This window comes from Thamnophis elegans, chromosome 1, assembly GCF_009769535.1.
Source record: "Thamnophis elegans isolate rThaEle1 chromosome 1, rThaEle1.pri, whole genome shotgun sequence".
Taxonomy (NCBI): Eukaryota; Metazoa; Chordata; class Lepidosauria; order Squamata; family Colubridae; genus Thamnophis; species Thamnophis elegans.
Genome location: NC_045541.1, coordinates 141400595 through 141624739, shown reverse-complemented (window position 1 = coordinate 141624739; position 224145 = coordinate 141400595). Strand labels below are relative to the sequence as shown.

At 39.2% G+C, this 224145-nt stretch overlaps 5 protein-coding genes across 10 annotated transcripts in view; 2 read left to right on the top strand and 3 right to left on the bottom strand.

Annotated features, from left to right (window-relative positions):
- The window catches only part of UNC79 (unc-79 homolog, NALCN channel complex subunit), a 132418-nt gene extending 64065 nt beyond the window's left edge, over window positions 1-68353 (bottom strand). The window contains 27 exon segments of the mRNA XM_032230213.1: window positions 1812-2098; window positions 4496-4675; window positions 5838-6039; window positions 6216-6397; window positions 7475-7632; window positions 8614-8762; window positions 9350-9432; window positions 11919-12057; window positions 16737-16964; window positions 20778-21002; window positions 22625-22765; window positions 23787-23910; window positions 26758-26948; window positions 27398-27628; window positions 28954-29125; window positions 29358-29587; window positions 32020-32048; window positions 34870-34910; window positions 37425-37513; window positions 40210-40274; window positions 41261-41390; window positions 43292-43347; window positions 44300-44392; window positions 50443-50613; window positions 52657-52964; window positions 63958-64078; window positions 68332-68353. Of these exon segments, the coding sequence (XP_032086104.1) occupies window positions 1812-2098; window positions 4496-4675; window positions 5838-6039; window positions 6216-6397; window positions 7475-7632; window positions 8614-8762; window positions 9350-9432; window positions 11919-12057; window positions 16737-16964; window positions 20778-21002; window positions 22625-22765; window positions 23787-23910; window positions 26758-26948; window positions 27398-27628; window positions 28954-29125; window positions 29358-29587; window positions 32020-32048; window positions 34870-34910; window positions 37425-37513; window positions 40210-40274; window positions 41261-41390; window positions 43292-43347; window positions 44300-44392; window positions 50443-50613; window positions 52657-52964; window positions 63958-64078; window positions 68332-68353 (4047 nt within the window).
- A 33834-nt stretch (window positions 68354-102187) lies between these two features.
- Window positions 102188-192077, top strand: BTBD7 (BTB domain containing 7). 3 transcript variants are annotated; one of them, XR_004256654.1, is made up of 12 exons: window positions 102188-102278; window positions 123031-123218; window positions 125402-126481; window positions 159361-159569; window positions 164970-165045; window positions 167889-168049; window positions 168436-168579; window positions 171012-171201; window positions 180664-180842; window positions 181810-182238; window positions 185543-187190; window positions 189502-192077. XR_004256654.1 is itself a non-coding variant. In XM_032233434.1 (12 exons), the coding sequence occupies exons 2-12, from the start codon at window positions 123137-123139 to the stop codon at window positions 186264-186266; spliced, it is 2946 nt and encodes a 981-aa protein (XP_032089325.1). In that variant the 5' UTR covers window positions 102188-102278; window positions 123031-123136; the 3' UTR covers window positions 186267-186355. The 3 variants fall into 3 exon arrangements, 2 of the variants coding, with proteins under 2 accessions (XP_032089325.1, XP_032089312.1); XM_032233434.1 differs by lacking the exon at window positions 189502-192077 and having other exon boundaries at window positions 185543-185858; window positions 186187-186355; XM_032233421.1 differs by having other exon boundaries at window positions 185543-191296.
- UBR7 (ubiquitin protein ligase E3 component n-recognin 7) lies at window positions 190217-209611 on the bottom strand. Its single transcript, XM_032233445.1, has 11 exons — window positions 209277-209611; window positions 207604-207737; window positions 205295-205355; window positions 203629-203724; window positions 202611-202664; window positions 200994-201099; window positions 198738-198904; window positions 197480-197608; window positions 195578-195740; window positions 194091-194152; window positions 190217-192813 (listed from the first exon to the last, which is right to left on the bottom strand). Exons 1-11 carry the CDS (start codon window positions 209481-209483, stop codon window positions 192721-192723), a joined length of 1272 nt encoding a protein of 423 aa, XP_032089336.1. The 5' UTR covers window positions 209484-209611; the 3' UTR covers window positions 190217-192720.
- Window positions 209612-209722: 111 nt separating this feature from the next.
- Window positions 209723-216331, top strand: GON7 (GON7 subunit of KEOPS complex). The gene is made up of 2 exons (XM_032233409.1): window positions 209723-210057; window positions 214104-216331. Exons 1-2 carry the CDS (start codon window positions 209865-209867, stop codon window positions 214205-214207), a joined length of 297 nt encoding a protein of 98 aa, XP_032089300.1. The 5' UTR covers window positions 209723-209864; the 3' UTR covers window positions 214208-216331.
- Window positions 216332-216333: 2 nt separating this feature from the next.
- On the bottom strand, window positions 216334-223823 carry TMEM251 (transmembrane protein 251). 4 transcript variants are annotated; one of them, XM_032233380.1, is made up of 3 exons: window positions 223497-223577; window positions 222535-222793; window positions 216334-217212 (listed from the first exon to the last, which is right to left on the bottom strand). In XM_032233380.1, the coding sequence occupies exons 2-3, from the start codon at window positions 222540-222542 to the stop codon at window positions 216801-216803; spliced, it is 420 nt and encodes a 139-aa protein (XP_032089271.1). In that variant the 5' UTR covers window positions 222543-222793; window positions 223497-223577; the 3' UTR covers window positions 216334-216800. The 4 variants fall into 4 exon arrangements, with proteins under 4 accessions (XP_032089271.1, XP_032089263.1, XP_032089280.1 ...); XM_032233372.1 differs by having other exon boundaries at window positions 222535-222790; window positions 223497-223576; XM_032233389.1 differs by lacking the exon at window positions 223497-223577 and adding an exon at window positions 223150-223459 and having other exon boundaries at window positions 222535-222790.
- Between the last annotated feature and the right edge of the window lie 322 nt (window positions 223824-224145).

The window sequence follows — 224145 nt, the reverse complement described above, 5'->3', positions numbered from 1 at the left end:
ATGATCAGTCCCTTGGTAGTTTGCCTTAGCCTGAGCTGAGAAGGGGAACATATGGCACTTCATATATTGCTGAATTAATACTCCTAGAACCCACACCATTATCTGATGTGACCACAATTGCTACAGACTGTAGTGCAGCAACCTCTAGTGGGTCATAAGTACTTCATCTTCAGCCTGATAATTAATTTATTCCTGCTATAGCTTGATATCACTTTGCCAAATGCTTTCCAGTCACAGTGATAGTCACTTTCAAGGAAAGATAGACAATACCATCTGCTAGACTGGCATCCAAAACAATAATTTGATTATTATATAGTGCATCAGTTCTTGCTACTAGAACATTCCTTTCCAGAAAGCTGTTACAATAGCAACAATGAAAAAAAGAATAGCTGTGAGAAATGTTTCATTCATGCTCTCTGAATGAAACCTTTCAGAATTAAACTGAGCACTAAAGGACTGTATCTTGGGCATATCTTTCTATCTTGGTCTTATCCACACTCTGTTTTGTATGTAGGCATCCTTTGCAAGGATTGTGAGGCAAACAACCAACTATTATTGCAATTTGGCCATACTCACAGTTTAACAGAATGGTCCCTACAATAGTTTGCATTAAAAGAATGTTTAAAGTATTAGAAATAAGTCTTCTAAAAATGAACAAAATTAAAAATGGGTGAAATGTTAATCTATTACAAATGAAAATGCATGTGGGTCCAGCCTATTACACCATGGTCAAGGGAACATAAATATTTATTTTCCTATTACTACTTAGCCAGTGACATCACTGTTGCCCAGGAGATGCCCATTTCTTCTCCTAGCAAGCTTTGATATTTCACTTTCCGATCTTTTCTCATGTGCTATGAGCAACCTGGATTCTTAGGGCATCAAAGGAAATAGGTAACATCTAAATACAGGCTAAATCCAAAGACTGATATGAGTTTCACTTGCTTTTGCCCCTTTCAGTGCTTGACTGCTACTCTGGAATTAAATCGTTAGTGTAGTTAAATCTTTAGTGTAGTTTCTTTCTTTCCCACTCATATCTTCCAACTTAATCAAAACAAGAATCTAAGTGCCTTATAAAATAACACAAACATTGAAATACAACAGCAGCAAGACAAAAACTATACCTAAGTAACATTTTATAGTTACTAAATCCATAGCAGGAGGATCTCCTTTATCACATATTTACCTAATAGATAGCTAGACAGACAGACAGACAGACAGACAGGCAGGCAGACAGACAGAATAAACATATTTAAATACCATTCTAAACAAAAAGAAAGAAAGACCAACCCCATATAGTAGAAGCCACTGTTATATCTGGAGGAATTCTGTTCCAGAAAAGAGTGACCATGACTGAAGCGGCTCATTTTCTAGTCCCAAGAGACTCCAGTCTTTTTCATCTTAGGTTTTTTTTTTAAATTGAATCTTTAAACAACTGCTCCTACATAGAAAGGTCCCTTCAAATTTGAAGAAAGGAATCTTTTCATTTATAGAAATCGCATCGATTTCTGTTCCTTTAGACATCAATTGAAATATAAGCTGACCTACGTGTACCTAAACATTTGCACGGAAATGTGTTTATATATGACTGTGTATAAGCACTATGTACATAAATGAGAGATTAGGACTTTTTAGAAACAGTGCACATAACAGTGCCTTTTTTTTCTTTTCATACAAAGAAATACCCTATGTGCCATTGAATTCTTCTGATTATGGCTATAAATTTCATTTTCGGGAATTGCAATAGAAGTTTCAGACAGACCATGAGAGATAATTTGACAGGTTGTGCCAAATACATAAATCCAACTCACTTGCGCAATTCCTGCAATAAAGGCATTAAAGCAGGTTGATATTCGCATCTTCTGAGGTGCAATCATGAAGCATCCTTCCTGTTGATCGTAGCCCAGCAAAACATATAAATGGCGCTTGACTGTATTGAAGGCTTTAGCACTGCTGATATCTGATTCTGCACTGCTCTCATCCTTGGCCATAAATTTCATCAGCACGGTAATGAGTTGATGGACAGTTTGATGATCAATCCCAGCATCCTCTGGGAGAAGGTCCTTTATGGTATTATCATTCTCCGGAGAAGGCTGCCCTGTTAGCACAGAAAATTAAAAAAAAACCTGTAATATAGAGATTATCACTGGGAAGAAAGGCTAAATGTCTCTTTTAAAGGAGGTTTAAAAATGGCAGCAAAACAGTGTGTGTGTGTGTTTGAGAGAGAGAGAGAGAGAGAGAGGGAGGGAGGGAGAGAGGGAGAGAGAGAGAGATGTTTCCCACCAGAGGCCAGTGGAGCTGACAGCAGATTCAGACAGTGAGGAGCTTGAGGAGAAACATGGGCCAGTCCTGGAGTCTGGGAAAGGCTCTGATGAGGGCTCTGTGTCGGAGGCAGAGAGGGGGCCAGAGCCGTATGCCAGTTATCAGCTGCCTTCAGAGTCAGACTTCAGTGAGGCAGACAAACAGCTGGAGCCTGTTCCCAGTGTGCGCATCCGCAGAGTTGTCAGACGAAGGGAACAGCTAAAGAACAGAGGTCGACTTGGGAGTAACACCACAGGTGGACGATGAATGGCCACTCCCAGAGGACATAAAAGAGGAGCGAAATGGGAGTGGAGTTTGCAGGAGACAATTAGTTCACTTAATTGGTTCGTGGCTTTCTGAGGCTCCGTGCCAAGATCCTTCTGACTCGTACTTTTGACTAGTAACAGAATATTCAAAATTAAGAATTATTCTTTTCTTCTTTATGTAATTACAGAACATATAAAGGCCACATTTACCTTGTGTTTTTTCTGGTGTTCCACCAAGCGCTGGAGCAGATTGTTCGTGTCTGATCAGTCTTGCTGCTTAAAACAATGGAAAGCTATGGTTAGCTTGCATAGAGCTGTGGCATCTTCAGGAGCCATTGCTGTATTCAATGGAGTGTCATATATGCCGTGTGCAGAAAATTGAGACATATTCTTGCAAAGCTGGAAAAATTCCGAACTTTGCAAATCAGTACCACTACATATTAGAAACCCACTGTCAATCAATGTGGGCAATACTTGAGGGATCAGTATTCCCACTGGCCACATATATTTAATAATAATAATAATAATAATAATAATAATAACAGAAATTTATCAAATTTATATGCCACCTGACTGCAAATGACCCTGGATATTTTCAAATTGTTAAAAACATTTAAAGGTTTAATTTACCTAAAACATCATAATAGTCTCTAATTAATACTGCACAAATATCACTGTTGCCAAACAATATAATGTATTACTTGCATTTTATCATAATACAGTAAAACAATATTTAAAAACAAGGAAACAAGCCAGACATTAAAACAGGTGAAGAGCTAGATCTTCAGATCCCTTTAAATTATCAATGGGTAATTTATTTTGAACACATTACTAGTTGAATTTTTGGGGAACCTCTTTCCAGAGGGCATATACTGCTGTAGAGAAAGCATGCTTCTGCGGTCCGGATATATACCATTGTTTAATCAAAGGAAACCAAAGCACACAACCCTGCCAGATTCAATCTGCTGGGCAGATACTATGGGAGACAGGCATTCCATAATCATGCGCTATGCTCTGTAGGGCTTTACAGGTAACAACCAGCACCTCAAATTGCACCCAGAAGCAAACTGGCAACTAGGGCAGCTGACAAAGCAGAGATATTACAAAGGCACACTGAGACATGATCATCACTGCCTGCCCTGTTGCACCATGGGTAATCTTCCAGGGTAAGCTCTATGTATACTGTATGGCCTCAAATAAGCAGGTAATGTCACTCAGTAGTTCACGTACATGTTAAAATATCTAGTCAGCTTTTTGTTTTTAACAGTGGACAATAACATTGCATCTGCGAAGATGCACATCAAAGAAGCAGTATTTTCCCAGTGTTTAGAACTGCAATGTAGTAATCGGTGGTATATTATATGTAACAGAAAACAAAAAATATTTATAAGCATAGATCTGAACAGAGCAGAGAACTTTTTTTTTGCTCTACAGGTATGAGTCACATATACTTGTGAAGCTGGGTTGTTATTAATTAATTAGTAGAAAACCATGGTTATGATATTTCCTAATAATCATGTCATGTGTGTATGTAACCATACACATGGAGAGATATCACATGCACTGATTTCTTCTTTTTGTAGAGAGGCACCACTCACAAATAGCATATATATTATGATAAGCCACCAGGAGTCTGGAAGAATTTAGCAGCTTGCAAATGTATTAAAACAACCAACAAAATGGCTTTAAAGAAAAGGACTTGTTTATAAAATAATAGTGGCAAACAGAAATAGATAAAGTATTTTATTATTCTATAGATCACTATGATCTTTCAGTAGCATCCTGTAAACTGTGAACAAAACAATCAGTTAAACCAAATGTTTTGTCAGTTTAATCAAATCTGGCCAAATCCTAGATTTCATCTCCACCTAGTGGCAATTGTGCAACAGAATTAAAATGGAGAAAAAACATAAAATAAAATACTCAACGGATTTTGGTTGTTAAGGTTTCTGGAAGAGAAAGTGCCCTCTTGGATTCTGCTGGACCTTTCACACTGTCTCTCAAAGAACGCACGCTCTTCTGCCGATTCCGAGCAAACCGAGCTCTCTTGATCTTCCACATTGCTGTGTCACTTAAGTTGGCAACATTGGTCCGGACCGCTGTGATTGCTTTTCAAACAGGATTAAACCAAATTTCATTTCATAGACTAACTTGTAAACCCACATCTTCCTAGCACAGTTTTCATGCTTGGCTTCAAAAATGTGCATTTGTTTGTAACCCAGGACTTTCAAACAATGTGGCATATGCTTTCAATTTCTCTTCCACAGAGAGATAATGTATGGGGAGCACAGAATATGGCCCATCCAATATTAGCACATGCTTTTTAAGCTGATAGGTAAAGGTAAAGGTTCCCCTCGCACAGATGTGCTAGTTGTTCCCGACTCTAGGGGGCAATGCTCATCTCCAGCGCTGTCCGAAGATGTCTCCATGGTCATGTGGCCTGCATGACTAAATGCCAAAGGCGCACAGAATTCTGTTACCTTCCCACCAAAAGTGGTCCCTATTTTTCTACTTGCATTTTTACATGCTTTTGAACTGCTAGGTTGGCAGATGCTGGGACAAGTAATGGGAGCTCACTCCATTATGCGGCGCTAGGGATTTTGAACCACTGAACTGCCAACCTTCTGATTGACAAGCTCAGTGTCTTAGCCCACTGAGTCAATGTGTCCCTTTTTAAGCTGATAGAGTAGCTTAAAAAAAAAGAAATGATATATGACTGATAAATATTGGTCCAGGAATAAGGCATGTAACTACATGTTTCTTCCATAAACTTTCATATCCAGTTTTTACAAAGTTGTCTTAGGTATTCAAACCACAGATTCCATGAGACCCAGTTTTTGCCTTGGATGTGATAGGAAACCACAATTTAAGTAATACAGCAGGACCACTAAATTTGGCCTCAAAAACAGAAGGATCATGAAAGAGTTTACAGGGAAATTCTGGTTTAATAAGCTATACTTTATCAGGACAAGATCATTACTTCTGAACTAGGTCCATTATTTTCTATTTCATATAAATTCTTTGAAGCAGTAAAAGTATTTTATTTGTGTTATATTGCCAGCATAAGGTGTGGTGCCACACTCATCAGTACCACACCAATAACTGGAGTAACTGGCCAAGTATTACCAGAATTATTTCCACAAAGGGAATATACAATTTAAATATAAGGGTTATTCACCATAGATATGCACTTTTTTTTTCAAAAAAGAAGAGACATTTTAGTTTAGAACCCTAACTGTAAAAAAAAATCATGTTACCAAGCTTTCTTACTTGTTGGGAAGGGGAATTCCTTGTTGCAGTCCAAGTGAAGCTGTGCCTCAAGAGAGAGTGTCTCAAACCGATTCACAAAGAATTCCCAGCTCAACGCTGGAATATCTTGCTTGAGAAAATGTAGCAGCAAAAGCTTGCTGAGAATAATGGGTCTGTCTTTGACAACAGTATCAAACTGGAAATCAAGACAAAGGCATAGTCCCTAAAAAGAAGAATAAAACTTATAACAGCAATTACTTCGAGTTATCAAAGAAGCCACCAATATCATCATAGAGTTTGAGAGGTTACACAAATGGATTTAACTTTAAATCTAGCAAGGAATTTTAAGCCTGCAACTTATCTGGGACCGATTTTGGTTTCTTCACTGTTTTAACATACCTGCAAGGCTGGCCTTTTTATGGTGTCTAGCAGAAGCCCTGCTCTGGTGGCCACAGCTGGATTCACATCCTCCACAGCAGTCAGAAAACAACAAAAGGCATGTGCCAAGGAATATTTCAGTAGATGGTTTTTGGTCACTGAGTGAATATCCAGGAATCTACACAACACTGCTACTTTCTCCACTGTAGGTAAACAGCAAATAAAGAAGCATGTTAACTGAGCCACGGCACCTTTTGTGGGAGAGCAATCACGAAAGACCATCTAAAATGTTTGTATCTGCATTTCAGAACTTGACCAGTATAAAGCAGAATTGCTGTTGGATCATTGTGAAAAGCCATAAGACCCATAAGTTCCTAGGGAACTTATTCTCAACTGTCCTCACTATTCATAGGTAACAGACTGCATAGTGACCAGAAAGTGACCTGGCCAGGCCAAAAAACTAAAAAACTAGTTTTTCACTAACTAAAATTTCAGATCACAAGCCAACTAATCCAAGATAAAAGCATGTGGCTACTTGTGTGAGTTAGACTGGACTTGGGGCCATGGTTGCCAGGGAGGCCTTGAATTCAGGGGTGAAACGCCCAAACTGTTTGTAAAAATGCTACTGATTTGCCTGAAATGGTAGTAAAAAAAAAATGCTTTGAAAAGTTTTGTAAAAGGTTCCGACAATCACATGGCACAGCTGATCGTCAGGACTTTTTTTTTAAAAAAAAATAGCATTTTTTTATTACTGGTTTGGGCAAAATGCTAAAAAAAAAGTTTTAAAAAGGTTCCAATGATCAGCTGTGACAATCAGCTGGGCTGCCTGATCGGATCGTCGGAACCTTTTTTTTGTAAGTGAAGTCCAGCTGCTTTTGAATTGTATGTGAATCAGTTGTGTAGCTTTTGTGTTATTTTGTGTAAAGTGTGATAGTTGGCTTTTGAGTTCTCTGCGACTCTATGGGGTTCCTCATGTGACCGGCTTGTTTCCTCCCGGTCACATGACCGCCAAGCCACACCCACCAAAACCGGCAGAGAAAAATTTTGAATTTCACCACTGCTTGAACTCCTTGAACTCCTAAAACACCTGAGTCACCCACCCAGAATTTTTTAAAGATGCACAGCCATACAAACTTTTTAAAGTAAATAAAAAAACATAAATAGGTGTGCTTTTACTTATACCAACGTCATCTAAGGGGGAATTCATTAACATTTCAAGGAAGATTTCCTTAAAATGTGCACATTTTGGAACCATAGATTTCATCTGTTAAAGGACATACCTGCTTCAAATCTAACTTTCCAGTCTTTGCTATTGAAGTTGGCATTGATTATTGTCCAGAAAATATCAGCTCCATGAGGCAATGAAAGAGCATGGAGAAGGAGTGGCACTGCTAGTGAAGAAAGCTGGGAGAACTCTGATTTTACAACTCTCCATAAGCTGGGGACACATGAGAGAGGAGAGGCAACTCAGAACACATGATCATGATTCCATGAATAGATTGCTAGTTTTGTTACTTTTGCTGCTACATCAAGCAGAACTGATTTCTGCAATCAATAATTTTGGGCCCATAAATATGTGGTAAAGCATCTCCCCCTAGCTATGGTGCAACTCTATTGCCTAAATGGTACTTTTTAATTAGGAACCAGAAATAACTTCCATCTTTTGGTCTTAAGCTTTCCCCCCTTTTCTGCTTCTGGTGGAAAAGATCTATCAAGACAGCAAATAGGATCTTATATCTGCATCAATGCCATTGTAGACAAGAATTCTGGAAAAGTAGATCATTACATTTCTTTCAAAGCTGTTTTAACTTTAGGCTCCAAAGTAGAATTGATTTCAATTCTCTTAGTTCAAATACTTAATGAGTCTGCCCTGTCTACAATTTTGTACTTCAGATTTGAAGGAATCTCTGGGGAAAATGTTCTCTGATAATCTACTTGTATTTTAGTGGCTCTGTTCAGCTTATATGGCATCCACAGTATTATTATAACCAATGACAGACATCTTAGGTAACTTATAATTCCCTACAATGGTCTTTTAATCAAGTTCCCTAGAGCACTACGGAAAATTGAAATGGTGGTTTCAAAACCCAATTATCCATTAGAGAAACCCCAGAGCAGGCTTAAGTGTCTGAATATATGGTTGTTCAACCATGCTTTGGGCCAGTGTTTCTCAACATTGGGAACTTTAAGATGCGTGAACTTCGACTTCGGAATTTTCCAGCCAACCAAGGTTGAGAAACATTGCTTTGGACTACTGATGGGTATAGCTCCAGCCTTTATCCACCTATATGTTGATTTAATGTATTTAACAATTTCAGTCCAGATTACACCAAAATTAAAACCATTGATTTATGGCCACCAAAACTTGTTTGGGGATAGCCTGTGAACTTATTAAGCCTCCTCTTGATAACATTTATACCTGGCAATCAGCATGTGGTCCTGAATATATGCTAGAAACTGAGGATAGTTCTTCTTTGCAACGTATAAGCATTCCCCATGAAGGCAAAGAATCTTCAAGCAGTTAAGCATGTTAAAGATAATATCTGGCTCTTCAAAGCGTGCCATTTCCTGTACAAAATTTGGTAAATAATATATGGTAAAATTAATCTTGGATTCCACCAAAAATAATAAATTACAAACTAAAACAAAATTATAACGATCAAAACATAACTTGATTTAGTAGATATAGTGAAGGAGAATTAAACTTATCTAAGAACTTAGATACGTTTGATTCTCCTTCACCAGTGGTGGGTTCCTACCAGTTCGGACTAGTTTGGCTGACTTGGTAGTACCTTGGCGGCCTGGGTCACTGGAACCGGCAACGACTCAGGCCTGCCACACCCCCGAACTGGTTCTCCTGGCGGCACCATAGGCACCGCCATCTTGGTTTTTGCTTCTGCACGTGCACAGAGCATTTTTGTTGTACTGCGCATGCATACATGCACCTTATGTTCCTGAGCAAACCGACAGTAGTGGCTACCGGAACCCACCCCTGTCCTTTACTATATATTTTTCACTTTTTGATGCATAGATGCATAGACTGTGTTCTAAAAGATTCCATACAAGTCTCAAAAATGGTGCTTTATTGAGTTTTCTGTTCTAAATTATTAAATTCATAAAGATATTTTGAAATTAAAAATAAATGTGAAACTTACCTGCAATATTGTATATATGAGTTTCAATGTCACTGGAAGCTGCTGGTAACAAAATTTCCTTTCAGTGTCATTTTTTATGGGTGCTAAAAATTAAGATAAAAATTTACAATATTTTTGAAAAATAAGTTGAAACTGTTCAATTATGATTCCCACATATGTGTATATATTTTGCATTGAGTAGATCCACAATTCTACATCACTCTTGTGTTAAATAAAGCTTTGATACTTTAATGGCTTTTCTTTATATGTAGTAAAGTCCTGCAGGGCATGCAAACCTTCCAATTACTTGATAATTAATAATTGCTACTTGAATTGGCTCCTAATTCACTGTATAGTTTTGTTCAGAAACCCCCATTAATAACATTTTCAGATTTTGTGTTACCCCTATCCTATACATTCTTGAACCCCATGTGAAAATATTATCTGATGGGAGCAGAATGACAGATCATTTTGGTCACATTTATTTATTTATATATTTATAAGTCCCCACATAATAATGGGGAAAGATTCCATCTAGGAATCCACATGATATTAGATGTTCTTCTTTCTTTTTCTGTTTTATTATTATAAATAATAATTATATTATTTATTATATTATTTTAACATTATTGCTTGCATTTTAAATTCAAGGATATTGCCCTTTATTGAATACTATTATCTCCTCTTGAAGGAATTAGGTTGGAATTAGGAAAGTCTGTTAAAGGAATAGCTGAGGCAGAAAGTTGCAGCTACGATGAATGTAACAAGACCATGGTGAAATTAAGAATACGAAATAATACCAACACATAATGTGTTGGTTCCCTTTTCTTCTAGTATTGACATATAGGCTGGCCTGTTCCAATTTTTGACTATGTTCTCTGGCATAGTTCGGTTATAATCTTTATAGATTCTTCTTCAGTTGTTTGGAATATTTCTATGGCTATTCCATAAATTCCTGTATGCTTCTGATTTTCACATTCATTCTTAACAACACATTTGATTTCATGCTACAGTTCTTTGTTCGCTATATATAAAATTCAGAACTTCAAAGTGGTTTCTGATGTTCTCCTTAAAACTGGTGGATATGTGCTCAAGATCATAATATGGAAACTAGTTGGCTTTCTTCTTTAGCTTAATGGGAAGCTTTCATATTAGCAGTTCATGAATTCTTCCACAATCATCCCCTGGCTATTTTTTTGCTGTACAACTGAATTTTCTACTTCCCTGTAGCAATAATATAGTCGATCTGATTTCGTTGAATTCAAGCTGATGAAGTTCATATACAACACATAGAAATCATTCTGATTATAGGTAATCCTTGATTTATGACCATAATTGACCCCAACATTTGTGTTGCTAAGCAAGACAATTGTTAAGTGAGTTTTGTCCCATTTTACAACACATAGTTGTTAAGTGAATCAATGAATGAATGAGTAACATTCATTTTTTTTAATTAGGAATTAAAGTGAGTAACATGGTTGCCAAGTGAATCTGGATTCCCCATTGACTTTGCTTGTCAGAAGGTTGCAAAAGGTGATCACATGACTCGTAGACCCAACAATCTGGGTCCTCATTTTACCGACCTCAGAAGGATGGAAGGCTGAGTCAACCTTGAACTGGTGAGACACGAAATGTCAAACTGCTGGCAGCCGGTGATCAGCAGAAGTAGCCTGCAGTAGTGTATTCTAACCACTGCACCACCACGGCTCTGCCAATGATTGCATATACTCAAACACTGTCCTTGCTATATATTCTTCCTATAAAAGCAATACTGATCCTTCTTTGTTTTTATGTTCTGAGAAGTATTTTTTGAGTGTCCAATTGCCTTCTATTTAATTTAACTGATGTTTAAGTTGTCAATGCATAGTCAATTCATTTCACCTTTCAGTATGTTGAGAATGGGATTGGTTCACATGCTCTGTCCTAGGTGCCTAAAGGATGTTATTGGTTTCTGGAGGGGAATTTCCTACCTTTCTGGCAGGCAATTTAGTGCTCTGTATAGTAAACCACAAGCAATGAGCCAAGGTGGTGCAGTGGTTACAGTACAGTACTGCAAGCTAGTTCAGCTGACTATTAGCTGCAGTTTGGCAGTTCAAATCCCACCAGGCCCAAGGTTGACTCAGCCTTCCATCCTTCCAAGGTGGGTAAAATGAGGACCCAGATTGCTGGGGGCAATATGATGACTCTGTAAACCACTTAGAGAGGGCTGTAAAAGCACCATGAAGCAGTATATAAATCTAAGTGATATTGCTATTGCTAATGAGAGGCTAGCCTGCCATTAGAACAAGATGCCTCTCTGGCATCCCAGTTGATATCAATATTTATTGAAGGGAATTGTTATAAAAATTAAAGGAAAATAAAGTGTCAGAAATGACAAGTGGAAAGTGAGTACAAATTAGCAATGTCTTTCTTTAGGTTATTTATGAGGTGTTTGTACGTAGGTAGGTAGGTAGGTAGGTAGGTAGGTAGGTAGGTACAGAGACAGAGAGTCATGAGATTATGGCAAACTATAAATTAAATAATAGGTATTGGCTACCTTTCCACTTTAATCATTATAGTATTTTAATTTTAACATTTAAAAAAAGAATACCTGTATTTTCTGTTGCTTCTGTGTGGTTCCCTGGGTTTTCTACATGCTCTGGTGCAGATTTGTTTCCATCCCCTTCAGTTCCTATAATGAACTCTGGTTTTGAATCAAAAAGACTGTCCTCTAAGTTATCTGTCGGTTCCTTCAAAACGTAAGATCAAATACAAATAATGTTCAATATCCACATGTATGTATTTCAGGGCAAACATCCTCTCAAGCACCAAGGAAGTCTGAAGATTCAGGCAGTTCAAATGAATATAAAGATTTATTGCAAGTTTAAACTCTACAATAATCTGGGTTAATCTGAATCTAATGGTCAAGGGAAATTTGCAGAAGTTAAGAAGAGAAAGGAATTCAAGGTGGACTGAATTTAGATCTCTTGTGGGCATGGATGAACTCATGACTGACTGACTCCTCCCTCAGACTCAACTTGGCCATCTCTTACACATACTTTACAAAGAGGGCTAATCAACAGATACTAAGACCTTTCAATTTTATCTTGTGTTTCTTTACATAATTGTAATAACCATCAACCAGAGAAGCAAGCCCTACAAGAATTATGTCTCACCCTTCACAAAGTTGACATTTATAAATTGCTGAGGGTCAGAGTAGAAGAGGCAACCATGTTTTAAACAATTGGCAATAATTGTGTAAAATTTGTTTACCATATTTCAACATCATTATATGGTGTTCCAGTATCATTTAGTTTTATTGCTGTTTTTAATCTTTGAACAAAAATAAGATCCTTGCCTTTATAGGTAGTCCTTGACATATGACCATAACTAAACTCAGGATTTTGGTCATAAGTCATTGTGGACATAAATCAAGCCACCACATATGCGGACTTGATTTTTATGGGCATTTTTATTGTGGTTGTTAAGTGAATCACATGGTCAATAAGTGAATCACATTGGCATAAGTCCAAATCTAGCTTTATCCAACAGGCATTTCTTTGCTGGAAAAGAAGTGGTGAAATACAGTCATGTGACTGTGGGATGCTGCAACTAAGTCATAAATGTGAGCCTGTTGTCAAGTGCCTGAAATGTGATCTTGTGACCATGGGGGTGAGCAGAAGATATAACTTCAAGGACAGGTTGTAAGTACGTTTTTTGAGTCTACTGTAACTTTAAAAAGTTATTAAACAAATAGATGTAAATTGAGGACTACCTATACTAAAGTGAAAAATGATGACTCTCCAGATCAGTGGTGGGTTCCAGATCCCGTTGCAACTGGTACAGTGCAACAGGGCCAGGCATCCACCACATGCATGTGTGCAGCATATGCGCAGCACGCGCGCATGCATAGTCACCACCTACGACACTTCAGCTGCTTGGTAGAGCATCATGAAGGCACCGTACACTCCGTGCATGTAAGCCCTAATCAGCTCAAATACAGGTAAGGAGGACGGGCGGACAGGCGGGCTCTCCGAAGCACCGTACCAGAATGATACCAGGTGCTCTCAGCAGGCACCAGTATGCCCGTACTGGGGCGTACCAGTCGTATCCCACCACTGCTCCAGATGTTCCTGAACTACATTCAGGAACAGCTAAATGCCAGGTCTGTTGTTCACAAGGCTCCTCTCGTCCGGGACTTAATTTTAGACGAGAGGGCAGACCTGGCATGTATTACTGAAACGTGGCTGGGCACGGAGGGAGGAGTCCCCCTCGTAGAGATGTGCCCAGATGGATTTCAGGTGCTTCATCAGCCGAGAGCCCAGGGAAGGGGTGGCGGTGTGGCCATTGTTATCTGGGAGTCGTTAGCACCTCGTAGGATCCCTGCTCCGGAGCTTGTCGGGTGTGAGTCTCTGCTGCTAAAGTTGGACCTCAAGGGTCAAGTGGGTTTGCTGTTAACGTACCTGCCTCCCAACAGCGTTGCAGCAGCCCTCCCCTCGCTCCTCGAGTCGGTAGCCGAGCTAGCAATTGAGTTCCCCAGACTTATGGTCTTGGGGGACTTCAATCTGCCTTCGCTCGGTGAACACTCTGATGGGGCGCAGGAGTTCATGGCTTCCATGACAGCCATGGGCTTGACCCAGGTAATTCGGGGCCCAACCCATTCAGCGGGTCACATGCTCGACCTCGTATTTCTCTCGGAGCAGTGGATTTGTGATCTTGGTCTGAGGGGTAATGAGATCATACCCGTGTCGTGGTCAGACCACTGCCTACTGAGGCTCGACTTCCGGAGGCCAAACCCCCACTGTAGGGAGGAGGAACCGACCAAGTGGTTCCGCCCCAGGTGACTTATGGAGCCCCTGAGGTTCCAGACGGAGCTTGGGGTTATTCCTGATACTCTCGCCCACAGTCCGGTGGAGACTCTGGTTGCTGCCTGGCACTTGGCAGCATCGGAGACCCTCGACCGGATTGCACCACTACGGCCCCTCCGAGGCGGCGGATCCCGGAGACCTCCCTGGTTCACCGAGGAGCTCCGGGAGATGAAGCGCCGGAGGAGACGCCTAGAGCACCTATGGAGGTCCGATAAGTCCGAGTCGAATCGAGCAATCCTAACAACCAGCACCAAAGAGTACATCAGGGCACTTAGGGCAGCAAAAAGATCTCACATTGCCACCTTGGTTGCGTCCGCTGAGTCCCGCCCAGCCGCCCTGTTTAGGATAACCCGCTCCCTCCTAAACAGGAGGGAAACGGGGGAACCCTTGCAGGGTAGAGCTGAGGATTATGCCCAATTCTTAGCGGACAAAATTGCTCGGTTTCGGTCGGACTTGGACTCCATTCCTGCAGTTCCAGCCGAGGCACAAGAGGATGAACTGGTAGACCACCCCTGGGTTGAGTTTCAGGATGTTGTCCCTGGGGATGTGGACAAGGCCATGAGAGCTGTGAGTGCCTCCACCTGTGTACTGGACCCGTGTCCCTCATGGTGGTTGTCAACAGCAGTGAGGTGACACGAGGCTGGATCCAGGCGGTTGTTGCCGCCTCTCTTCGGGAGGGGCACTTCCCCGCCGCACTTAAAGCGGCGGTGATGAGACCCCTCCTGAAGAAGCCATCTCTGGATCCAGCTGTTCTTAACAACTATCGACCAGTCTCCAACCTCCCTTTTGTAGGGAAGGTTGTCGAGAAGGTGGTGGCCTTCCAGCTCCAACGGTCCTTGGAGGAAGCAAGCTATCTCGACCCCTTCCAGTCGGGCTTCAGACCCGGTTACAGCACAGAAACCGCTTTGGTCGCATTGACCGATGATCTCTGGAGAGCCAGAGACCGAGGCCATTCCTCTATTCTGGTTCTCCTCGACCTCTCGGCGGCTTTCGATACCATCGACCATGGTATCCTTCTGCGACGACTGCGGGAGGTGGGGGTGGGAGGCACTGTTTTGCAGTGGTTCTCCTCCTACCTCTCGGACAGGTCGCAGTCGGTGTTAGTGGGGGGGCAGAGATCGACCCCTAGGCCCCTATCATATGGGGTGCTGCAGGGTTCGGTCTTATCCCCCCTACTATTTAACATTTACATGAAACCGCTGGGTGAGATCATTCGAAGGCACGGGATAAAATACCATCAATACGCGGACGATACTCAGCTGTATCTGTCCGCCCCGTGCCAACTCAATGAAGCGGTGGACGTGATGAGCCGGAGTCTTGAGGCCGTTATGGACTGGATGAGGACTAACAAGCTTGTGCTCAACCCGGAGAAGACCGAGTGGCTGTTGTGTTTCCCTCCCAATAATTCGATCAGTGTTCCATCACTCAGGCTGGGGGGTCAAACTTTATACCCCTCAGAGAGGGTTCGCAACTTGGGAGTCCTCCTGGATCCACAGCTGACTTTCGACCATCATCTGACGGCTGTGACCAGGGGGGCATTTGCCCAGGTTCGCCTGGTACGCCAGTTGCGACCCTACCTGAATCAGGAGGCTCTCACAACAGTCACTCGGGCCCTTGTGACCTCTAGGCTGGAATACTGCAATGTGCTCTACATGGGGCTGCCCTTGAAGAGCATCCGGCGACTTCAGCTAGTCCAGAACGCGGCCGCGCGAGTGATTGTGGGTGCACCTCGGTTCGCCCACATAACACCTATCCTCCGCGAGCTGCGCTGGCTACCTGTTGATCTCCGGGTGCGCTTCAAGGTGCTACTTGTCACTCATAAAGCCCTCCATGGTAGTGGATCTGCGTACTTGAGAGACCACCTCCTGCCAATTACCTCCCTGCGACCAATTAGATTGCATAGATTAGGCCTCCTCCGAGTACCATCTGCCAGTCAGTGTCGACTGGCAACCACACGGAGGAGAGCCTTTTCAGTAATAGCTCCGACCCTCTGGAACGATCTCCCCGTGGAGATTCATACCCTCACCACCGTCCAGACCTTCCGCATAGCCCTTAAGACCTGGCTAGCCCGCCAGGCCTGGGGATAAAGATAAGCTGTCCCCACCCGAATGATGAATGAATGTTGCTTTTATTTTTATCTTATGTATTATTTTGTGTCTGTTATTTGTATCCTCCCTTCCCCCATTTTTATGTAAGCCGCCCTGAGTCCCCTCAGGGAAAAGGGCGGCCTATAAATGTTAATAAACATTCCAAACATTCCAAACATCTCCCAGGAACCTTACCAATCTAAGTGATAGTAATTAAATTTAGGAACTGTAGCAACATCTGAACAGTGATTGTAACACCCTTTTCTAGTTATTGTTGAATGGGGCCTTGAGAACTTGAAAGTTCATACACCCCTGGGTTTCTATATAGATATTTGCACAAATCAAATGGCATATTATATATTCAACATGTGGAACACAGAAGGCAAAATATCACAGTCAAGATCTAGTTATATAAAATACAATAGGATTTTTTTTCCTGGACACTTTTTCAAATCCTTTCTTTAATTTGCTTACCACCAGTCTGATTTCTTCTTTGGGGGCTAATCTTTCCAAGAGTTCACAGGCCATCTGATAGCACAAGATACTAGACTGGCACAAGTTACATTCTACTGCCTTCTCATCTTTTTGACAAATATGGGAACCACCCCAGGGGGCCTGGAATACATTATTGATGATAGAAATTATGTCTTTGGAAATGCTGTTCTCCAAGCCCAAGGTAATACCATCATCTTGTAGTTCCATCTGAAAAACACATTTTAGGAGGAATCATTTACAAAGTAATTGATATACAAACATTGGAAAAAAGGAGAGTGCCCTCTTAAAGATGCTTTTAATGTATTATTGAAATTATATCCTAACTTTTTTTTCTGGGAGCTCAATAAAGCATACATAATACATTTCCCTCCAGTTTCACTCCACGAAAATTTTGTGTACTGGATTACATAAAGAGAGATCATATTAGCCACACACAAAAACCCCACTGAATCATCTTCCATGGCTCTGTGTGTATTTAAATTTATGTAAAGTCACCATAGCCCTCCCTAGTCCAAGTAACTAAATTAGTCTACTAAATAATATACAATAGCACCCCGGCTCTTAAAAGCTCCATGTATTTGAATAGCTGAAAAGCACAGAAAACTTTGAAATTTTCTCTTTGAAAATTCATTTCAGTTGAACTTCTTCCTGTCAAACAACAGGAAGATTCACACAACAGCTGCTTATGGGGGACTAAAGGTTGCAATCCCATATTATGTTCTGCAGATAGATTTCACTCACAGTCTAACTTCTCTTACTTCCCCTGGGCATAGAACCCTCAAAGAAGATCTCAAGTGGTGACTGGGTCAGATGGGCAGTGTTATATTTGGTAAGGTAGTTATAATCCAGTGCCATACCTTACAAGGCTTTATAGGTTAAAAATAGTGCTTCCAATTGAGCTGATAAACCTCTTAGTAGCCAATGCAGTGACTGTTAGATGGACATAACAATGGGTTTTCCCAGTTAGGAATGTGATTTCTGTATTCTGTATTCTAACTATATCTTGGAAATCATTTTCAAAGGCAGCCCCATTGCATCGAGCCCCTTTATGAGGGAGATGGGTGTTTAAGAAAGTTGACAAATAAATAGTCCAGTAGTGTGGTGATTTCAGTGTGGTTATGGGCCATCAATCCTTACTATTATATTTATGTCTTGTCTTTATATCTTGTCTTTCTTTTGTGAATTTGCAATAGTGCACATGGGAAAATCTGCCTGATTTTTATCCTCATAACAACCTGGTGAGACAGATTGTGCTAAGACATAATAGTTGTTTCAAAATCACTCAGTTCCATTGTTGAATGAAAATTTGAACATTAGGCTTCCTAGGCCCAATCCATCTCAATCCTTATCATTAATTAGATTTATTATAGCCACCCACTACAAAAGACTCTAGGTAAATCACACTGTCTCTTATTGTTCCAGTTCTTCTTGTTCTAGTTATCTGAATAAATTAATCAGACATCCATCTAGCTGACATGAATTCAGATTAAAAAGATTATATATGTAATACTGCTTGGCATACGAATGCAGCACAGTTTCCATATTATTCATCTCTAAAAATGGCATATATGTTCAGACAAATCATAATATGCAACATGCAGATGAGAATCATAAAACTGACTATTTCTCCATATTAGAAATGAAGCCTATATGAAACATTGTGATTCAATTCAAGGTATGATTCTATTTGAGCTGCAGTTTGAGATTCAATTTTAAGCTGATTAAACTACTTTGACATTTTTGTTTCAATCTTTTTATAGGATTCATTATAACAGGAAAACATCAAAATAGTTGAAGCTGCTTTGATAAACTGGAAAAAAAATGAAAATGGTAAGAATGGTAGAATTCTCAGCAATTGGCAGCACTTAGCACTAATCCTTGACTGGATCTGAATGCCAGAGCCAGGTTTTATTGATATATAGGGAGGGTTTTCCAGGGCTGCAAACTAGAAAAAATATCCCATTTCTATATTGTTCCATAGAAAACTACATGGTTATGTTTGCTAAGTTATCAGGAGGTGGATTTTTTTTTTTTTTTTTTTTGCAGAGATGAGGAAAAGACAGGACAGCAGACACTACATTATACAGGAAAAAACTCAAATGATCTGGTCAAATCAGTGCAGAAAATGTCACAATATCACAATTCAAACCAACAACTTGGTCATTAAGTAAGCTGTTGCTAAGTGAAAAAAATCATGTGACTGTAACTATGATTTTACTTCAGCATTGCTTTGCTTTGCTTTACATCAGGCTACCACTCCAAAAATCTGGGTGAGGTCAAATGGCAGGGTTTCTGAAACTCATCTCAAGAGGAAGCTGCCCCCCACTTACCTTTGGGATGCTCACCTGCTACTGGGGTAATTAGCAAGAAGAAAATATTTGTATTCACATGCATTGAAGAGGCAGGGATAAAAAGAGAGTAAGCAGGCACACAATAGGGACTACACTTCAAAAGGAATGCATGGGTGCTAGCTGTTTGCCTTTAATGTAAAACTGATTAGTCAGTTTCAGGCAGCAGCTGCCAGCCAACTGGGTTCTAATCAACTAATTAAGAATACAGAGCTGAGTTGGTTAACTTGCCCTTAGCACTTTTTAGGGAGTGAGAGAAAAGCAGCTGAGGAAGAAACAATCTTATTTAGACAATCTCTCCACTCTGGGGTGGTAATGGGTCAAGCCAGGACAAGGTGTACTAATTAACTGTAATGATAAATGCAGGACAGAGAGAAAGAGATGCTATAAAGATAATAAATACATGATTGGTTGAAAAGTAACTTTTTCATCACTATTGTAAACATGAACAGTTGCTGTCTAATGCAGTTGAGAAACAAGAATTATTTGTATCCCAGTTTTAGAAAAACTATAAACTATTAGAGTTCCTGTTTGTCCATTTCCTTTTCTTAACATTAATGTCCACTGGTTTCCCCTTATTTAAGAGCCTCTCCTTTAGCAGAGTTACAATAAAGCTATACTATTTGGCTAGCAAGATTCATTTCTCCTGAGAAGGCTCACCCCAACTTTGGTTTCCTTTCTTTCAGGCTGGGCAGGCAAGGCCTCTTCCGGATAGAATTTAATTGTATCAGGGTTGTGCCTTACTTGCAACACTCTAAGTTAGTTAGCAGAGCAGGAAAACCAGACTAGAACTACCAGAGATACACAGACCATACAAAAGAAAATAAAGATGAAGATGATTAGCCACATGATTTGATTTGTTGTGTAACAGTAGATCTGCTTCAGTTTGCAAATCTGTTTTGACCTGGGTAATTCAACTGAAGCTTCATTAACAAGAAGTACTGTATGTCTTTGAAGTAATCCACAGTCCTTCTAAAAGATGCTTGAAGAAAGGTATGGGAAGTTTTGATAGGGAAAAAGTCAATTGAGCCATTGATTATTTATATCCTGAATGCTGCATCTCCAAAGGATTAACAGTTTTTATTTAATTTTGAGTTGAATATAGGATTCAACTCAACAAAGTTGCCTCAAACTGTGATGTGAATGTCATATAAATTTAATAAATAAGTAAACTAAATATAGTTGACCCATATTCAAATTTCCAACAGTATGTTGTGTGAAATCAGTAATTTTCAATAAATATTTATCAATTATACTACATATCCCTCCAACATTAGATCAGAGGTCTTTAATGATCCTTCTCTAGCTCTCTAAAGTCCCTCCACCTAGCCACCAAATTAAATACTCATGGAATCTCATGAATATGTGATATTTTGATTTGTTAAAATATCTGGGCTATTGCACTATGATGCCTATCAGCTGGAAAAGGTATGGTTTTAGTTTTTTGGGTTTACCAAAAGGCCAAGAGAACTCACTCAGGCATAGTGAACTCTTGATCCCAAAAAAGTTTGTATACCATGGAATGTTTCTAGATGCATATAAATCTCTGGCTTGCAAATTGGCTCCTGTATAAAATATTAAAATATTCTTTAAAATGTTCCAAAACAAGATGTGGTTATATTAGGATTGTATTAATTGACCATGTTTACAATACCAGGATGTGTATTATTACCTGCTTCAAGATGAGATCAAACATTAGAATGAAACAACTCAAATTCATTTCATCATCATAACAGTCAAAGTCAATGGCCCTTCCTCCTCCAGAGGATCCAAAATTTTTGAAAGGACTGCGGAAAGGGCTGTGAATGGGGCTGCGAAATGGACTCTGAAACGGACTTGGGAATGGACTCAGTGTATTATGCTGAACTCTGCGTCCTGGATCGGAAGCAATGCTCACCTAGAGGAATCCAAATAAAATAACATACAAAGACAGAATTCCAGGTGAGCTCCTATGTTTAATTTAAGAAAATACATTCATTTCATGATAGAAAGTTGCCGAAAACACATTTTCCCCAGCGTGAAGATACAGTGTTACCTGCTATTAATAAAACAGTCATAAAAGCAGAAAAGCATGATTTAATAATCATTTGGTCATGGTATTCCAAAACATTTTTCAGAGATCCCATTTAGCTGTTTTATGTGCCACTGAATTATTCCATTCATGACTGATGGAATAGTTAAATGGCACAAATTAGGTACACCTTAAGTCTTAACTAAAATGATGTGACTAACAGCCAAACTCCATTTGACATATCTAAAGGAACAACTTTTCTCGTGTATTTCTCTCTGAGACCTAAGAGATACCTGGTACTCTTCCATGAGAATGTATAGTGATGAAGCATCTGCCCCAGGCAGTTCTATATTGTCTTTTTGGTGCAAGGCAAAAACAATTCTATTCAATTAAGAATTTTACTGTTAAATTTTACTTTGTTCTAATGCAGGGAGTCCAACCTTGGCAACTTTAAGACCTATGGGTTCAACTCCCAGAATTTCCCGTATTAATCATTCTTTTTAATTGGAGTGACCACATTTGCACCATAAAAATCCAGACAATCATAAGATGGTAACAAAGAAATGGATAAAACTTCTTTTTTACCATCTAGCAGTCTAGAGATTTTTGTAGCTCTAATATTTGAATCATTTGAATCAACCTGATTTCTGCTATTCAGTTGCTGGTTTAATTGTTTTAATTGCTTGTTTAGCTTACTGAGTTAAATAGTTCACCTTTTTGCTACAAACATTTTATATAGGTTTAAAATATCCAAGGACACCTCTATTTGTAAGGTTAGCATACACAGTTTAAACATGTTTAAACAAGCAGGAAGTGTTTTCTAAAAAGCTACCGGTAAGTCTAGTTCCTGCCAGGGGGATATAGTTCAATATATATTTTATATTTATATTTAACAACCCTCCAACTGAAGTTATGCTGAAATGCTCAGAATCCTTTATAGTTGACCATAACTAAGATTGATGGAGCAACAATCCTTTTTCATACCCGAACTTTTCAACACCTGCAGGTGTCCCATCAGTTTCATGCTTCCACATAAGCTACGTGCAATATTTGCAGAATTCATATACCCTCTATTGGATTTCCTCCCTATACATATAATATGAAAGGAATGGTGTGATCTAGATTGGGTCTGCAACAGATAGCAAATGAGTAAGCTTTCACTCCTAATAATGTCCTGATCCAGGTCAAAGATCTAAATTTGCTATTTAGTGGGTTTTACACACACACACAAATCTATGTAACTGCCATTTCTACAAAAAAAAGCTTCCTGCCTACTTTGAACCTGACTCTAAGTGCATCTACTTACAATGAATAAATTTGCAATCTTCAACAGAGCGTCCTGTTAAGTAACCGACGTCAGTCTTATGCTTAAATGGATACTCAACTCCGCTCATTTCAAAGGTCTTTAGTTTAATCACACTTCACTTTCACTGATTGCACCTACTGACTAGTCAAAAAATACATGCAAAATGTGTCTCCTGTTATAAAAGAAATTGATAATGAATTACCCTTCGAGCTGCAAGGTTCCCAGTTATCTCACTGACTCTCGATTTTCTTTGATTTGCCAGTTCTTTCACAGAATTAACACCATCAGAAAACATACTGATTACCAACTGAAGTGGAACTACAATGTCTAATTCAGATAACACCTGAAAAAGAAAGAAGAAGACAGTGTTCTCAGGTTCAACTAAAAACTGAAGTGCTAGTGCATATTTTAGAAACTAGGTCAAAATGAAAAATGAACTTAAAACCTGCATTTAATTTAGTCCCTATATAAATTAAGATCTAGAGAATGGGGGTTGAAACTGTAGTTGTAGGATTTATGGACTGCAATCTGTGTGATGATCAATTGAAATGTGTATAAATGAAACAAAATGTTAAAAAGTTATGATATTTATGTAGTTACTTACCTGGATGCCACAACTTTTGAGCACCCCTAATATTTGGAAATTGAAAGTTGAAAAATTCGACATGCCCTAGTTGGTGTATACATGACACTAATGATGTTTGCATAAAGAGGTTGATCTAGGCTTAATATATTATATTAATTGTGAAACTATGATTTGGGGTTTAGCAAATCATGCAAACCCAATTTTTATTATTTGTTCAACAAATCAAATAATGGTTTAATATATGTGAACCCAGCTTCTGCTTTTAGGTTGGTGTCCTCAAAGAGACTCTTAATGCAAGTCACCTAAAATTGTTACTGAAGTCTTAATTTCTTAAATACACATCTTTCTGTCATGACAAAACTTATGCATAGAATGACAACATTGCTTTCTAACCAGACACAACCAAATGCTGATCTGCTTAGCCTCAGTAATAATATGCCTCTATATGATTTATTGAGAGTGTATTAACTTCATAACAGGTGGCAAGGAAAAGGAAGTAAAGGGTACAGACTCTGTAAGCTATTTTATGAGTTGAACACTGAAAGCATCTCACAGATCACAAATCTTGATCATAGATAGCTTCAAGACAATAACAATAGAAGCCATCTAATGTTTGCTCGGGATAGTGAGCCAAAATAATAATAAATGATTAGTAGGATTAGTAGATATTAAAATTTTGTTGATGCACACAGTCAATACTATCTGGGAACTATGTCCTATCAATACACTGGAGTGTGCTTCCATAGAATGATTTGATCAGAGTTATAGCAGCACTCACATGAAGCCAGAGTAGAGCTTGTTCTTGTACAGAGGACGGATATCCTGTGAATCGACAGCTTATGAAGCCAAACATTTCCTCCATAGAAAAAGGGAGTGGGCATAGCTCTATATCAAACATTTTACTGCAATACACAAAGACAAAAGATTGAATAGCAAGTTCTTTTAAAACGGCTGCCCAAAAGAGCAAAGGCTGTCCACAAATTTAAAAACAACACTCAAACAATTCTAATTATTACTGTGTTTCCCTGAAAATAAGACAGGGTCTTATTGAGCAGGCGCCCAAAGAGTGAGGCATAGCCTCAGGGGCAAACAGCTGTATTGCGCTGTTGCAGCAGCGCAATACACCACCAATGAGGTGACCATGTTCACGAGCAGCCACCCAGCAACCCCCCTTTACAGCCGGGCAAAGCACCACTCACTGACCCAGTGATATCCCAAAGGCGCTAAGCTGCGTGGTGGTCTGCCCTCCCACCAGCTCCTCCGGCTTGGTGCATTCGGGATACCCTTAGGTCAGTGCATGGTGCTCTGCCTGGCTGGAAAGGGAGGTTGCACAGGCGTCTGTTCCATCCCCAGCTGGTGTGCCTCCCAACCTCACCATGCCTGGTCCAGATCTCCCTGCAAGGCCATGGTGCCACTGCAGTGGCAGCACTCCGAGCATAACCTATACTCCGGCTTCCAAACTCGAGATCCGCAGCCGAGTCTTTTGGCAGCGGCTGCTCTGGGGGTACGCTCTATGCTTGTGGGCTGGCTGCTGGCAAAGGATACTCCCAGAGTGTACAATCATAGAGCATATTCCCAGAGTGGCAACTTCCGGAAGACTCGGCATCCTACCTCTGTGCTTTGGAAGCTGCAGAAAAAGCCATGCGGCAGCATTGGGCAGCAGCAGCAGCGGCGATGCCCTGGCTCTGCAGGAAGTTAGGCAAGGGAATCATGAGGCCTGGGAGGCACGCAAGCGGGGAGCGGAAAAGCCGCTCATGCAACCCCCCTCTCCAGCCATGCAGAGCCCCATTTATTGACCTAGGGGCATTCTGAAGGCACCAAGCTGCAGGAGTTGGAGGGCAGTGAACAGGCATTCATGCAGCTTGGTGATACCCTAGATCAGTGAATGGTGCTGTGCCCAGGTGGAAAGGGGGGTTGCCGAGAGACTGCTCATGAGCATGGTCACCTCATGGCTACTGTGTAGTGCTGCTGTGACAGCGCAACACAGCCATTCGACCGATTTGGGAACTCGCTCGCAAGAGAGCAACCGCCAGGCAACCCCGCTCTCCAGCTGGGCACAGCACCACTCACTGACCTAGCGGTATCCCAAAGGCACCAAGTAGCGCGAGCCTTTGCCAATCCCACCCTGTTCCTGCGGCTTGGCGCCTTCGGGATACCGCTAGGTCGGTGAGTGGCACTCTGCTTGGCTGGAGGGGGGTGTCTAGGGGGCTTATTTTCAGGGGAGGGCTTACATTTTTGCCCATCCGAAAAATGTGGCTGGGCCTTATTATCAGGACATGTCATATTTTCAGGGAAACATGGTAATTGGTGTATTATTTGAAACCAGCTGTTTGTAAAACATTTCAAATTTCAAATGTTTTGAATCTGAAGGACCCTGCTCTGATTCAGGAAAGCTAGTCTAAAAATTCTAGAAGTCTGAGATCAAAGCAACCCCATTTCAAGCCCCAAACTTTGGTTTCAAATAACACACTATAATTTTTATTTATTTATTTTTAAACACACTATATTTTTTATTTATTTTTAAACATTGTGCACATTTGGAAACTTTGGAACTTTATAAAATAGACTCTGCATTTAAGGCTGAAATTCTGTAATACATTATATAAAGTAAACAAATGTCTTATATTCCATTCATACCATGTCATACATAGCTATACTGCTTATTTTAGGCAGGCTTTTGGCTTAAGTGAGATTTTGCTTCATCAGACATCTGATCAGGAAAATATTATATTTATGTAAAGGTTCTACGTCCTATAGCAGTAGTTTTTACTGGAGTAAATTCCAAATTAGACTAGGCCAATTGGTGGTCATAAAAAGAGCAAATATTCCTATGGAATGTTGAAAAGAAATAAGATTATGAGAAGCATAAACTGGACAACGAAAAAGTTTGACATATATGAAAGTATGAAGAATGCCTTCGAATCTCAATTTTTGATTCTCTTTTAATCCAAACTTTGATCAGTGCACATAATAGATAATTACAGCATTTCTGTTCATGACTTCCCATCTTTGCTCAAATATCTCTAGTGGGAAAGGACGTCAGTCCTATAAGCTACAATAGTGTATATTCCTGATCATTAGGAAGTTTAACAGTTTTCTAATTCACTCTTTAGAAAGTAATGTAATTATATAATTTATGGATGCTTTTATTTTTGTATTACATGTATAAACCATTCTGAACTGATAATAAAATTGGAAGGAATTCAAATTCAACTGAAGTAAATATATGTCAGCATCTCTCTCTATAATCACAATCAAAGTGTGATACATCGATTGCTGCAAGTTTTTGGCTGTCCACCTTTCTTAAAAAATTCAAATTAACAATACCACAGAAAATTATGATTGTAGGTTGCTCTTCTGCAACTTGGAATTTTATTGATATATCAATATCAACAACTAATGTTCAACCTATAAGTTCCTAAATAACATTCATGGGCCTCCAAGACCTGAATCATTGTAATCAAACCATTGCCTAAGGAGGCATCTCAAGAGGTTTAGAATTTGAAAGTGCTTTCTTGCAATTCAAACTTTGGGTCCAATCCATCTGATACTTGTGGGAAAAGCAACTGCATTTTCTCCAAGGGCTTGAAATTTCATATATGTTACAGGACATATTTCATGTCTGACATTCCATTTATAAAGTTGCAGTTTTTATATGTAAGGCTTGGATTACTGTCTGAAAGATGACTAATATATAAGCTTCAAGTCCTCCAACAAGAATTAAAAAGACTGCATATTGTTCCACTTACCTTAATACTTCCCTGAATTCCTTCAGTTGATTGTCTGGCACTTCAGTCCTGATGGCTTCCAGCCATTCTGGCATAATACAGTCCCACACAGGTTGATTGATTACATTGTATGGAATTAAGCAGAGGATCCGGTTCAGACCTTCCTTTAATTGTGTCACAGTGCTACATGATTTATCCCAATATCCACCTACCTGAGGACATTGCCAAGGGGGGGGGAAAGGTGTATTAAATGTCATATAGTAAGTTATATAGTACTGAAGGCAAAATAGCAGCAATAGCAGTAGACTTATATACCGCTTCATAGGCCTTTCAGGCCTCTCTAAGCGGTTTACAGAGAGTCAGCATATTGCCCCCAACAATCTGGGTCCTCATTTTACCCACCTCGGAAGGATGGAAGGCTGAGTCAACCCTGAGCCGGTGGGATTTAAACCGCTGAACTGCTGATCTAGCAGTAGCCTGCAGTGCTGCATTTAACCACTGCGCCACCTTGGCTCAAAAGGCACTACATTTTCCTTTTGTGTACAACAGACACTCAAAATATTAAACCCTGTAATTTAAGCCTGTTAGGAATGTCCATTACTTATGGATCTAAATATGTTTCTCTGTGACACTGCTATAAATCAAGAACTATAATTCTTACCCTTGCAAACTCCATTGGTTTAGGAAGAAGGCACATCACCATGACATCAAATCTAACATCGCACACCGTTTTCAGCCATTTAGTGACAAATTGGGGTTTGAGTTTCTCCACTAGGCTGCCAACTTCATCATCCATCATATATGCCGTGGAGTGGAACCACTGGAAAACCATGCTGACAAGCCGAGCCAAACTCTCTGTTGGAGTGTTCTCGCTAGGGGTGCAGAGGCTAACCTGCAAACAAAATGTTTTCAATTTTTCTCTTTATCTTTTGCAAATTTGGGAAAAACAAGAAACAAGTGTGCTTTCAGGTAGTTTGACTAACAAAGGCACAAAAACCCAGGGGGGCAGACTATGCTACTACTATCAAGCTCAGCCAAAAACATTGGGAAAGCAATAAACATAAATAATGAAATAGTATGCAACTGCTAGTGTGTATTTGTTCTAATTGGCACTTCTCTATTAAAAATGAAAACTAAGGTTCAAAATGAGATTCAGATTCCGTTTCTAACAGATCCTGGCGCAATATTCCAAAGTGATCAACTGCAGACAAAGTTATCTTATTTCCATCTACATTCAGCACAGATTATAATCCTTTTGACCATCTCTTACTTGTTCTTTGGTTTAATACCATCTCCTTTAAGGAGCCATTTAAGAGATTTTTATCCTGATTATTAAGGAACATGTCTGATAAAAAGGTATGCTTCTCACATTCCTACTTCAGCTAAGCACACTACATATTCAGGAATCAATCTAAGCATCACTTGCCATTGTTAAGAGATTGCCATTGATGCTATCTTGAAGGACTTTTGATTAACTAAGTATTTGGGGGGTGGGGTGACAGAAAAGCTTTTGAGTCCTCCAGAAATGTTCTTTAGTTGGGGTATTATAAAAAGAGAATTCAAAGATGAGAAGACTGAACTAAACTTGTAAGTATAAGAGACTATATTGACCCATATTTTCACCCAATACATAAAACCAAAATAAGAAGCACTGCACTGAGAAAGAGTCTAAACCCGTAACAATAACTAAGGAGGGGAGCAACTGCATTCACACAACACTACAAAGCTAGTCATATTTGTTTGCTTTTAGTTTATATGGACGGAATTCCTCACATGTAAGTGCTTGGGGGTGGTTTACTTATTTGTATTCCCCCTAGAGTCATCACTCCCCAAATTATTTACATTTTATTCTAGTTTATAATCCTATAGCCTGTCAAAGCTGTTTATAAAGAGACCTTCTCCAGATATTATGCTTTCAAACCAAATGGGAAGAAGAACAATATTCTGTCATCCCCTCATATTAGGAAAACAAACATCAGAAGCCACGGACTTTCTGTATTCACTGAACCCTAGTCTCAATTCTACAGATGTGTTGCCCTTCAACTCACATAATCTCCAGACAGTAATAGATATTGAGAAGACTGGCTATGGATGATGGGGTTAAAGTCCAGGGTAACTGGAAGGTACCATATTTGGAAAGTCTGTTTTAATCTCTGTAATGCCTCTAATAATTCCCCCAAAATTTGAATCTTAAGGAAGAGAGGAAAGAACACCTACCAGGAACCAGATTCCAAATTGGCTCAGAAGCCGCTGATCATGCTTGTCATCATCTTTGTTATCAAAATCTGTGTTGTCCAAAGAATGATGAGAGGAAGACAGGCCCAGCTGCCTCCTGCGATTGAGTTCATACTCTCTTTGTTCAGCATGGAATTCAGCCTCTTTCAGAAGGCTAAAAGATGAAGAACACCTATGATTAACTCCAAAACCTGTACATGAGTTCACCGTACTAACGTTTCAATGTCAGGCAGTGTGGCTTCTTGGACTGGAACCATGGATGAATCTGATTGGGCATTGTGGGTTTAATCTTGATGATACCAATTGGGAAAGATTGCAATAATGGGACAGAGGATGGAGGGCAGAAAGAAACATTTGGCTATATTAATTAAGCTGGTGAAGGTTACCTAATGACAGCTTCCACCGTACAGACTAATTCCTCAGCACCACATTCACGGGTATTGATAGGCGGTGGTGATGTCTGATAAAGGTGGGTCTCTGCTGTTGCCCCGACTTCACTGCTGTGATGATTTGAGTGGCATCTTTTGCAGTAACGCACTGGCCTGTTACCATGGCGACCACAGCATCCAGCAGAGAAACATGTCACAACAGCCCTCCTAACATGTGAGCTGCAATTCTGCAAAAAAACAAAATAAATATGATATAGAAGAAAAACTCAACTAGCTGACAGTCATAGAAATTTACATTTAAAATACTACCTTGGATTGGGTTGAAAAGCTGAGATACTTAGAGGGTGGGGAAATGCAGAGTTCAGATGTGAGCTACAGGTAATCCTTGACATATGACCACAATATAGCCCCAAATTTCCATTGCTAAGCAAGATAGTTGTTCAGTGAGCTTTGCCTCATTTTACAATTTTTCTTACCACAGTTGTTAAGTGAATCACTGCATATGTTAAGTAGTCACATGGTTGTTAAGTTAGTCTGGCTTCCCCATTGACTTTGCTTGTCAGAAGGTCGCAAAAGGTGAACACATGCTCCTGGGACACTACAACTATCATCAATACATGCCAGTTGCCAACTGTCCAAATTGGGATAACAAGACCACCGGGATACTATAATGGTCATGTGAAAAACAGTCACTTTTTTTTAGTGCTGTTGTAACTTTGAATAGTTTCTAAATAAATGGTTATAGGTTGAGGACTACCTGAACTAGATTCTAAACTGTTACCCTATTCAACAATGGAAAACCAAGCTCCCAGTACCAGTATTTAGTCCTCTATACTGTTCCAGATTAAGCCTATAAATAATGGCTTGGTTCACCTCAAACAGGGTACCTGTGTGACCTTGAAACTTTGTCTGGCAATTCCTGTGGAACTACTGCAGGCTTTGTGCAGCTGACTGTAGAAAACTGGTCAAAAGCTCCAAATAAAGTTTCTGAGGACATGCAGACATTTTTAGCTTCTGAAATCGTTCAGACTAAAGATAATGGTCATTTTTCTGTTAGATATTTGGTGGCTGTACTGTTTTGTGAAGAAATTTTGAACAGGTGCTTTACCTGTGCCTTTGTTCAAGACCCACATTCTGAATGTATGCAGAATACTATTCTTACATTAACCGCCACCCATAATAATATAAGATAAATATACTGTGGAGATATTATGTTTTGCAGTAAATCATCAATCACTCACAACTATTGAAGAATTTTTGCGAGACAGAGGAAGACCATGATATTTGGATATTCAGTTCTTGGTATATAATTTTACTACCATTAAAAAAAATTAGTTAGGGGTGTCATGGCAGTGTCACATGACATATTGGGACTTTTTCCCCCTTCGCTAAACTGGGCATGAGCACATCTGGCCAATGGGATGGGATTTGACAGCCTTGATCTAGATCTTTAAAAAAACCTTCTCATCTTTGCACAATGTGACAAAAGACAAAAAAAGAAAAATGAAGCAAGATGGAAGTCCTTTTATCTTGATGAATCTTGATGCTACAAGATTCTACTCTTTCTTTACAATTGTGAAATTCTCTTGCTATTGCTTTGCCCATCACCAGGATCTCTACCTTACTCATAGAGGACAATCACAATATTTCAGACTGAACAAATAATCTTCTTTGGGGGAAATTTCCACCTAGAAGTGAAATAACATAGCATTCTTCCTTTCAGAAGATATCTTTGTTTTGCCGCTCCCCTAAAGTACCTTTGCCATCTCTATCCACTTCAACAGGCTTCCTGGTTTAGCAATTTTATATGAACCATGTTCATACTTAACCAGACAATGTAGTAATACAATACAATACAATACAATAACAGAGTTGGAAGGGACCTTGGAGGTCTTCTAGTCCAACCCCCTGCCTAGGCAGGAAACCTTATACCATTCCAGACAAATGACAATCCAACATCTTCTTAAAGACTTCCAGTGCTGGGGCATTCACAACTTCTGGAGGCAAGCTGTTCCACTGATTAATTGTTCTAACTGTCAGGAAATTTCTCCTCAGTTCTAAGTTGCTTCTCTCCTTGATTAGTTTCTACCCATTGCTTCTTGTTCTACACTCAGATGCCTTGGAGAATAGTTTGACTCCCTCTTCTTTGTGGCAGCCCCTGAGATATTGGAACACTGCTATCATGTCTCCCCTAGTCCTTCTTTTCATTAAACTAGACATACCCACTTCCTGCAACCGTTCTTCATATGTTTTAGTCTCCAGTCCCCTATTCATCTTTGTTGCTCTTCTCTGCACTCTTTCTAGAGTCTCCACATCTTTTCTACATTGTGGCAACCAAAACTGAATGCAATATTCCAAGTGTGGTCTTACTAGGGCATTATAAAGTGGTATTAACACTTCACATAATCTTGATTCTATCCCTCTGTTTATGTAGCCTAGAACTGAGTACAATAGCTAGCTAGTACAATAGCTCTTAGAATTGTAGGCCGAATGTCAACACATAATAATCAGAACAATTTCAAGATATGTCAGCAAGATAAGATGATTTTCACAGAAAGACTTTAATACAGCATGTGATGATGAGATGAAGCCAGAAACCAAACAACAACAACAACAACAAGCTGAGTTGTATCTCATTAGACATGCACTTCTACCTTACCTTCTTTTGACATATAGCAGAAATTTCAGCTATAAGGGAAGGAAAATTAAAATCAAGAGAGTTATGATTACTTTGCCACCAGGTGTAATATGATAAGAGTATCCAGTAAAACATAGGTCTCTGGCTTCTGGATCTTATTGGGTTATTCAGTACCTTATATAGAAGCAGATTAGAAACACATTTACATTAAACTATTATATGGTATGGATGTATGTTACAGAGAGTGAATCGTTTTCCTTCATGGCTCAAATCTTCCACCTTCTACCATTCAAAACAAGGCAAATCTTGCCCATTTCTCACTTTCCTGGAACTAGTTTGGACTAGCCCACAATATCTTTATTGTTAGAAACTAAAGCAAGATAATTACTCTTCCCATTCTATGCCCAAAAGTCAACTAAACTGGCAGTTAAATCTTCCTTACACAATGCTTCCTAATTTAGAGGTTACAGAACTTGTTAAATGACACCTACAAGTTTGTCTGTCAGTACTGTGATATTATTTCCTAATATATGCTGCCTGAGATAACTAACACAGTCTAACAGTAGGCCAGGCCTAGGCACAGTATTGGATTCTGACCTGCATAGCAGACATTTTTGCATAAACCCATTCAATTTCTAAGCTTGGAGGCTAAAATATTCATACAAAGAAGGTGTGCAATCATGGATTACAAGCGAAAGTTTTAGAAATAGTGAATAACATTGGATTTGGCAGGAGAAGATAATCTACAATTGAGCAAAATACATTTCTGGTGAAAATGTATTCTACTCAGGACATTTCAGAAACTGCCTGGACATTGGCAGTAAGAACACTATTCAAACTTTTTAAAAACGTATTACATAAAACTCCTCTGTTAGTCTTACATATATAATCCTAGATAAAAGTATATTAATATATGTATTCTAAAACTAAAAGTGAAAACAAAGATGTTGCCTTTTTATGTATTTATAAACTCAGTGAATAAATTTTTACTCTTATCATTCTTTTAAAAAATATTGCCTCAATCTAATCCAATTTCAAAAAGAAAAATTACATACCCCTTGAACAATTTGCTTGAACAATTTTAGTATACTGTATGTTTGATTGTTTGTTAGAAATTGATTGATTGAAATTGTTAAAATAATATGCTTGAACAATTTCAGTAAAGGTAGCCCTTGACTTACAAATTATACCAGAATTTCTGTTGCTACTAAGTGAATTGTGTCCAATTTTATGACTTTTTTTGCCTCAGTTGTTAAGTGAATCACTGGGAGTGCATCACAGGATTGTTTAGCAAATCCAGCTTCCTCCATTGACTTTGCTTGACAGAAATTGATTGATTGAAATTGTTAAAATAATATGCTTGAACAATTTCAGTAAAGGTAGCCCTTGACTTACAAATTATACCAGAATTTCTGTTGCTGCTAAGTGAATTGTGTCCAATTTTATGACTTTTTTTGCCTCAGTTGTTAAGTGAATCACTGGGAGTGCATCACAGGATTGTTTAGCAAATCCAGCTTCCTCCATTGACTTTGCTTGACAGAAATTGATTGATTGAAATTGTTAAAATAATATGCTTGAACAATTTCAGTAAAGGTAGCCCTTGACTTACAAAGTATACCAGAATTTCTGTTGCTGCTAAGTGAATTGTGTCCAATTTTATGACTTTTTTTGCCTCAGTTGTTAAGTGAATCACTGGGAGTGCATCACAGGATTGTTTAGCAAATCCAGCTTCCTCCATTGACTTTGCTTGACAGAAGCCAGCTAGGAAGGTTGCAAATAGTAATCACATGACTCTAGGATGTTGCAACCAGTTGTAAATATGTGCCCATTGCCAAGTGCCTATATTTTCACTGTGTGCTGCAATGGCCATAAGTGCAAGGACCAGTCATAAGTCATTTTTTCAGTGCAATTGTAATTTCAAATGGTTGATAATAAATGGTTATAAATCAAGGGTGACCTGGGCTTGCTATTCCCTTCACAATCCTCCTTAACAAAGGCAGGCAGTTCAGTTTCATTGAAAGTTCAATACCAAAAAAATGCTTATTTCCCTCCTGAATTTAACAGCAAATACCTGATGAACACTGATAAATAGCAGAGATATGAAAAAAAAACTGTTAAGCCCTTTCCATTACTATCTACAGGTATATATAAAGGAGTGTTAAAGCTACCAAATGTGTGACTGTATCATCCTGGACATCCATTTATAAATTGGAAGGTCTGAAGCAAGGATTCCCTTCTTTTTTTAAATCTTTCAGCAAACACAGGATGTGCAAATGTTGTTTCACTTCTCAACCATTGGAATAATTGTGAGGGATTCTGGGAGTGTAGCAACATCTAGAGGGCCACAGGTTGTCCAATCCAACATCATTATGTCTGACTAAAAATCAGATATATTGTGATGGTTCACCATGGCATTAGCCCTAAAACCAATGGGCATTATATCCTACTAAACATCATGAATCTGATTAAGTTCAGCTTCTATTTATTGAGAGAAAGGGTCTTAGATTTGCAAGAATAACATCACCTCTTAAAGAATAATCCTGAAATAGTAACTAGAAAACTATTTTATTTCAGATTGTATGTCCATTTACCCCAGGTTTGCCTGCACCAAAGATGATGATAAACCTCTTACATTCTAAGAATGATGAAATTGTTTTCACCATTATTTGATTGTTGAGCTGAAAATGGAAGAAACTGAACCTGAGATTTTGTACATGCAAAGACCTTCCATCCAACTATGAATGCCCTTTGAATATCCTTATAGCATTTCACAAGTCCATTATTTTATAAATATTACTATTTATAAATCCACAATACCCACAATATCCATACTGTGAATATTACTTTCTCTGGTGTTAAATTCAGTCTTACCTTGTGGTAAAAGAACATCAACCAACCATTCACTGTGATCCCTTAAAAGAAAAAAGAAAAAGAATTAGAATGGACTGTGATGTCATCTATATCCCTTCAATGAAACAGCCACGTTTTCAATATAATGATTATGTATGTGGACTAAGAATTCTCTGAGAAGAATTCCTGCAGGTATTTCTACAAGTTGAAGGGGAAAGATTGGAAGACTTCCACCAATTAGTTCTTCTACTTCTGCTAATCTTACACTTCTGAAAAGCTGTTTTACACGCCTGGGAGAATGAAGAGAGAGAGAAGACTTTATGGGAGACATTGCCTAAAATTAATTCCCCAATTAATGGAACCTCCATTAAACATACATGAAGGGAAAAGCTCCCAGACACCTAATTAAGATCCAAGTTTTATTTTTACTTCTAAAACGGCAGCTGGCAGCTGGACAACTTTAGCCTCTTTGTCATTCATTTATTCCAAGTCTGCCTGCCTATTTTTTTTTATGTTAAAAAGAACACTCTAATTTAGAAGATACCAAAATATACAGAGGGAAAAAATCTATTTGGCAAAAAGATAAAATACTAAAAAAGAGAATAAGTATCTCTAAGTGTCAAATACCTCATCCCTGTATAAAGCTTGGCCTACTTTCCAAATTAATTATTTTTGCTTTAGATTTAAAGCACGGATTATGTCAACACAAAGGAGACTTTTATAAAATTAAAACATTTTTTAGTAATCCTTTGCAAGTGGCATCGTTAGAATGCTAAAGCAATGATAAAACAGCAGCCCAAAATCATACCTTCTGATCCACATGTCCAGGAATTGGTGGCCACATACTTCCAATTTTGATAACAATTGGATTTTAAAACAGGCCAAAAAATAATGTATTTTCTCCACTTAATGAACAACCCTGGGTTAAATTTCATTCTTAATACTGCTATTTTAATAAAATAATATGAGTTCCATTCTGAGTATCTAATTAAAACAAATACTGTAACAGTGAGAAATTGTATTTACTTAAGAAAAAACAAATGAAGGGGGAATACATGGCCTTACATTACAATTTAATGCTATATAAAATGAACAGGATTCATTTTTTTCTTACCAAGATTGAATTCCTTCAGGGAATATAACAGTGCTAAATAAGGGATAAGCTGAAGGCAACAGCAGGAAGGGCCAAACCTTAAAGTACGTAGAAAGGTCACTTCTCCCCTCTCCCTTTCTTCACCCTTTTTGAGTTGTAGACTTCTAATGCCACTTAAAGGTAAAGGTTCCCCTCACACATATGTGCTAGTTGTTCTCAACTCTAGGGGGCGGTGCTCATCTCCGTTTCAAAGCCGAAGAGCCAGGGCTGTCCGAAGACATCTCTGAAGTCATGTGACCAGCATGACTAAACTCCAAAGGCGCACAGAACGCTGTTATCTTCCCACAAAAGGTGATTCCTATTTTTCTACTTGTATTTACATGCTTTCAAACTGCTAGGTTGGCAGAAGCTGGGACAAGTAATGGGAGCTCATTCTGTTACAGTGCTAGAGATTTGAACCGCTGAACTGCCGACCTATCTGATCGACAAGCTCAGCATCTTAGCCACTGAGCCACCCGTCCTCTAATGCCACTTAGTCACCAATAAAGCCCATCCACATGTACTGTTACAACCAGCTGAATGATGGTTGGATGTATTTTCAGAGATGCTATAAACAGTAGTAACTAACTGATGCTTGAACTTAAGTCAAAAACAATATATGACTTTGGTGATATGGGATTCCCATCTCTGCTACAGATCCATGTGACAGCATGGCAGCACTGAAGCAACCACAAATTTGCCAAGGGTCTGGATCACATGAGTCCTGAGTCCTGGATTTTGGACACATTCTCAAAGTTAGCCCATGTGAAGTATCTTGGTACAAAAATTGTTGCCCGTGATACACTGTTTCACCCAGTTAAAAGTTAGACATAAGAGTTGTAGTAGTATATAGATTTTACTAAAGACTGAGATCAAAAATAGTCTAGCCAACCATATCATATAGAGGCATCCAGCAGGACAATTTTTTCTTTAAAAACTTGGAAAATCCCAACTCCTTCTATCATATACCTTTACGTCCTGTATCTTTGAATCTTAAATCTTTTTGCTTAATTGCAGTCAGGACATGGACACTACTCCCAGCTTTGTTTTTATTTATAACATATTTCCTGCAGACTGCAGTGTCAAATGGCCTGTGTGACTTAATAAAGCAAATGTAATTTTTTTTATTCAACTTAGAAAATCAAACTGTTGTATTTGCACAGACCTGTAAATTAAATAGTTGTTTTTTTCTGCTTGCTTTCTATTTCAGTGTCACTTTAACTTAATCAGGCTCCAACTGATTTAAGTTTAACTAAATTAAACTAAAAAGTTTAACACAGGTTTTTTTAAAAAATGTCTCTTAAGTTTATCTCCAGTTCTTGTTCTCTCTCATTCTCTCTCCCCCCCCTCTCTCTCTCCCTCTCCCCCCTCTCTCTCTTTCTCTCTTTCTCCCTCTCCCCCCCCCCCCCCTCTCTCTCTGTGTTACATCTCTTGATTTACCCACCCTGCAATCCTTTGGCTGCATTCTTCACAAAGGTAGAGAGGAGGTGGTTTATCACCCAAAGCCACTGATAAAGAAGGGTCTACGCACATCTGAAATACACAGGAAGAATGGAATTAGTGTCTCATTCCCCAAAAGCACCCTCCCAGGACAGGTATATTTTGAATGAAAAAAATTAACATTATAGGTCCTGGATTTCCTTTTTACCCTAGTGCTTGAATATGAAGAAAGGAATACTTGTGATGACAGATGATGGCACAAATGGGTTATATTATTTTTTTTGAATGTTTGTTTGATATATTTTGCAGCACTGATTCAGTAAAGAAGATATTAAGAAATAATGTCATAATTTGTAATAAGGTAGTCTGGCACATTTTGAGATTCAGCAAGCAAACTAATATACTAGTCTGGAGGGGGAAAAGAGCAGACTGTTAGTTAAACTATCAAAAGAGAATATGACTTTGCTTCCTAGTCTGAGTTGCATATCACGTTATGTCAACATGCTATAATGTAGTCCATTTAACACATTTCATGTGCCTTTGTAAAGGATGGTTCACAGTTTCATTTAATGTCTGTATTCCCAGCCACTTCTGGGTCAATAAAACATAATTAATAAAATCATAGTTAAATGTGATATATGAAATTCATCTCTTTATAGTGGTGTGTTATTCAAACTAGAATCTATGGGTTGAATTATTCTTCTATTCACAAAATATTTAGCATTAACATATTAGGATTACAAGTGGGAACAACATTTACCATAAGGATTCAGTCTATAAAACTTTGTATAGAGTAAATCTACTCTGATTATTATAAAATCTTATTTTTATCTTTGCATTGAAATTTGGCTCAAAAGTTAAAATATCAGTTCATAAGCATCAGGCATATAACTCTTGTCATCAGCATCACAAGCATTCAGATACTAAAGACCACAAAACACAACTGTAGTAGAGAGAATATGGATTTACTTTTCATAACCAGTGCAATTTTGAATAAATTATAGCCATTACTCTATTCAAAATAAAGTGTTGGATTTATTCAGTTTTGGTCGCAACAATGTAAAAAAGATGTTGAGACTCTAGAAAGAGTGCAGAGAAGAGCAACAAAGGTGATTAGGGGACTGGAGGCTAAAACATATGAAGAACGGTTGCAGGAACTGGGTATGTCCTTCTTTTCATTAAACTAGACCTACACAGTTCCTGCAACCGTTCTTCATATGTTTTAGTCTCCAGTTCCTTAATCATCTTTGTTGCTCTTCTCTGCACTCTTTCTAGAATCTTTTCTACATCGTGGTGACCAAAACTGAATGCAGTATTGAAAGTATGACCTTACCAAGGCATTATAAAGTGATATTAACACTTCACATGATCTTGATTCTATCCCTCTGTTTATATAGCCTAGAACTGTGTTGGCTTTTTTGGCAGCTGATGCACATTGCTAGCTCATATTTAAATGGTTGTCCAGTAGGCCTCCAAGATCCCTCTCATAGTTACTACTATTGAGGAAGGTACCAACTATACTGTACCTGTGCATTTCATTTTTCTTGCCTAAATGTAGAAACTTACTATTTTCACCATTGAATTTCATTTTATTAGATAGTGCCCAATGTTCAAGTTTGTCCTTCTGTATCTTAAGCCTGTCTTCTGGAGTGTTGGCTATTCCTGCCAGCTTGGTGTCATCAGCAAATTTGATGAGTTCTCAATTTATTCCCTCATCCAAATCATTGATGAATATGTTGAAGAGTACTGGGCCTAAAACAGAGCCTTGGGGTACTCCACTGAATACTTCCCTCCATGGAGATGCAGTTCCATTGAGGACTACACGTCGAATGCGGTTGGTCAGCCAGTTACGAATCCATCTGGTGGTGATGCTGTCCAACCCACATTCTTCTTCTTTATCTAGTAGTAGGTTATGGTCTACCTTATCAAATGCCTTACTGAAGTCCAAGTAAATTATATCGACAGCATTCCTCTGGTCCACTAATTTTGTCACTTTGTGAAAGAATGAATCTGGCATGATCTGTTTTTGAGAAACCCATGTTGGTTTTTGGCTATGAATGTTGTGTTTTTTAATGACGTACTGTCCTACGTGTTAAATGTTTGTTTCCCCCCCCTTTTCGAGTTGTAAGCCGCCCTGAGTCCCCCCAGGGAAAAGGGCGGCATATAAATAAACTTCTCAAATCTCAAATCTATTACTTTGTTTACTTCTAGGCGTTTGCTAATTCGTTGCTTGATTATCTTTTCCAGAATCTTTCCTGGTATTGAGGTCAGGCTGATAGGTCTATAGTTTCCTGGATCTATTTTTTTCCTCTTTTGAAAATGGGAACCTTTCCAGCAAAAGTAGTTCAGAACTTTCTTTCTTTGGTCATGCTTTTCTGCATTCTCATAAGACTTCTGTTTCTTATTTGTATGAAAGCAAAGGACACTGGAGCGAGAAATAAGTGTCTTTGTGAGGGAAAATAATACTACTTAGTGCAGAAGTATACTACAAGGTTATTAATTCCAATTGTGATCACTAAAGTTGTGTGATCTAGCAGAACTATTTGTAGAATTTTTAGAAACAACAAATGGACTTGGACTAAAGAATCATTTTCACAATCTCTTTATAGAAAAGAGGGATTTATCAGGAATTTTATATTGGTATTACCATGGTTATATTTGGCAATATCATAGTTTAAATGACCTTCCATTCTGTTTTTATTTACCTTACTATGCCATGAACAGCTGGGATAAGGCTGAAATGGTTACTCACAGGGCATGTTTTAACAGGATACAGAAGTGTTCATTACCTTCACAGCTGGCTTGTTAATTGCATTATGGCATTCAATGTGCTGACAATGAATGGGATTCCATGCTGAAAAATAAAGCCATCATAAATAAATTTCCACAGGTTTACTAAAATACAAGTAAAATTCAGCATTATATGAAACCATCAATATCATCTGAAGGACTTTCAGCTGATAATGTCTCTGTTTCATGCCTCAAATATTTAACCATGGGATGGTAGCCCAAATATAGTGAAGCATAATAAAATATTGTATTGAATTATCAATTAAGGTTCACCATCCAATAATGCCATTTAAAGTATGCCAGTCTGCTTATAACGAAAAAAAATTCTGAGAATCCAGAGATTAAATTATTGGAGTTGGACATACATATCTATAAAACATTTTCTTAAATGTTAAATGTGAAGTATTGTCTATCATTCTGCATACCTTTCCAAAATCACAGTATAAAGTATTTTTAAGGCCTGGTTCACACATCCATATTAATTACTTCTGCAATCCAATGGATACAGAATTCATCCCACAATTAAAGTAGTCAGAGTAAAAATAAAAATTCATGGTAAATCTATCATCAGAACATCAAGCAACAACTCAGTCTGTTAGTACATAGTTCTACATTTTAAAGCTAGAAAAAAAATTCTAGCTTTAAAATGCAGAACTACTATATGCACTAACAGACTGAAATCAATTATCAGTTCAATCTTTTTCTCATGCAACATTATGTTAAACATTGTATGGTTTAACATAAGGGTGTAGGGTGTAAGGGTGTAGGGTGTAAGAAGAACTTACACCCTACTTTTTGACAGCATTTAACTGTTTTTCTAGTTTGCAAACAACTATAATTGCTTTCTGAATTAGGAAGATAGAACATTGTCCCATTCCCCATTTTCTAATTTCAAAAATTCTAATCCAGAGCTCATTACAGGGTGATGAACATTTTATACAGATGAGTCAATGCTTAAAAAAAAACCCAACTATATCTCAGTGACGTTATTGATAATTTCTTCTGATATATGGTATTAGCATTAATGCATAGTTTGATGATCTCAGTTACCTGTATACTGTAGTCCTCGATATTCACTTATTGCCCCAGGAGGTTTTAAGTTGGGCCAGTAGTGGAAAAGCATTTGGACTGCAGGTGGCTTTACTTGAGATGGACCATATGCTATTACATATAGCAAATCCTAGAGGAAGTCAGAAGGTGCAATACATTGAAATTCAGGCAATGGCAGCCTTTACAGGTGCAGTGAGACACAAGTAATAGAAAAATGAAAGCAATTAGCAATTCAATGACCCTTCCCAAGACTTGGAGGCAGTTAGACTAAGGAATAAGCCTCTCTGAACTCAGTGGCACATATGAGTTGAGTAGACATGCACAGCATTGAAATCCTGTACAGTACTCTACATACTGGTCAGTATATAGTACTTATTTCTTTAAATAGTCATGTACTCAACTGCAATGTTGTCTCTTTCCTGAGAATACTCCATGCCCCAAAGATTTAAATAAAATTAATTACCACTGATATTACCAAAACTCTACTCTGATCTACCTCTAGAAATCCATTCACTGACTACTTCTGCTTTTGAATCTATTGTTACTATTTTCATGCTCATACACCCCAGCAACAGGGGAATAGAAACTTAGATTTAAGGAGCAAGGTGCCTCCAAAATCAGTCCATGAATTTATTTACAGTTCCAGAAGTTTGCTCACAAAGTTTACATGTAAAAATCCATATCGGGTTTTCCCCAAACATTTTCTGCTAACATAGTAGTGCTTGCTATTATTCTAATTCAGAGGGGTACAACTCTTTCTGGGCCACAAGCAACATTCCCCAAAGTAGGAGAAACATATGGAACCTGAAAAACTGAACAAATAGGAAAGAGATGATCCATCAAAAAGCCAGGCTAAAGGACTCAACATTTCTATTAAGTTCCAAGAATATGGGTTGGCTGGGGGGGAAAATGTTGCCCAATTAATGCTAAGGCAAAGGACACATAAGGCAGGACAAGAGTTCCCATTAATGGTGGAATGGATTGCCAAGAAATTCGTTAAGAGCTAAGTTTTCTGCAGATTCATATGACAACAATAGAGCTCGTGATAAATTGATGGAGCATCTGTGATCCACTAATACTGTGAGAACAAGTGGGTTCAAATGGTCAGAAAAAACCATAGGGAAAAGCTCAGAGACAATGGTGGGTGAAGGGGCAGCAGATGGAAGAGAAGCTTGCTCATAGCATACATGGTTCTTCTAAAAGACTGAATCAATGTTTATTCTCCATATTGCTTTTTATATTTACCTAGAATTTCAGTAGAAAACTTAAAACAGATAAATACGACTTCAGCAACAGAGAGGTCAATGCCTGGAATGCACTACCTGACTCTGTTGTTACATCCCCAAACCCCCATAATTTTAACCTAAGACTGTCTAATGTCACCCTCACCTCATTCCTAAGAAGTCTGTAAGTGTGCATAAGTGCACCAGCGTGCCTTCCGTCCCTGTTTTACTATCTCCATTTATTGGTACCCATTTACTGTGTTCATATTTATGTTTATACTTATACCTGTTATCTTTTACATGTTTGACAAAATAATATAAAATATAAAATAATAATATAAAATATAAAATAATAATATAAATATAAAATAATAATATAAAACATAAAACATAAAACATAAAACGTAAAACATAAAACATCATAAAACATAAAATATAAAATATAACATAACATAACATAACAAGATAACAACATAACAACATAACATAACAACATATCATAACATAACATAACAACATATCATAACATAACATAACATAACATAAAATAACATAAAATAACATAAAATAACATAAAATAATATAAAATAATATAAAATAATAATATAAAATAATAATATAAAATAATAATATAAAATATAAACACATGCATAAGTTTATGCCATTCTACAATGGATTTGTATTCTGTAACTTCAGGAAAGGAATTAGAAGTGCATTTTCAAAATGATTTAGTAATTCAAAGTTACTAACTTATTATTAATCACCATATAGTACTGTTTCCATAAAAGCCATCTGGTCCCAAACTTACTTTCCATACTTCCTGTTTGTGTTTCATAAGACATTCCAGTAACTGACAGTGATACACTGGGAAAGAAGAGACAAACAGAAGCAAATCTCATTAAATGACAAAATACTGTATTTATTGTTTAATTACTAACTTTCTGGCAAATCAAATAACTTGAGAGATTTCAAAAGTCAAACTGGATAATCACTATCTAATTAGAATAAAAGCTAGCAACCTGAATCCCCTCCCCCCCAAAAAAAAAGATTTTAGTGCATCCATGATAATAAACGGAGAACAAATAAATCAGGCCATTTCCAAAATAACCAAGCCTTATTTTACCATAACAGACCTTGCTACAGAATGAATGCTTTGTTGCTAACCATTGTGTAATGACATTGCCTTCTTTTTTATCAGGAGGGACATAATCAGCTACTTAATACACAGAGATCAATTGATCCATTTTTCAACAGCATATCCATATAATAGTGGAAAATTTCATTAATTAAACATTAGGCTCAGTTATTTTTTTTTCTTTAAAAGCCCACCATAGATAATAACTGAATAGACACCCATATAAACCGCTTATTATCACTAATGTACCCATTCTTCTGTCTCTCTCTACCTGTAATCAATTTATTAAACAGAAGGAGGCAAAATTTATCCGTTTCCAAGCAAGCCTTAACATTACGAACTTTACCAAATGTGAAATATGAAGCAATCAACACCTTTTAATCTAAATTTAATATGAACTTCAGAGTTGTTAGCAATTATCACTACATAAATTGTGATCTTAAAAAACCTGCCCCATTTCCTGGTGTTAAAATAGAGCTTATGGTCCTGTTTCCAGATCTTTAAATGTACCTTTGCATCATTGTGAAATTAATTAGCACCACAATAGCTATTTCAGGTACTAGGCTTAGATATATTAAAAGAGGCATTTTCAATTCCTTTTAAAAATAAGCAGGCAGGGATTAAAAGCACTCTCAAATAGTTCTGCTCTTCCAAGAAACAGTCATGGCAGCCAATACATACCAGGATTGGTCGTATACTGCATTGCAATCATTAGCATTGAAGATGCAGAAAGATTAACATGAGCCGGTACCCCTTCTCTCCTTGAAGAGCCCACTTCAAAGAGAAGAAGAAAAAATATTAGTAGTTAGCAATATAAAGTGTCTCATTAATATCATAAGTGGCTCATTCAAATATGGAATTAATACCTCATCCTATACAGGTAGTGCTCAATTTACAACAGTTCATTTAGTAACCATTCAAACGGCAATGAAAAAAGTGACATGACAATTTTTCACAATTACAGAGTTTGTAGCAACCCCATGACCATGTGATCAAAATTCAGATGCTTGGCAACTGGTTCATACTTATGACCATTGCATTGTCCCAAGGTCATGTGATCATCTTTTGCAACCTTTTGACAAGCAAAGTCAATGGGGAAGCCTGATTCACTTAACAACCAGGTTACTAACTTATCAACTGCAGTGATTCCCTTAACAACTGTGGCAAGAAAAGTTGTAAAATAGGGCAAAATTATTTTAACTAATGTCTCGCTTAACAATAGAAATTTTGGGCTCAATTGTGATTGTAAGTCAAGGACTACCTGTAATATCTTTCTCTGTTGTTCCTCTATTATTCAAATGGTCTCCTTTATTTATGTATCTGATTTTTCCCATTTTATTGTAGCATACAGAAGGCCTTTCAAAATTGCTGAACAAGCATGGGTTAATTGGGGAATAAGGAAAAACAGGCAAGAATGAAAGCTTGGTCACTGCAGGTACTATATGTAGAAGTTACTATAACTATAATTAATTCTATTTAATCTAAGGCAGCTTATGTAGAACAAAAATTAGGAATTTGATCTGCTACACATTCTGATATATCTAAGCCACATAGTTGATTGTGACTTATTGTAGAAGTCAGATCATGGCCTATCAGTCATTTAACATCACCAAGCAACAAAAGTCTGGACATCGTTGAGAATGAGGTTCAGAAAACATGCAAAAGGCATATCAATGGCAAATGTTGACATTGTTCTACCCAGCCAGGTATGAGAATAGTAACTTCTTGAATGAGCTATTATTTGGTAGGAGTTTGAGAATAATCTTGGACTGCCCTGCAGGCTTGAAGAAGACTCTCTTGGGTCAATAGTATTGGCATTTTCTTATTTGTGCCTAACCACATCAAAGACATATCTTGGCAGCCTTTTTTCTGTTGTGTCCTCATGATTTTACCTTCATCCCATGAGTGACAGCCCTACCATAAGTTGTTCTTATTTATACCAACTGTCCTCTTTTAGTTTTAAGGGAAGACTGAAATTGTATCAAGTTTATTAGGTTTGTCAGCTTGGAGGGAAATCAGGTGATGGCAGCAACCTGAAATGGGCAGGCTAAAAACTGCAGTTAGGGACAATAGATTTTATGTTGGTATAGTTTTCTGCCAGCTCAAGAATGAATGGCTAGTGCTAATTCTTCTCTTTGTATCCATTGCATGGATTTCCTTGAAATCAAGCACAGGAGTGTGCCAGTTTGCTTCCAAGGATGGAATTAGGGGTGGACACTGTTGATCTATAGTTAGTTCTCCTCATGTATACTTGATTTCACGAATGGGATTTGTATTATAACATAATAGAGCTAGAAAAGGATCTTCCTGTGTTTTAAAAAAAATCACTATGCAGTAAGAATTTGCTGGAAGAAAAGACTTCTGATCTCTCGGTGGTACCCTCTCCAAATCTGTCTGTCTGTCTGTCTGTCTGTGCACACAGATACACACATATGGGAACTGTTCAAACAACTATCCTTTTGCAATTATGTCTTCCTAAAATCAGGCATTTTTTCTGGATCCATGAATATTTTGGAAGAATAGGCTACTGGTTTCAGCTTACCTTTACGATCTTAAAGAAATGCTCTACCAATTCTATAGTTGCTAGCATTGTAATATCCCACTTGTCATTGAAGAATGACAGCAGTGGAATTACAGTTCTTTCAAAAATTTGTTTTCACTTTCTTTGCATCTGGGCTCACTCCATCTTAATCAAGCAATGAAAATCACTTTTCTTGGTGAGTGAATATGGTTGTCAGTTTGTTGGTTTAATGATTGTTTCAATTGCCCCAATAGAAGCATCTCTTCTAATTCTGCTTTTACTCTGGGGAATAGTAGAATTGTTTCATGGATTGCAAAGAAAATAGCTCTTCCCTTAAACATAGTCTTTGCTAGAGGAATGTTCAAGATTCTTATTTCTTTTCATGTCTCTCTGAAGAGTTCTTCCACATAGTGCACTCGGTTTACTATGGTAGATGCCTCCAGGCACAGAAGCATACATACAAATAATCCTCAACTTACAATCACAATTGAATCCAAAGTTTCTGTTGCTAAGGGAGACATTTGTTAAGTGAGTTTTGCCCCATTTTACAACATTTTGTGCCACAGTTGTTAAGTGAATCATTGCAGTTAGTAACATTGTTAAGTGAATCTAGCGTTTCCATTGATTTTCCTTGTTAGAAAGTCCCAAAAAGTGATTATACAATCCCAAGACACTCCAAGACCATCAAAATATGAACTACTTCCAAGCATCAGAATGACCATGGGGATGCGGCAATGGTCATAAATATGAAAAATGGTCATAAGTCACTTTTTTCAACGCTATTGTAACTTTGAATGGTCACTTAATTAACTGTTGTAAATCAAGGACTACTTGTACTTTAAATTCATTTTCCCTGTCTCTCCTATGTTCAATAAAGATACAATATTTTAAAATTATGCTTGATTTCTGATAACCTGGATGTCCACTTACATTTTTTTTAAATAGTGTGTAGTGTTTTTTTAAGAATGTTTTCTTTCAACATGATTTCCTCAACTATCCAATAGATCTGGTACTTTGTTGTTATCTCATATTCAAGTGCCCAGCAAAGTCCGTTTTGCTCACCTCAAGATCAGCCACAATTGAGTCTGGCTATAAAATATGTCACACAATTTAAATCTTGTTGCCAAAACCTGCAAGAAGTTTGGGTCTTATTTTGAATATTTTGTCAGAGCATATTGTTACTCCCAAAATGAAATGTTTATAGAGATGTCCTTTTTTCAACTTGACAAGCATGACAGAAGCTGACAGAAGTGAATTTTTTAAAAAATATAGTAGTATTCAGTAGACTTTGCAAGCTACTTTGCTCTGTGCTCCTTCCCCACAGAACATTAATCTCTAGCCATTCAGCTATGTTGGTAAAGTTGTCTGGCTGGTTTTTGCTATTTCCCCCTCTTTATATGTCCATTCCTTTAATTAATTAATTTTGGAACCACCCATCTCTCTCCCAGGATAAGACCATGGTGCTAAAAGTACTTCTTTGATACAGGAACACAGTTCTACCTACTACACATATATCCTGTAGCTCAAACTGGAACTCTAAAATGCTTGAAATACTTTAAAATCTGGAGAATTTTCTTGCTTAACTAGGAGAAAGGTACACACGTGACTCTTCGATTAAACCAATGAAGAATCCATACCATAAAAATAAAAGAAAACTAATTGGAGAAAAGTACTCACAAATGTTCCAGTTAATTCTTTAAAATGTCAAAGACCCATTTCAGCTTTTAGATACCACAATCTACACATATATCATATCACAGGAAAGCTGATTTCTGAAAATATTTTCAACTTTTTAAAATGTACATTCTAACAATGGTGTGCTACTTCTGCACCTGAACTGGACAATGCTATGTCCACCAATAGATGGAAGTAGCCAAAAATAAATGTCAGCATTTAAACAAATATTCATTTTTGAATCAATTCTGTACTTTTTAGAAAATAGAGACAGTTAAAAAATACATGTTTAAGCCACAGTGACTGAGGTTGCTACAAAGATGAAAAAGGCAACTTCAAACCTGAGATTTTTCTTCTTACATTTCTTTCTCTAAACCAGAGTGGAACTGAACAGACTTTAGTAAGAATTTCTATCCTCAAACATTTAGCAGTGGTTCCCAATCTTTTCTATACCCCACATCCCTAGGAAATATTTGATTAATGTTTGAACTCCCTATAAAAGAAATTGTTACTTGCGATTCACTAAAGATACAAGGTACTCTTTGTCTGAAATTCCATCTCGCAAGGGATGCAAACTATCTTTGTTGTACCCCCAGAAATTCCATCCTGCACCTAGTGGGGGAGCAAGCACCCTGGTTGGGAACCCCTGTTTTAAACAAAAGATCCTTCTCAGGAAAATAGACTATCTGCCCATCATACTAGCAATACAAATTCTATGCCTTTCTCTTTCTCAACTTCATTCTTAATATTCCCACCCAATTTTAAAGTCTGCTTATTCCTATAGATAGATAGATATGTCTGTGTATGTAGTGTAGTGTAGTGTAGTGTAGTGTAGTGTAGTGTAGTGTAGTGTAGTGTAGTGTAGTGTAGTGTAGTGTAGTATAGTATAGTATAGTATAGTATAGTATAGTATAGTATAGTATAGTATAGTATAGTATAGTAAATATGGAACTTCATATAACAAAAGATTAACATTTCTTTATCCAAGTGACAATAATGCAGGGAGAATAAAGGGGGAGTAGAAAATTATATAGCTCAAGAGTAGACAAATTTGAGGCAAACCATCTTCCCAGCCATCTAGAAGCTCACAAGCCAATTATTTCAGGTGTTTTTCTTTGAAAAGATTTGATGGAGGTGAGAAGTTTTAGAAGATTCTCACAGAAACCTAAATGCTACATGATTTGGGAGGTGCATATATTGTTCAAACATTGCAAATAGCTTATTCTGGTGAATACAAAACAAGGAATAGGAAATCAAACATTTGAGGAGAGGAAATTTAAAAAGAGAAATAACATTCTCTTAGTAGTATTCTAATATGAGCCCTGGATAAAATATACATTAAAAGAAGGTGCAATTAATATATTATTGCTATATTAGGGCATACTTTCAAACAAGCATTGGATTGCAATTAGCCTTTATTTTCCAATATTAATGGGGGCCTCTGGGATGCAATAAATTTAATGCATGCTACCTTATTTTTTTAATGAAAAGTCTTTTTAAAATGGAAACGTATCCATTGAGCATCAGAGAAACTGTTCACAGCAATCAATTCCTAAAGTATTAACATGAAACCTGTTTTGCAGCAAACAACCTGGTCTGAATACTGTAAGCCTCAAGAAAAAAAATGTCAGAAATCTGTTTAGTAAGGTGTATTGGGAAAAAGACTAAAGTAACAATGCCAAAATTTTGGCAAGTACTGTACTTCAAATGAGAAACATCTATCTAAACAAATTAGGGTATGAAAGTTTTGATTTGTTTTCTCCTGCTCTTTTGATATTAATTTCTCTGTTTTGTGAAAAAGGACAGACCAAATTTGTTGATTGTTTTGGGAATGGCTACCAGATTTCTTATCAATTAAAGAACCAGCTCTTATATTAACCCTAAATGTATTGTCTTTTCTGAATTTTATTTTCTTTAAAGAGGAGTTTGCATATCAGTGCAAAATAGGCCCAATCCAGTGGCATGTGGAATCCCCATGGGGATGTACACAGCTTTAGGAGATTCAAAAGCCCTTAAGTAGGCTTGTGGGAAAACTATTTCCCACAACAATTCTATTTGCCTAGAATCATCCATCTACAGTTCTTAATTATTAAAAACAAAAGCTGGAAGCTAAGAAGTACAAGGAATACTTTTGAATTCAGGGTCCAGGAGGAGGGCCTTCTCTGCTGTTGCTCCTGTCCCCTGTAACATCTTGCCCCCGACAGGAGGTTGGCCCCAACCCTCCTATCTTTTTGTAAAGGCCTATAGACCTGGCTCTGCCAGTTGGCCTTGGGCCCCAATGAGGGAACAGCACACTGGAAGTGATTAACAGCGGGTCCTACCTCCCCACTTTCCACCACCCTGCCCACCCCGCATATCTTTAGTTTTTAAACTTTGGTTTTAATTTATTTGCTTTAATGTACATAAATTTTTATCAATGTATACCACCCAGAGGCACCTTATGATAATATAGATGCCCAGAATTTTTAAAAAATAAATACTTTTGAATCCTTTGGCCAATTCATCCCATGCATTCATAGCTCTTTGGGTATTCTAAAAACCAACCCTCCAAAGCAGGATATGCTATTCTCCTTCACAAGTGAAGCCAGATTTACTTACATGCAAATACAAATTAACCAAATTTACTCACATATCGCCATGGGCAAGAATGATGTGCTGAGATACTCTATGATATCTTTGTGCAGAAACGGTGGGAATGTAGCTAAAGTAGAGATCATTGTATACGGTAAAGTACTCAAGATGTCATCATTGAGAAAAGGTAGCAAACATGTAGTAGTATAAAAAATGGACTGTCCAAGATCTGTCAGAGGCACAAAGAACAAACAATATGAATGCACAATTGCAATCACTGTGTGAAAGGGCTTTTCCTATTTTATGTTCTTGTGAGTTAATCAGGTTTAGCAGAAGAGGTAAAAAGATTGAAATGGGAAAGAAGATGATGGGGAAAAAACTAGAGTTGAAACATTATGTTCAATAGTCTACACTGCCTGAGAAATGAGAGGCAAGTTGATGAATGTCAATAACTGTTAGTATGGAAAATAAAGATTGAATTATGAATTGAACTATTGAATTATGGATATAATATGAAAAAAATGTAAATAGATTAATGTAAGTAGAAATTCAGTTAAAGCTCATTTTCTTTTTCTTTTTTCCCCCTTTGGTTGTATTATTATAATTACTGTAAATATATTATTGTATAGTTATTAGCTTGTTAAATAGATTAAGATTTGCTACTGATTTTTCTTTGGCTTTGCAATTGTTACCCTGACATGACACTGTCTTTTCAATAAAGTATAAAAGAAATAGTCTGCAGTGCCTGGTCTATCATTACTTAGTAAAAAGAAAAAAATCTGAGGTTCTTTAGCCACCCGTGGAGCACTCTCTAAATACATTGGTAGAAGGCACAATAAATGGCAAGAAATTAGAGCTTATGCCCTAAAATAGCCTAAAACCAAAACTGACACTCCCCCACCAAAGAACAGGAAAATTTCTTAAAACCTTGTGTGTGCCCACTTTGTATCACCTCACTGTTATCCTTGCACATCCAAAAAGTGATAAGAACAACTCATAACCAGCAGATCCTTGGCCTGTCTCTGAAAGCTGATGATGGAACTCCTGATACTGACACTTAAAGATATTTCCTGCTAACCCATTGGATAACACTTTGTGCTAAATTGAAGGTTGAAACATTAATCTGGAAAGGACCAAATATTCAGAAACTAGTAGCAATTCTATACCTGGAGTATCTATGATTGATTTCAATCACTAAGTTGATCCAATTGAAATTAATAGATCATGAACCTGTCTAGTATTGGCTGCAACACAGCCATTTCTACAACACTGTAATATCTAAGAGACTTTTAGTCCATGAGATTTCTGGACGTGCAGCTAAATATGGTCCCAATATTTCAAAGTGGGTTTCAATTCAATTATAGCACTTGTACCAATTACCACAAAAATCTTTGTACAGAACGTAAATTTATACTGAAAACAATATACTTCTATATTTCTGTCACACATTGATCTGATGCATCAAATCTACACACACACACACACATACATATACACACACATATATGCTATTTAAAGTGATCTCACTATTTAAAATGTTTTATATATTGTCATTAATGTTGGTTATATTTAGGAATCAATAAGTAGGAATTCAGATCATGTGGCAAGAATACATGTGAGCTGATACACACACTTTTCACACAAAAGAAATAATGACAAAAATACATGAAGACCGCTGCATGCTTCAAAGTTTGCAAATATTGCTATGTATACATACAGTAGTTAATATTATATGTGTGTGTATTAATTTCAGACTGAATATCTATTTATTCCAGGTGCAAATATGGAAACCCAGAAGCTTCCAGGTCACTTCTTTAATATTTTTGTCAATTTACTGAGACTCTGAAATTATTACTACCAAAAATTAATTACATAATTTCTTACCTTATTAAGACAAAATATTAATGTAAGATCCAAAACAAGCTGAATATAGCTTATAAAAAGAAACTTGACAAGCCATTTCTTAATTCAATATATAAAATACTGTGTGTGCATATGCGATTATGTACTCACACACATTTTTATCTGTGGCAATTAACAATGACTCAAGTTTTACAAATTAATATTAAGCCAATCTTCCCCTCTCAGACTTTAGCTAGACTACAAAAAATCCATAATAAGAGGTAGTATGGTTAATAGGCCGTAGACTGGGAAGATGGCCACTTTAATCCAAATACATCTGAGGGCAGATGATTTGGAGATATTTTGAAATATGCCTGCACATGCCTACTATCTTTATGTATCGTGTTGAGTATAAGAAGAATTCACTCACCATGCTGACCATGTTGTAGCAAAGGAACTAGATCCAGCAGAGTCACCAATGTCACGTATAGTCCTTGATAGTCCAATGATGGGTAGTCAGATAACTGAGCATCCCGACTTTGCTGGCCTCCTCGTTCAGTAGGAGCATCTCGCAGGACGCTGTAAAGGAGGGAGCGAGTAACAGTAGGGTTGATGGAACTGACCTGTGGTCTTAGAGATGGGGTGAGTGGGAATGGCACAGGAAAAAGACACATGGTCATGGGCACTGTCAAATTGGAGGCATCTTGATTCTCCTTCTTCCCTGTGCGGGACAAAATGCTGTTGGGGGGACAAAGAAAAAAAAGAGACAACAAAGACACAAAGAACAGCACATTACATTGAAATGACACTATAAAACAAATAATAAAACTCCAGATACATCCCACATGAGATGCAGTCTCTACCAATACTAAGGCATCTTGAAAAATCTAGCAACCATTTACTTCCATGCTTAGGAGAAATACAGTTCAAAAATTGCTACAAGTGGGGAAATTTCCATTGCATCTCATGTGTTATCTGGTTCATAAGGAGCAAAAATATAAAAATGCATGTTTCAGTGGCACACCCATGTTTTACAGTTCTACAGAATTGGATGTGATTTATTATAGAAAACAAAAGTTACAGCAGCACCATGTCAATTGATTGCATTGTTGACCTTTTATCAAATAAATATTGAGACAACATTTTGAACCTCATGATTGGAAAACCAAAGATAAAACACTTGCAAAATATAGGTGTGACACTTACAGAAACATGTTTTAGCAAAAAATAAACATGTGTGTTTGTTAAGAGAACCTTAAAAATCACATGTTTATTGCATTAAAATAATGTCTGTATGTAATACATGATACTGTTTCATGACAGTCTTTCAGTATCATCTGAGATAATGAGATTTCAACAGGCACATGGAATTAGAAATAATATATATTTCTAAAATGTTAGCTAAACTACATTAGGTAAGCTTTAAAATAATATATAATTGATGGGCTGCAGCATATGTTTGTGAGCTAATGAGAATGATAATTTGTGTCTGCTTTTAATTGGGGCGGGGAGGAAACATAATGCTGTTCTATTTTGTGGTTATTTTCTAAGGACTAAGCAAGCATTACCAGTTATATATAACTGCATAGCAGAAAAGGTGTTAGCATTCATTGTTTTGCTACTTACATTATTTAATGAACTTACAAACTAAAGGAAAAATAATTTAGAATAAAAGAAAAGCTTCATGGGAGCAAAAAATAGACTGCTGTGCCTTCTGAAAATCCCCCTAATCAAATTATGCTTTTATTTTTAAGTAACTGTTTAAAAACTGCTGCTAAATAAGCAAACTAAAAGGGCATAATCTAACTAGTATAGCACTTTATAATGTGAGATTTGCAGAAAGAGTATAACAATAATCAGAAGGTAGTCTACCTGGGCACCAAATAAGAAGTTTAGCATTATTATCTTAAGTACACCTTGGCTCCTACTGAAATCAGAAAAGCTAAAAATATTCAATTTTTAAATAAAGTAAATGCTTTTCTACTTTATTATGAAATAATTTGTGAGGGTGAAGATTCATTCTGCAAACTTGTGGGCTTGTTTCTGAACGTTTAGTTACCAGGCTAGGTAACATTTTCAGTGGAGTTTGGAGATGGATTCCCTTAATTCTGCTAAAGATGTTACCAAGCCTGGTAATGAAATGTTCGGAAAACAAACCTTCACCCCAATCCTACACCCGAGTTACAGATATTTGCCACTCTTGCAAAAATGATTTGTGTTAGAGAATTAAGTTATAAAAAGTGTATTTACATTTCACCAAACTACAAATCCATTAATCTTTGTGTCATGAAAGAGAAACTATTTGAAAAAATACTTATCATTTATGTGATTCTTGTTAATTTTCTACATACCGGAGAAATTAACTTTCCACCGATGGTTATTGAGAAGAGTGTTGAATAACATCTTAATATTTTTAAAGTTCCTTCTTTTATTAGACTCTAACGATCTGATTATTCAGAAGCAAAAATTCCCAAATGATATTGTTAAAGATAGCTCTGGGAAAGTTACAGATAGCTCTAGGATATAGACAGCATGTTATGGTGCTGCAATCCATAAATGTACAAGTATGTTCAGGTGTGCCTCTTTTTTCCCCATCAGTGTACAAAGCAACTTTCCCCCGTCTGGTGCCCTTAAGCTTAATTAGCATTACAATACTCAGAATTCTCAGTTTGTCATTTGCTGGGAATTCTGGGGCCCACATAGTTGGTGTGCACCAAATTGAGGGGAACTGCTATAGAGCAGTGGTCTCCAACCTTGGCAACTTTAAGACTTGTGGTCTTCAACTCCCAGAGTTCCTCAGCCAGCTGTGTTTACTGTGTAGCTGGAGAATATGTTGAACTAACATATTTAAATTCTAAAATATTTATTGTGCCTTGTATAAAAGTTCACCTAAATTGGTTTCTAGTTAACTATTATCCAGTTGTCACAAAAGTAATTAGTAAAATAAAACCAATAAATCATCAATTAAACATATCCAAATATTACCCTAGCAGCAATAACTGTAATAAGCCTAGCTGTAAAATAACTGTAAAATAACCTAGCAGCTAACTGTAATAAACAGAATTGTAGGGATAAAAGATACTGACTTCTATTACATTAAACCAGTAGCTTGTCTACCTCAATTAAAATAGAAGCCCAAAAGAGGGCTTCTGTTTAATTGATCGCTTGTGCTATATCTTTCTACTTGCTTTCTTATTAGTTTTCATTCTGATTTTCACTAAATTATTCATTTTATTTGGCAGCAATAATTAAATCATATTGAGCTTTAGTTTTCATACGTATTTGTGCACTCAATGCCAATTTTTGACTCAAGGTTGTCCTCTTCAATATGGAACTGTTGTGTCCAGAGACTACATATCCCATCATGCAGTAATCCACTCTCATCCAGTCTGTTTTCTAAAAGTGTAATGCATTTTATTATTGAAATATCTCAGTGATAAAAATTATATTTTGGATTGTTTCCCACAATTCTTCTTCTCATATATTCTCTAAGGGCAAGAGAATATAAAGTTCAAGTCAAACGTTTTTCTAGGTCAATACTTTTTCCACAACAAAACTTGTGCCAAATAAAGGTCTCATAGCAAAATATGAGGGCAATATCATGCTTTTATTCCTATTCTCTAAAAAAAATGTCCAGAGACATATGGCGTTTGTGCTGATATAAAGCCCTTCTGAGCAATAAGTACTCATATCCTATCTTGTTCCTTTTACATCTGTGTTTACCAACACAACATTTTGTTTGATAAAGGGAACAAACAATTGTCCTAACACTTCCTCAAACTCTCTCCTTTATTTCCCTTTCCACTAATGTCAGCAAGAGCCAAGGTGGCGCAGTGGTTAAATGCAGCACTGCAGGCTACTGCTAGATCAGCAGGTCAGCGGTTCAAATCTCACCGGCTCAGGGTTGACTCAGCCTTCCATCCTTCCGAGGTGGGTAAAATGAGGACCCAGATTGTTGGGGGCAATATGCTGACACTCTGTAAACCGCTTAGAGAGGCCTGAAAGGCCTATGAAGCGGTATATAAGTCTACTGCTATTGCTATTGCTATTGCTATTGCAATAATGTTAGTGGATTTGGAAGAAACTTTGTTTGTTTCCAATAAGAAACAAGGACAAATGCTTTCTATATATAGAAGGAGCCTTTCAGTTTGTGGACGGTCAAATCTACAAGACACTCTGCTTCTTCATCCGCTTCTATTGTTTTTCAGAACTAGTCTTTCCTTCATATGAATATTAATGCAGAGTTAAACCATATTCTATTAAATCCCATAGGATAAATTGCTTAGAAGGTATACATAATACAGACTAGTTTTCATTTACAACTGAAAAGGTTCCCTCCATTCCGGAAGGATTGGGATTCAAAGGACATTTTGCTGATATAAGTGGAAGAGGCATATCTGAATGGCTTTTCTTACTTCTGCTATTCCTACATTCTGACTTCCATAGATAGAATAGCTTTTTATGGGGATGAAAAGTGGGGAATCTCGTGTATTTCCTCCAGCAGAAACATTCCAAAACTAAATTTCTGTTTATGCGGCTACTGGATCCACTTGGCTGTGTCATTTGTATCTTCAGATACTGCTACAGTATCGCTCAGAAATTTTAAAGACAAAATTCAGTTTTAAGTTTCCCTAAAATTAATTATTTAATTGTCAATAAGGCAGGGGTGAAATGCTCTGAAGTCTGCTACCGGTTTGCTTCGCGCACATGCACACCGCAGGCACTAAGAAGCATTTTCTGAGTCTGCAAAGGTAAGTAGAACAGCGGGGGGGGGACAGCTGTGCCATGAGATATAGATTCGCTAAAAAGCAGGATTTCCTGCTTTCTAACAAATATAAATCATGCAGCACGGCTGATTGTCACACAGCTGCTCGTGGGAACTTTTTTTTTACTTTTTTAAAGCAATTTTTAACTACCAGTTTAGGAGAACCAGTAGTTTAAAAATGCTTTAAAAGTTAAAAAAAAAGTTCCAATGATCAGCTGTGCAACAATCAGCAGTGCCATGTGATTATTAGAATTTTTTTTTACTTTGTTTAGCATTTTTTACTACCAGTTTGGGCAAACCAGCCCGAACCAGTAGCATTTCACCCCCTGCAATAAGGGTTTTGTTTAATACAGACATCACTAAAATATAATTGCCAAATGTGTTGGGGCTACTATTCCCATGCTAAGTGGAAACTCTCAACTTATCTAGAGAATGTAAAATTGGGAACTGCTGCTTTAACAGTTGCATGTAGGGCAGTTCCATGTAAATGACAACTACATAAATGAAGCAACGATTATTGCTCCCCAACAAGGCATCCCAGACCTACGTAAGTAAAGTTTCAATCATTGATTCTCCACCTGGTACTAAGATTTCCAATACAATGGCTAGACTTGTTCTCCCGCTATTCTAAATCTGACGGTACAGCCTTATATCTCCTTAACCAAAAGAGTGTTGCACTGCATGTTGGGATTTGTCACATACTTGGGTTTCACACTTCCATGAACAACTTTTATGTAAATAATGCTTCACCATGAATGGGGAGGTGTAAAAAGTACCTCTTTTGGAATTGGCTTTGTTGTTTGCAAACTCATGGGGTTGTATTAAAAGATTGTCTTGTTTCTGCATGCTATAGATACAAATATACTCTTTCTCTGGAATCGTCAGGAAAGCAAAGGTGCTGTCCCTGTGTATGCAACATTTCAGAATTACAGAATAACCGAGTTGGAATGGACCTTAGCGGTTTTCTAGTCTAACCCCCTGTTGGGGTCTGTCAAATTTTTTCAACATTCAATTTCCAAACATTAGGGGTGCTCAAAAGTTGTGACATGCCTTGGGGATTGTAAAGATAGTTTGGTTAGTTTAATATAATTTAAACGTTAAAAGTTATCATAACTTTTTAGCATTTTGTTTATGCAACGCCCAGAAGCAGATACCGAGGCAGTGACATGAACTTTTCAAGATACAGCTGCTGTAAGTTATCTAAAAAGAGGTTGACTTATATCTGCTCTTAAACATTGCAAAGCATCTTCTTAAAGACTGCACGGATCTAACACAAACAATACTGTATATTCTCAATATGCTCAAAAATTTCAATCACATAAAGAGTGTCAGTGTAGAACCTGTACACAATTCTGCCTTTCCAAAGATGTTCCTACTGGATGTAGGAACATAGTTAGGATGTTGAAAGTGGCAAGAAGATGACAAGCAACAGGGAGAAAGCAGAACTGCTTAACTTGTTTTTTGCATCTGTCTTTACACAAAAGGAAAAAAAAACAGTCCAACCTATCAAAACAGTACTGTAAAAAACAGATTAGGAATACAACATAAATTGGCAAGAAAATGGTAAGAGAGCACCTGTCCACCCTAAATGAGTTCAAATCACAAGAACCAGATAGATTACACCCCAAGGTTCTGAAGGAGCTGGCAGACATGATCTCAGAACAACTTAACTATATCTTTCAAAGATCCTGGTGCATCAAGCAACTACCAGAGGACTGGAAAAGAGCTGACATAGTTCCCATCTTCAAAAAAAGGGGGGGGGGAAATAGATCCAGGAAACTATCAGCCTGACCTCAATGCTTGGGAAGATTCTGGAAAAGATCATCAACCAACGAATCTGTGAACACCTAGATACATACAAAGTCATAACCAAAAGCCAACATGGGTTTGTCAAAAACAAATCATGCCAGACAAATTGTATTACATTCTTTGACAAAGTGACAAAATTAGTGGACCAGAGAAATGCTGTGGATATAATTTACTTAGATTTCAGTAAAGCATTTGATAAAGTTAACCATAACCTACTACTTGATAAGATAGACAAATGTGGGTTAGACAGCATCACAATCAGATGGATTTGTAACTGACTGGCCAACTCATCATGTAGTCATCAATAGAACTGAATCTACATGGAGGGAAGTATGCAGTGGAGTCCCCCAAGGCTCTGTTTTAGACCAAATATTCTTTAACATCTTCATCAATGATTTGGATAAGGGAATAAATGGGGAACTCATCAAATTTGCAGATGACACCAAGCTGGCAGGAATAGTCAAAATTCCAGAAGATAGGCTTATGATACAGAAGGATCTTGACAGGATTGAATATTGGAGGCTATCTAACAAAATGAAATGCAATGGTTAAAAAAGTAATGCTTTACATTTAGGCAAGAAAAACCAAGTGCACAGGTATAGCATAGATGGTACATGGCTCAATAACTGTGAGAGGGATCTTGGTGTCTTGAGTGGACAATCACTTAAATATAAGTCAGCAGTGTGCTGCAGCTGCCAAAAAAAGCCAACACAATTCTAGGCTGCATTAACAGAGGGATAGAATCAAGATCATGTGAAGTGTTAATACCACTTTATAATGCATTGGGAATATACTGCATCCAGCTTTGGTCGCCACAATATAAAAAAGATATTGAGACTTTAGAAAGAGTGCAGAGAAGGGTAACAAAGATGATTAGGGGACTGGAGGCTAAAACATATAAAAATGGTTGCTGGAATTGGGTATGTCTGTCTTAGTGAAAAGAAGAATTAGGGGTGACAGGTTAGTAATGTTCAAATATCTCAGGGGTTGCCACAAAAAAGAGGGTCAAGCTATTCTCCAAAGCACCCAAGGGTAGGACAAGAAGCAATGAATGGAAACTAATCAAGAAGCAACCTAGAACTAAGGATAAATTTCCTGACAGTTAGAACAATTAATCAGTGGAACAACTTGCCTCCAGAAGTTGTGAATGCTACAACACTAGAAGTTTTTAAGAAGTGATTGGACAACTGTTTGTCTGAAATGGTACAGGGTTTCTTGCCTAAGCAGGGGGCTGGACTAGAAGACCTCCAAGGTCCCTTCCAACTCTGTTATTCTATTCCATTCCATTTTCAAAGTCTCCATATTTCTCTAAGATCATATGGAGAGGAGACAAAAAAAGGGGGGGCAGAGCTTTTGTATATTTAATGGCACCTGTGTAAGAGATTTTTTAGTAGGAACAGTTTCCTTTGCTTCTACGTAACCATAATTCTTCTAGCCTATCTTTTCTTCCCTTTTGCATTTGGGCATCCTAAAGTGAAAACTATAAGTCACTGTCACCATTTCAAAAATCATTCCTGAAGTTCAAGTTGCATTCACCAACTCTTTCGGACACACTGCCATTTTTTTAAAAAAACACTGAATAATCTGGCTGTGTATGCAGACGCTCTTAGAAGGTTATTTGGATCTTGGCTTATTTTTGAATAACAGAAATTTGCTATCATGGAGCTTATTTATATGAAGTGAATTATTATATTTTTTATAATCACAGTGGAAATTTGGGATAAAACGGGTTGGAAATGAGAAATGCATGAAAATTAAATTCATGCTTAAATGCAGAGAAATGCTTTTGGCCAAAAACTTAAGGAGGAGCTCAATGAATCAATGTATTATGCGCTGTGCATGGTGACTGTTTAATGTGATGTTTTGTTTGTCAAAAAATTCAATGCAATTTCTTTCCATTTTCCCATCTTTCCAATTAAAACCAGCATAGCCCAATTCCCCTCCCCAAATTTGATGCCCTCTCAATATGTCTGTAAATCAAGGATCATGTTTTATCCCTGGGGTGACTAAAAAGACAGACATTTGAGGAGCAAATTGAAATGCAACCCAAATTGTCCATAATGAAAGTCAACAAAATATATTGGTTCCATTCAATCTTCATTTATAAAATAATTGAGTAAACTATGGCAAAACAGTTTAATTTTTCAGTGTGCCACTTTTTGTATGAAACAATTGTTGTGGCAATTTCTTAGCTGCAAAGAGAATCTTCAGATATAGCGGGTTCCAGGTCCCTCACTCTATAGTTGCATCAGCTCCCTGATTCTTCAGGCCTAAGATTACTTTTAGCTTTTTTCTGAGTCTTCAAGGTTGTTGTAGCCAACCACATCTGAAGATCACTAAAATTGATCATGACTGTTCTGAAGTCATAATGAGCAACAGGATTTTGGTTTAAACTCATTTGAGCACATGGGAAGTTAAGACACATTAAGATAATAGAGCAATATCTACTTATTTTCATATTATGCTGGTGGCATTGAATTCTTTACAGAAAATGTCTTCCTACATGACTACAAGTTTTGATGGAGATAGGTTGACATTGCTAACAACTGAAATTTGTGTTCTTCTCATCTGTCACATTACTACTCATATTAACATTGATCACATACAAAAGAAATATATGTAAGAGAGTGGCTATGTCCGTGCAGTTTACTATTTATTCCTTAACAAAACTAATCTTATTTATTATGTTGTATACCACTCCTTCTTTAGAGGTTCCAGGTGGACTATGCTGTGCAACCATACAATCTAAGGAAAGGATATGCATGCTTTTAGAACTTTTAAGTGCTAGGTTTGCATATTTCAGGAATCAAATCCAAATATTTCATTGTTCTAACTATCCTATGAAGTGAGTGGGCTGAGAGATTCTGATAACCCATATCGCCCAAAATGCTCCAATATCTACTGAGAATTTGGATCTCAACTCTTCTTGGTCCACCACATTCTACTTCTCATCGTTACTACTATATATTGGCTCCTGAATGAAAATTGTGGTTTAAAGGAAAAAATATGTCTAAGATCAGAAAAAGAATTGCAATAAGTTTAGTTAGAGTTTCTGATCAAATATTAATGGATACTATGAATATTTGGTAATGTGGTCATTCAGATAAGTATGGATCTTCCTTCCATAAAATGTTTAAGAAAACCTTGGCAACAGTTTTGAAGCATGATATCCTTTTCCAGAGGCTCAGGGAACTCACTGAGTAATCACCCACGCAGTTCTAGTTTTCTATCTTATTTCTAATTTCCAAAGTAAATTTTTAGCTGAGACAATATTAGGAAATTGGAAGAGGCCAGTGGCAAACCATTTCCAAAACTCCCTACCTGGATGCAGCCAAAAAATCCCCAGATCAAGCTTGGCTCAAAGAACAGTTTGGGGTTATTTCAGAAATTTCTATTGCTAAACTTCAGCTCAGGTATATATCCCATCTAAAACATGTTTGTGGAAATAATTAATCAAGTTCTGTAAAAATGATCACTATATGATACATGCATGTTAATATTATCTTCCACATTGCACTATTTAGAATAGCAGAATTCACTTTGATTTTGCCATAAATTCATGAATACTGAGTAAATGGAGAGGCTACTGGGTTACTAATTGCTTGAAAAAACCTAACATTTTCCTTTACTTTTAGCAACAGTATGATCTGCAACAGTCAGCAGGCAAATTTTGTCACAAATAGTTGCCTATAATTTCAATAAATCAAGTTTCTATTAAAAAATAGAAATATATGGGGTAAATATATGTGGACAAAAATCTGATACCTTCAAATATATTATCATTACTGAAAAGATAATTTGATCACAAGGATTATCTCCACAAGAGAATCTTTGTAGGAAAATTCCTGTTTTATAGCTATGCAGCAAACAAGCTTCTTACTAATTTTATTGACTGCAGATGGGATTAAACCAAATCCTGAATGCAGGACAAACTTGAGACAGAGTCCAAATTTTAATTTCATTATCAAAAGCATCTAGAATCACTGAGACTACTATAAAACCAATCTTATAAAGATTGCCGCTTTTCATAATACTTTCAGAATGAAGACTAATCAAACATTGAGGACATTTCTAATTATAACTTACTCACTTAGCCTTACAGGACAATAATATAACTACTGTACTGTACATTTTCTAGTTTACAGAAGGCTGGGCAATTAGGTTGCTAAACCTCTGAATTTTCTAAAGCTGAGTATCAGTAGAACCAACCCAAGCTTTTATTTGTTAGTTTATAATTAGCTATTGGGAAGCATGCAGTTAACCTTGGCAAGCCATGGCCCAGTTTACAGAATGTATCAGAATAATCTATTAAAAAAAGAAAGACCAAGGCATGTAAAATAGAACAAAATGCTTCCATCTGCATGAGAAGGTTATCTTTTCTAACCTGTTGCCTTTCAGATGGATTACACTATATTTCTCAGAAGTCTATAGAGATTCTCAGTCATTGAGGTCATAGTTGTCCCAAAGTTGCTTTTTCAAGAGGCAACTGCACTTTCTTGTTTTTCTTTGAAGATGTTTTGCTTCTCATCCAAGCAAAATGTCTTCAAAGAAAAAAAAAAGTCCGGTTGCCTCTTGAAAAAGCACCTTTTGGATATATTTTCCCGAATTTCCAAGTAGCATAAATCTACACTATTTTTTTTCTGACTTTTGTAGCCTAGAGCAGTGGTCTCCAACCTTGGCAACTTTAAGACCTGTGGACTTCAACTCCCAGAGTTCCTCAGCCAGCTTTGCTGGCTGAGGAACTCTGGGAGTTGAAGTCCACAGGTCTTAAAGTTGCCAAGGTTGGAGACCACTGGCCTAGAGGACCAGTTTGGGAAGGCTGATGTAATTTATTACAGTTTAAATATTCCAGTACATTAATATCATCCTGAAAAATAGTGTTCCAAGGAAAGTCTGGTCTGGCCTATAGGGTTTCTCTCTGCTTATTTTCATTTTAGGACTCATTTGAAGGAAAGGAAGAATTCAAACACCTCATTCCACATCATTCTTCTGCATTTAAAGGCCCAGTCTAACCAGATTCTGCCATAGTTACTTAATTCAAGCTATGTTTCAACGAGCTTTTGACCGTTCTGCAAAACGCCATACCATTTGTCAATAGGCTACTTGTATACATACAGTACTTATATTTTTTCTTTGAGATCATAATTTAAAACTTACCTTAGTAATGTCTGAGAAAAGTACTTCAGAGTATTGGCAATGTCAGTTCCAGAGGGGACAGGATAAATGTTGTGAAGGACACGATTATGGTATTCTTGCAAGTATCGGATCTTGGAAGCAACTGGAGTTTGTATTGCATGAAAGAAGAAAATGGGGAAAAATGCTTAGCTCAGTTCTCCCTCTCAGAAAATAATATACTTTAATTATATTCTGCCCATAACCCTTTGCTCACTAATTTAAGTTTCTAGCTGAGTACATCCAGCGAGTATAGCTGTAAAGCTAGTGAAGGACAGCTTGCCTAGTTACAAGTTGCATAGTAACTCAAACCCTTTTCCACTAGGATTATTACTACAGGAGTACACAACATTTCAATTTACACAACACACTTAGCTATATTATTGCTTAGCATGGTGTACAGACCCAATCAATAATAAGCATACTGTTTAATTCTGGATCTTACAACCACCTTCTAGTAGCTTCAGTTTTTAAGATATTCTATTTAATATGTTTAGCAGCTTCAGTTCTGGTTACTATGGCACTTATCCTTTTAAAACACTTAGTGATTGCATGATTGTGGACAGTGAATCATGGAAAAATATGTCCTCAACACACACACACCCCAATCTCTGTGGTCTCTTGATTACTTTCTTCCTCTCCCATTTATTGGACTGTTCCTAATCATTGGAAATATAGAGAACAAATTAAAGGAACCATTATTCGCACTTGTGTATCAGTGATATAACATTCTCTGGTTCTTGGGCCTTGTCCATTGACATTGTAATCATCTAATCAGCATGCAACCAAGCAGCATTATTGTGAAGCACACCCATAAGATTCAAGTCTGAATTGTTTTATTCAGTCTAATATAATATGAAAGGTACAGAAAATATTCAAGCTGAAGTAAGAAAAAACCTGTAGATCAACTAAGAGGAGATAAAATGCATGTGAAAGTGAGATGATGCATATGGGAACCAAAGAGGGTAGATCTCCTCTTCTACACTCCCATGTTTAGGTATCACCACATTTAGGCATCACCATGCATTACTGCTTGACTGACTGACTGACTGATTGACTGACTAAACAAAGTGAACTGATTCAAAAATCACAGAGCCAATGACAAACTTATCAAAATTTCCATGATTTTGTTCAGACAGGACAAATATGATAGATTTGCTCTGCAGTGCATTCAAATATATGATAAAGGTTGGATGGCCTTAATCCAGCACAAGAATTCTCAACTATTGTCACACCATACTCTAGCCATAACATGGTTTTGTTTAATTCTGAATGTAAACTCAGCCATGTGGTATGCATTCCACCTTCTATAGCAGGAAAATATTCTTCAATATTCTAAGGTTAATGCACATATTTCTGTGTGTTCTTAAATATTTAAAAGACCTGAATATTTAACCATGTTCATTTTGATGATATCATCACATCACCAGTCACAGGCCCTGAGTCCCCTGGAGGAAATTCAAACCTTCTTTTAAAAATTAGACATGCATGCCTGGAGGAAAAGAAATAGATGGTTACTGCAGATGTATAGGTTAGGAGCGTGTTCATCTACTCAGGGAAAAAAATATGAATGGTAAACTGAAAAAGTAAAATCTACTGGGAGGCAAAAATCAAGTTGGGGAAGCAACCCTGCCAATATCTCTTTAGTAAATCAGTTAGCTTTTTCTATCGTGACAGCTTTTTGTAAAAGAACCCACAATATGCTTTACGAATTCCAAATGTGCCAACCATCCAAAAAATATTGGTTCATGGGCTAATACTCTAATACACTGATCACAGAGAGGAATTAAGGTCATAGACATCTTCTGGCTTTTCTTGTTCCCCAGCAGGAGCCAAGAGCCTCAAGATGTTTATTATTTATTTATATCCCACCTGTATTATTTGTACAAAACTCAAGGTGACAAACAATCCTAGCACATCTTCCTATTTTCTCCACTATAACAATGGTCGCAAGGTGGGTTGGGCAGAGAGAGAGAGAGTGACTGGCCCAAGGTTATTCAACAGGCTTTCATGACTAAGGCAGGACTTGAACTCATGATCTCTTGCTTCCTAGCTTGGTGCCTTCAAGTGTAGTTTAGTGTAATAGATTTGAAGAGCTCTTGATTATCCTGTAACAAATCGTTAACACCATGATGCATTGATTGCTTATCTATTATGTTTTTCTCCAAATAATCCTGGGAATTATAGTTTATTTTACTGATAGAACTATAGTTCCCAGACACACTACAACTGTGTATCTGTTAATGATCAACACATGATTTGAACTTAAAAAGGAGATGCTTTCTCTTAACACTTAATGAATTAAATTCTACATGTACTAATATCCTCTCTAAAAATACTGCAGAGGTAAAAAGCATCTAAACGTGTCTCATTCTTAACAAAGTATTAGCTCATATTTATTTTGATGTTATGTTTAACTGAAAGTTTCTGAGAGAACTGTTTTTAATTAAAATGAAAAAAATGGATCCAAGGATCTAATCTCCATTATTCTTTATTTCCAAGAATGCCCACACAGACCTTGTAGGCAAAATCAGATATAAATTTGGAGCATGGCTACAGTTCAGTATTTTCACTAGATGTGTGCTCATTGCCAAGAAAAATGGTAAGCAGTGGAAGAGCTAGAGGGGGTATGAGGGAGCAACTATATCTGTATTTATGATTATGCAAAATAAAATGCCATAATGCCAAAGTGCCATAAGGGGTTTCTTTCTTTGTAAAAATAAAACAGGGGGGAAAACCCTTATGGCAGCCATTTTAAGGAAGCATCCACAACATATTTTGAGAATTCCAGTGCAGAAAACTATTTATCCCTCCTATGGAAAGAAAGAACAATTTCCTGGTATTTGGTAAACCATCTATAAAAATAATTCTGTGATTAATGGTCTGGTACAACGGCTCCCAGATGGTTTCTAAGAAAACTTCAGAAAGATACCTGTTGAGAAATATCCTCCATTTGATTTGAATATAGCAGCTGTGTACTCCTTCTCAGATTTATGTTGCTATAGCTCTGTGATCAGCGTGGCCAACTACTAGCAGCAGCTGCAATGTTTTGCTTAAGAGGGGAGAAAATCATGTGCACCATATCAAATTCTAATTTGAAAGAGAGCTTGTTTACCATATCAGTAAGATGTTTAAGAAGTTCACCCACAATGAATTAATTTTTCCTGAGAGGCTTTGCAGAACATTTCAACAGGAACTTCTGATTTACACTGGAGAATAGTGCAGCTAGCCACAGGTTCCATACAATTTGATATTTCTGTGATCCTATTACACTATTTCATTCAATAGTAGGCAATCAAACCACAGAAATAGTTAGCCATAAATCATGGTAACTTGAGAAGATGCCTTATAAACATTTGTCTTGTACATATGGATGTGACCAGTCTCTTATTTTCTTTTCTAATCATATGTTAATTCATCTGAATATGTTAACATTAACTCACTGGTAACTCATAAAGCCACATTGAAAGACAGTGTTATTTGGTAAAACAGCAAGTAAGGCTGGAGTAGATGTGAGAGGAAGTAACAACAGAGCTGTGACTGAAAGCTCCTGAATTTTATGTTGACAAGGTTGAGTAAACTAGTACAGCATGAAGACATATTCATACACAGTGGCACCTGGGTACTCAATTGCTGGGAAACTCATCGGATTTGGTACTCTTAAGCATTTTAATGCAAACATTTTGTCTCAATATTACTTGTTTATTTGGTACTCAATGCACACAGTTAAAAACTTGTCAGTGTTGACTGCCTTGTGACTCACTATATTATTCCTTATGGAGAAAAATTGTTTGGTACTCATCATTTTTGGTACTCATCACAATTAACCATAAGTACCGAGGTAGGACTGCACTGACAATTGACGTAAACAAATTAAGCTAGGCCCTTTTCTGAAGATAATGACTAAATCCTAACAACATCACGTCTAAGGCCTGCTTTGGGCTGGGTTTCTCTCGCCATTTTACACAGTCACGGTTTTCTCTTCCTAAAACGCTGGTCTTTCAAAATACCATGACAAAAAATAAGCAACCACACGCGTCCTCAAATGGGGGTCGCAGAATAATGTCGGAGAGACAAAGTTGCCCCGGACCAAGCGCTCGAAAACTGCAGTGGCCGGGAACCCTCGGCTTTCGCTCCGCCCCTCTCCCATCCCGCTGCTTGCGAGCAGGGCCGGTCGTCGACACCTAGCCGTCTCCAGCACCACGGACAGCGCCCGCACCTTTCCGAGGTTTCCTGGCCTCCCTCCTTGCACTTCTCCCGCCCTCCGAAAAGCTTCGGGCAGCGGCCGCGGGGCGTCCTGCGTCTTTTATTCCCCGCGGAGAAGACGGGCCCCCGTCTCGCCACTGTTGCTTTACTTACATTGCTCTGCTTTGGTCGACATGGCGGTGCTCTTCTGCGGGAAAAGGTTGCTGGGTTCCAGCACGGGCAGCGGCGGTCTGGCCGGCTAGCGAGGAACGACGACCATCTGCTGGAGGCGAAGCGAAGGGAGCCCGCTCTGACCCGAGCCGCGTCCCTCCCCCTCCTCTAGCTCTGCCATTGCTGCAAACTGCACAGCGGCCCCCGTTTTCTCGCCGCTCCCGCCCGCCCCAGGAAAAGGAGGAGGAGGAGAAGCGGCGCGAAGGGAGCTTTGCTTCGAGATGATCTCAAGCGGAACCCGAGGCGCGCCGGCCGTGCGCAGCCCTTTTACACGGCCGGTGCAGTTCCAGGAAAAACAACACTGCGCCGTGGAGAAGAAACCATTTTGCGCCGCCCCCGCCCCCCCCCCCCCCACCGATGAGAAAAAGGACCCCGATGATGAGCGGAATGAGCTCGCCCACCCAAAGGAGGAGGAGGGGAAGTTCCATTCATGAAGACGGGTTTCTAAGCGCGCCCAACCTTTTAAAGGGAGAAGCGTCTTTCTCGTCCTCTGAGGCAGGAGCAAAGCGGCTTGTTTCTGAAGGGGGAGCACAAGGTTTAACCAACGAAACATGGTTTGTTTCATCATGAATAAAGTAACGGCCAGGTTCGCATATTGTGCTAAGCCAAGTTTTGTCTACTTCAGCCAAACGCAGCAAATCACATCTGGCTTACAACTACACAATAAGTCCTGGGGAAAGAGTTTAGAGTGGGCAGCTGCACATCCTGGTATCCATTTTGCACCCATAAAACTTGGGATTAGGCCTCTTGTATTAAATGGAATTTAAGAATAGACACAAGTATATAACGGGAGTATTTTTAATTGCTGTCCCAGAATCCAAAGGAAAAAATATGAATTTTTCACAAGTGCAGGTGTTTACACTAGAAAGTGCATGTGAAACCCTTGAATCAGTATTAGAGCAATTGGACAACCCAAAATAACAAAATATCATATGCAAGCCTTTGTGATCTTCAAAACTCCTGATCAGATAGGCAGCCACTCTGTTGAAAATAGATGAAGAGAGTTCTAGTCTAAATTATATTCAGCTTAGAAACTTTTAATTGGACAGCAGCAGTTTTATCTATTTTTAATGACATGTTTTTACAAGATTGTTTTTAGACTATATATTATAAGCTGCTTAGAGGCATTTGGGTATTCAAATGTTGAAAATAAGTAACATAGTTTTCTCCATTGGAATGTATTACCAAATCAGTGTGTGCCTGTAAAATTGCAGCTTTTATGCAATAAATTATATTCGGGTCTAAATCTTTCAATTATGTATATTCTGATTGAATTAACACAAGTGCCATATTAAAAGCTGAACTAAACATGAAGAATGTTAAAATAATTAGCCAAAACATAAGCAGAACATGTTTGGATTCAATAAATATTTCACAACAGTAAGGACTTCTGTCCCAGACTTGCAAATTTTCCATGTGCAGGAAGTCTTTCTCAGAGGGAAGAATTTAATATATATCCCCCATACTTCTGAGTTAGAAATGATTCACTCTATAGAAAGCAGCTATTCATATCACATTATTTCAAGACTTATTTCATTAAAATAAGTCTTATGACTACTTTGCTCTAAGAAATTATCAATTATAAATCCTATACTGATCATAAGAAACTTCAAAAATAAGTATTTTATCTCATAATATTCATTGCTTCTATTTCTTTAGGCTAAATACTCCTGTAATCTAATAAAGAGAAATTAGCAAAATGTGACATAGTTAATTTCATACACTGTTTTAGCAAAATAGAATGAAAACTTTTCTGGGATCTTCTAAAAAATCATAGGGGGGAAATCTTGAGGTCACAAACATAATCCAGTGAGGGTGCCAAAAGCAATTGCACCCAGAACAGGTGACCTGACCTTACCTTTCAGGTTAAGAGTGATAAAGTAGTGCATATTTTAAACACTTTGGTGGTGCAATTCTCCTAATTTAAGAGGGAAAATAATATTTTTGTAACAGTACATTTAAGTCATGACTTAAGGCTATTTCATTCATGACAAGCAATAGGATGAAAAGAATATTTTGTGATCAAGAAGCAAGTGGGATAAGGTTCTTTACTGTTCCTGTCCAAAAATAGTGACTAGTCTTTTAATTGCTTGCTTGGGATGGAACTTTGAATTTCATCTTGCTTAAGGATGTCCAAAAAAGAACAACTTTAGGGATAAAAAGAGTTTTAAAACTTTAGGGATTATTTAGGATAATTGGTTTTGTTGTTGTTAAGATTCCCCTAACGTTCAGCCAACATTTGCTCTGAAGTTCACATTAAATATGAACTTTAGGGAAGCAGAAGCAAAATGTACCCTTTCTGTATAACAACACTTCAAGTATTTCAAAAAAGGTAGAATCTCTCATTCATCCAGTTTTCGTGTCTGTGTCTGTGTCTATGTGTCTGTGTGTGTACACATGTATATAGTCTTACATACATTTTATTTTTTAATTGAACATTAAATCACTAATAGCCTTATATAAATTCCTATAAGGAGGAAAAACAATATAAAAACCATTTTAATACAGTGTATTATTTTCACATGAAAAGCAGCTGTAGTATATCAGCTACAGCTTTGGATCAGGTTTTCTGGATCAGCTTTTCCCAACTTGAAGATAGGTAGGATTAACTGCTTTTCAACATATCTGAATCAAGACAGAAAAAAGAATTCAACATAGATCCTTCTGATTTGTTTCCCTTTAGTAGACCTGTGGGGTTTTTTTTAAACAAAATGTGTTTTAATTACCGTAGATTTCTTCTAACCATGGATGCTGGATATCAACTCATACTGCCTATTCCTATAACAACAATTCAGTACTTTGGTTCAATAATATCTAAGATTACTTCAGGCTAAATTTGGAGGAAGTTGTATTTTCAAAGACTATGAATGAAAATAAAACTCCTCTTTATAACAACAAGTATCCTCATTAAATTATGTATGTAATAATATACCTTTTAATTATACTTAAATGCTGTAACTACAAATTAGGTATAAAGAATATTAACATGGAGATTATGTTATATTTATTGATTTCTTTTCAAGCAACTTTTAAAAATAAGACATAGATTTAGCTTTCTGTAAGATTCAGCTTTCAATTCTCAGTTCCTAAGGAATGGAGAACCTGTAACCTCTTCCAGGAGGCTGACTGCAGCTTCTAGCAGGCACAGCTGGGTTAGCCATCAGTGAATAATGTTGTGACCTGAAGAGTCTCAGGTCCCCAACCCTGCTACAAGGAATTCAAAAGTAGGGAAACTCATCGTCAGTTTCACCTTTGTAGTATCTAAAAGACGATTTACATGTTATGGCATTCAGGGATTATTGCTTTAACTTATGCATGGGATTCCTACCTCAGTGCAGCTATATGCTATTAAAATACTCATGCCTGTTTGATCAGTTGTAACCTTCAATTGGGCAAAATGGTGCATCATAGGACAACAATTTTTGAACCTCAAATAGGCTAACTTAGACAATGTGTCCAAAATCTAGGACCCATGACCCCTGTGGGATTGAAGTTTGGCAAAGTTGTGGCCACTTCAGCGCTGCTACATTGCCACAATCAGCTGTGGTCACTGTCCATCATTTCCAGTGCTCCATGCCAGCTCCCTACAAGGGAAGTCAATGGGGAAGCTGGCTCCTGCTTTTTTGCTCACCCTTAGTCATTCTGTTTAGATAAGAAAATCTGAAACAATGACCCCACAGGTCATGGCTTCTCTAGTGTAGTTCTAAAAGACTTTCTCTCTCCATAATAAAAGCAACTCATTTGTCATCAGGGATTCAGATGCGTTCCTACAAAAATTGCTGAGAAATCTCACCTTCTCCCAGCACTTGACTCACAAGTTTCTGTACCTGAGAAGATAACAGTTTCTCACCCAGCTTGCTACCAGTTCTTTTAAGTGAATAAACACCCTGAAAATGTTGCTGTGAGTTGAATTTCTGTGAATTATTTAGGTTAGCCTTTTAAAGTTGAATCCTTAAAAAGCTAAACTAAGAAAAGCTTTGGATAAAATATGGCTGTACTTCCTTTGCAATATTGTATATTGTATATTGTATATTGTATATTGTATATTGTATATTGTATATTGTATATTGTATATTGTATATTGTATATTGTATATTGTATATTGTATATTGTATATTGTATATTGTATATTGTATATTGTATATTGTATATTGTATATTGTATATTGTATATTGTATATTATTATTATTACTATTATTATTATTATTATTAACAACAACTTGGTTATGGTTAACAACAGGTACATTAAAGAAAGAAACAGAGTCACTAATCCTGGCTGCGCAAGAACAAGCTATCTGCACAAATGCCATTAAGGCCAAAATCGAAAAATCCTCTGATGATGCCAAATGCAGACTTTGCAAAGAAGCTGATGAAACTGTTGATCACATACTCAGCTGCTGTAAAAAAATCATGCAGACTGATTATAAATTGCGGCACAATTCAGTAGCACAAATGATCCATTGGAATTTGTGCAAAAATTATAATATTAAAACAGCAACAAACTGGTGGGAACATCAGCCTGAAAAAGTCACCGAAAATCAGATGGTCAAGATCTTGTGGGATTTTTGCATACAAACAGACAAAATACTGGCGCATAATGCACCAGACATCACACTGGTTGAGAAAAATAAGGTCACAATCATAGATGTCGCAATACCAGGTGATAGCAGGGTCGCTAAGAAGGAACATGGAAAAATTGCAAAATACCAGGACTTAAAAATCGAAATTCAACGACTATGGCACAAACCAGCAGTGGTAATTCCAGTGGTAATTGGCACACAGGGTGCTAATCCAAAAGCACTGGAATTACATTTAAAACAGTTAAAAATTGACAAAATCACCATCAGTCAAATGCAAAAAGCCGCACTGCTTGGATCTGCACGCATATTACGAAAATATGTTACGACGTCCTAGGCCCCTGGGTGGGGCCCGACTAGTAACCAATGCCAAATCCGGCGAAACAACTGGCCGCTGTGATACAATTGTATAATAATAATAATAATGGTTTTTTTTTGTTTTTTTTTTAATTTTATTTCCATTCCATTCTATACAATCACATGTTTATTGTCATAATAATGGTTTTTAACACCTTGAATTTATACATGTGCATAGCTAAATTATAAAATTAGAAAACATTTTCTGTACTCTTGATTTTATTTCTGCTAACAAAGGAAAACAAGGAAGGCATTGTTTGTAGGACTGAACTATGGAGTTGTTGACGCTCTCTGAACTTAGTTGTCTACTCACAGACATTTCCTTACCCAACTAGGTAACATCATCAGTGTAGGTAAATGTAGAATTCATTGCCCTTTTATATACAGTAGCTTGCCCTGCCAGTTTTTGTGAGGTTGAAAAGAGGATTCATACTGATAATGTTACCTAGTTGGGTAATGAAACATCTGCAGGCAAACAACCTGGGTTGTTTGGTTTTGGTGCTTGGGGAGCACTAAAAACTCCACAAATAAAGAACAAATATGCTGTGAGCATCAGATCTACCATCCCAAAAGCTGTCCCAAAGGTACTTTTTCAAGAGGCAACTGGACTTTCTGGTTTTTCTTTGAAGACATTTTGCTTTGCATTCAAGAAGCTTCTTCAGTTCTTCAGACAAGACATGACCTGGATGACTGAAAATCTCCATACACGTCTCAAAAGTCTTCTCAATATCTCTATAGCTTTGTCTAGGTTGCTTGCTCAGTTGATTTATTTATTTACAGAGAATTTAAACTACTGTATGTCTGCTACCTATCACGGTCTTAATGCTTCCAAGGATGTTTACAGAATAAAGGGATAACACTGACCCAAAATATCACAAACAAGAAAATACCGAATTTCCATTAAAAACTAGTTTTAAGAGGCCATATACAATAAGTGCAACTTTAGAGACTTTCAAAGGCTTATTGTAAAAATATTGATTTATTTGCTGATTCACGTTGTTGCAAATATGTGGGACTACTGCAGGAAAGTCCTCTCAAAGTGGGTGTTCTGACCTGATTGTTCAATTCTTGACAGTATTTGGATAATAATATGCCCCATCCAATTTTCTTAGTATACTCTCCTCCGTCATATAAAGTCAGGTTGGGCAATATTATTAAACACTAAGGGATGTTAGGAAGATGTTGCAACACAGATATATCTGTGTCACTACAGTCTATATTGTCTCACTGAGGGATTACAAAGTCATCTTCTATAGTAGGTATTGTTTCATGAAAATACTGAAGCACAGTATGGTTTCCTGTTAGTTTTTGTACACAGAATGAAGTGGTGATATCCCAGTATCCCAAAGGCATTGGGAGAGCATAAGTTGTGGTTGTTCTATACTGTAGAATAGATGGCAGCTTACTGAAACTTAGAGGCATCTCTTAACTGGCCAAAAATGGATGACAAATACAGTTGCAACCATTTGCAACAGAGGCAATTTGTTTGCGATAAACATAATTGTTCCCTGCCAAATTAAACATTTCTCTTTTTAAAAACACACACATTTAATCTTCTGCCATTGGCCACTAAAGCAGTTTACATCTTTTGCTAACTTGTTACTTAATTACAGGAGGTTGCAATAGCTGTTTTTTGTATGATGTTTATATAGAGAGGTGAAAGGTAAGGGAAGAAGGGAAAGAGAGAAAAGCACCCTTACATTTAATAATACAATAGCAGAGTTGGAAGGGACCTTGGAGGTCTTCTAGTCCAACCCCCTGCCTAAGCAGGAAACCTTATACCATTCCAGACAAATGGCTATTCAACATCTTCTTACAGACTTCCAGTGTTGGGGCATTCACAACTTCTGAAGGCAAGTTGTTTCAATGATTAATTGTTCTAACTTTCAGGAAATTTCTCCCCAGTTCTAAGTTGCTTCTCTCCTTGATTAGTTTGATTACTTTGATTTTCAAGGATTCCAAATCACATTACTAAATTTATACATGGATATGTTGGCAAGTAAAAATGTTGGAGATATTCAGAGGTGGGTTGCTCCCGGCATTACTGCTGGTTCAGTGCGCACAAAAATTTTATCAGCAGGATAACTTCAATTTCCCTCTCCTAATTTTTCTGAATTGCATGCAAGAAGGTTGGAAAGAATCATCTAAGCAAGATGGGTGGCACAGAAATTTGATAGATAAATAAATATAAATAAATAAAGTTAGGAGGATTCTACAGTCTTTTTATAAATGAGGACCAAAGCTTTCTCAAAGTCTTTATTTTGAAAGAGTATTACCGGTAGTTGCCATATAGTATTATACTCTTTAGGCAAAATAAATAAAAAGAAGTTATAATGATAGATTTTTTTTTAAAAAGCAATTGATAGCTGCTAAGCAATAAAGACTAAAACAGGAGAGTTAACTTTGCTTAATAGAGCATTTCACAAGACGTAAGTTTAAATTTTAAAGCCAGAAGGACTTTGGGAGGTATATAAACTAAAAACCATGTCCCCATACCCCTTTCAGATATGTTGAGGCATTGTTGATCTTCTGCTGCCTATGAAACTGTTGCCCCAGTCCATGCAGGCTGAACTGGATGATGACAGTAAGACTAATTAAAAGGTAACTTATTGTTCCTTTTGCCTTTAAGTAGCTTGACTGCAGAAGATGACCAGCTCACGGTGGCTGGAAGCCTTGTTATGCAGTAAAAGTCTTTTTCCAGATATCTAGGAAAAAGGGTCCAGCCAGCAAACCACAATATAAGGTCTTAAGGAGAATGTTAGCAGGTAGTCAACAGCAAAATTATGAGTCCACCTCACCACTTATGGAGGTTTCAGGTTTTTTTTCTTTTTACATTGTGTCTGGCCTATCTAAAAAAAAAAGCTCCCTCAGTAAATGGTTTCCCACAATACAGGTAAACTTCAAGTTATGAATGTAATGGAGCCTGCCCATTACATTCATAATCCAAAGATTTATTAGAGTAAATCACATAAAATGAACATGATCACTCCCTGCTTTCGCCCATGCATTCGCTAATCAAATGTGCAGGTTAAGTGCACAAGCGGGATCTCAGGATAGGGAAGGCCATGTGGGGGGATAGCAGTGGAACAGGTCACCTGCTTCAGACCACCCAAGGCCTCCCCTGACCCACCTCATGCTCCCTCCCCTGGGGTCTCCTCATAATTGCTCACCCCGCAAACAAGGTATCTCCTCTCCAGCCTCTCTGCCACGGTTTCTTTGCCTGCTTGCAGTCTCAGCGTGAAAAGAGTTTGCAAGCTGACAAGACTTTGAAGCAGTGAAATTGCTTTGCTTCAAGCCTCCCATTGACTTGCAAGCACTTTTTGTGCTGAGAGTAGAAGCTTCTGGGGGCCATGATCTCACATGTCAATGAGACTTGAAGCAATGCGATTTCATTACCCCAAAGTCTCGATGGCTTGCAAACACTCTTCAGCCAGATCTGGTGCAGGCCTAGGTTCACTGAGAACAAAGGCCTAAATTACTCTGAGATCATGCAAGATCATGCGATCTCTCATGATTTTTCACTACTTTAGGGCTCTGTTCTCTATGAATGCACCTAAACAGGCAAAGGAACTGATGGCTTATTAGATCATTGCAAGGTGAGTCTCCACAGGCCCAGGTTTTGTGAAAACCTGGCGGTTGGGGGGAATAGGTAGGGTGAATGTTGTAGTGCCTCTGGTCATTCATAAGTGTGAATGACTACCATAGTGCTGCAACATTCATAACTTCAGAAGTGTCATGCCCCCATCAGAGTCTGAATCTGCGGGGGAAGATGAGCTGGAACAAGAACTGATAGAGATGGAGAGTCCAGCTCTGTTGGTCTTGGAGGAAATGGGAAGGGCAGAGTCAGCTCAGGCAAGGCTTTTCTGAATTAGTAAGGCCTGCAGACAGGGAGAGCTCAGGAGAAAAGCAAGGACTACCCTCTCCAGATCCGAGAAGAAGGGGGGGAAGACAGACTGCAAGATCAATGCAGATTGAGCTGGCTACGAGGGAGGAGAGTGCCCCACCCCCTTTTACAAGGCACACCTGGAGAATGAAATGTAAGCTTTGTGTGCGCTTGCCAAAGCCTGGAGATTGCTTGAAAGATTGTGAAATCTTTCTGAAAGATTGTGTCTTGTGGGGCTTGCCAGAGGCCTGCTTCGCTGAACTTCTTGCTCTGGTTACTGTTTAGCTAACCTTACTTATTGGACTGCTGGCCCTGGTTGCTGTTTGATTGACCTGCCTTGTTGGACTGCTGCCCCTGGTTAATGTTTGAGCTAACCTGGCTTATTGGACTGCTGACCTGGTTGCTGTTTGATTAACCTGACTTGCTGGCTTCTGAAGGTGCATATGAAAGCTTTGCTCCAGGGCTTTTGAATGTGGGAATGTTTGGGGCAGTGGTGGGTTGCTAACTGGTCTACTTCCAGTTTGCCATGAACCGGGCCAAACCAGCAGTAACCCACCTCTGGTTTAGGGGTACAGTTGGAGCAAAAAGGAGAGTTAAATCTATTCTCTGTGTTGCTTTCGCGCCACGGCCCTGGTCATCCTAGGAGTGTGTCGTAAGTACTTGGGTTGTGTGTGTGTGTGTGTTATGTTGTAACTTCAAATAGTTACTAAATGAATTTTCATAACTAGAGGATTACCTGTAGCTGCAATATCCAAAAAAGATGGTGAACTGTTCCAAGCTGCTGTTGAGGGATACTAGTGACAAAGAAGGCACAACAAACTCACTGACAGAAACAGCCAGAACACAGAGAAAAAAGCAACACGAATAGCTGAAAGAATGAGCCTCCTTTCTCAGAATTTAGAGTTCCAGCGGTGATACCACACTGAGCTGTGCATCCAAGAAGACACTTAAATTGTCCATCAGGTGCACTGTGGGAAATGTGAATGGCTGCTTCAAAGACTGGTCTGCAGTTATTGTTGGCAGTGAGTGAGGCTGCCAAGCAAATGTAGAGCTGGTCTTGGATGCTAATTTTTTCTTTGTTACTTCTCAGTAAACAAAACTCATAATCAACTTTTCATAGCTTGGAAATAAAAATAAATAAACTTCCTATGGGCATCATTTATCTGTCTACAGGTATTCAATCCAGGTTCAATTCCAGCTCTGCTTACCTTTTTCAACAACAATCATGTTTGGCTAGGTCCTTCAATCTTCTCAGGCATGTTTTGTCAAAGGCCTGAAAGTTGGCAGTCACAAACTCAGACTAAGAAGTTCTGAGGATATGTTGTGAATATCACACCCTTCTGTTGCAGAGTGCCATCTGGTGATCTCTAATTATTTTAGTTTTACTTTAGGCAATCTTGATTCTTAATTTTATGAAAACTGGCAAAAAAAAAGCTATGTGAATGTGAAACCTGTAAGCACAAGGAAGAGACCATTTCATTTTTATGATTAGATCTTTCAATGTTGACATTTTATTTGAGAAATAAAAAATTGAAACCTTATTATAATTACCACTGCATATAGTCCCCAACTTACATATAGTCCTCAATTCATTTGCCAACCACTCAGAGTTACAACAGCACTGGAAAAAATGATTTACAACCAGTCTGCGCACTTACAATTTTTGCAGCATTCTCGCAATTAAGTGATTGATATTTGAGCACTTGGAAACTGGTATGTATTTACAATGGTTACAGCAATCTGGGGTCATGTGATCACCATTTATGACCTTCCTAGCTGTCTTCTCACGAGTAAAAGACATGGGGGAAGCTGAATTCACTCAATGATCACAGGTATCACTTAACAACTGTGGTGACTAACAACAATGGCAAAACTATTGTAAAATAGTTTTACCATAGCACAACTCACTTAGCTGCTGCCTCACTTAGTGAAAGAAGTTCTAGTTCCAGTTGCAGTCATAAGTCAAGGACAACCTGTACGTCCATAAACTGCTTTTCTAAGTGGTAAAAGGGGAGAATGTGCTTTTTACTTGCACTTCAGTTTTCTTTGATTTTTATGATGCAACTTTAATTCCCCTTGTTCTTGCCCCACCAATGGAATGGTCCATGACTTGGGGATCCTTCTGGATGCTCCATTCCTATTTAGACAGCAAGTGAAAGCTGTGAGAAGAGAAGTCTTTTCCCAACTTCAGCTGAGGAAGTAGTTATTGTCTTATTAGGAATGCCTGATCTCAGTAACTGATGCCCTCATCACCTCTTGATTGAACTACTGTGAATCACCCTTTGGTGTCTACTCTTTGGACCCAATTCAGAAATTGATACAAAATATGACAGCAATATTATTAGGACCACTGCCAATACAGGGAATTAGGGAAATCCTCTCCATACTGTTGCATGTAATTCCAGACCTGGACCAGGAAAAATCCCAGCTCTTTGGGGTCTCCTCCAAATTTCATGCCAAGGGGAGGAACTTTTCACATTTGGTGTCTGTGGGGGCCCCTCTCCCATCCCGATCAGCTTCACTGTCTGCCGCCAGCCCTCCCCCCCGGGTTAGACAGGTTTTCCGCATGTCTCTTCTTGATCAGCAAAATCAGCTTCTCTCTCAGCACGACTCTCACAGAAACAGCGTTTCTCCCATGCCTCTTGAAAAAGTTTCAAAGCATGGGTCATCATGAGGTCCTCTTGTTCGGCTTCCTGCCAAGCAGCCTCAGGTCACCAGTGTCGGCTGGTGGTAACTCCGGCAGGAATCTCCTCAGGATCACTCCTCTGCCCCACTCCCAACAACCACCTGGGATGGATGGATCTTTCTTCCAAGTCAAGTTCAGCCATCTGTTCCATTTCCAAAGGATATGAGGGTCCAGTAGTCCCCATGTTGCCCTCCTGATCATTGCCTGGATGTGACATTCTGTGGAGGTTTTTTGTTTTAAGTACACTCCCCTCAGAAGGTGTTAACTCTGGGATAAGTGCAAAGTTAGATCTTGCTTAATGTCAGGCATGCCTCCATCAATAACGAAGAAAAAAACTCCCAACTCCATTGTTCATGGAATTGAAATACTTTTACTGGTTATGAAAAGACAGCAGCGAAAGTAAAGCAAGATCTGAGCCAGAAAGGCGCGAACAAGTACACATCAAATGATAACTCAGCCCCCTCCCTCCAATGACCCCACTCCAGTGTCCAATCTGTAACTCCCTTAGGTGTCATGTGGATTGCATCTCCAAAAGGCATCATCATGTTGGTATGCAGGACAGTTGGCCTTGACCAGGTCCAAACACCAGCCACCAGCATGCCTAGAAGATGTTGAGAAGAAACTCCCTTTTCCATATCACCTCTTGTACCATTTGTTCCAATCCCAAATACCATGCCCCCTCCCTCCCCATTTCTATGGCAGCCGATAGCAAGTAAGCGAAGCAGAGGCTGACATCATACCTCTACTAAAATCACTGCATCAGTTGGCAGTAGACTTCTCAGTTCAATTCAGAGTGCTAATCATTATGGTTAACGCCCTTAGGCTGAACATGCCCAAATTGAATCAACTTCTATCATCTGAGTGTCCCTCCCCTTGTTGCAGGCCTTGGCAGGTTTTCTCTGCAAAAGCCCGCAACTTCCTGATTTGCAGAAACAGAAATTGAAGTTGTTTTATTTCAATATACATTCAATCCCAGCTGTGGGCACTATCTGGGGTTTGGTTTGGGATTTTAACATTGCTTTCTATGGTTATTTTTTATTTTTGATGCTGCTCTGGATTTAATTATTATGCTTCTTTATTTTTATTTAATCTTGCATATGGCTTAGAGCCCCTGGGAAATGTGATGGTATAAAAAAGATGTTGAGACTCTGGAAAGAGTGAAGAGAAGATGATCAGGGGACTGGAGGATGAAGAACAATTGCAGGAATAGTCTAGTGAAATAGTCTAGTCTAGTGAAAAGAACACTGCTAACATGATAGTAGTGTTCCAATATTTAAGGGGCTGCCACAAAGAAGAGAGGAGTCAACCTGTTTTTCAAAACACCAGAAGGTAAGACAAGAAGCAATGAATGGAAAGGAAACAAGGAGAGAAGCAACCTAAAACTAAGGTGAAATTTCCTACCAGTCAGAGCAATAAACCAGTAAAACTACTTGCCTTCAGAAGTTGTGGGAGCTCCATTACTGGAGGCTTTAAGAAGAGACTGGACAGTCATTTGTCTCAAATAGTATGGGGTCTCCTGCTTGAGGAGGGTGTTGGATTACAAGATTTACATGATCCCATCCATCTCTTGTTCTGTATACACACAAATACACATCAAACATACATAGAACTATCATAAAACTCCTGGGTTACAGCATTGTCCTCCAACTTCTGTTCAATTGTCTTGAGATTCTGGTGTTCAGCCTCTAAAACCTTTGGGTTTCATAGATTCCCAAAATCTATTAAAGGAATTCTCAAACTGTAATTTTAAATGAGATGGTGGGTGAGTGTAAACAGTATCACTAAAATTATTTTAAATTGTTTTGATTTAAATGAAATTGAATGTAGTGGTTTGTCCCAACCCTATCTTTTGTGAAGTGTACTCTGGGACATTGCTAAAATACACTAGAGCTGTCAGGCCTGGAAACCATCTTTTACATTGGGACTTCAGGCCTGCCACATTTTCTGCTGTGGGAAAATTGGAGGGGGCATTACATGGAGTATGGGAGATATATAGTCTAAATAACATTCCTTTCTCAGAGAGTCAAGGACATCTTGCCCTGCACCTGGAGTGGTGTGACTGGAAAGCATCTCCAGTTGGAACGATGCCTGATTGGACCATATGACGGATATGTGGGTGGTGGGCAGGGACTTGAACTTTTGTTAGGGTGAGGAAAACCTAGAAGCTTTCAGTCAGATTTTCCCAAATGTGCCAATATGACATCTCTAATAAAAAGGAACTTTGAGGAAATGCAAGTCTTGGAATCTTCTTTCGTTGGGAGTGTTACTTGGAACCCTGACAACAGCATTCTGCCTAGATAAACCTTTTCCAGGAGAATCCACAGTATAAGCACTTCCTGCATAAACCTCTGCTTGCCTGCTCTGTCCCCAAAACAAACCAATCCCTGTTTCCCTCTCCCAGGTGCCGATCTTACTCACCTAACCCATCTCTTTAGCAATTCTGCATCTATCTATGCAACCCCAACTTTTGGTACATACTTGGTTTTTAAAATCAAGAATGCTTGATTCTTGAACTTTCTGCATATATCTATTTAATACAAATTTTTGAATATGAAAAACTGCAATTTTCACCTTTTCCCCATCATCCACTTCAACACTCCTGTTGAAAGGAAAGCCAAACCAAACAAGATGTGAAAAAGTTTGTTTCTCCAAAAATAATTTCCATCACCTTTTCATCACCTCTTTAGTGATGACAGAGTCTTACTAAGAAGCATTCTTGATTTTAAAAACTGACTGCCTCCATTGACATTATAATCAAGTCCATCTATGTGGTCATCTATTTTTTTCTCTTTTCTCCCATCTTTCCTAATTTTCTTCTTAAGAGAGCTGGGCCTACACATAACATGTCTGAAACATGATCTTTTGAGTTTGTTAATATTTGCTTTAAGGAAAAACTGTGGATTGACTTGTTCTATGTGCCATTGGTTTCATACTTGACTATGATATTCACAGGAATTTTCTCCAACATCAAAAACATCAATTCTCTTTTCTTGTGGAAAGTGTCCACTTCCTAAACCTACAAATCCCTCTGCCATTACTGACATCTTTTCAGCTGGATTATGGGTGCTAGCTTGCATTCCCCTTTCAGATATCCTCTACTGTCAATGCTTTCCATGGCTACATTTCACTCTAAGTTTGAGAGAAGAGTGTTTAATTAAAGTCAGTTCCAATATTATTTAATAGTTCCCTCCTTTCTCTTTTGACTCCTTTTATTGTTTCTTTTATAATGCACCTAAGGGATTAGTGATGAATTGTTCTTTTATTAATTAGTCATTGTGCTATCAAATAATATTGCTTCCCTAAAGCAGACAGAAGTAATTAAATGTGCAAACCAGTAATTAAATCAGTCCTCTAATGGAGAACAAAAACTGACTAATTAGAAGGCAATTTATCATTAACCCCACTTGCTGTACTGACCCAAAATAAATAAAGTATGCAGACATTTACTTTATGTGGTTGTATCAACTAAAATACACATAGAATACTAGATACATGACTGCAAATAGGTTAGTTTGAATCCTCCACATTAGTTTTCCATAACCAAGTCTTTTTTAAGTGGTTCATTGTAGGAAAACACTGCAGTAGAGGAAAAGGCACAGACACAGCTTTTCACTAGAATGGCATCAGGCACTGTTTCTCAACCTTGGTCACTTTAAGGTGTGTGCTCTTCAATTCCCAGAATCCCTCAGAAAGCTAGCTGGGGAATCTGGGAGTTGAAATCCATGCATATTAAAGTGACCAAGGTTGAGAAACTATGGCACAAGTCAGTGGCAGATTTCCAGGGTACTATATTTTTGGATGTGTATAATAAACCTTTTAATAATTGTAAACTGCCATCATCATCAGGCACCAGACAATTTACAGTTATAATTAATAAACTGGATATAGCCAAGAATAGAAAGAACCCCATTGTATTAATAATTTTAGATAAATAATGACATGGTGTAATATGTCATGTGATGTTACTCATCTGAGGTTGTATTTATCTATGATGGGAAACACATCAAATTTGCAGATGACACCAAGCTGGCAGGAATAGCCAACACTCAAGAAGATAGGCTTAAGATACAGAGGGATCTTGACAGACTTCAACATTGGGCACTATCTAATAAAACCAAATTCAGTGATGAAAAAAGTAAGGTTCTACATTTAGGCAAGGAAAACCAAGTTCACAGGTACAGTATATGTATACCTTGCTTAATAGTGGTGACTGTGAGAGGGATCTTTGAACAACTATTTAAATATGAGCCAGCAGTGCGCTGCAAAAAAGCCAACATAGTTCTCGGCTGCATAAACCGAAGGATAGAATCAAGATCACATGAAGTGTTAATACCACTTTATAATGCCTTGGTAAAGCCACACTTGGAATACTCCATCCAGTTTTGGTCGCCACGATGTAAAAAAGATGTGGAGATTCTAGAACAGTGGTTCTCAACCTTCCCAATGCCATGATCCTTTAATACAGTTCCTCATGTCATGGTGACCCCCAACCATAAAATTATTTTTGTTGCTACTTCACAACTGTAATTTTGCTACTGTTATGAATTGTTAAGCCTGATTCACTTAACAACAGTGTTACTAACTTAACTTGCAGTGATTCGCTTGACAGATGTGGCAAGAAAAATGGCAAAACAGGGCAAAACCCACAACAAACTTCTCACTTAGCAACATAAATGTTGGGCTCAAGTGTAGGCTGGTAAGTCGAGAACTATCTGTATGTTAGGCTTGAACAAAAACAGGCCAAGAGGTGAAGGGTCTCCATTTGTCCCTATTCCAGCAGGACAACATTTGCTTCTTAAGGAAGGCAGAGAGTTCCCCACCGGATCTCTCACCAGCGGGGCAGTTCAATTGGGTCTGCTGACTGTCGCTCTTTCAAGGGCGCTAGAGGGCAGTGCCCAACCCTCAACTTCCTTCGCTGCTCCCAGGAAGCTGCGATCTGGGCCATAAAGGCAAGGCACCCACAGGGTCAGCAGAGAGCAAAGCCGGCTGTCATTCAATGCGCTGCCCGGCTTGTTGGCCCTCCTGGTTTTCCCGCCTCCTTACCAGGCCCAGGAAAGCGACGCAAAGAGCAGCCAAAATGCACCACTTCAATGCCTGCCGGGAAGCTGCCACCGCCGCCACCAGCTTTCCCACGTCAAGGCCGCCACCTGCCCAGCTTCTTCGCCCGCAGCCATTGGCCACCTTTACGACCAGCTGAAGGGCGACCGGCGCTGAGCTTCCAGGCAGTGACTCTCCAGTGGCTGCATCCTCCCCAGTGGCGTCCCCAAGGGCTCCCGCTTCTCCTCGTGCTTCCGCCTCTTCTTGCAACTGAGCAAAACGAACCTGCTTCTTGCCCCCCCACCATAAGTCTACTACACCCAAGGGCCACTGCTGCAGAGCTGGGCAGGTGACACGTGACTGACTAATCTTGGAGCGGGCGGCATCTTGGCAGGCGAAAGGAGCGCCTTAAGACCACAGTTCCCAGAAAGCACTGTAAGCCAGCTGTTTATGGTGTGAAGGCTGTTGCTGCAAAACGCCTCCTTTTCCACACCGAGGTTGGTGAATGCTCCTGTTGGCTAACATCAAGCAAATTCCCCTCTCTGGTTATTGACTCTAGACCCTAGAGGTCTTAGACGACCCCTGTGAAAGAGTCATTCGACCCCCAAAGGGGTTGCGACTCACAGGTTGAGAACCGCTGCTCTAGAAAGAGTGCAAAGAAGAGCAACAAAGATGATTAGGGGACAGGAGGCTAAAACGTATGAAGAATGGTTGCAGGAACTGGGTATGTCTAGTTTAATGAAAAGAAGGAGTAGGGGAGATTTGATAGCAGTATTCCAATATCTCAGGGGCTGCCACAAAGAAGAGGGCATTAAGCTATTCTCCAAAGAGGGTAGGACAAGAAGCAATAGGTAGAAACTAATCAAAGAGAGAAGCAACTTAGAAGTAAGGAGATATTTCCTGACAGAACAATTAATCAATGGAACAACTTGCCTCCAGAAGTTGTAAATTCTCCAACACTGGGGTTTTTTAAGAAGAGATTGGATAACCATTTGTCTGAAGTGGTGTAGGGGTTGGACTTGAAGACCTCCAAGGTATCTTCCAATTCTGTTATTATATTCTACTTTTAATAACTGCTAAGAATAAATGATTTTTACTATGTCCTGATACCTAAAATCATAAAACTCAAAGAGGGTGCACTTTCTTTTCTCACATGAATATATGAGGTTGATTTCATTAATTAATTTGGATAGTAAGAATTTAATTACCATACTGGCTAAATAGTTGCAGGAGGTCTTACTACTTATAATTTACCCCTGCTACTTGGGATTTACAAAAAATTGTTAGGCACCAGACAATTTACAGTTATAATTGATAAACTGGATATAGCCAAGAATAGAATGAACTTCATGTTATTAGAAATTTTAGATGAAGAAAAAGCCTTTGATTTCATTCTGATATTTTTTTTTTAAGCAAGTGGTTACTAAATATGGCATTCCATGGGACTTTGCTCAGTGGATTGAAATTTATTACTTGCAAACCTGTGCTAGATTTCTAACAGATCAAATAGTTTCAGAGTTTTTTGAGTTACAATATGACTAATTTATAGTTTGTTTAAACTGCTTTTTTTTCTTAGACGATCTAGATGATTAACAAGGAACCATTAGCCAATGCAAAGAATAATTACATGAAAAGACAATAAATCTAAAAAAGTATTTTGACAGTTCAGATGAAATGCACTAATATTCCAACAGTCCTCCTTATTTCTTAGATCAATATTATTCCAACTTGACAACTTAAACAAAGACACAAGATTAGAAATATGAATTTATTTAGCCATTTTGAAATACAGATTGGAAAAGAGCACTTATGCAACAAGATATATTCTACTAATTAAAAACCTGCTCCATTTATTTATCCATCTATGTTTTATTTTTAACATAACATTTTTGTCTGCTTTAGAATTGTTTATTATATGATTAGCTGCTTGGGTATCACAACCACATTTCATATCCTGACTGTAGATGGCACTCATTTATCATGTACTGTTCCATCTAATGTGGAACAACTAATTACCTTGAACTGGATTGAAAGGAAAGGAAAGAATCCGGGAAATTTAGGATGGAGGCAATTTTTACATTTGTCCTATTCAAACCGAAGACTGAATATGGCTATTAAGCAACAGAATTCAGGTTACCCAGGTAAAACAGACAAATATAACCCCCCCCCCAAATAAACTAGGTAATTTGGAATGGCTTAAATTCCATTAATCTAATAATGGTGGCGCAGTAGAATGCAGTATTGCAGGCTAACTGCTCACTGCCAGGAGTTCCATTCTAAATGGCTCAAGGTTGACTCAGCCTTCCATCCTTCCGAGTTCAGTAAAATGAGGACACAGATTGCTGGGGACAATATGCTGACTCTTCTGTAAACTGCTCAAGAGGGGGCTGTAAAATGCTATATAAGTCTAAGGGCTAGTGCTAATGCTAGTGCTAAATATGAAAGACAGAAAGCTGGAAAATATGGTTTATCCCAGTGGTAGTCAACCTGGTCCCTACCACCCACTAGTGGGCGTTCCAGCTTTCATGGTGGGCGGTAGGGGTTTGCTGTAACTCTGCTTTGTAAATTTTATAAAGTAAAGTTACTTCCCTACTTTATAAATCACCATTACTGTGGAACCTGTGGGCAGTTAGAAAATCTTACTACTAACAGAGATACAAAAGTGGGCGGTAGGTATAAAAAGGTTGACTACCCCTGGTTTATCCCATGTCACTCTGTTTTTAACAAATAACCTCAAATTAGTACTGACTACTAATTTCCTAGCTGCTGAGTTATCTTCCTAAATACTGGACAGTGATATGGTGAAAAGCTGCCTAAATTAATTAAAACAATAGACACCAGCTATATTCAAAAATATTGTAGTGTTCTCTGAACTTAGTTGGTTGCTTCCAAATGTTTCATTACCTAATTAGGTAACATCATCAATGAGTGAGTGTGGGGTTTGCCACCTGTTTATGTGAGGTAGCTTGCCTTTCAGTTTTGGTTGGGCTATCTTACGATACTTACAGTTTCCCAGTTGAAACTATGGTTGATCTTTTTGTGTCTTATTTGAAGGAGTTCTGTCCTGAGAATTAGTAGGTACTTGTGGATGTTTGCTGCTTCTGCTTCTCTGTCTTACATTGCAGTTTGTGCACTGTACGTTGTAGATGACCCCTCCCTTTCCCCTCCCTCTCTTCTTCTTGAGCTACTGAATCTTTGGATTTGTTAAATGTTTTGGAGGCTGGTTTGTGTGTTACAGTGCTATAGTGCTGTTGTAGCAATTGATTGTTTCTTAGAGGTTTTTGATGTATGCAAGCATTATTTTTTTTCCTCACTTGTTCTAGTTGGGCCATAGTCGTTTATGCGGTTAGATACTTCTTGATAAAGTTGCATGGGTATCCATTTCGTTAGAGTTATTATATACATTAGATCAGTGGTTCTCAACCTGTGGGTTAGGACCCCTTTGGGGGTCGAATGACCCTTTCACAGGGGTCACCAAAGACCATCGGAAAACACATATTTTCGATGGTCTTAGGAACCAAGACACCAATTTTAGGTTGGGGGTCACCACAACATGAGGAACTGTATTAAAGGGTCGTGGCATTGGGAAGGTTGAGAACCACTGCATTAGATGGTCTGTTTCTTCCTTTTGGCATTGTGGATTTCTATTTGCAGTGTGTTTGTTTTTCCTGAATATGGTTCTTACATACTCCTCTTATGGGAGGTTGAATTATTACTCTATAGTTGAACACCTAGTGTGAGTTTCTTTCTAAGGATTTCTAGATTGTTGTTGATTCCTTTGCTGATGAAGATATTCAGCAAGGGTAAAGGTAAAGGTTCCCCTCGCACATATGTGTTAGTCATTCCCAACTCTAGGGGGCAGTGCTCATTTCCATTTCAAAGCTGAAGAGCCAGCGCTGTCCGAAGACATCTCCATGGTCATGTGGCCGGCATGACTAAGCACTGAAGGCTTATGGAACACTGTTACCTTCCCACCAAAGGTGGTGTCTATTTTTCTATTTGCATTTTTACATGCTTTTGAACTGTTAGGTTGGCAGAAGCTGGGACAAGTAACGGGAGCTCACTCTGTTACATGCTAGGGATTTGAACCACCGAACTGCTGACCTTTCTGATCGACAAGCTCAGGTCTTAGCCACTGAGCCACCGTGTCCCTCAAGAAGGGTAGTATGTTGCTATTTTCTTCTTCCCTTATGAATTTAATTCCTTCAAAGGTATTGTCCATTGTTTCACTTGTCTTCTCTGAGTTTTTTTCTTTCTTATCATGATGAAAGTATATATTGGATCGATACTTTACGTTGTATATGTAAGATTTGTCATCAAATAACTGTGTGAAGGCTTTATTGAGATTGGTTGATTTTTAATAAGCAGGTGTCCTCCGCGATGATTCTGGAAAATGTTATTCTATAAATAAAGCTTCAATGAGCAGTATTCAATGAATTTACCAAACCAAAATAGTTTCGGGGAAAAGCAAAAATAATTGCAGTAAAATTTAAGAAAGCTCTTAACATTCGGCATGCTGACAAATTTAAAGCTTGGGAAAGTGAAAGATATACTTGCATCATCTTGTTTTCAAGAGAAAGATGTTTTTAATGTCAGCTCCAGAATGGAATAAAGTGTTCTACATAACTGAAAGGTACAGTAAGAAATCAGGTTAAAAAATACTTTGAAAAGAATGAAACTTGAAATTTCTAAAAGTGCCAAGGCAGGGATCTAGCACCTGGTTCCTTTTTGAGGCTTCAGCTCTCAAGCCTTGAAGGTGGAGAAGATTCATGTCAAAGTATGGCATAAATAAATAACTTTGAATACATGACTTCAAAGTACCTAATGTCATACTTCAAAATCAAACTTTTAAGTTCATATTTCAGAATAATAGGTTTGCTTTTGTTTAACATTTAAAGAAGTCTCTGACTGGTGTCAAATGTGTATGTGCATGTGTCTGTGTGAGAGGAAAATATTGTGTGCTCTGTGTTAAACAACTAATGGCTAGGTTCACAACTAATGGTAAACCATTAGATGGTTGGTTTGTTTTTGACTTAGTCCAATGTGTAAATGCACCCATTATAACTCATTATTATATGCAAATCACACCACAATAACATATTTAAACAATTTAAGCCATGGTAAAGGCTCTATTTTAGTGTATTTATTTTAAGGGTGGGGGAACTACAACAGCCAGCATTCACAGTCAGCATGGCCATTGACTGTAGAGGATGCTAGATTAAGAAAATGCTCTGGATTTTTTTTGGTCTCTGGTTAGATATGTACAATATGCTGATTTTTTTTAAAGTGCCAGCTATGTTTTAGCACACCACATTCTGTACACGTGCTCCCCATTTTTAAATTATGGAACGGAGCATGGTGTGAACTCAGATTTGCATTACTCATGGGTATGTTTTCCAACAGTCTTAATCATTTCTATGTATTAGTCTTTTAAGATTCAGTGACCATGCTTCAAAAGATCATCACTATTTACCTCTGCTTCTTTGGCTCACATTTGTCTTTGTGTCCAAACATCTTCAAGTCCAATTATGAAAACATTAAACTACATAGTCTTTGACTGGGGTGTGGTTTCATTGACGGTGCAAAATTCATATTCCACACAAAGGCTTTTCTTTGCTATGGTCAGCATTATATGAGACTGAGTTATGGGAATAGAAGTCACACCCAGATGGAAGATGCTGATTCACTCCCCAATCACATGCAAGTGCCTGAACCCCACCCTGCTTGCTCAGTCTTCTTCTTCTTTTTTTTGAAGATTTTTTTTAAATGAACACAGACAAAACCAAAAAACACAAAACCATCTTCTATTACAAATTGTAGAAAGTGTGACGATTAGTTACAAAAACCTCTGTGAGTCCCTTCCACAGTCATCACCTATAATTTATATTGAATCACATATTTTTAAATCAAGTATGCAGTATGTATATATATTGCTTTCATCATACCTCAGCCTTCATTTGACTGTAATTGTTTTTACATCCTTTTATATGAAATATTCGAATTTAAAGCAAAATCACATAATGGCATTCCATTAACTCCTCCCAACAACCTACAATAAAATAGCATCTTTATAACATGTTCTAAATAAAAAATTGATTATGTTTAATTTAACTTCCTTTCATAGTCTCAATTTGCAATTTATATGGAATTTCCTCTTAACAAACCAATACATATATATATGCATTATTATCATTATCCATCATTTATTTAACTATAACCATTATCACTTCATTACATCAACCTGTGTCTTTCCATAATAGTGCAGTCTTATGTCTCTTGCCATTTGTAGCATTAGCATTCTGATTAATTTCTTGGTAAGTCTTATATAGACTTCTCTTTGCAAGTTATTGTTCATTTCATTTCTTATGTAAACTTGAAACCTTCCATTTGCTTCTTCAATCAGCTTATCTTTAATTATCACTCGTGCTTCTGATAGTTTCTCTCCTTACTTCCATCAATTTTTCTCTCTTTCTTTGATTATTTTTCCCTTCAATTTTTAGAACTCTGTCCTCCACTTTTTCCATTTGATAAACATCCTCAATTTTTCCTTCAATTTTTACTATGCTGCATTCTATATTCTCCAATCTCTTCTCAATTTTTTCTGTTACTGCTAAGATCTTTTGAATTCCAAACATAATCATTTGCAATGTTAAGGTTACTTTTTCTTGTTGCACCATTTTCCAATTTGTAAACACTGCTACTATAACATTCAAACTTTTTAAGATTTGAAGCGAGTTCATTTATAATCTTTCAAAGTCAAGGTCTCTCCTCCCTCCACTACAGCTATTGAAAGAGCTTCAGAAGAGCACCTGTATAAACAACCCATGCTCTTCCCACTATCACTCATAGTAAACAAGCTGAGAGATCTTAAGTGTAAACAAATGATCAAAGGGAACAAAAAAACCCAATATTTCCAGCCTCCAGTCTCCAAGTGGCAGTGTTATTTCCTTTCCTTCTATTGTTACAGACCTTTTTGTATTCCTTTTAATATCTTCTTTATAATTCAAACTTACAGAGAAAAAAAATTTAAATGGAGAAAAAAAATCATCCAGGCCAGCATTGTAAAAATGAAGGAAAAAATTCTTAATTCATTGGTATATAAAAAGAAATAAAAAGTAGAAGAAAACTAATCCATTCAGTTTAAAAATAGGAAATATTTGCAAAAGTTCCATCCATGAAAAAATATTTTTAAAAAACAAGGATAACACACTGTCTAACATAGCTTAATTTCACCGCTTACTGTCTTCTGTTTTCAAATTTAATTTAACTTTATTTTTTGGGTAGTCTCTTGTCTAGCAATAAAATTTCCTCACCAAACGGCACACTTTCTCTTTCTGCTTTCCTCCCATTCTGGAGCTGTCCCAACTTCAGCAGCTTCAGTGGCTGCACTTCTATCGCTGGCAAGAAGAGGTTCTCCTGGATCAATCAGGGACTTTGCGATGTCTCTGAGATCAGCAGGACGTACTCTTCCCTGTCACTGTCTCTGTGAGACAGTTTAGGTCCAAAAAGACGGTCCAGCAACAAAAGTTGCTGCGATCCTGGAGCCCAAGATTGCATGTCGTATCATTGCAATGCTAGCTCCTCCTTCTCACTCTGTCTTCTTTGATGTTCTGCTTTTCTTTCAATCTACAGCTTAGATAGTAGAAATGTCAAACCCGACAGCTTTGGCAATGTAATTTTTAGGCTGCTAACTAATAGGAAACTGCATTGTGTGACCTCAACATTTTTTGGGGATTCCATCTCCCATCAACTACAGCTGCTATGGCAAATTGATTCTGAAAGTTATATTCAAACTATTTGGAGAGCAACAGGTTGGGAAATGCTTTTGTAAGAATCTGTATTCTTGACCATGGCTGTAATCCAGAAATATTCGCCCTGACTGCTTAATCTGTCAATTGGTGCCACAAGAAAACAATGTAAAGCTGGCTCACCTTGGAAATTCCTATAGTAAAACCATTGAAACAGGTAGGAATGTGCCTCTTCTGAAATGCAATCACAATTCAATCTTCTATCAACCAGAATAGTCAAGCAAGATTTCTAAGGATTACTTTGATTGTGTTGAAAGCTTTAGCTTTGCTGATGTATGACTCAGCACTGGCCTCATCCTTTGCTAAATATTCAGGTCAGTAAGCAATTGGTGGACAGTCTGTTGGTCAATAGCAGCATCCCTTCCTTTTGCAGTTTCCTGCTTTTCTAAATGAACAATTCAAAGGCCTAAAATTTCTTTCAATAATTTTATTAAAATTTGTATTAAACACATACAACTAACAAACCTAATACAACAATTCACACATACATGTGGGGGGTAGAGAGGGGAGAGCAGTGGTGGGTTCCAGATCCCGTTCCAACTGGTATGGTTAGAACAGGCCTGGCGTCGTCCACATGGACATGCACAGCGTGCATGTCTTGTAGCTGCAAACAATGCTTCCGCAAGCCTCCGCAATGCTCCAGCTGCTCGGCGGAGCGTCATGCAGGCGCTGTATGCACCATGTGAGCGTGCGAAAGCACCAAAAGCTTTAAAACACAATAAGGAGCTCGGGTGGGGCGGGTGGGCCCTCTGGAGCACCGTACCGGAACGGTATCCAGTGCTCTGGGCAGGCTCCGGTATGCCCGTACCGGGGCGTACTGCCTGCAACCCACCACTGGGGGGGGGGGGGGAGAAAAGGTAACAATCCATTTTCTATTTCATTGCATTTTCTATAACTCATCTCTAAATCTTGAGCTCTTATTATTGATCAACAAAGGTTCTGTAAAAATTAACAAAAATACCTAGTGACATCAATATATAATCCTGCTTTCCATTTAGTCAAAATTCCCCTTGTTCTTCTCTTAACAATTAAACATTACATAATCATAATAAAATTGAAAGCTATCTAATATTACCAGTAATAATAATTTTAGGTATCCAAAAATGACAATGTAAATATTACACTCTAATCCATTAAACCACTGAACATTTCCAAGAGAAACTACAGTATCCAATCTGTATAGCCATGAAACATCATCAGAGATAGCAACTCATTTTACCAAATAAACCAATTTATATTTTTCCTTCCTTCCTTCCTTCCTTCCTTTCCTTCCTTCCTTCCTTCCTCCCAGTCCTCCTTAAATCTCACAGATAAAAATCTAACTCTTGTTTTTTCTAGTCTATGTATCTTCTTTTGAAGTTCTTGATTTTTATCATTTGTACTTTCATTAAGTACAGTAACTCTACTAAAGTTCTTATAGGTCAATTTAAAAGGACAGTTCACAATGCTTTGGGGCACATTATTTGATGGGTGGGGTTTTTTTGTCTTTAATAATTATTTAGGAGCTTGTAAATTCTGTATTTCTATTTTTTTTCCTTGTAAGTTGTAATTCTAAGGCCACTCTAGAGTCTATTTCAGAGAAGTTTGTTCATCTTCCATAACAACTATTAGTTCTAGTAGAATTAAAAAGCTTAAGCAATTCACATACCCACAGACAAAGTTTCCTTTAAAGAAACCATCATATGCTTTAGTAATCGACTTTCCAAGTCTTATTTTGCACTGAAATGTAAAAAAGCTTTTTCCACATGAGAGGATCCAACTAATTAGTTTCAAAACCTTTACTTAAATCAGTTTCACAAAGCTTTAGCAACTAAACTATTTAGAAACAACTCTGGTATCTAAAATCACTCTTTTACTGTATTTTGTGAACAGTTACAATTTTTTTTTACAAAGCTGAAAAGACATAGTTTCTTCTTTTTTTAAAAAAAAATGACTTAAAGGAAGTTCACCCAGCAATTTGAAAGCTGGTAGTTCTGATGGTTTTTCATTCTAAAAAGGGCAATAAAAAAACTAAAATCCAAATTGATTTAAAAGATGAGGTTTAGTCTAGTGGTGGGATTCATTTTTTTTTACTACCGGTTCTTTGGACGTAGCTTAGTGGGCATAGCTTGGTGGGTGTAGCAGGGGAAAGGTGATAGGATTAGCCCTCACTCAAGATCCAAACTAGGACAAAGCCATTAAGCCATAATAGGAATAGCCCAAAGCCCATTCATTACATAATCACCCAGTAAGATTCAACCAGGCCCCATGGTAATCTGACAACCAATCAGAGTACATTTCTTATACAGGAACAGGAAGCTCCAAGGTGGAGCCCAAGAGAGGGTATAAATCTCTCTCCATCTCTCACCCGTTTGCTCTTTTTTGCCCAGGATCTCAAACCATGTGGTCCTGTCCACCATTAAACCAACTTTCCAAGCAGTCTCCATGTTTCCAGTGTCTTTGTTCTCACTTGGAACTAAACCCAGATGGACATTTCTTCCAACAGTATCTTTAATAATAGTGAAATAGGTAAAAACATAACCTTGAAAACATATTCTCAGACTGACTTATAGCAAGCCTATTAAAGTCAAGTCTCTCTTCATAACTTTTTCTTCACTTGCCCTCTAAATCTGGGCTGCCTCTTTTCAAAACACCTAAGCCTGCTTTTTAGTCTTTTACAATACATCCTGCTAAAGCTGGGATCCCCAGTGTGATGCCAGGATGTCTTAAATAATAGCAATTATGGGCAGCAATGTTTAGTCACTTGTCTACAAGACAAATGAAGTACAAGTAGCTGGTGGGTCTTGTGAGTTTGTGGAAAATAGCAATAGCAATAGCAGTTAGACTTATATACCGCTTCATAGGGCTTTCAGCCCTCTCTAAGCGGTTTACAGAGTCAGCATATTGCCCCCAACAACAATCCAGGTCCTCATTTTACCCACCTCGGAAGGATGGAAGGCTGAGTCAACCCTGAGCCAGTGAGATTTGAACAGCCGAACTGCAGAACTGCAGTCAGCTGAAGTAGCCTGCAGTGCTGCATTTAACCACTGCGCCACCTTGGCGGAGAAATATGGCTATAGCAGTGCTTGTAGGTGAATATTTAGAAGCCATTGTGTCCCTTAGCAAGTCCAATATGCTCTCAAAATTCCAAATGTGTCTACCAGCCCACAAAGGTAAAAGCATTCCTGCAGTAATAATGGATAGTTTTGGTTTAATGTGCTATTGGTAATTTGTAAGCCAGTTTATTATTTAATGTATAGTGCCAACTATGAATTATGGGTCTATTCAGAACTGTACAAATCCAATCAAAGGCTGAGTCATTGGTATAGAGAAGTAGAAGTCGCCATCTACTGAAAACCTATTCCACTATAATAATAAAGGTAGCAGAATCATGGAGGGAAGGAAATATTTAGCAATTGCACCTTGAAGTATTATTTTATTAAAATGCACCATCACCCACTATGTTGCAAAATTGAATATACTGAAGTGCTAGAATGGTTTTCTTTGCTCTAACACAGTGGTTCCCAATATGGGCCCACTCCCACAGGGAGGGGGGAATTTGATTTTTAACAGGACAATTTGAAAATGAGCTATTAACTGAATTTTTGAATGCCTGCTAATCGTTCTTATATATTTGTGATGAAACAGCTGTGTTTCATTTACCTATTGTTGTCTTTGTTAAAGTGCATTTCCTAGGGCCTGGTCTGAAAAGGATATCCCAGCTGGGGGGGGGAGCAACTGTCAGCCAACCAGATGTGTTCCCACTAAGGATCATGGCACTGGCAGAATCTCTCTCTCTCTCTCTTTCCTGTGGGCTTTGCTGCTGGGTGACAGAATGGATGGCTGCTAGGGTAAGCCCAGCAATGAGGATACAGAACCAGGACCCAAGTTTAAATAAGAAATTGTTAGATGTAGAGTTATTTTTAGTCTGTGTTTTCCCAGGCCGTGTTTTACAAGACCTTTCCTCTCAGAGCAATCTGGGGCTGGGCCACGCATGCATAGGCTTTGCCAGGCTGTGTGATTCACCTCCACTTACTGAACTACCAAACCACTAAGCTGCAGGTTCAAACTGAGTGGGCGAGTAGGTGGATCATAGGTTACCACCTCCCCTTTCGTTCATGACAATCTTATTATTCATAAATTAAGCTAAGAATGTTTTTTAATTCCCTCTTTCTGCACCATCTTCTTTTAATAGTTATTTCTTTTAATAATTTGCATCATTCCATAGGTTTTTCCTCACATTTATTTCTTTTAGTCACAAATCCTATGCAAAAAACGAGTAGTGCAGTAGTGCTTCTTTAAACCAAGTTAATGGCCTTTTAAGGCTTCCTCTGAATGAGTCGGGAGTTCACTTTTTGAATAGTAAGAATTATATGTAAGGGGGGGGGAATCAGGATTTTAGAGATGCTTAGGTGGGCATGGCCCCCAAAAGGTTGGGAACCACTGCTCTAACATGTTCCCTTAAAATGTGAATTTTAGCTATCCAGTAAAAAAGTATTGGACTTCGTCCAACACAGTTCAGGTGACTGAAATAAAATATTAGCTTGATAGAGTTGTTCTGTTTAGGTTTATAGCATCAAGAGAGATTCCAGCTATTGTTTTACTTTTCAGAACAAATTCATACTCGTTAATTCTGTACAGTCGCCGTGTTGTGTACTGAATCAAAATGGCAGTTTGCGTGCTTTTAAGATTGAGGCATTTTCTTTAGTTATTTAATAGCAGCAGTCAACATGAAGGAGTCTTCATCTTTGTTACAAACCACAGGCATGGCTTAGCTAGAAATTTTCTAGCCATGTATTGCAGATGCACTTTGAGACACTGGCATATAAAACCAATGATGCATTTAGAAGATAGTCTTTCCTGCTAATAAATTGCTAGTGGTCCCAGTGAGACTTTCAAGAGGTATGTGTTTACAAGGCAATGATTAAAATGTATTTCAGGAGCGATGGAATATGATTCAGCATATATTTATTCAGAACAACTTCCTATACCCTTCTGAATAAGGCTTTCAACAAAGTAAAAACAACTGTGGAATTTCAGAGTTTTAGTAGGTAGTATTTTTCAGTAGTCTTTGAATTTTTTTTCTTAAATTTCTGATTCACGAATCTGTTCATCTGGTGATATATGAAAACTCTATCTTTTGCTACTAAACTACAGAAAAATATACAGGTATAGGTTTTCAAACCAATATTTAGTTATAGATTAGCAGAGTTGGAAGGGACTTTGTAGATCATCTAGTCCAACACCCCGCTCCCCGCCCAGGAGACCCTACATCATTTTTGACTGATGGCAGTCCAGTCTCTTCTTGAAAGCTTCCAGTGATGAAGCTTCCACAACTTTTGAAGGCAAACTGTTTCATTGGTTGATTGTTCTGTCAGAAAGTGTCTCCTTAATTGTTGAGTAGCATTGAGGATTTAGCAATTATGGTCTAGACAACAGATTTCTGTAACCACCATTGCCAATGAAACTTCAGGAAATCTGTTGTCTAGACCACACTCACTAAACCCTGAAGCTAAATATTGCCCAACCACATAAAATCTATTAACATAGTATAATTGTGATGTTGCATGAAGATCTGGAAATGGATTCAATTTATGCATATTACAAGACTGTCTAAAGCATAGACAATAAGGTACTGTGTTTCCCCGAAAATAAGACATTTTATTTTGACCCCCGAAATAAGCGCTAGGCCTTATTTTTGAGGTGCAGGAGGCGGTGAGCGTGGTCACTTCATGGCTGCTATTGTGCTGCAATATTTTTGGAGAGGGCTTATTTTCAGGGGAGGGCTTATTTTAGCACAAGCGCTCAAAAGCCCGATTGGGCTTATTATCCAGGGAGCTCTTATTTTCAGAGAAACAGGGTATTTATTATCACATCTAAACTTCCAATGATGCTCTTTCTTCATCTTTTTTCAGTGTTTCAAATACTTGGAAACAAATTCAGGTTTATAATTTTAATTGTTCACTTTATGAAATAAACTCCATTTCTTTATACATTCATTCATCTGTGCATATCAATCCAACAGGTCTGTATTCAGAAGAATTGGAGTGGGACAATCACTGCTTAGACTTAGAATAACTTTATTGTCACTTTGAATGTACACTAATCAGCATACATTAAAATGAAATTTTGTTGCATACAGCTCTCAAAGGGTCTCCCCTCTAACATACACCACATAAACAAGACAAGAGAAATACATAAATACAAAATTATGCATGTGCCCACATATATTATATGACACAGAGAAACAACACAGTCTAGTTTGGATGTATACATGTACATGGTAAGAGAAACAAATCTTGCGAGTTTACTAGGCAGATGGCATAGGGAACAAAGCTGTTACAGAATCTGGAAGTGCTGCTAGAAATACTTCAAAACTTCCTCCCAGGGGAGCAACAGAAAGAGACCATGAAGTGGGTGTGTGGGGTCTCTGACAATGCTTTGAGCTCTAAGCACATAGCACTTATTAAGCAGTATCCTGAATGACAGGAAGCGAGCTGCCTATAATTTTCTCAGCTATCCTTACCACTCTCTGAATGGACTTTCTATTCTTTTTGGTGGCACTGCTGCCATCAAACCAAACAGTGATGCAGTTCGTTAAAAGTGACCAGGATAGAAGGAGAAAGATGTGCTCTCCTCATCCAATGCAGGAAATGCAGGTGCTAGTTTGCATGCTTCACTAAGGATGACATGTGGAGAGACCAGTTCAGATTGTTAGTTATCTGGTACCTTATTCTACAAAAGGCTTAAATCTATTGTTATTAAATTTATTTGCTGTCTATGTCACCATGGTGTTACTCTAAGTGGCTCACAACAATAAAAGAACAAATAAAAAAGAAGTTTAAACAAAGTGATAACAAAACAAAAGAATAAAATAACCAACAAAAAAGAAAACAAAGAAAATACATCCATAGTGAAAAAAGATGCGTGTGGAGCAGAGTGGCAGATGCAAGATGGTACCTGCTATAAATCTAGCAAGCACCTCTATTTTATATTGTACTTACAACCAAGTTCAAGGAGTCCATCAAAGCTTGACCAGTTTCTCTTTGACGCTTTACACAGATGCTACTGCATCATCACACAAGGACTATCTTTGTTCTCAGAACAGTGTCTTGCTTTGTATTCTTAGAACTTTTCATTCTCACATTTGCTTTCACATACTGCATAAGCAGAAATTGTCCACAACAAATATTTTTGCCTTGTTCTGTATACTTGATCTTTCATACACATTCATTCACAAAATGCATGCCATAATGCTACGTCACATGGGTGTCCACAAGCAATGACTGCTTTCTTCAGAATAATGAAAGCAGCATCTCAGTGTTGCATCGTATGCTTCAGCCCTTTGCACATATGTGGTGTGACAATGCATGCACAAAACGGGCAGGTCTTATGTAATACGGCTTTCATCATTCTACCACTCACTACAGTGGTGGGTTGCAAATATTTTTACTATCGATTCAGGGACACGCAACGCTTCTGTACATGCACAGTAGTGTCTGGATGGGTAGGTGGGGGCTACTGCCGCCACTACTACTGGTTCAGCCGAACTGGGAGCAACCCACCACTGATTCACTACTATGGATGTTGCTGTCACATCACTATTTATTTAGGCCATTTATATGGCTGTCCAACTCACAGTGATTCTGGATGACTTTCAATGACATTATGACTGAAATTATACACAAGTCAGAAGCTAAAGAGTATAACAGCCAGTGTCTTAAGACTATAAATTTGTGCCACTGAATTTCTGAATGATTTGTGCATCATGCACCCGATGTTCAGAAAAGGTCCTATGACACTCTATCAAAGTGAAAGTCGAGACTTTAAAGAAGCAGAATAGGAAGAGTATTGACACTTTTGAACTTTGCTGTTGGAGAAGATTCCCGTGGACAGCCAAGGAAACAAACCTGGCAGATCTTTGAACAAATCAACCCAGAGTTCTCATTCAAGGCATCACATTATCCTACTTAGGATATATTATATGAAGACCTAGCTCTCTGGAGAAGGCTTTAATGCTAGGAAAGTTGGAAAAAAGGATGACAAACACCAAGGTAGGTGGATTCAATTACAGTGACAATGAGCTGGGAGACTTGAAGGAACAGGTTAAGGAAAAAGCATTATGGAAGAAATATATCTGCTCTCTAGGAGTCAAACCTGACTTGATTGCACAAGATCATAATCAGATAATTTAGGGTTGTTACTGACATGCATATAAATTATGAAAGCAACAGAATACCAGCCTAAGATTTTGATAAGATCCAGCAAAGACCTTGTAAATTGGCTTCATGCCATAAGGTGATTTGTTAGAACAAACCCAACCAAAGCTATTTAATTCAACAAATGATTTTAAGCAAATCATTGATCATGTCCCCATGATACCAATAGCACACCTAAAAGTAAACCTGTTCCCCTACCTAAAACAGGTTGAATTTCAATTCTAGGTCAATGTCATTGCCACCAGCCTGGCACCTGATTTATCTGCGCCAAGGCTGAAGCAGCGCCCCAGTGGAGCGCAGCAGGCGGAAAGGAAGGGGGGGGGGGCTCCGCAGCAAAAACAGCCTTGGGCACAGGAGAGCAAGGGGAGGGGAGGCGAGGCGAGGTGGGTGGAGGGACAGCAGCGGAACGAGGACGTTTCCAATACACTTGCAAGACAGGCCGGTCGTTCCGGTTTTTTATACATTCGCGGGCATGTTTAAATTCAAGAAGTTGGCACAAAACACAATAGCAAGGAACAAGATAAGAGGAATGTCTATGGAGATTCTCAGTCATCCAGGTCATGGTTGTCCCAAAGGTGCTTTTTCACTAGGCAACCGGAATTTCTGGTTTCTCTATGAAGACTTTTCGCTTCTCATCCTAGAAGCTTCTTCAGCTGTGAGCTCCGAGCCAGAAAGTCCGGTTGCCTAGTGAAAAAGCACCTTTGGGACAAAATAAGCGGAAGAACGACTGAGGGCGGGCGGGTCCCGCGCGAAAGAGCCAAGCGAGCGCTACAGCCAACGAGCAAGGAATCCTAAACGCAATCCCGGCGTTGATTCGGAAACACGTCCTGATATGCGTTACTCAAAAGTTCGGTCCCCGAGTAAGGAGCACTACACAATTGCAACTAGGAGAAACGTCCGCAAGGTCGTCTCTTCCTCCTATATACGCGCCCAGGATCAGGACACGAACAAAACAACATCTCAGAAAGGCGTCACGAAACGCACTGGCCGAATCAATTTCCCCGGAGAAACTGCAACCAGGTTGAGGATCTGACTGCCGGCCGGCCCACCGACCGACTCAACGTCCCTCCAGCAAGTTTTTGTTCTGCGCAGCCCGACGGCCGCCCCTCCCGAGCAGACCACGTGTCACAGGGGCTGCCGCGCAGGCTCCGCGCTTGCTCCTCCTCCCCTCCCCTCCCCCCGCCCTCCCGAGAAGTCTGGCCGGAGCGGTGGAGGAAAATGGCGGCCGCGAAGGCGGCTGGGGCAGACGGCGGAGGAGGCAGCGGGAGCTGCTGAGCCGGACCGGGGTCGAGAGCCCAAGTCGGGAGCGGAGGAGGCTCCGGGCGGCCGTGAAAGACTCGCGCGGTGAGTGGGAAGCTCGGAAGCATAAGAAGGGCTGAAGGAGGGGAGGCATCTGGGGGGCGATGACATCCCCCCCTCCGCTGCCCCACACCGTCCCCGGCCCCTTTGGAGCCGCGCGATCCAACTCTGTTCAGCGGCCACCTTCGCCTCCCATCAGTCGCTGTGGCTCCCGGCCCGAGCGCTCTTCAGTCTCCGAGGCGTTTGGGTTGCTTGGAGTTGTTCTCTTGGCTGGAAACCCAAACAAAAGCTCTGGGGCCACGGGCAGGCGGGGACCCCACTCTAGGGCTCCCCTAAGCCCCGGGTTGCCTTGTTTTGGGGACTTCTCTACTTTAGCCCTTCTTTTAAACCCTCGATGGTTCACTTCTGGCAGCCTCTTGTCCCTCTTGCAAAGAGACGTCCAGCAGCCTTTATCTCCTCTTCCCCCTTCTTGGTGGGTGACATACACGCGTGTGTCCCAAAGCTCGTCCTTGCCTCCCCCTCCTTTTTTCGCATTCTTCGCTTGCGCTCCCGTCTAGTTCCCCGTTCTCTACTTTGCAGCAAAGATACTCGGCTCTTGGCTATTGTGAGCTGGTTTGCTGTGTGCACCGCACCTTCTCCTTTTTCCCCCTGCGCCTCTCCCTCCTACCTTTTATGGTACCTTGCTTATTTACAATGTCTGAATGCGAGCCTTGGTTCAAGGCTTTGAAATTTGTGCTTGCGCAAGAACTTTACACATCCTTCCGATTGACGCCGAAGTGCTGCTGAACAGAAGCAGACGAAATCCTCTCGGACAGGTTGTGATTTATAAAGAGTCCTGAAAACTGAATCAGCAGTGGGGATCCAATGATCAGGATTCCTTGGCCTGTTTGACCAGAACCTAAATCCTGGGTACACTTATGTGGGACTTGCTTTCAAGTAATTGTCCGGAAAATTGTGTTTTAAGTCTGTCTGTGCTGCCCCTGCTGGCTAAATAAGCCAAGAGTAACATCGAGTCCCATAAAAGGTGTATAGTATGATTTGTGTATTGAGCAAGTGCATCCAAGCTCACTCCAGCCCCTGTGCTGGTTTTTGCCTTCTAGTGGACTTGACTCAGATGCCCGGTTTTCTATTTGTAAATTATAGTTTCTGCTGATCCCTGCAGAGGTTGTTAAGGATGAATCATTGCATGCTGTATTTTTTACCTTGGAATGAATCTGGCAAAGTTAAGTGTGGTTTTCCTGGTGAATCTGTATAGCTTTTTTTCCTGTCTGTAGTACAATAAAAGCTGTTCTAACTAGTCTTGGATATGGCATGGCTATTCTTTTTCTTTGGAGGCCCACTGGTGTTCGGTGTATGTGTACGTGGGGAGGGGTCCCTTCAGTCCCTAGTGACTGTCAGGAATAGTCCTGAGGTTTTCCTGGCAAGATTTACAGATGTATTAACAAAATGGAAATAATAGAACAGAATTGGTAAAGTAGCTTCAGCATCTTTGAAAATTACTGAAAAGTGTGTGTACTATGCTGTCTTTAATGTATAAATTGTCAGGTTTAGAATTACTAGCAGTCGTTAGCATCACTGATTAAAAGTTAAGACGGGTTGAATCAATAACCTACTTGCTTGAAAGGAACCACTGAATCCTACATCTGAAAATGTATATCTAGCCACTTGCTGTGGTTAGATATACAAATATACAAAGGGAGATTGTTTCTTGTTTTGTCACATATTGCTTTTCTGAATTCCCCAACTGAAGATACTTGCATTTCTAGTTTTGGAATCAACATTCCAGTTTTTTGCCATGGGTCAGCTAACTTTGTGTGTAGGATACAATGTAATCTGTGTCTCCAGTATTCTGCAGGTACTTTCCTATTGACAAATATAGATATCTGTGAATTAGTTCCATATTTGTTTTAAGGTAAGCTATTCCTTTTGCTATTTGGTTACATTTTTTTTCTTAAAGCAGTGTTAAGGGCTAACGTTTCTTATTTTCCACAAACTGTCAGATTCTCCTTGAAAAATAATGTAGATAAGTAGACTTGAGTTTCCAGAGGAGTTGCACACATGAATGCTGGGGATAATAGACATTTGGAATAGAATAGTAATGAAAGAGCTCATTTCTTGAACTAGATTTTTGATGCAACCTATTTTTTCTATATTAATTTTGTCTAACAGTGGACACTATAATAAGTAGAATTTTTCATTGTCATGTACTGTAACCAACTAACAAATTTTGTCCTGTAGTTTTTTTTTTATCAAAAACTTGCATGTGAGTTATTTGTACCAATTTCAAATATTCTTTTACTGATAGCAATTCCCTCTGTATTACACATGTACTTTAAGAGCTTTTTATATTAAAACTTGAAATAATATAGAAGTTATTATCTGAAGATATTTTCTGCAAATATTAATCCTGTTGCTTATACGTAAATAGTAATGATCCATTCAATACAAGGAAAGTGTTCATATATCTAATAATTGTTTTCACATTCTAGTTCTTGTTTATTAAAGTATAGTTAATATTTCTTAGAGTGGAATTTGGTACCATGAAGTTTATAATAGGTAGAGGACTCCACATTGAAGAGAAATAATGCCAGAAGACATTCTATGTGTCTTAAAACATTTAAAACCTTCACTTAGTTCAGAAATGATATTAAACAATTAAGGTGATTAAGGGCTTCTTTCCCCTACTTCTTAATACTTCTTAATTCTGCTGTAGTTTTGGTCTGGTTTTTTTTCCTGAATATTACAATTAGAATTGTCTAGGCTACACTAATTTATTCAATTCAGTTTATGTAGCAACCTGTCTCACCATTGGGACCCTATGTGGCTAACAGCAATTAAAAAGGTACAACCAAGAATAAAAATAATTAAGAGGCATTCACTTAAAACCCATTATTTTAAAAGAGACAAAACCTTTGATACAAAACCTGTACTTTTGTACTTGAATCCTGATGTCAGGCACAAGTTCAGTATATAAGTCATGGTTTTGTGTTGTGATGTTACAATATATTTCATAACTTAACAGCCCCATTTGGATGCCAATGGTGGCAACCATGGCTCAGAGTAGAATAACATATTAATATGTAGAGATTATAAAAAATCCTGTGGCATAGTGTAGGCCAGTGATGGCGAACCTTTTAGACACTGTGTGCCCAAACTGCGCGGGTGCATGCCGAAACGGAAAGGTATGCGCGTGGACACGTCCATGTGTAAACATGCACGGGCATGGGTGCACGTGCGTGGACATGTGCACATGCGCAGCAGAGATCCTAAGACCAGCTGGCTGGCAGGAGACGGGTCATCTCAACACCTGCAGCGCAGCAAGAGGTAAGATGTTTTTATTTTGTGAGCTTCTGTTTCATCGTTTGTAGGGAAACAGAACCTCACAAAAGAAACGCCATGGAGATCTGACCTGGGGTGATGGCGGGTGTGCCAGCAGATATGGTTCTGCATGCCACCTCTAGTACACGTGCCATAGGTTTGCCATCATAGGTGTAGGCTGTGTTTCTACTCATAGGAAACTAGGAAAGAGAACAATGAAATGAGATTTAAAGAATTACACAACCTTGGGAATTGAACAGCTTGTCTTCAGATGTTGTGGGAACTTCATCACTGGAAGCTTTCAAGAAGAGACTGGACTGCCATATGTCAGAAATGGTAGGGTCTATTTGGGCAGGTGGTTGGACTAGATGACCTACAAGGTCCTTCCAACTCTATTAATCTGCACCTGTACTCATGTCAGTTGGCATTCCTACTGCAAAGTCTGGATTTTCTGAAGCTTAAAATATGAAACTAGTTGTCATAGAATGTGATTGCCAATCATTCACCTGCATCAATTGGAGATGAAATGCATTATGGTGGTATAGAGAAATGATGCCATATAACTTTGTTACTCCATTGCAATATTGAATAATGCATCTTGCAGGAAGAATGAGCAACTTCTTTAGTTAGTAAATTGCATTAGAAGATTTTGTGTGAATAATTCACACCATCCTATATGTAGATTTTGTTTACAATTCTGTAGATTAGAAATTTATTTTAAATACTTTTTTCCTCCTAGGATTTTAATGTTAGAGTAGGTAAGCTACAAGTTATCTGTTGTTGGCCCAGCAAGCTCAAGGAATGATAATAAGCTACATGCTGGCTTTGAATAGCAATTCTGATACCTGAATGAAATGCTGATGTCCCTGAGCTGAGTGGAGAGGTGGTTCTCAATTTGTTTATACAGAATGCAATTCCTAACAGTACAACTATTAGGTGATAGTTCTCATATCTATAACTTTCTGTAGTCAAAATAAAGTTCAGAAAACAGCTGTACTGTTGACCCTGCTGATATGATATTCTTTGATCTAATAGAGTTTTCTGTCAGTGTAACAGTGAAAGATATTTTTTGGTGATTCACACTTGCATCCTTCCAGAACAGTTGAATGGGAATTTTCATAGTGTGACATAAATTAATTTGAAGAAAGGATGCCTCATGATGTGACAATTTTGCAATAGACACGTTGAAGCAGTTTATAACATTGATTCCCTACAAAAGGTATAGGATATTTATAATAATTCCTTTAACTGTTTATATTAAAAATCACATGTTGCCTATTTACCAGATCTTTGCTTGTGTGCAGTGCAATGAAAGCCAGGATGGTGAGTTTAGGTCAGTCACTGTCTCCCAGGATGGTTATTGTGAGGAAAATTGGAGGTGGATATGTTTGCCCCCGTGAGTTATTTGTAAAAAAAAAAAAAAAAAAAAAAAGGCAGGACACAAATAATAAAATAGATAAATATCCAAAATTATAATGTGAGAATTGAATCTGAAGTTTCATTGTTAATGAGAAAATGTGAACAGACTATCCTTCAGGTAAGTTATTACATTGGTTTAAGTTATGCTTTAGGTCAATATATTTTATTTTATTCTAGCATTCTTTCTTTTCTACTGTAATTGGAACAATCTAGGCTTTGATGGGGGGAATTAATTTCAATTAATTACCTCATATATAGGATACCATTCCAGTGTTGCAATTAGACATACCATTTGTTGCTGGTTGATTTTAAAGGTTGATAGTGACACATGGAATATAAGACTTGTTTTCACAAGTGATCTCAGAACACATGTACAAGCATGCTGTAGTATGGTGTTGTCAGATCTGGAGCCTGTCTAGTTTCCTTGAAAATCAGTGTGGAGAAGTGAACATAATATTTAGTCAGACAGCAGTTAATAGCCCGAGTTAACTTTATTTATGATTATGCTGCCCAGTAGAGTGGTTAAATGCTGTTTGAAGTTATGACAGTCATGACCTGGATGACTGAGAAGACAGGAAGTTACAACAGCTTCAGAAAGGGTAATTATGGCCCATAAAATGTCATGCATTCCCCCTTCCTGCAATCAGATGACCACATTTCAGGCTTCTGACAACCGACTCACACATTAATGACAGGTTGCCGCATCCAACAGTCACATGACCAAAATTTGCAACCTCCCCCCCCCCCGCCCCATTTTGGGTTGTTTTTTTCCTGGTTTCTGGCAAAAGTCACCCATTCGGGAGAATGGATTCACTTAACATCCATATGATTCCTTTAACAATCAAGGACAAGAAGCAATGGGTGGGAAACTGGTCAAAGAGAGAAGCAACTTAGAACTAAGAAGCAATTTCCTGATAGTTAGAACAATTAATCAGTGGAACAACTTGCCTCCAGAAGTGATGAATGTTCCAACACTGGAAGTTTTTAAAAAGATGTTGGATAACCATTTGTCTGAAGTGGTGTGGGGTTTCCTGCCTGAGCAGGGGGTTGTATTAGAAGACCTCCAAGGTGCCTTCCAACTCTGTTATTCTATTCTGTTCTATTCTATTTTATTCTATCCTATTCTATAATGTGATTCAGACTTAACCACAGTAAAAATGGTAGAAAAAACTTTCAGGTGGATGCCTCGACTTGTTACCAGAATGACTTATAAACAAAATTGGGATCTAATTGTGGTTGTAAGTTGAGGCTAGCTATAGGGTGCTTTTAAGATCATGTCCTCACACTTTACAACCATTGTAGCGTCCCTACAGTTATGTGATTAAAATTTGGATGCTTGGCAACTGGCATGTATTTATGTCACTTGCAGTAACCTGGGCTCATATGAACACCATTTTGCAACTTCCCAGCGGGCTTCTGACAAGTAATGGGAGATGCTGGATTTGTTTAACGACCATGTGATTCACTTAACAACCATGGCAGAAAAGGTCGTAAAATTGGGCACAACTCATTTAACAGCTGCCCTGCTTAGCAATGGAAATTTTGGCTCCAATTGTGGTCATAAATTTAGGACTACCTGTAAAATATTTAAATTTGGACATGCAAACTGTATGACAACATTAAGAGTTGTAATTATTGTATAGCTTTCTACCAAGAATGATCTGGTATACCTTTACTTCCTCTTAGCTTCCTGGAAATTAATCAACTGTTCAAAAATCAGCATTTAGATTTAATAAAAATGTTCATATCAGAAGTTGCAGTTACGTTGTGTCTTCATTCTTCATATCTATTCTTTCTTAATCACAGAGAATTTAATGCAGATAGTGAATTCTACATTCCAGTGTTCCTAATCAGAGATTTTGCTGTCATCTGTTGTGCCACAAATTGTATACTTATGTGCAACTTGTACATTTAGTTTTCTTCTTTCAAATATATTACAACAATCTGCTTCTATGTTTCTGGTAATAAAGGTGAGCCAAGGTGGTGCAGTGGTTAAATGCAGCACTGCAGGCTACTGCTAGATCAGCAGGTCAGCGGTTCAAATCTCACCGGCTCAGGGTTGACTCAGCCTTCCATCCTTCCGAGGTGGGTAAAATGAGGACCCAGATTGTTGGGGGCAATATGCTGACTCTCTGTAAACCGCTTAGAGAGGCCTGAAAGGCCTATGAAGCGGTATATAAGTCTACTGCTATTATTATTAAATTACACTACTCATTTTTAATTATTTACAGTGAATTTGACCTGTAGGCAGACATCATTGAAATGTTGGTTTCTTAGTTCCTATTCCTTGCTTGTGACAAGTGTTCTGGTGCGTTCTTTGGATTCAATTTCTAATTACCTTCTAGTTATGTGGATTGTTGTAGCAAACTTTCCAACCATTCAATCCAGTCAATCCAACCATTATTTATGTTCTACTTCCGTAATGACGAACCTATGGCACCTGTGGCACGCGGAATCATTTCTGAGGGCACGCGAGGCGTTGCCCTGTCAGCTCCAGAGCACACATGCCAGCTGATTCCCAGCTGTTTTCAGGCTCTGGAAGCTTCAGAGATGTCTCTAAAGGCTCCGTAGGGAGAAAAACGGCCCAACAGGCAACCTGGAAGTCAGAAAACAAGCCAAAGGCCATTTTCACCCTCCTCAGGCTCCTAGAAAGCCTCTGGAGCTTTTTGGAGAGCGCAAAACGAGCCTTCCGGTCCAAAGCAAATGGACTGTTTTCGGCCTCTGGGGGTGGGTAAGGCTGCCTATTGTAAGCATCAAGTCTTATGTCTTTGTCTGTTGGAATGTAAAGTGTAACAAGAACCATACTAGATGAGGCCAAAGCCCATATTTTAGCCCGGTATTTTGTGTCACCTAGTGGCCAATCTGATGTGTTATGAACAAGAAGGCAGAAGCTTTCTTCCACTTCTAGTCCCTTAGCAGCTGATCTTTAGACCACAGTTTTTCAGCCTTGGCAGTTGTAAGATATGTGGACTTCAACTCCAATAATTCCCCAGCCAAGATGCTGGGGAAAATTGCCAAGATTCAAAAACACTGTTTTAAGAGTGTATTACTTAAGATTTAAGAAGTACAATAGAACCATGAAAATTAGTATCCAATTAAAGACTAAATGCCCAACAATTTTGTCACATTGCACATGGATGTCAAATGTCGTATGATGCTTTCTAACAAACGGGCAAAGTTATCCATTTGATAGGAAATTATCACCTTCTGAATAATCCCTATCCTCATAATATAATATATCTGCAAGGGTCCTTGAACTGATTCTGGTATCTGCTGATTTTTGGAATCAGCGCTCTGCCTCCAAGCATGTTCTGTTTTTCTTCTGTCAATAGTAATTGGTGCTGGTTGCAGCCCAAAGGCACTGTAAGAATATTTTGATATACTTTTTCTGACCTCCATCTTTAAAATATCTGAGGGCATTTCATCTGAAGCCTGAATAAGCCAAGGGCAAGGCACAATTATGGCCAAGTCACTGCAGCAGTCAGCGCCGAAGCTGCAGAAAGCAGTGGCAAATGCATTGGAGGTTTTTTTTTCTGCAGTAGCACCTGAGCTTTCTGGGAAATTTTTTGCTGCATGTTGACAGAATGTGAACTGCCATGCCAGTTGTATGAGCTCCAGACTTTCATAGCTGGCAAGAAGTATTTGTAGTTGAGGAGAGGTTCAGAAATAAATTGAAGCAGAAGTGGCATTTCTACCCAGTTCTAAAAATCCACACTACCGGTAGCTATTTCGCAAGGTCACTTTCTACCTTCTGAAATGATATCAGAATATATTCCTCATGTCCAAGAGAAGGGATATTGGATGGCCCTTTGGTGTTAGGAGAGGAAATACATCTCAAGAGGAAAATATAAAATATGTCCATGCTTTCTAAAAGTGCCAGTGACGGCAGCGATGTGTGGATATGGGCGTGCATGCATCAGTGACCAGTATAATATAAAATAAGGCAATCTCAGATAGGATAAGAATTTGCTATTTTCCTCTTCCCTTATCATTCAATTCTCATGGTATGTTATGTCTGTTAAATGTTATGCGTGAAAGTAGGTAATCTCTTGCCACTGTTTTTAGAAAGCCACTTTTTGAGGGTGTTCTAATTTAATTTAATTTATTGGATTTGAGGGCTGCCTGACTCCAAATGACTCTGGATAGCTCACAATATAACAAAAATAAAATGCAACACAATTACAGGGAGTCCTTGAGTTACAACCATTCATTAGTGACCATTTGAAGTTACAAGAGCACTGAAAAAGTTACGTATGAATGGTTTTCACCCATTGCAGCATGCACTTGACCAGCTAGTTGAGATTCAGGCACTTGGCAACTGTATGTTTAACAGTTACACTGCCCCAGGGTCATTTGTTACCTTCCAAGAGGGCGTCCAGCAAGCAGAGTCAATGGGGGAGGCCAAATTTACTTAATATGTGCATGGTACACTTAACGACTATAGTATTCACTTAATAACCATGATTAAAAGGTCGTAAAATGGGCGTAATTCACCAAACAACTGTCTTGCTTAGCCTCAGACATTTGAGGCCCAATTGTGGTTGTAAATTGAGGACTACCTGCAAGCCAGAAAAGGATGGCCCAGATAAAGATGTACTAAGGCCTTCTGGCCAAGTCTATCACCTGCTCATCAAGCAAGAGGTCTCAGTCTAAGAAGGTTCCCCCCCCCCCCCCAGATTGCACATTACCCTTGAGCAAGAAATGCAATCCGATTTTAGAATATCCCCAGATCATTTTTTTGGGTGGGGGGCAACAGTCACAGCCTCTCGGGCTAAATAAGGTGGGATTTAGTTACAGTAGATGATATGTTGTTTTTATTCTGTTTTAATGATTGTGTACTTAAAATTGGCAGTTGTATGACCTCAATTGAATAAATAAATAGCGCACTGAACATACCTAAATACTAATATTTCCTAACTGTATTAGTGTCTTCATCTGTTTCTAGTTTTTAAGAATTGACCCTGCAAAAAAGGAAACAGTTGGTTTTCTTACTTTAAAATCCTCTATTCTTTAGAATATTTCATACAAAAGAATGTAAAAACAATTTATAGTCAAATGCATGTTTAATAGTTATAATAACTTTTTATAAATATACTGGATTGATGATATAATGATAATAATGTATACATATATATCAGATTGATAATTTGTGATTTTATGTACAATTGAAAGTGAGGACTATGGAAATGATGCACAAAAACTTTGAAACCAAACAACATGCTGTATATGATTGAAGAAAGTTCTATGTGTTATGTGTTGTCTGTCTATGTTTGTCCAAAAAAGAAAAATATTCATTTTTTAAAAAGAGAGAGAGAGAGAGAGAAGGAAAAGGAACAAGAAATGATATTCAATGATTTTTGGGTTCGTGGAAATACCACCCAAGAAAATATAAATTAAGAGCTAGAAGAGACACCTGCAGCAATAAAAAAGAAGAGGAAATGAGAGGAAAAGGAGGGAAGGAAGAGAGTGGCAAAGAGAAGAAGATGGGAGGGAGAGGTAGAGAAGGAGAGAGGGTAGGAAGGGGAAGAGGTAGAGAGAAGTAGGGGAGAGGAAAGGGTAGAAGGAAGGGAAAGGAGAGGAGGAAAGAAGAATGTAGAGAAGGGAGGGAGAGAAAAGAAGAGAGGAGAGGAAGAGGAGGAAAGGAAGATGGAAGGGAGAAAGAGAGAAGGAGAGGGGGAAAGAGGGGGAAGAGAAAGAGAGGAGGAGGGGAGAGATAAGGGAAGAAGGAAGAGAAAGGAGGAAGATAGAAAGTAGAGAAGGGAGGGGTGGAGAAAAGAAAGGGAGAAGAAGGTGATGTCAAAACAGGCGAGGGATGGTAAACAAAACCCAAATGGAATAGTATAATTCTATAAATGGAATGACAAATGTATAAGAACCATGAATATATATAAAAAAGAAAAGAATAATAATCATGTGAATGTATACCTATAATTGTATATAGAGAACAAAAAGTTTAAAAACTTTTTTTAAAAAAAAGATGCTTTAAATTTCACTAAGTAAGAGTGGGCTGTGTTTTTTGTATGGAGAAAGGACTAAGACAAATGTGAGCTTTTGGCAGTTCATCACTCACTGCTTTGGTTAGAAGATAACATTTTCCACTTAGAGCCATTTTAATGAGAAGAGCAGTAAGAAAAATAATAATTTTAATCTCTTCTCTCCAGCAGCAGTGTATGTACATCAAGATAATCCATGAGAAATTCCTTTAAAGGAACTTAAGTAACTGTAATCCCAGAGCAACATGTGGCCTTTAACAGCCCTTGGAGCATCCTTCGGCCATGGCAGTTTCTTTCATTTTAAACAGGAAACAGAAGAAAACAAAAACAAAATTGGCAGATTCACTGCTTCTGAAGATCTAAAGCAGGGCTGTCAAACCCGTGGCCTGCGGGCCAGAGGCGTCACAGGTTGCCCAAGTCCGGTTTAGCAAAGAGGGGAATAGTCCCAATATGTCCCAATAGTCCCAACCGCGCGAGCGATTGTGGGTGCATCTCGGTACACCCACGTTACACCTATCCTCCGCGAGCTGCACTGGCTGCCCATTGGTCTCCGGACACGTTTCAAGGTGCTAGTCGTTACTTTTAAAGCCCTATATGGTATCGGACCTGGTTACTTGAGAGACCGCCTCCTGCCAGTCACCTCCCAAAGACCTATTAGATCCCACAGACTAGGCCTCCTCCGAATTCCATCTGCCAGCCAATGTCGGCTGGTGACTCCCCGGGGGAGGGCCTTCTCTGTGGCTGCTCCAGCCCTCTGGAACGATCTCCCCGTTGAGATCCGGACCCTTACCACCCTTCCGGCCTTCCGCAAAGCAACCTGGCTGTTCTGGCAGGCCTGGGGCTGTTGAATTATCCAGCCCCCTTCGAGGTTATGACTGTTGTTGTATTTTAAATTTCTGTTTTCTATTTTTATTTTTGTACCCCCTCCCCTTCTGATTCTTAGCCGCCCTGAGTCTTTCGGGAATAGGGCGGCATACAAGTCAAATAAAACCTAAACCTAAACCATGTCACATGATGACGTCGAGATGATGTGAGTTTGAAGCCATGGTCTACAGTGATTGGAGCCTTGGGTAGAATTAACTATACCACATATGTCAGTAACCTTTTTTTTAAAAAAACTAGTTAAAGGACATTGATGAAATTGTTGTTAATCATTCACACTTCCTTTGGAAAAATTAACTTGAACACTTTGACAAGGCAAACCAATGCTGTGCCACAAAGATTTATTCATTTTCTTTTATTTGGAAAAAAAAATTCATTGTAACAACAAAAAAGCTTGATGTACATTGGCATCTCGTGGAATGTTTTATAAGGATTGATTGTCTTGCTAACGAAATGTAATTCAGGAATTAGACCATTTGGTTGGAACATGTCCTGTTGCCACATGTGAGGCTGAAGTCAGTAGGGATTGTAAAGATAGATAGTGCTTGGTTAACAACCACAAATTCAGCATCTATCTGAAGTTGCAACTATGCTGAACACGTGTTATTTATGACCAGTCTTCAAGCTCTGGCCATCTCGATACCCTTGATTACGATTTGGGTACTTAGCAACCAGCTTGCACTTACAACAATTACAGTGTTACATGAGCTCTATTTGAAATCTTCCCTGCCAGCTTCCCACAAGCAAAATCAATGGGGAAGCCCCCAGGGAAGGTTGCAAATTGATCCCACTGCTTTTTCTCCTAAGAGGTTCCCATTATGCAGTCCTAGATCCCAGCAATGCTTGGGCCATAGAACCCTTTCCCCTGACCAGCATCAACCCCTTCTCCAGCCTGCAAACACTTGCAACAGCACCCACGCCCACTCCATAATATCACCTACACATCAATCTGTTCGTGAGCTACCCAGGACTTGTGATTTCCCAGCAGCTTCCCTACTGACCTTGTGGAAGCCAGTGGGAAAATTGCAAGTTGTTATAATCTGAGATTCTTACTTAATGACCTGCGATCCAGACTTAATGATGGCAGTGGGGCTGCCCGGATAGCTGTCGTTAAGTGATGCGGTCACATTAAGTGACATTGCACTTAACTGCCCGCTAATTCCAATTATCATCATTAAGTGAGGACTACCTGTGAGACTCTAGATTGATTGTTTTATTAAAGATGCATATATTTTAGTTACCTTTTTTAGCATTTGCTATTTCCTTTTTCTTTTAATTAGTATCATTATAGTGTTATTAATTTTAAGATGATATACTGTTAATACTGCTAGTGTATAGTTTTCCTTTATTAATTGGTTTAATGTATTAAAATAAAGATTAAAGCAGAAATGTTTTTGTTGAAATATAACTTTTTCATTCCCTCACATCCACTGTTTCCCTTTTTTCTTATCTCTCCCCCCCCCCCCCCCAAATGTTAAGTGTAGCCTCTGGCAATTAAAAAGTTGCTTACTTCTGTTTTAATGAAAGAAAGTATAATTGAGAACAGCAACAAACGTTTTTGAAGAATGAATTTTGGAAGATCTAGGCTTGATGTTACTGTTACAAGTTATGTGTCTTGCTGTGCAAAATGTGTTTTGTACACAAAATATGTTAGTAACAGTTTGAGATTTTTAAAGGAAAAAAATCATTCCTTTTGAAAATGACATTTAACACGCCTTTTTTGTAGTCCCTTTTACTATGAAGGAGAGAGACATGGCATTCAGAAAATGAACTTAATTGAGTAAATTGTCCCTGGGCATCCCTATTGGGACTTATGGTTTTTAATATCTAAAAATGATTTAAAATTTGAGCAATTATTTAGGCAAGTTTGCAAATGACAAAATTATTAATATGGGGAAACCATAGGTGGATGGTAAAATGTTCCTTTTCCATGGATTTAGTATTCTATACCAGAATTTAATGATACTTTATACTTGAGGCAGATAATGTTATTTAGACATGGAAACTTGATAAAATAATGCAGTCATGCATGTAATTAGAACAAAGTTATAAAAATTATTTAGTTGGTCTTGCCAACAAGTTGCAGTAATATTGGTTGCGTTAACATGAATTTCTAGCACAATCTTTCAGCATACAATAATCAACATATTTTACCTTTCTCTTCACATATCTCTTATAAGTAATTTGAATACTTCTTTTATCCTTATTGTTCAGAATTAAAAAGTGGATACCAGAGCACAATAATATTCCAACTATAAGTAGATATAAGCAGGCAGATTTATTTTGGGGTTCATTGTTTAATCTATTCAAATGTTACACAGAGTGAGATGAGGGAGGGAGGGATGGAAGGAAGGAAAGGAACTGGTTACTGAGAAGTTATCTGTCTTCCAGAGGAATATCTATGTACCTGATTTATTCTTGAGAGTTTCCCTTCTTTCCCAAAAAGTTAGACTATTTTTTTTTAAATCTAGTTTCATCTGTGGAGTCCTTGATATTCTCTGAGCTAGGTTGCTTGTTGGCTGTTGGTTTGAACTCCGAGCTTGGCAATTTGGTTGCATATGTTTCATCACCATTCGAGGAGACATTGTCAGTGCATTTTGAGTTGTGCTCGTCTGTCAGAACACAGGTCTTTAAATACTTTTTTCTGAGATGCAAATTTGTCTGACTGTTGTTTGTTCGGAGGTTGTTTTCTTTCATAAATTTCATTAACCGACTGGATAACATTAATGCTGACGAGTGTGAGGTTTGCATCCTGTTACTATTTAGTACCTTGCCCTGCCCATGTTGGCAGGACTATGGGTTTTTTTCCTTGATAGTTCTTTTTTGACAGAAAGAAGAAACCTTCCCCCTTTCATCTTATTGTCAGAAATAATAACATAACTATTTGTAAATTATATTTACTAAATCCATTAAAAGAATCCATTAAACATTCCCAAAAATAGCAACCCACTTGTGTTAATCTTGATCAAACCAATTTTGTATTCTTTCTTCTTTGTCCCAACAATCTTTAGTTTCCTCAAACAAAGTCCTAACATCTGCTTTCTCATACTCTCTTTGTTTCTTTTCTCAGAATCATTGGCAACTTTAAGAAGGATCATTTGTAATTCCAGTAGAAGAAAATTATCCACATATTCTGATTGTCTCTTCTCACAAAGCTTCAACAAGTTCTTTTTATAAATCCAACATAGAAAAGTTATCCACGTCACTCTTTTGGTTTAATGTTTGTATATCATTTGTATTAAATCAGTTTCATTTCTAAATCTGCTACTTGTATTTCTTTCTTATCGACTACTATTTTAAATTCCAATTAAAATCAATTTCAGTCCTATCACTTCAATAGAATTTGTTTCTCTTCAATAACATCTTTTAATTCTTTAATAGCATGTAACTTTATGATTGCATTTTCTGGTCCATTCATCATATAATTCGCTTAGAGTAGCCATTTATACATTATGGTAATTTCCTTTTAGTGCCCTCTAGTGTTCAACTTTCAAAGTTGTCTTATCATTTGTTTCTAAATATAAACATGAACTTCCCATGGAAAAGATTATTTTAATTAACTTCAAAGTTCTTTTTTAACTAAGTCCAAATCTGCAACTCTTTTTTTATTAAAAGTTTTTTTTTATTTTTCAAAACAGACACAACATAAAAAATCCTCTTTCTTTACATACTGTAGAAAGTGTATCAGTTGGTTACAAAAAAATTTCGTGCATTTCTTTCACAGTCACCCATGATTCATATTAATTCTAGTATTTTAAATCAAATATATTTGTACATATTACCATCATCCTACCCCCATTTTCATTTGACTATAATTGTTTAAATGTCCTTCATTATAAAACATACCAAAACTCAAGACATTAGCACATACTGGCATCTCATTTGCTATTTCTAGTATCCCAATAATACTATTCCTTATGGCCTATTCTAGCTAAACATCAATAACATTCAGTAACAAAGGTTTCTAATCTTCCTTTCCCAATCACTGTTTACAATTTACATCCAATTTCCCCATGTTGTACCCATACCTATATATACATTGTTATCATTATCTCTCCTTTATTTGATTATATCCATTATCATAATTTAGTTCTTTTTTATTAATCTTTATATGTAACCAAACCATTTCTCATCTTCCTTTCATAGGTACCATTCAATATTCATCTCCAATTACTACTTGTTATACCAGTACATATGTATACATTATTATCATTTTCAATTGTTTATTTAACCATATCTATTGTCACTAAATTTCACTAAGTCCAACTAGTTTTAGATTAAACACTTTCATCTATCAGCCTGTATCTTTCCAGTAGTGAAACAGTCTCATGTCTTCTGCCATTTGTGACATCAGTCCTCTAATCGTTTCCTTAATCAAGTTTGTATGGACTCTTCTTTGCAACTCCTTGTTTATTGATTCTCTCATGTAATTTCAATGCTCTTCTTCTTTTTCCTTAATCAGCTTGTCTTTAATTGTCAGTGTTGTTATCGATGGTGTTACAATTTCTCCCTTTAAACCCATAAGTTCTTTTATTTTTTCTTCTTCTGTGTCTTACCATGTAGGGTATGGTTCCCATCCATCTGGTTCCCCTTTCCATATTACACTTTTTCCATTTCCAGACAGAAACCATTCACCATAGATGTCAGCAAATTTGATTTCTTTGTAGTCATTTTTCTTTTTATAGCTTGGGACTCTACCCTCTATTTTTCCCATTTGATAAACATCTCCATCCTTTTCATCATATTTTTCTGTTAGGTGCTCTAATTTTTCAAACATTTTCTCAAATCTATTTGATAATTTCTGTATTGCAAATATTATCTCTTGCAAGCTGACAGTTTCTCTCTGTTTTGGAAATAAGCCATTATTTCAAACGGTTTGCATAAATTCAGTCCATGAAAATAACGTTTAAAAATTAAGATAACACACTGACCAAAACCATCCAAAGCTTAATTCCGCCGCTTATTTCTTTTACTCTTAGATTTAAATTAGCTTTAATTTTTTTATAGGCAGGCTCTTTTAAAATTGGTAAAAATTCCTCACCAGCTGTAAACACTTTCTCTTCCATTTCCTTCTGTTTTGGAGCCATCCCTACTTCATCAGCTTGGGGGCTGAGCTTTTAACTCCAGCTGAGAGACCTTTTCCTGCATCAATCAGGGACTTCGCAATGTCCCTATGATCAGCAGAACGTAGTCTTCCTGTTTACCGTCTCTACTGGATGGTTTAGGTCCAATTGGACCACCCAGCAAAAAAAGTATTGGCGGTAATCTCAGAGTATCGAGATCAGATGACCATTTCGTAGCGACGTAGGCTCCTCCTTTCCCAAATCTGCAACTCTTAATCCATTTAACATTTTCTAAAATCAACACTAATCATCCTTTTGTCACATATTCCCCCCCCCCATTTTTTTTCTTGCAAAATTTTAGACTCATGATTTTTTGTTTACCTGATTAAAGGAAGACTCACCCAGTAATATAAGCAACTTGTGGTTCTGAAGATTTTTAATATTTAACAAAAAGTTTTAAACAAAATAAACTCCAAAGTAAGGTAATCGTGAAGTTTGGTTAAATCTTGAATCCATAAAAGGTAGATTATCATCTTTGAGCTCAGTAAAATCCCATGATCCCTGTTTCCAAGAGACTGCAAAAACATCTGTTTCTGCCCTCTATTCATAGCAAAAACAGCTGTCCAGGATATATATGGCAATCTCAAGATCTCTTCTTTCTCCAGAGAGATTTTTGGTGGTTCACGTCCAGCATCCAGCTACCTTTTGGGCTGTAATCTCTCCCACTAACCAGGGAATATCAGTTTACCATTCTTCACGGGAAGCTACTCTGCTGTGCTCTTAATTTATGGAGTAGGATTCCCCCCTCCCCCTTTTTGACTCATACTACTATAGCATATATTAAAAATGTCCTCTATAGTTTAGGTTACTTCAGTACTTTGAGAGAATACCTATGGTTGGAAAAAGAAAATATAAAATACTTGACTGTATAATAAGCATTTTTGTAGTGTACCTTATCATTTAATCTTTTTGAAATATCAGTGGAATATTATAAGAAAATGTTGGTGTTGAGAGGAAACTTGCTTGCAAAAGGGACTATTACCCAAGGCCCAGTTTGCACACATAGCTTTTATTGAATTAAAGAGTTGACTGTAAGCCTAAATGCCTCACATTATTGCCAGTTTTTTTGAAACTTTGTAAAATTGTCAGAAGTGGTAGGAATTCTCTCAAATTGAAATATTTGTGCTAGGAACTGACTTTGCTTTTTTAAAAGAAAAATCATGTTTCAAATTTGATTTTAATTTGGGAAAATCCATTCATGCATTGTAGACTGCAATAACGTGCATTTATCCTGAAGATGGCATTTATTTAAGAAGAGTTATCATTTTTCAGTTCCTTAACAAAGCAAAACCACAGTCTTAAGAAACAATGGAAAAACATTAGAGATTGGTTTATAGTTCTGTTCCAGGAATCAAAGATCATAAATTTTGAACGTCAGGACTAGAGAAATATTTTAGATTTTTGGATTTTGGTTTTACATTAAAAAAAACAACTCATGAAATTTTTCTATTGAATTTTATAATGGCTGTAGGCATCTCGTTTCTGATGGCTATACACATTTGATTATTTTACATGTGATGTGTGATAAATTTTATCCTGAAAAGGGCATTTAGAATCTCAAGCTGAAGGCAATTTAGTAGAGAAATGCATTTTTTAAAATAATATTACAGATATGTTTTCCTTAATTATTCTGAACAATTCTTCATATACCTTGAAAGGTGCAGAATCTGGGTCTTACTTCTAGATAAGTATGCATAGAATATGAGGAAATCCCACTGCAAAAAGTTCAGTCACTGAAAAAAATTAAAATTAGGTAATGGATGTCCATCCAGGATGGAAACACCAAAAACCTGAAAACAACAAACCTACATGAAATTGCCACAAGCCAAGGTTGATTAAAAACTAGATGGGGGTTAGCACAACTTTTTAAAAATCTTAAATTTCCATTCACTGGACAAACTCATTGTGTCAAGTACACACATGGTATCTCGGTTCGGTTCGGTTATTCGGTTATTAGTATTTGTAGGCCGCCCTTTTCCCTGAGGGGACTCAGGGCGGCTCACATAAAACCGGGAAGGGGGAATACAGACATCAAGATAGAAACATATAATAAAATAGTAGGCAACATACATTCATCATTCGGGAGGGGTAACTATCCTTATCCCCAGGCCTGACGGGCGAGCCAGTTCTTCAAGGCTATGCGGAAGGCTTGTACGGTGGAGAGGGTACGAATCTCCACGGGGAGCTCGTTCCAAAGGGTCGGGGCTACTGCTGAGAAGGCCCTCCTCCTTGTAGTTGCCAGCCGACACTGGCTGGCCGATGGGATACGGAGGAGGCCTAATCTATGGGATCTTATTGGTCGCAGGGATGTAATTGGCAGAAGGCGGTCTCTCAAGTATCCAGATCCACTGCCATGTAGGGCTTTATGGGTGATTAATAGCACCTTGAAGCGCATCCGGAGATCGACAGGCAGCCAGCGCAGCTCGCGGAGGATAGGTGTTATGCGGGTGAATCGAGGTGCACCCGCAATCACTCGCGCGGCTGCGTTCTGCACTAGCTGAAGTCGCCGGATGCTCTTCAAGGGCAGCCCCATGTAGAGCACATTGCAGTATTCCAGCCTAGAGATCACAAGGGCCCGAGTGACTGTTGTGAGAGCCTCCCGATTCAGGTAGGGTCGCAACTGGTGCACCAGGCGAACCTGGGCAAATGCCCCCCTGGTCACAGCCGTTAGGTTGATCTCCCTTGATTTTAGGAGTTTTAGGTAAAACAAAAAAACAAAAAAAACCACCCTAGCACATTGTCAACTCTATGCTTGGGAACCTATAGCTAAACATGAGAGAGAGAGAGGGAGAGAGAGGGAGAGAGGGAGAGAGAAATAGATTATTAACTTGTGTTTTCAAGAATATGTGTACTCTGAGCCAAATATAATGGATATTGAAAATTTCTTGATTGTGGAGGCACATTGGAAACTATACAATCGAACAAATACATAACCTCTAGAAGTTTGAGCAATTGTAAACTCATGATTTGTACAAAAAATAAAACATGATTTGGTGATATGTGTGACAGTTCTTATGTGAAATTGTATTTCATCCCATTTGTTAATTTTAAAGTAGTCTTTTATTTTAAAGTATGTTAAGGTCTTTGGGTTTATATAGTACCCTAACTGTATGGTTTTTTGCATGCAAAAATATATATGTTTCATAGGGCAAGAACTCACAATTTCCTATTTTCTGCCTGGTGTCTTAACCACAAGACCAAACTGTCTCTCTTTAATCTTATAATAGCTTTTATCCAGCTGCTTTGTAGAACTGAACAATAAAACCCTGTTCCCTTTTTGTTTTATTTCTGAGAAATCTTCTTCAATTCAAAAAGGAACTTAACACAAACTTTAATTAGAATTTCTTGTAATAATAGCCAATTAACTATGACCGTGTAACAGCACCAGTGCTAAAAAAATGTTTTACTAGAATCTGTCCAATTTAATGACTTTAAATTAAGTTTTTCTATAGTCAGGAAACATTTGGCATCTCGCACAAATCCATGTTTCATTGCTGGTAAGAGAAGGTTACCCGATATTGCCCATATACAGTATATGTAAATTATATTTAAGTGCCCCATACATAAATTTGCACATTATATAATGAACTTTTAGCTGTATTACCCACTCAATCTTTGCTGAAAGCTTTTTGTTTTGTCTCTTATTTTTTGTGTTTGTTTTTCTGCCTGCCTTTATAATGTGCTCATACATTTTGAAGGTTACATATTGTAGCTATTGTATGTTATATTATTGTCAATGGCTTCTGTCTACACTGTTTGTAGAGTATGCACATTTAAATTAGCACCTTTTTATGTATTCGTAAACTCTAGATATTAGGATTTTCTATCTCATGAACCTTTATAGGAAAAAACTTTAGTTTATTTGTCCAAATAGGTCTTGATGCAACTTAATTTTTAAAAATGATTAGATTATGCATTAACTTCATTGTTATGGTAAAATGTGTTCACTTATAGCTGCATCAATAAGAAAACTCATTACAAATAGTATATGATTACCTAAATCATTATAGTGTTCATGTAACCAATTGGAAAGATAGTAATATTATGTTTACAATTTTTCAGAAATGGGGAACAAGCTCCTACTTGAACTATGTCTTAAGTTCTATCATGGGTTATGGAATTGTGCGCTGATGAGCCAAGAAGTGGAGTGCTCAAGTGACTAAAGAAGATGGGTGCTAATGCTTCAAACTATCCTCATTCATGTTCCCCAAGGGTAGGGGGAAATTCTCAGGCACAACAGACATTCATAGGTAGGTATTACCTTTCTCCATTTTATTTTTTACATTGCATATCCAGGCCATATGTTGTCTGTAATCATAGGGTATCATGTCTAACTCAAAGGCAGTCTTGATTTAATGTATATTAAGCAGCAGTTCATGTGCTAAATCTATCATAATACCGTGAGTTCTGATCCTTGCAAAGGATATTTATGAACAGATGAGAGGAAATGGATAATCATTTGGTTAAACGTGAAAGTACCCAAACACATGTTTCCCTATATCAAGAAACAATGTGAAAAAGAATGCATACTTTAGAAATAGATAAGTCTTGAACTTCTCTAAGGGGCAGCTTTCAAAATATTATTGGCTCAGAAAACTGTAACATTAAAAATGTTCAGAATTTCAGAGCTAAGTCTCGCAAGGCTTTTTAAAATTTCTCTGTTTGTTGCCATAAAAAGACAAACTGGAGCAGATGGAGTGACATTTAACCATTGGAATTTTTGCTTCTATGGGTTTGAATGTTGATTTCAAATTCAGAATGATGTTAGAAGTCTATTTTTTGAGGCTATGCTAGCAGTAAAAGCTTGATATAAGTACATTTTTAATGTAATGTAATTTTGTGAAGTCAGCAGATCTAATGGCAAGATTGCTGGAGATAAATCTTAAGCATTAATTAACTCTAAGCCTTGTCAAGGTTCCATTGAAACCTCAATTATTTTAATACCTGTATTTTGCAATGTTACGTTCTGTGGTCCCTTTGTTCACTTTCTTTGGAATATCTTAACATCTTCTGTCTTAATCATGCTACGATTTTGTGATCAATGGATCTTTTGGAATATATAGGTTTATTGGCCTTGCTAAGGTATTGAAGCTAAACAACAAAACAACAAAAAGGATTTAAAAAGTAAAATATGTTTGTAATGCTGTATGTTTATATACTCATTTATAGTAAAACCTTTTTTTAATATATTAATTATTTTTTCTACCTATCTGTTGAATTTCATTTACATTTTCACTTGGATTGTAACGAACTAACTCGACTCCATGACTAGATTAGCAAAAAGATTTAACGTTTATATTGAGAAAGTGTGCCTGAGGTCGTATAACACTTAATCTCTATGGTAACTTATAGATTTAGGAGAGAGGAAGTTTGTGCAAGAAACCTTAAAAAGAGCATAACTATGTCATAGCCTAATATATTAAAATTCTGTGCATGTTTGGCCAGGTCTGTAATGCATTTGCAAAATTACAAAGGAGTCAACAAGGAAAAGTCAAGGTAAAATCTTCAAACGGGATGGTTTTAATGTAAATCAGACATTGCTGTAGTTAGAATAAATACAGTTAAATATACACCAGACTAGATAAAAATAAGACTAAAAATTAATATTTAGTTTTGCCACGGGGCCAGAAATATTTCAAGATGTTAGATGCTCAACCATAGATATTAGATGCCAAACTTTCAAGAAGATCAAATAAAAAGAGAGAATAATCAAGATTTGGAAAATAATGAGAGACGTGGGCAGAATTCAGTAATTGTGTAAGATGCTTTTAATATGTTTTTCCTTGCAATTCTTACAAGATATGTTAGTGTATTAACTTTCCCCAACTGGCAAACAAGATTAATCCACAAAAATGGAAGAATGAAAGACATGGGATAGACAAAAATAGTAAAACCACAGGAATGCAACTAGGATTTTTCCAGTCAGTTACATATTCCAGATGAAAGATAAATGATCCAGGAGATTTTTTTATATCTGTAAAAACAGAAAAATCATTTATTTTTATTTTTAAAAGGATGTTTTTTAAAGTCATATTTTGACTTAAAATCAGTTCCTAGAATACTGCCATCACTATTTTGTTTAAGAGAGGTAGAAAGAAAAAGAAGTAGGGTAAATAAATATTTTATTTCTCAAAATCTCCATGTATGGCAAATTTGTGCTAAATAAAAGTTTGGGTTCTTGACAGTTGAAAACTGCCAGTACTGATTCATATGTGTTTGTTGGTTTGGATAGATATGGGTAGCTTTTCCACTAATTTTCTGTATGCAAAATTTTGTGCAATTTTCTTTATAACTACACTTTGCTAGTTTATTGTAAACTATTCTGAACATTTTCAGATGTTCCATATAATAAGTTTAAAACTCCAATCAATGCATTTCACTGTTTATACCCTGCTTCTGGGCTTTAGGCAGTTTTTTTCCCTTCTTCTTTCAGGCACATCATCCTATTCCCATCAAGGTTATGGCTGTGAATCTAAACTTTATAGCCTTGAGCATGGCCACGAGAAACCTCAAGATAAAAAAAAGAAAAGTTCTGGCCTTGCTACCCTCAAAAAGAAATTTATTAAGCGCCGAAAGTCTAACCGGTCTGCTGATCACGCCAAGCAGATGCGCGAGCTCCTCTCCGGCTGGGATGTCAGGGATGTCAATGCGTTAGTGGAAGAGTATGAAGGAACGTCAGCCTTAAAAGAGCTTTCTCTGCAAGCTAGTTTGGCAAGGCCAGAAGCCAGGACGCTGCAGAAGGACATGGCTGAACTGTACGAGTTTAAATACTGCACCGATGTCGATCTAATATTTCAAGAAACTTGCTTCCCTATGCATCGTGCAATTTTGGCTGCAAGGTGCCCATTTTTTAAGACCCTCCTTTCTTCCTCACCAGAATATGGTGCAGAGATTATAATGGATATCAACACAGCTGGCATCGACCTGCCCATGTTTTCTGCTTTGTTACACTACCTATACACGGGTGAATTTGGGATGGAAGATTCGAGGTTTCAGAACGTGGACATTCTCATGCAGCTTAGTGAGGAATTTGGAACACCAAATTCTCTCGATGTTGACATGCGAGGGCTGTTGGATTACATGTGCTATTATGACGTGGTTCTCAGTTTTTCATCCGACTCTGAACTTGTTGAAGCTTATGGCGGAAGTCAGGGCTGCTTAGATGAGGAGCTCAGAGCACACAAAGCTATTATTTCATCGCGCTCACCTTTCTTCCGGCATCTGTTACAGAGGAGGATACGAACCGGAGAAGAAATCACAGATCGAACACTAAGGACTCCAACACGGATTATATTAGATGAGTCTATCATACCAAAAAAATATGTGAGGGTAATTTTAAACTGTATGTATACAGATTTGGTGGACCTCTCTATTTTGCACAGCAGTCCATCAGTAGGGAGTCTAAGTGAGGTCCAGGCTCTTGTAGCAGGAAAAACAAGCATGACAAAGGCTGAAGAAGCTATGGAACTGTATCACATAGCACTTTTCCTGGACTTCAGTATGCTTGCACAAGGTAAATAATTATTTTATTCCTTTAATGTTTAAATCTGGATGGATTTTTAAAATTTCTTCTTGATAGTTCCTGCCCTTCTCTTTTAGGCGAGGCTTCTAAAATTATCCTGCTCTGGAATTATTATTAGCTTCATGTAATTTTAGTCAATTAACTATACATTTTTCAGAATACATTACTGAACAAAGCTATATTTAATGAGGTTTATTTCCATGTTTTGTGTGTTTGTGTGCGTGTGTGTATGTGCACACATGTTTGTGTATATGTGTATGTGTGTCATCTTTAAGTTGCAGATGGCTATAAATTATTTCAGGAAAAAAACTTGTTTTTGATGTATGTCTGAGCTACACTAGTCACCATATTAGAGATATTCTTCCTTTTGTAAGTTATGGTCGACATTATCAATGATGTACTATTTTACAAAGAACTGGCTCCTAACTTGATTGATGTCTTCAACTGAAGATAACTGTATAAGGAGTGGTTACTTTATATAGGTAAAAGTAAAGGTTCCCCTCGCACATATGTACTAGTCGTCAAAGAGCCAGTGCTGTTTGAAGATGTCTCCATGGACATGTGTCCAGCATGACTAAACGCTGAAGGTACACGGAATGCTGTTACCTTCCCACCAAAGATGGTTCCTATTTTTCTACTTGCATTTTTACATGCTTTTGAACTGCTAGATTGGCAGAAGCTGGGACAAGTAATGGGAGGTCACTTCATTACGTGGTGCTAGGGATTCGAACTGCCAACCTTTCTCCAACGTTGGTGGAGACAGCGGTCATGCATGGGTTAACTCAGTCAGTAACCAATAGAACTGAGCAGCTGTCAGAAGCACCGCTGCTGCACACTGCCACCGCTCCTCAACGCTTCCCCCATCGGAACGCCATGGCCTTCTTCAGACGCACTGAGGCATTTTTCATCTCTTTCCATTCCACAAATAAGGAGCTAAAGGCTTTGCCATCTATGGTGGGGCGCTGGATCCGATCAGCTATAACCAGGGCTTACGCGACAAACCACCTCTCCCCTCCATCTAACATCACGGTGCATTCCACACGAAGTGCGGCTACATCTGCAGCGTGGACAAGACAGGCCTCGTTGGAAGAGATCTGCAAGGCGGCCACCTGGGCGACCCCTAATTCTTTTATCTGCCATTATAAGATGGACAGATATGCATCGGCGGATGCAGCATTCAGACGGCAAGTCCTCCAGCAAGTTCTCCCTTCTTCAAGCTCCTAGCCCAGTCTCAATCCCACCCGGGGACAAGCCCAGCTCTGGTATTACTGCCATCTCCACCAACGTTGGAAAATGGGCTATTGGTTCTTACCTGATATGCCCCTTCTCTAGTCAGGTGGAGACAGCGGTCATCCCCACCCTTGGTTCCTGGCCTAGTAACAGTGGGCATTTTGGAGCTAAGGGGGGATTTTTTTTTTTTCGGAGGCTTGAAAGCAGTCAACTAACACACAGCAGTCTGCTTATCTCCTTCGTCACAAAAGCGGGAAGACACTCCCCCGAGGCGATGATATCACTTTGGTAGACTCAGTTCTATTGGTTACTGAGTTAACCCATGCATGACCACTATCTCCACCTGCCTAGAGAAGGAGCATATCAGGTAAAAACCAACGCCCCATTCTGATCAACAAGCTCAGCATCTTAGCCACTGAGCCACCATGTCCCAACCTTCCTTTATAAAGCAATATCTATACGAAGCTGCTGTTTACAGTCAGATTATTGTTTATTCTTGCAAATCAACTGACAACAGCTTTATACGTTTTCAGAGAAAGGTCTTTCACAGCTTTGTTTAGGAGATGTGGAAATTAAATATTGAATGTTTGATATTTATTTATTACTTAAATAGAGCCTCTCCCAAGTAACCAAGCAAGTAGCAGTTCTATGAAGGTTCACTACCTAACAAAGTAATTTCTTGCTAATTAATGTATTTTTTTAAAAAGAGATTTGCTAGAAATCTGCTTTAGTTAGAAAAAAAGGCATATTCCTGCAAAATGGCTTCAATTTTGAAAACCTCTTATTGCTTCGCACATGAACCTATATTTCAACATAGATTATGTAAATCAAAAGTATTTAGATGTCTCTGCATGGATTGAATGCAAAAGTCCCTTCCAGGTGCACAAGAAAGAGATTTATACAAGCTACAGCATTGCAAAATAAATGCCACAAGTAAATTTGCATTTCTAGTACATGTATCTGTGAGGAAGCCCATTTGAACATAATAGGTCTTCTGAATAACGTTGTGAAAAATTGTAGGATTAATGTACAGGGAATTCCAGTCCCAATTGTACTTGAGAGTCCGCCTGCTGCCAATTACCTCCAATAGACCTATTAGATCCCACATATTAGGCCTCCTCCGAATTCCATCTACTGGCCAATGCCGATTGGCTACCACCCGGAGGAGGGCCTTCTCTGTGGCTGCTCCGGCCCTCTGGAACGAGCTCCCCGTGGAGATTCGGACCCTCACCACCCTTCAGGCTTTCTGCAAAGCCCTTAAAACCTGGTTGTTCCGACAGGCCTGGGGCTGACGGGTTCCCCGCCCCCGCTCGAATTGTGTGGTTGTTGAGTGTTTTTTTTTAAATTGTTTGTAGTTGTTTGTCCGTTGTTTTTCCTCCTGTTTGTATTCCCCCCCCCCCTTACTTTGGTTTGTGAGCCGCCCTGAGTCCCTCTGGGAATAGGGCGGCATAGAAATGCAATAAATCAAATCAAATCAATTGTGATTTTAAGTCAGTGCAGCCATAAAGCAAGTTGTCATGCACTGATTTTACAACCATTTTACCAGAATGATTAAGTGCATTATACAGTTAAGGGAATCTTGACTTTGCTTGTTGAAAACCTGCTGAAAACTCACAAGTCACAATAATGTTACCACAAAATGTTGCAGTTATCATAAAAATATAAGCAGGTTGCCAACCAACCAGTGGTGGGATTCACTTACCTTCCCTACTGGTTCGCAAATGTGAGCCTGCTTGCTTCGCTTGCACGTGCCACCTTCTGCGAATGTGCACCGCCTTCTGTGCATGTGTACTGCCTTCTGTGCATGCGCAGAAGGTCGTGCATTACGTTTGGGTGGGTGGAGCTTCCCAGAGCCGCCACTAACGGTTCACCTGAACCAGAGAAAACTGGCTAAATACCACCTCTGCACCCAACCCAAATTGGGATCAAATGACTGTTGGGGTGGTGCAACACTTGTAACTACAAGGACTAGCCATCAGTCAATTTTCTGAGTCTGTTGCAACTTTTAACTGCCGTTAAAATGAACCAGCATAAGGCAAGGACTTTACAGAAGTGGAAATATGTGACATTCAGTATCAGTTATGTTTCTGTATGGACATCTGGTCAATCTCCTATTCAGTTATTTGAATTTCACTCAGATAATTCTCTGTAAATGTCCACTACATGAACAGTTAATGCTTCTCATATGCTCAGATTTGAGTATTAACTTTCATAGTGGTTTTTGAAACTATTCTATATCACGCATGCAGGAAAGGGAAGTATAATGAAGGAAAATGAACAGAGTAATATGCTCAGTGATTTATTTTTTTTCTGCACTTGTAATTACATACAGTATATATTTAAAATATACCACCTCAAGATTTATGAGGGGTCTCATTAAAAGAAAAGCTAGTCAAATACTAGTTTATGTATTTACTTCCATGTCATTTCTTTTATCTGTTCTAGTTTGAGCCTTTGACATGGTAACTATGGACTAAATGGGAAGACCTGATGAAGGCCACAAGAAGGAAGTGATTTGTACTAGGAGGCCAGTAAACCTATCACCCATTCCAGTCTAAATACAATACAATACAATAGCAGAGTTGGAAGGGACCTTGGAGGTCTTCTAGTCCATCCCCCTGCCTAGGCAGGAAATCTTACACCGTTTCAGACAAATGGCTATCCAACATCTTAAAGACTTCCAGTGTTGGGGCATTCACAACTTCTGGAGGCAAGCTGTTCCATTGATTAATTGTTCTGTCAGGAAATTTCTCCTCAGTTCTAAGTTGCTTCTCTCCTTGATTAGTTTCCACCCATTGCTTCTAGTTCTACCCTCAGTTGCCTTGGAGAATAGCTTGACTCCCTCTTTGTGGCAATCCCTGAGATATTGGAACACTGCTATCATGTCTCCCCTAGTCCTTCTTTTCATTAAACTAGACATACCCACTTCCTGCAACCGTTCTTCATATGTTTTAGCCTCCAGTCCCTTCATCATCTTTGTTGCCCATCTCTGCATTCTTTGTAGAGTCTCCACATCTTTTCTACATTGTGGAGATCAAAACTGAATGCAGTATTCCAAGTGTGGCCTTACCAACACATTATAAAGTGATATTAACACTTCACGGGATCTTGATTCTATCCCTCTGTTTATGTAGCCTAGAACTGTGTTGGCTTTTTTGGGAGCTGCTGCACACTGCTGGCTCATATTTAAATGGTTGTCCACTAGGACTCCAAGATCCCTCTCACAGTTACTACTATTGAGCAAGGTACCACATATACTGTACCTGTGCATTTTCCTGTAGAGTCGAGGGAGGAGTTACACATGGGTATAGTCACAGCCTGATTGGTCCAAAGACTGAGGGAATTTCTTAAATATTCCACCATTCCCTATTTGCTCACAGTTTCCTCTCAGTATTTTGGTCTAAGCACTGCTTTGGCTCCTAGGTAGGAAATATTTAAAATTCATAAAAAATGCATTTGATTTTAATTTGACTAATTGGTTAATCTAAAACGTTCAAAATTCTAAATTAACTGCGCTGCTGCCTCTAGGGACAATCGTTTCTGTCTTGCACGAGGTAGGAGAGCCAGTTGGGCAATTCCCTCCTGCCTCGTGGGGCGAGGAGCCCTGACCGATTCCCGGGCCGACGGGGGTGTCGGGCTCCACAAAACAGCCATAAAAGAGCGAGCAGAGAGCTGCGATCAACTGTGCGTGCCTCGTTACGAAAAAGGCATGCCGTGACTTTAAAGTGACCAGAGGCTTTTTGGCGCCGGCAGCCGGTCAGAAGGACCCTAGCAAGCTGTGGACTTCAGAGAACAATTTGGCAGCTTTCTGATGCTCCAGAAGTTCTTAAAACCCCCAGCCTAATGTTTTAAAGCTACAGCTGGTGGGCTCAAGCCGCAGCTATCAGGATCAAGCCGCAATTGTAATCCTTCTATGTGGTGCGATCAGAGTGTTCGGGAGCCATTTTACCTGCCATGTGGAGGCAGCCATTTTCCAATGCCTTGTGGTCTACCGTTTCAGAACAGATCGCGGCAATTGATAGCGGCTGAAGATCGCTCCCTGGGCCCGATCCACCCCTAGGTGAAACATTGGCTGAATCACAATTGGCCAAGTTTCCTGCCGGGCACGTGAGTAATTGCCATGGCTGCAGTCAGGCCTGATCTTCAACAGGCCTCCTCTGAGACACAAAGCCACATAGAGAAGGGGAATACAATATATCCAGAACCAGGGCTGTGGCTGTCAACCACAGCCGAACAATGCCCCTCCAGAGCCACGACTAGAGACAAATTGAGAAGACAAAGGGCTCTGGAGAAGACTATTGCTAGGGCGGAGAAACAGGCCCAAGGCACTAGGGCACCTTCTCCCAGGAGATCCAGGTCTCCCATCAGGCCAGTCTCTCTCCAATCTGGCTCTCCCCCCAGGGGATTTAGTCCTTCTTCCCCTTCTCTCTCTCATGTTAGGCCTTGCAGACTCTCAGATCAGGAGGCTTTCCCTTCCCCCTCGGCCTCCCAAAGGGCTATCAGAGATGATGGGGGGATCCCTTGGAGGGTTCCTCTAGATGCCCTGGGACCATCTCTATGCCCGACCTCTCCAGTGGGATCTCATCCCATACTAGCGGAAGAGGATGAACAACTCCCTACGATCCATCCTCCTGCCAGCGGAAGTATGGCTGTCCATACTGTTGGTGGCTTTCTCCGGACCTTGTATGTTCTGGGAGCTGGAACAGATGACGATAACTATGAATGCGAGTTTGTTCGGTTGGAGGGCCTTGATGGGCTCCAAGCTGGTGCAGGGTCGTTGGTCAGTCTCAGACCTGCACCACAACATAAACTGGCTGGAACTGAAGGCGGCCCGCCTGGCCGTCCAACACTTCAAAGACTCGATCGTAGGGCGTCACGTACTTCTCCTGGCAGACAATGTTGCCACAAAAGCCCACATAAATCATCAGGGGTTTATCCATTCTTGGAGCCTTTGGCTAGAGGCACTGAAACTCTGTCATTGAGCAGAGAGACACTTAATATCTGCATATCTCAGGCAAAGCCAACCATCAGGCCGACTAGCTGAGCCACACGACAGTCGACAACGTTGAGTGGCAGCTTCAACCCGAGTTGTTCCAGAAGATCTGCCTCCAGTTTGCCACACTGGCGAATGCCCAACTGCTGAGATTCTTCTCCCGCTTTCAGACCAGAGCCACGAAGGGCACGGATGCTCTCAAGAGCAGATGGCCTCCAGGCCTATTATATGCCTTTCCCCCTCTCCAACTCATCCTGGGGACCCTGAGGAAGGTAGTATCAGAGAGGGCAGCCCCGTATTGGCCCACGCGGCCTTGGTTTGCGGACCTGGTCCAACTCTCTGTCTCTCCCTTGTGGAGAATTCCCCAGGAGGAAGTCTCCTTGTGCCAGGGGGTCCTGATCCACCCAGAGGCCCAGTGCCTGGCACTTGAGCGGCGCCTCCTGAGGAAGGTCAACCTCTCGTCCTGGGTCATAGCAACCATAGAGGCTTCCAGATGGCCATCGACCACCAGAATTTACAATTCCACATGGTCGGCGTTCGTCAGGTGATGTGAACCCCTCAGTATCCTGCCAACGGAAGCTTCGGTGGCACAGATACTCGCCTTCCTGCAGAAGGGACTGGATGGGGGTGTTTCGCATAATACCTTGCGCCGTCAGGTGGCGGCTTTGTCTTCGGTTCTCGGGGGGAGGGGCCACACTCCCCTTTCTCAACTCCCTCTGGTTAAACGTTTTCTGAATGGGGTGGCGAATATCAGACCTCCCCCGGTGCATAGATTCCCCAGATGGGATCTCCCTCTCGTCCTCAGAGTTTTAATGGAGGGCCCCTTTCAACCGTTGCGGACAGTGAACATTAGGTTGCTATCTTTGAAGGTGGCGTTCCTGGTCTCAATTACGTCGGCCAGGCGCATCTCCGAATTGGGAGCCTTATCTTCCAAAGATGATCTTTGCCAATTCCACCAGGACAGGCTGGTCCTGCGGCAGGACCCTACCTTTCTTCCAAAGGTTAATTTCCCATTTCACAGGGCGCAAAAGATCATTTTGCCCAACTTTTGTCTGTCTCCATCTCACGACAGGGAGCCTCTGGCACCGTCTTGATGTCTGCTGTGCCCTGCGCATCTGTCTTAGGCGCACGTCAGAGAGTGTGCAGATCTGAGGCCCTCTTCATTTCCTTTCAGCCTGACTCCTTGGGGGCTAGGGTGTCTTCGGCCACAATTGGCAGGTGGTTGAGACAGGCTATTGTTACCGCCTATGAGGCAGCTAGTCAGACTCCTCCCTCAGGGATCACAGCCACTCCACATGGAGCATCGCCACCACGGTGGCATAGGCCACCAGGTCCCCACTTGAAGACATTTGTCGGGCGGCCACCTGGTTGTCTCCGACCCCCTTTATCCGGCACTATCAACTGGATGTGTTCGCATCTGCAGAGGCATCCTTTGGACGTAGTGTTCTTCAGCAGGTGGCGACCGACCTTCCTCCTGGGTCTTAAATTCCCTCCCTGGGACTGAGCTTGGGTACATCCTATGTGTAACCCCTCGACTCTACAGGAAAAAGAACGTTGGTCCTTACCTGAGTGTGTCTTTTCTGTAGAGGAGACGGAGGGTTACAACCCACCCTAGTTAGCTATAGACTTAGCCAGGGGGAGGTCTGGGAGGTCCTGTGGTCTGCTTGTGTTTTGCAGATGTTGTCCTTCAACCTCAAGGAAACTGGGAGCCAATAGGGAATGGTGGAATATTTAAGAAATTCCCTCAGTCTATGGACCAATCAAGCTGTGACTATACCCACGTGTAATCCTTCCCTCTCCTCTACAGAAAAGACATGTTCAGGTAAGGACCAACGTTCTTTTCGTTTTTCTTGCCTAAATGTAGAACCTTACTCTTTTCACCATTAAATTTCATTTTATTAGCTAGTGCCCATAAATAAAGTTAAAGAAATAATATTTCAGGACCAGTTGAAAAAATGATGTTGATGAATTTGCTTTTGAAATCAGTAGACAGTCCACATTGGACCTTTCTGTATTTTTCCCTTCATGTCTTTTTTACGACTTCTGATAGCCTAACAAGCATTGGATCCTTTAAACAACCTGATCCTCTTCATTTCCATATGGAGGCTTTCTGCTTTACTAAAGGACAATGTATGTTTGTAATAAAAAAAAAAGCCCAGATTATGCAAAAATATAATTTGACATAATTTATTTGACATATTGAGGACATATTTGAGAAACTTAAGATCAGTAAGAAGCTTATAAAAACGGGCATTGGATTATTATAATTGAAAATGCAGAAAGAATAATGCATGCATATTTATAAACTGGCCTTTTCAGCCAAGAAGTCCAGCATCTTAATCATTGAGCCACAGCACTGCCATATAAGTCAAAACCCTTAATTTATTGTTGTTTACATTTCTAATACCGCCCAAAAAGTCTCTTGTAGCTGAGCTTTCACAACAAAGCATAAATAAAACTTAAAAAATGAAAATATACCTATAGATGAAAATGTAATAAAGAAAATACTAGACTGTGCCAAAATGGACAGGTTAACAATGAAAATTAAGGATAAAGAGGAACCAGAATATTATTTAACAAGGGATTTATTTTAGAAATGGTTAAAAAACAGAAGCAGAAGTTACCAAATTTATAATTAAGGATGATTAACAAAATAGAGGTAAATGTATATATAGATATATAAGCATAACATTGTAAGCAATATTATCATTAGATTATATTTGATTAGATTAAATTGTATAGAGCGACTAGAAGTGAAGATTATTTTGTATATATAATGAGAATAATAGGGATAATTATGATATATAATATTATGTATATTATGAAAGTTCCCATCAGAGGTTAAAAACAAATAGAATACAAAACTGTTCTGACCCCACTCGTTCCACACCAAAGCACACTCCGAGCCAAAGATAAGTTACGGCATTTAATTAACAGACAGACAGGTCCTTGGCAGCAAACAGGCACAGACAAGCTTGGGCAGCAATAAACACAGATAAGGCTTGGCAGCAATCCAGCCTGCCAAGCTCATAACAATGTTCTCTGACATTTGTTCCTGCGTTGACTTCTGCAAGAAGGGCACGTGCACAAGTAGTCTTTTTATAGTCTGGAGAGGAGCCTAATGACCACCAGCTGAGTGCAATTACCTCCTGTAACTGCACAACTGTTCCTGACACCTATTAGCTCTTCGGTGCCATGCATCCAAGAACAACTCACTACTGGCGTCCGGCTCACTCTCCCTTGTCTCCTCCCCACTGGTCCAAGGTTCAGGCACCTCCTGGTGGCCAACCAACCTTTGTGCACCCTGCTCGGAGTCGGAACCCTGTCCAGGCTCCTCCACATCCTCCAGAGCCGACTCATCAGGCCCCTCGCTGTCGGAGTCTGATGACAGCTCCAACGGCTCCTGCTGGGCAGCAACACAAAATCCTTGTAATAAAAATCCAGTGTAAATGTAAATCAAATCAGACCACTTTCAGTACCCAGGGAAGACTCTGTTCACCATCGACTTTCATATGGTGAAAATGAAAATGATTCACAACCCCCAAATAAAGTAGTAAAAAATATGCAAAAAAATTAACATTAAAATCCAGCAAAGGATTAGAATAAATCAACATTCAGCCAGTCAATTAACAATTGAAGATAAAAGTCAAAAAGATAAATAAAACTTTAAAACGTTCAGCCAAAATAGAGGCGCGCTCCTAAAAAAAAATCACACAGCCAAAAGGAAAAGATGGAAACCCAATCCTCCAGCTGCTCCTACCAAGAATTGCAATTCAACTGAGATTCCTCTTCCCAGGTGAAAGGATCATCTGAGATGGTCATTTAAGGGTCATTTGGGGTCATTCCTAATTGTTCCCATTTAAATCTGGGGAGCACGCCACCAAAGAATCAGCTTTAGCGAAAATATCAGCTGTTTGTCAGGAGGAAAAAAACCACCGGCCACTCAGCATGCCATTTTCAGACGATTCCATGAGCACAAAAATTCTGTATGCTACCCTAGCTTCCCTGCTTTGTGAGCTTATGCTATCAGCTTCTCTACTTTCTGAGCTATTTCCTGCTTCTCACTGAAACTAATCCTGCCTACTTTTCCTCCAAGGTATGTATGCATTTGATTAAATTATGTATGCACAGGCCACACTGGGGGGAAAGCATTAAAATTAATTTTAATTGAATTTATTAAAAGTAATTGCTTAAAAAAGGTATTCCATTTGTAAACTAGATTGATTTTCCCCCTCTGTTGAAATACACACACACACACACACACACACACAAAAACAACATTTTATTTATTTATACTTCACATTTCTCAACTGCCTATCTCCCTCAACGCGGGAATCTGGATAGTGTACAATAAAACACTGAAATATAAAACAATATATAAAAATTAAAATGTTAAATTTTGAGTTAAATTTTTTAAAAGATTATACTTTTTTAAGGAGGTAAGAATAATTAACCTTGTTAAAAATTGGTTGACAAAGGCAAAGGGAGGCTTTTGTGGCTTTAAACCCACCCCATGACTGCTCTTCCTTTGGGTTTTCCATGCAAGGGCACAGAACGGGGTGGGCTGCTACAGGTTCGAGAGAACCTGTAACTAATGTTATGGCCAATTCAGAGAACCTCCAAATCCCAACCCTGGCTGGCCCCGTCTCCCACCCCACCCCTCCCAAGAGTCTCCACACAGCCTGGAGGGTCTCTGGAGCCCGGGGCAGGATGTTTTTACTCTTCCAGAGGCTCGAGGAAAGCCTCTAGAGCCTGGGGAAGATGAAAATGACCCCCCCCCCCCCGCTGTGGTGCAGGAGGCCAAGTAGGCCATGCCCACCATGGCCATAGCCACCCAGCAACCGGGTAGAGAACCTGTTGCTGAAATTTTTGAAGCCCACAGCTCCCAGGAGTATTCTACAAGCCTCTCAAAGCTCTGCATGCCCTCCCCCCTTTTGTGCAAAAAATGAGGTGTGCGGGAAGTTTGGGAGGTCTGCAGAGTGCAAAAGCTTTTTTTTTTTTTAATTTGCCTCTTCAAAATCATGGTGCGTCTTATACTCCGGTGCGTCTTTTAGTCTGAAAAATACAGTATTTACAATTTTAGTCTATTTAGTCTGCATGCTATCCTCATTCTTTCTCATTTCCATTCAGGTAAGTGACTATGAAACTATTTGGTGCTCCTTGATCCAAAATGACCCATGAGTACCTGAAGAATCTGATTTTTCAGAGTTATTATTTGTGTCTGAAGGCTTCTGCAACCATTCCATAGCCCTTTGAAATCATGACAGTACTGTAGTGTTTTTATTTCTACTCCCTTTAAGTTGTATTTCTGGTGGTTCTGTTTTCGTTGTCCATTGTTTCTGCCTTTACCTGTCCAGTGTTTTCTTGTTTTAATTTGTAACTTAAACCTTACTGATAACAGATTGAAGATGGCTCAGAAACTGAGTTGGCAAGATTGTAGAGGTACAGATGGTGCCTCTGAAAGGTGGCACATAGCCCTCAGGAATTGAAATATTATTGGTTGGTTGCCTTCCAAACATATTCATGGTGCTTACCTTGATTTACAAAGACATACCTGCTCTGGGCCCAACTCGCCTGCCCTGCATTATTAAAACTTCAAAGGGACAACTTTTATAATCCTGCCACAAATGTATACTAACAATGACAATTCTGCTTTATCTTTCATAGAGCTGCTTCAAAGGAATAAACTGCTCTTGGAGATGAGGCTTTCCCCCTTGTTTGTTACAGTTGAGAAGAGATTCAAAATATGTAATTTTTTATCAGTGTTCTTGAGTGTCCTTCATTCAGTTTTAGTGATTATTCAATGTTTGGGAATGAACAGTGTATGTATATTGTAAAATATAAACCAGGGAGAAATTTTGTTTACTATTGTCCTTAACAGTGTTAGGTTACTTCAAGAAAATAGACATCAAATATTATGTGGCGAGCATATCTTCTGGGGTGGGGTGGGAGAGATTATGCTGAATTAAGTATCACATTAATGTTTGCATTGTTAGATCTTGCACGCCATTATCCTGCCTTGTTAGTGGAGTTCTTAAAGGTTTAGTATGAATCATTGTTCTGCTTCAGGTATTCATTTCATATGCCTTTGTACTGAGTAAATGTTTTCTTAATTTAGGATTAAGTGACCAGATTTTAAGATGGGCAAAGCGGGACACCATTGACCGGGGAGGGGGGGGGGCTCGGAGCACCTGAGCTGTAAAAAAAAAAAGCCTTTCCCCGATTGCCTTTCCCCAATACCCCCCAACCCTTTCAAAAGCCACCCCCATCGCCAGCCTCTCCCAACCGGATCCTCCCCTGCCTCCCCTCGGCTCACCCGGACCAGGTTGCTGATGGCGGCTTGCACGGCATGGCTGCAGGGGGAGCGGTGCCCGAGAGAAGCGGGCAAAAAAAAAAAACTTCCCAGGACCGAGCCTCCTCCTCGCTGTGCTGCTGCCGCCAGAAAGGCCCCCCGCCCGAGGCTGCCAGTCGGCTGTCGCAAAAACGTCACACGTCGGCGCGCGCACGCGCAGCAGGGGAGAGAGCCTTACCCCTCGTTGGGCGCTTCGAGCGAGCCGAGCGGAGGGAGGGAAACCACTGTCCTCTAAAGGCCACATTGGGAACGACACTTCAGAGAAATAAAAACTTTTTTTTAACGGCGTCCTTTTTAAAATTGATGATTCGGTGTCTTTTCTTTCTTTTGGAAAATCAGGACTTTTTAACATGCCGCGGGACACGGAATAAATTTTGAAAAATCGTGACTGTCCAGCCAAAAGCAGGACGTCTGGTCACCTTAACTTAGGAGGATGCCCAAGGTTAATATATAATTAAAAAAAGCAATCTGTAACCAAAATAGTTTATAAAAAGTTATAAATAATGAAATATTTTTTTAAATGCAATTATAGATCTAAAAAGACTAAAATAATCCTTCATAATGAAAAAAGTGTTTTTATTCAATTGCTTCTTCCTAGCAATTGGAATTGGCTACTGAAAAAGTGAGAATTAATTAAAAGTTATGAATGTCTTGGAAGCAAAACTGGAATTTAGTGGAAAATCACAAGTGCTAATTTAGATATATAGCTGAAGAATTGCTTCCTTGGCAATTGAAAGATAGTTAATGAGCTAGACACTTGTCCTTTCTGATTATTAGGCTATAATTCAAAATATGATAGCCTTCTGAACTTTTCTGCATCTGGTTTATTTGTATTTCTTGGTGTAGAGGAGACAAATTCCACTGAAGGAGAATGTTATCTGATCATATGTGTTGAAGGTAGACTTGAGTCAGGTCTAGACACATCATAGATAAGTTTACTTTGGCTTTGGTTTAATATATTATACAAACGGAGTTCCAAAAAAGGAGAGAAGAAAATGTGTGGTTTTAGTATTTTTTAGATATTGGATTTTATAAATGAAGACTTTAAATTTAAGTTTCTATCACTGTTATACCATTATATACCAGTAATAACTGAAGTTTTAACAGAATCTGTTCAGATTGGCATACTTTATATGTATTTTGCTATTCAATTTAAACATAATTCAGGACAGTGGTAGACAAAATAACTTTAAAGCTCTTCTGTCTAGAGATTCTCTTTGGGAAACAGTTTATTTTATAACCTACAAGTAACCTTCCTAAATGTTTCTATGAGATACAACCACGAACACTGAATCTTTCTAACTTTAGGAAGAAAACCTCATAAGCTTGCAAGCATAAACTTCTGTGTTTCATTTAAGATTGGAAACCACCTAAAAGAAAATGCAACAAATTTTTTAAAAAGGGAAAGATTTGTGGTTTAAATATTTTGTTGACTTCTCTAGAGAGATAAAATTGGAACTGCTATGGAAACTATGGTTGCAAACAAACTTAAAAGACTTGAAATTTGACCTTGGTCTTTGGTGTTCAAATAAATACTGCTGAAAGCTTGTTGTGTTTCTTTAGCTCTGTTTTTCATCATCTTTGTTACTTATCCTAGATGTATCCTCAGACTCTCCTTGGCTCTTCTTTTCCATTCCATCAAGCAGACACCAGAATAGTTTTTGGAAGACTGTATTTTTGCCATTAAAGATGTCTGCCATCTGTTAGGAAAAAAGGATGTCTCCTCCTAGACTACTCACTTTATCAGTTAGATTCCTACCTAAGAATCTGTTAAAGGTGGTGCCATTTGGGCAATTGATTTTGTAGTTCAGTGATATGTTATATTTCTAAATTATTGCAAGGATTTAATCTTTTCTCTTAAGGGAAGGTTTTTAAGGTTTTGATCAGAAAGGTCAGGAGTTTGGCAGTTCAAATCCCTAGCGCCGTGTAACGGAATGAGCTCCCGTTACTTGTCCCAGCTTCTGCTAACCTAGCAGTTTGAAAGTATGTAAAAATGCAAGTAGAAAAATAGGGACCATCTTTCATGGAAAGGTAACAGTGCTCCATGTGCCTTCGGTGTTTAGTCATGCCGTCCACATGACTATGGAGACTTTTTCTTCTTTGGACATCTGTGGCTCCTCGGCTTTGAAATGGAGATGAGCACTGCCCCTTAGAGTTGGGAACAACTAGCACATCTGTGCGAGGGGAACCTTTACAATACAATACAATACTATAGCAGAGTTGGAAGGGACCTTGGAGTCTTCTAGTTCAACCCCGTGCCAAGGCAGGAAACTCTATACTGTTTCAGACAAATGGCTATCCAACATCTTCTTAAAGACTTCCAGTGTTGGGGCATTCACAACTTCTGGAGGCAAGCTGTTCCACTGATTAATTGTTCTAACTGTCAGGAAGTTTCTCCTCGGTTTTAAGTTGCATCTCTCCTTGATTAGTTTCCACCCCTTGCTTCTTGTTCTACCGTCAGGTGCCCTGGAGAATAGTTTGACTCCCTCTTCTTTGTGGTAACCCTTGAGATATTGGAACACTGCTATCATGTCTCCCCTAGGCCTTCTTTTCATTAAACTAGACATACCGAGTTCCTGCAACCGTTCTTCATATGTTTTAGTTTCCAGTCCCCCAATCATCTTTGTTGCTCTTCTCTGCACTCTTTCTAGAGTCTCCACATCTTTTCTACATCATGGCGACCAAAACTGAATGCAGTATTCCAAGTGTGGCCTTACCAAGGCATTATAAAGTGGTATTAACACGTCACGTGATCTTGATTCAATCCCTCTGTTTATGTAGCATAGAACTGTCTTGACTTTTTTGGCAGCTGCTGCACACTGCTGGCTCATATTTAAATGGTTGTCCACTAGGACTCCAAGATCCCTATCACAGTTACTACTATTGAGCAAGATACCACCTATACTGTACCTGTGCATTTCGTTTTTCTTGCCTAAATGTAGAACCTTACTCTTTTCACCATTGAATTTCATTTTATTAGAGCCCAATGTTCAAGTTTGTCAAGATCCTTCTGTATCTTAAGCCTGTTTTCTGGAGTGTTGGCTATTCCTGCCAACTTGCTATTATCTGCAAATTTGATGAGTTCCCCACTTATTCCCTCATCCAAATCATTGATGAAGATGTTGAAGAGTACTGGGCCTAAAACAGAGCCCTGGGGTACTCCACTGCATACTTCCCTCCATGTAGATGCAGTTCCATTGAGGACTATACGTTGAGTGCGGTTGGTCAGCCAGTTACGAATCCATCTGGCGGTGATGCTGTCTAACCCACATTCTTCTACTTTATCTAGTAGTAATTTATGGTCTACCTTATCAAATGCCTTACTGAAGTCTAAGTAAACTATATCGATGGCATTCCTCTGGTCCACTAATTTTGTCACTTTGTCAAAGAATGCAATAAGATTAGTCTAGCATGATCTGTTTTTGACAAACCCATATTGGCTTTTGGCTATTACTTTGTTTACTTCTAGGTGTTTGCTAATTCGTTGCTTGATTATCTTTTCCAGAATCTTTCCTGGTATTGAGGTCAGGCTGATAGGTCTATAGTTTCCTGGATTTATTTTTTCCCTTTTTTGAAGATGGGAATCACATCAGCTCTTTTCCAGTCCTCTGGCAGTTCCCTGGTACTCCAGGATCTCTGAAAGATATAGTTCAGTGGTTCTGAGATCTCATCTGCCAGTTCCTTCAGAACCCTGGGGTGCAATCCGTTCTATCCTGGTGATTTGAACTCGTCTAGGGTAGACAGGTGCTCACTTACCATTTTCTTCCCTATTTCGATTTGTGTTCCTAATCTGATTTTTGTAGTGCTGTTTTTGATAGGTTGGACTGTTTTATCCCTTTATGTAAAGACAGGTGCAAAACATAAGTTAAGCAGTTCTGCTTGTCACCTTCTTGCCACTTTCTCCCAGCAATGGACCAATTGTTTCCTTAACTATTTTCTTGTTTTTAACATGTTGGAAGAAGCTTTTTTTTTTGTTTTTTTACTTTTGTGGCAAGCCTTTCTTCATTGTGAGCCTTAGCTTTCCTTACTTCATCTTTACAGGCTCGGGCTATTTGCTGATATTCTGCCTTAGTTGTCCCCCTCTTTCCACTTTTTATACTTATCTTTTTTGTCTTTCAATTTGTTAGAGAGTTCTTTATGCAGCCATGCTGGTTTCTTTTGGGAGCTGTTATTTTTCTTCTTCATTGGTATTGTGCTTGACTGGGGTTTTCTAATCTCATTTTTCAAAAATTCCCAAGCTTCTTGAGTTGTTTTCCCCTTGAGGATTCTCATCCATGGAATTCTTCCCAAGCTCTCTCTAAGTTTATTGAAATTAGCTCTCTTAAAGTCCAAGACTGTAGTTTGCTCTACTACTTGTATTTGCATTACCTTTACCTTTAAGGTTTTGAATAGTTATGTATTATATTTGCATATTGCAATCTCCACATTCTCTCAGCATTTAACAGAATATTAAAATATCAAAAGTGCACAGTCCTTGAAGATCAGGAAGAAGCTGAAATAACAAAATAACACATGGAGTATTAAAATTTTAGGCAGTGTTACCTAAGTTATCCTTAAACACTCCAGAAATAAAGGGAAAAGAGGGGAGACTAATCCAACATCCTGAAGAGGATTACCATTACTAAGAAACAAATTTCTGAATTTCAGTTTACCTCATTTCATGAAAGCCATGATGCCAGATGGACAGGTTGATGCCATTTGAAAGTAAAGTCAAGTCATTTGAAAGTCTATAGTTACAACCATCATTTTGAATTACAACAAAAAACATATTGTTAGCCAAAATGGCACAATATCAAAGTAATATGATGATATGCATCACCAAATAGGCCATTACATTTTGCACCAGATGGACTTTCCTAATGGTCTTCAGAGGCAGCTCTGTGTGGAGATAACAGCAGTAGTCCAATGAAGAGGTGATGAGGGCATGAGTTCCTGTTTGCAAGATCCTTCTATTTTATGTTGGGCCAATAATAGCACTACTTCATATCACTTTCTTTAACTAGCAGTTGGTGCTTACGGCACATTACATTTAATTCTGGAGATATCAGATAGATAGATAGATAGATAGATAGATAGATAGATAGATAGATAGATAGATAGATAGATAGATAGATAATAGATAGATGTTAGAATTAGTATGCAATGTCAAGCCTTTTTATTAATTTGGCCTTAAAAAAATTTAAATTGATAAATATAACCACATCTGGAGGCAGTGAATTCTGAATAAGAATTTTCAAAGTAACCTTAAATTAGTACAATACTGCATATAAAGATGATCTTTTATCAATTTAGTACTTTTAGTTCAAGCATATGTTTAAAGTTGTCTATTTATTGTTTCCCTAATAGCAATAAAGGATCACATATTTTGCTGCGTGTAATGTTTTATTCAGATGGTATACTTCTGGCATTTCAAGAAGCTGCCAATCATAGTTTCCCAGATGACCTTAAAGTCAAGAGAACCTGTGAAGCATGTTCAAGTAATGCTAAGGGAAACAGCAATATTGAAAATAATTTAGTTTATAATTTAACTGGCATTTCAGTTGAAGATCTTTGCTCAGAATATCATCTCAGTTCTAATTTTGCAGGTGTTCTGAATATTTATGTAGTCATCAAATGGCTTCTTTTATAAAAAAGCAGTTTCTAAATCAGTAGTTTTAGTACATCAGTCATGCTTCTTAGACTAACAATCTTGGAAATTTGAAATTACAAATGTTACAAATAGTAACATTTGAGATTATTGTAAATACGCATCTATTCCATTCTTATTTTTTTCATTTGCTAGATGTTTGTTTAAAAATATAGATCAAGATGATGGGAATGGCAGGATTTTGGTTTTAGTTCTATAAAACAACCAAATAAATAAATAAAATACAAAGTTTACTGATTTGCTAAAGAAGAAGGAATGTTTTAACTGGAATAGTCAATCTAATATGAAACTGCATATGCAAATAAACAGTTGATTTCATACACAGCTAATTCCAGGGTACTGCATTCAGAAGAAGAGGAAGATTATTCTGTAAAAGTAATGACAAATATGGTGTGAAACTGTGGACTTGACCCATTGAGAACTCTGAACATATCAGGGGGTCACATGTTTTTGTGACGCAGTTGCGTGAGGGTCTGAGAGTAGAGGATATTACCATCAACCTCCGGCATAGTCAAATCGTTTGCTGCTTTTCATGTTGCTGGTGCTGTCTCCTCTCTTAAAGAAATAGCACCCACTTGATGGGTCTATTTCAGATACTAATGGACCCTGGCGTTCCAGAAGTAGCTTGGTTTTTTTTTCTCTCCTGAGGATCTGATAGGGATTCAGTTGAGTCACTTCGTGCTGTCTGGAATGGGTGTTGACAAAGGCCCAGGATCACATTGCTTCTGTGCAATCTCATTCTGCATTAATCCTGTGGTCACACAATCACCATTTGCAACCTTTGCTGCCAACAGTCACTGGAGGGGACAGCAGGAAGTAGCAATAATGTGATTGTTGGATGCTGCAGTCATGCAGGATTTGCCGAACAATGGAAACTGGGATTACCACTGTAGGTCGGCATGGTCATGTAACACGTACCTTACAACTGCCTAATTTAGTAATGGAATTCCTGGCCCAAATTATCATTGTTAAGTGAGGACTTCCTGTATATTTTTGAAAAGCATAGATGCAAGTGTTAAAGAAGACGTTTTAATTCACACTACATCCTTTGGAAGCTCTTGCTTTCTTCCTGTGGCAGAATTTTTATCAATGTATTTCTCGATACAGAAGATAGGAGGTAAATTATATATAGGCAGCATTTGCTTCTGCTTGTCTTCCTTTTTGAACTAGAAGTTCAGTGAACTGGAAGTAAATTTTCACATAAGGCCACTGGTAGCTGCCTGTGGAGATACTGGCCATGCTTGAGAATACAAGGTAAAATTCTCTCAGATTATTTTTTAATGAATTTAACTACCTGACTGGCAAATTATTTTTGGAAACACTGTCATGGTATCTTTCCTTGCCAGTAATATACCTGACCAGTCAGGATTTTGTACATAGCAAAAATTAGTAGAGTAGTATTACTCTAGGAGGGGGGGTAAATATGGCGGGGACTTTAGGGCTGGCCATTACCGGGGAAGGAGGGTTCGCTACGTCACAGAGATCCCTCCTTCCGGCCCTATGAGTTCCACTCCGAGGCCAGATGGCGCGAGTAATCAGGACCCTGGACTCAGGCTGTTGTCGCTAAATGCCAGGTCTGTTGTTCATAAGGCTCCCCTCGTCCGGGACTTAATTTTAGACGAGAGGGCAGACCTGGCATGTATTACTGAAACCTGGCTGGGCCCGGAGGGAGGTGTCCCCCTCGTAGAGATGTGCCCAGAAGGATTTCAGGTGCTTCATCAGCCGAGAGCCCAGGGAAGGGGTGGCGGTGTGGCTATCATTATCCGGGAGTCTTTAGCACCTCGTAGGATCCCTGCTCCGGAGCTTGTCGGGTGTGAGTCCCTGCTGGTGAAGTTGGACCTCAAGGGTCAAGTGGGTCTGCTGTTAACGTACCTGCCTCCCAACTGCGTTGCAGCAGCCCTCCCCTCGCTCCTCGAGTCAGTAGCCGAGCTAGCAATTGAGTTCCCCAGGCTTATGGTTCTGGGGGACTTCAATTTGCCTTCACTCGGTGAACACTCTGATGGAGCGCAGGAGTTCATGGCTTCCATGACAGCCATGGGCTTGACCCAGGTAATCCGGGGCCCAACCCATTCAGCGGGTCACATGCTCGACCTCGTATTTCTCTCGGAGCAGTGGATTTGTGATCTTGGTCTGAGGGGTAATGAGATCATACCCCTGTCGTGGTCAGACCACTGCCTACTGAGGCTTGACTTCCGGAGGCCAAACCCCCACTGTAGGGAGGTGGAACCGACCAGGTGGTTCCGCCCCAGGCGACTTATGGACCCTCTGAGGTTCCAGACGGAGCTTGTGGTTATTCTTGATACTCTCGCCCACAGTTCGGCGGAGACTCTGGTTGCCGCCTGGCACTCAGCAGCATCGGAGTCCCTTGACCGGATTGCGCCACTACGGCCCCTCCGGGTCGGCGGATCCCGGAGGCCTCCTTGGTTCACCGAGGAGCTCCGGGAGAAGAAGCGCCGGAGGAGACGCCTAGAGCACCTGTGGAGGTCCGATAAGTCCGAATCGAACCGAGCACTTTTGACAACATGCACCAAGGAATATATCAGGGCATTGAGGACAGTAAAAAGAACATATATTGCCACCTTGGTTGCGTCCGCTGAGTCCCGCCCAGCCGCCCTGTTTAGGATAACCCGCTCCCTCCTAAATAGGAGGGATACGGGGGACCCCCTGCAGGGTAAGGCTGAGGATTATGTCCAGTTCTTAGCGGACAAAGTTGCTTGGTTGCGGTCGGACTTGGACTCCACCTTTGCAGATCCAGCCGAGACACAGGGGGATAACTTGGCAGACCATCTCTGGGTTGAGTTTCAGGATGTTGCCTCTGGGGATGTGGACAAGGCCATACGAGCTGTGAGTGCCTCCACCTGTATTCTGGACCCGTGTCCCTCCTGGCTGGTTGCCAACAGCAGTGAGGTGACACGAGGCTGGATCCAGGCGGTCGTTACCGCCTCCCTTCGGGAGGGGCACTTCCCCGCTGCACTTAAAGCGGCGGTGGTGAGACCCCTCCTGAAGAAACCATCCTTGGATCCAGCCGTTTTCAACAATTACCGTCCAGTCTCCAACCTCCCCTTTGTTGGGAAGGTTGTTGAGAAGGTGGTGGCCTTCCAGCTCCAACGGTCCTTGGAGGAAGCTAGTTACCTTGACCCCTTCCAGTCCGGCTTCAGACCTGGTTACAGCACAGAAACCGCTTTGGTCGCATTGACCGATGATCTCTGGAGAGCCAGGGATGGAGGCTATGCGTCCATCCTGGTTCTCCTCGACCTCTCTGCGGCTTTCGATACCATCGACCATGGTATCCTTCTGCGACGACTGCGGGAGGTGGGGGTGGGAGGCACTGTTTTGCAGTGGTTCTCCTCCTACCTCTCGGACAGGTCACAGTCGGTGTTGGTAGGGGGGACAGAGATCGTCCCCGAGGCCCCTAACATATGGGGTGCGCAGGGCTCGGTCTTATCCCCCCTACTATTTAACATCTACATGAAACCGTTGGGCGAGATCATTCGGAGGCACGGGATAAAATACCACCAATACGCGGACGACACTCAGTTGTATCTGTCCGCCCCGTGCCAACTCAATGAAGCGGTGGACGTGATGAACCGGGGTCTTGCCGTTAAGAACTGGATGAGAGCTAACAAACTGGTACTCAACCCGGACAAGACCGAGTGGCTGTTGTGTTTCCCTCCCAATAATTTGGCCAGTGTTCCATCGCTCAGGCTGGGGAGGGTCAAATTTTACACCCCTCAGATAGGGTTCGCAACTTGGGAGTCCCTCTGGATCCACAGCTGACTCTTGACCATCATTTGTCGGCTGTGACCAGGGGGGCGTTTGCCCAGGTTCGCCTGGTGTGCCAGTTGCGACCCTACCTGAACCGGGAGGCCCTCACAACAGTCACTCGAGCCCTTGTGATCTCTAGGCTGGAATACTGCAATGTGCTCTACATGGGGCTGCCCTTGAAGAGCATCCGGCGACTTTAGCTAGTCCAGAATGCGGCCGCGCGAGTGATTGTGGACGCACCGCGGTTCGCCCACATAACACCTATCCTCCGCGAGCTGCGCTGGCTACCTGTTGATCTCCGGGTGCGCTTCAAGGTGCTACTTACCATCCATAAATCTCTCCATGGTAGTGGATCTGAGTACTTGAGAGACCGCCTCCTGCCGATTACCTCCCTTCGACCGATTAGATCGCACAGATTAGGCCTCCTCCGAGTTCCATCCGCCAGTCAGTGCCGACTGGCGACTACGCGGAGGAGAGCCTTCTCAGTAGTAGCTCCGACCCTTTGGAACGATCTCCTCGTGGAGATTCGCACCCTCACCACCATCCAGACCTTCCGCACAGCCCTTAAGAACTGGCTATCCCGTCAGGCCTGGGGATAAGATTCTAATCCGCCCCACCCGAATGCTGAATGAAAGTTGTGTTTTATCGTTTTATTTTTTATTTACGCACTGTCTTATGTTTTATCTTGCACCCCCCTTCCCATGAACTGTAAGCCGCCCTGAGTCCCCTCAGGGAAAAGGGCGGCCTATAAATAACAAATAAATTCTAAATACACAAGAGAACAGTGTAGCAAATCAAAGGCAGATCTGCCTATATCAATTGACTTTCTAATCAAAACCTATCATAATATTAAATTTTCTTCATAATATGTTTCTTTGTAATTGTTTTATATCTGTATGGTATGCTTACGGCTTGCCGTGTAGAAATACTGTTTTAATTTCACAATTTAAGGCTGTTCATCTTTAAAAGCAAAACATCTATAACTTTGCTTTCTATCTGTCTGGGATGATCATTCTCAGTTTATGTCTATTAGTACATTTTGTTTTTTCTTTGTCATTGCTTGGTATCATGGCTCAGAAATCTGTTTGGATTTGCTAAGAATCTCTGAGCCAGAGGCATTTCCTTATTTGTATTTACATGTGCAAGTTCATTTATGTGAATGAATGGCAGGATACCGGGTAACTCAGCTTTTCGTCCATTTTCAGTGAAGTTTTCTGCAGACGTTGAGGCTGAGTAATGCAAGAAATTGGATGAGAAATTGATCTAAAATGTGCAATCTTAAGGATGCTCATCCCAAAGGTGCTTTTTTCAAGAGGCAACTGGATTTTCTGGTTTTTCTTTGAAGAGTTTTCAATTCTCATCCAAGAAGCTGAAGAAGTTTCTTGAATGAGAAGAAAAAACAGAAAGTTGTTAGCTCTTTTTAAAAAAAGCACCTTTGGGACAACCATGACTTGGATGACTGAGAATGCCCAAAGACGTAAAGATGTTTAGACAAAGTACCAGTAAGTCCTCTTAATTTCAATCAGTTATACATTATGCATTTAGCATTGTATCCTTAAGTATTCCCTTGAGAAGTTCATTTCAATGTTTTGTTCTTATACATAGCATAAGAACTTCAAAACAAGATGGGTGGCAAATTAATTTACACACACGCGCGCACACACACACACACACAAAAAAACACCCTTCATCATTATTCAGTATATTTCACCGATACCCTATCACTGTGATGGCGAACCTGTGGCACATGTGCCACATGTGGCACATGGAGCCATTTCTGAAGGCACACAAGGTGTTGCCTAATCAGCTCCAGCGCGCATGCTCGCACTGGCCAGCTGATTTTTGGCCTTGATTTTCAATGTTTTTTGTCCTCTGGAGGCTTCAGGGAAAAACAGCCCAACGCGTAAACCGGAAGTTCTGGAATGGACTTGGAGGCTCTGGAATGAAGCCTCTGGAGGGAGAAAAATAGCCCAATGGGCAACCCGGATGTCTGTTCCCAAACTTCTGGTATGTGTGTTGGGCCATTTTTCACCCTCATCAGGCTCCTAGAAAGCCTCTGGAGCCTGGGGAGGGTGAAAAATGGACTTACTAGACCCAACGGAAGTCAGAAAATGAGCCATTTCCTACCTCTGGGGGGCCTCTGGGGGGACAGGGAAGGCCGCTTTTGTCTTCCCTAGGCTCCAAAAAAGCTGCACCCGCTTGCGCCGGGCAGCATGGGGGGGTCACACATGCGTGCGTAGGAGGCACGGTGCTCGGGAAGCATTAAATTACAGCACCTGAGGTGAAAAAGGTTTGCCATCATTGCCCTGTTACAAGCAAATGATTTTTAATACTTAACATTATATAAAGAAAAATAATTGAAAATCTCAATGGTAAATATAAAAACTAAGAAACAGTAAAATAACAACTCAAATATTTAATATTATAAAAGCAAAAGAGATAGCTCAATCTGATTACTTATTTTTTATTTTATTTTATTTACTGTATGCTGCCCATCTCACTAACAAACAGGTTTTGCACACTCTTCACAACATTTCTGTTTTCAGCATCTTTTTTTCACTGAGGGAAGGACTGGCTTGACCCTGGATCTATTTTGGAGTACTGGTTCTGCTACCAAGAAGCAGACGCCTCCCTCCTCAACTCCTGCTGACTTCTGAAAGTAAACTTTAGTAAAATATTCTTCACTGTGACATAATAGACCGGGTTGACTCTGGTCAGACAAATGGCCCTGTAGATATTCTTTAGGTACTCAGTCAGTTATGACCATAGCTTGATCTGTAAAGTGATGTATTTGCATTATGCTGTATTGTTGACCCTTTTTTCAAACATGGCTTGCTACTTATTGGCAGAGTCCTGTATGTGTTGTACATTCACGCTTGTGCAAAATAGTGCAGCAGAGCAAGGATTTATGTACATGAATTATTTGGACAGCGGGTCCAAATAATTATGGTAAAGATTGTCACAGTTACTAGATCCTTCTTTGGAAGAAATCCTAAAAATACTGTGTGTCATGAGATTATTATGTTCTGAAATAGCAGCAATAGTATATAAATTATAGTTTTAAGTGCCAGTTTTCTGACTCCTCACCCCAACTTAGTAATTTTGTTCATATTTTCCATTCTATTGGGGGATGCAGATAAAAATATTTTTAACACATTTAAGTTAATTTAACTTGTATCTGGAGCATTTATTTCAACATTATTTCATTCTTAAAACCAAAATTTGAATTATCTTGTCATATGCTATCCGAAGAACTCCTGGAACATCCGATCAAGGAAATCAAAGAAAAAGTGAGAATTTTGGGCTCTTTCTGAACATCAAAAAGACCAAGCTCATGACCATTGCAAGCAATGGGAACATCAGAACAGAACTTGATAGTGAAGAAATAAAGTGGGGGGCGGGGAATCACTTTCCTAGGATCGCTCAGAGCGGTGAATGCAGCCGAGAAATAAAACACTGGATTGCACTGAGTTGCGCAGTAATGATGAACATGAGCAGAATATGGAAGAGCGAGAACATCAGCCTGGCAATCCAATGTAGGTTAGTCTGCTCCATTGTGTTCTCCATTGCTGTCTAAGATTGTGAAAGTTGGACAGAAAAGACAGGAAGAAAATCAACTTGTTTGAGCTGTGGTGCTGGAGAAGGTTCCTGAATCTTCCTTGGACCGCAAAGGTGACTAACAAGCACATGCTGGAGAGCATGACAACAGACATGTCACTGGAAGGCAAAATCACAAAACTGTCTCACTTATTTTGGCCATGTCATGCGAGAGAATTCACTGGAGAAAGTAATTATGTTTGGAAGAGTTAGTGGCAAAAGGAAACCAGGCCACCAAAGGACACAGTGGCGGGACACCATCAAAGCTGATACTAGTCAGCATAGAAAAATTCAAAGAAGTAGTGCAAGTTTGGAAGATGTGGGGAGACCTGGTCCATAGAACCACCAAGAGTCATACATGACTGAATGGATAACATCATTGTGACACATTCTATTATATTGCAAATTTTCACCCATAGAAGAGAATCTTAAAACTATTTCTGTTTTGTAATTCAAGATGATCTTCTAGTGCAGTGTTTTTCAACCTTTTTTGTGCAAAGGCACACTTTTTTCATGAAAAAAATCACGAGGTACACCACCATTAGAAAATGTTAAAAAAAATTAACTCTGTGCCTATATTGACTATAGGCAGGTGTTTTTCCCACGGCACACCTTACACTATGTCACGGCACATTAGTGTGCCGCGGCACAGTGGTTGAAAAACACTGTTCTAGTGGTAATACCACAACCTCTCTAAATTGTCCATGCTTTCTATAAGCGTTGGAATCAGCAATAGGGTATTTCTTAAACGAATTGGCAGATTAGCAGAAGCCAAATGTCAAAGAATAATTATTGGCAGACAAGCTGTCTTCTCTTATTCTTTTCCCTTATTGATCTTTTCTGTCTCATTCAATCTTGATAGCATGTAATTAAAAAAGAAAAACAAAAGTATGCATTACAATCATGGAGAAACAGGATAGCCTTTTGTTAGTGCTTCGAAGAGAATTTAAAAAACCAAAGAGCAAAGCTCAAGCAAAATGAGTAAATGTTTTTTAAAGGTATGATACTTATTGGCCAAATTGCAATAACCTATTTTCATGGTATGAAAATTAATTGCCCATTTGGGTGGACTATAAATATTAATATTTGAAAAATGTTTCATTTATGACCTTTCAATTACATAAGCCTAAATCTTTTATTTATGGGTTTTGTCTACACATAAAATTCAACAAATAATAGTCACCCATTAAAAGTTTAATCTCATTCAGTCTTCATTTCAATTAAAGTTAAAAGTAAATGACACCACTGTTTATAGTTAATTCTTTTTCAGAAAAAGGCATGTTTTACCTGTCTTTGGAAGATCATAAGAGCGGACGCCATCCTTGGCCCAGAGAGAAAATTATATTCAAAAGGAAAGGAAGACTATGTATGTGATTTAATTAAAATCCTGATTTTTTGTCAGTAGAAATCAGGAATCAGATAAAAATAGTAGATTCATATCATTACCGTGTTTCCCTGAAAATAAGATGGGGTCTTATTTTCTTTTGTCCCCCAAAATAAACGCTTGGTCTTCTTTTCAGGGAGGTCTTATTATTTTTGAGGTGCAGGAGGCGGCGAGCGTGTTCACCTGATGGCTGCTGCTGTGTTGCAATATTTTCAGGGAGGGTTTATTTTAGCACATGCGCTCAAAAGCCCGATTGGGCTTATTATCCAGGGAGGTCTTATTTTCAGGGAAACAGGGTATAACAGCTCAAATTCTTTTTAGTATCCCAAACATTTAAAAATGAAATGAAAAATGAACTTAATCATTATTTAAGATATTCAAAAGGCAGCTACTGATAATATTTTCCCACTACATACTCTACATGCTTCCTTTAAGTTGTTAAGGATTTTATTTGCGGATAATTATATTTGTATTCAATTATCATTAGCACCCAAACAATTTTATCTCCCAAGGCCAAAAATGCCCTCCCTAAGTCCTTTTTCTTCTAGTACCAGTTTACAGTAAATAACCAAAGCTTAGTAGGCTTTGAGATAAATTATGTATCTAGTTTATGGTTTGGCATCATCTGCTATTCTTTCTTTATATACCATTCTTGATCAAAGGATGGTATATGAAAAAAGAATAGCGGATGGTGCCAATTTTTATGTATGCATTACACATACATAAAAACAGATTATGCCTGAATGAAAGTAGTGCTTTCCAAGCAGTTCTGTAATTGAAGACCAGTAGAGCCTGAATAGTGAAATAATAAACAATTCAGGGATTGAAAAGCCATTGCTGTTCTCATTTTTGTTCACTTAGGCTCAAGCTGTCGTTTCTGACTTATATGTGTTACTTTTGATGTTCAGCAGTAAGTATGATGCAGAATAAATATATTTGTGTGCTAGAGACAAGGATTTGGCCTGTTACACCATTAAGCTATAATTGACATTTCAAAGGAATAGAACTCCAGCAGAAAGCCATTTGAAAGCAGTGACGTATCCCCCCCTAAGGAATGCAGGGTTTCAAACAAATACTAATGAACATTGGCAGATTTTGTCCCTGCTTGCAAATTCTGGTGTTGCTTTTTCTACCTACTTTTAACACACATTCTGAATAGTTCTTCGAGTTTTAGTTTGGTTTGATAGTGCTGTGTCTTTCACCTTAGAGCTGTGTCTTTACATCCTAGAATCATAGAGTTTGAAAGAGCCATTTGGACTTCCGTATCGACACCCCGCCTCCACCAGTGCAGGAATCTATACTAAAGCATGTCTCAGAGATGACCATCTAGATTCCTTTTCAACACATCCAGTTAAAGAGAACTCATTATCTTTCTGGATCATTGGTCCCACTGTTGAATTCTTCCTGGTATTGGGAAGGGTTTTGTTTTTAACATTCAATCAGAATCTATCTTTCTGTAATTTGATTTCATTATTCCATGTCCTGCAATTTTGAAAGGAAAAAAAATGTTGCACGGTATTACCAATAACTGCCCTGTCCCTGTCCAAAAATGCTAATTCTCGTCTGATTGTGTCCTAGGCAGCATCCTTTGTTCTCCAAGGCCATCCACAAATCCCATTACAAAAAGAAAGAACGGTATGTGAACCCAACGTCCTTTTGAAGGCGCCAACTGTGGTTTGAGGAAGATGGCTATTCCTTTGTTTCCCAGAGCTCCAAACTCACCACTGCCTTATGGTCTCCTCACAAGAAACAGCTGTATGGAACAGTCTCAAATTGGGCAATCTCAAATCCTCCCCTTGTCTGGAGAGGAATTCCGAAGAGCCTATCTACTTACCAGCTCTTCATTCTATTGCAGTCAATAGCTCCACTCCTTCAGTTCACAATGTCTTCCCTGGAAGTCTCCCTAGCCCAGGGGTTTCATTGAGGGCCGCATCAGGGTTGTGTTTGACCTTGGGGGGGGGGGTCGCACTCCTGTTGCGGGTGCTGGTGCTGGCCCGCGTGCTCTGTCAGCAAAAACAGACTCCCGAGCTCTATTTTCGGTTTCTAATCCATTTTTGGTCCTCCCGAGCTCCATTTACACTGGCAGAGGGTTGCAGGAGGCTGTGGCAGCCAAAAATGGAGCTCGGGAGCCCGTTTTCGCTGTCAGAAGCATTGCAGGCCAGTCCTTTGCTGTTTCCGGGCGGTCCCGCAGGCCAGATCTAACTACTCCAAGGGCCAGCCCCGTTTGTCACTCCTGCCCTAGCCAGTTAAACTTCTGCTCTTGTGAAGCAGTGAAAGGGGAGAAGATACTGTGAGGAAAATACAGGCAGTCCTTCACTTACAACAATAATGGAGCCTGGAATTTCTTTCATATGTTATAATGGTTGTAAGTCAAGGCATCCATGTGACTGAACTGAAGAATTTGCCATTCTTAAGCAAATCCGTTGTCTGCAATACTGTAAGTTGTTTTTGCCAAAACCCAGGCAAAAGTATTATAAACCTTGGTCATGTGAACGGGACTCTGCAAATGGCTGTAAATGTGAACCAGTTGCTGAATGTCCCAAATGCGATCTTCTGAGCTTAGGGGAAGAATCTTGAATCCAGGCTGTAAATACATTTTGAGGGTTCTGTTGTACTTTCTGACTGTTGCTTAGTGAATGGTTGTAAGCTGAAGCCTACTTGTAAGTTTTCAGTTGAATAGCATTATTCAAATCAAATTGAAACATAAGGAATTTGCAATAGCCTTGGATCTGGCTTATCATCTAATTCTACACCAGCCTGTTGTAAACCTTACCAGAACATTCCCTTGGCAACCTATAAATCTGTCCTCAAGATGCCAATGAAGGATATCTTATTTAATTGGTTACTTATGTATATTTATCCATGCACCATTTCCCCCTTTGCTGAAATGTATAAGCATCAGTGCATCTCTTTGGCTTGGAGGGCAGCTCTGAGGTTTTGTAGGAAGTTAAAACCCACCCCTCTCCTAGAAAAATGAAATATCCTGGGAAATATTGAAAAGGCAGAATATTATATTTCCCTGGATAAGAAATGGAGAAACATGTTTTTAGGCAGGAAACAGATTCACTCTTAATAGTCCCCACTTTTCTCGATGGGCCATGAAAAAGCCTGAGCTAGTCTACATAACAAAGGTAGGATTAGCCTTCCACAGAAAACCCACCACAAGGCACCTGGGAAAATTGCATCAGCCAGCAAGGCAACCAAACCTGGGCCCTAAGCACAGCCTAAAGAGTTGCCCCTGCATGGCCCCATGGGAATCTGACAACCAATCAGAGTACAAGCTCCAGATCAAAGGTTAGAGAGGGCATAAAACCAGGAACTTTCAGCATCTTGGCCTCTTTTCTTTTCATCTTGAAGCATGTGATTGCCTTTTCAGCTCAGGACCTCAAACCATGTGGTCCTGATCACCATTAAAACCATCTTTCCAAGCAGTCTCCATTTTTCCAGTGTCTTTTCCCCCACTTGGAACTGAACGCAGAAGGACATTTCTTCCAACAGTTTAGAGGGGCAGCTCTCACTATCCTTTTAGTGAGTCTCCTCTAGCCCTGTACTATTTATATAATATAAAGCACTGCAGGGAGCCTTAATTATTTGCTTTGTGACCTATGTTTTGATTTCCCAGAAAAAGTGGTGATTTATTCCATATTGGTATAGCTGAGGAGGATCCAAAATTAGGTTCTGTATGGAGACATGGACCAATCTGCATCTTGCAGCTAATGGTGGGAACATATGTGTTGGAGGCAGAGCTCTGCTTGAGTGTAGGAGATGCTTCTCCTGGCAATAGAGGCAAATCTGTGGAGGATTACTTCTGCCAAATCTTGAAGTCTAGACAGGCAGCGTGTGAGAAATGGCAAGGTTAGATTGCTGAATTAAATAGCTAAGGAAACATTAACGTTCTTTCTTTGTTTCTTATTGATTCTGCTGGACACATTTTCTGCTGCAACAAATGCTAGCACTACTGAAGCATTAAGTGGGCATTTAAAGGTACTTTTGTTATTCACTACACAATCCATGACCTATTGGGTCATTGTTTCAGAGAGATTTCCTTACCTAAACAGAGAAACAAAACCTCTGCAGCCAGGGGAAAAAATAATTCAGTGGCAATGGGAGAAACGTTCAACTTCCTGTTGGCTTCCCCACTGAATTTCCTTGTGGGAAGCTGGCAGTGAACTTGAAAATCTTCCTTCCTTCCTTCGCCTCCCTCCCTCCCTCTCGTTGAGTCATCCTTTCAAAGACGCTTACTAACTGGATTCCTCTGTGCCTTCAACAGTAACACAGCTTCTGATGTACAGCCTTCACTGGAAAAGTTGGGATACATTCAGGGATGTGTCTGCCTTGAAAATAACTCATGTATCGCATAGACAAACATCAGCACAGGGAATGTTTTGTAACATTTTGCATTATGCCATAAAGTGCTTTTATAATACTGTTTATGAAATAAAATGTTTTATAAAATTTGACAAATTTCAATTCCACCGGAGTCACGGGTTCCAGCTTTTGAACCCATTTTGGAAGTTAGCCCATTTGAAGTTGAAAATGTTTTATGCTACGGTGCACCATTTCACCCAGTTAAATATTACAGGAATCAGAGTTTAGTAATATATAGGTTGCACATAATGATCTACTAAGCACAGTTAGCAAAAATAACTCTTGATTCTGTTTACTGATTATTGTGGTTTTGTGAAAAACAAACTGTATATGGATAATTTGGCTTATTTGGAATCCTGGAAAAGAGTTTGTGTGTATGTGCATGTGTGTGTGTGTGTGTGTATGCCAGGGTGGATAATAATTCATGATTTAAAAAAAAAAATTAAAAAACAGATTTTTTTTTATTTAAATCGGATTTGATTTCATTTTTATTAAATTTATTTTAATAAAATGCTTTTGGAGAAAAAATCTATCTAAAGATAGTTTTCTATTTAAGATACATTAATAATTTTGTTTATTCAGCATGAAACGGAGCATAGTTATATATCATCAGGCTGTATACTCTGCAATATGGGGACTGTCGATGAGTCGACAGCAGGTCAGGGGAGGAGCCGCCGTGGGACAGACATGACAGTCACTGTTTGAAAAATATTGATTTAAATCGAGTTGATTTAAATCAAGCCTTTTTACTAGTGATTGAAACCATGATTTAAATGAAATCTGCCCTGGTGCGTGAACACATATGAATGGAGATGGATATTTTAAATTGCCCCATAGGAGGTAATTTACTTATTTACTTTGTTTGTGTGGAATCTGCATTTACTTTTGATATCCTTGGTTAAATGATCTTTGACAGTAATTGGAGGTCGGGGGGGGGGGGGTGCTGGAGAATCCTGACAAAGATAGTAAACTGCTATTTCTAGAATATAAACTTGACTACAGGAAGTCCTCATTAAGCATAAAGTGACCATTTGCAGTTATGAAAACATCACTCTGCAATTAGTCCTCACATTAACAACCTAGGCAGGCCTTCAAAGCAGTAATGGTTTTCTCTTACCTTTGCTACTTGTTTTGGAAATGAGAGCACACTCGCTTCACACACGCACAGCGCTTCTGCGCATGTGCAGAGCGTCCGTGATGATGTCTGGGCAGGTGGGCAGAGCCTTCCCCGCCGTTGCCACTACTGGTTCGCCCGAAGCGGCAGAATACCACCTCATAAGCACAGTCACAGTTTCACTTAGTGACCACCCCACTTAAGTGAGCTGCTTCCCCCGCCCCTTGTAGTGGAAGACTACCTGTAGTTACTTTTGGGACACTCTGCCTAATTGCAGCTGTATAAATAACAGATGTCGGCAGGCCAGTTTTTAAAAGAACCTTGCTTAAAAGGACAGTTGTACGAAATCTTTCCGATCACAGGACTTGGCAGTTCTTGGAACAGGTAAACCTCATTGAACAGCTTGTCTTCTTTGTGTAGGCTGCGAGGATATTATTGCTGAGAGCATCTCACTGGAAACCTTAACTGCCGTTCTCAAGTGGAGCTCCCAGCCTTATGGCTCCAAGTGGGTACACCGCCAAGCCCTGCATTTCCTCTGTGAGGAGTTTTCCCAAGTCATGACTTCAGATGTCTTTTATGAACTTTGCAAAGACCACTTGCAAACTGCTATCCAGTCAGACTACTTACAGGTAATTGTTTCTTCCCATTCAATGTTTTTTTTTTTATTAAGGGCTGAATCAGGCTTTCTTACTAATGATATGGAATAGAAAGATGCAAGTCCTAAAACTTTGACCACTGGAAAAAAAACAGAAGAAGGAGCAAAACGTGGCTTGAATTATTGTGTTCAGAACGGGTTCTTCCTCTTCCCTTATTCTGGCATTTATACACACAAGTTGCTCGCAGAGGTAGTGATTAAGGAAAGCATTCTCTTTTCCTGGCATATAACCCAGCCCAAACTGACAGTATAAACTATTGCTTGAAAGCTTAATAATAGCCTAGGAGCAGTTGCAAATTATTTTAAGTGAAACTCTTTTAGGCTTAATTTTTGTCTTGCCTTTTCAGAGGTTTATAGAAATTATATAGTAGGCTCACACTAACAACATACATTTGTGGCAAGAAAATGGGAAATCCAGGCTCCTCTTTGAAATACACTTTTCTTGTTGGGGAGATACTAAATCTCCTGGATTTTGACTACTTTTCATTCCTCCACACTCCTGCTCCTGTTACCTTGTTCAAAAAAAGTCTCTCATCTGTGTTGCATATTACCTTGGAAAATGCATTTTTGTATGCTTTTTTTTGCTCTGATTACATAGTATGAAATTTGGAAACTTTGGTTCATATACTTGTCCTATTTTTCAATTCCCTTCAGCTTCAGAATAGTTAAAACAAAGTTCTGTTAAAAATCAGAATGTCAGTCATATTCCTATACATGTTATTAAATATCAACTGGATGCCTATAGTTATCTCCAATTTCTCTGTCCCCTGGCTTCTTTTGGCATATCAAGAATATTTAGAAAAGGAAGTGGTTTGGGATTATATTTATTTTGTTTCATTTAAATATTTCTGAAGCATATAATACACTTAGAGAAGGACCGACATGTTAACTCATGCTTGCCTGGAATAAAGGAGGAGAAATAAGAGAATTTCTTGCTTAAACATCCACCGAGAGATGAGATGCAGGCAGTGCCATCCGCAGGGTCTGTGTGTCAAGATGTGTCAGTCTTTCCAGATAAACCAGATAGGAAATGTGACTGGATGAGCTAATTTTACTTTATTCTAAGGCTCCATTAACCAAAATTGTGCATGTCTGAAGGTACAAACTTCCTACCACTAGTTTTAACTGCGTGATCAATTAGGGCAAGATTGTTAAACCACTGGGAGCTCCTGTCTGTTTTGGCTAGATGTGTTTCCTAGGTAGCATCTCTTCCCCTTGTTCTCCAAGGTCATCCACATATAATATTGCAAGATTATACTACGTGACTATGCAATCAAAGCCCCTCCCCTTAGTACAAACATAGAAAAAGGGGGACTTAATTTATACAGTTGCAGTTGCCATCTTTGATTTTTTTATTTCTCCTTTGGAAACCATGATCTGGGAAAGGAAACACTAAAGAACAAACACCAACAGATATTGCTCAATTAGCTAAGAAATAAAACATCAAATGGAAGATGCCGAAAAAACACGTTTGCCAAAGCTGAACCAAGTGAACTGGAAAAAATTGAGAAAGGTACTAAAAAAGGTCAATGAGGCTGTGCAAACCATTCAAACCACTACATTAGCTGAAACAAACCAGCTGATGTATGCAGCAGCCTTCATAACCATCAAAGAATTGGGTTTGAAAATACAAAAGAACCAAAGAGGCAAGAAGAGGAAGCCTAAATGGAAAATTCGGTTGGAATTGAAGATAAAAAAAATTTGTGGAGACTTGAGCAACTTGAAGAACCTAAGACAAGGTCAGCTAAAGAACAAGCAGGTCAAAAGCAGCCTGGAAGTAAGATATGATTTGGAGAATAAGTAGATTGCGGTAGCAATTGAAGAGCTGAAGCAGAAGGTTGTTGCCGTTGCTGAAAAGATTAAAAGGTATGAAAACCGAGTAACTCAGTTCAAGGAAAACTCACAGTTCAGAGCAAATCAGCACCAGTTTTATAACAGCTTAGAAAATGGAGATGGAGTAACAACAAATGAAAAGCCTGATAAAGAGAAAGCTCTGAAATTCTAGAAGAATTTGTGGGAAAACAACAAGCACCACAACAGAAATGCAAAATGGATCAAACAGATTGAGGATTCTATTAAAATGCATAAAATGGAAGATGTGAAAATAACAAAAGAAATGGTACAAAGACAGTCAAGAAAAGTGAAGAACTGGAGTGCACCTGGACCAGATGAGTTACATGGCTTCTGGTTAAAGGCACTTACAAGTGTGCACAAAAGATTGGCAGCCCAAATGAACCAGATCTTAAAAACACCTGAAAATGATGAATGGATGACAACTGGAAGGACATTTTTGATCCAAGAAGGAAAGGACCTGGGAAACTATAGGCCAATCACCTATTTGCTAACAACATACAAGCTCCTTACTGGTATCATTGCAAACCAAATTTATGGATACTTGGAAAGAAATAACTTGCTTCCTGTGGAACAGAAAGGATGCTGCAAAAATTCAAGAGAAACAAAGGACCAACTGCTGATTGACAAGCTAATCCTAAAGAATTCAAAGAAAAGACGAACCAACCTGTTCATGGCTTGGATAGACTATAAAAAAGCGTTTGATTCAGTTCCCCTTAGCTGGATCAAGAAATGCCTGAAAATCTTTGGCATCAGCAGCAACATACAAAAATTCATGGAAACTTCAATGAACCTCTGGAAAGCGAAGCTTATAGCTAATGAAGAAGAACTGGGTGAAGTTGAAATTAAACGAGGCATTTTCCAGGGCGATTCCCTTTCACTCCTACTTTTTGTACTCTCAATGCTACCACTGACAATCATTTTGAAGAAGATGAACTGTGGATACAAACTTGCAAAAAAAGGACTGAAAATTTCGCACTTGGTGTACACGGATGATTTGAAGCTGTTTGGTAAAACAAAAGCTGAACTGAATTTATTAATTGAAAGCACAAAAGAATTTAGCCAAGACATTGGTATGCAGTTTGGAATTGACAAATGTGCAACAATGGCAACCAAAGCAGGCAAGGTCATAGAAGATGATGGAATAGAATGAGAATGAAGAAATGATAAAGGCAGTAAAACCAGAAGAAGGCTAGAAGTACTTGGGGATTTTAGAGGCCTCTGACTTAATGCATAATAAAGTCAAGGAATTAACTTCAGCCAAGTACATTCGACAAATTCGCAAGATATTAAAGTCCAAACTGAATGGAGGAAATATCATAAAAGCCATAAATATCTGGGCTATACCCGTGATTCGATACTCTGCAGGAATAATTAACTGGGCCCAGATGGAGTTGGACAATGTGGACAGAAAAACAAGGAAGCTTATGACAATGAATCATGCTTTGCACCCTAAAAGTGATGATGACCGATTATATCTACCAAGAGCAGAGGGTGGTTGAGGACTCCTACAAGTAAAACAGACTGTGGAAGAAGAAAAACACAGCTTGAATGATTACATCCAGAAAAGTGAAGAACCAATGATTAAGGAAGTAAATAAAGGAGGCCTTTTAAAGACAACTAAGTCAAAAGCTGAATATAAGAAAGAAGTAATTGAGAAGCGAGCTGAAAATTGGAAAAACAAAGCTATGCATTGCCAATACTTGAAAAGTATTGAAGGCAAAGCTGACCAAAAGCTAACTTGGAACTGGTTAAGATCAGGAGCACTGAAAAAAGAAACAGGAGGCTTTATTTTGGTAGCTCAAGAACAAGGCTTAGCCACAAACTACAGGAAAGCAAAAATTCAACATGTTACCATCAACAGCAAATGTCGCCTCTGTAATGAGAAAGACGAGACAGTCGACCACTTGATCAGTGGGTGCAGCAAAATTTCACAAACCGACTACCTACGACGCCATGACTGTGTTGCTAAGATCGTTCACTGGAAATTGTGCCAAAAGTTTGGATTTGAGTACAGCAAAAACCACTGGGACCATCAGGTTGAGAAGGTTTTAGAGAATGAGAAAGTCAAGATCTTGTGGGACTTCAGAATCCAAACTGACAGGCACTTGGCCCACAACACACCTGACATAGCAGTCTAACTGCTAACTGCTATAACAATAGTTGAAAAGAAAAAAGTATGTTTCATTGGCATTGCAATACTTGATGCACGAATTGAAGATAAGCAGCAAGAAAAAATCACAAAGTACTGAGACTTGGAAATTGAAGTTGAGCGACTGTGGAAAAAGAAATCGAGTGTTGTCCCGATTGTAATTGGAGCCCTTGGAGAAATACCTAACGAGCTACCTCGCTATTTGGAAATTTTAAATTTATCAGACTTGAACATTCTGATTCTACAAAAAACCACCCTACTTGGAACAGCTTATATCCTCCGACGTTACCTTAAGTGTTCCTAGGTCCTTGGTTAGGACTCGAGCTGTTGAGCTACCAACCAGCCTCAAAGGCTGTGAATCTCACCAAAGATTAACCTGATGATGATGATGATGATGATGATGATGATGATACCGATACCCATTGTCATCAGGGCACTTGGTACCATGTCCAAGAATTTTATAAGATACATCAACAAATTGCAGCTTCCCTCAATAACACCAGTGGAACTGTAAAAAACTGTGCTACTCAGAACATCGTATATTTTAAGAAGATACTTGGTTGATAACTAGAACGCTGGCAGCAACCCGTATCAACCATTAGCACCAATCAATGGTATTTGTGATGCATTTTTGAATGTTCAGTTGACTGAGTTTAATGTTTAATTAATAAAGTATAATGATAATGATGATGATGATGGTGATGATGATGTATTTACACTTACAATGCTGCCTTACTCCAGCACTTCTGTCAATTCTTAGTGATTCTTCAATGCACTTTTCAGTTCTTCTGCAATGCAATGCAAGAAGCACAATTTCATTTCAAGAGTGGAGATGTTACAGCTTTCTCTCTTCTTTATGTTTCACTCATCAAACTACTTTCAGTGCTTAAAAAGAATTTAAAACACTAGCATTTTACAGAACAAAATACAAGAAGATGCAACTCAACCCACCCACCCCAAAATAAAAAACATTCCAACAGCAGCAAAGTCCAGGCACACATTATTAGACACTTTTGTGCAATGTCTAGGTCTCAAAGACACCCCCAGGTTTATTGATTGAGAATGAAAGTTCACACAAACACAAAATTCACACAAACACAAATGTAATGAAAAGTAGAATAGTTTAACAAAGTTTCTTTGTAGAATCAGAAGTGCTAGTAATGAAAACTGTAGGAGTTTGACTGAAATGCAATGAGCAACAATAGCATATTGTGTTGCAAATCTTTGCCATTAAGGAGCTTAATTAACTGTAATTTATTATTAATCTAAACTTCATTAGAATAAGCACTTTGGGCCTAAACGTTAATTTGATGATGCTGTGTGCCTAAGACACTGTGTTTTTATGCTTTGTTTTAAATCCCTCTTCAATAGGCAAGTGAGCAAGATATCTTGAAATACCTTGTGAAATGGGGTGAACATCAATTAATAAAAAGAATTGCAGATCGAGGTAGGTGTTTAATAGGTAATATGTTTCATTATTAATATTTAATCTTTAAAGATCTTTGAAGTTAATTTAGTCATTCATTCATTCGTTCATTCATTATGTCGACTTTTGTCTACAATACTACAAATATTTCCATGGTGAAAGCATTTGCTGGTGACATTACCATTGCCCAGGGGCTGCCCTGTCTATAGTTATCTCCAATTTCTCTGTCCCCTGGTTTCTTTTGGCATATCAAGAATATTTAGAAAAGGAAGTGGTTTGGGATTATATTTATTTTGTTTCATTTAAATATTTCTGAAGCATATAATACACTTGGAGAAGGACCAAGATGTTAACTCATGCTTGCCTGGAATAAAGGAGGAGAAATAAGAGAATTTCTTGCTTAAACATCCACTGATCCGTTTGGCAGAGATGAGACGCAGGCAGTGGCATCCGCAGGGTCTGAGTGTCAAGATGTGTCAGTCCTTCCAGATAAACCAGATAGGAAATGTGACTGGATGAGCTAATTTTACTTTATTGTAAGGCTCCATTAACCAATATCGTGCATGTCTGAAGGTACAAACTTCCCACCACTAGTTTTAACTGTGTGATCAATTAGGGCAAGATTGTTAAACCACTGGGAGCTCCTGTCTGTTTTGGCTAGATGTATTTCCTAGGTAGCATCTCTTCCCCTTGTTCTCCAAGGTCATCCACATATAATATTGCAAGATTATACTACATGACTATGCAATCAAAGCCCCTGTCCTTAGTACAAACATAGAAAAAGTGGGACCGGGGGGGGGGGGGACTTAATTCATACAGTTGCAGTTGCCATCTTTGATTTTTTTTTTATTTCTCCTTTGGAAACCATGATCTGGTATCCTATTGAAATAATAACAACAACAGCTAGGTCATACATCAATAGGCCTTTTGGCACATTGATGTATGTTGCAGTTATCCCCTGCAACTCTGAAATTCCTTATATATTCATCTGTATATGTTGTGTATGTGTGTGTTTTGCACCAACAGAGTTTAACTAGCTAATAAATGTGTGTACAGGTGGTGCGCAATTTACTACCACAGTTGGGACTGGAATTTTGGTCATAAGTCGAGGTATAACCTGACTGGTCTCAATTTTATAACCGTTTTTATGACCATCATTTAGCAGGTCACCAAAGTTGTTACGCAAACCATGTGTTCATAAAGCAAATTATATGTTCATAAGTGTGAATCCATTTTATCTAATTAGTGTTTTTTGCCATAAAATTGCAAAAGAGGACAAGTCGTAAGTAACTTTTTTCAATTATGTCACGTATGTTAAACGACCAGTTTTAAGTCAAGGACTATCTATACCATGCTTTTTCTTTAAATCACAATGTTGAAGGAACAACCTCAGTACATTCCTGATAGTCCAGTTTACCGAGCCACCACATTTAAATGTAGTCCATATATTTGGCTGGTACAGTATATATTGCAGGGATGAGGATAATGTTATCCATTCAGTCGTGTCCAACTCTTGGAAATTCTGTGGGCCAGGTTCTCCACATCTTCCAGTCTTGCACTGCTTCTTTGAGTTGTTCGGTGTCCTGGCTGGTGTCAGCTTTGAAAGAATATTGCAGTGATGAGAAGGCAGTTCTCAGATATCATGACATTAAAATCCTAAATAAAATATAAATCATCATGGGCCTCCCAAACTTTCTTTTCTGGTCAGCAGAGTTCCTTCCACCCATATAGAAGTCAGAAAAACTGTAGGATGAACATTAAGATAAGTTTAATAAAGTTATTCAAACAAAAGGAAAACAATACTGTTCCAAAAAATTGAAGGGCAAAAAAACTAGAGAATTCTTGCCCCCATGTTTACCTCAATGTTAGCTTCTAATAGCTCTATTTTAGGGAACATAGCAATAGCACTTAGACTTATATACCACTTCATAATGCTTTCCAGCTGTCTCTAAGCAGTTTACAGAATCAGTATATTGTCCCCAACAAACTCTGTCCTCATTTTATCAAACTTGAAGGATGGAAGGCTGAGTCAACCTTGAGCCAGTCAGAATCGAACTCTTGGAATGAGCAGTGAGTTAGCCTGCAGTAATGCTTTCTAACCACTGGGCCACCACGCCTCTTTAATACATGCACATAAGTAAGTAACAGTAATGTTACTTGTTCTGACCCTCACTTGACGTCTCTTTAACAAATGCAGGCAAAACTTAAAAGGAAGGCTTTTCTTTATCAGTTTTCAGTTCAAACTGGATTCGAGCCCAGAACATAACATAAACACAAAACTCTGATAAGAATTCCAAAACAAAAGCTCTTACAAACTTGGCAGTTCTTTCGCAGTCTTCACAGATCAGATTTACATGAAAACACCAAAGCATTTATCCAAATGGAACAGGCATAATCACGAGTAATAAGCAAGCAATATTGTACCAGACACGGAACACACGAAGGAACGAAGGAACGTATGTTGACTCCAGCAACTGGGGCGTGGCAGCATCCCTCCTTTTATCTCCAAATGTGCCTCAAACCACTCCCAGCTGCCTAATGACTCTTGCTCCCGAAAGAACTCTCAGCAAAACTGCTGAGTCACAACAGTTACTTATATGACAATAGGTCTCAAATCAGCTTACAATAAAAATTAACCCAAATAGAAGAATTAGAGACATTTTTTAAAAAATGTTAAAAAATAAATAAATTTAGAATTTCTTTTATTTGGATTAATTTTATGGTAAGCTGGTCCGAGACCTGGTTTTTATATAAGTAATGTTCATAAGTAAGAAATAATAAAACTGTAGAATAAATATGTCTTTAATCAATTTTTTTTAAAAAAATTAGAACACATGAGTAAAACAATTTATTTAAATTGTCAGAACCCAATTTACTGAGTGGCACAGCTCATAGTGTGAACAAGCGTGGTGTAAAGAGACGAGATCTTGATATCGAGGAATTAAAAGAAATCCTTTCCCCTCTCTTACCGTTCGTCCGCATTGAGCACATCCTGCCTATGAACAGTGAAGTACTGACAGATTCGGTAAGTATATTTTAAAGTTTCCTTTGAATCCTGCTTCAGCTTTTTATGCTGCTGTCCATGAGAAAAGTACAGAAAAAAATGGGCCAGGAAGAGTCCAATCAGGTTCAGGGGCTTCTTTCTTTGGTGATATCCAACTGATCACCAAAACACCACCAAAGAACAGATTTCTTGCCCCTGACTTAGGTCATCATTATATAAAATTTATTGTGCTTTTGGAAAGTTTGGGGGTACTTGCTCCGATTCTTCAGTCAATTGTTTGTTTTCAATTTGGTTTGAGTACAGTTCAGTTATTCCTTACTGGTGACTCTCATCAGGTTGTAAATTGGTTTGCTGTTTTATACTTAAAAATAATTGTTACCTTTCTGATGTGATGTTTTCTTTTAAAGATGAAAAGAGGTCTCATTAGTACACCTCCTTCAGACATGCTGCCAACAGCAGAAGGTGGAAAGTCAAATGTGTGGCTGCGACAAAAAAATGCTGGAATTTATGTGAGGCCGAGGCTGTTCTCACCGTATGTGGAGGAGGCTAAGGTAAAATGAAGTATTAATGCTGCCGACCATCTCATAAATAGCTTTCAGTTATCCAGCCTGCCATGTAAGCGGGTCATCTGTTCTATATTCAGAATGATATTTAAAAAGTATTATGAGTTTGAAGTGCAAAAGTGCTTAAGATGACTTTGAAACCTGTAAGACATCTGCAGGCAGACATCAGTATTTCCGAATGCTAAGCCTTCCTTTTTTCCATGTTCTCACCCTGAATTCACTAAGGATTCTTTGCAGTATATGAATATCTGATAAATTGGAGCAGGGGTGTCAAACTCAATTTCATTGAGGGTTCATCAGGGTTGTGTTTGACCTTGGAGGGCTCTGTGTGTGTGTGGCCGGGATGGTGGTGACAAGGGACCTGCATTGGGGGCACCTTTGGTGGCCAAGTATTAAGGCAGAATTCCCTGAGACCCTCCCTCATTAATTATAATCTCCTTCCTTCTTTCCTTCTCTTCTTTTTCCTTCCCTCCTCTTTTTCCTTCCTTCTTCCTTCCCCTCTTTCCTTAGTTTACCTTCCTTGTTCTCTTCCCATCTTCTTTTTCTTTCCTCTTTTCCTTTCTCCTTTTCTGTCCCTTCTTGCATGCTCAAATGCAAAAGAGGAAACATTTCTCCTTTTGTTTTTAGTTTGTTTTGACAGCCCTCTGCCAGCAAAAATGGAGCTTGGGGGAGCCACCCTGCCGAGCTCCGTTTTCACTGGCAGAGGGATTTAGGAAGCCATCCAGGCTGAAAATAGGGTGCAGGGGGGGCACATATGCCTCCCTCAAGCTCCATTTTCACTAGCAGAGGCACTGCAGGCCCATCCTTTGCTGTTTCCAGGCTGGCCACATGGGCAGGATTTAAGCACCCAGCGGGCCTTGAGTTTGACACCCCTGAATTAGAAGGTAGACAAGCTTCCATCTCCTTTGGTGTCTCTAAAAGAACAGGATTTCAGATCTTTTCTTCCATGCAATTACCCTGCTGAACACATTGGAAAGATTGATTTGATCTCTTCTCATCTCTCTGAGTTTTCTCTGAGCATGTACCTTCCTATTCACCCCATATACATATACACATTTGCAGAAACCTTCCAGCTTGTCTAGACGGAGGAAGGCATCCTCTTCCTAAATAGAACTGAGCCATGACTGTCAGCCTCCTTTTGTGTCTGGAGGAAGGGACCATGTGCTTTCCTTTACAAGAGAAAGGATGGCAGAAGAAAGCAGGGAACAACTGCACACTTTATCCCTCTCTGTGGAAGTCTTCCTCTATGGACCGATTTCAAGAAGAAAGCTTTCTCACCAGGGGTGAAATCCAACAGGTTCTGACAGGTTCTGGAGAACAGGTAGCGGAAAGTTTGAGTAGTTTGGAGAACCAGCAAATGCCACCTCTGATTGGCCCCAGAGTGGGGTGGGAATGGAGATTTTTCAGTATCCTTCCCCTGCCACGTCCACCAAGACACACTACGCCCACCAAAACATGAACTGGTAGTAAAAAAAATAGAACTTCACCACTGCTTCCCACCCACCAGAGGTGTGAGGAGAAAATAATCCAGATTTTCGATGCGATTCAGTTTTCCCAGAATGTCATACAGTGTGAAATTTGATTTTGTTTTCTGTTTGTTAGCAGAAGACAGTTTGCGCTGTAATGCAAATTTTGTATGAAGAATATTTTTTTTCCACCCTTGTTCTTTGTATGATGAAATCCTTTGGTATTTTTGGTTATCAGCAGCAACATTTCAGATAATATGCAGGTGACCTTGTAACATTGATGAATTAAGACCCATATTAGCAAAGTAGCTTCTTTGAATATCAGTGAGCCCATTAAAAGTCATCTGAATGGTTAACATGAAAAAAAAAAGAATTAGTGAGTCATAAGAGTAGAAGCTGCCCATATTTAATTTAAATGTATACAATTATCTTTAAAGGAAAGAAAAGTTTATTTCTTGAAAACGTAAGATTCTATTATCTATTTTTATCTACCATTATATGGTCCTTTTTTTTTAAAAAAAAAGAATGCTATAGGTAGTACAGATAGTCCTTGATGTACAACAGTTCATGTAGTGACAGTTCAAAGCTACAACAGCACTGAAAAAGTGACTTATGACCATTTTTCACACTTACATGGTTATGTAATTAAAATTCAGACACTTGGCAACTGGCTCATATTTATGACGGTTGCAGTGTCCCGGGGTCATGTGATCCACTTTTGTGACCTTCTGACAACCAAAGTCAATGAGGAAGCCAGATTCATTTAACAACCGGGTTACTTGTCTTATCAACTGCAGTGATTCACTTTTAACAGCTGTGGCAAGTAAGGTCGTAAAATGGGCCAAAATTCACTTAGCAACAGAAATTCTGGCCTCAGTTGTGGTTGTTAGTTAAGGATTACCTGTATTTACTACTTTTTATTTCAATACATTTCTTTTACCTTTGTTCTTTCAGTCACTTCTGGATGAGATGATGGTGGAGCAGACGGACCTTGTCCGTTTACGGATGGTTAGAATGTCCAATGTGCCAGATACCCTCTACATGGTAAACAATGCTGTTCCACAGTGCTGTCATATGATAAATCACCAGCAAATGTCCAGTAATCAGTCCAGTCCTCCTTCAGTTGTAGCCAATGAAATTCCAGGTATGTTACTAAGCCAATTCATAAATACATCGTTCTTGGTTGTGAAATTCTTTAACCCTGAAATACCAGGGTTTCATGAAAAAATAAATAGCAATATAGCAATAGCAGTAGACTTATATACCGCTTCATAGGGCTTTCAGCCCTCTCTAAGCGGTTTTACAGAGAGTCAGCATATTGCCCCCAACAATCCGGGTCCTCATTTTACCCACCTCGGAAGGATGGAAGGAGGATGAGTGTATGATAATTAATATAGGGTCATAATACCCTGGTAATTTTTAACAGGGAATTTCTAGATCTCTTCACTGCAAAGAAAAAAAAAAGTGGAAATTTTGTACTGCACAGGTGGAATATTGACAGATTCCACTGTGAGTATGTTAATAGAAAAAAAATTTCTCCCTTTTTCCCATTTCTGTAAATTAGACAGAAATAAAATGCATTAGTTCATCCATGATGTGTGCTTGCATAATACATACATTCATATTAGTTTGGTATTTTTGATTAACGTAAGACTCACTTTAAAAATACACACATTTCTTCATAATCAAAAAAGAATGTGGTGGATTTTTATGTTTGGCATAATATATTTGTATTAAGTACCACAGAGACTGTTGATATAAACAAGATGAAGGCATGGTTGCTTCAAGTTTGGAATACAGAATGTGTATCAGAACAAGCATGAATAGTGGACAGTGTTCAAAGGTTCTTGTGATGCCAGAAATTCTTTTGGGCATTCTTCATTTAAAGTTTATGTATAAGAGGAAGACTTTTATAAAACAGCCCTCCAAATGCCGACCTTCATTGAAGCTAATCCAAGAACTAAGCTTAAATGAACTGCCAAAAGTGAATTTCAGGCAGACAAGTCTGGTACCAGCGCTCAAGAATTAGTTTTTTTGTCAGCTGCCAGTATTTTGTTGGAAGTACAGAGGTATCTGGTCCTGTTCCTTGCTTTGCCAGTCACAGCAATCCATCAGTGGTAAGAAAGAAGAAAACGGCATGCCCAGATTTGGCTAGAAAACTTGCTTTTTTATAACCCATATTCTACCTCGCACAGAAAAATCCTTGGGAGTTGTATGTAACATAATAAAGGCTGAGCTGCATAGGTGCTACAATTATTTTGGTGTTATCATCAAGAAAATTGTTGTTGAACACAAAGGGTCAACCCTTGAAATTAATTCCAGTCACTGGATAGTTTAATGTTTTGTACAGGATTTTATGCTTATCAACTGGTGATGATCAGCCTTGATCAGTGACCGGCATCATTGAAGACACTGAGCCAAGCTGTGTAGTCTGGATGATTGCACTTGTAAGGACAAATAAATTGGTGGTTCAGGTGACTTTGAAAGCTTTGGGGGAGAAAAGGCCACAGTGGTCAACATTGATTCATGAAAATCAGTGGTTCCCAAACTTGGCAACTTTAAGACTTGTGGACTTCAACTCCTAGAATTCTCCAGCCAGCTCTGTCTTAAAGTTGCCAAATTTGGGAATCACTGACGAAGATGAATGAAGCTGGGATATTTCGGAAGGTTTTTCTTTACCTTTTTTGGGAGGGGGGGTGGTAGTTGGATCCTTTTTTAAAAAATTTTTTAGAAAGCTTGTTTGTTTTACATGGCCATTTTCATTTATTTCCCGATCCAAAATGACCCAAAAAATATGCAATCAAAGAGGAAATTTCTAGAAATTAAATAAGAGCCATATTTGGAAGCTGCAACAAAACCCTGTTAAAAATTACCTTACAATGTATTTAAGGGACAAAATCAAATGATGCTATTGATGATCTCATTTTTAGCTGGAAAACTTTTTCTTCCTGTACATTACTTAGAAATAGAAATTTTTATTTACGCTCAACGACCAACCAAGTATTTAGGAATAGTCATGTTTAGCTTTTATACTTTGGTTTTCATAATGTGGGATTTTTAAAGGCTGGAAATTGCCCACTAATTCATTTGGAGTGAGATTCTAATAGCATATAAAACAGATGCTTCACTATGCACAACATCTTGTGCTTAGAAATTTGCCAAAATATTAATCTAAACACAATATTGAAAAACTACTCCGAAGTGTGGAATTTTGTTGTCTGATGTGTATTTTTTCTGACCAATACAGTGCTCTTGGATTGGGTTGTTTTCTATTCTTCATTCTGTTTTTCAACATAAAAAATTTGAAATCAACATACATAGTTTTTTTTTTCTTTTTACTTTCTAGGAAAATCTTACCTTCCATTTTCTAGGAAAATGATTGAAAAAATCCTGAAAGTCTAAATGAATGCTATAGGCAGTAAACAAATTTGTATGTTCTCATGTGCGCTGCTTGGAGAGTCCAAGCATGTGTTAAATTAGTCTGGTTACCCGACTGAGGTAAACATTTTCTTTAACCACGCCTCCTGGTCCTTCTTAATGCCAGATTTTTTTCCTCATTCTGCCCCGTTAAGGACTATTTTTGTGAGCTCCAGCCACTAGTTTAATACAGGCTTGGACTCTCCTTTGTTTAGCAGTTTTTTTCTGTTTCTATTTTAGCTATAAGTTTTTATTTTGGCTTTTTCTTTTTTTCCACAAATTTTATTTTTGTCCTCACTTCTCTCAAATTGTCAATTGAGGTAGGAGCAGATATGAGGGGTGCTCTACCTGCCGCGCCACTTGTGGTGAGCGGCAGAGATCCCTGGGGCTTTGTTATCTCTCAGAACAGTGGCGGAGCTCTCGGCGGCTGCTGGAAGCTGTCAGCGGTTGTTTTCTGGACTTTTGTGTGCTGCCAACCCGTGGAGAAATATTTGGCCATTTTTGAAAGTCATGGCCACCATTTTCTCCTCCACCCCCACACCAGAGCAATGGCCATTTTGTCAGCTCGTTTTTTCGCATGCTTTTCAAGCTTGCCTGTTCCACTGTACGTTCCTTCGCAGATCGCTGCTGAGTGGCCAGCTGACCCTTTTCGGGGCTGCGTCAGCGTTGCTGCCACTCACTCTTCATCGTCGGGCAGCACTGGTGTCTTTGGTCACCTCACAATCATATACTGATACAGAGAGGGTTGATTCCATTTTTGCCCCTCTGTGAGTGATCTGTCAGACTGCGCAACCTCCCTGGTTCACAAACCCTTGGGCTCTTCTTCCCTCAACTGACTGAAGGCTGCAGCAAAAAGGCCCCCACAGCGATCATCTCCGGCTGACTGATGTCTTTGCAGTCTTCGAAACTTCATGTGCAGTTGAGATGGCTAAAGCTTCAGAAGCAGTAGATCTGGAGCAGCCAGGCCCCTCCACCTGCTACAACGGTAGACCAGATCCCTCCCGGGCCCCTAATCAGGCCAAGGCCACAGGCAAAGGCAAGAAGGCCAGGAAGGGCAGGGGGCAGGGAAGTCATCCCTACCAATCATCCTTGGCTGCGGATAGGGATGCTGAGTGTTGTCAACGGGCCCTCGAAGAGCGCTTTGAGAAGGCCCAGCACCAGGCCAGGCAGGCCAACCCGCAGGCCACCACGCAGGGTGAGTCATTCCTTCCCCTGTCTCCCATTGGAGGCCCCCTGTGGGTCATTGAGGAGGAGGTAGAGTCTCAGGATTTGTCTCCTGACGTTTCCCTGGTGGATCCCAGTTCTCCCCGTGCCTTCCTCTGTATCCAAACCTGACCCAATGGAAACAGCGCAGCCTCATGGGGGGGGGGGTCCCACTCCCACCTTCTGAGGGCTGGGGAGCCTTTCCTCCAGATCCAAGGGAGGGGATAGGCCCAGAGAAAACCAGGACCCCGAACTTCTAGCCTAAATGCAGGTAGTTATCGTCCATGCCATCTCCCATGGCATAGCCAAGAGGCTCCAGAAGAGGGATCAGGTCCCAGATAAACCAGCCCCATCCAAATCCAGGAAGGAAGGGTCCGGCGCTAGCCACAGGGTATGCCATCCTTCTCTGGAATCTTCTGTGGTCAGTGAGGTCTCTGCTTGGGAGGACCCAGAGGAGCAGGACCAGAAGCTTTCGGAGGATGAAGACCTTCCTCTAGATGTACCTGCCTTCTCTGGGCTCTTCAAGCCTACCCTATTTAAATCTATCTTGCACAAGGCAAAGGTCATTACCCAGTTGGGTACTAAACCCCAAGCAGGCCAGAGTTCCTCAGACTCGACCGCCTCCAACCTTAATGATAGCATGTTTAAGATGCAACTTGTTCCCATTCCCAGTCTCTTCATGGGCAGTGTTCAGCAGCAGTGGGTCCAGCCTGATTTCCTCGCTGCACTCAGTGGTGGGGACAAGAAGCTATATTCTGTGGAATCAAATCTAGAGGACGTCTTGGCCTTACCCTCGCTAGACCCCCGGATAGCAGCTCTTACTTCCAACTCTATTCTGCCAGCAGACCTAATGGAGGGTCTCAAGGTGGAAGATAAGAAGGCGGAGAACGCTTGTCACAAAACACATCAAGCGGCAGCCTGGACCATTAAGACTTCTTTCTCCACCTCTTTCTTTAATAGGGCTTCCATTATTTGGCTACATGAATTACAGTCTAAACTTCCGGCAGGTAACTCACGTCTCCGTCAGAACAGGACCAAAATCATAGCAGCAGTTCAGTACTCGGCTGATGCCTTGCTTAATGAAATTTGCTTCCAGGGCGCTAGCATCTAAAGTAACATCTAGGTTCCTTCTTTGGCTTTGTCATTGGCAGGCTGATATGAAATCAAAGTGGAAGCTCGCCTCCGCTCCATTCAAAAGGACCAAACTGTTTGGAGATGCCTTAGACCCCGTCCTAGTTGAATCTAAGGACAAGCAGAAGGTCCTCCCTATCCTGAATAAAAAGCAGGATCGGAAGTCCACTCCCTACTTTAGGAGGCAGTCCTTTCGTGCAAACAAATCCTCGTTCAGCTCCTCCACGTTCTACAGACCATTCACTCAATCATTTGACAGGTCCAAAGACAAGAAGTCCTTTCGGGACAGGGGTAGACAGCAGTACAAGTACTGCAGACCAACCACGGCGGGGCCTCTCACAAGCCTTTCTGCAAAACCAAGTGACCCTCAGGAAGCACCTCCCATTGGGGGACGACTACAACTTTTTGTCTCCCAATGGGAATGGACCATGGAGGACTCCTGGGTCTTACAGATCGTGAGGGAAGGACTCTCCCTGGAGTTCATCTCCCATCCCCTGAGGAATTTCATCTGCTGTCCCACCCCCTCTTGTCCAAGCAAGAGAGAGCTTATGTGCTAGAAGATCCATCCTCTTCTGGAGATCAATGCCATAGAGCAGTACCAGCCAATCAGGAGCAGAAGGGATTTTATTCCATTCTTTTCCTGGTACCCAAGAGCTCGGGGGGGGGGGGGGGGGCAATCCTGGACCTGAAGAACCTCAACTTCCATCTCGCATGCAGCAGGATCAAAATGCAATCCCTGCAAACCATCCTAGCAGGGATTCATCAGGGGGAACTCCTCAAGTCCATAGACCTAAAATACCTACACATCCCAATTTGGCCACAGCAGCAAAGGCTCCTGTGGTTCTTCTATACGGGCTGGCACTATCAGTACAGGGCCCTTTCATTTGGCCTGTCGTCAGCCCCCAGGACCTTCACCAAAATTCTTTCAGTCGCAGGCGCAGACCCATAAGGCTCCAATGTTACCTGGATGACATCTTAATTCAGTCGTCGTCAGGAAACAAGCCTTGTGGGATCTCCAGGTCACCATGAGTTCCCTTCAGAACCACGGGTTCTCCGTGAACCTGGAGAAAAGTCACTTCACACCAACCACCAGGCTCCTCCACCTGGGAGCGGTAATAGACACCTCAATCTTCAAGGTGTTTCTCTCCCAAGACAGGATAGACAGCCTAGGTACCCTAGTCCACAAGATGTAGGGGTTGAGGCAGGTCCCTATGCTGCTCCTCTTGCAGTTATTAGGGAAGATGATCTCGTGCATCTTGGTAGTTCCGTGAGCACAACTCCACTCATGGGAGTTGCAGTGATTGCTCCTGCCTCATCAGAGAGCCAACAGAAGCAACTCCACAATGACGGTCCAAGTTCCACTGAAGGTGAAGAGGTCCCTCCAGTGGTGGTGATCATCGGCCGTGCTAAAAGGACACCTCTTCAAAGGGCCAGCGTGAGTAATCATCACAATGGACGCCAGCTATTCGGCTGCGATGCCCACATTGGTCAACACGTGACATAGGGCAGGTGGTCCCCAGCTGAAGCAGCTTGCAACATCAACTGGCTAGAGCTGAGGGCAGCAAGACTTGTCCTACGTCACTTCCAGCAGGACATTCAACACCAATGTGTACTATTGATGATGGACAGTGTGGCCACCAAGGCACACATAAACCGACAGGGTGGCACGAGATCCAGGAATCTCATGGTGGAAGCAGAGGCCCTGGGAGTGACAGATCAAATTCATCTGAGCTGATCACATCTCAGGAGTGGACAACATCCAGGTGGACTGGTTGAGCAGAACCACCATAGACAATGCAGAATGGCGCCTACATCCGGCCCTGTTCCACCAGTTGTCACAGAGATTTGGCACCCCTGTGATTGACCTGTTTGCCACCCAGGGAACACGTAACTACATAGCTTCTTCTTCTGCTTTCACTTGCCCTGGGCAGAGGGGACAGATGCTCTTCACTGCAGATAGCCCCAGGGACTTTTGTACACTTTCCCACCGCTTCCTCTTCTACCACAAATAGTCCTCAAAATCATTGCGGAAGGAGCGGAGGTGCTTCTGGTGGCACCTCATTTGCCCTGAAGGTCCTGCTACGCCGATCTCATCAGCCTCTCGGTGTCCAGCTATGGCGGATCGCTGGTGGTTCACTGGTAACCATTCTGGCAGTTACCAGTTGTTCTACAGGCTCTAACCTCAGCTCCCTTCAAACCTCTTCATGCTGCTTCCCTCTGACACCTCACACTTAAGACGGTCTTTCTCATTGCTATAACATCTGCAAGGAGAATATCAGAGCTGGCGGCCCTGTCAGTCCGAGAGGACCTATGTATTATTCATCTGGACCCGTCGTTCATCCCAAAAATTAATATGTGGTTTCACAGGGTGCAGAAGGTAATTTTACCAAACTTTTGTCTGCACCCCAGACACCAGAGAGAACGGATCTGGCATACTCTGGATGTCAGAAGGGACTTGCGTAGATACATTAAATGACATTTAATAAATGTACAGCAGAATTTCGCGTGTCCGAGGCCCTTTTTGTGTCGTTCCAGCCAGGGTCCATGGGGCGGAAGGTAACATCCGCAACTATCAGCAGATGACTGAGGGTGGCACCCCTCACCCCAGTGACAGCACCTCACATAAGCTATGAATCATGGCATGCATCACGGCGGCGTATGAGCATCAGGCTAAAGCAGTTCCTCGCCATATCACTGCTCACTTTACGAGGAGCGCAGGCACCACCGCTGCCTGGGCAACCCAGGCAACAACAGACGACATCTGCAGAGTGGCAACGTGGTCGCCCCCATCTCCCTTTGTCAGAAACTATAAATTGGACATGTTTGCCTCAGCCGAGGCATCGTTCGGCAGGCGGGTCCTGCAGGGCGTTGTTTCCATGACCAAATCCCTGGGCAGACCTTCCCGCTCTAGTTACAATTAACTTGGATATGTCCCATGCTTGGACTCTCCAAGCAGTGCACAGGAGAATGACCATTGGTCCTTCTCTGTGCACTGCGGGAGAGTCCAACCCCGCCCAGAGTCTTTGGGTCCAGAGTTTCGGGGCCATCAGATCGACTCCATTTTTTTTCATCGCATTATCATCCTTCTTCGGTTCCAGAACTTAGCTCACAAAAATAGTCCTTAACGGGCCAGAATGAGGAAAAAATCTGGCACTAAGGAGGACCAGGAGGCGTGGTTAAAGAAAATGATTATCCCAGTCCTTGGGCAGCCAGACTAATTTCACCCATGCTTGGACTCTCCCGCAGTGCACAGAGAAGGACCCTTCAGGTAAGCCAATGGTCAATTTCAGCAAACCTTTGAAAGTGGTACATTAAGCGAAAATATTTCACAGTTGAAGTTGATGTTAACCATAGCAGTTGCTGAAAGAGAGAATGTACTTCTGGAAGGAGCAAAACAGAGGAACAGGGACCATATTTAATAGTCTAATTTAATGGAAAGAAGGACTAGGGATAACATGGTAGCATGTTCCAGTATATGAGGGGTTGCCACAAAGAGGAGAGAGTCAACCTATTCTCCAAAGCACCTGAAGGCAGGACACGAAGTAATGGATGGAAACTAATCAAGGAGAGAAGCAACATTGAACTAAGGATAATTTTTCTGACAGTTAGAATAATTAATCAGTGGATGACTTTCCTACAGAAGTTGTGGGTGCACCAACACCATATGTTTTTAAGAAGAGATTGGACAACCATTTGTCTGAAATGGTAGAGAGTTTCCTGCCTGAGCAAGAGAAGACCTTCCAAATCTTTTATTCTGTTATTCATATTGGCTAAGCTAATGGAAAGAGGTAGAGTATGCTCAGAATGAAATATTTATTGGAAAATAAAAGGTAAAGTTCCCCTGTACATATGTACTAGTTGTTCCCGACTCTGGGGGACAATTCTCTTCTCCGTTTCAAAGCCGAAGACTGTCCGAAGATGTTTCCGGGGACATGTGGCCAGCATGACTAAATGTCAAAGGTGCATGGAGCACTGTTACCCTCCCACCAAAGGTGGTCCCTATTTTTCTACTTGCATTTTTTACATGCTTTCAAACTGCTAGGTTGGCAGAAGATGGGATAAGTAACGGGAGCTCACGCTGTTATGTGGTGCTAGGGATTCGAACCACTGAACTGCCGATCTTCTGATTGACAAGCTTAGTATCTTAGCCACTGAGCCACTGAATCTCTTTGGAAAATATTAGTGGGGAAATACTGTAAAAGGAGTTAGACTTCCTTAGTTTTACCAGCAGCTAGATTGCATAGCATTAGATAGGATTCCCACATGTGCTGCAGAGTGCCTGCCAACCCACAGAGCAAATTTGAAAATACTTGGCAGGATGGGAAGTGTTGATGATCCATTTTGCATAAAGAGCATCCAGGAAAGATAACAGAATAACAGAGTTCAGGCAGGAAACCCTATACCACTTCAGACAAATGGTTGTCCAATCTCTTCTTAAAAACTTCCAGTGTTGGAGCATCCACAACTTCTGATTAATTATTCTGTTAGGAAATTTCTCCTTGGTTCTAGGTTGCTTCTCTCCTTGATTATTTTCCATCCATTGCTTCTTATCCTGCCTTCAGTTGCTTATAGTGAATTCAGGTGGGAAAACTGATCTAAATGGTATGGTTTTGACTGGATTCGCAATAAGGTGGAAATGAAGGAAATTCATCTGTACTGTCCTCTGTCCAACTTTGTAGCTCGAGCCATTATTGCATTGATCTTGCTGACACTTGTCTTTCTGATCAATTGTTTTTGGACAAGTTCTTTCTTAAGCGTAAATATCAATCTTGCTAAACTTGGGCTCTGTTGAAACTCATTACAAGGATGCAGGACTAATTTCAGTTCGGATTGTTTTCTGCTTCTCTTTCCTCAGTTCCTCGTCTCTCTGTTGTTAAAGAAATGGTCAGACGGCTGCAGGAGCTCCGCCATACTGAGCAAGTTCAGCGAGCTTATGCTCTGAACTGTGGAGAAGGCGCCACAGTCAGTTATGAGATTCAGATCCGTGTATTGAGGGAGTTTGGACTTTCTGATTCTGCTGCTGAGTTGCTGCAGGTATGAAGCGATGAACACAGCATGCAAGCAGGCTGGTCTGCTTCTTTTTTTAAGTGTTTTAGAACCTGCATGCATTCAAAGTCAGATGTAACTAGCAATGTGTAAAAAGTGTTGAAGAAGTGAGCACGTTCATTGATGGAGGAAAGCTTAAAAGGACATGTTGCAGTTACATATTGTAATGTAAAAAAAGAATAGGTCAAATTAATTTGTTTCTAACTGATGGACAGGAAAGTATTCCCGTTGCTCCTTTATGCTGCTCTATTCTAAATGTGAGTTATCTTCCGTGCATAACGATGAGAAGGCTTAATAAAAATCACAGCTTTCTAAAGCTTTTGATTCAAATATGCTGATAAAAAGATGGTAAGATCCCGAGACTAAAGCCTATACAGAGCCCCACCCTATGGTGATCTACAGGATGTGAATTTATATAGTTTTATGCTTAGGAGCAGTGGTGGGATTCAGCAGGTTCGCACCACATCGGGAGAACCAGTCATTAACTTTCTGAGCAGTTTGGTGAACTGGTTATTGGAAGAAATCATCAGGGCAGAGAACCGGTCCTTAAATTATTTGAATCCCATCACTGCTTAAGATGGAACAGGAAGAGTTACAGTATTTTGCCCACATAGGCTCTGTAATTAGATACTTATATAGATCCCATTGTGCTGGCACGTTATGTTTGTTTTGCCCAGGCAAAGACATTGTAATGCAAACCTCTTGTTTTTCCATATTGTTGGCATGGAGGAAAAAGTACAACTGACCATTTATCTGTATTAGTAGAAGTGTTGCATTTCTTGTCCCAAAGGTGCTTTTTCAAGAGGCAAATGGACTTTCTGGTTTTTCTTTGAAGACGTTTCACTTCTCATCCAAGAAGCTTCTTCAGAAAAAACACCTTTGGGACAACCCTGACCTGGATGACTGAGAATCTCCATAGACATGTTGCATTTCTTGTTCTGTCTTTCTGCTGCAGAATCCTCACAAGTTCTTCCCCGACGAGCACTTTGGAGACGAAAGCCCACTTCTGACCCTCAGACAGTCAGGCCGATGTCGTGTGAACAGCACGCCCACTGCAGAAACAGTGTTTACAGACCTGGATTCTTTTGTGGCCTTCCATCCTCCACTCCCTCCTCCCCCTCCTCCTTACCATCCACCAGCGACTCCAGTTCACAGTCAGTTCAAAGTTGGATGGAAGCAAAGAACCCAGAGCCAGCACCCCTCCCGTTCTTTTTCTTACCCTTGTAACCATTCGCTCTTCCATGCCAGAACAGCCCCCAAACCTGTCCTACCCAATTATTTCTCCAGCGTGAAAGGCACACCTCCAGACTGCACTAACACCGCAGGACTGGGAAGACAGACAGTTGCAGCTGCAGCAGCTGTGGTGGCTGCTGAAAAGCAAGTGGTAAGAGTGCCTTTTTTTAAATGCACACAATACCTTTTTTTTAATTTAAGGGGTTTTATTAAGTTGTATATATTTTTAATCTGTTTGTAAGTTGCCCAGAGTCATAAGGGGAAGCAGGAAATGTTGCTGGTCTAGGGAGATACACCTGGTGGGACCCAGAAGAAGAGCCTTCTCTGTGGTGGCCCCTCTCTCTGGAACATCACCCCCCCCCCAGAGTTAGAATGGTCCCCACTCTAACACTCTTCCGGAAGGCACTGAAGACCTGATTCTGCCAGCGGGCCTTGGGAACCCAGAGCAGGATGGAGCCCATTAAATGGCTTGTGTGGGGTGCTGTCGCCAGGGTGGGGGTGATTTTATTATATGAATTTATTATATGAATTTATTATATGTTTTATTAGTTTTATTGTTTTTATATGAGACTGTATATTCTATAAGCCTCCTTGACTTGCGATGTCTGAATAGGCGGCAATATAAATTCCCTAAATTAAAAGAAAAATGAAATGGATGGTTATATAAAGTGGATAAATAAATATATCAGCATTAATTTACTACTGCAGGGTGCTGTGAATAAGACTTGGCATTTTACGTTTACCATTATAGCTGTTGAAAGTGGAGCAGGCTTCATTTTGGAAACGTTGATTGTGATCAAGCACTGTGGCATCGAACTGTTCTACAAGAAATCATACAAGCTGTTGTATAATTTCCCTAAGGTCTAAGTTGATAACAAATAACTCTAACAAGCCCTCCAGATAGATAGATTTATGTGACAAAGCAGATGGGTTTAATCAATTGACTCAAGCTCTTGCCAGTGAAGATGCCAAGGTTGCTAGGTAGCATTAATGTACAAAAAAATAAAGCAAATATTTGCATGCTATGTAGAAGAGGCAGTCCAGTGAAGGTTTAAATGAAGCAGGAGGAAACGCTAACACAATGGGCAGAAAACAAATTCTTCCTCACCAATTCATTTTCCTCCAAACGCCATCAAAGGAACACATCAAGAGGTAAAAAATGGAGCCACAGTGACTTACATTGTGGTTAGATTGCAGTACTGCAAGCTACTTCTGCTGCCTGCCGGCTGCCTGCAATTTAGCAATTCAAATGCCACCAGGCTCAAAGTTGACTCAGCCTTCCGTCCTTCTGAGTTCAATAAAATGAGGACCCAGATTGTTGAGGACAATATGCTGACTCTGTAAACCACTTCGAGAGGGCTGTTAAAGCAGTATAAAGTGGTATATCTAAGTGCTATTGGTATTGCTAAACCAGAATAAGTGAACATAGTAGCTGGGGATTTTTACTCACTTATTAAATCCTTTCCTATAGATTGCATCCAAATTTTCTGTGAAGAGTTTTCTCTTACACTTTTGCTTTTAAGCTAGATTATGCATAAGATACTGATTTTGGTTGTGTTTTTATCAAGGTAGTAGACTTGAAGAAAATGTACGCTTTATTTATTTATTTAACCAACAGTTGATGAAATAACTTTATAAGGTAGCCATTCAATGTATATATTTTATTTGTCATATATTGATACTGTCCATTTCAGTTAAGTGACTCTGGGTAGCTTACCATGTCACAAAATATAAAAACATATAAGAACAGTTAAAAACAGAATTAAAAGTTAGGTTTAGGGTATTGAAAGTTTAAAAGGCAATCTATGGTATATGTTATAATATAACAGTGGTGGGTTCCGGATCCCGTCGCAACCGGTATGCTGCGACGGGGCCAGGTGTCCATCACGCGCACTGCGCGCGCATGCATACCAACCACTTGCAACGCTTCAGCTGCTCGGCAGAGCATTGTGTAGGTGCCATACACTCCATGTCCGTGTGCAAATGGCCCGTTTGGGTCAAATACAGGTAAGAACGGCGGGCGGGTGGGCCCTCCAGAGTACCATACCGAAATGGTACTTGATGCTCCCAACTGGCACCGGTACGCCCATACCGGGGTGTAACAGCCGTAACCTACCACTGTAATATAACCTATATAATGCATAATAATAATATAATACATAGAAATACACACATCCACATATGTGTATGTTAAAAAGTTAATATATAATATATTAAATTATTTTAATCTTATGCTGTTATAAATATATAAAATGGCATGGTTCCTTTTTCAGAGCATAATCTGTAAACAATAAAAGCCTTCCAATCAAAGTGATAACTATCTATCTACTAATAATTGTAATAATTAGGTTACAAATGATTGTTAACTATAGTTAACATACGCTATCATACTGTCATTATTTAAACTTGAATAATAATAAAGATCGAGTCACAAGCGAAAGTGAAATGTTAGAAAAAAAATCTTATTTCACTTTTTAAAAAGCCTGCTTAGAACACCTATTCCAATCTCTGATAAAATTGTTGCTGACCAGTGTTACCTGTATTATCAACAAATCATAATTAAAGCATTTTATGTATAGTTATTACTTCTTGGAATCTGCCTATTGAATTAATGAATTCAGTAGGAGCTTCCTATCAATAAGCAATCCAAAATGCTTTGCTACAGGAAACACACAAAATTGACAGGCCTGCAAGTAGGACTACATTACCCAGGATGCACTGCAGCTTTTTGTAACATAAGTTCTTTTTAATTACTTTGCCAAATTGCAGATATAGTAAATGAAAATGTCCATTTTTGGTAAGAATTTGGGCTATCTCACTTTTCTACATTAATATGATTATGCTGGCAGCCATGTTTTAATTTTTAACTGCTTGCTTAGAAAACCTGAATTCTTTGTGCTCAAATCAGAGCCTTTGATTTCTTGCAGAAGCATCAATATAAAATACTACCTAGGTTATGAATAATTATTTCTTAGTTTTGAAACAGCCCTCAACTTTTCGTTCCTGAGTAAATGCAATATGATGTATAAAACAGGGCAAGTTGAATGTCAGATTCTTAGCTGTGTAATGTTAGACTTTTGTAGGGCAGAGTTGTCCTGGAACAGCTAGATGACAAGCACAAGTGTCAACTCCCTGCGTTGTCATTTGAGGCAGGGAGGGGGAGTACATTCCACGCATACTGGAGTCGGATCTCAGATTACTGCAGCCGGTTTGGGAGGGGTGCATCTTACAGGAGAATGTGATCTATGTCACAGACTGAGGGGAGGGAAGGGACAGGGATAAAGTTCAGAAGTAAATCAAGCAAAGCACAGGCTTCACTGCGAACAGATCTTGCCTAATGGAACTCCTAATAAATCACTGGTTTTGTATTTAAAAATTGACTCATCAATTATGATTCAATTAGGGCATCTTTAGGAAACCTGACAAGAAGTTGTAATTGGTTTTCTCTTTTTCAGGGTATTCAACCTGTTCTCAATGAACTGATGCCGGATATTGCAATGGGTGTGTCAACTATATCTCTGAAGGACAGGAGGCTGCCAGAGCTTACAGTGGACACAGAGCCTGTCCTGGAAGTTACACCAGGACCACCTCAGCACATTTCATGCATTCAGACAAGGCACATACATAGTTCACGGAAGAAACATTCAGCTGAGCAAAAACTGGATCCTAGAGAGTGTCAGCAGGAATATCCCGATTTCTATGATTTCTCGAATGCTGCATGCAGGCCTTCTACTCCTTCCCTTACCAGGCACACCCCTTCACCTTCCCAAGGTATCTATTTTAGCCCCGATTTATATAGCCACAATAAAGCATCACCCAGCGGCTTAAAAACCACTCAGTTACCTAATCACATCTCTCCTAAAAAGCTAGAAGATTCCAGGAGAGACTATGCACTTTCCCAAGAAGGGCATTCGCACAGACAAAAGAATGAAACGATACACCTCAATGTCTTAGAACAACCTCCCCAGAGGTTGGACTTGGCTTTGGCTGCCCAGGAGAACCCTGGGAATCTATCCATTCATGCAAGGGGACGTACAAAAATGGAAACGGATTTAACATACGGCCTAACCTCTAGTCGACCTTCCTTGCCTTCCTACAGGGAAGAAATCCGCGATGAACCATCTAGCAGGAGATTGGTGGACACTGAGCCTCTGGAGAGCGAAGTCCAGAGAAATGTAGATTTGGAAAGAGAAGAGGTTGTAAGTAGAGGAAGAAAGTCTCCCGACTTCCTATACAAAAAATCTGCCCTCTGAAAACCATCCACCTCCACTTCTCTGTGCCTAAGACTTGTGAAAGATCAGTCTTTGAAATCCCTGGCCTGACATTTTCTCAGGCCAGTTTTTTCCAATGCCAGCCGCTATATCATTTTTTTTAATTATTATTTTTGTATATACATGGCTTCATTAAGAAACAGCATGCTCCTAGTTTATTTGGTATGCTGCTTCAGGGTTTATGTTTTCAACAGATTTTTGCTAAAATTCTGAAAAAAATATATTTTAACTGGCACCTTTAAAAAAGGAAAAATAAAAGGTAGCCTTTTTGCACCTGTACATTAATTTTATTAATTTTTATATTGGTATGTTAAACTTCTACTGTCATATTTTATAGGACTGTATGTTCATACTATTTTGAGTGTCTTTTTTTTTAAGAAATCATTTCCCGGTATTCAGTGTGCATTACCTGCATACTTGCATATTTAAGATGTATTTTCTTACAAGATGGTGAAAATATCTGTCTTTATTTTTTAATGACAATAGGAATTCCAAAGAACAGCACACTTACAAAACTGCTCTGGTTAGGTTCGCAACCTTTCTGCTTTACCACTAATACAAGAATCCAGTCTGACGTGTATGCTCTGTTTACCACGTCACAGGCTGCTGATGTAGCAAGTGCTCAGCAATGTCTGTGGCCAGGATTTTCTTTGAAAGTGAGGAGTACAAGTCTGTTATGATTTCTGAAAATATTTTTTTCCTTTTGGAGCGTGAAAACTTGGAAGAAACAACTTTCTAAGCCCTTTGGTTGCAGTGTGACGAATGCTTCACATGTGTGACAGTTCTGTAGCCGTGCTTTTCTGGTTCTTCATTTTAGACAAACACATAGATGGTAAGCACAAGGTGGTGAGAAAAATTGTTTAGCATTTGACATGGGTGTTAATGCTACATTTGGTAGAGCAGCCCTCTGAGGAGAAGTCAAGAGGAATGCTTACTGCCTTTTCTCTCTCTCTGAAGACATCAAGGGCTGCGGTTTTAGTAATGTTATATATATATACTTTGTTTTTGTGGTCAGAAAGCATATTTGAAGATGGCTACAACTTAATGAGCTATAAACAGTTTAGCACTTAATTTCTTCATTCCTCTCTTGAATAGTTTGGAGTTGGTTGAAGTTGGTTAATATTGGAAGGGAGGTTCTTTTGGGTTTCATGAACATAAAGTAGAGATGCTGGGCGGATAGATTATTGCCACTAAGAATGGCCATTTCAGTAGTCAGTTGTTTCAGGTACTTGCCACGTATTTCTCTTGCATGGACTGGAAAAAAAAAATCAGTACCACTGTGTGGTAATACCTAGCAAAGGCTTGACTTGATATGGTGGTTAATTCTATAAAATACAGCTCTTCCATCACTTGAACCTTAGCAACATTGAACCTTTTTTTAACATTGTTAGCTAACCTTAAATCTATTTTTAAATACTGTACTTGAGACTGTTGAAATGTACATTTTGTTTAAGTGTTTTTAATTATTTTCTGAGCTCTTTTTTAAAGTCCCCACTAATCTTTTAGTTCCCAGTCCTGACCCTTTAAGGGGAAACACTGTTAAAAAGAAATGAGAATGAATACCTTGTCCGGATAGTTTACACTACATTAATTTCAAGCGTTGTGTTACATCTTTGTGAACTGAAAAAAAAAAATATTCTGTGAAGTTGATTTGGTAATAAGACAACACTCTGAGGATAAAATAATCACTTGTCATTTGTCGAGCATCTTGTTAATGATCCAGAATTTAAACATGTTTTCTGTCAAACTTGTTTCAAGAACGATGCTTTGCTTCAATTTGCGCACTGATAAACATAGTATCCCATTATTTTATCATCTCCAGTAGTAGCACTCTCTCTCCCTCTCACCCTCTCCCTCCCTCTTTTGCATACGTGCGCGCGTACATTCACACACACCAAAACTTATGATTTCTGAAAATATTTCCTTTTTCAAACATGAAACTCAATCTTTCTATGTATATTTGCTTTGTCTTGTAGAGATCACGGATAGGGTTCTTCTGATAGTTTCCTGGATTTGCGTACTGTACACTCCCAAAACAATATTCTTAATTAATATTCTATTTCAAGTAGGGTTTTTTCCCAACTCTACTCAAAGCCAATTTACTAGAAAAATGTGATAGGATGTATGGATGAGAAACCCAAGGCACAAATGTTCAGTCTCAATAGTAGCTATTGAATTGATTCAGATAATTCATTTTACTTTTTTTTTTTTTTTTACTGTGGAATAGCTTATGAGAAGCATAAAAACATACACTCCATAAGTGAAGTAAGCTATCATTTGACAGAAGTTTTAGATGAAGGTAATTCTGTAGCAGACCTAAGGGCTGTTGTACCTCTTTAACAACCTAAGCCTAAACATTCCCATTTGAGCAGAAGACCTAAAGAGTTTAGAGAGGCTGCAGAATTCTGGCTTATTGCCTTTTCCTCTGGGCCATATATAAATGGAACATTAATCCCCATCAACATTTGGGCTTTGTTAATTACTAGTGTATTTTAATTACATCTCAGTGAAATTATCTGTGGACCTTAAGGTAACTCTTCTACTGACTTTGCATAAGGAATTTCATCCTACCTATCTGTCCCTTTTTAAAAGTCATCTTGATTTTATCCTGTGTTTGCAAAAGGCGTTTCTTAAAAATATCTGTGATCCAGTCAATCAGGAATGCAAGGTGTTTTTTTTTAAACCAATTTTGCCTAACAATGAATTAATAAAAGAATTTGTCATAATTGAAATTGCTTTTACATTCTGGTTAAGAGATAATTTACTATGAGATGTGTTTAAAGCTTTTATCTTCAAAATGCAGTATGCACAATCAATCTCAGCTCTTCAACATTATTTTAATAAGTGATTATATACCATTTTTCAAAGTTTTAAGTGATTAAAAAAATCTTAATCAAATATTGGAATAAATCCACTGTCATTTGTATTTGAGATGGGTGGCAAATAAATTTAATAAATTTGTTAAGTGGCAGAGATCGTTACTGAACGAACATAAAATAGCTTCAGATTATTGTTAAATCTTGTTGTAACAGTACCAAAACTGATTTGACTGCATCCTACAAAGGAAAAAGGAGTTTTAAACTGTAGTTGGGATCCATTTCCATGCATGTACAATATTTTGAAAATTTTTAAATCTTTCATAGGCACAAGGAACTGATGGTGCTTCGCTAGTGTGATCAGCTGCATTTTTCAGAAGACAAAGGGCTGCTACTATAGAGGGAAGTGCCACAAAAGGCATTTTGACATTCACCCAATGCGTTTACAAATATTTTTGTTTGCAATACTAACAAAGCTACTTCTTGTAGTCCTTGCAAGCTTAAAGCAAAATTGCCCGGCTAACCATTTAGTGTATCTTGTATTTGAACTTGTCTTCAGTCTTTTTCTGCCTATTAAGGAATGGAAAAGGGCTAATATCTTCTCCTTCAATACCTTTGTTTTTACCTTGAAATATTATAAACCATTTCCATCTGTTCTGTTTTATTTTGAAAAGGTCCGAAGATACCACTCTTACTCTAGTTACTTCCAATGACTGCGTGTTTGTTTATATGGTGGATGGATATTTGTGGAATGTTGGGAAAACTGAAGGCTTAAAAACCAATCTGTTTCTATACTTGTATGTATTTCTGAAAGATGTTAAGTGTCCATGATAAAATTCTTGTGCTGTTACTGGTATAAAGTGCCTTCAATGCTAAAGGCTCAGAAATTTTCTTAAACCAACTTCATGTCCTATGCAAGTGTTTTTTCTACAACCTGCATAACCAGTACTTTGTAAAATTTGTTTACGCTTCAATTGTACATATTATTTTTAAGAAAAATAGAATTTTTATTTAGGTACCGCCTAGAATTGAATTCTAGTCTTGTGTGATGCATTGTAAAAGAATACATTTCTCTTTTGAGTACCATTATAATTGTAAAAAGGTTTTCACTGGTTCTATTTTTCTACTGTTGCTGAGAAGCATGTTAACACCGACTTTATCCTACATATAGTTGGTATTTCAAATAAATGGCTTGTCTAAAAAAATACAAGTGTAACATAATTTTCATTACAAATGTTCTGCTTTTATGAAACTAAGTTTTTGAAACTTTTTGAGTTTTTAATTTGAATGGGCCAACTACACTGAGATAATATTCACGACCTGCATGCTTTAAAAGTACAAATAAAACTCTGAATTACAGTAGGCAATATCTTTATTTGAAACAATTCAAGTGCTATATAATGAACATTAAAGGTAGAAGCAAGGAAAAGAAAAAGCAGACTGTGACAAAGATCCCAGCATGTCTTCTCAAATCATTGGGAAGGTTACGGAGGTAGGTGTATCACAGAATATAGGTAAGGTGACAATCTAACTTTTTCAGTATATTCATAAAACTCTTGCCGCAAATTTAGATTTTGTTTTAGTGCAAATTCATACATTACTGAGGCTTTTGTCCCTGATCAACTATAGCTGATCTCAATGGCTTAGCAGAATTTCTGGAATGTGATGGTTTGGAACAAAGCATTTTCCTTTCTATGAATTATCCTACTATTATGTCACCACTGATTATACTTCACCTCAAGAAAGGATGACATAACAAATTAGCATATCCAGGATTTAGAGTCTCATACTTTGTGTGAAATTTTTTGCATGTGCTGATATAGGTTATCTGTTCTTTAGAAAGGTAATTACCTAATTAAATTGATCAATTACAGATTTATTGAACATCAATTGGTTATAATCTAATTGATCAATTAATTGAATTATATTAGTTTGCTTGGATCTAACAGTTGATTTATGTGGACTTTCAGATTCCTTACTGGTTAGAATAGAAAAGACAATCATTTGGCACTTTAACATCCTAAACCAGTTATACTTCAAGTTTATTGGGGTAATTTCTGTTTGGTATTGCTCTCCAGCAGGGATAGATTTTCATTTCCTTCTGTCCTATTATATTTGTCAGGAGTAAAAACACGTAGCAAATTGCAGCTTGGCAATATTTGGAGGGCTCTCCTTATGTCAACAAAGATTGCTGAAATTGAAACACACTGCCTGCTAACGCTTCTTCAATGCATACTTACCAAACTGCATCATTCATTCTTTAAAAAATTATCTAATTATGTAAGACAATTGCTTATTATTTCTAATGCACTGTTGGTTATTTTTCATACCATTCTAACAGCAATATAAAGCCACACAGCACTCAAGAGAACCACATCTTATGGCTATAGCAGTGACTCTTAATTAATTTAAAATATAATGAGAAAAATCATAGCCCATGAACAGCCAACATTTTCTGTGATGGGGGAATGGAGGGGGGGGGGAATGGACATCCTACTAGATGAGTAAATGCATAATGTGCTTTCAGGTTTAAATGTTTAGAACTAGCCTTTACAACACTCATCAACTTTTAAATTAAAATACCATTTTATTGAAGTATTGGTAATACAGCATGATTGCTGTGAATTTCTAGTAGTTAGGTATTAAATATAACCAATAAAAAATAGATGTTCTTAAATGATGTTTTAAACATTCTTTTCAGTATTAAGGATTTGTATTCTCTAACATAATTACAAAAGATCACAGCCATATTTTACAGTTTGGTAAATAGCTTTGTAGGCTGCTCTTCCAAACATTTGCAATTACATTATGTCAGTTTCAGTTGCAATTACATTATGTCAGTCTTAAAAAGTCAATAGATTAACCTGATAATTATGACCAAAAACCAATTTATACATTCTGTGCTGGCAATCAATTAAAACATATTGGTAATATCACTAAACCTCTGCACTATCATTGCCTACCAGTTAACAGCTGTTTATAATACACACACTGGCCTCAGTCATATTCATTCAACAATAATGAATGTCTAATTTTAGCTAAAAGTTGTACTTCAACTAAATTCAGCAAGCCATATAAAGATCCAAATTGGCTTTTTAACAGCAACAACTAGCAGAATATACCATAATGAATGTCCTAAAACCAAGCAGATATGAAATCTTGTATTTAAATAAGTTTTTAAGAAACAAGTACCTTGACCCTGAACCTGAATGCTAATTCATTAAGACCTTTATCTAGGTTTTTCTTTTAAGTCATAAAAAAGATTGTTGTCACCCATATTATCTTCAGAGGCAATCAGTATAGTTTCTAAGTAGGTATCTTCTTAAAACTAACCAGCCCTTCCTTTGACACAAGTGAATCCATGATCATTTCACTTCTCAGCATAGTTACTAGAAAATTGGTGTATGTATGCGGCTGCAAATAATAAACTCAGCCTTCTAGGATACAAATCAAGATGAACAAGAAGCTAGATTTAAATTGGGACAGAAACCCCAGAATTTAGCAGAGACAGTTGTAGATGTAGTCTCTTAAGACTTCCAATCTAGTCTAGCTGCAGTAGTACTGCATCTGATCTACCCTCCTCCTCTTTCGGGACTGAAATTCTTCAAAAAATTGCTGAATGTCCTCTCGTTTAACAACCTGTTAACAAAAAGAAAACAAAAACAGGATGGTAGTATCTATGTTGAATTATAAAACATTTCACTGATCTTTGCATAATTATATTTAGATGTTTAAGAATGCAGTTTAGTCAAATGCACCAATCTAACCAAAATAATAAATATTCACATGTGTGATACCAAAATTTTAAAGCCCTAGAAGAATCATAGGGATGGAGAAACTTCTCAAACTTCCAGTACTCACTCATTATCGTCTGGAGGTGGAGGAGGTGAAAAACAGGGCGTGCTGACGTTTTTCCACCCTGTTTTTCACTTCCTCCGCCTCCGGAAGCATTCTGCAGGCCAAAAATGTTGATCTTACCTTCCAGTTCCAGCCTGTGGGGCTTGTGAAGGTAAGTCCTGCACTTGGCCGAAGTGTGGGGGCCGAAGTGTGGGCAGGGCAATGTGGGAAGGGCAGCCTCGTGGTCCTGTGAGGGTTGGATTAATGGCTTCGGTGGGCCGTATATGGCTCATGAGCCGTAGTTTGAGGACCCCTGTTGTATACTTTCATAATTATCTATGGCTAGTTGAGAGACGTTCAAGCTTATCTTCCCCATTTTCAGACCACAGCTTTAACAAAGGAAACAGCTAGGCATATTCAGACCAAACTATCGTCAATCTGATTAGTAACAGCATTATTCCAAACATTATATTGTAGAAAATTACTAAAACTGGGCAATTTGGTCATGGTCATCTAAAATCTGATTGGTCAGCTTGAATTTCCCACCTTGGAAGCTACTCCAAGGTCCTGGAACTGCTCAATAAGTTTTGGCTTCAAGCAGTTGGCAGAGAGTGAAGACCAGAAGGTGCTGTGGAGTTATGGAATTACTCTTTAAGAAACTATGTTTCTGTATTATTTTAATTAGCAAGTGACCATTTTTTATTTTTCCCTATAGAAATCTTTATTGAAGTTATTGAGTTGGAAATTTAATCTTTTTGCCTACCCTGGGATACATCTTATCCATGCTCTAGATTACTGGTAGTACATCCCTGCTTGGCTCTTAAGGAGGAAAAGTGGGGAAAGCGCTGGAGAAACAGTTTATTTAAAGAGCTTAAGACTCGCATGTTCCAGGTGATCAGTATTAATATAAATTATATGGGGATGTCAGTATGAAAAACGGCCCTAATGGTGTTATCTATCTTATACAACTGAAAATCCATATGCAGTCTCGTCAAAGTGGCACAGGTACTTTATTTATGCTTTATTTTTAAATTATTCAAATAATATTTTCATAATAGTGTCAGATGGTATATACTTACTGTTCCTTCATTTGCAAATCTTCTCAAATAGTCTGTCAATTCTGTTTTCAAATCATTGTACTCTGAACCAAATAAAAAATGATTTTATTGTAGCCGTGTATTTATATTAGGTTTTTTTATCCTTTGCAGCTTGTCAATCAGCTTCAAAGATATCCCATCCCCCCCAGTACTGCTTAAACTATACTACATTTATAGGTAAAGGTAAAGGTTCCCCTCGCACATATGTGCTAGTCATTCCCGACTCTAGGGGGTGGTGCTCATCTGTTTCAAAGCTGAAGAGCCAGCTGAAGATGTCTCTATAGTCATGTGGCTGGTATGACTAAACACCGAAGGCGCATGGAACGCTGTTACCTTCCCACCAAAGGTGGTTCCTATTTTTCTACTTGCATTTTTATATGCTTTCAAACTGCTAGGTTGGCAGAAGATGGGACAAGTAACGGGAGCTCACTCCGTTGTGGTCCTAGGGATTCAAACCACTGAACTGCCGACATTCTGATCGACAAGCTCAGCATCTTAGCCACTGAGCTATTTTATACTGCCCCTCTATCTCCCTATATTTTTTATATTTAAAATATATTATATTATATGTGCCACATATATATTATATGTGTCAAAATATAAGCCCAGGTTATTGGTTTATAAATAATTTAAAAACATCCATACTCCTTATTGCTCAAGGACTTAGCTTATCTAATTTAGACATTTATGATAGATTGCTGCTGACAGTATCCTACAGGGACAATCCTATAAATTCTTACTCAAGCGAAAGACTCAGTAAAGTCAATGGAATTTTCTTCTGACTCAATAAATCTAAGCCAACATTCTAACTTAGTTAACTATTATAAACAATACTGTATGAGATTTTTGTGGGCTGATTTTTTCCAGCCTCCAATTAATAAAAATGTTTTAGGGCATCAATTGAAAAAGCCCTCTCTCCCAATTCTATTTTCATACAAAAAGTGAGATGCTTTTCAGACTACCATATTTTTCGGAGTATAAGACACACTTTTTTCACTCAAAAAAGAGGCTGAAAATCTAGGTGCGTCTTATACACTGAATACAACATTTTTTGCCCCCTGAAACTCTGCCGTGCTTAGCTTGTAGGAGGCTTTCAGAAAGCTCCTGGGGGTTGGGGAAGGCAGAAATGAGCGAAAAACGGCCTGTTTTTTGCCCCCCCAGCAGCATTCTGTAAGCTTCCTAAAGGCTATCCATGCCTTTTTTGTGACAAAAAACGGGCCATTTTTTTGCTTGTTTTTGCTCCCCCCCTCCCCACCCACCCCCCGTCTACAAACCACCTAAGGGCTATTCATGCCCTTTTTGGAAAAAAAACAGGACCTGTTTTGCAAAAAACGGGCCATTTTTGGGAGGTTTGCAGAGTGCCAAAACTTTTTTTTTAGCTTCCTCTTCAGAAACTTGCTGTGTCTTATACTCTGGTGCGTCCTATATTCCAAAAACTACGGTACTTCTCTTTTATTTTAATTACTTACCACAGATGAGTTCTACCTGCTGTACTCTGTTCATACTGTTAAGTGTGTCCATTAGAGGATCTCTTCTATCTGCTTCTTGGTCATTTGTCCCTTTATTTTCATAAGCCAAGACAGTATCACATTCATCTGTTAGGAATGGGACTCCCATATCAGAATACATTTTCTGAAGAGTAAGAAATTATTTTCACTGTACATGTGTATCTATAAAATATTTTATGAATCCAAAATAGAAGCAAACTACTTTCAAATTCATTTCTTTAAAAAGTAGTAATTGCACACGAGAGCATATAAATATCTTTAAAAATAGTGTAAAAATGAAGTGAGATGGGAAGAAAATAGCTTTGTGACAAAGGAACCTAAGCAATTCAAAACAACGCCAAGCTTATGAATGGAGAAACATACAATTGTGGCTCTACAATAAAGGTATGAATTGTCAAAAATCCCTACACACAATATTTCTTCCCCCCCCCCCCCCCCCCCCGCTTTTTCATAAAATTTTATAGGGACAAATCTCTCTGTAGATTTTCAAATAACAGTACAAAACGCAAACACTCATATTTTTCTAATATATTAATTATAAAGAAATACCCTACGGAGTGTAAAATATTTTACATTGTCTCAATTTTTGCTGCCAGTTTTTTTTTTATCTTCCAAAAAAGAAGACAATGAATTTAAGATGAACTGAGAGCCAGTTTGATCTAGTGTTAAGGTGCTGACCTAGAAAACAGGATAGTGAGTTCTAGTTTAGGCATAAAAGCTAGCTGGGTGACTTGGAACAGTCACTCTCTCTCAAGCCCAGCCCAGCCCACAGGTTTGTTCTTGCAGCAAAAATAGGAGGAAGAAAGAGGATTAGATATGTTTGCCACTTTGAGTTATTTATAAAAAATAAAGGTGGCATTTAAAAAAATCTTTTAAAAATGGTAGACATAAAATTATAAACATAGCCTCTCCTTCTCAAGTAGAAACAGCTCCCCTAGGGGAAAAAATGAAAGAGCAGTCCCACCAGGAGATGTGATAGCACAGTGGTTACAATGACGTATTTCAGGCTATTTCTGCCACCTGCCAATAGTTCGATTCTCACCAGCTCAAGGTTGACTCAGCCCTACATTCTTCAGAGATCGGTAAAATGAGGACCCAGATTGTTGGAAGCAATATGCTAGCTCAGAGAGTGCTGTAAGCACTGTGAAATGGTATATAAGTCTAAGTGTTATTGTTATTTAAGTGTTGAAAAAATAAATTCAACTACATCAACACAGAGCAACGTGCAATTGTTTCAGAAAGGAACTATAGATTCTTCTAGAACACATAGATAGGTATTCTGACACCACCACCCCCGGCCTGTGATTAAACCAAAACACGGGCTTGGCTGTTTGCCACTATTTAATGAATGCGATAACAAATCCTTTGGCTGAAGGCCCAGGCAAACTCATGTTCAAGATGATAGGTTGGCAGCAAGCCAGAAGCTCCAAGAAAGCAACACAGATAATTCCACAAGACACGGCTAGAATACAGATTTTTTCAATACTAGTTCGAACGGTTGTTTCCTGTAAATGTCCCCTCCCAACGCCTCACTTATAAACCCTCTTGGGAGGGGCCCAGGCACAACCACCTGTGCATAATTATCGTCTATGAGACAGCCTGCGGAGTTGCTACTTCCGTTTCTCAGCCCTTCGTAATCTAGCATCAGGGACAAACTGCCTTTGATCTCCCCAATGCTCCATGCCTCAGGCGCCTCCTGGTGACCAACCAGCCTTTCTGGTCCCTGCTCTGAGCCTGAACCCTGCCCAGGGTCCTCCACATCTTCCATGGCAAACTCATATGGTTCCTCGCTATCCAAGTCCATCAGCAGCTCAATTGGATCCTGCTGGGCCACAACAGATAGGGCAATTTAAAAATGCATACCACACATTCTTTGCAGGTGCACAATTTGCTTCTCCAGTTGTGTGGCCAGAAGGTGGATGTATTTTGCTTCAGGTTCTGCTTGGCTTGAAGTTCTTGCAGCTTGCACACTGGTATTTCCTTCTTAACTGGCTGCAATAAAATATGTTACCAATGTTATTTAGTTTCCTTATTCTTTGCTCATTCCATTTTGCTTAGTCCTCCAGATTTACTGTTTACAGTATAGTAGTATGCAGTTCTTCACTTTCACATTGATATAACCTTCTGAAATTAGTTATATCAATGTGAAAGTGAAGAACTGCATACGGTTGTACCACAAAACCGCGGAGGACAAAACCGCGGTCGACGAAAGCGCGCATGTGACGTCATCACAGCGCGACGGAAAAGATTGAAAAAGATCGAAAAATGTAAAAATAAAGCTGAAACCTTCCCCTAAACCCCCCAAACCTAACCCTAAACCTAACCCTTAACCTAACCCTTAACGTAACGAAAAACCTAACGCTAACCCTTAACCTAACGCTAAACGTAACGCTAACGCTCTAACCCTAACCCTTAACCTAACCCTAACCCTTAACCTAACCCTTACCTTTATGTGAATCGGCTTGCTGTAATTTAATTTTTATTTCAATTTTTCGATCTTTTTCGTCGCGTTGTGATGACGTCACATACGCGATTTCGTCGACCGCGCTTTTGTGGAACGCGTTTTTGACGGGTCACGATTTCAGAAAGGCATATTACACATCAGAAGAGTTTGTAAATGTATTCAGCTAACTATGCTTAACAGAAACCTTCTCATAGTTTTGAGTTAAAACCATGAAAAAAAAGATAATAATGTATGGGGTGAGATTTATAAACCTAAATGCTATAATTCTATTCTTCTGCAGGCAGCATCACGGGTTTCTATAAATTACTTTTGGGGGGTGGCGGATGCCTTCAAGTCAGTCTTGCCTCTTGGTAACTGACTGAATTAGTCCTTGCAGTTTCCTTGGCAAGATTTCCAGCAGTCATTTGCCACTGCCTGCTTCCTAGGGCTGAAAGACTGGCCCAAAGTCACTCAGCTGGCTTCATGCCTAAGGCACGATTAGAATTCATGATCTCTCGGTTTCTAGTCCAGGGCCTTAACTACTACAACAAACTCTCATAAATTAGAGTAGGCTACATGACTCAATACATATTATGGCAATGATGTAGCCAGGAATATCATGAGCCCAGAATTATAGCTTTTAATAATATGGTGTAAAACAAGAAACACAGGTCTTACCACTGAACATTTATTGCCAGAACTGGTAGACGGTTCATTAATTTGTATTATTTTATCCTCAGTCTTCATTTGATCTACACTGTTTTCATTTTTGATTACTTCAGTTTCTTCAACATTCAACACAGTTCCATCATCAGCTGCAGCAATAACTTTGGTCACAGTTGGAACTACAAGAAATAGACACCTAGACCTTTTAGAATGAGTATAGTAAATGCTATTTCTACCTCAATTAGCTAAAATAATTTTGCATAATTAAATATCAATGTAAACAATCAAACTAATCTTGCTAAAAAGGAAACATGTCACATAACATGATCATTTATATTCTATCTCCAAAAAGATATTTTAATAAAAGTATTGCAATTACAAATAATAATCCATAACTTTTAATGAAGTGTAGGCTACTGAACATACAGAGATGTATAAAAGTTTGCAAAATCTTTTGAATTTTCAATATTGTATATCCAAATATTTGAATATCCAAATATAGTTTTTGATCATTTTTCTCAATAAATCAATGAACTAGAACTTGTTTAATTGGGTCCCCCTTATCTAGCATTAGGACTTGTGCAACACAATCCATATCAACTGCAGCAATAACTTTCACATTGGTTAAATTTATATTATTTTGGTTATATTTATGCAAAAATATTAAAAAATCAAGAGAGTTCACAAACTTTTCAGTATTGCTATATTTTATGCCCTGCTCCTAATAGAGAAAATACACAGAATTTCAATGCTTTTGTGAAAAAATTGTCTGTGAAAGTTACACGTAAGAAAAGTATGTCATGGTGGCAGGACAAATTTAGTTATATAAAATTTTATATTCCATATAAATATATATATAGCATTAGTTCAATGCTATGTCCTCAAGTATCCGTATTATCGTCACTGACATTTTGAAAAAATAATGAAACTGGTGTTTCGTTAAATTGCATCTGATTTTTTCATGCTTTTATTTTAATAATAGTGTCCAATTTCTCAATAGAATATAATCCCCCCCCCCCCGCTCCATGACAATTAAGCTACTGTATTGGACAACTACCTCACCTCTTCACCTTCTAGTGTTTTATGCAGGCATAATATTTAAGCTAAGTTTCCAAGTCGTTCTCCTGCAATTCTAACATCAAATTCTAACATCAAAATTGTCAAAACACAGCTCATTAACTTTAAATGTAATTTTTGAATAAAAATTTAAATGTATCATTTAATAAGCCTGTACCTAATATTTTACAACATGATACCAGGTGACTATATTCAGAACCATCAGAAATCAGTAAAATCTATCACAGCTGTGATCTAATATCACAGGGCCTTGGAAAAAAGTATTCCTAACCCTAACCCTTAAGTAATATATATATTTTGCTGAATTAAAAAGACTGGGGACTATCTGCACATATTTTATACACAGATCACCATGGCTGGACCACACTAGAGAAGCACAAATGCTTATCTTTATTTTCTTCCAATAATCCAATCATGAGTTACACAAACGTTGCTCAAGTAAGAAATGTACTCACATACAGTCATGTGAAAAAGAAAGTACACATTCAGAAAACAATTACTTCAAGTTATTGCTGTTACAGCTAACTAAGCTGTTGAGTTGTATGGCATACTTAGTGTTTTACACATGGCATCTGCATTTTGGCTTTCTCTTTGTGAAACAAATGACATGATGTAACATACAATGTGTTATTGTTCATCTGAGGCTGTATTTACCTACTTTAAAGAACTGCTAAGGGCAGATGATTTTTACTATGACCTGATATGTAACCATAGAACTCAGAGGGTGCACTTTCTTTTTTATATGACTGTAGATACCATTAGATAAGAATACTTCTTACAAGATTGTTTCTCCCTAACCATAAACTAAAAATTTAAAAAAATTTTTTTTACAGAATATAAAGTAGAGTTTAAGCAAAATATTTGCCAGCTGAATACAGTTTCTTGGAATTCGCTGCATTTCAACCCTCAGTAAGCAGCTGAGTAATAACAATAGGTCAGATTTAACTTTCAGGACAGAATTCTTTTCCATGCAGGCACGTTTAGTATTAAAATTTTAGATTGCATATCATAAAAAACTTGATATTTAATCCCAAGCAATGCATTAAATTAATAAAATACAACAAGATGAATACACATTTCACTCATGCCAATTAAATTAATGCATCTAATTAAAAAGCTTCAATTTCACTGAATCATGATACTTGGTCAGGATTAAACATTAGCTCAACAACAACTTTTATTTTTCCTTACCTGCTAACCGTGAGGCATATGCCCACAAGAAAGGGCAGTGATCCATGCAAGACTGACATACCATTTCATGAAAATCCCCACTATCTGGAGGGACAACACCAAGATGCTGGGGAAAAGCAAATGGAAATGCAGAATGATTGTGTATTACTGACAAACAACAGGACTCTTCATTAAAATTAGAACAATGAATCACAGAATTAGAGCTTATGTTTTTCCTCATGAATTTCTATAGTCTACATATGCAGTGTATATGGCATGAACTATAGACATTTGCTGAAAGATTAGCTTTATTTTCAAAGTTATCATTCTTTGAAAAGACTGTAGTTCATATTACCGTGTTTCCCCAAAAATAAGACATGCCCTGCTAATAAGCCCAATCGGGCTTTTCAAAGCATGCGTCATAATAAGCCCTCCCCAAAAAATAAGGCCATCCCCAACTATTTAAGTGCATGCACAAACGGTCCCTGCCATTACCACTGTATCACCTACTGGTACAGCTTGTGGGGCAAAAAGAGGGCCCGCCACAAAAACAGCAGCAGGCAAAGCAAAGTGCTTCCACCCCCCTACCCTTCCCTTCTGCGCAAAAAGAGCCCACCGCAAAAAGAGCAGCAGGTCAGCAATGTGATCACCCCCTCCCATCTGTTCTTTCTCGTGCAACCTCATGAGTTCAGCTCGCAAGGTTTTTTTTACAAGAGGCTCCACTGGATGAAAGGGCAAGGAACGCAACGGACCTGGAAAGGTAAGAGGTACGCCTCGTGGCCCAACACTGCCCACTTCGCCCCAATGGTAAAGGCAGCCTGCCTGGTTTCCTTCCCCGCCGTCCCTTTAGCAAGGAGGTGGGTGGGGGAGAAGCGACACGCGTGTCCTAGCGCTACCAGAGACTGACAGCTCCACTGTGTTCCTCGCTCTTTCATCCATTGAAGCCCCTTGTAAAAAAACCTCGCGAGCTGAACTCAAGGTTTTTTTTTACAAGGGGATTCATTGGACGAAAGGGCGAGGAACGCAACGGACCTGGAAAGGTAAGAGGCGCACCTCACTTCTCCCACCACCACCTGCCACCCCTGGCTAAAGGGACAGTGGGGAAGGGAACCAGGCAAGCTGCCTTTATCATTGGGCGAGGTGGGCGGTGTTGGGCCACGAGGCGCGCCTCTTACCTTTCCAGGTTCATTGTGTTCCTTGCCATTGTGTCCAGGGAAGCCCCTGGTAAAAAAAAAAACTTCTCGCGACTTCAAGAAGTTTGATTGAACTTGTGAGAAGGGGTTTTTTTTACCAGTGGCTTCCCTGGACACAATGGCGAGGAATGCAACAGAAGTGGAAAGGTAAAAGGAGCACCTCGCTTCTCATCTGCCCCAGAAAATAATAAGCCCTCCCCCTATATAAGCCCAAGACCATATTTCTGGGACAAAAGAAAATAAGACCTGACTTGTTTTCGGGGAAACACAGTATTAAAATGTTTCTTAAACATAATTTCAGCACCAAAATTGTTTTTAACGCAAATATAAGGACACCTATTATGGGTTTGAAATTCTGAATTCACTTATTTAAGGATCGATGCAACTATTTTCTGAAAGATTTAGCTGTAATAAAAAGCTGTTTTTGCAAATTACATTTACTTACTCTTCCATGAAACCAATCTTCACAAACTATGCACTGGATCATTTCATCTGGAATCTAAAGATAGAGTCATAGTACTATATTACAAAATATACTATTACTTCAACTCTTCAGAAAGGGGTCTTTGAAATTACAGAGAACATGTACTGCTACTATCTGTTTAGCTTGAGTTGGCATTCTCATATATAATTATCTATACCAGGGGTTCCCAACTGGGGATAAGAGACGATATTCCAGGGTGTGAAAACATGGGTTTAGAAGTTTCAAAATTATAGTGTATATGTATAGTTATATGCATATAATTATTTTTAAGGGGTGTGAGAATATACCAGAAGCATTCTAGAGGTATGGGGCATAGAAAAGATTGGGACCCCTTGATGTATACTGTCAACACATTGCTACATCCAGTTCAAAAGGGTTTGTTTAAAGTTTCATGTCATTAAAGTTTCATGTCATTGAACAATATTCATTCCACTTTTAACTTTGAACACTGAAAAAGTGAATGAGCAGTAAGCCCAACTCACCAGACAAAAAATCTCTAATGACTATTTCTTTCTAACCTTGTAGATACTTGCATTTATATTGTTCTGAAATGTATTTAGAACAGCTCTAAATTTTTAAAATAATTTTTCAGAGTTATACACATTGGGAAAAAGATATACATTTCTATATCACATGTAGCTTATTCAATATTCCTGGGACAAAGTACACATAACAGATATTCAAACTACTGCGTGATCAATTTAATGAAAATAAAATTTCTGAGAGATAATATCTGTCTTTTTTTTATTAAAGGCTCAGAACAGGAAGTATATTTAAAGATAAGATAGCCTCCTGGATCTAATTTGTCTAAGAATGACTTATTTCTAATATCCAAAGCATAAAACAATAGTGGTCTTTTATTTTTCAATTGTACATGAAAAATTCCTGGTTTTTCACTTGAAAAAAGAAAAGGTGATAAATTTATTACATTTTATGAACTGCATTTGCATCTTTTATATATCACTACAATATAATTTACCTCATCATCAGGGTCTGGGTAAGGTCTTTTACAAATACAATATAATCCATAGAAATTATCATTATATTTATTTCCTGGATTCACTGTTGCCTTTTCCTTGAAAAAAAAAAAAGCAAGACAATACCTTAAATAGAAGATAAATCAAAAAGAAATTATATAAAAAGCTTTATTTACTCTGTGCATCCTACTTCAATAATCACAGAAAAAGGCAATAACGCTTATCAACTGTCCTTGATGAAGTCAGATTCGAATACTGTATAAAATAAAATTAGATCTTCCAACTAAAGTTAGCAGGCGCTCCTACCTTTACTATTTTTATAACTAACTCAAGGTGGAGAATATATACAACATACTTTCCTCTTCTTATTTTCTCCACAATAATAACCCTGAGATGGGTTGGGCTGAGAGAGATGACTGGCCCAAAGTTAACTGTAATATGTATTAAGAAGAACATGCAGCAACTTTTTGAATTTGCTTTCATTTGCTATTTTACTAGACTGATATACTGCTGAAATTGTCATTTGATTGAGTAGCTTACAATTCTACCACACATTAACATGTTTAAACAACAAAGAAAGGGGCCAAACAATAAATATTACATAAGGAATTATTCCTATGCAGTTGACTCATAAACCCATATAATTTATACTATTACGTAGGAAGAATCCTGAAACCAACTCCCCCTAAAGGCCTGTTGAAATAACCAGGATTCTATTGACTTCCAGTAATATAAGATGTCAAGGTAATAATTTAAGAGCTGACCAGTTGATGCAATGAGGGGAATGAGTCAGCAGGGTCTTTGGTTGTTATCCCTTTAAGAGCCTGTGTAATAAGAGGTGGTCCTGCTGGAGTGTTGGTTGATTCATTGCGTTTTTCCCTGCTGTAATTGCTGTTTGTTTAGATACTGCTTGTAGCATGTGTATGTATAGTATTCCTATATTCGTATTGTAGATTAAAAACCACTATTTGATACAAACCACTGTTGACTGTACTTACTCCTGGGTTGATACACATGACAGACATGTGCACACTCTGACATAAGGCAAGGCAATTCTCTAGAGGATCTATTCCAGAGAGAAAGAAAAAAAGTCTGCTTCTGAGAATCCTATAGATTTTTTGAAAGAGGGAATCTGGAAGGAGCCCATTTTTTCCTGTTTTAAGTGGGCCAGCAGAGATTAAGGGAGTAAGATGTCCCAAGTCCCAGAAATCAAGTGACAAGCAGTGCAGATCTTGAAGTGGCTGTTGTATGAATGAATAAAGCCTGCACATAATTACTCATTTGCTGCATTCTAGACTAATTGTCCGAGGTGGGTAAAATGAGGACCCAGATTGTTGGGGGCAATATGCTGACTCTCTGTAAACCGCTTAGAGAGGGCTGAAAGCCCTATGAAGCGGTATATAAGTCTACTGCTATTGCTATTGCTAATTGTAGCTTCAAGGGCAGTCCCATGTATAGTCTATTTGCGAAGTGAGTAAAGCATGAGGGACTATGAAAAGGTCATCTCTATGCTCTTGTTTTGGCAGTAATTCCAGCTGCTTAGATTTCTCTTGCAACCTCCAACTGGACTTTCATTACACAAAACTTTTCATAATTTCAAATTGAAACCAGATAAATAATTTTAGCTACCACTTTTCTCTCAAATGTAAACTTAATATTTATACTTACAGGGTGTAGTTTGCATTTCAGATTTTTGAACTTGCTGTTTCCACAATCACAGCGAAAGTTTCTGGGGAGGAAAGGGAAAATTCTGAAAGATGCTTGTGTCATGACCTTCCTACACTTAAAGCAAGCCATTTACAAACTATATTCATATGGGATGGAAAACATCTTCAAAAATTATTAAATTATAATTATCAAATTATATTCAGTCCATTTTTTTCAAACCAAAATAAGTGTTTATATAAGTATTTACACAACTAATTTCAGTTATAGTCCTAAATACATCATAAAGTTTTCAAAACAACTCTTTAACCCAGAGAACTATATATTGTGGTTATATTTTGTAGTGAAGTGTAGTCTACTCTTCCCTAGCTTGAAATTAGGCACTTGAAAATTAAATTTATTTACTCAAGCATATCACTTTTAAAATACTCTGATGTAATAATATTTTGAGTCCAATAAATCTTTTTCTAATAAAGTGTCACAAAGGTATGTTTTGTCTTCTGTTTAAAAAAGCAATTGTATTATATTGAGTTAGAGAATCGTCGATTAACAACCATTTGTTGCAGCATCCCCAAGGCCACATGATCAAAATTCAGTCCCACTTATTTTTCCTCCATCTCTGCCCTTTTGGGTGCCTTGCACTCCATCATGTATTTCCTGCACTCTGTGTTTTGTATCCTTTCTTTTTCCCTCTTTGCAAATACCAAAAAGGAAAAATAAAGGAATCCCTCTGTGCATGTGGCAAAGGCTACAAGGAAGATGGGGCACAGCTGCTGGCTTTTAAGCCTTGATTGAGGCATACAAGAAGAGCCTCACTGTCTACGAATCCTAGCACCCAGTGCATATGGTAGTATGTGGGCATCTTTGTGGGAACTAGGATATCTAAGTTGCAAGGGACCTCTTGCATGGTGCCTGGGAACATAAGCCCTCCAGAATGGTGGAAGCAGATGGGCCCCAGAACCACAAACCAGCCACGCCTTTCTCACCACATGACCACTAGCACTTCCCCTGCCACATGCGCTGAAGATTGTTCCAATAGAACCCACCCATACATTCTGGCTCAGAGCATATGCTATACTGCCTTGGCTGGCAATACTTGTGGCTCACAATCTACTACTACTAGGACTACTGAAGGGCTGATGGCTCTGGACGCCACAGAAGAGGAACTGGGTTGCTTAGATATCCCAGGCCTACTGATGTAGCAGTATAGGTATTTTTGTGGGTGCTGGGATACCAAACATTTAGGGTCCTTTTATATGCTTCAATTAAGGCTTAAAAGCTTGTGCCCCATCTTCCTTGTGGCTCATAGCACTGCCTTTGCCACACACACGTGAGGGGGACTAATTTTTCCTAGTCAATATCTGCAAAGAAAAGACTCAACATTCACAAGCAGGAAAACAAGAAAAGATACAAAACACAACAGAGAATGCAGGGCTGATGCAGAAATTTTGTGTTGGGAATATATTGTTTTCTTCTCTGCAATGCCTAACTCAAATGCTTACTGACTGGTTGCTCTCATAGAGATAAACAAGCCAGTTTAAACAGGACAGTTTTCAGGCACCTCTCCATGATTGGCTGGCATCATGTACTATTCACCTTCTGATTGGTTGAAGCATTCAGCATGCCTGACTCCCAGATAGAGCATTCGCCCTGTCCCCTGAATTTAGTCGACTTTTGAGGAAGAAAGTTGGATCAAGAGCAAACAAACAGCCTGTGGGTAAGCACTAGGTTTTCTTCTATCTCTTGCTAAAGCCTGCAGACCCATTTTCAAGGAGCATTTGCAACACAAGCTGCAGAATGTTTGCTGTGCCTTTCTGAAGCATGTGTCTCTCCTCCTTCCTCTGATCCAAACAGCACACCCCACACAGCATCCACCTTTGCCCAGGGAACTGCCACCACCTCTTCCTTCCCCCACTGTATGCATCCCAGGCTGTACTTTCACCCAGCACCTGGCCACCAACAGAAGAAAGATAGCAATGGTCACTTGTACGCCATGGTGGCATCAAAGCTATGAAATGGAGTGTGAGGCACCCAAAAGGGGAGAATGATGAGGCGAGTTGAAGTGAAGTGAGTGTTGCAGGGCATAAGTGTGAGATCCTCATCTAACCATAGTACTATCCTAGCCTAACAAATGTTACTTGGTCTAATGGAACTGCCATCACTAAACAGTGTAGTCATGTAATGTTTCACATAATGACATCGCTTAGTGATCAAAGTTCCAGTCCCAACTATGGTTATAAGTCGAGAACCAGTTTAAATTGCTGAAGACTGATAAACTGGCCTAAAAATGAATTTATTTTCTCTTGGCTTACCTTTTTGTATATAACTCGAATAACTTGTGAGAGCCATGGCATTCATAGCTGCATGCTAAACAAATCCCTGCTGGTTCTTCACCTGCTGGTGTACATGTACTGCAGGCATACAATGCCTGCCTCTTTACAGCACCCTGGAAAGACGAGAGCAAAATAATGAAATAGTTAGAGAAAGTACATGTTACGATTTTGCCTTTGCAGAGAAATCTTAAGACAACAAACCTGAATCCTAGAAGTTAAATAGTTTTATTCTTACTGGAAGTTTAACAGAATCCTTAAGTAACCACATCCTAAAACATAGGTCATTATATTTACCTTACACCTAATTCAATCAGGAATAAGTGATTATAACTAATTTCCATTTACACAAGTAGATAAACAGCAAGTAATAATACCATGGAAATTGTTTATCTGACAGAGATAAGACTGCTTCTATTCTTATTGCTAAGGAGCTATACAAAAAACCGAAACCTACTGATCAAAAAAGTGACAAGATCTTCTTAGTTGATGTCAGCTTTAAAGAGCCAATTTTGTATAGTGTTAAGGTTAGAAATTGGAAGGCTATGAATTCTAATCTTGCCTTAAGCGCCAGCCAGCTGGATGACTTTGGGCTAGTTATCGACCTAAAAAAAGAGACAATGGTAAACCACTCCCTAAATTTCGCAATTCTCATAAGCGATGGCAATACAGGTAGTCCTTGAGGTACGACAATTCAGCCCAAAATTGATGTTGCTAAGTGAAACATTTAAGTGAGTTTGTCCCATTTTACGACTTTTCTCAGCACACTTAAGTGAAACACCACAGTTGTTAAAATTAGTAACACAGCTGTTAAAGTGAATCTGGTTTCCCCGTTGACTTTGCCTGTCAGAAGGTCCCAAAAGGCCATGACCACAGGACACTGCAACCATCATAAATGTGAATCAGTTGTCAAGACTCCAAATGTAAATCATGTGACCATGGGGGTGCTGCAATGGTCATAAGCGTGAAAATGGTCATATGTCACTTTTTTCAGTGCCGTTGTAACTGTGAACGGTCACTAAGTGAACTGTTCTAAGTTGAGGGCTACCCATATATATATGCAGGGACTTGTCCAAGCAATCTTCAATAATCTGACAGAGCTGAATGGGGGGTGGGGTGAGCAAGTCTGACACAAAAAGTAAGTCCAACATGCACATCAAGACAACTAGACACAACAGTTTTTTCCCTGAATGCCATCATTCTGCTAAACAAATAATTCCCTCATCACTGTCATGCTATTCACTAAGGCTGCATGACTATTACTATTAGTCTCCTCTCTGTTCTTATCACCCATATAAATCCAATAAACAAACAACAAACCCATCTCCTCTCACTTACGACTGCATGACTGTAACTTTGTTGCTTGTATCCTTAAAATTTATATTGCTATTGTTTCCCGATTGCATATTTGTATCCTATGACTATCATTAAGTGTTGTACCTTATGATTCTTGACGAATGTATCTTGTCTTTTTATGTACAGAGAGCATATGGACCAAAGACAAATTCCTTGTGTGTCCAATTACACTTGGCCAATAAAGAATTCTATTCTGTTCTATAACTGAAGGCCAGAGGTTGAGGAAGCTTTCTGAAGCGGCTTGGAGAAGCAGTCCTTCCACCCAGCCGGGCTCAGCCAGGCCCGCCCTCGTCTCTCACCTGAGAGTAACTGCAGCGCTCGTGGTCGCTCCCGCCCAGCACGGCGCGCGCTTCGTTCTCCAGCTCCTCGCTTTCGGCCAGCACCTCGGCTAGCGACACGACAGGCTCCTCGGCGTTCCTGTCGCCCTCTTCGCCGCCTGTGGAAGTGTTGCTGTCGTTGCCGCCATCCTCTTCTGGAGCGCCAGAATCAGCCCTCGCCCTTTCCATCTCCCTGAAGTCGCTTCTTTCCTCGCTCCGTCGTAAAAAGCCTGAGGCGGAGGAGGAAAAGGCGGGAAAACGCAAATCCGCCGCACAGGCGACGCTTCCGCGTATACCGGAAGCGGAAAAACAAGTCGCGGCGGGAGAACAAACGGGCCGCCTGCACGTGAACGGGGGTAGCCAATCGCAAAGGCGGACGGAGGCGGAGACAATGCGCGGTCGGAGGCGCTTCTGCGTACCATATCAACGAGACAAGCGAGCGGGATTGGGTGGCGCATGCGCGTTGAATTAGGGGAGGAGAACTGGAAGAGCCGCCCCTTTCGTCGAGGTGAGGGCGGGGGAGAATAGGCTAAAACTGATTGGTTCCTCGTTGGCGCCGGGAACCGAGCTATGGAGTTGCAGGCCGAGCTTACCGGCCGCGATGGCTTGAAACGAGCGTGGCGTGTTCGGTGTGAGCCTCCGGGAGAGCTGCGGGGCCTGCTGGCGGGTTTGTCTCGGCTGCGAGAGGAAGTCACCGCTCGGCTTGGCCCTCTGGTGCAGCAGGAGAGCGTCGCTGCCGCCGGAGACAGAGATGAGCGTGGAGGTGAGGGGCTGGTTTCTGAAAGTGGCTTTTGCCCTTGATGTTATTTATGGTGGCCGTTCCTCCTCTGTGCGGACAGATTGGATTGCTCTGTTTCAGCTCGCAAACAGGGGAGGACGCAGGACGGGATCCTGCGTCCTACGAGTGAGGATGAAGAGGGTAAAATTGGGCTTGGATTGTGCTTGGGGAATACTGGTCCAAAGGTCCCCAAACTGACCACCATCATATCTGAAATGATAGAGGTTCTCCTGCTGGACTAGAAGAGCCAAGGTGGCGCAGTGGTTAAATGCAGCACTGCAGGCTACTGCTAGATCAGCAGTTCAGCGGTTCAAATCTCACCGGCTCAGGGTTGACTCAGCCTTCCATCCTTCCGAGGTGGGTAAAATGAGGACCCAGATTGTTGGGGGCAATATGCTGACTCTCTGTAAACCGCTTAGAGAGGGCTGAAAGCCCTATGAAGCAGTATATAAGTCTACTGCTATTGCTATTGCTACCTCCCAAGGTCCCTTCCAGCTTCTATTCTGTTCTTATTATTTTCTGTTCTATTCTATTTTCTATTCTATTCTTACTATTCTCTCTTCTATTTTCTATTATGTCCTTAGTGTTAGCAGGGAAGGTTGAGTTTGGCAGCATGGATGGAATTAAGGCTTGGTAACTTATACCACAGGGACATGGTGACTAGTGGCTAAGACGCTGAGCTGTCCATCAGAAAGTTTGGCGGTTTGAATCCCTAGCGGCGCGTAACGAAGTGAGCACTCGTTACTTGTCCCAGCTTCTGCCAACCTAGCAATTTGAAAGCATGTAAAAAATGCAAGTAGAAAAATAGAAACCACCTTTGGTGGGGAAGGTAAAAACGTTCTGTGCGCCTTCGACATTTTGTCATGCTGACCACATGACTACGGAGACAGCTCTGGCTCTTCAGCTTTGAAACTGAGATTAGCACTGCCCCCTAGAATCAGGAACGACTAGCACATATGTGCGAGGGGAACCTTTACCTTTAACCTATACCACATCTTTCTATCTTTAGACTAAAGAGAGTCATCTGAAAGCCCTTTCTAACATGGATGGAGGATATAAATAACTGGGGGCCCAAAAGATCATGCAAATGGCCTATGGAAGATAGTGCAAATTGGAATGTAAAAGGAGTGAAAAATAAAGACCATACATTAAAAACATAATGAAAAGAAAAAAAGTTGACTGCTGGTGCTTCTAAAAGAAAGAGGAAGCATGTAATGGAGCTGAATGAAATTGGCCTGATCTTATGGAGTAGAATTGCTGAGTACATGCAAAGAAATTAAGGTGTAGGTTCAGTCATGAATGAAAGGGCTAGAGCATTTGTCAGAAAGTATAAATTGGTGTCATTGAGTTGTGAGTGAATATGAAAGTAGGAATACATAGGTTAGTGACAGAGATTGGCCCATTCATAAAACCAAGAATGAATGTTGATTGTGATTATTTTGTTGGATTGACGTGAGATGCTCAGAAGGAGCGATGAGATAATCATGTCATGTATCTTTGAGAAAGGATGTGATGCCACCTGTTTTGAAGACAGCAGTAATGCACCTTTGCTTAACCCGCTCTTGACCAATTCATTTTTTTTTTACACTTTCACTCAGTTTTCAATCTGCCCTTTTTAAAGAATTTTATTGAGCATGGGGGTTATTTACAGAGCACCATAGAGAAATTATGGCCATGAAAGTCAGTGAGATGACTTTGAGCCAGTCACTTTCAGCCCAACTTGCCTCACATGGTAGTAGTGGTGGTGAAAAATAGGAAGAATATGTTGGATATATTTGCTATCTTGAACTGTTTGTACAAATAAAGGTGGGATACAAAAGAAGGATCAAAATTATTTATTAGATCACTGTCACTTAGGATACATGCCTGGCCATTGCTTGAAACTGGTATTTGTTGCTTTGGTTATTGATTTTTGTCTTGTCCAGGATGAGCACCTTTCTCAGTACTCAGAACTCTCAGCAGCATTTGATAACACCGTATATTCCTTTCAAAGAACAGAAGTTGGAAGCACTGTTTTATAGAGTTTCATTCATGTGTTCTGGCATTGGCAGGACATCCCCGTTAATTATAGGATATTGCTGCTGGAGCTGTGGTGGCCATGGTTGAGAAGTCACTGCAGATAACCTTCCAGTGCTCTCTGTCCAGAGTAGATGCAGCATACTAATATTAGACTGTAACTACCATACTGCAGCCTCTGTTTGGCTTTTTCAGGTCTTTCCTGCGACATTTTTGTTAACTTTCCAGCCAGATGTTTCCAGATCAACAAAGGAGTGATTTCCAGATCATATCAGTTACAGACTGTTGACATATCTAATGTTCCTATTCCACTATTAATCATACAGGATAGTCCTAAAATACTTCATCTGAAATTTCCATAGGTGCTGAGTAAATTATGTCCGCATTTCTACTGCATAGAGCTTGAGTAGCATGATGGCTGCATTGAATACCTAATTTTCAGCTGATATTTTTCCTTTTTCAAAGACATCACTATTGGTAAAAGCTGACTTATCACTTCCAATTCATCCAACATCACTGAGGCCATGTTAATTTTTGAGCCATGAGTTGATATAGTCAGTCTTTTTAAGTAGTCCAAGCTCTCTGCTCTTGTTTATGACATCTAATAGTTCCTGTGCCTTCTGTTCTGATTCCTCTGTGAAAGCAGTGTCATTGCCTTACATTGCATCTTTGAAATTCAACTTATCTGCCTCATGTTATACTCTTGTATCTCTGACTTTTCCCCATTATCCTACCTATCACCTTCAACAACAGTGGTTATAATACATACCTTCATCGCAGTCCTATTTTGACTATTAAAAGGGTTGCTTTTGTCATTGTGAACTTTTACTGTATCCTAAAATGTTGGAAAGGCTCCGGTGATTTTGCTGTCTATGCTGATCACCAAAACAGCTTTCTACTCCAAGTCCCAGTGGATGCTCTTAAATATAGTAATAATAAACATAACCGCAGTTTACTTGCTTGATGGTAAAAATCAGGCACACAGCCACGGCTTGCTCTGAAACCACATTGTTTTTTGTAAGTGGAAATTCTCTCATCTGCTGTAAATACTGTATGTTCTGATAATCTTCACAAGGATCTTCTACGGTCAGAAAGCTGATTCTGCAATATCTTTCAAATGCCTTTTCAGCCTTTTTAAACACAAGCATAATATCATCAAGTTAGTATCTGCATGAAAGACCGTTCAGAATTATCAGAGAAAATCAACTACTTTTTAAGGCTCAACAGGAACAAGGCCATGACATAATGAACAAAAGTAGAAGTGTGTCAGAAAAGTCAGTGTCAATTCTTAACCAAATTGAGGACTACAGTAATGTCTCTGGTCAGTTGTGCTGTTCAAACAGGAACAGGGAATTTAACAGATTTTTAATGGTTAATTTTTACTTCTGTGTACAGAAGTCTAGATGGGCCCTTCAAGAGTAAGTCAGTTCTGGGAAAACTCGCTCTGTGATTTTTATATCATCCCTATTAGCCCAACTATAAAGGGAATTAGAAAAACATTGGGGAGGCTGAATTTCTATCTGTGATGACGCTGATTGCAGATGAGTACAGATTTTATTCTGTATTTTCTGAAAGATTGTATAGAAAAACATTCAAAGTGATTACTTCCTACTCATCTGAAAGTAACTAGGTGAACACTGATAATTCCAATTCACTATTCAGTTATGTGAATGGTTACCCTGCATTGCTAGTGTATATTAGTATGGATGTATTCTGGGGAAGTAGCTGAGTGCATCAGATTGTCATTCAAACATAATGTAAAAATACAACTAATCAGCTAACTATACCTAATGAAATATCTAATTCTTTCTACAGTATAGAACCACAACTCTGTATAATCTTTTGCCTACATGTATTTTGAACTTAGATCTAGCAGAGAAAAATTGAATTCGGTTATGGAAATACATTTATCAAAAGTGGAATGATACTTTAGGGTTTATCACAAGTAGAATGATACTTTGGGAGGCACTTGTTAATTAAAAAATGGGTCTATGTGATGATTATTATTTTTGTAGATGATGAAGATGGAGATGAAGATGAGGAAGAAGAAGGAAAGCATATCAACAGCAAAGCATATTCAGATGAACCACCATTAAAACGGACAAAACCACACTCCTGATGGAAACTATAAAACTTTTTAAAAAAAAAATATTAAAATTCCTATACTATGAAAATTTATCTTTTAAAACATTGAAGGCTTGGATATTTAAAGTAGTTAATAATGTTTTGTATCTGTCATTTGAAATTATTCAACAAGATTGTATGTATGAGTGAGGGGAGGGGGGGAAGCAAAGTTGAAAGTACCCTTTCTGCTTGGGAAAGGCAACACTGAAAATACTTGACTGGAGCAACTGACTGCCGGGCAGAAATACCCTCCTCACCTCCCAAGAAGGCTAGGCTCAGCTACCCCTCCACCCAACCAGGAGTTTTACAGCCCAGCCTGTACCAAAAAACCTCAGGGGGAAGCACTCAGTTACTCTCCAATCTGCCAAGAAGAGACAAACTAACCAGCACATCATCCAAAGACATCCACATCTTAAATTCCGTTGGCTAATCCTAGCTATTTGAAGGGCATTACATCTACAACTGGCAAGTTTAGCCAGTTTTTTTCCCTCAAGGTCCTTAGAAAGCCAGGTTAGCATACTTCATCCCATCATGCTTTCAAGTTAGAAAAGGGAAAGCCAAACTAGAGGCTGTGGGTGAGCAGAAGTGGAAGAGAAAGAGAGCAGAGGAAGAGGGTAGGCATACTGGGACATACTGAAAATCATGGGCTGACCCCACTCAATGAAATTGCCAGGACCCACTGCTTTAGCAGAGAGAGGAAAATCCTCTTCATACCCTGGTCAGAACTTCTTTACTCTCCTACCATCGGGCAGGAGATATAGAAGCATAGCCATCTGAACGAATAGGCTGAAAAATAGCTTTTATCCGGGGACTGTTACGACTTCTGAATGCAACGTAACACCACAATCAGGTTTAATATGATAGACTTGCAGGGCTAGCGCAACGTGCAACATATTTATATCGATGTAATATGTTACATATATGTATATGGGAATGTGTGCTAGTTATTACTTATTTGGGTTTAGGGATTTCTTTTATTTATTGAGTTACTGAGATGTATTCTGTGTTTTGGGGTGGGGGCTGCACCAAGGGAGGCTCATTCCATTGTACACATGTGCATCGACAATAAAGGTTTGGTTTGATTTGACTGCCAAGACACTTACAGCCCTTCAAGATAAACCACAGGCTTGGAAACCAAGATTCTACAAGCTAATGCACCTTTTGTTATAAGATTATAGTAGCAGAATCTATATTCTTGTATCTCTGACTTTTCCCCATTATCCAACCTATCACCTTCAACAACAGTAGTTATAATACCTTCATCACAGTCCTATTTTGACTATTAAAAGGGTTGCTTTTGTTATTGTGAACTTTTACTGTATCCTAAAATGTTGGAAAGGCTCGGGTGATTTTGCTGTCTATGCTGATCACCAAAACAGCTTTCTACTCCAAGTCCCAGTGGATGCTCTTAAATATAGTAATAATAAACATAACAGCAGTTTACTGCTGTTATGAATCTTAAGTCTGAATGTACTTCCCCACTATCTTCATGAGAACTAAAGTGGTTTTTTCCCCAAGATGCTTACTCGGTTTACGGTTCTGGCCTCAGATTTTTATTTGTTTTATTTGACTGTTGCCATACTTTTTTGTTCATACCTGGAGATGTTTTCCTTTTGTCTACTGTTGTTTTTTCTTGTTTTTAATATTTTATTTGTAACCTCTCAAAATTGGGAGTCAGGTAGCACACATAGTTTAGTAGTTTTGATGTATAAATGTATGTTATTTGCAAGGATTAAAAACTCAGAATGGGGAACTTTCCATGTTGTGCTCAAATTTCTATTTATCAGTGTGATCAGAAATGGAATTTTTAGTTAGATATTATCTGAATATCCATTGTTTTCCTATTTCCGCATTCAAGTAACCTTCCCAAGTATTTCTATGAGATTAGAGTTCTCAGAAATAGTGAATATTCAGAATATTGCTGCTGATACCTGTAGACTGGATTTTAATTTGGTTCTAGTTATTTTGTATAAAATGCATTTTACTGTCTTTGCAATGATTCAGGTACTATTAAAACATCAGCTTGTATTTGAAACATGAGTAGCAGTTCTTGCATTTTGAAGAAATAATACAGAAATAAAATATATGAACAAATAAAAAGATAGTTTTCTTTTAAACATATCATGTGCAAAAGGAATCCCAATTTATTTAGTGCAACATCATCAAAGGAGAAAGGACAATGTCTCAAATGCCACTTTTATAATAATTTCAAAATTTACACATAAACATAGGCAAATTCAATTTTCAGCAATTTGCTTATAGGAAACTTGAAGTTTTGAAGGATGCACAGTGAATTAGGGTTTCAAATATATATTTACTCTAAAATCTTCAGATGGAGTGTAGAAATTCTGCTTGTAAGGCAAATATGAAGAATGTTACCCCCACTGTTTTCAAAGAACTTTTCACCAAATAGAATACCCCCATAGTTAAAAAGCATCGTTAAAAAAAATAGAAGGTTGGTGGGTGCTCTGTCCAGAGGTTAATGTTGAGAAAAAGAATTTCAAGTTCTTTTCAGATATTCAACCGATCTTCAACTTATCAAAAACCAGCCATGGGGGAAGGAGCGAGGGCAAGCCACATTGATTTCCTTACGTGTCAATAAGCTGCAGTCTGCTGATTTGATTGGAGGCCTTTGCAAATGTTTGATGACGATTGCAAACCACAGCCAAGCAGATAGGAATTATGCAGTAGCCCACTGTTTTAGGATCAGCCCTCGTACATGAGTAAAGAAATAAGAACATTTGCAAATAAGGTATTAAAAAGATAATGGCCCATAGCCAAAAGGGTACAGAGAGAAGACGTGTTTTTAAGGAATGCATCCAGCTGATTTCTTGTTTAAATTTCTCTGGTGGTTGCTGAATGTGTTCCAGTGCTAGTCGATTGTAAGTCTCATTGATTTCGAAGACATAGTAAAATGCTGCAGCACTTGCTATTAGATACAGTCCCACACCAATCCATCCCATCCTCTGACGGAAATTCATCATTCTCCATGCTCTGCGCCTTAAAAACAAAAATAATAATTAGCCATTGTGAGGAAAAGTAATATATAATAGTACACAATAATAAGAATTGCCTAGATACATCAGTGTTTTTCAACCTTAGCAATACTAAGATCCATGGACCAATTCCCCAGCTAGGAAATTCTGGGAATTAAAAATCCATAGTATTAAAGTTGAAAAATACTGGTACAGGCATAGTAAGCAATTTTTGGCTTTTTGATTTTAAGATATTCTATTGACAGTAGCAAGATAATGTGATATTAGCATTGGCTGCAATATGCTAATTATAAAATGTTTTAATAAACACCAAGGGAGGCAGTGTTGGGCTTCAGGGTTTAGTGACCATGGATTAGAGAAGGGGTTCCCAATCTGAAATTTGTTCAGTTTTTCCTACTTGCCTTTACTATTTTCCAGTAATTTTTGGCTATGGAATATTTTTATTCTATATGCATTAATGTAAATGTTTCCCCTTGTCCAGTTGTATCCAACTATGCAGGGCAGTGTTGATCTCCGTTTTTCTAGTGGAGGGAACCAGTGTTATCTGGAGACATTTCCGTGATCATGTGGCCAGCATGATTACATGCCAAGTCACAAGGAACGCTGCTACCTTTCCACTGAAATGGTACCTAATATCTGCTGACATTTGCATGCTTTTGAAATGCTAGATTGGCAAAAGCTAAACAAATAACTGGAGCTCACTCCATTGCATGGTGTTTGGATCTCGAAACCAGCTTTCAGTTTCCCAGCTCACAAGCCCAGCATCTTTAACTGCTGAGCCATTTTGCCCCCTTTCTATATGCATATGTGGTTCTTATGCAAGTATATAATGTAGTGGTTTTAAGGTAAGTAGCCCTGGTCTGGCAAACTCAAGTTCAGCTCCACTCAACTATGGAGCTGAGTGGGTGATTTTGGACTTGTCCTTCACTCTCAGCCCAACATCTCCCACACGTAATGGTGAAATTTTTATATAAGTAGGTAGCAATATACACACAGATACATAAAACCTCTTTCAATTTGAAGAGGATGGATGTGTAGTAATTGAGTAATTCACTATGAATTCACATTTATTTTCAGCCTTTGTTTAAAGATCCATTAGTTCAGGGCTGTCAAACTCCCGGCCCGCAGGCCAGATGCATCAAACGCTGGCCACGCCTACGTCTGGTTTAGTGAAGGGGGGGGGAGGTCCTGATACATCACCTGACAATGCCATGATGATGCCATGATGACGCAAGTTTGACACCCCTGCCTTAGAGCTTTAAGGCAAAGATGCTAAACTTTGTTTAAAGATCCTTTAGCAAATATTAGAGATCCTCAAGTTTCATAGGGGGGCAAGGATAGTTGAGGGGGGCAAGGATAGTTGATGCACAAAATATACATTGCAACGCTTATTGCAAAGCCTCTCAACTATCAAACGACAACCCGGCCTTCACGTGGTGCCCCCCGTTCCCACCAATCGGGCTCTGTTGACCCTTGGGACTGGCGTCCCCTTGGGTATATCCAGCCGAAACAGCTTCCATGGATCGCCGTAACAGTGGCGTCAAATTTCCATGGAAGTCGCCTATACCCACGATGGGTGAAGAGGCGTCAAGTACAAGTAAGTACAAGTACCTCAAGTTTCATTTACACTCCTACACATTATTTGGTAATAATGGCCCCATCACAACACATAGATAACATATGTTCAGAGCTGGCAGCTATACGACTAATGCCTTCAACGAATTAAGTTTATTATGATGCATCTGTTTCATTACAGCAGGACTGAATTATCTCTGCTTTATGCAAGATACAAATCGCCTTCCAACCTATACTAGTATCACAATTATTGTTAAGTTTCATTATCATAAGCATTTTAAAAGGTTCTCAAGCAATTAATGGATAGTTTATGGCATTTGTTACTTGATTATTAAAGTCTCATTTGTTTTTCATGGAAGGTGGGATATGAGACACCTTCCACCTACCATGAAAAGCAAGGAATTATATGTAAAAAGATTTTCCACAGAAATGGCTACTTTTTCTGAAGTTAGCAAAAACTAAGAACTAGGATGCAATGATTAAAGTAAAACTAATGAAAACAACTAGGGACATCAGAGTTCTTTCTTGTCTGAAGAAAACCAAAATTTTGATTCAACACACTATAATTCTGATCATTAACTAAAATACAAGCATACTTAAGTTCTATAAACAATGAAATTTGTTTAAAATTATGACCTCTACTTTCAACATACAAAGAGGCATATTATTCCGAACTAGGAATGTGTAACTGTCAGTGTCTGTCACCCCAGTATGATTATGAGAGCTATGGGCACATATTGCTCAGAAGGTAAGATGTTGAACCAGCTTTTATTCCTGCTATGACTCATCTCAACATCCTGAACTAATTGCAGAACTGTTCTAATTGCAGTAGATGGTTTTGTAGCTGTTTTCTTTTGGTTTCAATATATAGAGGCATAGTGGCCTTAGTTAATGATCAAAGAAAGTTTGGACTTTTGTCCAAACTAGGAACATTCTGAATTTAGAATGGTGAAAATGAATGAATGAAATACACACGCGCACATACCTGCTTTCATCTTTCAGGGGGGAAAAAACACTATTACACAATATATCAAAGGAAATGTCTATAATTTAAAGCAATCCTCTGTTAAAACTTGCATTATTTAAAAATATAATATAATGGATGTAGCATTAATGCTGCATAGATTCCTACCTTTAATTTAGCATCATTTTTTAAACATTCTCTAATGATTTTAATTCTGAATTTCCAGGAAAATAGATCAATGTTTATTAGCAATAATATCTATGGAAAATAACATGTAAACTGCCATGCTCCACTGAAATATTTTATTAACTTGAAGTAACTTGAGTATTATCTTAATTGACCTGATTCAAAATACAATTTTGACATTTTCATGTTTGTAATAAACATTATTTATAATAGGTTTAGAATAAATTATAGTTCACCATTATCAAACTTGGTCATTGTTCTTCAAAATGGCTACATGAGATTTCAGGTTAACAGTCTTTGCCGTCATTATCTCAGGATACTTAGTATCCAAGAAACTAATCCATGATATTTACCTGATTTTGTTTACATAGGAAAAAGGGCTACTTACATTTTAAAACAATTTTAAAAGGTTTCAAGAACAATTCTAGAGTACAGTAATGAAAGTCCAAGTAGTATTTTCTGACCAAATGATCTGTATTGCAACTTATCTGCACTGCAGTTCTAGGCAATCATTTCAGGATGAAGTTTATGTACTTACGAAGCACTTAATATAAACTGTGGGTACATTTTAAGGTCATAGAACTGAGTTGTAATACTACAGTAATTAACTTAGAAAATTCCCACTTCAATATTTACTGCAGTCACATGTCCTATAGGAAAGGTCTTTAGTCTTGTACATGGCACTGTAGTTTCTGTTGGCTGTTATAATTGAGACTGAGGGGCAATCTGAGCAATCATTAAAATCACCCTAAATGTTGAATTGTTTCATCAGCATAAACATTAAACAATCATCTCAAGGCAACATTATTCCAGTTCTACAGCATACTTTTACTTGAAGCATGTAGCAATTGGAACGATCTGTTCCAGAGCTTGATTCACAGATTATTTTGCTAGCAATGCTAATGACAATATTGTTTTAAAAAGTATAACACTGTTGTACTAAATATCAGGATTCACCAGAAAGTTCTGACTATAGAAAACAAGGAAAATACAATTGCTTTCTCAATAAATTTGGATTAATTTTCTTCATTTCTCTACCAATCTTCTTGAATCTATCCCCTCTATTCACACTATGAGGAAGAGCTGCATTCTTTGAAATGTTGGTGTTCCCTTATTACATATAGTTTAATCCCATTCTTCTTCCAAATAGAGACTTAATTAATATGAAAATAATCAAACAGTCAGTGTTGTAAAGCTTCATTGCATGTTTTTCATTTTACTATAGAAAAAAGGTACAATAAAAGTATCACATAGCATAGACACTAGCTATAGCCCATGGATGGTATTTTTATTCTGTAAAAGTAACAGAGCCAGTCAGGTGCACTGGTTAAGGAAGTGATGGCAAACCTTTTAGACACCCAGTGCCCAAACCATGCACAAACATACCCAAACTGAAAGGTGTGCATGCGCAGCAGAGATCCGAAGATCAGCTGGCCAGCGGAGGGTGCGGCATCCCAACACTGGCAAGAGGTAAGATCTTTTTCTTTCATGAGCTTCTGTTTCATCATTTGCAGGGAAACAAGCTCACATAAGAAACGCCACGGAGATCTGACCTGTGCGACGGCGCACATGCCAGCAGAGAAGGCTGCGTGTGCCACCTCTGGCACATGTGCCATAGTTTCGCCATCACGGGGTTAGGGCATCATGCTAGTACAGACATATCCAACGTTTTAGTTTGCCTGAGCCTCATTGAGTGAAAAGGAAGTGTCTTGGCCTATATAAAATATATTTGCATTTATTTTGAGAATTTATACAGCTGCCCATTCACTTTCAGTGACTCTAGGCAGCTTACAAAAAATATACAAATATGGTATATATTTGAGAGAGAGGGAGAGAGAGGGAGAGAGAAATGTATATAAATGCACAGTAATGTTAAAAGTTTATGATCTTGTGTGGAGGGCAGCATTACTAGCTGTCCAGGGCTGCATGGGATTGGACACACGTGCTAGAAATTGGGAAAGAGTGTGTTCTAACCCTGCCTTAGGCACAAAGCCAACTGGAGGACCTTAGGTCAGTCCTTTCAGACCTAGGAAGGAGGCAAAGGCAAATCACTTTTAACATCTTGCCAAGAAAACTCAAGAACTTGTTCAGGCAGTCACCAGGAGTCAATGTTGACTCAAAGGCATATAAAGACAGACAGACACACAGAGATTCACATGACATGCTAGCAGTATAATTTTCCATAAGATTTTAAAACTAACTACATTATTTCCAAACATAGTACAATAGATAATATTGGAAAACGAAAGAAAACTTAAGTTATACTGCCACTGTTTATCATTTGCATCTTTTGTGACAAACGGCTTTACATTGCTATCTTATCTGCCATATGGTTATTCAGTTAAACCACATTAATGGATCTTTCTCTTACATATTGATCTTTATCTACACTGCTATGCTATCCTCTAAATATAGCAGACTTCCACAGAACTCTTCAAAAAACAAATCTGTTTTAAATGTGAGAGATGCATTCATACAATACAATACAAAAGGACACATTTCCACTGCTAGCAATGTGATGGCAAGGAAGCCAGTGATTAAAATCATTAATACTAGGCAACTACAAACAAAATTCAGTCTGAAGGACAACTTTTTTCTCACCGTTTCATAAACTGTCGAGAATTCTTTTTTATAGAACACCTCTTGAAAGTAAGTGGATTCTTAAGACTCCTTGAGATTGAACTCCCTTCCCTCTGGTGATTTTTTTGGATATGTCTTACACGTTTTCTTGGCAACAGTACAGAAACAATTGGCCCTGCCTTCTTCTGGGATTTTCTTTCTTTCTTTTTTTTAATTTCCCACTCAGGTTTATAATCTGAAGACTTCTTGGCGCCTCCAATCCAAATGGTAACTAATCCTGCTTTTTTTTTTAAAAAAAAAAAATAGATCAGCCAAGATCAGATCCCTGTATATATCTTTCCTAGCTGCTATGTTTAACTACCTCCCCCCAAACAGAATTATAGATGGAACAATAAAACTCCATCCAAGATTTACTGGGCAAAGATTCACCCCTCCGAGAAGAAAAATGCGAGAGATCCCACCTCCCAGGGTAGAACTTTAAAGCAGAAGCCCAGGACTCAAGGATTTCCAGCTGCTTGGTCCTTTCCCTCGTGGTTTCTCTCTCACCCACCCGAATTCATCCGGACTAAGGGGCTGGGGGATCTCTCGCATTTCCTCGCCACGGAGAATCCATGCCTGACTAGATTAATAAATTACCCTGACTAGGTGGTACCCTGACTTGTCGATCAAAAAGGTCGGCGGTTCGAATCCCTAGTACAGGTCTCCTGCGTGAGCAGGGGGTTGGACTAGATGACCTCCAAGATCCCTTCCAACTCTGTTATTGTTACATGCCTTCACCTCACTGCCCCCCCCGGAGGGGGTCGAACTAAAAGTTCCCAGGTGCCGAGGGGCTCCTAGGCAATGCGGGAACACCAATCCGAGCAATTGAGCCCCAGCAGCCCCTACTCGGGGGAGAGGCTCCGCCGTCGGCCTTCCCCTCCCGACCCCGGGAGGCGAGGCTGCCGCATTCCCAGCCCGCTCCCTCCCTCCCTCCCACCGCGTACCTTCCTCCGCCAGGGAACCCGGGAGCAAAACAAGCCGGAGGAGGAGGAGGGCAGGCGAGGGGAATCCGAGGAAGGGCCGCCCGCCCAATCACATCGCTCCCTGCGCCGCGTCCAGCGGAGGAAGGGAGGGAGGGCGGCGCTCCGCAACCCAAGCCACGCTCCGGATCCCTCCGGCGCCGGGCCCCACCATCCGTTTCGTCTCCGGCCGAAGGCCCGCCCTCGCCTCCCTCTGCTTCCGGGTGGTGCACGAGGGTCCTCTGCTTGCCGCGGCTTACATCTTGGGAGAGGCGACCGAGAGGCGGCGAGGGCGCCTCAGTCGGTCCCTCAAGCCGCCGGAACCACGCGGCGGACGTAGCAGTCAGGCTATTTTTGAGAGAGAGAGACGAGAGAGCGAGCCAGGCTTCCTTCTTAACGTGGGGGCAGAAGGGATGGTTGGTGTCTCCCCCACCAATTTGTGCGGGGAGGGGATTCCTGAGGATCAGCAGGAAAGCGCAGGATTTCCTACACACACAAATATTTTCCTCCATAGACCAAGATAACTAACAGTAACAGTTGGAAGGGACCTTAGAGGTCAGCTAGTCCAACCTCCTGCTCATACAGGGGACTTGTACTAGGGATTCGAACCTCTGAACTGTCGACTTTTCTGATC

Coding starts and splice junctions, on each gene's coding strand:
- BTBD7 (XM_032233421.1), top strand. CDS start 123,137: ATGGGTGCTAATGCTTCAAACTATCCTCATTCATGTTCCCCAAGGGTA. Junction 165,046..167,888: donor AAAAAGAATTGCAGATCGAG/GTAGGTGTTTAA, acceptor TTAAATTGTCAG/AACCCAATTTACTGAGTGGC. Junction 180,843..181,809: donor CTGCTGCTGAGTTGCTGCAG/GTATGAAGCGAT, acceptor TTTCTGCTGCAG/AATCCTCACAAGTTCTTCCC.
- UBR7 (XM_032233445.1), bottom strand. CDS start 209,483: ATGGAAAGGGCGAGGGCTGATTCTGGCGCTCCAGAAGAGGATGGCGGC. Junction 201,100..202,610: donor AAGATTGGTTTCATGGAAGA/GTAAGTAAATGT, acceptor GCTTTTCCCCAG/CATCTTGGTGTTGTCCCTCC. Junction 192,814..194,090: donor GATTTGCAAATGAAGGAACA/GTAAGTATATAC, acceptor TTTTGTTAACAG/GTTGTTAAACGAGAGGACAT.
- GON7 (XM_032233409.1), top strand. CDS start 209,865: ATGGAGTTGCAGGCCGAGCTTACCGGCCGCGATGGCTTGAAACGAGCG. Junction 210,058..214,103: donor AGACAGAGATGAGCGTGGAG/GTGAGGGGCTGG, acceptor TTATTTTTGTAG/ATGATGAAGATGGAGATGAA.